Source organism: Podarcis bocagei, assembly GCF_964188305.1.
Source record: "Podarcis bocagei genome assembly, chromosome: 4".
NCBI lineage: Eukaryota > Metazoa > Chordata > Lepidosauria > Squamata > Lacertidae > Podarcis > Podarcis bocagei.
Window position 1 is genome coordinate 71,250,348 of NC_138128.1, and position 247,175 is coordinate 71,497,522.

The 247,175-nt window shown below is 42.3% G+C and overlaps 9 protein-coding genes across 22 annotated transcripts; 5 read left to right on the forward strand and 4 right to left on the reverse strand.

The window, feature by feature from the left end:
• Positions 1–68,147: 68,147 nt before the first annotated feature.
• IPMK (inositol polyphosphate multikinase) lies at positions 68,148–96,403 on the reverse strand. The gene is made up of 6 exons (XM_081192350.1): positions 95,957–96,403; positions 84,020–84,105; positions 80,782–80,878; positions 79,814–79,986; positions 76,305–76,386; positions 68,148–74,919 (listed from the first exon to the last, which is right to left on the reverse strand). The coding sequence occupies exons 1-6, from the start codon at positions 96,153–96,155 to the stop codon at positions 74,300–74,302; spliced, it is 1,257 nt and encodes a 418-aa protein (XP_081048476.1). The 5' UTR covers positions 96,156–96,403; the 3' UTR covers positions 68,148–74,299.
• A 5,086-nt stretch (positions 96,404–101,489) lies between these two features.
• CISD1 (CDGSH iron sulfur domain 1) lies at positions 101,490–108,510 on the reverse strand. Its single transcript, XM_081189859.1, has 3 exons — positions 108,362–108,510; positions 103,656–103,861; positions 101,490–101,900 (listed from the first exon to the last, which is right to left on the reverse strand). Exons 1-3 carry the CDS (start codon positions 108,390–108,392, stop codon positions 101,811–101,813), a joined length of 327 nt encoding a protein of 108 aa, XP_081045985.1. The 5' UTR covers positions 108,393–108,510; the 3' UTR covers positions 101,490–101,810.
• A 2,126-nt stretch (positions 108,511–110,636) lies between these two features.
• UBE2D1 (ubiquitin conjugating enzyme E2 D1) lies at positions 110,637–135,416 on the forward strand. Of its 3 annotated transcripts, none has more exons than XM_081192462.1 (7): positions 110,637–110,921; positions 126,836–126,899; positions 126,991–127,022; positions 129,123–129,200; positions 130,214–130,319; positions 130,647–130,740; positions 132,594–135,416. In XM_081192462.1, exons 1-7 carry the CDS (start codon positions 110,844–110,846, stop codon positions 132,637–132,639), a joined length of 498 nt encoding a protein of 165 aa, XP_081048588.1. In that variant the 5' UTR covers positions 110,637–110,843; the 3' UTR covers positions 132,640–135,416. The 3 variants fall into 3 exon arrangements, with proteins under 3 accessions (XP_081048588.1, XP_081048590.1, XP_081048589.1); XM_081192463.1 differs by having other exon boundaries at positions 110,649–110,867; XM_081192464.1 differs by lacking the exon at positions 126,836–126,899 and having other exon boundaries at positions 110,645–110,867.
• Positions 135,417–138,152: 2,736 nt separating this feature from the next.
• TFAM (transcription factor A, mitochondrial) lies at positions 138,153–147,026 on the forward strand. Its single transcript, XM_081189816.1, has 7 exons — positions 138,153–138,318; positions 140,699–140,832; positions 142,932–143,002; positions 143,173–143,322; positions 144,802–144,897; positions 145,501–145,557; positions 146,377–147,026. Exons 1-7 carry the CDS (start codon positions 138,254–138,256, stop codon positions 146,629–146,631), a joined length of 828 nt encoding a protein of 275 aa, XP_081045942.1. The 5' UTR covers positions 138,153–138,253; the 3' UTR covers positions 146,632–147,026.
• Positions 147,027–149,640: 2,614 nt separating this feature from the next.
• DNAJC9 (DnaJ heat shock protein family (Hsp40) member C9) lies at positions 149,641–156,271 on the forward strand. The gene is made up of 5 exons (XM_081189818.1): positions 149,641–149,895; positions 152,823–152,963; positions 154,033–154,287; positions 154,950–155,036; positions 155,762–156,271. Exons 1-5 carry the CDS (start codon positions 149,716–149,718, stop codon positions 155,879–155,881), a joined length of 783 nt encoding a protein of 260 aa, XP_081045944.1. The 5' UTR covers positions 149,641–149,715; the 3' UTR covers positions 155,882–156,271.
• FAM149B1 (family with sequence similarity 149 member B1) lies at positions 156,145–176,569 on the reverse strand. Of its 5 annotated transcripts, none has more exons than XM_081189618.1 (16): positions 176,429–176,569; positions 174,248–174,343; positions 173,158–173,290; positions 171,784–171,926; positions 171,202–171,321; positions 169,704–169,874; positions 168,152–168,339; positions 167,605–167,738; positions 167,057–167,110; positions 165,587–165,699; positions 164,654–164,878; positions 161,529–161,646; positions 160,914–161,039; positions 159,346–159,427; positions 159,108–159,242; positions 156,145–157,826 (listed from the first exon to the last, which is right to left on the reverse strand). In XM_081189618.1, exons 1-16 carry the CDS (start codon positions 176,476–176,478, stop codon positions 157,759–157,761), a joined length of 1,956 nt encoding a protein of 651 aa, XP_081045744.1. In that variant the 5' UTR covers positions 176,479–176,569; the 3' UTR covers positions 156,145–157,758. The 5 variants fall into 5 exon arrangements, with proteins under 5 accessions (XP_081045744.1, XP_081045743.1, XP_081045745.1 ...); XM_081189617.1 differs by having other exon boundaries at positions 156,145–157,829; XM_081189619.1 differs by lacking the exon at positions 167,057–167,110 and having other exon boundaries at positions 156,145–157,829.
• A 57-nt stretch (positions 176,570–176,626) lies between these two features.
• Positions 176,627–186,947, forward strand: ECD (ecdysoneless cell cycle regulator). Its single transcript, XM_081189691.1, has 14 exons — positions 176,627–176,699; positions 177,691–177,899; positions 178,728–178,845; positions 179,135–179,222; positions 179,535–179,713; positions 180,461–180,653; positions 181,691–181,819; positions 182,121–182,246; positions 182,925–183,010; positions 183,843–183,949; positions 184,096–184,279; positions 185,636–185,703; positions 186,013–186,230; positions 186,443–186,947. The coding sequence occupies exons 2-14, from the start codon at positions 177,701–177,703 to the stop codon at positions 186,665–186,667; spliced, it is 1,920 nt and encodes a 639-aa protein (XP_081045817.1). The 5' UTR covers positions 176,627–176,699; positions 177,691–177,700; the 3' UTR covers positions 186,668–186,947.
• Positions 186,948–187,275: 328 nt separating this feature from the next.
• NUDT13 (nudix hydrolase 13) lies at positions 187,276–201,854 on the reverse strand. 5 transcript variants are annotated; one of them, XR_014006994.1, is made up of 11 exons: positions 201,766–201,853; positions 200,188–200,290; positions 199,195–199,334; positions 197,721–197,828; positions 196,459–196,565; positions 194,657–194,782; positions 193,450–193,561; positions 191,651–191,805; positions 190,607–190,831; positions 188,792–188,841; positions 187,276–187,447 (listed from the first exon to the last, which is right to left on the reverse strand). XR_014006994.1 is itself a non-coding variant. In XM_081189785.1 (10 exons), the coding sequence occupies exons 1-9, from the start codon at positions 201,806–201,808 to the stop codon at positions 190,637–190,639; spliced, it is 1,089 nt and encodes a 362-aa protein (XP_081045911.1). In that variant the 5' UTR covers positions 201,809–201,853; the 3' UTR covers positions 187,276–187,447; positions 190,607–190,636. The 5 variants fall into 5 exon arrangements, 3 of the variants coding, with proteins under 3 accessions (XP_081045911.1, XP_081045910.1, XP_081045912.1); XR_014006995.1 differs by having other exon boundaries at positions 188,770–188,841; XM_081189785.1 differs by lacking the exon at positions 188,792–188,841.
• Positions 201,855–206,564: 4,710 nt separating this feature from the next.
• Positions 206,565–236,969, forward strand: P4HA1 (prolyl 4-hydroxylase subunit alpha 1). Of its 4 annotated transcripts, none has more exons than XM_081189622.1 (15): positions 206,565–206,833; positions 211,273–211,394; positions 212,882–212,978; positions 213,508–213,659; positions 214,904–215,041; positions 216,619–216,861; positions 219,679–219,887; positions 220,032–220,208; positions 222,301–222,371; positions 229,384–229,483; positions 230,840–230,893; positions 233,498–233,563; positions 234,378–234,446; positions 235,340–235,436; positions 235,890–236,969. In XM_081189622.1, exons 1-15 carry the CDS (start codon positions 206,580–206,582, stop codon positions 235,958–235,960), a joined length of 1,920 nt encoding a protein of 639 aa, XP_081045748.1. In that variant the 5' UTR covers positions 206,565–206,579; the 3' UTR covers positions 235,961–236,969. The 4 variants fall into 4 exon arrangements, with proteins under 4 accessions (XP_081045748.1, XP_081045750.1, XP_081045749.1 ...); XM_081189624.1 differs by lacking the exon at positions 230,840–230,893 and adding an exon at positions 230,952–231,009 and having other exon boundaries at positions 233,502–233,563; XM_081189623.1 differs by lacking the exon at positions 222,301–222,371 and adding an exon at positions 223,742–223,812.
• Positions 236,970–247,175: the final 10,206 nt, after the last annotated feature.

Consider the following 247,175-nt stretch of genomic DNA (forward strand, 5'->3'; position numbering starts at 1 on the left):
AGAGACGGAAGGAAAGGCGCAGGAGGTGGAGCAAGGCTAGGGTATTAAGCTGGTGTGCTAGAGGCGGAGATTCAGACGGGTCTTCACCGGTCTGACCTAGAAGAAGTAGGGCTGCACATTGCAGTTTGGAAATGGAACCTGTAATCCAATAAAGACTCTTTTAACCTGAACGCTGGCTAACGTGGTCCTATGTGAGCTGGGACTGAGTGGCAGCCCTGACAATTACCTTTAGAAAAGCTAGCTTTCCCCTGGTATTCTCTAGCAAGGCTGGGACCAAGACATTTTTGCCGCCTGAGGGGAAGCAGCAAATGATGCTCCTTCTCCCTACACTGAAAGTGCTTAAGGCCCAAGGATGATACAATTACAGTGCTGTGGGGAGACAATGCCACAAGCACCTCCCCCCCCATTGCATTGCAAAGAACGATTTAACCATTTGCTGCCCTTTCATAGCACTCAAAACCAGCCACCTGAGATAGCCTCTTCAATCTGCCTTAACAGTAGGACCGGCCCAAAGTCTTGGCACATTTCCCCATGTGAGCTTTGCCATTATGATTCTTTGTAAATGCACCTGCTACTCATCCAGTTCGGTGCATTATTGGAGCATTTGGGATCTCTCTCTGACTGCTCTGTACAATGAGGTAAGTGAATATCAGTTCAAAGGTGACCTTCTTTTACATGAGGGGGGATGACCATCAAGTATCATCACTCGATGATTCTTACCAGTTCTTGCAATTCTTACCACCCACATCTTCCCAAGCAGAAATTCTGACCAACCATGAGAAAGGGCCATAGCTCAGCAGTAGAGTTTGCATGCAGAAGGTCCCGGGTTCATTTCCTGGTATCTACAGGTAGGGCTGGGAGATACTCCTGTCTTAAACCCTATGAAGCTACTGTCAGTCAATGTAAAAGGTAAAGGGACCCCTGACCATTAGGTCCAGTCGTGACCAACACTGGAGCTGCAGGTCTCATCTCACTTTATTGGCCGAGGGAGCCGGCGTACAGCTTCCAGGTCATGTGGCCAGTATGACTAAGCCTCTTCTGGTGAACCAGAGCAGCGCACGGAAACGCCATTTACCTTCCTGCCGGAGCGGTACCTATTTATCTACTTGTACTTTGACATGCTTTCGAACTGCTAGGTGGGCAGGAGCTGGGACCGAGCAACGGGAGCTCACCCCGTCGCGGGAATTCGAACCGCCAACCTTCTGATCGGCAAGCCCTAGGCTCTGTGGTTTAAAACCCACAGCACCACCCGCGTCCCCGTCAGTCAATGTAAATTGTAGACAATACTGAGCAATATAGACCAATGGTTTGACTCAGTATAAGGTAGCTTCCAATGTTCCTGTGTTCCCTCATCCACTCAAGTGCTACTTTCCCTCCCTGCTCACCCCGCACTCCAACCCACAAAAGAAAGAAGATGTGTCAAAAGCACGGGCTTGGCACGTTACCACATTGTCAGTATGCCTCTCGTGAAGTGTTATTGTTTCTTAATTGGGAGGCTTTGGACTGCATCCAATGAACTACCATTAAATTGTTTCCTGAGAACTTTCGTCATTTGCATGCTTCCTGAGAACATTATTCATAACGCGCAGAAAAGTGCCAACCTGATTCTCCATTTTCTTCCCAGATGGCAGCTGCTCTTCTGATGGAGCTGGTGCTGCACATCACTGTGTTTATTTCTGTTGAACTGAAAAGCAGATCTCCTAAGCTCTTGTGATGCTTCAAAATATCATATCCGAATGATTGTCTAGTTATGCAGATTGTGTCCTAAGACTTTTCATTGTCAGATTCTTGGCATTAGCATGTAATAGAAAGGAATCATCTGTCCTGGGGGGCGGGGGAGCAGATGACAGACTAACTGTAACGTCAATGCATATGGCCTGCTTTCTTCAGAAAAAGAACTACTCATAGCAGTTTCTTAGTCCTGGTAAGAAAATAATCCCATCTTGCATTGAATGATCACACACAAAAATGACCTACAGATTAAAGAGGGGTCAACTAAAGCAGAGGTAGCCCTTCAAAGATTATGGACTACAAATCCCATCATCCCCAGCCAGCAAGGACAGTCAGGAATTATGGGAGTTGTAGTTCAAGGCATCTGAAGATCACCACACTGGTTTATTCTTTTAGCTCAGGGATAGCCAAACACATCTCTCTAGAAGCTATTCAAAAAAGAACATAAGAGAGGTCTTCCAGTCACCAGTAATAGTCATACAGCGCTGTCTTTAGCATATGCGCCACCGGGGTGCAAAGATCTGCCCAGCACCTCCAAATTTAGTTTAGCCCTCAAATTAACACCACCACACTTAAACTTATAAGTATTGTTTAGGCACCTACTTAGGAGAAACATCTGTCATGTCAAAGGTGCCACTGACCCCGCTGCTGCAGAGCAGCTCAGTACAACAAGTAACATAATATTTTGATGTAAGAGTTAATTTTGCATGCACGGCACTGTTGAGAATGACAAGCGCCACCGCTGACACGGCGTGTCTTTGGTAAATGAATGCACAAACTTGAAAGTCGTTTAGTGAAACAGTAGGTATACATTTCGGTAATACCTAGGTATATATGTATTCTGTTTTTCTAGCTTGATCAAAATTATTTATTATTTCATAACAGGTAGATAGTTAAGAGCTTAGGCATCTTCAGCGGCAGGCACCAGGCACCCCCAGAATTCACCGCCCGGGTGCCCTGCACCCCTTGCAGCCCTGGGTAAAGATGGCCCTGTAGTCATACTTAGTCCAGAGGTCTATTTCATTGTTTCTAACAACAGATATTCAATGAGTAGAAGTTCTGCTGAGTAGAACCAATGCTGAGCAGGTGCTTCTGAGGCAGAATCGTGTTTACAATAGAAAATGAACGTAATTGTGCACCTTCCTCAAATAGATGACATTTCCCAAACCCTACCCAGTTTCCAGCCTTTGCCTTGTGCCTTCTTTCCCAGTAACAAAAGGTGTTCATTCCATATCTCATTCCTTTTCTATGTTAAGGGAAATCCTTTTGATTTCCAAACAGGCCTTTACATAAAATGGCCGCCTACCATGCAGACTCAGGTATCCCTGACACAAATGTATTCCAACATTAATTTTTGCAACAACACAAAAACTATGCTCTATTTGATTCTTGTTTGAAATTGCAGCATAATCAGCCTAGATTTTTTTTATCAGTTGACAGCCACAGATTTGCATAATAATAGTCTCCCCACATTAATAATTCTGGATCATAATAGAATCATTACCTGAGCCCTCAGATGGGCAGTTCTGAAATGCTCTGTCGCTGTAATCTCACACTGTTAAAGCATTGTAACCACGGTGTAATAGGATTCCCAAGCATTTGCATCCAAATTAGCCTCATAAAAAACCCACCATTCATCAGGGCATTAACATCTCTGTAGACTTCCATGAAATACCGCTGCCCCTGGTAGCCAACACCAAAGCAATTTTCTAATTTTGTTGCTTCACAATGGAGTTCATTTTCTATCAAAAGTGTCTGCCATCATCTTACCCATAGCTCTGCATAAGGTGATGGGAAAGTAATGATGTCTCTGACTCAAGGGGACTAGCAACTTCAGATGAAGGAAATGTACAAGCTCACTTTGGCACAAACCCTGCTTGTTGTAATTTCAACTTCAAAATCCAGCATGGCTTCTTTCTGTCATCTGTTTTGCCACACGCCCTACAATAACCAACCAATTTGTTTTAAAAGAACACATCTGTGTGATGTTTGGGTCAAAAGAGTGGATAAAAATAATTTTCAATTTTTAAAGAAGTTTATGAGTGGAATATAACCATATTTCCTAATGCCATGGTTCCAAGTGGATAAAAACACAAGATCCTGAATACTTTATGATGGCATCTGGAACAGCACCCAAAATGGCATATGGGGAATGTCTTAAGGGCTGCACTTTGATGGAGATCACCCAATTAGAGAATTTCACAAGTTGAAAGCACATGTCTGAAAAACTAGGCTGCTTTCCTTTCACAAAATTAAATTTGCTGCAAAATAGAGGCTTAATCAGAGGCTAACAGACTCTGGACAAAATCCTCAAACTTCTGTGACTATCCATTCATATTCCAAGTGATGGAGGAAAAAGTTAGTACAGCATCAGCTCCAGATTCTGGAACACCCTCAGGCAAGATACCTTCCATCGACCCTCCTCCACCACCAAGACAAGTCCAGGGAGCTTCTGGCAGTGAGCTCCCTGGTGGAATATGGGCACTCAGCTGGTGCCTGGCCATGTTAAGCCTTTATGCCATCCCTGCAGGGATCCACAAGGAAGAGTCCGAGCCCAGCCAGGTGGCTAAGATAACTACAAGGCATTGGTACCCACTCTTGCTTTCAAGGGCAGATCAAAGTGGAAAGGGTGGAAACAGGCCTGTAAGGTTCTTCAGTTACATGCTGAAGCATGTTTACTCAGAGCCAAGTCCCACTGAATTCAAGCAAGCAAGTGTGTAGAGGATTTCAGCCTAAGTGTCCCGGCTCCCACTCAGCCCAGGGATTCTTGAAGGCTTCACTCCACAAGCCAGTACATGGTTTAAACACAGATCAAGATACGGGTTCTGCAGTTCAGAAGCAGAGCTCTACGGAACAAAAGTGCAAGCTAAGATGTTGTCTCAACACCTGACATGCCCCCTTCACTCTCCTTCTAAAGAGTAGGGTGGGCACAGTTATTTGTACAGTTTTCATCCCAAGTGATGGGAGTGGGCTAGCACGTGGGCATTCCTGAAAGTGGGCTGGGTCTGCCTGCACCAGCACATCCAACAGAGCTTCCTTGGAGATGGGCCCTCAGTCTGCTAGGTCAGCTCTCTGTCCAATTCAGGTTCACACACTTTCCCAGTTGCCAGGGCTACCTCACTCTGAGGAGGCAGGGCGATGGCCAGTTCACTTGGCTATCCCTCCTCTTTAGGATGTCCACAAGTGGGGCTTTAAGTCTTCCTGCTCCTTACCATCTGCTGAAAGATCCTTCCAGCACTGCCCTTGCCCCCTTGATGCCACAAGACCCATGACACTAAGCCAAAGGATGCTGCATAAATTACACAAGGAAAGGGACTTGGGGAATAAAAAAAGGTTGCCAAAACAGACAATTGTTTGGTCAGTCATTTGTCACCCTCCAAAATCATCAAAAGGCAGAAAGGCATTGCACTGATGTTCTGTCACAATGTGAGCCGTTCATTGATTGAGATCAGGGCCTCCCAAGCTGAGTAAGGCTGAGGAGAAGTGCATGTTGTGGGTTAGAAAGAAGGCAGAGAGAACACAAACTCCAACTGCAGAGAGTCACTGCAGTAAGGAGGAGGCTAATATATCCGCAGTAGGATAGATTTATACATCGATTTGAACCAACCAGCCGAAGTTACAGCTACATTTACCTAATATAAAATCACAACCAACACTACAATCAATGCACATCTTTCTTCTGTCTGTATACTCGCGTGCTTTACTTGGGTGGGAAACTGACAAATGTAAAGAATGAGATCTATTTACTACATGTGATTTACTACAACAAAGACAGGCCAGCCAGGTTTGCAATATTTTCTTCTTTTTTAAAAAATAAATATATTCTAGAATCCCTGTGATCCACCAATGTGTCTTGAATTTACAAAGGAAGATGTAACTGAACGACTGCAAGGAATCATAAAACCCACTGACGAATACCCCTTCCTCTTGGTTCATGTGGGAACCAATGACACTGCAAGCAATAGCCTCCAGAAGATCAAAAGAGACTACGAGGCTCTCGGCAGGAAATTGAAGCAACTAAATGCACAAATTGTCATCTCATCTGTCCTCCCAGTTGAACGACGTGGCCCAGGGAGAGAGGGAAAAATCGTGGAAGTGAACAGCTGGCTACGCAAATGGTGTAAACAGGAACGGTTTGGATTCTTAGATCACGGACTGCAGTTTCTTGAAGATGGACTTCTGGCAAGTGATGGGCTGCACCTCACAACGGTTGGGAGAAATGTTTTTGCCAAAAATCTCAGAAACCTCATCAGGAGGGCTTTAAACTGACTAATGTGGGGGAGGGAGACAGTGCTCCTGAAGGTAGGAGTCTATCAATCAATGAAGATGATCATCCAAATGTCATAGACCAAATGGAGCAAACAGCACACAGACCTAGTGGTGGGAGGAAAAAATCCTTAAATAAGAGACACGGGGGAATGATTAATGGACTTCAATGTCTGTACACTAATGCGCAAAGCATGGGAAATAAACAAGATGAGCTTGAGCTCTTGGTACAGCAAACTACATATGACATAATAGGCATCACTGAAACCTGGTGGGATAAGTCCCACGATTGGAATGTAATAATGGGGGGATACAATCTATTTCAGAGAAACAGACCAGACAAGAAAGGAGGAGGAGTGGCGTTATATGTCAGGGATGTGTATACCTGTGAAGAGATCCAAGATTTAGAACCTCAAAGCCAATGTGAGAGCATTTGGGTCAAAATTAAGGGAGAGAAGAATAACAGAGATCTCATTGTGGGAGTTTACTATAGATCCCCAAGCCAAACGGAGGACATAGATGATGCCTTCCTGGAACAGATGGCCAAGCATGCAAAAGGAAGGGAGATAGTAGTAATGGGGGACTTCAATTACCCGGATATTTGTTGGATGTCAAACTCAGCCAAGAGCATAAGGTCAAACAGATTCCTCACTGGCCTTGCAGACAACTTCATTGTCCAGAAAGTGGGAGAAGCAACAAGAGGAACAGCCATTTTAGATCTGGTCCTAACCAATGTTGATGACCTGGTTAGTGGGGTAGAAGTGGAAGGATCATTAGGCGCGAGTGATCATGCTCTTCTGAAGTTTACTATACAGCGGAAAGGAGCAGCCAAGCATACTAGGACTCAATTTCTTGACTTTAAGAAAGCCGACTTCATAAAACTTAGGGAAGTGCTGGGTGGGATCCCATAGACAGTAATACTAAAAGGAAAGGGAGTTCATGATGGCTGGGAGTTTGTTAAGAGGGAGATAGTAAAAGCACAACGTCAGGCAATACCAATGAGACGGAAACATGGAAGGTGCTTAAAGAAGCCAGGGTGGCTATCTAAAGAACTTTTAACTGAGTTAAGATTAAAAAAGGATGTGTACAAAAAATGGAAAAGGGGGGAAACCACCAAAGAGGAATTCAAACAAATAGCCAGCACATGTAGACACCAAGTCAGAAAAGCAAAAGCACAGAATGAACTCAGGCTGGCTAGAGAGGTTAAAAGCAACAAAAAAGGCTTTTATGGGTATGTTCGTAGCAAAAGGAAGAACAAAGAAACAGTGGGGTCACTCAGAGGAGAAGATGGTGAAATGCAAACAGGGGACACAGAAAGGGCTGAACTCCTCAATGCCTTCTTCTCCGATAAAGAAAACAATGCCCGACCTGAAGAATTTGGAGCAAATGATTCAGCAGAGGAAACACAGCCCAGAATAACTAAGGAGATAGTACAAGAATACTTGGCTAGTTTAGATGTATTCAAGTCTCCAGGGCCAGATGAACTGCATCCAAGAGTATTAAAAGAACTGGCAGATGTGATCTCAGAACCACTGGAAGTCATCTTTGAGAATTCCTGGAGAACAGGCGAAGTCCCGGCAGACTGGAGGAGGGCAAATGTTGTCCCTATTTTCAAAAAGGGGAAAAGAGAGGACCCAAATAATTATCGCTCAGTCAGTCTGACATCAATACAGTGGTGCCTCGCAAGACGAAATTAATTCGTTCCGCAAGTCTCTTCGTCTTGTGAGTTTTTCGTCTTGCGATGCACGGTTTCCCATAGGAATGCATTGAAAATCAATTAATGCGTTCCTAGGGAAACCGCCTTCAGACCAGGTCCGGGGACAGTCTGTCCCCGGACCTCTTCTGAAGGCTGGGGGGGGACAAGGGCTTTTCTTCCCACCCCCAGCATTTTAAAAAACCCCGGGACAGCGGAGGACTTCTCCGCTGTCCGGGCCATCTTAAAATGCTGGCGGGCGGCATTTTAAAATCACCCCGGACAGCGGAGGACTTCTCCGCTGTCCGGGGCGATTTAAAAGCCCCTGGGAAGGCAGGCAGGGGGGACAAAGACTTTCGCCCCCCTGCCCGCCTTCAGAAGGTGTTCCCGCCCCCCCGCCCCGCTTCGGAACAGCGTTCCGAAGTGGGGCGGCTGGGGCAGGTGTCACCGCCCCCCCTCCCCGCTTCGGAACAGCGTTCCGAAGTGGGGCGGCTGGGGCAGGTGTCCCCGCCCCCCCTCCCCGCTTCGGAACAGCGTTCCGAAGTGGGGCGGCTGGGGCAGGTGTCCCCGCCCCCCCTCCCCGCTTCGGAACAGCGTTCCGAAGTGGGGCGGCTGGGGCAGGTGTCCCCGCCCCCCCTCCCCGCTTCGGAACAGCGTTCCGAAGTGGGGCGGCTGGGGCAGGTGTCCCCGCCCCCCCTCCCCGCTTCGGAACAGCGTTCCGAAGTGGGGCGGCTGGGGCAGGTGTCCCCGCCCCCCCTCCCCGCTTCGGAACAGCGTTCCGAAGTGGGGCGGCTGGGGCAGGTGTCCCCGCCCCCCCTCCCCGCTTCGGAACAGCATTCCGAAGTGGGGCGGCTGGGGCAGGTTTTCCCGCCCCCCCCCCCTTCGGAACAGCGTTTTAAAATGCTGGGGGTCGGCAGCGAACGCTTCGCTCCCGACCCCCAGCATTTTAAAATCTCCCCGGGACAGGGGGAGATTTTAAAATGCTGGGGGTCGGCAGCGAACGCTCCCGACCCCCAGCATTTTAAAATCTCCCCGGGACACGGGGAGATTTTAAAATGCTCCCGACCCCCAGCATTTTAAAATCTCCCCGGGACAGAGAAGTCTCTGCTGTCCCGGGGAGATTTTAAAATGCTGGGGGTCGGCAGCCCCCCAGCATTTTAAAATCTCCCCAGGACACGGGGAGATTTTAAAATGCTGGGGGTCGGCAGCGAACGCTTCGCTCCCGCCCGCCAGCATTTTAAGATCGCCCGGGGCAGGCGGGGGGAAGGCAGGCGGGGGGGAGCAAAGACTTTTGCCCCCCGGCGGCCTTCAGAAGAGGTCCTCTTCTGAAGGCCGGCTGTGGGCGAAAGTCTTTGCTCCCGACCGCCAGCATTTCCCTATGGGCTTTCGTCTTGCGATGCAAGCCCATAGGGAAATTCGTCTTGCGAAGCGCCTCCAAAACAGAAAACCCTTTCGTCTTGCGGGTTTTCCGTCTTGCGAGGCATTCGTCTTGCGGGGTACCACTGTACCAGGGAAGATTCTGGAGCAGATCATTAAGCAAACAGTCTATGAGCACCTAGAAAGGAATGCTGTGATCACCAATAGTCAGCATGGATTTCTGAAAAATAAGTCATGTCAGACTAACCTGATCTGGTTTTTTGACAGAATTACAAGCCTGGTAGATGAAGGGAATGCAGTGGATGTAGCCTACCTTGATTTCAGCAAGGCATTCGACAAGGTGCCCCATGATATTCTTGTAAAGAAGCTGGTAAAATGCGGTCTTGACTATGCTACCACTCAGTGGATTTGTAACTGGCTGACTGACCGAACCCAAAGGGTTCTCATCAATGGTTCCTCTTCATCCTGGAGAAGACTGACTAGTGGGGTGCCACCATAGGCGCCGACTCCATGGGGCTTGAGGGGGCCCGAGCCCCCTCAAAAATTCGTTTGGGGGGGCTCCGCCCCCCCTATAATCTCCAGCACCCCTCCAGCAGAGCGCCATCGCCACCCCTCCCCCAGCCCAAAATGCACAGGGTCGGGCTGCATGCCTCCTGCCCTCCCTCCCGAGCAAAAGCTCCACCCAATTTCCTTCGGAGCTGATTAATAGGCGCAGCACGCTCTCCCCTATTCGCTCACGAGGAGGCGGCGCCACTTTATTTGCATATTCATGAGCTTATTTATTATTCATGAGCTTTCCCGGGGCCCCCCAATATTTTTTATAAGTCCGCGTCCCTGGGTGCCACAGCGTTCTGTCTTGGGCCCGGTCTTATTCAACATCTTTATCAATGACTTGGATGATGGACTCAAGGGCATCCTGATCAAATTTGCAGATGACAACAAACTGGGAGGGGTGGCTAACACCCCAGAGGACAGGATCACACTTCAAAACGACCTTGACAGATTAGAGAACTGGGCAAAAACAAACAAGATGAATTTTAACAGGGAGAAATGTAAAGTATTGCACTTGGGCAAAAAAAATGAGAGGCACAAATACAAGATGGGGGACACCTGGCTTGAGAGCAGTACATGTGAAAAGGATCTAGGAGTCTTGGTTGACCATAAACTTGACATGAGCCAACAGTGTGACGCGGCAGCTAAAAAAGCCAATGCAATTCTGGGCTGCATCAATAGGAGTATAGCATCTAGATCAAGGAAAGTAATAGTGCCACTGTATTCTGCTCTGGTCAGACCTCACCTGGAGTACTGTGTCCAGTTCTGGGCACCACAATTCAAGAAGGACACTGACAAACTGGAACGTGTCCAGAGGAGGGCAACCAAAATGGTCAAAGGCCTGGAGACGATGCCTTATGAGGAACGGCTAAGGGAGCTGGGCATGTTTAGCCTGGAGAAGAGGAGGTTAAGGGGTGATATGATAGCCATGTTCAAATATATAAAAGGATGTCACATAGAGGAAGGAGAAAGGTTGTTTTCTGCTGCTCCAGAGAAGCGGACACGGAGCAATGGATCCAAACTACAAGAAAGAAGATTCCACCTAAACATTAGGAAGAACTTCCTGACAGTAAGAGCTGTTTGACAGTGGAATTTGCTGCCAAGGAGTGTGGTGGAGTCTCCTTCTTTGGAGGTCTTTAAGCAGAGGCTTGACAACCATATGTCAGGAGTGCTCTGCTGGTGTTTCCTGCTTGGCAGGGGGTTGGACTCGATGGCCCTTGTGGTCTCTTCCAACTCTATGATTCTATGATTCTATATATTCAGGACCTTTAAACAACTGCACGGTTAATTTGTTTTAAGTATTGCAGATCAAGACCCAATTGTTCCGACATTTGTCTCTCATAGAGGTCAGCTAGATGCATCTGGGAAGCCTATCAGCCATCAGCAGGCACCAGTATGCTCACACCTGTTCTATGATCCCAGAACATGGTCTGAAATGCATATAATGTGGTAAACAATGCTGAAGTTAATGTATGGCCGGTGCTGAGAATGGAAACACACCTGGGATTCCTATGTATGCGGCATGAGTTCCTTGACAGATGGGATATAAAGACAGCAAAATAAATGTTATGTGGGGAGGAATTTCATCCGCAAGCAGTGGTGCTGTTTTTTGTTTAGAGTGCCATTTAAATTTCATCTCCAGGCTTCCCGGCTTGTACAAAAACTAGTCTAGTTAAGGGCTAAGGAACCTGTGGACCTCCAGACATCATGGGACTCTAATTCCCATCTGTCTCAGCCAACATGGCCAATGGTCACAGATGATGGGAGTTGTAGAGGACATCAGCTTTCCAGTCCTTGAACTAATGAACAGTGAGGGAGCGTTGCTTCTGTTCTCTACCTTACAAGGGATACATGGCGTCCCCATAAGCCCTGGCTTTGTCGTAGTCTCATTGCTGAGCAACAAGGTGCAGAGCACAGTGGAGAGGGAGGCCAGCCAACCTGAAGAGTCTCTGAGGTGTACTTGCCTGGAGGCAGAGTCATCATCCAAAGTCAGGTCCAGTCTTCTGGTTGGGTGAACAGTAATCCATGTGGTCAGATGGTCTAGGGGTCAGGGAATCCAATGATCATGGGGTCAAGGGTTAAGACGAGCAGGAAGCAGCAAGTTAGGGTCAGGAACTACAAGCGTTGTTACCAGCACTTGACTGCTGCTGGAAGCTCTGCTTAAGAAGACTGAAGCCAGGTGATTGTCATCAGCGCCTTCTCCTCTGTGCCTTGTAGGCTGATCAGATGCACGTGGAGTCACTCCACCTGCTCCTCCTTCAGGCTGCTGTTCAGCAGGGAAAGCTGTCTCCTGACTCATGACAGGTTTTAAGATTTCAGAAGAGCACCTATTATTTATTTGCTCCAGTATGCCTAGGAACAACTTGAATTCTTCAGTTTTCCACAGAATTTTTTCCATTTCATGAGTTCATTTCTACACTAAATGGACATCAACAGCAAAATCAATATTAGGCAAATTTGACAGTCTCAAGGTTTTTAGCTTTGTTTACCAAATACAAGTAAAGTGAACATGCCAAATTATATCGCTCTCTAGAACATCAGAAAAAAATCCTATGCAAACTGAACATTTTCTGAAGCAAATTTTCCAATTCAAATAAAACAACCACCCCATATCACTGCTTCCTCCATGACCTTTACTAGCAACATATTTTTCTCTTCTCCTGACCTATTCTTATTTTTTGTTTAAAACAAGCCACTTGTTTAAAACAAGTGGAGAAGTTCTGCAACATTTGAATGTTAAATCTGCTATGTGATTTTTAGCTGGTCTAGTATTCTGTAACAATCCCTGGTTGGAATCTTTTTACGCCTCTAACAAATCAGCACAACTGCTTGCATTTTTTAAATATAGCATTGTTCCAAAGTTTTTTTGACTGGAACATCTGCATTTATTTCAGAAGAGGCAGGTGAAAATGAGTGGGGATCTTGTTCTTGTTTTTTCCTAAGGTAGGGCAGGGGAAAGTTTTTAAAAATTCAGAGGCAGGGATTTACTATTAAAAGTGGGTAGCAGCACCTCTTTTTTAAAAAAAACTTCTCTCTTTTTCAGACATTCTCCTTGGCAGCCAGCCGAGACACCACATTTCCCCTCGATTACCGCACTTGGAATGATGCCATGCTATGATAGTTCTTTCAAGTGCATTGTGGGATAAGGGAGATAATGGAGCTTTGTTCCAAAAACACCGGCTGCTGACTCACCTTTTACACTTAAGCCCCACACATGCACATGCCTGCAAGAGAATTAAATTTTCATCTGCCCCTCCCAAAGCATCTCATTGAAGAACACCAATTTTAGCAACCTGTGGATGAGGCTGCAAAAGTAGGAAGCCACAAAAAAGTGCACAAAATGTTTTTAAATCTTTGAATACAGGAATGCAGGCAGAAGCAACATGCCAGAGAATGGTTCCACTGCAGTCTATGACCTTTCATATCACTCATCTCTTACTAGTCAACAACCTTCCTAATCTGTTTTGGGCTTTTTAACTGAGTATGGGACTGTGTTGCTATTGGTTTTTAAGACATCCCAGGCTTTTGATAAGTTTGCAACCAACTGTTTTCAGACACATATGAGATCAGAGAGAATTATTCAGCCTTTATTTATTTTTTATATAGTTGAGCTGTAGCGAAAGGAAGTACATCAAATGTGTCATCTTCAAACTTATTGCTCTTTTCACTTTCTGGAAATAAAAGAAGACATAGATGATTCTTTCCTCAATGGTGGGTGGGTGGATGTGTGTGTGTGAGAGAGAGAGAGAGAGAGACAGACAGAGAGAGAGAGAGAGAGAGAGAGAGACCCCTTAAACTAAAAATCATGTAAGCAGCAACAAAAACAAAAGAAATCACAGTGAAAAAACAAGGGAATTCTGTTTGAGCAGACCAAGAGGCCATTTTAGTAGAACATCCAGCTTCCAACAGTAGACAAATATCAAAAGCAGGGCAGCAGGAAACAATGGAGCATGCCCTTTTTCATTGCCAGTATTATATAGACATTCGAACTAGGTTTATCCAACCCATCTTATATAAGTTTCCTGGGCGTTCAGAACAACATAACATCTCCCTATTATTACAGGACAAAGCCCAGAAATCACATATTCAGTCACCAGATTTTGCACTGCCATGATAGATATTCAACGAAAAATGGTCTTTGCTACAATTCCATCCTAAACTGAAGGCCCATATTGTTAGATCCGCACTTCTGAAGCCCACCCCATATAGCTGTGTTAACCGATCTTTTAATTTTTCTTATAAATTTTTACTCACCCATTATCTATGCTTAATTAAGTATTTTATGTGTATGTTTAAACCTACATTTGGTTCTTGCTCCCATTTATTTAATAATTATTCGCTTAGATTCATACTGTTATGCTATTTATTTAGATGTTTTGCTTATGCTGGTCTATGACTGTAATAAAGACCTTGAACTTGATCACAAGCAGGTCACTGGGAACTACACACAGGAAAGAAATTCACTTCAGTTCACATTTAAAGGTAAACTTGCCATACTGACACTTCCCCAACCAATGCGAGAACCAACACACAGATATCCTTTGAAATTCGCACTTCTCTGAAGTTTGCAATGCAGTTCTCCAGCCAAGCAATGGGGAGGGAAACCATATACTAGGTTGGATTTAAATGCACATATTAATGAAGATAAGATAGAAAAATGAATGGGATTAGGGGGAATGGCTTCTCAAAGATTTGCATGTTAGAAAAAAGAAATTACACCAAAATGCTCGTGAATTTTCATGAAAACTAAAACACAAGGCTGACCTGGGAATGTGGAGAACTGAACTGAAGAACTGAGAAGTGAGAAAGTAAAATCAACCGATTCGCCCAACCCTACCAGCTACTGGGTTTTACAAAAATATTAATCAGAAGTTAAAATGCATTTGTGCTAAACTTATAAGGTAAAGCTATTTCCTTGGAATAGTGGGGACATAAGCACATAAATAAATGCAGCATGGTGTCTGAACCACACATCCAAAGCTCCCAGGCACTTGACATAGTTCAGCTCTCTGGATCTAGGCCAAAGCAAGGACTCAAATCTGATCTTCCCTTATCCATCCCCAATGTCACTCCAGCATCCATCTTTTTGAACACATGCTGCAATAAGGCCTAAGACCCAGCCTGTTTGTCATGGCATTGACGGAGAACGAAGGGGAGGAGGAGAGAAGAGCAGATGAAAGGGGGCAGGAAGAGCCAGTGCAGGAAAGGGGGGAAAGCCAGGAGGAGGAAAGGCTCTTAGATGCTGGAGCAGAGCCTCAACCCCGCACAGGAAGTTCTGGCACGGATAGCGATGCAGTGCCAGTTCCATCTGCTCAGGAACGGAGAGGGTTAAAGCGGAGAGGGCAGAGACATCAATTGAGAATGCCGCGCCTCTTCTGCTGGAAAAGGGGCGGACGTAAATCACTCCGGGAATCTGACTCACAGGATTCGGACGTGTAGCTATGTGTGCTGCTTGTACATATGTAAAATAAAAGCTGTATCTATGTATCTCTGAGTGAGCAGAAGCATTTCTTGCGAAGAGTATTCTCAAGCCATCACACTGCTGTACATCAGAAGCACAAAAAACACCTCCCAGTTGGGCTGTGGTGTTTACATGTTGTAAAGACACCTGCCAGCACAGCGTCCCTACGTCAGAAAGTTACCCACGTTCCTGTTTTTGTTTATCATTTCGCTTCCAATTGGGCATACTCAAACCCAACCCAAATGGCAGCTCTGATGTCAGATGTTAAGATGCTTTACTGCCTTTGCATCACCTGCATATTGCATGGCAATGATTCCTGAGCATGAAAGGCCATTGGTTCTTTCTTTATCTCCCCTGCTCCATCCACCTCCTAACGGTGGTGCTGAAGACTGAGCTGCAAAAGAAGCTGAACCATGGATTCCCCAAAGTAAGTCAGTGGAACCACCAGGCGTCCCACTAGAGGAACCACCTTTGTCGGGGAATTGCTGGTAACTATTTGTCCCAGCGCCTGGCGATCGATCTGAAAGAAATATATTTATATATCAAAAGCCTCAGCAAGGTCTACTATGTTCATATGCTGAGAATGAGAAAGAGTCTGCAATATTTTACTTCCCAAGCAGGGTCAAGGTCAGCTTCATTAAGTGGGCATTATCATTCGCAGCACACTTTCAGATTCTCCATTAATATCATGAGCTCATAAAGCGCAAGGTGTTTAGTCTTTCGCACAATATCATGCAAAATAACACAAATAGTGTATTACCTGGGTGATGAGCATAAACCTGAAATGGACCCCCGGCCTTTGCATGTTAAAACCAGAATGACAAGCCACCCTGGCAATCGGTGACGAATCGGCTCCTTGCAGTCTGAGAGTGCCACCTAGCGTTCACAAAGGAGTCCCATGGCTTTGACGTGACTTTCAGTTTTAGATCCCTCCGTAGGTTCGTCACTCTTCTTTCCAAAGGGGAAATCGCAATGATACCTTACTGTGCATAGACCTCTGCTTGCTAGGGTGGGGTTTCCCAACCTTCTAATGGGACGCAGCTTTTGCTGGAGTAAAATCAGGGACACACATCTCTTTGCTTGAACACACACACAAAAGGATTTCGTTTGTTTGCTTCCACACTTGTTTCAAGAGAGAAAGAAATAATCGTTCAGATTTGCGGGAATGAGAAGGCCTCCCTCTTGCATTTAGGCAAGCCACCTCACTCTCCTCCCAGTGAATCAGAGCTCGGGGGTGGAGCCATGCTTTCAGGGCAAGCGCCATATTTCTGTGAACAATCCCTGAACCTTTCAACAACTGCATCAGAGAATCCCAGCACATCCTTCTTCCTGCCCCTCTGGAAGTCATTACATAGTGGCAGAGTGCGCTGGGTGGTTCTATGGAGCAGATCAACTCCAAGGTTTGCATAAGGGTAGATAGCACCCAACTTTAGAGGCTTATTTTTTTCCTTTCTTTCAAGGCACATTTCAGCTCCTCTCAAGGCACTCTAGCATAGGGATAGGGAAGCGGTGACACTCCAGAGGTCACTGGACTACAACTCCCATCATCCCTGACCACTGGCCATGCTGCTAGGGTGCTGATGGGAGTTGAAGTCCAACAGCATCTGGAGAGCCTTGAGCTCTTTCATCCCTCCCCTAAGAGTCATTCGGGTGCAGACCCTGGGAATCACTGCACTGTGGTTTAAGTGGCTCCCTTCTTAGCTTCCTTAGGTGAAAAAAGATGCAGAAGAGACAAGTGTCACAAATAAAATAAAAAATCCATGCTCCTACATCTTGGAGAAATTCACTGAGTTAATTATTTGGCATCTGAATACGTGCTTCCTCTAGTTTATCCATTAACCCTGCTGCCTATCCATTTCATTGCATTGCTTCTCAAATTGCTTCACCCCCCCCCTCCATTCCCATCTTTCAAGACCACTGTCAGGAACATCTGCAAAGGTCTCTAATTTTAACACTGCTAGCAAGCAGAGATGAAGTCTCCGACTGCAGAAAGCCGCCTTCGCTGCTTAAAACAGGCCCCGCAGCCCATTCTCAGAGGCAGATTGCTAGCGCAGAACACTGCCGTCTGTTTGATGGCAGCCGTCCCTCTTTGGAAACCAGCACTTTTAAATTTTGCAGATCTGAAATGCCAGCAGTCACTGGCCCCGCTATCACGAGCCCTTTGTACAGTACTTATAATTTCTTGCTCTCAGCGGTCAGTCTAATCAGCAAAGCTGGCTGCTCTGCGGCGATCATGGCTCCCAGATTTCTGCAAAGACACAATGTGCTGAAGAGATTGCCGTTGATCTGGTGCTAGCAATGCAATTAGCAAGAGTTCCATTAGTATGCTTTTTATGGCAGGAAAACAGCATAAAAGTGAGGAAGCACCCCTGGCTTTAAGCACACCACTGTTTTTATTGTGACACCAGTAACACTGTGCCATCTGAACTGAGTTATAGGTGCTCCTTAAAAGGGCTTTCCATTAAACGCCTTCATCTCTGGGTGGAGAGGGAGAGGAGGTGGCAGACAAAAGTGGTTCTTCGAGCAAAATGCCCAGGATCAAAACAGGCCTATCAGACTGCTAAGCAAACACACTCATTTGGATCACCAATGTTAATACAGTAGCCTGAATACACATACACGTACACAGAAGAGAAAAGGGCACAACTGAGTCACTCTGATTCGCCCCAGTGAAAGTATCAACCCGATTGCATTCCTTAAATAAGCCTGGAAGTTTGTAGTTTTGTCAAGATGCTGAGAATGATTTGTTGCTAGAGGTCCAGACCCTTTCGTAGCATTGCATGCTCCACAGTCTCTTAAGAGCCATGACCGTAAAGCAGGATAGAAATGGGAAGAAATCTGTACGGCAGGCCTGTAGTTTCCTCCTTAGTCTCATTTCACATGGGGAGTGTGCGTACAAAGCTTGCCCTGGTCATTTCGAGCCAATAGTTTGCAGGTCAGCCGCTGCCAAGCGAGTGCAACATCTTGCTGCAGCATGAGAAATCCTCTGCTCTCCTTCCCCCACCTCCACCCCCCACAGCAGTAGACAAAACCCTCCACTCCCAAAAGCAAGAACTTGCACGGATCTCATACCACTCAAAAGGAAAGAGCAGCCAAACAACAAAGCTCTTCCCAAAAAGAAGTCAGAGGGAGCAAAAGCAGAACCTTCCATGCTAACACAAGCTGAGCTTTTTACTGTGAGCCACACATAGGCAGTCATTGAGTCGGGCCAATTGGAGAATGCAAAAAGATAGCAAACCTATGATTTACTCAACTTTTAAACCACTCACTTGCTTGTCTCCAAAGTCGTCTGCTCATATCATAAGATCTTCGACAGAGGCCCTTCTTCAGATGCCCCTGCCATCAGAACAGGTAGCTAGCAACAGGGGGGACAGCCTTCTCGGTGGTGGCACCCTAAAGGTAGAAATCTCTCCCGGGAGATGCTCACTTAGCACCCACTGTGATGTCACTTTGGCATCTAGAGAAGCTTCTCTTTTCTTCCCAGACTTTGACCTATTTTATCTTTGCTGATCGCTTTTATGCTCACTACCTCTCTGCTGCTCTTTTAACTTGGGTTTCCATGTCTTTGTTTCGTTGAATGCCACACTGAGAAATACTGAAGGACAAGGCACAAAGCCTTCAAAGACATAATAACAACCCTACTGATACAGTGGTACCTCGGGTTACAGACGCTTCAGGTTACAGATGCTTCAGGTTACAGACTCCGCTAACCCAGAAATAGTACCTCGGGTTAAGAACTTTGCTTCAGGATGAGAACAGAAATCGTGCAGCGGCAGCAGGAGGCCCCATTAGCTAAAGTGGTACCTCAGGTTAAGAACAGTTTCAGGTTAAGAACGGACCTCCAGAACGAATTAAGTTCTCAACCTGAGGTACCACTGTACTGGCTGCAATCCATCCTCTTGCAGGTATTTCTTAGATTCATTTTCTCACAGGCCTGTGGCTTCCCTCCACATACATGGACACCAAGTTTTGCCTACTTTAGTAATTTGCTCACATTTCATACCTGCTATTTGCTAAAGGAAAAACAAAGTGATTCCTACATCTCTGGACCACTCAGCACTTTGTGTATCAGCTGCTGCACCAAAAGCATACTGCTAGTGAACTCAAAAAATGGTGCATGGACTTCTATGTGCATATACCCTGAAAAAGGAGCTGAGGACCTTCTGGCTGGCTGAATTTACCACGCAAATTGCACTTTTTGCGTGTGCACACACCAGCCTTACAAACCGTGAATCCTAACACAGTCAGCAGAGTATGCTGACTTTCTACGTTAAAGAAGAGAAAGTGCTGGAGTACCCAGAGGAGCAAAAATTGCCTGGGGTCCTAAAAATGTTATTTCAAAGGCATCGCTGCTGGTGCACCCATACAAATACCAATTGATTGCCCTTTAAAGAACATTTTATTATCATAAATCTGAGCATTTTGGGGAGGGGAGATTTTTTAGCAAGAATTTCCATCACTTGTAAGCACTATAGAATGTGACCTCGGGCTCTAAAAAACAGATGGCAAACAAAAATAGCAGCAACTGTTCTATTTGTTATTTAATCTTCTAGTTTTCTTTAGGAGGCTGTTGCAAAGTGGGAGCGTCTGGCGCTGGTAGCAACAGACAGGTAGCAAGAGCACATGGAAACGCCGTTTACCTTCCTGCCGCAGCGAGATGAGTGCCGCACCCCATAGTTGCCTTTGACTGGACTTAACCGCCCAGGGGTCCTTTCCTTTACCTTACCTAGACAGGTAGCAGAGCATGGCAGGCCTCAAGGAGATATTACCCTGCAACTGAACACATGCAGAGCCGGTTCGAGTGAAGAGTTGTTGTGGCAGAACATCTGCATATTAAACCAGCGCTATCATTTCACTGCTGTGTGCTGAGACTCCAACTGCCCAATCTATCCTATTTCCTCATCTCACTTACAGTACAGTAAAATTGCCAGCTGGCTGATTTAAAATTTTTATTCTTTTTTGTGTTTCAGCTGTCTCTTCTTTTTCGTAAGGGGGAAAAAATCAGCCTTGATGTTAGTCACTTTTACATTCACTTACTTCTAAACGGAAGAACAAAAGGGTTGTGCTTAGTTTTATAGCCTCAGAAAGGTAAGAACCCAGAGTTAAGAGAATGGTAGCAATTGGCTGCAGTGAGCACCTGCTGCCTTTTCCACACTCAACCCAAAACACCAAAGGCGCCTTCTCCTATTACATTTGTGGTGTGCAAATTGACTTTTTTTCCCTGTGCCACTTTGGGGAGTATGAGAAGCTCAGATCTCTTGAGAGAAGTCTATTGCACACAGCTTGTCCCCATCCCAGTTTTTGATGCATGGCTTCCTTTTTATGTAGCCCATCCCACACCGAGACAGCTCATTTTATGCAAAGAGTGTGAAAAGGAGTCACACTGCAGCACTCCATCTGCCATACACCAGGAATGGGGAACCCGTGGCCCTCCAGATGTTGTCAGGGTCCAACCCCCAGCATCCCCTATGACCAGAAATGATTGGAGTTAAGAAATGACCAGAAATGTAGTTCAGCAACAACTGGAAGCATAGCACAGGGAGGGACCACAGCTGGTACATGTCATGCTTTGCATGCAGAAGGTCCCAAGTTAAGGCCCTGATATCGCCAGGTAAAAGGATCTCAATGACATGACGAGAAAGAAGCTTGTTCCCAAGACCCTTAAGAGCCTCTGCCCAGGGTTTCCCAAAATTGGGTCTCCAGCTGTTTTTCACTACACTTCTGATCATCCCTGACCACTGGTCCTGCTAGCTAGAAATGATGGGAGTTGTAGTCCAAAAACAGCTGGAGACCCAAGACTAGGAAACCCTGAAGTCTAATTCAGTACTTGGCTAGGACAAAAGAGACAAGACTAATTTCCCAGACATCTATCCATATACATTAGCCTATGCAAATGTTATGCAAATGTGTGCCACAGCCCTGTGCCCAGCAATGTCCCTGAATCACAGCATTTATTAATGTGATGGCACATTACTGGTGTGGCATAGGGAAGTCTAGTGCAGGGATAGCCAATATGGTGCTCCCCCAAGATGCTGTTGAACTACAGCTCCAATCAGCCCAAGCCAGCATGGTCAATGGTCAAGGAAGATTGGAGATGTGGTCCCTCAGCATCTGGCTATTCCTGCTCTTGGGGAGCTTTAGAACAGAAAGTCCTTACATAGAAGAGCAAACTTCTTGCTCCTTACTGAAAATAGCTCACCTATGAAAGAAACTAATATTGCTACTGTTTGCTCCTTTCATGGACAAATTAAGTATCAGCAAGCAGTAGTTCTCAATGCACGTTATCCGTTCCAGCCTGTGCAAGATGCAACTTTCTCCTCTGTTCTTCACCAAGCCGCTGAATTATTAAATTCATGAGGGCTAAAGCTAAGCCAGAGCTACTGATCGGTGAAATTGGGTGCAACTGGGTGTAAGCATGCAATGTAAAGAGCTACAGCAAATGGCAACATTGCTCAAAACTGGTAGGATTCTGCTGTGAAAACATTACCCATTGACACACGCTCAGATGCATCAAGCTCAAGGGTAGAGCCTATTTTGGGAACATTGTAAAATGTGTGCAAGACATTGAGCAAAGCGATGTATGAGAGGGTTAAAAAAAAAACCCATTCAGAGAATCTCTGACACTCATCTTTCTTTCTTTTTTTAATCACATTCTCAAAATTTCATAGAATCATAGAACTGTAAAGTTAGAAGGGACCCCAAGGGTCTTCTAGTCCCATGTAATTTATTGGGATTATTTTTTGTTGGTTCTCAGACAACATTGTTAAATCTTGTCTTTTTAAGCCCACCAACATTATGCACTGAAAAATGTGGGCTAAAGAAATGATTAAATATTACATTGTAACACCCTGTAAGCAAATCAACAGGAACAGTCAATAAAGACCAGTCAATTCTAATTTCTGTGTCAGATTTGTGGAAGCAAATCAAGATGAATGCTCAGTAAACAGGTCATCTGGAGGAACCCTTCATGACATCAGAGCAAGCAAGCCACTGGTGGACCATGGCAAATTGCCATGACCAGGATATATATTGTAACATCCAGTGCTTTTTTCCTTAAAAAAAAGTTTAGGGGTACTCTCATTTTGACTCAAGAAAACCACCATTTTATAGTTCAAATCGGGGGAAATAAAAAGTACAAAGGACATGCATTACCTCACGGTGATGAAAAATAGTAATTTTCCTACTCATGTTGAAATACTGCCCCTCAATGAGGCCAAACTTAAAACACCACACATCCACATTCCACACTGCTTCACACATTAAATGCTCGCTTCCGTCTGAGACTCAGGAAACACCGTGACAGGAAATGAGGCCGTCATCAGGGATAGCAAGAGAACTGATCATTCACCGTGCTATTCAATGGAACTGATGATTCACCATGCTAAAGAAGAAACTATTTTTTTTAAAAAACAAGTTTCTTCTCCCGTTAAATTCACAAAATGTTTAGGGGTATGTATACCCCTGCGTACCCCCAGAAAGAAGCACTGGTAACAACAAACATTACCCACCAAGAAACAGACGGGGGGGGTATCATCTACAAGAGAGCAAAGACTTTTTAATAATGGTGATAACAACGACAAGAACAACATGAACAACCTGAAATATCAACCTTAGCCAAAATTCGATGTGGCTTTTTTCAGGGTGAGGGGGTAATAAAAAACAGAAAAGGGATTTTGTTGTTCTGACAAAAGAGATAACGACACGCAAGTTAGATCTTCTGTTCTATAAAATAATAGTTTGTTCTGACTTCTCTCTGTGGGATTCTGTAAGCCTTTTAAATAATGAAAAACTAACAGTAAAAAGGACCTCAAAAATAACATACTTCACAAAGAACTGTCTTAACAATTCCAACTGTCTAGAAATACACCAGCATTCATTTTCAGAGCTGCACCATTATTTCTGTTGTTGTTGTTGTTGTTGTTGTATCACACTTAGTATTATTTACTGAGTAATCTTTTGTGTCCTGAGAACCTTTTTTTACAAACTGAAGAACATTCCCTTAAGTTGTTTCATCACAAGACTGGTCAGATTGAACAATATTTTCAGCTTTGTAGGAGAGAGAGGGAGGGAGGGAGAGAGAGAGAGAGAGAGAGAGAGAGAGAGAGAGAGAGAGAGAGAGAGAGAGAGAGAGTTCTTTTTGTGTGTCTTGGGAGTGGCTGATCTTTTTTGACCAGACAGCTGCATTCAACCTTAGTTGCCCCTCCGGGGGCCATGTGACAGTAGCGGGTGGACAAAAGTAAGTTTGGTCATCTACACACTCATCAACACATACTCAGAGGTCACACATAGACCCCCTTCTCAGCTGATCTGAGGAGGGGGCTTATTATCCCTTCTTTGTCCCTCAGATAGCTGAGAAAGGCCCATTTGCATTCCGTTCAGGGTGCTGCGGTAGCTGGAGAACTTGAAACCTCTCTGCCTGCTCTGGTGCCATGACCACCTCGATTATCTATTTCTTTTTGCCTCTGCTACCAAAATAGGTGAAGCCAGAAAAATATTCTTGGAGGCCATCTCAGGTCCCCAGGTGGGAGGTTTCCCTGCCCTAGTCTAGGTGAAGGGCTCACTCCTGGATAGAATAACTGATCCTTACTATAAAAGGGTACTTACTCCAAGAAGATGCCTTGCAGATGGAAGAAGCTTCAGCTCACACCTTTTGCCATATAAAATACCTTTTGGCTGGCAAAGGCAATATAGCCTAAAAGAGACCACAGCCACTATTGTACATGCATTTCAAATCAGGTGTAGAGTATTTATTCCACCTACACTCTCAGTCATTTTATCTGTATTGCCATTCCAGAAATGTCAAGTCCTAGAGGAAAAGCACCACAACCTCTTTGTCATTTAATAGTTCTGTAGAACAGTCGTCCCTCTACGAGACAGCAGCCAACATAATAATAACAACGAGTGAATGGCAAGGAGTTTTCTGCTTATTTTATGACATTTCTGGAGCAAACAATGAAGCAAGACCAAGACAAAATATTCATGGGGGAAATCTTATTAAAGTTGTGATGTGATTATTCCCTGCAACTCCTTTCACCATAAAAGCCAATTTAGCTTGAACAGCTAAATCAATGTTAGCCCATTAGCTGCCAAAATGGCAACACATTGGGTCAAGTTACACAGCGCATGGGCTGGGAAGTTGGGAGTCCAGGTGCATCTGGGGACCACAAATCCCATCAGCCCCAGCCAGCATGCCTGATTGTCACAGCTGCTGGGAGTTGTAGTCCAACAATATCTGGGGGTCTGCAGCTTTCCCACTCTTGTATTAGAGTTTCCAGACTCAGAGATTGACCTGGATCATGTGAACTTTGGAGAGCAAGCCTTGGTGGCTCTTGCATGCCTCTATACCATGGCATACCCTCCAAGTGTCCCGATTTTCCAAGGACAATCCAGGAATTACAGAAGCCATCCTGGTTTCTGATTTGATCCCGTAATGTCCCAGTTTTCCTTTTTATCCCTCTCTCTCCACGTATTGGAGAGCAATTAAAAGCGGTGGGTGCAAAAATGGAGTCCTGTTTATAATGAAAATAGCAGGGAGAAGAGAATGCTACACGCTATCTGTTTATATACAGTGGTGCCCCGCAAGACGAATGCCTCGCAAGACGAAAAACTCGCTAGACGAAAGAGTTTTCCGTTTTTTGAGTCGTTCCGCAAGACGAATTTCCCTATGGGCTTGCTTCGCAAGATGAAACGTCTTGCGAGTTCTTGCGACTTTGTTTCCTTTTTCTTAAAGCCGCTAAGCCGTTAATAGCCGCTAAGCCGCTAAGTCGTTAATAGCCACTAAGCCATTAATAGCCGCTAAGCCGCTAATAGGGTTGCTTCGCATGACGAAAAAACCGCAAGACGAAGAGACTCACGGAACAGATTAATTTCGTCTTGCGATGCACTACTGTAAATGTAAGAGAGAAAGGAATCTCTGTTCTCTGACACTGTAGTCCTTAATATGTAGTCAAAGTGGCAACCCTGGTGCAAAAAAAGGGAGATGTCAACATGCTTGTGGGAATCCCAAGGTTCATAGCAGAAGAACAAAAAAAACTATTTAGGGGAGGAATGTAAGGGAGCATGCCCTGCCCTGCCCCCCAAATAGGGTCAATGAGAACTTTACATGCTCAAATGGGTGCCGCATGTTGTCTGAGGGCAAGTCCACCCTCATCCAATAGACTTTTAAAGCAAATAATTTCCCCCAAGGGGATGCGGGTGGCACTGTGGGTTAAACCACAGAGCCTAGGACTTGCCGATCAGAAGGTCAGCAGTTCGAATCCCTGCAACGGGGTGAGCTCCCATTGCTCGGTCCCTGCTCCTGCCAACCTAGCAGTTCCAAAGCACGTCAAAGTGCAAGTAGGTAAATAGGTACCGCTCCGGCGGGAAGGTAAACGGCGTTTCCGTGTGCTGCTCTGGTTTGCCAGAAGCGGCTTAGTCATGCTGGCCACATGACCTGGAAGCTGTATGCCGGCTCCCTCGGCCAATAAAGCGAGATGAGCACCACAACCCCAGTCGTTTGTGACTGGACCTAACAGCCAGGGGTCCCTTTACCTTTACTAACTTCCCCCAAAGAATCCTGGAACCTATAGTCTGTAAGGAGTACTGTGAATTGTAGCTCTGTGAAGGGGGAACTATTATTCCCAGGATTCTTTCGGGGAACCAAGTGCTTTAAAGGTGCATTGGGTGTGCTTTAAATGTATGGTGTGGTTCTGTCCTTGACTGCCAGGGTAAATAAATAAATAGGAAGCTGAGGTTGGGAGAGGCAATGAAACAGAGCAGACTCCTGAAGAGCAACACTCCATGCTGCAACTTTCTGACTCAGGCTCTACTATTACCATAAAGGGGGACGCGGGTGGCGCTGTGGGTAAAAGCCTCAGCGCCTAGGGCTTGCCGATTGAAAGGTCGGCAGTTCGAATCCTCGCGGCGGGGTGCGCTCCCATTGCTCGGTCCCAGCGCCTGCCAACCTAGCAGTTCGAAAGCACCCCCGGGTGCAAGTAGATAAATAGGGACCGCTTACTGGCGGGAAGGTAAACGGTGTTTCCGTGTGCTGCGCTGGCTCGCCAGATGCGGCTTTGTCACGCTGGCCACGTGACCCGAAAGTGTCTCCGGACACCGCTGGCCCCCGGCCTCTTAAGTGAGATGGGCGCACAACCCTAGAGTTGGACACGACTGGCCCGTACGGGCAGGGGTACCTTTTACCTTTATTACCATGAAAGAAGAGGGATTGTAAAGGGTTGGCACTAGGTGCATACTCCTATCTATATCCAGCACTTGGCTTGTGGATTAGAGTTGATGTTTTCAGGTGGATTTAACACAGTACCAAATTATCCTAACAACCGCAGATGTCCTAGTAGCAGGCGCGAGGAAGCCAAGAGCAGCTTCCACCAAGGCCGTGTCAAAGGGGCACAGCGGCAGATGCAAGGGTCCTCAGCACCAGCAGCGTCTCCTCCACCTTCTGTGAACCAGAGTCACTGGGGACAGCAATTAATCTTTCTGACCTGCAAAAGCAAGTGCTCTTCGCTGCGGTAATCCAGCATCTGACAAGGCACCTCTGTCTCAGCGCTGCCGGCTTGCGAAATACAAATAATCATCTGTGTTTGAAGGAAACAAACAAAAGCACAAAGATTATGGAAATCAGATTCAAGTCGCTTGGAATCCAGCCATTCGGTGAAACTGGTCATGCTCCGTTGCACTCTTGCCACCATTACAGGGACTTCATAAAACACACATTAGAGTAGGTGCAGAGGATGACAGCTCTCTCTGTGTGTTTGTGTGTGCTGGTTAAGAACAATTTGTGATACTTTAACAATGCATATATCATTGCTATGGAAACGGAACAAATACCTTGGCAATATATTTAGCACCATGGTTCATCTGGACGGGAGTTAGCAAACCAGATACATTCAGAGGTTAAGATGACACTGCTGTGTCCAAAAAACAATGCCAGCAATCCTTTTTGAACTTGCATTCATTACTTGAAGAGGGGGAGAGAATGATGTCGAAGTTAAAACAAGAGTGATTTTAAACAATGGAAAGAAAAGGCCTTGAATCTTCAGACAAGCTTTTCCTCCCCTTGCTTTGAGATACATGGCTTCCCTCCCCAACTATGTTATGCAGATTCCTGAAGCAGATGCTTCATGAGAAATTTAAGAAGCAAAGTACAAGGCAGCCAAGTCTTCCCTTGGGGAATGCAGCACGTCGCTCTTCTGGGACAAGCTGTGTGAAGCTGACTCCTTTGGCATTTAAAGGTGCCATGAGCAGAGGGAAATGGTGCCTCCATCTGATTCACAGACTCCTTTTTTGTGCCTTTAAGTATAAATCCACAACTGTCTACTCCACTCAGGTTAACCTGGGTGTTAAATTAATACATCCAAAGGTATCTATACTCGCCATATATCACAAGAACAGGGGTTGAATTTTCTGCCTTAAAAAAGAAAAAAACTGAATGCATCTATGCAGGAGGGTCTGTCCATTTCCTCACAGCAGCAGTGCTGGGGGGGAAGTGGGTGTTTGGGAAAGGGTTATAATTCAGCAGCAGAGCACATACTCTGCATGTAAAATATCCCAGATTCAGCTCCTGGCACTTCCAGATAGGGGCCAGTAGTATCCAATTTTCTATGCAGGGGAAATGTTTTATACAGAGAGAGTTCACACTTAAATCAAAGCGATGGAACCAAAAATACCTCAGTAAGAACTAAGCCTTGAGAGGTAAAGTTTCTAGCTATTCTTTTTTTTAGCATTCTTCATATTTATTTATTTATATATATATAACAACCTCAACAAAACAAATTACCAATCCAAATAATCAGTTACATTATTTTTTCCCCTTTTTATCCCCATTCCTCCCTTTCCCTCCTTCCCTCCCAAGATTTCCCTCAGCTCCCTTCTCTGATTTGTTTGCACTTGTTATTCTCTGCATGTTAAAAATTGTACATATCATTACCTTCTTGGTCATATACTCTATTAATAAATTTGTGTATGTTTATTCAAAACCTGCCAAGGAGTCCAAGCCATTTTGTTGGGTTTTTTTAGATAATTTGTAAAAAGTTCCCAATCTTCTTTGAAGTCACGATTGTCCTTCTCACGTAATTTGTATGTCAGTTTGGCCAGTTCCACATAACTCATCAGTTTTTCTTGCCACTGTTCTTTCGTTGGGATTTCCTCATTCTTCCATCCTTGTGCTAAGAAGACTCTTGCCGCTGTTGTAGCATATGTAAATAAGTTCTTTCTTTTTCAAGCACAGACCCCCCCAAGTTCACCGCTTAGCCCCTTGACTGCAGTGCTTCTCGCATCAACGCAGTCTTTTGCCAGCACTGGCTCTTCTTAAGATATGCCACCAAGAATCTGGACTCCTGTACCCAAGACTAGTGGCAGATTCAAAGCATGCTCCACAATGCACGAGGTTTCCACAATCCTCTCTGGGGAAGGAAGGTGATCTCTTAGAACTAGAGAGCTAGTATCCATTTCCCATATCCCTACAGCTAGCACTTATCAGGTCAATGTTCAAGATGGAAAAATAGCTTCCCTGAACTCTTCCTTCTGTTGTCCCTCATCTGTTCACTAGATAGTTGCCTTCTGGAACATACCACTGTCACCTATAAACTGGGTCTATATCCCTATACCCACCCTGAATCTAAAAATACACATATTGCTTCTATCAAGAAGTTATTACAACGGAACAATATTGGTTGATAGTTGGCCAATATAATGTTTAGCAAAAGTGGTCCAGCCTCAAGGTGTTTAAGACAATATTTCTGCACAGAATTCTGTATATATAGCGGGAGGTTGGGGGCTGATCACACTTGGATGCCTTCACTTGTAATATTCTGGCTCTGTTCTCTCTTGTTACATTCCAAGATAAGAATTCCTTTCAAATTAAAACTTCCGGCTTCAAAGACCTCAGTGGGGCTTTTAAAAAAAACCCTCTATCTTTCATACTAGCACATAAACTCAGTTCTTTTACTGCAGGTAATTATAGCTTCTGTGTCTTACTCTAAAGCCTGTTTGAAAACCTTCTCTTTCTTGGCATATTAGCCTTGTGGAGTCCCTGCCCATTCTTCAGCCTTTGTGTGTATCCCTGTGTGACCACGGGCAATGGCTTTCAACAACTGCTTCATGCTTTCAATATATAGCCCAACAAAAAGAGAGGGGAAGAACCTCTCATTGTGGCCTCTTACATTCTAAATCTACAAGTGTAGCAATGCTAAAAAGGAGTCAACTATCTTTCCTACTGCCCCCATGGAAATGAGGAGGGGGATTTGGAAATTTTCATGGGGGGGAAGACAATGAAACAACACAACCAATGTTGTGTTGGCTTTTACTGTGCCAGCATTAACACAAACAATTGCTATTAGGCACACCACCCATTGTGAGATTCACTGATTTCAACATCACCCTGAGTTTTTCCTAGTTTGTATCCTCTTCTTTGCAGAAGCACTGCTTCCTGGCTATATTACGTACTTTTCACCGATACACATGAGTTCGGTCTCTCCTTGTTTTGTCAAGCACTTTTGTATTTTTTTGCCTAGCAGGAATGTTAATCTACTGCTGCTACCTGAAAGTGCAACATTCATCTAAAGCTGAAAATCACAGAAGATAGAAGCAGGACTCAGATCTTGGAGACTCATCTTGTAAACCCACCTCTGTCCCAGTGGGGAACCTGGGGCAAGAAACCCGCACTCCAGTCCCCCATCCATAGAATAGGAGGGGGGGGACACTACAGCTCACCTCGACATTCTCCTCAGTGCTCAAGATGTCTCACTTTGCCTGAAGGTAAGATGTGTGAGGTAAATCACTAAAAGTCGTAAATTACAAAACATAGTAGTAGTCATCGTAGTAAAATAATAACAATAAAATACCACAAGAATGACTTGCCTAAATTCACACACACATCAGTTTCAGAGTTAGGGATAAAATAAGATGTGCCATTCCTCAGTCCTCTGCCTACTACGTGGCCTGGCTTCCATTTTGAAAACCCAATGTTTCGTGGAATTCAGTTTCCTTCACCCAATTAGTACTTATTTCCTTTTACAACGCTTCCTTTCACAACCATGCATCTTGCTGCTATTACCTCTCCCTCTCTCTGGTGTCAGCTATCCCGGGCTATGGGCTTCTGGTTTTTAAAATATAATGGCTTCTTTGCACAGTTTCAGTTTCCACCTTCTTCTCCTACCTGCTTTATCTTTGTGGCTATTATTCAAGGCCACAAAACATTAGGGAGACGCTGGCAGTGAATCGGAGTGCCTGAGTGTTCAGCGAAGAAGGAAAATTTGTGAGGAGAGACCACTTAGGTATTGACCTTAGGTGACCTTGAGAGGCAGGATTTAGCAGCTTTATATGTATCTGGGACAGCATTATATCAGAAAATCCCTGCAGGTGTCACTCACTCACTCCAGGGTCCTTACTGGTATATTACCTGCAGCTGTCAGAAAGAGGGTCTTGCATTTATGCTTAGCTTTGCACCATGAGTCCTTTGGCTTTATGGAGTTTGATTTATTCAGGGCAGACTGGCTCTACTGCTCCATCTTTATGAAAGCTTCAGGCTGAGGCCACAAAGGCTTCCAACTGTGATGTTGTCAATTTTGTTCCTCCAACAACAATAATAAGAGCTGGGAGGAGGTGAGATGGTATTTCTAAAATCTTGGATTTCCCCCAGATTTGGTTCAGAAGTTGTTTGGAGAAAAGAAGACAGATGAAGGAAAGTTTGGGGGCTGTTTTGCTGGGTTGCTTTGTGTGTGTTTTTTAACATCCATCACCTTAACCAAGAATATCACATCCCTAAAGGCACAGAGCCTGCAAAGTTTCTCCTTCTTCAGTACTGACAAAAACTACAGAGAAAGGTCCATTTTGTTTCAGGGTCAGATTCTGTATGAAAGTGTCTTTTTTGAAAGGTTGTGGGATATCAGAAGAGTTCAACACAAAATTCTGCTCTGTGCACAAAGGAGAGTTGCTCCGTATATATTTACAGGCACACATATGCCTAAAATGATTGGAGGATAAGACTATCACAGCTAAAACTACTCACAATGGCTATCTTACCTCCAGTGCCAAGGGTAGATTGGGGAGGTGCAGGTTTCAAATGGGGAAGCACACTTGTGCAATGCTGTAAAGGTAAAGGTAAAGGGACCCCTGATCATTAGGTCCAGTCGTGACCGACTCTGGGGTTGCGGCACTCATCTCGCTTTACTGGCCGAGGGAGCCGGCGCATAGCTTGCGGGTCATGTGGCCAGCATGACTAAGCCGCTTCTGGCGAACCAGAGCAGTGCACAGAAACACCGTTTACCTTCCCGCCAGAGATTACCACCCCGTCACGGGGATTCAAACTGCCGACCTTCTGATCGGCAAGTCCTAGGCTCTGTGGTTTAACTCACAGCGCCACCTGTGCCCCGTGCAATGCTGTTGTAGCACCCTGCTTGTGGTTAACGCTTAGCTGGAATGAAATATTCAACGCAGCAATAGAGAAATTAAAATAATTATTTATTTGTCAGACAAATAAATGAGAGGCACAGTGGTATATGGTTACCAAGCTCTGGCCTGGCTCCTGCCATTATGGCCAGCCCTTATATTCCCTTAATCCAGCCCCCTTTGCTCCTCCTGTGGCTGCCTCTGTCCAATCAGCCTAGTTGGATTTCCTATTGGCTGATTGCTATATCCAATCCTAAAAGATACACCCACATCCTCCTGTCCTTATATGGAACACAAACAGCTATATATTGTTACATCTATAAATGACAAATAAGTAGTAATATATCTTACATGTGTCTCAACAAGGAATCTTAATTACCAGCTCACCTCTTGCCCTCCCTGCCCTATTGCCTTCTAAAACAAATGGTTAATCTTAATTTTTTATCTTAAACATATGTCAAGGATCTTGAGTTTCACATCAACATTGAAAGATATCCTTCATTTGAAGGTTTCTCTGACAGCTAATATATCTGGACAGCATTTGATGGCGTCTTCTTGTCTGGCAAGAGGCTGAGCTCAATGGCCCCTGTAGTCTATTCCAACTCTAGGACTCTATGATTCTATGAAATAAGAATCTAACATCTAAATTTGTTACTTTCTAAATCCTTTGCATAGTTACATTTAAGCCAATATATTTAAGCTAATATATTTCATACATTATCATAGGTAACCTTTTAAAAGAATAAAGCTTCTCAAGGAAGGAACTCAGTAAAAAAACAGTTTTTAAAGAAACCTCTTCAGTTACATTCCCCCCCCTTCAGCCTCCTTTCCAGCCTCAAAATAAAATAGGAAGAAGCTTCTTTTTCCCCAGCCAAGCCAGTTGCCTTTTCTCTCAGTTTAAGAAAGAAACAGTTTTAAAAAGACTTCCCAGCTAGATGCTTTAAAAAGCCTCTGGCCTTAGAAAATACAGCTCAAGGTTTTAAGAGAGGCCCATGGTATCATTTTACTATTTGCCCATTCCTAATTATATTTATCTCTGCCTTTGTTATCTTCTGTAACATGTAGGGTCAATGTCCTGCTCTTAGTCTGTATTTTCAGCTTTTACGACTTTGAGAATTGCTTTCTGCTATCAATCAAAAGAGGCCCCTTGTCTTAGGAGAATGGCCAAGGTTTTCTCTGCCTGGCATGAAACGTTTGAAAATTAAGCCCTCTTTAATATACAAGTCCTGATCAAACATTAATAAAATGCAGGCTTATGCCTGATGCCTCATTCCCCCCTTTCAAGCTCAAGGACCTTCATCCCAAGTGTCCTTGATAGCTTGACCTTCATCATGTTCCTGAGGTAAAGCTCTGTATAGGGCCATGATATGAGGTAGAGTTTCATTTGAAACCATCTTGCTAATTGTACTTCTAAAACATGAAATGATACATGGCATCATACATAAGACCATTACCACTACTGTCAAGAAAAACAAGCAAGACAATAGTATCCCTTTGAGTCCTGTGACATTAGGTAACCAATTGGTGAGCCATCCCATATCCCATCCTTCCCATGTTTGTACTGGGACATGTGCTATATTCTCCATCTTTGTGGCCAACACACGGATTGCCTCACCATTATCTGAAATGTTAAAGCAACAGGCATTCCCTGTCAAGTTCAAGACTCCACATAGGCCTCCCTGCTTGGCAAGTACATAATCCATTCCCATTTTCAGCTGCAAAATGGCGGCTCTACTTTCATCCAACTGTTGTGCAATAAGTCTCAAACTCTTGGCCGTTGCATTGGTTACAAGTTCCACTACTGCTTGCAATCGAATTATTCTGTTTAGATTATAAATAGGATCCCGTGCCCCTTGTATGAGCTCACCAGGATTCCAGGAGGCAGGATCATAATAGGCTATAATGCGCTCTGGTGGCCAATCATCAGTACCGCTCCAACTTTGGGTACTTCCTCCTGCTATATGAGAAATATCAGCGTTTCTTCGTGTACGCTTGGGCAAATTAGTGGGCATAATCCACATTGGTGGTAATACCCATCCCAGGAAACAAGTCCCACTCCATTTGGAGGGGAGTTTCTTGTATGCCCATTCTCCACATATCCACCACAACCATCGTGTCTGAGGTCTTTGGTACGTGGAGTACAGAAGGCGAAATAGCAAAAGAGGTAGAGAGTTCACAGTGCAGTATGTTAGATTGCCTTTTTCTGTCACAGTTATGTTCCATACCACTTTCCATGCATGAATAAAAGGAGGTGCACAGGGCAAGGCATCCCGAGTTCGATAGGTAGTATCGTGTGCCCAGGTATTCTTAATATTATCCCAAGTATAGTGACAATGAGAAGAGCCTATCATGGTAGAATCAGCTGCATCTGATGATCTATGTACACAGAATTCCCCTTGTACAGGTATAACTCGTAATGGTTTAGTTGAGTTCCATCCGGGGAAATTCTGTACTTCTGTTTGGTGTGGTATTTCGCTTACCATACCAATGGCATCTAATGGTATCGGTAATAAGGGCATACCTCCCTCTGAATCATCTGGCCCGAGAGAGCAAACAAGGCAATTGGTCCTATTTGCAACATTGGCTACCATTTCAGCTAAACCTACCCACATATTGTGGTCATGGTGGAATCCATATTTAGTCAATTTGGCCAGATTCAAGGACCCTTCCCCTTCCCAAGGGATCAGGATTAATAGAATCATGTTGATGTCTAGCATATGCATTCCTTCCACAAAAGATTACCTTATAGTGATAGCAAATAAATATTAGTCCCAATATAATTCCCCCAGTGACAGAAATGGGGAACCACCAAGACCAAAACATATATCCCGAGGATCCCCAATGAGTAATATCTCTGATAATTGTTCCACAAGGGGGGCAGTCAATCAATTGTGGGGCAGTCAATCAATTGTATAAGAGAATCTTTCCTTTCACAATCGCCGGTTCAGATGCTCCTCAAGCTTCAGGCGTGCGCAGGTCAGCCAGCTTCCAGGTTGTGGCTGCAGCAGGCCGGTCGTCAAATGTTGCCCGTGACCTAGCCCGTTCCCGGTAGGGCTAGATACAGGGGTTTTTGGAGAGAGTCAGTTTAAGAGGATTAGAGGGGTCACCTTTGCACGTCCAACTGCCTTCGGACTTCTTCAAACGGGAGTGATGAATCCAGGGGGTCACCTCAGCTACCTTCACCGCTGTTGGAGTAGAGAGCAAGACGGTGTAAGGTCCACGCCACTTAGGTGCAAGTGGATCACGTTTCCACTCTTTCACCCATACGCTATCGCCAGCCTGGAACTGATGAATCGGCTCGGCAATGCTGCACGGCGTGCGCTCGAGGGCCCACCTGTTAAGAGAAACAAAAACACGGGAGAGAGATTGCACTTGTCCCTGTGTCACATGGTCTCCTATTTGTTTAAGATCAGCTGAAATATCCTGAACAAAGGAGGGTGGTCTCCCATACAGGAGCTCAAAAGGTGACAACTTAAGTCTTTTTGTGGGTGCACACCGAACACGAAACAGTGTTATGGGTAACACATCTACCCATCCCAATCCCGTTTCCTGGGTTAATTTTGCCAATTGGGTTTTCAGAGTCCGATTCATTCTTTCAGTTTTCCCTGAACTCTGAGGCCTATAGGCTGCATGCAGTCTCCATTTCACTTGTAGGACTCGACATACTTCTTGTACTACTTGATCAATGAACGCTGGCCCATTGTCACTTCCAATGCATCTAGGTAATCCAAACCTCGGGATCAATTCAGTGAGGAGTCTCTTAGTTACCTCTCGTGCCTTTTCAGTTCGGGTGGGAAAAGCTTCAACCCATCCGGTAAGAGTATCTACAAACACAAGGAGATACTTGAATCCCTTAGAAGGGACCAGCTCTGTGAAGTCCACAATTAGGCTTTCCATGGGGACATATCCCACATGTTGGATTCCAGGAGGTTGTACCGGTCCCTGCCTGGGATTGTTTTTAGCACAAAGAACACATTTCTGTGAAATGCAAGTTGCTAATTGTGATAGATTAATAATATACAACTTCCGACTGAGACTCTCTCTGGTTGCAGTACCGCCAAGGTGAGTAGATTCATGATAATTTCTTACAATTGTGCCTGCTAGATGATGAGGTACATAAATCCTATTGTCTGGCAGGATCATCCAACCGTCCTTCACAACTGCTCCTTCCTGTTCAGCCCACTTCCTCTCTTCTGGGGTATAGTGAGGTTTAACTTCTTCTGGAACTACCTCTGGTATGAGGGCTGCTATAAATCCTCCCACAGGCTTTTGGGCTGCCTCTCGAGCTGCTTTGTCAGCAGCATGATTTCCTCTGGTTATTGGATCCCTTCCTCGTCCATGACCTTTGCAGTGCATTACAGCAATCTGTTCTGGAGCCCATACTGCTTCTAACAGGATTTCTACTTCAGGTCCATATTTCAAGGCCTTCCCGTGGGCTCCTATTAGACCTCTTTCTTTCCATAGAGCACCATGTGCATGCAGGGTTAAGAAGGCATATTTAGAATCAGTATAGATGTTTGCCTTACATCCGGCTGCCAATTGCAGAGCTCTAGTTAAACCTATAAGTTCAGCTTTTTGTGCTGAGGTGCCAGCAGGCAAAGCTTCAGCTTCCACAACTTCCTCATTGGTGACCACAGCATATCCTGCTCGTCTGGCACCTTCATGCAGGTAACTGCTACCATCAGTATAATATACAACATCTGGATTTTTCAATGGTTCATCTTTCAGATCGGGTCTACTGGAATAAACTTCATCCATTATTTGGAGACAATCATGTGATTCTTCATCATCTACCTCTGGTAGGGGCAGCAAAGTCGCTGGATTGAGCATATTCACTACTCGTAGATGAATCCTGGGATTTTCACACAATAGGCCTTGGTACCTAGCCATCCTTGGGTTCGTTAGCCAATAACTACCCTTATATTCCATGAGTGTCAGAACAGCATGAGGTACATTCACATACATCGTCTGGCCGAAGGTAAATTTATCAGCTTCTTTGACAAGGCTGGCAGTGGCCGCTACTGCCCTTAGGCATGGAGGCCATCCTTTTGCTACTGAGTCCAATTGTTTTGACAAATAAGCTACTGGACGGTTCCAACTTCCTAATCTCTGGGTCAGGACTGCCGCTGCAATCCCATTCTGTTCATGTACATACAGCTGAAAGGGTTTTTCCGAATTAGGCAGTCCAAGGGCTGGGGCCTCCATAAGTCGTTGTTTGATAACTAAAAAGGCTTGTTGCTGCTCAGGTCCCCATACGAATGGGTCCTTTTCTGCACCTCGAGTGCTTTCATGTAAGGGTTTGGCCAGACTGCTGAAATCAGGTATCCATAGTCTACAAAACCCTGCTGTTCCCAGGAATCCTCTGAGTTGTTTCCTTGTGGTAGGTTCCTTGATAAGGCAAATAGCTTCTTTCCTCTCTGGCCTCAATGCTCGTTGTTGGTGTGAGATGTCAAAGCCCAAATATTTGACCTTTTCTAAACATATCTGTGCCTTTTTCTGGGAAACTCGGTAGCCAGCTTCCCAGAGCAAGTGGAGCAGTTCCTCTGTACCTTCTTTACAGGTATCAAAATCCTTTGCTGCTAGTATAAGGTCATCTACATATTGCAGAACCACCTTTTCTCCAGGTATTGAGGGGTAACTTGTTAGATCCTTCGCCAAGGCAGTGCCAAATAAAGTTGGGGAATTTTTGAATCCCTGGGGCAATCTCGTCCAGGTTAGCTGGCCTTTTGTTCCTGTTAAAGGGTCTTCCCACTGGAAGGCAAATATAGGTTGGCTCTGTGGTGCCAGCCGGCAACAGAAGAATGCATCTTTCAAGTCCAATACAGTAAAAAATGTTGCTTCTGGTGGGATCAAACTCAGCAGGGTGTATGGGTTTGGTACATTTGGGTGCAAGGTCTCGATAGCCTGGTTTACGAGCCTCAAGTCCTGCACTGGCCTGTATTCATCTGTTCCAGGTTTTCGAACAGGCAAAAGGGGTGTGTTCCATTCTGATTGGCAGGGCTTAAGCAGACCATATTTTAATAGGCGGTCCAAATGTTTCTGGATGCCCTCTGCTGCTCGCCGGGGTAAAGGATATTGCTTTACAGATACAGGGGTAGCCATAGGTTTTAAGGTTACTACAATTGGAGCTATATTCTTGGCCATTCCTGGTGGGCTATTTTCGGCCCATACTCCTGGTGGCACCTGTAGAGTTCGGAGGAGCTTGTTTAACTCTGTATCCAATGTGGGTTGGACTTGCAGGGCTGACATTAGGCGCCATGATTGTTCCTTAGGTACTGAGAGGGAAATTATTCCTGCTGCCTTTGATGGCAGTTTCATTTCTGGACCTCGAGGAGTGAAGGTGATTTGGGCCTGCAATTTGGACAGCATATCTCTACCTAAGAGAGGTATTGGACACTCAGGTATATACAAAAACTGATGGGTTAAACGATGTCCCCCAATCTGGCATTCCAAAGGTTGGAGGAAAGACCTCTTAGCTGACTGACCAGTGGCACTTTTAATGACTACACTTTTGGATGCCTTTTTCTGCAATAGTTCTGGGAGTACTGAGTATTCAGCCCCAGTATCAATCATAAAGTCTATTAAATGGCTTCCTAATTGGATCGTGACCGTGGGCTCCTGGAAGCCTAACTTTATGGAGTCCGGTCTTTCCTAGTCTTGGGTAAAATCCTCCTCTGCCAGTCCAATGACATTGTCCCTACTCCGTCCTTGTCCAGGTCTCTGATATCTTCCATCTCGGATCATTCCCCGTCCCCGTCCCTGGTTTCTTGGGCCGGAGCCTGGGCCTGGGCCTGGGCGTACTTCTTCCAACCTCAGGGGTTCAGGACACTCCCGCTTCCAATGACCCTCCTTCTTGCAATTTGCACATTGATTCCTTCCCAGTGGTGGATTCCTTCCCCGCCCTCTTCCTCCATTTAAGGGGCGGTAGTCTTGCTTCACTGCTGTGGCTAGCATTACCATCTTTTCCTTCTGCCACTTCTTCTTCTCTTGTTTCTCAGCCTCATCCCTATTCCGATAAACTCGGCGTGCAATGGCCATAATTTGGCTCATCAGCATCCCTTCCCATCCTTCTGATTTCTGAATTTTCTTACGAATGTCAGAAGCGCACTGGGCCACAAATGTAGCAGTAATCATTCTGCTGTTTTCAGGGGCTTCAGGGTCAAAAGGAGTCCATATACGATAGGCTTCTTGCAGCCTCTCTAAAAAGTCTCCTGGACTCTCATTTGGTTTCTGTTCTACTTCTGAGACTTTAGACATATTAGTGGGCTTCTGGCATGCCCTGCGGATACCTTGCACAAGCGTCTGGCGGTAGGTGGTAAGTCTGGCCAGGTGAATTACATTGTTTGGATCCCAATTAGGATCTTCCAAGGGAAAGTTGTCTTGGAGATGACGGTCAATATTATAAATATTTCCCACTCTGGCCTGCTCACGCAAATATATCTGTGCCTTTTCAATTATGTCTCTCCTTTCCTCAGTGGTAAACAGAGTATTCAGGAGCTGGCGGCAATCTGTCCAAGTAGGACTATGAGTATTTATTATTGAAGTCACCAAGTCCATCATAGCCTGAGGTTTTTCTGCAAAAGATGGGGTGTGTGTTTTCCAATTCATCAGATCCGTAGTTGTGAATGGAATGTACTGGAGGGTCGAAGTTCGAGGTGGCCGTGGTCCGGGTTGCCCGTTAACCAGCACAGGCTCCTCAAGTGCATCAAATACTCTTCTGAGAGGGGCTACTACGTGATCTTTCTCTTCACTTTGCTCTAGGGGCCTCAAATCATAGGGGATGGTATTTGTCCCAAGGCGTTCTTTTAGCAGCTTTATACGCCTGGCTGTATTGCTTGCTGACCGATTAAGGTCTCCCTGTAACTTCTGTAATAATTCTCTAGGACTTGGATGTACAGGGGTTTGGGGTAGGCAATCAGTTGTTTCACTAAAAGAGACTGTAGATGGAGTTCTACTGGGACTCACAGATGGAATAACCACTTCTGCTTGGGCTTTATTATAGGCCTCCAATGCCTCCTGAAGATATTTATCATAATCTATCAAGGAATCAAGTTCTGTGACTCCAGCCCCATTATTCATTCCACTTTCTTGCCTTGGGGTTACAACTGGTGGAGTGTTTGGATTAGGCTCCCTTCGATGTGGAGCATAAGGTGGAGGTGGAAGCAGCTCTTCCTCTGGTCCCTCAAAAATGGGTTTGAGTTTATTTGGCAAGATTCCTTTCCTAGCTTCGGCTTTTACAGCCAATAATTTGCATCGTTGGACTTTGCATTCCCTTATCCATGGAGGATTTTTATTTAATGTGCTCAGCCAGGAATCTATATATGAAAATTGTTCTGGGCACCCTCCAATTTCTTTGGCGATGTTAGACCAAAGTTTGCTTACTAAATTTATATCAAAGGTTCCTTGAGATGGCCATTCAGTATTTTGCTTCGGCCACTCTAATTCACATAACGTTCTCAGGCGCTCTGGCGTCATTTTGACTCCATATGCCCCTGAGAAGGCTTTCTTAAAATTATTTAACATACATTCAAGAGGTGTATTTTCCCCTTTTGAACCCCCAACTCCCATTGTATGGCCCTGTGAAGTATCCACTCAGTCACTCACACACACGCTTCGTGGGTTTCCTTGCCCAGATGGAGTCGCCTCACTGGGAACCGAAGTACTACCCACTCCACACTCAGGTCAGCTACAGATTGCTCTGTACTTTCTCACACATACAATGCGTTAGATACTTCACCACACACTACCTCCCATTCTTCCCTTTTCCCCCACCAGATCACCATCTGATGTATCCAACCACCTAGCGTACTCAGTTCCCACTTACTGAGACGCAGAAGTTTGATCAAGACTTCTCTTCCTCCCAGTTAATTGGAGGGCCAAAAATCCCTTCGTGCACTTACCCCTGGTTGGTTCCGTTTCCCCCCGGTCCGTCGCCGCCAGTGAGCAGGGTATCAGACAGACGAGACTTCTGCGTTCCCCCTGGAAAAATTTACCAGTGCGCGCTTGGGTAAGCAGTTTAAAGATCCTCTCTCTTGTACCCTGCTCAGTAGAGCGAAGGGGCTGCGTTCCAGCAGACCACTTATCCGAGTCACAGGGCACCATAAAATGTAGCACCCTGCTTGTGGTTAACGCTTAGCTGGAATGAAATATTCAACGCAGCAATAGAGAAATTAAAATAATTATTTATTTGTCAGACAAATAAATGAGAGGCACAGTGGTATATGGTTACCAAGCTCTGGCCTGGCTCCTGCCATTATGGCCAGCCCTTATATTCCCTTAATCCAGCCCCCTTTGCTCCTCCTGTGGCTGCCTCTGTCCAATCAGCCTAGTTGGATTTCCTATTGGCTGATTGCTATATCCAATCCTAAAAGATACACCCACATCCTCCTGTCCTTATATGGAACACAAACAGCTATATATTGTTACATCTATAAATGACAAATAAGTAGTAATATATCTTACATGTGTCTCAACAAGGAATCTTAATTACCAGCTCACCTCTTGCCCTCCCTGCCCTATTGCCTTCTAAAACAAATGGTTAATCTTAAATTTTTATCTTAAACATATGTCAAGGATCTTGAGTTTCACATCAACATTGAAAGATATCCTTCATTTGAAGGTTTCTCTGACAGCTAATATATCTGGACAGCATTTGATGGCGTCTTCTTGTCTGGCAAGAGGCTGAGCTCAATGGCCCCTGTAGTCTATTCCAACTCTAGGACTCTATGATTCTATGAAATAAGAATCTAACATCTAAATTTGTTACTTTCTAAATCCTTTGCATAGTTACATTTAAGCCAATATATTTAAGCTAATATATTTCATACATTATCATAGGTAACCTTTTAAAAGAATAAAGCTTCTCAAGGAAGGAACTCAGTAAAAAAACAGTTTTTAAAGAAACCTCTTCAGTTACATTCCCCCCCCTTCAGCCTCCTTTCCAGCCTCAAAATAAAATAGGAAGAAGCTTCTTTTTCCCCAGCCAAGCCAGTTGCCTTTTCTCTCAGTTTAAGAAAGAAACAGTTTTAAAAAGACTTCCCAGCTAGATGCTTTAAAAAGCCTCTGGCCTTAGAAAATACAGCTCAAGGTTTTAAGAGAGGCCCATGGTATCATTTTACTATTTGCCCATTCCTAATTATATTTATCTCTGCCTTTGTTATCTTCTGTAACATGTAGGGTCAATGTCCTGCTCTTAGTCTGTATTTTCAGCTTTTACGACTTTGAGAATTGCTTTCTGCTATCAATCAAAAGAGGCCCCTTGTCTTAGGAGAATGGCCAAGGTTTTCTCTGCCTGGCATGAAACGTTTGAAAATTAAGCCCTCTTTAATATACAAGTCCTGATCAAACATTAATAAAATGCAGGCTTATGCCTGATGCCTCACTGTACCACCATATATTTAAAGAATCCTGCAGTTTACCTCTCACAGAACTACAGTTACCAGACCCTTTACATCCTGCAGTTCCTTGGATTCAGGGAGATGCTTTAAATGTGTTGTGTTGTGTAGCTGAGAGAGCTCATCCTGTCCCATGCACCCTGCACAAAAGTAATATTGTGCAAATTGAAAATGGTTCCCTTAAATCCCCCTGAATCCAAGACTTAGGGAAAGGCTGACTGCATGGTACTCGGTGTTGAAAGAAATGATTTTCAACAGATGCTCAAACACACAGTCTCCCTTTGATGACCTCAGAACCAGTTCAGATTAACAGCCTGTCTACGGCACCACAATCTTCTACCCTAAGAGGCAGCATCACACAAGGGTGTTTCCTAGCAGCAAGAGCCTTGGAAATGCTATGGTCTCTCCCTGTATGTTTGCCAGTTCCGTAGGTCAAGCTATGTTCACTTGCAGGGGATAGTGAGGGTGGGGGATCACAAAAGTAAAGAGTTGTAAAACCCGTTCTTCTCACTGGTTTTTCTTTGCTGCCTTCTGTGGCTGCATATTGTCAGATGAGAACATGTTGTCAGGGGAAACTATGCACGGCTAAGCACGAAGTGCAGTGGCGTAGCGTGGGGGGTGCAGGGGGGGCCGGCCGCACCGGGCGCAACATCTGGGGGTTAGGGGGCACAAATCCATGGGTTAGGGGCGCAAATCCACGGATTAGGGGGCGCAAATTACTTGCCTTGCCCCGGGTGCTGACAACCCACGCTACGCCACTGACAAAGTGTCCTAGGGCCTGAACTCTATCGCTGGGGGATAGCCTTATATCAGTTTCTGGAAACCACAGAAGAGGAGAGAGAGCTCTTGGCTTGAACCCTGTTTGCAGGTTTTCCATGAGCATCTGGTTGGCCACTGTGAGAACAGGATAGTGAACTAAATTGGCCGCTGGCTTGATCCAGCAAGCTCTTTTTATGTTCTTATTTTCTTAAGGTCAGAAGCCTTCCCTGGCCAAATTTCCCCCATGAAATTTCCCCATTAATTCCCCCCCCCAAAAAAAATATTTGAATACGCCCTTTTCATTTTCATGGGGGCAATAGGAAAGATAGTTGACCCACGTTTAACATTGTTTAAAAGGTAAAGGGACCCCTGGCCGTTAGGTCCAGTCATGGACGACTCTGGGGTTGCGGCGCTCATCTTGCTTTATTAGCCGAGGCTAAGCCACTTCTGGCAAACCAGAGCAGCGCACAGAAACGCCGTTTACCTTCCTGCCGGAGTGATACCTATTTATCTACTTGCACTTTTGTTTACACATTGTTTACACATGTAGATTTAGGTGGTAGGAGGCTACAATTAGAGGTTCTTCCCCTCTCTTTTTGTTAGGCTATGTATTGAAAGCACAGGACAATGACAAATAGATTGAAGGACTTAGTCTTGTTGAACCCGAGCTCAAACTATACCTTGCTGTTTGTGGTTTTATTAAACTTGTGTCACAACATCCTGCTGCATATATTAACAAGCCGGCTGATTTCCTTACTGAAATTTATCATAGCAGTGGAAATGTTGGACAGATAAGTAAATTTTATATTTATTGTATCTTGTAACAGGATTGAATTATGTTGCTTAGCAGTTCAAATAAGGTTGTTTTTTTTTACTCTTTTTGGCCAGGAATTTAAGATAAGGGAACAAAAACAATAAAATAATAATTGCCCATTGTCATTCATTAGGGGCACTGAAATAAATGTAGCCATCTTAATCCAATTTTTAAGAAAGCAAGATTAAAAAGATTTCCAAGGGATTAGTAGAGAGGGGAAATTATAGGATTGTTTCATTTTCTTTGTTGCGTTTCTTTGTGTTTTGTTTAAAGCACATTGAAGAGGGGAGAAAAAGAGGGAATAAGGCAGACTTTTCTAAATACATTGCAGCTTGTACAACCAGATTCTGTGAAATCTGGTTCTATGAGTAAGAATCAATGAACAAATGAATGGCAGGATATTAACACTTGCTGGGTTGCTGTTTCAAGGACCACGCTACATGGCTTTGAGATGGGGCTGCTACCACTATGAAGCTATCTGCATGGATTTATTCCTGACTGGAGGAGGCTTTCAATTTGGAGCATCTGCTCTGTACCAGAAACTCTTGTGGGGCTTCAATAAGTCTTTAGCACCGTTGTCATCCACTTTCATGTCAGGTAACACTTTCCACTGGTGTTATTAACTGAAAGTGCTCAACCTCATTCTTTTGGGATAGAGACCCACAGTGCTCTGAGCTGTCATCTTCAGTGATATATTTTGGTAGCCAAAGTCTTAGGAGTACAGCTGATCTTAAGAGTACAGCTGATCCAGTACTCTTAAGGCATTAGAAGCAAACCTCAAAGACAAATGATGCGTTATTGAGAGTGGCCTTGGCAAAATGGCGGCAGAAGGGGAAACTGGAAGGGGATCGATAACTTCCTGTAACCAAATATATACAATGGTACCTCAGGTTACAGATGCTTCAGGTTACAGATGCTTCAGTTTACAGACTCTGCTAACACAGAAATAGTACCTGGGGTTAAGAACTTTGCTTCAGGATGAGAACAGAAATCGCGCGGCGGTGGCAGCAGGAGGCCCCATTAGCTAAAGTGGTGCCTCAGGTTAAGAACAGTTCCAGGTTAAGAACGGACCTCTGGAATAAATTAAGTTCTTAACCCAAGGTACCACTGTATCTCAAGACAATGCACAAAATATGATAAAAAGTTTTTAAAATATGGATTTATATAGCTATATATAAATGGACACCCATGGCAGAGTTTCTTTTATTCTTAAATAACAACAACCCCATCTACTCCTGCTTGATACATTGCTGGAGAAGATTTTGTCAGTGCCACAGGTAGCTTGAGCCTTAATAATCAATTATTTCCTCCCATAGGAGCCAACTCCAGGGGGCTGTGGGTACTTGGGCACCCACAATAATATAATTGTGGGGGCTGGGCCCCCACAAAGTCAATGAGCAAAGCTAGCGGGCAGCATTGCCTCTGAGAGAGAGGCAGCCGCCAGCCAGCCTCTGTGATGCTGCCTTTGAGAGAGGAGCAGTTCCAGAGGGGGATTGGAAGCAGAGGCAGAAACGTGGGCCTTGCTGGCTGCAGAGATGAGGAAGAGGAGCCACCAGCATTGCCATGTGTATGTGGAACATCACCCGCACACGTCTGCACATAATGCGTGTGACATCACATGCACTTCATGCAGACGTGTGGCGTCGCACGTTCATGTTATTGTGGTGGTCACCCACAATCCTGAGGGCAAGATGGCACCCCTGTTTCCTTCCTTTCATGGTATGCTGAAATCTGCTGTCCAAAGTGGCCATTTCACCTTGCTTAAACAGTAGGGCCGGCCCTATACTTCACTCACATGATCTTGCTCAAGGAGAAGACATGCTGGCTCTAAGGGCAATTTCATTTCGTACCATTAGGACTCCGATTCTCCATATGCTTTGTTAAGCCACAGTTAGCTTGTAACTTCAGATGGGGTTGTGACCTCAGACCTAGATGGATGGATGCTACTTTTCTAGAGGTTAGGTTAAAAGTTCACCATTGTTCCACAGTGTTGCAGAAAGTCCCTATGAATAGCTCACAGGAAGCTGACAATGAAACAATTAAATAACATTGATTCATAGCCTCTATTAAAATTAAATTACCTGATGGCAAAAAAAAATAAAAAATCTGCGTGGGCTCAAAGGCAGTTATCTTGTTTTAATAAGTAGGTCAAGGAAAGAAAGTTAAGGTGGAAAAGTTGCAACAGGGAACAAGAGAAATGGTTTTAAAAATACATTAAAAGGCTTTAGGACTTCACAGCCGCTGCGATATCTTTCTGATTAAAACATGTTTTTTCATCTTACTCTTCCAGATTTTAGTTTAGTCAATATAATATGTCAAGAGCAATTATGCATCGTGCTAGCACACCACTTCAATGCAAATCTTGATGCAATGGATCACATTCAGCTAAAAGGCACATAAATAGGATAGATCAATTTCCAATTAGAGGAACTTACAAATGGTACAAGGCGGTAAAGGGATGGGGGGCCTGTGTCTTCTCAGAGATATCTCGTATCATGAGTCAATCGCTCACTTCAGACCCAGGTCTCGCATTATTATCTCTTGGGACCGACTCCAGTCCTGACTCTCATTCATACAGAGCTGAACAGAGTAGAAGACAGTTTGATTGCTGCTCAAGATGGGTCACCAATTTTCAGTTTAGATGAACAGGTTTAGCAGTCTTTCACAATGTTTGGAAGGGTTAAACAGACAGGGCAGTAGAAGAACCACTCCACACCACAGGAAGCAAAACCTCTCGCACAAGATTTTCAACACTCTTAAAAACAAAAAACAGCAGCAATTGCCTCTTTCTAACATGAGGCTGTGATCCTAAAGCCCAGCTCCCACTGACGGCTGTGGTGGATAATCTGATCTGCTTTAAAAAAGGCTCAAAACCAAGGTTAGGAGTAGATTAAAATTCCTCCCTGACTGCTCAACAGACGAATTTGCCGGTTTTATTTTGCCTGCATGAGAATGGCTAAGTTCTGTCAACCACGAGCCATCAATCCTACTAGAAGAACATGTTCATGTATTAAAATGGGTAAGTGAAGCAGTTGCTAAGGGGGTTGTGCTTGGCTTCATCTTAACATGAATCATTCCGGCACTTGAAGGAAATGTGAGATGTTTTTCTTTGGGAGAAAGCCTTCGATTGCTTGCCGGAGTGAAGAACACTCGCTTTTGAATTAATGAATCTTTTTTTTCCCAGTCACAGAGAGCGTTCAATGGACTCATTATTTTCTTTTAAAACGGCTCTAATTTTGGGGCGAGTCATAATATGTGCCGTCCTTAGCAAGTGGGGTGGGGGTGAACAACGCTTAGCAAGCCGACTCTTAAGGACTGCTCCAGATGATTATGCAGAGCGAGATATTTCATGCTTTACCCAAGGCTTGCTTATATGAGCAGCTCTCCCGAAATAGCCACTTCTTAAATCACCACAGCCTCTGATTTGTGTATAACGCTCAAGGAATAATGTGAAAGACATGCAAGGTGAAAGGGAGTGGGGGGGGAGCCCTCAGTCAGGTCTGCATAATGCAACCTGCATAGCAGCCAAGGAGGAATTCCGAAAGCCCCCCTGACCACTTACATCTGCAAAAACAGGCCAGTTGTCAAGCACGCGGTGGACTCTATTCCATGGCTGACAAGCTGCATTCAGTAAGGTGTGTAGACCTGCCCAGGAAAACACAGAAGGCCTTGACTCTTGTTTCATTTCAGGCTACACCAGGGATGGGGGAAACCTTCTCAACTCAAGGGCGATCTTCCTTTGTGAGGAATCTATCAGAGGCCACGTGCAAGCAGTGGATGGGGCCCAGGGCCGGCCCACTCAGGAGGCATTGTGATGCCATTGCCTCAGGCGTCAGGCTCTGGACAGCTGGGAGGAGCTGCTGATCTTGACTCTGAGGAGTGAACTGCACTTGTTGACTGCCTTCTCTGCTGCTTCCTCAGGCCGAGGAGGAGAGGTGGCAGTGGCAGGAGGAGCTAGAGACGAGGAACAGGAGGCAGAAGGCAGGGCTATGGAGAAGGAGAAGACAGGGCAGCATTTTCATTTTTGCCTCAAGCAGCAAAACATCCTGGTCCAGCCCTGACAGGGCCAGAGGCCAAAGTGAGCAGAGCAAGGCCTGTCGCTCTGACCTTTGTAGACTCTGCTACTTGTTACCAGATGAAGAAAAGATCGTATGTTTTCAGACAACACCCCACACAGACAATGCTGCCATTCACTATCCAGGCAAGCAAGAGCCATCATTGCAGATCCAGGAGATGTTCAGCATAGGAGGAGAATGTGGGTCAGGGCCCATGAAGGGGATGGCCTGAGGAGGAGGCCTGGGAGGAAAGTCCCAAGGGCCAGATGTGGAGAGGCATGGGCTACATCATGCACCATTTTGTGGCTCTCACTGACATGATGCAACTGATGTAACATGACAATACCATTACATAAACTTGCAGTGACACTGACAACACAGCAACCTAAGTGTGCCACAAGTTATGGAAGAATGGTGAAGTTGCAGAATTATCTTATCAGGGAAGGGGGGGTTCTCCATAATGAATAGCGATTGAACTTAAGAACCAACATGTGGTCATAAAGGAAACAGTTTTAGGCCATTGAGGATAAATAAATATTATTATTATTATTATTATTATTATTATTATTATTATTATTATTATTATTATTTATACCCCGCCCATCTGCCTGGGTTTCCCCAACCACTCTGGGTGGCTTCCAACAAAATATTAAAATACAATAGTCTGTTAAACATTAAAAGCTTCCCTAAACAGGGCTGCCTTCAGATGTCTTCTAAAAGTCTGGTAGTTGTTGTTCTCTTTGACATCTGGTGGGAGGGCGTTCCACAGGGCAGGTGCCACTACTGAGAAGGCCCTCTGCCTGGTTCCCTGTAACTTGGCTTCTCGCAGCAAGGGAACTGCCAGAAGGCCCTTGGTGCTGAACCGAGTGGCGCTGCACTTGAAAGACCTGCCCTAGCCATTGGCTCCCCATGGTTCCTGCCTCTTCGTCATCAACCTAGGGCTCTGAATTATGTCAGGAGCCTGGAGATACCCAGAAGGCTGCCTCTTTCAGACTTTCCTGGTCAAAACATGTGTGCTGGGGGTGGGCAGCAAGGGGGCAGGGGCAGCAAACATGGCTCCACAGTGCCTCTGTAATTTCATGAAGGGGTGAGCGTCCGAATAGGCCACACCATACATTAAAAGTTCTCTTATATCACTTTAACAGGCACAGTTTCCCCCTGAGAATTCTAGAAATTAACTTGCAACTCTGACAGATCTCCTAGGAAATCTCAGAACCTGTAACAAACTAGTACAGCTCCCAGGATCCTCTGGGGGAAACCAATATTGTGGGATAAGTGGTAAAGTGGTGCTTTAAATGCACAGTGTGGATGTGACCCAAATAAGGACTAAAAACTTAGATCAGCAGTCACTGCACAGTGAACTTATAAAGGCCAGTCTTCATGCTATATGGAGTTGGGGAGGGGGGGGGCTAGGATGGTTTTTCTTCCATCCCAAAAGAAGCGGGTTGCATATCTCAAGACTATAATGTGTGATGAGGGGAAATTAACATTTGTCTCAGGGGCAATTCCCCAACTTACCCTACCTTCCTTGAAGCTGTCATTTTGCTACACTAAGAAACAATAGGCTCAGGAACTCCTGGCCAATAGCCTCAACTTGAGCATTTGGAAGGAGGCAGAGATCCAGGAAACCCTCAAATTATGAGCTTGCATTTTTTTTTTCCAGAAGAAGGCTAGCCTCATGCAGAATAAGCTGATTGCCATTTGCCTGATCAAGAGACCACCAGTCATAAGCAAGTCCATGCTATCTGGATTTGAGTTCCATTTACCGTATTCACCCTAATCCAGCACATTGGTAACCCCCACAAGCAATTATTCAGCAATGGAGACTGCAACCGTATTCACAGGAATACAGGAAAAATAGATTTGGCTGTTCATACACAAAGCTTCCTCCTAGTTTAATAGAACCTTACCAGCTTAAAATGCAGCCTTTCGAGCCAATGAAATTTGGAAGAAACATGGGAAATGGTGGCAGAATACTGCTGTCTGGCAAGAGAAGGATGTCATGATCAATGGTACTGGCTACCCCTGAGTGGTTGAGGAGAATCAGCAGGGTCACACGTGTTCTTGTCCCTCTGCCAGAGAAGGTTTTCAATCAGGACAGCTAAGTCTCTCTCCCTCCTGAGTCTAGCCAGAACTCTGATTGAAAGAGATCAAGATATATTCAGTTTCATCCAGGAGCTAGATGTTGGTCCACTTGATCATCCTGGCTAGGAAGGAAAAGTTAGGCGAGTCCTATAATTACTCAAGTCATGAGGATCTAGAAAGGGCTACTTCAATAAGGGCCTGATTTTAGCATTTTCAAGCCTGCTAGAGTACAACTCTTTCTTAAATGGAGCATTCATTATTCTCAACGGTTTCTGCATTCCGTCCTCCCCAGGATGCATCACTTAGCTTAAACTGCCAGCCATTTAAGAACAGCAGTACTACCACTATGAACCACTGTGTCCCATTGAAAGGGAAACTGTAAACATGTCAAATGTGCTTATGAGATTGAAACAGCTTCATCTCCAAGCCAAAACTAAAGCAGAACAAATATTTGCCCAAATGCAAAGTGAATATTTATGACAAGCTTCCCCACTGAGAAGTAATTAGAATCTTGATTCTATCACAAAGTTCGCATCAGCTTGCCTCAGCACTTCCCGCTTTGTGATGGGAAAGTTGCCTCGCCAAGCCAAGGAACGAACAGGGAAACATTCTCAAGACCACTTAACAGCAAGACATGACTACTGCAATGCACTTTTTATGCGGGGCTGCCCTTGTATCTGGTCTGGAAGATGCAGCTAGTGCACAACACAGCAGCCAGACTGTTCACAGGAGCAAGTTACTGGCAACACCAGTAACCACTCTGTGGAGAACTGCACTGGTTTCCAGTTTGCATACCAAGTCTTCCCTGAAGAGTGATCTGCTTCTCCCCCTAGTGGTCCTTCTTAGCTTATTCTGTAGGGAGTTCTGTGATTTCAGCAAAAGCTAAGAAGAAACTCTACTCCTCTGTAAAGCTTCCAACCTGACTCACCCCCCTTTGCTCCCCAGGTTTGGCATCATTATAGTGAGAATGTAGTTTTTAGGCTGATCCCTCACTACAAAGCTTCATTCTAAATACCCAGAATATGATATTACCACTCCCTAAGCAAATCCCCATGGTTCTGTATTCTCTCTCCCTGTGCTACTAGAGCCCCACTGGGGCTGGATCTCATGCAGAGCTTCAACTCAGCAGCTGCCACCTAAGACTGCTTTCTTCTTGAAAATGGAGCGTAGTTAAATTCCAGAATTTGTTCCCACAGGAGGCAGGGACAACCACCAACATGGAAGGCTTTAAAAGAGGATTAAGCAAATTCATAGAGGAAAAGGACATCAATGACTGCTAGCCACAATGGCTATTTTCTCCACCATCAGAGGTCCTATGCCTCTGAATACCAGTTGCTAGAGATCACAGAAAATGAAAGACAGAGAGGAGAGCAAAATGGCCTTGTAAAACCTTTAATAGCTTATAGCAAATTACATTTGCACAGCAAATTACATTGGGGTAGAGAGAGGATGTGTGCTGCAGGGTTGAAAACAACAAATCCCTGCATTATGCAGAGATGCCTTTTCACTTTCCCACTCTCTAGAACAGGCATGGCCAAACTTGGCCCTTCAGCTGTTTGGGGACTATAATTCCCATCATCCCTGACCATTGGAACTGTTAGCTAGGGTTGGTGGTTATTGTAGTCCCAAAACAGCTGGAGGGCCGAGTTTGGCCATGCCTGCTCTAGAGAGTGGGAAAGTGAAAAGGCATCTCTGCATAATGCAGGGATTTGTTGAGCTGAACTATAGAGCAAGAAAACAGTTGACACACTTTGAAACACTATGTGAACCAAAATACAGCTGTCCTTCAAAATTCATACTTCTCCAATGCAGTTCTCCAGTCAAGAAATGTGTATGAGAAAGTCTATACTAGGGTAGGTTTTGAAATTAAATGCATATATAACTGAAAGTAACATACAGAAAAAGCAAAAAATGGGGGAATTGCTTTGCAAAAATTATGCATATTAGGAGACATTCCGTAGTTGTTTTAATTCACAAACCAATATAGAAATCTGGAGAATTAAACATAAGAGTGGGAAAATGTGAAACTTAAACCAAAATTGGCAGATTTGCCCATCCCCACTTGCAAAACATCTCCTTCATTACTCAGAATCCAAACAAAAAATATTTTCGGTCCATTCCATGGTGTTTCAATAGCGTACTAAGCTGAGATCACCTGGGAAATATGGGAATCCTAAATGTCAGCAACAATTTATTTACCACTTCCTTCCCCCACATATGAATTCCTATGGTGTAATAAAGGGCATTTTATTGATTCATTTGATTGACAGCTGTTCCAGTTTAAACTCAATAAAGTGGGAAAGAAATGTGGGTCAAACATGATTTAGATATATTACTCCCCCCCCCCCTTAGAATACCTCCAGCTATTTTTAGTTTTGCTGTACACAGCTGCCAAACTACATGTTTCTGCGGATGATCACTGATAACGTCTTGTTTCATTGCATCAGGAAGACCAGATTAATTTATCTCTCAGGTAATTATTGCTCACATGTTTGGTGTGGCAGAAAGGAGCTAGATTTGAGGGTTTTTAGTATCACCTAGACAGTGGGTATGCTAACTATTAAGAATAGATTTCATGCAGTTCATGCATAAAAAGTTCCTCCAATCAGCAACGAGAGCTCATGAACACCCAAAGGGTTGAGAAGAGAGCTGGAATATTGCATAGGTTTGAGAAAATGGCAATCAATATTGAATGCTTTACAGTTTTGCTCCCTGGACCTCAGGTGGCATTTTTTCCATGGGAAAGTTTTTTGGGAAGTATATTGTCACCTCTGTCCCAAGCATCTTAGGTCTACAGATGTGTGTTGGTGATGTGGCGAGACAGGAGCAGCACTGAAACATATGATCAAACTTTCCCCCGTAGTGGCACTGTTTTGGGTAGAAGTCCATATGCATATTAACTTGGTCCTAGGATATCTCTAAAATACTCAGATGTTCATGTTGTTTTCATTATATCTTGATGCCCTGGAATTTGATGGGGGGGGACACTGCATGCTTTATTGGTGGCCAAGAGATTGGTCTCACATTGCTGGAAAGATCTAACAGTTCACTGTATTGTTCACCAGTCAGAGAACCTTTATTCCCTTGCGGTATATGAAAGAGCAGCTTTTGCTCAGCTGTGTAAAGAGACTTAATACTCCAATATCTGGAAATCCTGCTCACAGCTGTTTGTGCCATGTGGACTTTTGCTGAATCCTATCTCTGACTCTCCCCTTCCCTTTCTGGCCCCTTCTCTCCCAGTACCACTTTTACTTACAGATATATTTATAGGCTTTGATCGCAGGTGTCTGACTTTCCTAATGGTGCTGTGAATTGGCATTCTTTATCCAATACTGTATGTTTTCCCTCCTTTTTATTGTTTTATCTTTGTGCTGTTAGTGTGGGGGGGGGACCCTAATAAACAATGAATAAAAAGTAAATGACAACCACACAAAATCCACTACCCATACAAAAAAAGTAAAGGAAAAACATTTGTGAAGGATAATATGCTTCTTAAATATGAGCAGTAAGCATTACCAAAGATACATGGAACAGAAGAAATAACTGAGGCACTACTGACATCTGGTGTTGAAAAAGTCTGCACATATATAATTAATCAAGATCTTTTTAAAAAATCAAAGAAAAAACCACTGCATTTGCCAAAGGAGGAAGCTACAATAGTATATTTAAATAGTATAAATATACTGCTGTATTTATGGTAGTATATTAAATATAATATAAAGTGGATGGCTTATTCCTACATTCTTCCCATTCTTTGGTTTTATACCACTGTCATGTCTTAAAATGTTTACTAACAGTCCAATAAAAATGAATGCCCAAGTAAAGCTTTGAATTTGCTCAAACTTAACATTTAAACTGTAAAAAATATGTTTTATTGATTTCCACACAGACTAAAATACTTCAGATCTAATACTTTGGGGCTATTAGAAAAGCTCTCGAGATTCAGATCCAAATCCATTTACAGCAACCAAAAAAAGATTCTCAGGAATGTACTGCCCAGAACAGGACAGAGAACTTCAGCTGAAGTTCAGAATAGAGCAGAACAGACTGGTACTTCTCATGACTTGGAAGCAAGAGTTGAATATAAGTTATATTCAGCAAGCAGTTCTTTCCATTCCATAGCTGCATTGTTCTCTGAACTCCACTGCAAATGCCCAACTTAGGCCACCTTCACACCAGCAACAGATTTAGGGTGGTGTGGACGGTTCCGCCACACAAGGTGCTGAGCTGAGGGTGTGCAAAACTGAGAAGATCCATAATTGAGAAGATCCATTCAGGGGTGCCCAATTTTGACCTCGCACAGGGCACAATATTACAAAAGATTATCAAAGTCTGCTTCTGTTCACATCACACCAGAAGTACCCTCATGCCACTTGAAACTCTGGGAATTGTAGCTCTGTGAGGAGAATAATACCCTGCAGCACAGTTCCCAGAATTCTTGGTGGAAAGTCATGGCTGTTTAAAATGGTATCATAGTGCTTTAAATGTAGAGTGTGAATGTAGCCTATGTCTTTATGCCACCGAAAATGGGGGTTGGGTGAGGTACCATGTGAAAGCCTTTGAGGCACACTTCAATCAATTGAGCAGAAGAACCCACAGAATAAATTAGAATCGAAAGGGCATGAGCAGCAAGATACAACAGGAACTGCCGTTCATATTAAGGGGAGAAATCATACCCTACTGATAAGCTAGCACCTTCAAGTTATCTTTCAATGTTTCCCAGCAGAATGTAAACATCTATCTAATGTAGAGATGATAATATGCACAGATATCTGTTAACAAACCATGCCACCCACCAAAATCCTTGAAGCCATAGGCCATGCTGCTTGTTAGATTAGATAGCTGTGAATGTGTGAAGCTGATTGGTTATTGTTGGATATGTTGTCAAAATGCTAGCAGGGTAGCGTTCCTTTTCCCGTGTCACCAGATTGTCTGTGTAGATATACAACATAAGATCATCTACCGTCTCACACCCACCCACACAAATATACTTCCCTCTTTCTCAACATGCTAGCATCTTTTCAGAGTGCTTTCAAACACAGTTGGAGTCTGCTGTTCCACAATGAAATTAAACAGCTACAGACAAGGAGTCAAGCTCCGTAGTCTTCATTTCATAGCAAGGTATGTGATCAGTGCTATTTTTCTAGGAAAAAAGGTGCAGGAACTCACCATGAACTCACCCTCATTCATTCAAATTGGCAATGGTGCCCACCTGAGAGGTGCCAGAACTGAGTCCCAGAGAGTTCTAGATGGGAAAAAAGCCCTGTATGTGATTTTTTTAAAAAAAAAACAGAAATATGAGTGCCCAAATATGAGTAACAAAAAGACAAAAACTTCATTGTTGCGAATACAGTTGCCACAGCTTGGACAAAGTGCATTTTGTATTCTATACAGTGGTACCTCAGGATGCGAACGGGATCCGTTCCGGAGCCCCGTTCACATCCCGAATGGAACGCAAGACGTGGCGATGCGTCTGCACATGCGCAGGTCACGTTTCGCCGCTACCACACATGCACGTGACATCATTTTGAGCGCATGCACGAGCGGCGAAACCTGGAAGTAATGCTCTCCGTTACTTCCGGGTTGCCACGGAGCACAACTCAAATGCACTCAACCCGAAGCTCATTCCACTCAAGGTATGACTGTATTTCATATTTTTGCATGCTTATGTTTCAATAATCACTTCCATTTTATTCTTACTTGGGTTCCTGTGACAGAGTCTGTGAGCAAGCCAACTCATTCATTCTTCTAGTCAGAATCTGTGTCCAAAAGATCCAGATCTTCCCATGCTGAAATTTTACTTTTAAGCTTCATATACGCAACCATATTTTTCATGAAATGAGTTCCCCAGCAGCTGAACATGATTCCGGTGCCCCCCCCCTGCTGCCGCCACCACTATTTTGTGCATGTGCTTTTCCAAACATTTATCCAATAGCTCAATCCAATATACATTGCATAAAAGCATTTCTGCCCCTTCTCTAGCATATACAGGAGTGTGCAAATGTCACTTGAAATGTTGTAGGGTTGGGGAGCTTGGTTTGTATATGAGCTTTTTTAAAAAACAAAAAAGGATTCAGAGAGCATTGAGAGAAGAGTTCAATGTTTCTTTTCGCAACTAAGGAGGTATGGTTTAATTGTGTGTGCACTCCTAAGAGCAAGAATAGGACTTACGCTCTGCTAGGTACTGTGTATTAATAAAATTGCAATGTTTAAGGGACCACTGATTCTTTCCAAAGGGAGGAGGCTAGGGAAAGAACCAAAAGAACTGGAGGGCACACAACTTTTCTCCCATCAGAGAAGCAACTGTGACAGCAGAGACTCCTTTTGGAACAAAATAAGACCCTTTGCAATTTTTTTCGGTGCTATGTGCAAAAAAGTGTCACCGCATGCTTGCAAGGACTGCAATAATAATATTATTATAATAATTTATTATTTATACCCCGCCCATCTGGCTGAGTTTCCCCAGCCACTCTGGGCAGCTCCCAATTGAGTGTTATCAAGGATTGCAGGGGTTGGTGGGACCAAAACATGGCCATTCCCCCATGCAATTTTAGCAGCTTCATCAGGTCTAGTGGGCACAAGTGGTGACACTAGACCAGGCATAGGCAAACTCGGCCCTCCAGATGTTTTGGGACCACAAATCCCATGATCCCTAGCTAGCAGGACCAGTGGTCAGGGTTGACGGGAATTGTAGTCTCAAAACATCTGGAGGGCCGAGTTTGCCTATGCCTGCACTAGACAGTTGCTCCTGTTTGCAAACATGCTCATGATGACTCCTGGTTTGAAGGAACCGGGGGCGGGGGGACATACATTGCTCTCCGTCTCTCTCTCACACTGTTGCATACAGGCGTCACACAACATCATACTACATAAAGTCTTAGTCTAAGAATCTTGGCAGGCCAAAGAAAATATCACACACACATCAACGTATCTGATTTGACTGGGACATCCTGGAATTACAGAAGCTATCCCGACTTCTGATTGGATGTCCCGTTTTCAGTGCCAAGCTCTCACGCAAGTCAGTTCGCTCACATGAGAGCTTGGCCCCAAAAGACGTGTGTGCTGACATTTGAAAGAAGGCACCCGAGCCAAAGCCTGGGGAGCGGGGGAGGGGGAGCTGTGGGTGGTATAAGCCAAACCTAGAGGCCATTCCTCCTCCACCCAACGCCTCCCCTGCCAGAGGAGGAGGAGAAGCTGGCAAGGGTGACAACGGTGAAGAGGAGGAGGAGCTGGAGGTGCCAGTGCAATGCTCACTGAGGGAACTGCTGCCAGTAACAGAGACAGGGGGCTGGGGCGAGGAAGCCCCAGCTGGCTTGCATGGGTGCATGACACTGAAAGACACGCACCCCAATTTTAATCAGTGGGTTATTAGAGGGTATGATATCACACACACAAGTCCGGCAGCGTGAACAACCAAGGAGGTAGCTAGGCAGCTGTCTGCCAATGCTGTTACAGATAGAGATCTAAGAACTGTAAAATCCCTTCAGCAATGCAGCTAACCTGCTATCCTTCAGCACCACAAATATGGATGGGCCTGTGTGGAACAGGACAGGCAGAGGACAAGGAGATAAAAGAGACCTGGAATTCCTTTATGGATTGCATGGGCAGAGTGGTGGATGGCCATTTCTTTAAATAATCTATCTGCTACTTAGCAACTGAGCGAAGTGTTACTTGGCCACTGGGTTTATTTATTTGTTAAGTTACTGGGTCTCATTCAAGCAGATGCAAAGCCACTGGGAAATGGGGAAAGCAAAATGTAACATTTCCCCCCAAGGCTTCTTATTAAATTGAACAACTACAACCACAAGAAGGAAAAGGAAAGGAAAAGGAAACCCCTCATGCAATGCAGATTCACAATGTGTTTTTGTATATCACATCTATTACAGAAAGCTTCCAGGAAATTCAAGTAGCCTCTCTCGTGTATGACCCAAGATTCATTCGGTTTGTAAGCAAGGCAAATGCAGCTTGGAGGGCTGGTTTTATTAGCAGGTTGGGGGGGGGGGATGACAGGAAATGAAAGAGTTAAGAAGCCAGCCTCCTCATAGAAGTCTTCCACTACAGATGCAATGAAAAGAGACCCAAGCAGTTCACAATTCCTGATATAGATGGCCTTTATCTGTAATTTTACACCTGTAATAATGCAATTTGGGCATGGATTGTAGACAGGTGGGTGGGGAATGTCAGTATTACTTTACATTATAAATTAATAGCAATAAAAACAGTCTTGTTTTTAAATCAATTCTGTTTTAGAACGACCTCACCTGAAACAGTCCCAAAGCATGCACTAAAAAAAAGTCCACATTTTAGCATTTTCACCCAGGTTTTGCATCAGCAAGAACAGCAATGTATGCGGAGGCATAGCTCGGGAGTTGAACTGCATTTTGTAGAGAAGAGCTTCTCCTCTGAAAGCAGGGTGGGGTGGAAGAGGGAAGGGAATCTAATAACCTATTTCATATTATTCTTTGTTCAAGGCATTACCTCCTTAAAAGCTTATTTCAGCTGCAGGCAAAAGAAAGCAGAGCTGCATTAGGGTGCCGCGTCTTACTTAAAGACCTTAATAGGCTTCACTTTCAGCTGAATCTCTATTCCTGGGGCTAAGTAGAAAACCTTAATACAAAACAATAAGCCAAGCAGTAAATACCTCTGTCAAGATTTTCCCCACGCTGATGAATAGCTCACAGGGAGCCATGATGACCAGCATTTTTATCATGGCCTTCCCTGAGGAGAAATCCTTTCGTGGCTCTTGTTGTCCTGAATATTTGTGTCTGAAAGTTGTGCGGCTACATCTGAGCATGAGGGCCTGACCAAGACAAAGGACAAGATGGTGGCCGTTTGATGTATGGGGGGGAGGGGGGCTTTTCTGGGACATTTTGCCAATTCAAAGAAAGTCTGCCCAGACGCCATTTGAAAGCCCGTTTCCTGGGTGTGTATATGGCAGCCCTTACATACGGGAGTGGAAGCTACATCTTACTTCAAGACTTGTGAGAGGAAAACATCCTCTGCCACACCTCAGGGTGGCAAGGCCCAACAGACATTGTAAACTATAGCAGGAGAAAGGTCCCACCCTCCTTTGCCATTGTCCTGATCCAGCTTAGCCCCCATAAAGGATTAAAAATCAAAGATATATATTATGTATGTACTTATAAACATTTCTAAGCTGCTTAATATTTTGGTTTAAAAATCCCTCAGCAGCCTATTCAAAACATAAGACAACGGCATTATAAAAACAAGAACAGATTCAGAAATAGCAAAGTCCAATCTTATGGGTCAGGAAAAGCCCGGGCAAAAAGCTAATGCCCTCACAAGATGTCTGAAGAAACTAATAAATGACACTTCTTTTATGGCAGGGGAAAGGGGGAAATAGCAGAAAATGTAATATTCTGTAGGGTGAAGTGTAGTTGGGGGGGGGCAAGATTCCTCATACATAGATTAAAGGCCTAAATCAAAACCAACAATCTTATCATCAACAGTCCAAAGTCCGGGAGGGGGGGTTATATCAAGGAAATGAAAAACAAATAACTCAAAAACAGGGGGTGAATTTTCAACTCATCTGATACTTGAATTCTTGCACAGAAAAGCTAACTGCAACTGTGCCACAATCTTGTCTTCTGTTTTCAAGATATAGGAAGCTTCCCAAAATAGACCACCGTTCTCATGGAGATTCATGTCTTCGCAACTGCACCAGCCTCCTCAACAAAAACTGGGTTTACTCTGTGGAAAAGCTGCTTCTGACGCAAGCCCCTCTCCTTCTGTGTTGCGACTTCTCTTTCATGCCTTAAGCCCCATTGTTACCAAACACGTGTGAGAAGCCCATGCACACCAACTCAGCCACTTCATTTTCCACACAGAGAGTGGTCAGTTGCATGTCAAAGAATATCAGTAGCTGTTCAGTCTGTTACCAGGCCAAATTTAAAGTGTTGCTATTGGTATATAAAGCCTTTAAAAGCTTGGGACCAGTTTACTTGAGGAATCATCTTAGCCCATATATGCCCATTCGACCGCTTCTTTCTCGCAAGGAAATCATCCTTCGGTGTGGCAGCACTCAAACTTTGGAACTCCCTGCCCATTGAAATTCAGCAGACGCCTTCCCTCAGGGCCAGCAGCTGCCTCAGGCAGCAGAATCCAAGGGTCACCAGCACCAGAGAAGTGAGGAGGAGAAGCAACAGGTTCCAGGTTCCAGCGAGAGCCCAGCAAAATCTTGCCAGAAACCCAGAAGCTGCAACTGTGCAACCCCAGTAAGCAAGGCTTCAGAGGGGGTGACAAGCGGTGGATGAGAGCATCTTCCCATTTTGCCTCAGGCATTGAGGCCACTCCTACCTTCATTGCATTGATATCAATAGCCACTAAAAAGCTTGACACTTATTTTAATATGCAATTTTATTTTAATGTCTGATTTTATCACAAATTTTAATGCACCATATTTTTCGCTCTATAAGACGCACCAGACCACAAGACGCACCTAGTTTTTGGAGGAGGAAAACAAGAAAAACAATTCTGAATCTCAGAAAGCAGCGATCCCTCTTGCTGTTCTGGCTTCTGGGATAGCTGCGCAGCCTGGATTCGCTCCATAAGACGCACACACATTTCCCCTTACTTTTTAGGAGGGAAAAAGTGAGTCTTATAGAGCAAAAAATATGGTATATTATATTTTAGGTAAACAACTTAGAGGTTTTGTTGATGAAATGATACACAGCATAATTTTTGTCAAATAAATAAATGTGATGTAGGAATGGGGGGGCCTTTGGGCAGCTGGTTGGAGTGTTTAAGATGTGCTTTCACCTGTGCTTCACATGTATATTTGCAGATAAAATACAGCTGTACCTTGGTTTTCTAACAGCTTAGTTCTCGAACGTTTTGGCTCCCGAACGCCGCAAACCCGGAAGTGCGTGTTCCAGTTTGCGAACTATTTTTGGAAGCCAAACATCCAGCGGGGCGTCTGCGGCTTCCAATTGGCTGCAGGAGCTTCCTGCAGCCAATTGGAAGCTGCGCTTTGGTTTCCGAACATTTTGGAAATTCAAATGGACTTCCGGAAAGGATTCTGTTCGAATTCCAAGGTACGACTGCACTACAAAACGCCAAGCAGCCTCCTTCCAAATTAAACAAAGGCCAGATTAGCACGCTGACAACACCACTGAAACAACTTGCCACTTTAAGACGTGGCGTGAGCAACATTAGCACAATCCATTGCATCCACTTAAAAACAGTTTGAGAACAGGAATACTTTTATAATGGAAGAAAATGTGCAGTCACATTGGCTTGCCACCCCTTTAAAACACGGGATTTTTCAATCCTGGCGATTTCAGACCTTCTAAGGATTGGAAACCCTTCGTGTAAAGCGGGGAAAGGTCCAGGACAACACTGGAATAGGGATGACATCATGTGGACACTCTTGGATTAATGGGGAGAAAGGCTAGTGCAAATCTAGATTTGCTCCAGCTGTGGACAAGCACTTAAAAGGTACAAGATTCAGCACAAGCATGTTGCTTTGGGACTCCTTTTTAAATGTTGCATTGCCCAGGGCATATTCAATTGCTTGTGTTTCGCTATGTGTTGGAATTAATTAACTTCCTCTTCTTTGTTCATTCGACATGTTATTTTGTTATGTTTAAATTCCACATATAATCTGTTAAAATAATAATCTCCTTTCCTGCCTCTGTCTTTACCCTCCCTTTCAACCTCTGGCCGACCACCTGCCTGCTTCCTAGAACCAGTAGGAAGATGGCGTCAATAAAAGATTACAAAGCTCTTTCAGAATTAAAAGGGCCATTTATAAGAGGTCATTGATGAGCCCAGGAGAGTAGCAATATGGTAATAAGAATATGAAACTATCAGGGAAGAAATGTCAACTTCAGGAGAGCAATCCCACAGCATTAAAAAATCAATGAAGGTTTTGGCCATTAACTTCAACAGAAAGCAAATTACATGTAAGAACATAAGGAGTCCATTCTTTTGCTGTTGAAAAAGCAATAGAACAAAGGAAGAAGATTTTGACCACCTGGTTAAGAACAGACAGTTCTTTCACTGCCTTCCTCTGCCACTCTGGTCAAGCTGACCTGGACTTCATTGTGCCTCTTAACTGAGCTCTGGGAAGCTGTTTGTACAGAACTCCCCTGAGTGAGTCATGGGTGATAGATTCAGTAGTCCTGTCTTCTGTTCCTTACCTAACAAGGAACCTTTGTGTTTCATTTAAGGCTAGAGGCAGCTGCTGCTGGGTTTTCTATTTTCAACAATGTGGAACCAGCCACTATGCGTTTCTTTGTCCCACAGCAAACCTAGGCAGGTTTCAGGTTGCACCTTGAAACTAGATAAGCCTAAGCTTGACATACCTTACAATTAAAAGCACATCAAAAATGTAGGGGTTTTTTGGGGGGGAGCTATGGTTTTAAGGGTGCTAGGAGCTATAGCTCTGTGAGGGGTTGGCTACAGTTCCCATGATTCTTTGAAGGAGCCCACACTGTACTTTTACCAAAATTAGAAAGCTGCTTAGCAGCATGATATTTTGGCACCTACAGAAGAAATTCTGGTTTAATAAGGCTTTCTGGAGTATCAATCATATAGCTGCTGAAACTGAGGCTGCTAAAGAGGCCAGATACCATCTTGGCTGTGTGTCCTGGAAGAGCTGCTCCCTGCCTTGCAGGCCTTTTTGACCTGGGTAGGGGGCTGGACTACAGCTACAAAACCTTAAAGTGCTGAACAGACTTTTGGCTTGAAGTATTGTTTTTCTGGGGAGGTGGGTGTTGCCGTTGATGTCTTGTATCTTTATTTTAGATTTTGTTGTGACTTGCTTGGAAATTGTTGAGTTTGGTTTTGTGTTTTTTTAATGTTTTATTTAATGTTTGACTGTTTTGGTTTTTTTGTTATGTTGTAGTTATGGAAGACAGGAGTGCCTGGCATGCCTCTGGTCCATGGGGTCACGAAGAGTCGGACACGACTAAACAACAACAACAAAAAGCCGCCTTGAGTATGGTTTAAGCTATGGAAAGGCGGCCTACAAATAAAATTACGTATGTAAGTTTTTTAAGATTGCAGGAATGTAGAATTTAGTTTGTAGAAATTGTTTTATGTGTTTTATAATGTATTCATTTATTTTATATCATAAAGCAGTTTCTACATTTGTTAAATACATCTGTCTAGAAGGGGCTCTGTGGAATTCCATTGCGCCAGCTGTCTAACAGACAACACTTATTTCCACAAGTAATGTCTGTTTGTCTACGGTTGTTTTTATGGAAGTATTTCACATCAAGTCTTACCTCTGTTTAGTCCAGTGCACAATCAACCGCTAAACAGATGAGTATACAATGGTCAGCCATTGTTTACCAGGCTATTACTGTAAATGTAACTTTGAGACTCTGTAAGGGACATGTGCCACTATTTTTGTCCTCACAGGGGCACAATTTCTCTAAACACCAATTAATAATTCACTTGTATGCCAATTATCCCAACTCCTCATTATGCAGGAGCTCAATTATTCTTTGCTTTTGCAGCAACCCTATTAAAACTATATTATTGTAGGTGAGGTCTGAGTCATATTTATAAGGTCAGAGAATGCACAGCAGTAAACTTAACGCAAGACAGTTTTAATGTGCTGTCTTATATTTAGAGGGATGCAGAATAACTCTTGTTCTTAGGAAGCAGCTCAGCCGTTACTCCGGATCATCATACTGGAAGAAACTGAAACTCAAGTAGGCAACACATTTATGTAGCACAAAAAAACTTTCCAGAATTAACTGCATCATTAATAAAGATACGTATAGCATTTCCACTAGCTGTAATAGTCTCTAGGTAGCAAATTTTGAACACAGCACCATCTGGTGGTTGTTTGCCAATCTTACACTGCACACTCCCTTATTTGATAGAAACTTTTAACAGCAACTACAAGGGCATTTTTATGATTGACAAAGAGCACATGCTGATCTCTCTACTAGGATGTACAGGAGCAGAAAGCTTGATCTCAAACAGAAAGTACCGCATGGGACAGTTACTTCTCCTAGTAGAAATATTGTATCTGTGTCCATGTAATAGCATTGGCACAGGGAGGAATTGTCTAGTCAGGGTAGGCCATGCCCCTTGACCTTTTTGAATAGCTTGTGGGCAAGTATGTATTAACAAGGAACTGGAAGACATGTGCTTGCTCCCAGAACTGGGACATGTGCTTGCTCCCGGACTGTGGCAAAGGTGTGGGTGTCGGTGGGAATGCCATCTCCGTGGAACCTAGGTAAAGGTAAAGGGACCCCTGACCATTAGGTCCAGTCTTGGCCTACTCTGGGGTTGCAGCGCTCATCTCGCTTTACTGGCCGAGGGAGCCGGCATACAGCTTCCGGGTCATGTGGCCAGCATGACTAAGCCGCTTCTGGCGAACCAGAGCAGTGCACAGAAACGCCATTTACCTTCTCGCTGGAGCGGTACCTATTTACACTTTGGCGTGCTCTTGAACTGCTAGGTTGGCAGGAGCAGGGACTGAGCAACAGGAGCTCCCCCCGTGGCGGGGATTCGAACTGCTGACCTTCTGTTCGGCAAGTCCTAGGCTCTGTGGTTTAACCCACAGTGCCACCCGTGTCCCATTTTCTTAATCACCACACAACAGCAGTGTTAGCAAGAACATGGCAACCTGCCTGTTCCATGGCATCATTTACCACACATTGAAAAGATATGTGGTTAATGTGCAGTTCTGCTCACTCTGCTTAATGCAAACAAGTCAGACCCCAAAATGGACACAAGAATGAGAGAGACTGCAAGTAGATCCCACTTGGTAGGCAGGTTGCATGTACTAGCCCTAAATCAGATGAAAACGCTGTGGGTTTTAGCACCCTCGTGGCAGCTGGTGGAATTTACTGCACTGTGACCGTGACTGCAATTTCACAATGGACTACAAATACCATCAAAACAGAACAGGCTGAAGGAGATCACCAATGTCATCTTGATTCTCCGAAAGGGAGGGAAAACCCAAACAACTTTATTGTAGAAGTAAATAATAAATCAGTTCTGAAAACCATGCATGCATGCGGCAATAAGGGTAATAGGGGACTCAAAAGAAAACCTTGCATCTGCTGTATTTCCCACAGTGAGATTATCTGTAAATTCCTTTCTAGCAGAAAGATAGAAAAGATTTAAACAAGTATGTAAAGCAGTTTTAGCAGTGTTTTCTCCCAGGTGGCTAGATTATGCCAAACTTCCACCAGAGTATAACAATAAAACAATGAACAGGGTAGTGATACAAATGTCTACTGCAGTTGACACAACGTAATATTATCTTGTGTCGAAAACAACCACCAGAGCAGAAATCTTTTCTGTGTTAACATTTTCCCTTCACCTTTGTAATCTATTTTTTAGAGAAGCACCACCATTCCCACTTCTGAGAAGTCATCCTTGAACTTCATTCTTTCCCCTTTCTTCAAGATTATTTTTTGGGGGGTGGGGTGGGGGTGTTGTAAGTACTTTGTAAACTGTTTTTTTCTATTGAGATCCAAAGTTATGGCAATTAAGATACATTAGTGGCACTCCACAGCTCCTGTGTTTCCCACTGGCAAAAAAATTAGAGGTTTAAACATTCATTCCCTCTGAAATAGTACATGCTGTGCTGTCCTGCGGGCTACTGCATCTGAAATGTATAGAAATCAAACTTCCACTAAGAATCAGAAGAGCTGTAGCAAGGGAAACAGCAGGGGACTTTCCAACAATTCTTACATTTCTAACTTATCTGAACAGGTTGCATTTGAGCTGGTGTGTGTGTGTGTGTGTGTGTGTGTGTGTGTGTGTGTGTGTGTGTGTGTTATTTCCCTTTTGTGTAAATCACCCTGGGATAGATAGATAGATAGATGATAGATAGATAGATAGATAGATAGATAGATAGATAGATAGATAGATAGATGATAGATAGATATTGTTACTGAAGGTCAATGGGAAAATATCTTAAACTTTCATCAAAATATCATTCAGATTTTAAGAGGGTAAAATAGGAACAGGTTTCTTACAATAAATGTGTAGATCTGTTCTGCCTCCATGCTGCCCTGGTGAGAAAAAACACGAGGAAAGCAGCAAAACGTGCTGTTAGAAGCTCACACACATTGCACAGGAATATGCAATTTTCCATTTGCCACACCTTTCAGCTGCCACTCCTAACTTAGTAAAAACGTAATCTTAAACTGCTTCTCCCTGTACAATATTCCAGAAATCCAGTCCTCCTTCAGCTCCTTGGCAAGCGCTACTACTTTTGCTCTTGTCATCTTCTACCTCGACTACTATGGCCCCCTCTTCCCTGCCTTTCTGTTGTAGCAACTTAACTCTTCCATTCACAACTAGGGTAGGATTACGATCTGAAGGCAAATGACACAGCCACCTTACTAAAGTTAAGTGGGTCTGGTCAGTGCTTGGGAGAAGAAGAGTTTGGATTTGATATCCTGCTTTATCACTACCCAAAGAAGTCTCAAAGCGGCTAACATTCTCCTTTCCCTTCCTCCCCCACAACAAACACTCTGTGAGGTGAGTGGGTTGAGAGACTTCAGAGAAGTGTGACTAGCCCAAGGTCACCCAGCAGCTGCATGTGGAGGAGCGGAGACACGAAGCCGGTTCCCCAGATTACGAGTCCACCGCTCTTAACCACTACACCACACTGGCTTCCTGGGAAACCTTTGCCCACTTTCATATAACCTTCAAGTTATATAAAAGAAAGGGATGTATATGTAATAAATGAAAACCAAAACTGCCTCAAAAAATCACCTCTCACATGCAACAATAGCAGCAAGAGTACTTATTGCAAAGCACTGGAAGACTCAAGATTTACCCACACTGGAAGAATGGCAGACACAGCTGATGGACTACATGGAACTTGCGGAAATGACTGGCAGAATTCGGGACCTGGGAGAAGAGACGGCGGAAGAGGACTGGAAAAAATTTAAAGACTATCTACAAAAACATTATAAACTGTATGAATGTTAGGAGAATGCACGATTGAAAGTAACATAGCAGCAGCAAATTTTGTTGTAAGACATATGAGAATAAGCCAGACTATAAGGAAGTGATGAAATTTGAAGTAATATTATGGTTAAATTAAGCAGTTTAATTTATGATAAAGGTATCTGAAATTGGGGACATAATATTCGAAATTTATATAATAAGAATTGAAATAAGCTAATAAATTGCTGTCTATAATTAGGTAACTGAGAACGCAGGCAAGGGTGATGTGAGGAAGTCCAAAGATTATGAAAATATGATATATGAACAACTGTATTTTATATGTATCTTTCTTTTATTCTTTGTTTATTTCTTAACTTTGTTTTAACTTTCTGTGTGTATGGTGATGGTATTTTATATGTTTGGTGGATTATTTGTCCTTTAAAAAATTGCAATAAATATTTTATATATATAAAAAAATCACCTCTCACAATTCTTTCCAGGCATACGGCTTACTTCCTTAAGGGTGACCATTCACTGACAGAAGGAATCTGTCAATAAAACTGAGAAGCAGGTGTTTTTCGGCAATTCCCCCTCCACAGTGCAGTACCCTTCACCCCCGTATATCTGTTCCAAAGAGTTGGGAGTCCTTCCAGAGAAGATTTTAGGGGGTGCTGGGCACTTCAGGGAGGAGGATGAATTCCCTCCTTCCCAGTCTTGCAGACACATTCCTTCCATAATAGGAAATTGCTGCTGGATACCACCTTTGGCTCTCTCTTCCTACAAAGGTGAAACCCAAGCACGTCTAGTTGCCTTTGCACATATTCTTCCTGTTACTCTTATTTATGCATTTATTTACAGGCTGCTTTTCAGAACTAATTAAAACAGCTCAAAGGAAACATTAGAAGAAAAGACAGTGTTAAAAATCAAACAAAGCACTATGAATACAAATACACACCAGGATTAAAAGCCAGCGAAACACAGCAAGCACGCAGTAGAAACACAATAATGTCAATCGTAAATTCCCTTACATAATGATAATAAAAATTCAAGTGCCCTCAGAGGGGCTCGCCAGACTTCCCTGGAGAAAGAATTCCACAACTATAGTATCACTACAGAAAATCTCCTCCTGTTCCTAGTGCCCATCAGTCAGATCTTTGCTAATGCTGGAACAGAGAACCAATCTACTTCTACATACCTCTGTCTCTAACACAGTTTTAGACAGTAAGCTCCTCAGGCCAAAAGCTTTTTTTGTTTAACAATACTGCCTAAGTGTGATGTACATTAATAAGTGTGAAGTGCATTAATATTTGTAACTTAGTAACAAAATTATGAGGGGCTTGGTAGTACACACCTTCATCAGTATTATTATTATTATTATTATTATTATTATTATTATTATTATTATTATTATTATTAATTTATACCCCACCCATCTGGCTGGGCTTCCCCAGCCACTCTGGGCGGCTTCCAAAAAAATATTAAAATACTGTAATACATCAAACATTAAAAGCTTCCCTAAACAGGGCTGCCTTCAGGTGTCTTCTAAAAGTCTGGTATCTTGGAGGAACTAAACAGCTAAGAGAGGAAGAACTCACCTGGCAACAGAAACTACAAAAGTGGGAGAATGTTTTCTCACAATTGAAGCAATACATTGCTTAAGAAGTCAAGGACAATGCATTCAAGGTTAACTTAAAAGACAATTTAATAGTCAGCCTAATATACAGCTATTAGAATCACCTAAATATCACATAAATTACAAAAGAATTGGTATATAGCATAATAGATTTTTTTTTACTATAAAACACATACCTCTGCAGTCCAACAACAATCCTCCCAAAATATCAGTTACAGTCAAACACCAAAAAAGGACATTGCACAACACAATTTCAACTTTTTGAGCCAGAGAAAATGAGGCCAGATTACATTCATTCATTCATGTACATTTAAACTGTAAAATCCCCCCTCCCACCCCTACCAGTTAATCCAGCTCCAGGTGCAATTTCACATGCTTCCATATATTTTCCAGTACAGTTCTCAGAATATTAAAGTGCTTATGTGCACTCTGGTATCATTCATATGCAGGTGTGCAATATTAATCATATTTGGACATTTTAGTTCAAAATCAGTTCAGCCAGTTCAGATATTTTTTTCCAGTGCCAACATTTATACGTTTCAAAAGCATATTTAGACAATGATTTATCCAATGTGTGTAAATGTTCGTTTGTTCCCAAAACCACTGTTGCTTTGTCTTTCCTGTTGCCGGATTTCATGTAAAGATTAATCTCCAACAAACTCTAAATGTACAGGCGTCACTTCTCTAAATGGCAAACAAAAATTAATTTTCTATACCTACATACAAAACTACTCAGAGTTGCTATCTAGGGAAGATTAGTAGAAATATTCATAGTATGAAAGTTGTTTTTTTTAAGTGTGCATTAACTTCAGCTAACAAAACCACAATGAACAATTACAAATGTGCAGTATTTAGCTCCTGGATATATAATGTAATAATATTTCACAGCTGAATGAGTTCATCACTCTAGGCTCCAATTCAATGGTTTACCAGCATGAACAGTACATAGAAAACAGGCAAAACAAAACTGAATGTAAGGCTTTTGGATGGATACGATCTGCAAAAAGCTACACGTTGAGTGAATAAATTATTTACTGCTGCCTTCTTCAGCATCTCCAACCTAAACTCTTATTCAAATTCCTTTCCACACAATATGCTACAGAAGGCTCTCTTCAAAAAGATTCACATATGGCCAGATTCAAGCACCCTAAGGACTGGTTCACAACCACACAAATGAGGTCGCCTCTTTTCAGGAATTGAAATCCAATGCTTCTTTTGAGTACCGGGCAAGGCACATGGATGCATATGATTGTGTATTAAGCCCCCGGGGTTTTGTCGTTGTTGAGTAAAGGCAGTATGTCCACAGAAAGCAAAGTTTTGAGGTAGGGCCACTTGAGAAGGGATATGGGGTGGGTGAGCCAAAGCCACAGTTCCCACCCCTTCAGAATGCCCCGTTCCCAAGTCCTGTTGCTATAGATGCCTCCTCAACCTTTCTGGCTTATTTGGTAACATGCGAGCCAGACAACATAACGGGGGGGGGGGGGGCTTAAGTAATTCATTATGTGATTCACTCATAGGTTTTTAAGCATGGCTCACAATTTACTATTATTGTGGAACTGAGCATAAAGCGTGGCAGTTTTCCGAATGAATTTGTTTTGGATCAAAAGAAGCTAACTATTGAAACCATACTCTCCAACATTAGTGGGACATAATCAATACAGTCATTCAACTCTCCCTTAAAGCATTCCATTACATCATAATAGATGCTACATGAGGTCATTTAAAAGGTACCAAACCTGAAGCAGAAGGCACTCAGCAGGGACGGTTATTGCAAATAGTGTAAACTATATTAAAAAAAATTAAAATAGCTAATATGAACAGGTCGAAAGGAGTGTTTTGTATCAGTTGCAGTCCTTTAAAAGGGCCATAATATAAAGGAATTTAGAAGGGTTTCGGCTCATGGGCTATAGTGGTTGTGCCCTTTTCTCTCTCTCTAGATTAGTATTTAATACTGAAATATGTTTCCCTCAAAATCCGTGCAGTATTTTGCACCCTTAGTCACATTCCTAAGTGACCCTTATTCAGTTCTGCTATGACAGACTATGGCCATGGTGCAATGCACGCTTATTAAGAAATGCCACAAAACACAGAGGGACTTATTTCCAGGTAAGCATGCATAGGACCTACTTGTAACCTGCCAAATTGTTCATTCAATCCACAATTTAAGTGAAAATAGTCTCTTCCTAAAATTTAAGCATCTCATATGGAATGGTATGGAATGTATGGGATACGCAAAAATAGTTCTCCTGTACAATAGAACAAAAATAATTTCAGTTTGAAAATACAGCCTCCATGTGAAAACACAATTATACACAATTTCATAGTTCTGTAAAACTAGTTAGTTAAAATATTTTAACATTTCATAATACCATTATTTTAAATTTCATTTGAATATATGCACCAGGAACCACTAATATCCAAAAATACCAAGAATGAAAATGTTTTGCTATTAAAAAATTATATAATTTAAATTCTTATCAGGTAAGATTGTACATAATTTCCCACAAAATACATTTAAAAGGAGTATTTTCACAAACACATCAGAAGCGATACTAAGAAGTGTCCTTGTGACAAGAGCCAATTTTTCAAAATCAATGTCATTTACAGAGGCTGTAGCTGTGGAGTCATCTTCATTAGTGTTTACATCAGTCATTCTTCCTTCCAAAGAGACACATTTAAATACTCCTTTCGCTACACAAGGGCTCCAGTTTCAAGCCCTGTAGGTGCTCTGATATATACACAAAGTTCTCATAATACACAGGTTTTCATATCCACTTGAATTAGAGGTGGGCGTATCTATTTTTTTGCACATAAAATCAACTTGCCTCCTTCATTAGGTGAATAGGGAAGGCCATGCGTGTACCAGGCATTCCTGTGTACATCCAAGTTCCAACATACACAATAAGCTACAGAATCAGGAAATCTATGAAATAAGAACTTTCACAATTACGTACCCAAGCTTATGCTATTAAAGCATCACTCTACAAGGCTTCCTATGAATAAGAAATGGAAATAATGAAATTAGTCCATAAACAATGGTGAGAGTATACTAACATAAAGGAAAGCATACTATCCTATTCTGAGTTTTTATTCTCTTTTCTCTTTCCTCCTGTGAAAGTCACATAAGTTCTGAATTTACCATTTCTGCAGTCTACATTTGAATGGGCTAGTTTTAGCTGTACCCAGTTTTTAATTTAAAGTACTCTTAACTTCCAACTGAATAAAAATGAGTATAATTCTGTTACAATTGCAACTATAAAAACTGAAAATTAGATAGGAGTGCTTTCTGTAAGGTGATCCTACAATGTTCTAGTTACATTAAATAGTGTAAGCAGCACAGCAATCAACAATTATAATACTAATATTACAGAGCATACAGATTACTGCCCTACAGATGTGAAATGGTACAGGACAAGAAAGAATAAATACCTGCCCTACATTAGACATACCCATGTGTGTATGAGAGTGTATTCTGTGTTGAACAGAAAACAGACACAGATAACATAAGATACTATAGAATAAGCTAATTGTGACAAAGGTAGCTCAATAGGACAGAATAGTGTAACTTTTTCCAGAATATGCTTTAAATTACTTCACAGAACACTGAATTCTTCTAATCACTCTTAAAGATGGTAGTATCACCTTTGACATTGGTTTTTATTAATTAAGGCTCACTTTATAACCTATGTGAAAACTGTTTATCAATGTAGAATTTTTTTGATAGGAAATAAAAAGTCCATGTATATTTACCACATGTTGCTTCCAATTAAAATCAGTATTCTAGTGAACCTTAGAAAGTGAAAACACAAAACTCTGATAAATTCTTATGTCCAATTAGCCAACAAAACACCATACAGTGAAGAAGTATTAGCAGAACACTGAAATTAATCCTAAAATTGTAGCTTTCCTTCTAAAAAGTTCGGGGGGAGGGTGATCAAATGCAGGAGAGACTGTCTGTTTGCATAATTCCCTTACAGCAAGTGGGGCCTGCTCAGTGACAGGAGCCTCTGGTTCTTGGTAGTTTTGAAGTCAAGCAAAGTATTCTCCTTAACGGCACAACTAGAAAATGGACATTTGGTTAAAAAGCATTTTCCAGCAATGTGAATTTTAGGAGGTGGTAGAGGATATTTTTTCCTATGCAAATTAAGTAAACTTAATTTACACAGCATAATTTGTGCTAGATTTTTTTTTCTGATGGCTTATAAAAAGTGATCTAATTTACCTGTGTTTCATAAACAAAGCTAAAAATGTCAAAACTGCCAAGCTTGCCTTATACTGTATTTGCAGCTGGCATCTAGTTATTAATAAACTTACAAAAAGGAAAAAAATTCCATGGAAAAATATAAAGCACTGAAAGATTTTCCAGAAAATTTTCTGATTTGTACAATTTTACATCTTGTATTACTGGATTTGACTGCAACCATTTCCATGCTAGACAGATTCTGAAACATGCCCATGAGAATTGCTGTGGGGTGTCGTGCAATGTCACCTAGGGAGAAATTCATTGTAGAGCTATGCTAATCATTGATTAGCACAAGTACTTAAGCTTGCCAGACAAAACATTCACACTCTACCTCCTACTGCTTTGGGGGGTCTCCTAACAAGAGCCATTGGAGCTAACGAAAGTCCTTGCACAGGCTTCCACTACCAGGACACATTAGTTGAACAAGGTCCATACTCTCCTTTCTGCCTTTTTTATGTTCATGGGGATGCACATGCTGCCAGAAGGAAGCTCTCTTGTATCAGCCCAACGTTTGCACGATAAGGCCCACTTCAAATGCAACGCTAAGAGAGCAAGCAGACACAAGCCTCAGACTCACAAATTCTCCCCCTCCTGTTCTAGCACAAGAAAGCATTTATAGCTACTGTTTATGGTTTGTTCCAAAATGCAGTTTCCCATTATATTGTAATACAAGTAAACTGTGGCTTATTGAAACTACAACATTAAGCCGCAGTGCAATTCTGGTTCAACTGAACTAACTCAACTTTAAAAAAAAAATTTAAAAATCCTGTATTTGGAATTAACAGAAACTGTGATTTGTTCCAAAATGTGGGTGTAAGCTTTAAACATCCTCTACTTGAGTCTCTGGCTTCCATCTGCTTGTATTTACCAATGTGTAGTATTATGTCTGATAAAGCAGTCCTTATTCTCACCATAGGCAATTTAATAATTTTGAAGACCCTGGCTTATAATGGCCATTTTTCAACATGGACTTATTTCTAGTGCTCATACATTCCTTGGATGAGAGGATTTCAAGAGAATGCAACTTAAGAGACTGGAGAGCTCTTTAAATACTCTCTCCAACTGCAACCTCTTAAAACTATCTTAACCACTGGTTGTGCAATTTTAGAAAATTGCCCACACAATGAATGGCCATAGTACTACCTTATTTTTATAACTGACTTTAGACATTGTAGACTCACTAGTATATATTATTTTGCTGTTTTTCTGCAATGTCCAAAGCAACTCCTAGTTGAATATCTAAATATAAAGCTTATAAACAAAATAGGGCACAAAATCTGACACAAATGTTTCAAAACAGCATTTAACATCTTTACATGGCAGACAACTCCTATTTCATTAGTTCTGAAAAACTTTTCAATAGCACTCATAATAAATTACACTGTTCGAGTATACTTTTAAGTTTAGCCATGAAAAGATGAGCATACCTACCCAGTTTTAAGAACGAAGCAGTATGATCACCTCACACTAAAATGCTGGTTCAATTAGAATATAGATTTTTAAGTATTTATCCCTCAGAAATGCTCCAGTTCTAAAGATGTAGTAAACACCTAAGGATAATATTCTAATATTCTCCTAATAACCCGTTATTTAGAGATATGGCTCAGTGTTCTGGCTGCATGGACGGACTCTGATTAAGCTAAAAATATTTAAGGGCATGAGAAAGCTCTACCATTTTATCTGACACAAATCATCCCCCAATTTTAGCTAAGCTTCACAAGTTAAATGAAAGTTCCTACGATTACCAGTTAAATCTCATTAGCTTCTCTCTTACTAAACTGTAAGAAACTACAGAATAATTTTCCTGAGTAAGATTATAAAATACTTGATCATCCTACCAAAAGTACAAAGACAAGTAAAATGTAGAACAATACAAACCAACATATAACAGAATCACAAGTGCAGAAATGTTGTTGCTTTTCATTATAATTGGCCCCCAGTAGAAATCATAGCAAAAAGTTTAAGTATCTAAAATATTTTGAAGGACGGTAATTAAATTCTTCAGACCATGAATATAGCCCTCATCGTGTGTGTTGCTGGGGAACACATGCGCAAAATCTATCATCCTGACTTCAACCTCCATGCTTTCTGGCAGCGTAGTAGGCATGTGGCAGAAAACTTTTTCCAGCTGAGGTATAACATTTCCATTCAGATGTTCTTGTGAAAGGCAAGCACTGCTCTTCCATATGTTGTCTTGTTCCACAGTTTCAACTTGAAGGGAAATTTGACTCTGGTGCCTTTTGTGAAGTGCATACATTTTAGAGAAGCCTTTGCCTACAGAGGTCTCTACCTTGCCATTCTCTGTAGAACTGATGACCCGAATGTTGTTATTATATTCCAATGTACCACCACTTGGCACTTGACCCTTGGACACTCTTCCCTTCTCGACCAGACTGCCATCATTTAACCATGTAGTTGTCATCGGATACAAGCCATCATAGACAAATAGTAAAGAACTTGCATAAAAGTTAAGCTGCTTCTGCTTCTCAAACCACTGCAGTATTTCTTTGATCTTTTGAATACTGGCAGCTACAGCATCTTTTCTCAGGCAGAATCCATTATGGAAAAACTGAGCCACACCTGCAAGAAAGAAACCAGTAAAATTAATAGCCACTGACTGGAAAGTTCAAACTGCAGTATAGCAATGGTGCCTAGCTTCCAAAAAGCAAAATTGACAACAAATTCTCAGCTATTCATATAACAGAATTCAGGTTTAAGTTGCTATTCAGAGTCAGCTGATAATATGCCCCCAAAAATTCAGACAAGTGTCCCAATTCAGATTTCCCATCATCAAAATATTAATTGCAATGTTAAAGGTTTCAGAGCAAGTGTGTCCGATTTATTCTGGTGTTCTCTGGTTCAAGACTCACTTCTTACATGCACTTAAGCAAGCCCTCATCTTTCAGTTTTATCCACCCAATGCATTATGGGAATACTATAGCATGATCACATCTTCCACACATTTTACTTGTGCAAATTCAATTGTACACACTCAGCTCAGGCAGCAGTTGCCTTCTGGATAACAGTTACAGCAGACAAGGAGGGAAGACTAAGACAGAAGGGAGGTGAGAGGCAGACAGAGGAAGAAGAAACCCGCCTCTCTCAGCTGCATGGTGAGCAGGGAAGTGAGGATGAAAAAAATCCCAGCTGCAGAAGGGAAGAGAGAGGCCAACCTAGAGACATACAGGCAGAAGCAAAAGGCTGGAACAGTGTTGCAGCTTCTGCCTGCCTCTTTCCCTGTCTGCCTTTCTCCTCCCTTCTGCAGCTGAAGGAACCAGGTTTCTTCCTCCTCCATCTGTTTCTACTGCTTCCCCACTCGTCTTGCTGCCAAGGCAAGATTTCTTCTTCCCCTGGCAGTGGGGATGCAGGGAGCTCCTCTGTGAGATCCCCGCCCCCCTTCCAGCAGGCAGCTTTTGACTATGCACAATTCTGCATGCGTGTGCTGCTTCTGGAACAGAACCCTTAAGTGAGTTGTGATTGCACTGTACAACTGACCTAGTTTCCAGGATTATTGTGAGAGTTTATGGGAATCGCTTTAAACCCTCAAAACATACTATCAATGCTCAGAATTTATAACTAAAGAGCTGGGACTGCACTATAAAATATTCATGGGGAGCAATCCTATAGCAGGATCTCAAGTTAGGATGAGCAGGTTAGGATCCAGTGCATCTCCATGTGAGTTAGGAGGTTCCTGGCATAAGCAGGCTGTGCTGTCTTAACTCCCTCATCCGAAACTAAGTCAGAGATACACGTATTTCCCCCATCTGAACTCTCCTACCTTTAACCCCAAGTCAGAATGATCCCACTTTCTTCCCTTCCCTGGCAATCCTGCATGCTAGAGGGTTTTATAATATTGTCCTCAATTTTCTTAACTATGAGACAAGCTACATGTAGTTTATAAGCACACAGTCTCGTAATAAAGGCCTAATAGTAGTACTACAACCTGGTCTAAATCCAAACATTACCATCTTTTACTGTCTCTTTCGTTAAGCCTCTTCCATAGTGCTGGTTTTGCGTCTCATAGCTGTCAGAATGGGCGCGATAAACCTTAAAACACACAAAATAATAATGTAATTTTGCCATCTGATTTCTGAAAAAATGTCTTTGTCCTAGGACTAGTTCCAATGTACTCTTCAGCATACAAAAGAAGGGGTTTTTTTTCAAAATGCATTATCCACACATCTCTGAAACTATTTCATGAGCTGGATCTATCTAGCAATCCAAACTCAGCAAGTTCACGTTGAAAACATGATAAACTTTGTATATTCAGATATAGCTTTTTCAATGGAATAATACATCAGTGAGATGTTATGCTATATACCTCTCTATACTTTACAGTCCAATAACAAGAAACCAGTGCAAATAAAGTTATGGGTGTTCAGAATGTCTACTCCGATGCCCCAGAATCAACTGGCCTATGTAGTCTTCGGATATAGGCCAGTGACAGAGGATAGCTTAGTATTCTACAGGGGATCTAAACTCAGACATATAAGTTTATGACCAAGCATCATTGCAAAACAAGTCTGTCTGGAAAACAATAAACATGCTGCATAAAAATAGAAATCAAATGAATATAAAAATATGTGTGCATATAACCACTAACAGCAGCAAGTTTAGGGGAAAAAAAATATTATCTAGAATAAGATCACTAAACCAACATTTAAATTATATGTGTTACATGGGACAGCAAATGAACTGATACTTATTTTTCATTCTCAGTAACTACACAAACAGAAGCAGTTGACAGTGCATCCAGCAAGGTCCACCAGAAACCCAGCCAAATGGGCAGGGTATAAATAATAAAATTATTATTATTATTATACAGGCTTCAGACCATGGTGTTCCAATTAAAATCTCAGAGAGATGCATATAGACATAGGAAATACAGAATATATATATATTTGCAATCTATGTCTCTATCCAAATCTGCCCATTTTCATTATATTAAAGGAACAGATTTTTTTGCTGACATATTTTACTCCAATCCAGAATGTACATAGGACATTTATTCTGCTACACCAGATCTGAAAGTTAAGCACAAATATAGGGCTGTGTCAGGGAACTGCCATCGGAGCTAGAGGCGGAGGAAAGGCTCCAGAGGGATGCCGGAGAGGGTCCCAGTAGGGAGAGGGGCAGCCCATTTGCTGGGGAAGGAAATCAGCGTAACACCAGTGGAGAAGGGGGGCAGATGAGGGAATCGGAGAGGAGGCTCCAAGACTCCTCGCCGGAGACCAGCAGAGAGAGTATGGGTCCTCCGCTGCCCACACCCTCCCTGCGCAGAAGGCTTCCGCGCAGGGAGACTAGGCGGAGACTAGGCGTCAAAGAATTTTTGTGCTGGAAGAAGTTCAAGAAACGCCCACTGACGGATTCTGCCAGCGACTGAGACAGTCACAATGCTAGCGGCTGTTCAGTCAGAAAGGGTTCAACCAGGTAACCTAGCCAGGAGTGGCGGCAACTTACGCACGAGCAACCCCTAAACCCATTACAGGCTGCTTTAACAGGGAGTCTGGGAATGGTTGGAACCCAATTGACTGAGGTCAGCAAGATTATGATAAAGGAATAATACACTTCTCCCACCAAATGTTAATGAACATGTGTTTGGCACTATAAGAAAGCAACTGGACAGCAAAATAATACTAAAGAACTTGAACATCACATACAGTACAGAACATTAATAGCTCCCTAAACATCTATGAACACAGACCAAAAATGCCTGTCAAATTCAAGTGCCAAACAACATCATCCACCTTCAGTAATACACTGATAAAATATGAGGTCTCTATGGGGACCAAACAGAAAACATGTTGTTTCTTTTCTTCTACTTGGCTAGGGAAATTACAATTATTATCTATTGCCTGAAGGCTAATTTTTAAGGTTTTGAAAGCCAAATCTTTCACATTAAAAGTCAATTAATGCTTCACTAACACAATAACACAATGCTATGCAAGACTGTTGCAGTTTATCACCATGCTGCACCAAAGGCCTGAAGGGATAGCCAAGCTATCAACACAACATGTTAGCTCTCTGGAGGACTGCTGTGAACAGCTTAAATTTCTGAATGCAACCCATATGAAGTTATGAATATGAAGTTAATAAATCTAGCTATTTGCTGGTGTTATTGAGTAGAACAATGAAATGGTACTTAAGTATGGGGTGCAAGAGGCGGAACTACTGAGAATATAATATGATAAAGGAGGAAGGGTAGAGCTGTATGAGAAAACCAGGGAGATAAAAAGAAATATATTATCAAAGTCCACATCTTGACAAAGTACAATCTTCTTTATAAAAAGAAAAAAGAAAATCTTGAAGATGCTGTTCAGATTATTGTACTCAAAAAAGAAATCAGTAATAGGTCTTCCTTTCGATCGCCAACCCTACCCACTTCTTTTCTCATTATTATTATTAATGAGAAGTTAATGCAGATTGTCTCAATTCAGTCACCTACATCTCCCTGCAATAAGGGAAGCAGGGAATACGGCATGATAGAAAAATTCAAACCCAAAGCATGCTGACTCCTAACATCTTTCCGTGGGGAAAATATCATCTATATACACAAAGTATCAAATGTGGTGACAGTGATAATAATACAACAAAACAACACCATCACAAACTGGCTTATAAGTATAAAACCAAATTTACTAAAATAGCTAGAATAGAGATAGACTTATAACCATTCAAACAACAAACATACTAAGGTGCCATGTGCATGACAAAGCCTGGAGATACTGTAAACATGGAGTGGATAAATGTACAACTCTATCTTAACAAGTTACATGTAGAGTAAACGTTATACAGACTGGATAAATGAACCGTTCAAAAAGTAGCGTAAGCCCAATCACAGAACGGCAACCCCGTGCCAACACAACGGCAAGGGTAGCACACTGGAGAATATGAAAAAGTTTTTCAAAGCTGTTTTTCAAAGATTGAACTGGATGAGATGTTCTTCAATGGGTCTTGAGTTGGAAACACAAAGCTGTGTACATGGATCAATCATGGGAAGGAAAATCAAAGTCACCACCCTGGTGAGAATAACGCAAGTAGCCAAAAGGAGCTCGGGGTCGCATAACTAGTTAGCCTGCCAGAGTCTCGTTCGTTATCTGGATGTTACTCTTGCCGTTGTGGTGGCACGGGGGTTGCCATTCCATGATTGGACTTACGTTACTCGTTGAACGGTTCATTTATCCAGTCTGTATAACATTTACTGTACATGTAACTTGTTAAGATAAGAGTTGTACATTTATCCACTCCATGTTTACAGTATCTCCAGGCTTTGTCTTGCACATGGCACTTTAGTATGTTTGTTGTTTGAATGGTTATAAGTCTATCTCTATTCTAGCAAATTTGGTTTTATACTTATAAGCCAGTTTGTGGTGGTGTTGTTTTGTTGAAAATATCATCTAAACATAATTTTAGTTGCCCCCATGTTGTCAAGAGCATAAAAAGATTTAAAATCCAATGAAGAACTGCATCTTACCCTCATGCCTAGCACCAAGAACCCAATCTCTTCCATTAATGGGTACTTGCTGACTTGTTGCTTAATCTTCTCAGCGGAAGCATATGGATCATAGCTTTTCTGGCCTATTTTTACATCCATTATACATGGCTTTTTAAATCTGTGTGTCACATCTTCCAGTTTCAGGTACAAATCTGTTAACAATTCAGAATAAACCAGATCAATGTCATAATCTAACCAACCCAATCATTAGAGGTCAGTGGAAAGGACACAAGTACAGGAGTGGCTCAAAGATGACGTCCTCCTGGTTGTGGTATATTACAACAAGCATTATATTAACCATCTAATTCCCAACAATGATTCTTTTTAGTCTGTGATTTTATTTCATTGTGTATACTTTTATATCCCTTCTCACTATCAGACAGTGTTGTATAAGTTAATATAATAGTATAAATTTTTATAAATTATTTTTATTATGAAATCTGCTGTCCAGGTCAGCTTCAGCCTCCTGTGTAAGAATGTAAGTAATTACAGTAGCCATCCTTTCAATGAAGCAAATTGTAACTAACATTCTGAGAAAGTATAAAATGTTAAAAGATAATAATAAGCCCTTTAGCATGCTTTAAATTGCCAACATTTATTCTTGGCAGTGGTCATTTTATTATCTTCTTGCAAGACTACTGTACCCTACTAGTGGTACCCCTGTTGCTGTTAGAAGTAGAAGGTGTATTTTGACATACAAATTCTGCAATAGACCTAAATATGCTAAACTGGATCTTACTGAAGAATCAATTGAGTTTGCAGAAAACAGCCCTTATTTACATGACATTTTTCCATCTACAAAGCATAGCAATATATTGTTTCATGATGTTCCACATGATAGTGATTTATCACGCTGTGCTCGGGTACTTAGTTTCTGGCATTTTCAGAACCATCTCCCAAGCAGTTGCCAAAAACTTAGTGCTTATTGCACTTTCTAACAGCATTACCATTGGGTGCAGTAGGTGATGACCAGGTTCCATAATATTTTGGCAAATATTTTTGGAGTTCTAGAAACACAGAGTCTTCACAGTCAGCAGCATACACCTGAAATAAAAGAAATATGATTGAACTGCAACAAACCACTCAATTCCCTCTTGTGGCAGACTACATTTGGATATTTAGAACTTATGGGGGGAATCCAACATCATGCTAAGGTAATCTTCAGCACAAGCATTTAGGCTTGCCAGATGGAACAATTCATTCTCATACCCCTGCACGCTGTCCCAGCGCTTCTTCCAACCACCAGCACCCAACCAGTTTCAGGGGTACACAACCTAAAGACCTTGCCCAGGGCTTCCACTAACAGGACTTGTTAGTTGAATCTTACCCTCTGTACAGTGGTGCCCCGCAAGACGAATGCCTCGCAAGACGGAAAACTTGCTAGACGAAAGAGTTTTCCGTTTTGGAGGTGCTTCGCAAAACGAATTTCCTATGGGCTTGCTTCGCAATATGACAATGTCTTGCGAGTTCCTGCTGGTTTTTTTTCCTTTTCCCCCTTTTCTAAGCTGCTAAAAGCCGCTAATAGCGCTAATCCACTAATCCGTCAATGGGTTTGCTTCGCAAGATGAAAAAACCGCTAGACGAAGAGAATCACAGAACGGATTCTTTTGTCTTGCGAGGCACCACTGTATGTTTAAAACCTCACACTCAATGAGAAATATCCATTTAGAAAGGAAACAAAGTGTCTCTCAGAATAAATGCTGTAAATTGTGCCAGAACGTTTGACTACTGTTAAGTCTTTTATAAAAAAAATAAGTATTTTGCTATCAAAAAACCCCCACCCCAAATTGAAATTCAGAGTTTGACAGCACTAAAGCACACCAATGTGTGCTTAGGGATCCTGTGCAGCATGAGTCAATCTAATCAAAACATTCTTAGGTGTACTAGTGACAGGATGGGGCACAGGGAGACAATCTGGTCTCCCTTTCACCTTCAGTTATGGCAAAATCAAGTATGAGGAGGATAATCTTTCAGTGATGAATTAATCAATTGCATTCTCCCACCCCACCCCAAATTCCTAAACTAAATGGCCTTTAAAAGATTATATTGGATTGGTATAACCCTAGAAAGCATCCAGTAAATACAGGAACTCTTAACATAGCCTACCAACTGTGGGTTTACGCTTCCAAGTAGGGGTGGAGGAGGAGGGGAAGGTGAAGTAGAGTGGACTGCAAAACTTGTGTACTGTAACATTAGCAGCTTTATCATTGACTGAATGATTAAAGTGCAATTAAAACAATTAAAGTGCATTGTTTCTACTGCCATAAGATACCTGATTTTTGTTAGAGGGATGCAATTATTTATTTTGTTCATGACTTGTCATTCAATTGCAGCAAAGCCACATCATCAATGAAGAACAGAAAGAATATTAAAACATGCAACTCAACAACTAATTCCTAATGTGACACCAATGCAATTTTAATTTTTTTTATTCAATATTAAATTTTGACCCTTAGTTGGCAATAACAACTGCAGAGGCAAAATGCTGAGCAAGTACTTTTCAGAGACAGACAGAAAGACAGTCAGTCCTGTTATTCTAGTTACACTTAAAAAGGAAATGAACAAGACCATTTACAAATTACTGTTGTCCATTATATATACTTATAAAGGAAAAAATGCCTTCAAACTCTTGCCTGCCTGAACTATTGGATTTTCTGTCACCAAGAGAAACCAGGTGACAGATCACAGGCTGCCTTGCCTGTCTCCTATGTAGGTCAGGAAAAAGCTGAAGCTTGCTAACAGGTTAATTCTAGGACTCTAAATTATTATTGTTAACACACTACAAACTCTGGTGAATTTATTCCTTTTCTAAATCCCCCACCCCCTAAAAACCAAGTCAATATAGACATCCAGCTATAGGAATAGTAAAATAATCAAATTACTTATACTGAAGAAGTTATAAGGTCTGATTAGCAGGAAAAAAATACTTTGTTATAGGAGACATTTCCTAAATGAGGATCACACTGTTTTTGGCTTTAATAGCGAATGGAGTCATTTGCAACCAAATGTTTCAGCACAAACTGTTCCAAGAGCTCATATATTAATGAACTATTTACATTTTCTCTCCACGTGCACACTAATGTTACTTTAGGCAACTCTGGTAGAAAGTACATAATCCACTCTGACTCAACCAAACATATGTTGTAATTTCATTCCCCAAGAATGATTTCAACATTTATTTGCAATATTAGTTTGTTCTACTGACAACCAAAAGTTAACTTCAAAGATGTGCCACCTATGCCATGAGATCCAGTAACTAGCTACATAACCCCGGGTTCCTGTACAAAGTGATTTCAAGGAAACAGGGTAGCAGGAGCATTCTAGTACCCCCTTAACCAAACTGGCTTTTACTCCAATATCACACCTTATTTGGTGCAATGTACCACTCCCTCTTCAATGCATAAACCAGTCTTCGTTCCTCCAGAGGCTCCATGCCTATATAGGCCCCTAGATAATCAAATAAGCAGTTGCCAATGGGGCCACATCACAGCTAGCATGAAGCTCACTTATAGAATACAGTCATACCTTGAGTTGTGAACACTGCAGGTTGCATGTTTTCGGGTTACGGACCGCGCCGAACCTGGAAGTACCGGAACGGGTTACTTCCAGGTTTTGGCACTCGCGAATGCGCAGAAGCACTAAATCACACTTTGCGTATAAGCACCGAATCGCATCACGCGCGTGTGAAGACACAGCGCTGCGGGTTGCAAACGTGCCTCCCGCATGGGTTACGTTGCGAACGTGACCCACGTGGGAGGCACATTCGCAACCCGAGGTATGACTGTATAGAAAAACAAGGGGAAAGTTATGGATAGATGCCCAACAACTAGACAGGCACATGATGAAACTACCAGTGTGTCTGCTGTGTACACAAGATGACCTCTGAGACTGTCAATAAAGGGATGCACACCAACATTACTGACAATGGAAGACATCAAACACTAGTCATACTCAAGACCCACTGATGTCATAAGCTCCACAGTATGTCATCTTCCTCCCATATCTATAACCAGTCTCTGGCACTGATCAAGACTACCATATTGAGTTTGCCATTTAGAGTATGTGCTAAGTTGGGACAGTAAGGTTATGCACACAGGTTCCCAGTGATAATTAAACAGAGGGGTGCTTCAATTCAACCAAAAAAAAGCATAACTTCAGTTAGAGGATGAATCAGAAAACAATTACCTTGTTATAGAATTCTAGTTCTCTGGGCCCTCGAGGTGGTGGCTGCAATTGTTTGAGGACTGTGCCATCAGGATGCTGCAGGATGCCTGGGAAACAACAAATACATTTATTCACATCTTAACTTCAGCATGCTTTTGAGTCCAACTATGGTAACATAATCTAGTATATATACTAAATGTTCAAAAAAACCCAAAAGTTCTTGTTAGGGGGAAAAGTAAGAGTTCGTGTTAGGAAGCAGCTTTCTTTAAATAAAATCAATAAAACAGAGAAAATACACCTTACCTTTAGAGTCTGGTACTTATCCTGAAGACCAGGCAAATCTTTCACACATTGGCCTGGTTTGCATGTAATGCTAAGCCATGATTTGTTTAACAAATCAGTAGTTAACCATAAATTATCCTACATATTTGTCAAACTATGGTTTGTTTCTCCAAAGTTTGGTCTGTTTCCCATCTGCTATAGCCTCATGCATTTGTACCCTGGTGAGCATCTGGAGTGGAGTAGCCAAGCAAACTATGGCTAAGGAAAGTGCTGAGCTCACATGTAATGCCAAGCCATAGCTAAAACGAAGACAGGCAATAAGCAACAAGCCATGGCTTCAAATCATGGATGACTGGCAATAAGGAAACAATAGATAAGCTGCTGGGAAGGGTTCACACGTAATGCTGAGCCATGGCCTAGCTACACAAGAACCAGGACAAATGCAAAGCAAGAGTTTTGTTATTTTGCAGCTAACTTCTCTGCTATTTTTCAATCACCAAAACACTGTTAGTTCTGAACAGTTTCATCTCACTGAAGTTTCTTCACAGCAGTGGTAACTTAAAATTTAATCCTTAAACATTCATTTGCAACTACTGGAATAAGCCCTTTGGAGCCAAATGAAACTTCAGTATCATGTCGTTTTTTTTCTTTCTAATGATGTTATTAAAGACATTCAAGACAGGCAATATTAATACAACCACAACGTCACAAATTAAAATTGAGACTCATTCTAGGCTGCAGTACAGTGGTGCCTCGCAAGACGAAATTAATTCGTTCCGCAAATCTCTTCGTCTTGCGGTTTTTTCGTCTTGCGATGCACGGTTTCCCATAGGAATGCATTGAAAATCAATTAATGCGTTCCTAGGGAAACCGCCTTCAGACCAGGTCCGGGGACAGTCTGTCCCCGGACCTCTTCTGAAGGCTGGGGGGGGGGACAAGGGCTTTTCTTCCCACCCCCAGCATTTTAAAAAACCCTGGGACAGCGGAGGACTTCTCCGCTGTCCGGGGCGATCTTAAAATGCTGGCGGGCGGCATTTTAAAATCGCCCCGGACAGCGGAGGACTTCTCCGCTGTCCGGGGCGATTTAAAAGCCCCTGGGAAGGCAGGCAGGGGGGACAAAGACTTTTGCCCCCCACCAGCCTTCAGAAGAGGTCCTGGACCTCTTCTGAAGGCGGGCGGGGGGCGAAAGTCTTTGCTCCCCCCCGCCTGCCTTCAAAAGGTGTCCCCGCGGCGGCGGGAGGTGTCCCCTGCCCCCCGCCCGGCTTCGGAGCACCGGGAGAAGCGATCTCCCCGCAGCCCCTTGCTGCAAAAGACGTCCGGGGGAAGCGGGGAAGAAGCGCTTCGCTTCCCGCTGCCCCCGGACGTCTTTTGCAGCAAGGGACTGCAGGGAGATCGCTATCTCCCCCCAACCCCTTGCTTCAGAAGAGGTTCGGGGGCAGCGGGAAGCGAAGCGCTTCGCTTCCCGCTTCCCCCGGACGTCTTTTGCAGCAAGGGGCTGCAGGGAGATCGCTATCTCCCCCCAGCCCCTTGCTTCAGAAGAGAAGACCCGCTGTCCCCGGGGCAAGCTTCGTTTTGCGAAGCAAGCCCATAGGGAAATTCGTCTTGCGAGGCAACTCGAAAACGAAAAAACCTTTCGTTTTGCGAGTTTTTCGTCTCGCGAGGCGTTCATCTTGCGGGGTACCACTGTATTACCATTAGGACAACAGACTACAATAAATGTTATCTCCACTAGTTGAAAAATAACCAAGGTTTCTATTTAGTAATGGTTATAGTTATAAAAATCAGCCTTTGGACTTTATTATTAGTAAAAGTAAAAGTAAAACTTTAGCGTCTAGGTAAAATTGAATATGTTATTTTCAGCAATAAATCTTTGTTGTTATCACGGTCACATTATGCAACCCTGAGTGAAGCCACAATCAAAACCACTTTGTCAGACAAGCAAAATGTGAGTGTTTACCCCTTCCCAACCTCTATGATAAATTCCCTTTATTAAGAATTTTAAGTAGAGCACATGTCAGAACAGCTTTTTTCTAGTATAGTGAAAAGAGCAACTCTCATAGGAGTCTCTCCACTTTTTGAAATTCTGTGTGTGCTAGCAACTAGGGAAAGGAAATTTAAGGTAAGAACCTGGGACAGTGATAAGAGAAGATCTTCTCAGTGATGACCCCAATACTTCATAATTATTTGCTCATGAAAGACTACTTCAGCCCAAGTTTGTTTATTTTTCGAAAGCAAAGTTTTACTACAACAAATTTTTAACTGGGAAACTTAAAAGGGTATTTTAATGTGCTCCACTGTTTCAACAGTTTAATAGTGGAATATATAGGCTGTCATGTTTACTTTTTTGTATTTGTGATTCTATGATTTTATGTATGGAAACCATACATAAAGCCCTGCTGGATCTGACCAGTTCAGCATTATGCTTCCCACATTGGCTACCAGATGCCTATGGGAAGCCCATGAGCAGGACATAACTGCAGTAGCACTATCTTCCAACTCTACAATTTTATGATTCTATGATTCAATCCTAGCTGGCATTCAGAAGCATACATACTAGCTCTGATACTGGAGGAAATATAGCCAGCACAACAAAAAGCCATTGGTATTCTTATATCCCAAGAAAACCTATGGAATAAATAAAGTATAAATATAATATAGACTGATATAGTAGATCTCACCTTATGAATATGTGAAGTGTTTAAAAAGTATCTTTCATTCACAGAACTCTAATATACATGACACTCCACAGTAACAATACAAAATCAAGGAGCTTATAATCTAAATTTAGCAGTGAGGAGTTGGGAGAACAGAAAAATACATGGGATGGAATAAAATGCAGTTACGCTAACATAAGGAGGGCTGTAAGCACTCAAAAAATAAACCCTGAAAATCTGCACCAAGGTAACCCCAGATCTGCATCACACACGCAAAAATATCTTGTGATCTGTGTGAGTTATGCAAATGTAGGAAAGTTGCTTATTTTCTTGTTTTAAATATCATTCAGTCACCACTTTAGGTTCTGAGATTCCAGAAGGCATTAACCATGCATTTTCATACCTATATTTGTAGTCCACAAGGGCTAGAAACACTTTTTTAAAAAGATCTGGAAGCTAAATTCTGCAACCACTACCAGGTACATGCCAGAGCCCTGAACTTCAACTTCTTATAATCCATGCAAATTTGTTATTCCTGAAGTTGACTGCAACAGGGATAGCAGCTCTCAATCATGGTTTCCACACACCCCTCCCTAAAGAAGAGATACACATTATGACCTTAGAAGGATGTTGGCTTAAGCAGAAGTCAGTGAGGAAGGTTAATCATGAAAACTGCAGCTAAACAATCTATGTTCTCACTTTAAAATCCTCTCCTTTCAGGAACAAACCAGTTTTCTTGTGAAATCCTTGCTTTCAGTTGTTCCATTTGAACCTTTGCTTTTGTAACTATCTGTTCAGTTTCGGTTTCAGTTTCTGTTAATTGGTTCTCGTGGGAAACTTGCAGATTCTAGCTTCACCAATTAACTCCAGCTGGTGTCAATTTACTCTTGGCAGAAAGCCCAGGTCTGCTTGACCTAGAAACTACTCACTCTGATTGGTTAACGAGCAGCACTCAACTCTGTTATCTAGGGATTGCTAGCACAGTTTGATGTGAGGTGTGTTAGGAGTTAGAAGTGCTGTGTATGGTTATGAGAGAGAGAGAAAGAAAGATAGGATTTATTTGCTTTTATTTGTATGCAGAAACTCTGCTGGTTTTATTTTTCCTTTTAATAAATCCTGTAAATAGTTATTCTGAGTCTAGCTGACTAGTCATTACTGCCGCAACTAGCTTCTTCGCTGTGCAGGAAAACTCTGCTACGTTTGGGCTAAAGCCAGTAGGGCTATGCCTGACACTCCAAAGTTCCATGAGGTTATGGGCATTGTGCTGCCAGCCTGAGTTGCGGTGGTGCCAGCATCAACGGCGTTGGTTCCAGTAGTTCCAGAAGTTGTTGTTCTCTGGCTGGTTCCTGACCGTGGTGAGCTGGTGACGCAGCGGACACAAGGACAACAGCTGCAGCGTGTGAGTGCTGGGTGCTGTGGTTCCTGTTTTCTCTCTCGGTGGTCGTGAGTAGCTGGTTCCGGGTTCCAGGGACATCGCTCTCAAGATGGCCTCACAACCAGTTCAGATGGCTTTTGAGCGTCTGAATGACTCCAATTACTTGCTGTGGTCGGAACGCATGCAGGCAGTGCTGCAGAGGGATCGTCTCTGGCAAGTGGTGAGTAAGTTTCCTGCGAAGCCTGATGATGAAGACCTCGATAGAGACCAAAGAGCAAGGGCCACAATTGTCTTGGGGCTGGAAGATTCCCAGTTGCCGTATGTGAGGGGAATCAAGACAGCTAGAGGTGTGTGGCAAGCACTTAAAGAACTCCATGTGCGTGAGACAGCGGTTTCCAAGCTGTTCATTCGCAAGGCATTGTACAAGGCAATGTTACAGCCTGGGGTTACAATGCAGGAACACCTACACAGTTTACAGTTAAAGTTTGCTGCGCTACAGGAAAGAGACTGTGCATTAGACCAGCAGGAGAAGGTGGCTATTATTTTGAGTTCTCTCCCGGAAAGCTGGGATAATTTAGTTTTGTCTCTAGAAGGCATACAGGAGCGTGATTTATCAGTCAGTTACGTTACTGGGCGTTTGATTGAAGAATGGCAGAAGAGGCAAGAAAGGTCGTTGGCTGCAGAGGCTTCTACAGGTGGACGGTTTGGAAGGAGTTCTCATGCCGTGCCAGAGGTGAAGCAAAAGCAGCGTACTGGTGAGGAGTCAGCGTTTGCTGTTAGGCATTGTTTCCGATGTGGGTCTTCAGCGCATCTAAAACGACAATGTCCGGAGTTGGTCAAGTCTCAGTTGCCGGTGCAGGAGCAGAGACGAGATCAGCAGCAGCAGCAGCAGCAGCAGCGTAAAAGGAAATTCTTCAAACGAAAACAGTCGGCTCAGCTGGTGACCGGCGAGGTCAAGAGTGCTGATGAGAAACAAGCGGTCTGGGTGGTCGATTCGGGAGCGTCTCGCCACATCGTGAATTCAGATGAATTGTTTGTTTCCAAGAACTCAGCACAGCGCAGCCAGGTGGCTCTAGCAGACGGAAGTACTTCTGAAGTGATTTCGGGGGGTGCAGTTTTTGTTCCTTGTCTTCGTGAATGCCTGCAAAATGTACTTTGTGTGCCGTCATTAAGGAGCAATCTGATGTCTGTAGATTGTTTGCTGAAAGCTGGGTTTAAAGTGTATTTTGAAGGAGACAGTTGCATTATTAAGAAGGCTGGTGAGATTTTAGGCACTGCTAAGTCAGAGGGAGGCTTGTTTTGGCTTAAAGCAGGATCTCAAGTTGCAGCAGTAGTCAGTAAATCTCAGCCTACAGTGAATAACAAAGCTATACATGACAACTGTGTGCACTTATTGCATAGGAAAATGGGGCATGCTTGCTGGAAAAGTGTACTAAAAATGTCTGAATTGGCTGATGGGGGTAATTTAAAGAGTTGTAACAAGTACCTTGATTGTAATGTTTGTAAAAAGGTTAAAACCCACAGAGTCTCTTACCCCAGAAGTGACAGAGTTAGTGAGTCACCGCTACAGCTGGTTCACATGGACGTAATTGGTCCATTTGCTGTAAGCAGGGGTGGATCGCGTTTTTCACTAACAATTGTGGATGACGCCACGCGTTACTCCTGGGTTTTCCCCATGAAAAATAAGGGTGACGTGTTCACTAAGTTTAAAGGCTGGGTGGCATCTGTGGAAAGATTTCTGTCCATTAAACTCAGAAGGATTCAGACGGACAGAGGTGGCGAATTTATGTCAAATGCCTTTAGAGATTGGTTACAAAAGCGTGGCATTGGGCATAGAAAAACGAACGTTTTTTCCCCAGAGGAGAATGGCGTTGCAGAGCGAAAAAACAGATCTTTACAAGATATGATGTTTGCCATGCTTGATGATGCTGATTTGCCCATGTCTTATTGGGGGGAGAGCATGCTCACCGCGTGTTATCTCCAAAATAGGCTCTTTCATCAAACAATAGGTACAACCCCGTACTTTAAATTGTTTCAGAAAAAACCTAAAATTGACCATTTGCATGTGTTTGGATCAAAAGCCTGGGTATTAATTCCGAAACAAATGAGAAAGAAGGGAGATCCTAAGACCAAACAGTTAGTGTTTGTGGGTTACCAGGAGCTGGGAAAAGGTTTCCGCTTTGCTGAAGGGACAAATGGCATTGTGATCTCCAGGAATGCCAGTTTTTGTGAACATAGTGGCTGGGAGAGACTACATGCCAATACTGAGGTTTGGTTTGAACCTTCCCAGGAGCTTCATGACTCTGAAGGTAGACACAGAGAATCAGAGTCTGAGGGGGAGGAAAGTTCAGATAAGAGCTCTCAAGAAAGTGGAGTTAGCCAAAGACCAGTTGCTAAGCAACAAAAGAGAAGTCGTAGTTCTGAGGAGGAAAGTGGGTCAGAAGAAAAATTTTCTCCCAGAAGATCTAAAAGACAAAACAAAGGAGTGCCTCCGGTGCGTTTTTCCCCAGATACTGCAAATGTGTTTAGTGTAATTGCAGAACCCAAGAGTTTTCAGGAGGTGTTAAAGTTACCAAAAGAGGAGGCAGAGCGCTGGAAACAGGCAATGGAGGAAGAGATGTCCTCTCTGAATGAGCACAAGGTTTTTACACCAGTAGCAGCGCCTGAGGGGGCAAAGATTGTAGGCTGCAGGTGGGTGTACAAACTTAAACCTCTGGTGACAGGAGAGTACAAATACAAAGCTCGTTTAGTGGCTCAAGGATATTCTCAGAGGCCTGGAAAAGATTATGACGAAACTTTTTCCCCAACTGCTAAGGGGGACAGTGTAAGGCTGATTTTAACGCTTGGAGCAAAGAGAAAACTCCTGTTAAACCATTTTGACATTCAGACTGCATATTTACATGCATCAATATCAGAAGACCTGTATCTAGCCGAACCGCCTGGTTATGAGACAGGTTCCAATAGAGTGTTGAAATTAAACAAAGCTCTATATGGTCTCAAACAGGCTGCAAGATCTTGGAACAAATGTTTCCATGAGGCCTTAGTGTCATTTGGTTTCAAGCAGAGTACAGCTGACAATTGTGTTTATGTACGTGGTACAGGCAGTGATCAAGAGTTTTGTCTGATTTATGTAGATGATGTATTGTATGCCTGTAAAACAGATAAACAAACTAAAAGGTTTGCCAAGCAATTGTCCAGTAAGTTCAAAGTGAAAGACTTAGGCCCGGTTAGGACATATCTAGGGTTGGAAGTGTGCTGGGCCCAAGATGGCAGCTGTCTAATTAGTCAGCAGAACAAAGTTAAACAACTACTGACTACGTACAGGATGCAGGATTGCAAAGGGGCAGCGGTGCCTATGGATCCAGGTTTCATAAAAACACTTCACATAGATGAGAGTCCTGAATTTGAACACCCTGATGTATATCACTCTGTAATTGGAAGTTTATTGTATCTAGCACAGTGGTCCAGACCTGATATTAGCTATGCAGTAGGCATATTAAGTAGATTGGTCTCAAAACCCACACTAAATGCCTGGAAAGGGGTAAAACAAGTTCTGAGATATCTCAAACAGACAATTGGCTATATGTTACAATTAAATTCTTCCGAGGATGAAATGTTGAGTTGCTACTGTGATAGTGACTGGGGAAATTTGCCAGATAGAAAATCTGTCACAGGACTAGTCATAAGGGTCGGTGGAGCTTTAATCAGCTGGCGGTCGCGCAAGCAAGACGTTGTAAGTGTGTCATCAACGGAATCAGAGTACGCCGCATTGAGTGAATTGTGCAACGAGGTGATTTATTTCAAGCATTTGTTGGCAGATTTAAATGTAAATTGTGGAGAACCAGTACAAGTTTACATTGATAATCAAGCTTGTATAACCTTAAGTAAAACAGAGGGTTTCAAATCGCGTTCCAAACATATCTCTGTAAAATACCAAAATGTACGTTGCTGTGTACGAGACAATGTAATCACCTGTACTTATGTATCAAGTGAAGAAAATGTAGCAGATGTGTTAACTAAACCATTGGCAAAGGTAAAGAACAAGCGAATGTGCAAGGGTTTAGGTTTGCTGGAAAAATAATCTCCTACATAGGTGTATTTGGTGTTAATTGTTCAGCAGAATCTGTGAGGGGGTGTTCAGTTTCGGTTTCAGTTTCTGTTAATTGGTTCTCGTGGGAAACTTGCAGATTCTAGCTTCACCAATTAACTCCAGCTGGTGTCAATTTACTCTTGGCAGAAAGCCCAGGTCTGCTTGACCTAGAAACTACTCACTCTGATTGGTTAACGAGCAGCACTCAACTCTGTTATCTAGGGATTGCTAGCACAGTTTGATGTGAGGTGTGTTAGGAGTTAGAAGTGCTGTGTATGGTTATGAGAGAGAGAGAGAGAAAGAAAGATAGGATTTATTTGCTTTTATTTGTATGCAGAAACTCTGCTGGTTTTATTTTTCCTTTTAATAAATCCTGTAAATAGTTATTCTGAGTCTAGCTGACTAGTCATTACTGCCGCAACTAGCTTCTTCGCTGTGCAGGAAAACTCTGCTACGTTTGGGCTAAAGCCAGTAGGGCTATGCCTGACACTCCAAAGTTCCATGAATTTCATGGGTAAACAATGTTATAAAAATGAATAATTACATCTTATAAAAATATAAAGATGCATATGCAAGAATATGATGGGGATGAATATTTACATGTTGAGCTTGAACATGTGTAAGACCCAGTTTCAAATACCTGCTCAACTTCGAAATTTATTGCACAGCCTTGGGCAAATCACCCTCTATCAGTTTAACCTGAATCATGACATTGTTTTGGTGCTAACACACATTGCTATGAGCTTCCTGGAAGAAAGGATAGGGTGCAAATACAAGAAATGTCGATTTTCACCACTTTTTGAACTCTGTATGAGTACTCTACAAGTGTGAATGAGTTAAGAGAAACCATCTAGTGCGGTTACTGAAGAAAAGGGGGCATACATCAGTCAGGTGATCTACAACTTGCTAGAGGGCCTTCTCAGCAACAGCACCCAGGTTAGTTATTCAATCATTTCTATATCACATTATATTTTTGAAAAGTTCTCTAAGTGGATTACAACCCATCTTAAAACATCAAATTCCAAAATCTCGATAAATATTGCAACTGAGAATTTAACTACAAAAATACGATAAAGACATTAAAGCAGCATAATTAAGAGGAAAACAAAATATGTTCCTAATTTTAAAAAATGCAAGTAAAAATCAAATACAATAACAATTCCACACAGAAAGTATTTTAGCCAAATTAAAATGAGATAGAAACTGTATCCACACTTCCACCTCCACAGTAACATGTCCCAGACACAACCTTAGCACTCCACTACATAGGAACCTCACTCTCAAATACAGTGGTACTTCGGGTTAAGTACTTAATTCGTTCCAGAGGTCCGTTCTTAACCTGAAACTGTTCTTAACCTGAAGCACCACTTCAGCTAATGGGGCCTCCTGCTGCCGCTGCGCCGCCACTGCGCGATTTCTGTTCTTATCCTGAAGCAAAGTTCTAAACCTGAAGCACTATTTCTGGGTTAGTGGAGTCTGTAACCTGAAGCGTATGTAACCTGAAGCGTATGTAACCCGAGGTACCACTGTATTCCCACTAACTATACTCATAACACAGCTAATCCCCACCCAACTATTTTTTGCCAACCAGAACTCTGGTTTGCAAAACATACCCAGAAGCATTAAGCACAGGTTACAGCCAGCTCATTCACTCACCTCCATCTCGGTCAATATATATTATCATATAAACAAAAACATAATCCGTTCTCCTTCCTCTCTCCCACCTGGGCAGGATCTTTGGGTGGTATCAAGAAACTTTACAAATACCTGCCAAAGAAGGGGAAGAAGAGGCATGGGAGGAGAAGCAACCAGTATGCTGAAAAACCTAACCATGGTTAAGTGAAGGCACTTTTCCACTTCATCTTAGTGCAGATGTATTTGTCTAATACTGGCTGATCATGTCTGATTTGTTTAATACAAAGACTAGAAGAAGCTAGCTAGGAAAGAAAAATAGACCAACCAGAATCTGTCTCTTGTAACGGCATCTTATATATACACATGTAAAGCCCCTCTAGTTGCCATATAAATCACTTTAAATGGCACAATCTCTTTAAGTTCCTCATTGTATTCATGTCCATTTGCCACAAAACACAATGTGAATACAAGGATAAACACATTTTCTGCAGTGATGAAATTTCTCCCTAATGAATGCCAAACCTTCTGTTTACTCAAAACAGGAGTACATCAGTGTGTTTATTCTTCATGCAGTTTGTTTCCTGCAGAAATCCGAAACAAGATTTCACAATTAAAGTAACTGTTTTGGGGATTTCTGGAGCAGAATCACAGGCATTATTTTTCAAACCTACCAATTCAATTTCCTTTTTTCTTTGGGGTGGGGTGGTGAAGAGAGAATCAGGTCATTTCCCCAGCTTCAAAACTTCCTATTCATAAACATTAAACCTACAAAACACCTCAGATTAAGACTACATGCTTAGGTATCAACAAGAAAAGCAGGGACCTTGTAGGTAGATACCCCTGAAGATTTAGAAAGAGCAGGGAGGTCATATTATTAGAAAACCAAATTAACACAGAAAAATGTGCAGCAGCAAATACAACAAAGACACCATAAAAGAAAGCGCTTTAAACAGCTTATTAGGCAGGAGAATGTGTCATTTCATTATTGCTCCATTAGTACATTCCCAATAAAGATTTTTTTTTTAACTGTAAACCACCAAGGTGTATACAGAGACAGTAGAATACCACTGTGTTATTTTGTAAGGAAAAAAGCAAACTGAAGTTCTGCGTGGATTTCAAAAACCTTCAAATTCTACTTTTGAAAATCCATTTCAGAGCATCATTTTCAGCTGTCATATACAGTAACACACCCTGTCCTTCCTACACATATTGCTCAAGATGGCTTACAATTAACATGCCTATTTTTAATTAATACTATTGTTGCATAGAACCACAGCCAGCAGTCTTTCTCAGCTGGGTTCAGGGGCTGGATTGAGGGAGCCTGGGAAGACCACTCAGCCATAAAATAAAAAGTCCCTAGAAGACCTCAAAGCGGTCTCTCGCCGGATGGGGGGGGGGGGACGACGACGACAAAATTAAGCAACCCCACGCATGCAAGGGACGTCTTGCATATTACTCACACGGCTCAGAGAGAGGGCTGTCAGAAAGAGAGATATAAGCAACCCCAGCCTATCACCCACAACATTAAGGACACACCGATGTCGTAAGTAAAAACAAAACTCGCCCTGGTATTATTATTTAACACTAGAGCACTGGATCCCACACACCAAAAACACGCACGCGCGTGCATAAACGTGCATACACACACACACACACACACACACTTGGAAACGTTGAGGGGAATAACACCCAAGGCAGAAAAAACCGGACTTTGGTTGCTTTGTATCCAGATCCAAACCCGCTCTAATTCCTGAGCGCGGACCCAAGGGACTTGGCTTGGGTTGGGGGGGGTACCTGAGGAGCCCCACTTCCCACTCCCTGCCGAAGGGGTGCCGGGGGGGGGGGTCCCGGCTTTCTGCCTCCCCTTAGGACCCGCCCCACACACGCACCCAGCCCCCCCCCACCCCAGGCCTGCCACTTACCGCCCTTATCCTTGCCGTACATGTGCCCAGCCACCTGGTGAGACAGCGGCACGCAGCCGTTGAGAAGCCGGGCGCTCCTCCCTCCTCCTCCTCCTTCCTCTTCGCCCTCCGCCGACGACGACGCCGCGGAGCCCTTGGCGCCCCGAAGAAGCCGCTCGGGCTCCCTGCTCGCCGCACAGCGCGGGGGCTCAGTGGCCATTTCTTCGGAGGCTCCCGCCGCCGCCGCCGCCACGTCCTCCTCCCCGCCTTCAAGGGCCTCCTCCGCCGTTGCCTCCGCTGCCGCCGCCCGCCGTTCGCAGCCCAGGCCAGGCCCGCGGCTCCATGGCGTGCGCCCCCGCCCGCAGTGCTTCCACTCCCTCAGGCAAGCGGAGCGGAGGCTTCCCTCTGCCGCCTCAACCGCTCGGGTCGACTGACTAAGCGGCACTGAGGAGAGAGAGCGAGAGAGAGAGAGAGAGAGAGAGAGAGGCAGCACCTCGGCGTTACTGGGCCTGCGCAGCGAGCCTGCGCAGTAGCGGCGACTGAAGCCGCTCGTCCCAGGCTTGGGTGGGGGGCGGCTTCTGAATGGTTTCCCCTTCGCGGCTATTCGGAACGCGAGGAAGAGGCAGCGCTGCTGTTATCAAGGGCACAGCGCTACCTGACAGCCGCGCCCTTCTGTGCGGTGGTAAACCTTCCCTCTAAGCTCAGGGGTCCGGGGCCGACCCAAGGTGCCCCCTTCTCCGCCAGGGAAGATCTACTACATCAGGAGCAATCAGGGGTACCAACTTGGATAAAATATTGGTATTGAATAATTGGATATTGAATTGAATTGGTATTCGATTAAATATTGAATAAAATATTGGCCCAGGTAAGCTCTGCCCCACATCTGATGCAGTGCACACACCGCATCTGAATGGCAATGCCCATCAACTTTGGGGGTGCCCGGCCCTCTACAATATTTTATTGGGGGCAAAGGGACTTTGACTCTTGGAAGTTGGTTCCTATGGGAACAATGCAGAGATAAAGATCTCAACCGGGATCTACTGATTAGAAGACCTTCCAAGCGTCCCTGTTTTCCAGGGACAGTCCTGGATTTACAAAAGCCACCTCAGTTTCTGATTTGATCCCGGAATGTCCCGCTTTTCATTAAGACGTCCATGTTTTCATCGGAGAAATGTTGGAGGGCATGCATCCCATGAGTGGGCCAGCCCTACTGTTGTCTAGGGAGTGGTGAGAGGGAGAAAGCACTCTGCATGTGCTCTGCGGAAGAGAGGTCCCAGTACATATTATTTTTACGGGACCTAGCTCTACTAATAAACCACAAGTTCTGCTACAAACTAAACTCTGCCTCCAGTGGACTCCAATTCCGCTCTCATCAGCCCAAGCCTAGCATTGTCAATTGTTAGATATAATGGAAATTTAAGTTCAGCAACATCGAGGATCAAAGGTTCCACACCCCTGGTCTGACAAAGCTCAGTTTGAGGCAGGACTGGCCCCCTACTCCAAATTTTAAATAAGGCTCAAAGTGAAGGCCATGAGTGAAGCCTCACTTTGAGCAAAGTTGCTCTCCTCACACCTTTTTTTAGCCTTTAGACTTCTGCTAGACAGCTAGAGGATACATTTCTGGTAAGCACGCTTACTAAGCTGTAAATTCCCCATTGGACTTAATTTGAGTAAATATGTTTAGTAACACAGAGCATCCAAGTCACAGTCCTGAATTCACCATTTCCTACTTGACCCATTAAGCACCTTGATATTGCAAGAGAGCAGGGATTCTGCAGGTGGGATGGCAAGATGGAGGAAAGGTTCACACAACAGACCAAAGGACACTCTGGGAGAATAGTTAAGAGTGTTGAACTAGGAGTGATTAAAATCCCCACTCAGCTTTGAAACTCACTAGATAACCTTGGGCCAATCACTTCATCTCCATCTAATCTCCTTCACAGAGTTGTTGATCTGATAAAGGGGAGGGGGAACTGTGTGTTTCACTTAGGTCCTTGGAGGAACAGGGACAGAAATATGGCAAGTAAAATCAGTTTGAATGACATGTGAAACTATGCCACAAGTATGCATTTAAGATATGGCAATTGAAGTATGGGTAGTTGCTTCTACCAGCTTTTGCTCCATAAGTGTAATATATCTCCATTTCCTAATAAAGAGTTCAGTTCTCAAGTCTGACACTATAAAATTCAGAGACTTTGTAGCTAGGAAACTGAACAGGACACCCCGAGCAGAAGACAGGAAGAGAAAAGGGCATTATCTCCTCTCAGTTTAAGAAGGAACCACTCCCCCAAAAAAACCTTGTCTGTCAACTGGAACAGATTAAAATCTTCATATTTTCCTAATCAACAATTTCCTGTTTTGTGGGAGGCTTGGCCCAGCAGGATCTTTATAGGGTTAATGTCAATAACTTTGTTGCTCCAGTTGCAATGGCTACCGATTAGTTTATTTGCGTAAGTAAACATGCTACATATTGTTTAAAACCATAAATGGCTTGGGACCAAAATACATAAAGAATCTGTCCTATCAAGGAGGTGTATTTGACAGGAATACTGCCCTTCCCTTTAACAGCACCCAAGCTGTGGAACTCCCTGCCTGGACTCCACCTTACCATCTTTTCACCGCTGAGAGCAATCTTAAAACACAAGAAGCTGGTATAAATTGAACCAACATAAACTAATTCAGCCATTCAGGACCAGGCTGAACTGCTCTAACCTGGAAGAGGGAAAACGAGCCTTTAAATTAAGTTACACTACTCTTTTCGTTGCCTTAATTTACTCCAGGTTCCTAGGTCACATAACCAACATGCATGTGATAAGGATTCAGCCTAGGTTTCACTCCCCCGCCACACTCGTTTTTCAGATTTTACATGGGCTTAAGATCCAATAGAAGGGACGCGGGTGGTGCTGTGGGTTAAACCACAGAGCCTAGAGCTTGCCGATCAGAAGGTTGGCGGTTTGAATCCCCGCGATGGGGTGAGCACCCTACTCCTGCCAACTTGCAGTTTGAAAGCACGTCAAAGTGCAAGTAGATAAACAGCGGGAAGGTAAACAGCGTTTCCGTGTGCTGCTCTGGTTCGCCAGAAGCGGCTTAGTCATGCTGGCCACATGACCCGTAAGCTGTACGCCGGCTTCCTTGGCCAATAAAGCGAGATGAGCGCCGCAACCCCAGAGTCGGTCATGACTGGACCTAATGGTCAGGGGTCCCTTTACCTTTATCTTTTAAGATCCAATAGGGTCTGCTGAGCCAGGATGGAGGAGATATGCTAGCCTATGTCTGGCTGAGCCAGGTTAAGGGAGTTAAGATGATCAGCAGGATCCTAACTCCACTCATCCTGGTAGATCTAGCCTTAGAATTGTGCCCCAAGCCTTGTTTAGGCAATTGTTTTGTTAGGTAAACCAATTTTTACTTTTTGCTCTTTTCTTGATTCTCTCTCAACTTTTTTATTTGATTGAATTTGTATAATAACAGTTTCAATATCTTTTTAAAATTTTCTGTAAGCGCCCCAGGATGCTACATAACAAAAAGACAGGAGACAAATGCTTCTGCATGTAAAATATCTGAAATACAGTAGAAGCTGCAGCGTTCCTAACAGACAAGGACTATCACAAACATAAGTTGCTACAATGCTGAAACCCTGGCTGCTGCCAAATAGTAATGACTGCCTGCAGCCATTTATTCACAAGGTTTGCAGTACTAGAAGTGATTTAATTATTCAGCTTCATAAATTTAACTCAAGGTTGTTAAAGGAGACACACATTGGCAAGAAAAGGCTACATGTAATATCTGCCCAATAGCAGTGAATAAATTGTGCTGTAGACTCAGCAGTCTCATACTGACGCACACTATCTGTGGTACTCAGAGTTCTCAGTGTTTAATGCCTTCCTCTTATGCACTCTAATTTTTTTTTTTAATGCCTTTACTATTTCCTCCAGAGCATAGAGGGGCCCACAACTAAATAAAGGGTTAGAGTCAGGGCAAAACAAGAGCTCAATCCCAGAAAAAAATTTTTTTTACTAAACAGAATACTTTTTGTTAATGGTCTGCTTTATGTTGGGAGTGAAGCTTTCTTGCTGTTGAAACCTAATAGTCACAGGTAGGACTGAGAGCAATAGTTCAGAGTCCAAGGAATCTGGCTGGAGCCCTAGAGCAACTGTTAGGGAAATGTGAAGTGGGTGTTTCCCATTAGGCTGGCTAGCCACCTTCTCAATGCGGATAACTTTAAAAACTGCATACCAAATAATGCCACCTTGTGCAAATAGAATTCTCTCGCCTGGAATGGTCTGCAACTTTTCTAGACTTAAATGTAAAAATCCTGCAAGCGACCTTGTTTTACTCAACCTGCTTTTTGTAATACAGCAGTACATCATCGTCATTCTTGTCAAGTACATTTAATTGACCTCTGCCTAGGGGTACAGTTATCAGTTAATTCGTTTTTATTAAATTTCTATATTGCCCTTTATCAGAGGATCACAGGGCGGTTTGCAATATAAGAACACAAAAATGCATACCATAGCAACAACCAAAAACAATTCCCCTGCCCCCCCCACACATTTCAAAGGCCATAGATTGTTTAATTAGCCCATCATCTGAGACCCTTCTTCATGTTTCACCTACATAAGATGTGGCAACAAGAGAATGGGTTTTATCTGTAGTGGCTCCCCACTTGTGGAATGCTCTCCCCAGGGAGGCTAATGTGGCATATTCATTATATATGAAAAACATTCCTCTTTAGCCAGGTCTTTTTGTGGGGTCAGTTCATATAGGGAGAGGCTGTTCTTGGGGTACTACGTTCCTGGGCCATTTAAGGCTTTATAGGTCAAAACCAGCATTTTGAATTGGGCCCAGAAATTGGCAGTCAGTGCAGTCGGGCCAGGATTGGCGTTATATGCTCTCTAAGTGGAGGCTTCTGCAGTGTGGCAGAGGAAATATAATTTGTTGGCAAAGAGGCCAAAAATCAAGTGTGCCGGGGCAGAATGAAAAGCCACTTCATTTCCCCAACACACCCCTGAAAGGGGGCAAAATCTATGCCAGCCCTGGAGCCAGTGTAATTTCCCTTCCTGTTGAAAAACAACAACCTCCTTCACCTTCTGCTGTAAAAGCAAGCAGAAGGGCTTTGAAATGGTAGTTCTTCTGCCATGCAATTTCCCACCACTACCACTGTAGGATTACTCTGCATTATGGATCTAATGTTATACCCACCCTACTGGGAAGTAAGATGCAATTAATCAATCAACTTCTGAGTATATGTGTATAGGATTATGCTTTAAGATGATATAATTTTTCATGCTAAAAAATGCTCTCATATTATTTATGTCTTAGGCAGAAGCATTCATAAGTAATTATACCAACTATCAGCAGGTCAAAAATACTTCCTTAAAATAAATTCAGTCTTTTTTTTAAAATGCTTTCATTACATTTTGAAGCCTTATTCCTAGCGCACCATGTTTGAAGTAGGTGAAGAAATATACCACTTGGTAAAAAAACAACAACTAAAAAGAGTCGTTTCATTGTTATATTGCTTGTGGATATGAACAATAAAGACAGCTTACAACAATTTATTTGAAAATAATTTAATGTATTATCTTCCCATACATAGTTCGGAGTACATTCTAAAGGTCTTTTTTTTAATACACTTAATGAGAATGTACATTTTACAAGACAAAACAAAAGCAAGGTCACAAGTATTCATTCCTAACATACATTGTAGTGTTTAAGCAAGGCAAACACCATGAATTACATCAGTTGCAGCATACTGTATACCACACATCTAAAAATCTTCAGTGAAATGACTTAAGACCTCATTTTTACACCAATTACAAGTGAGCAGAAAACACTGCAATGTGGTTGTTTGTGCGGTGTCCAGATCATTCATCATTTATGCATCTTTTCTCTTGATGATCAGAGGTCCCACATTGTCTCCCGTTTCATCATTATGGTTTGTATGAGACCCATCGCATAATGGAAACTAGGGAGGAAAAAATACCTTAAATTTACTTTTTTATATATATATAGCAAATAGCAATTCACAAACAACAAGGAAACCTAAGAGTGGCCTGATTTATACCAACTCATGGTTTGTTTAGCCTAAGTGTTGTTGACTTGAAATCTGAATGCAGCCCAGTGGATAGCCATAATTTATTTTCTGGCAAGAAAATCAGAATGTAATGCTATGATTTGTAGTTGGCTTACGAATCACTGTTTTTGAAGACTATGGCTGGCATTATGTTTCAACCCAATGGCCTTGCTTAACCATGGTTTGTTTGACTATTCCTTCCCAGGTACCTGCCAAACTACAGGGCCACAAGATCAGCACAGGTGGAAAACAAGTTGCACTTTGGAGAACCAAGTCACAGTGTATTTTCCTAACTGTGAAACCAACACATGGTTGGCTAAGCAAACTATGATTAATCAAACCATGGTCGAGAGTTAAATGCTGTTTACAGCCAATGCTGAAGAAATTTGGGTACGCTACCATCTAGTAATTTAGTAGGCCATCAGAAGATATCACAGTTCCTGTGCTGATATGACAGAAGACTTGTCCATACGAAACTTAGACCTAGATTCAACTAATCCACTGCACTAGCAGAAGCCAGCAATGGGGCTTCTACCCTCTCCTCTCCTCCTCCAAAATCTATTCTGGAGAGTCAGGAGAATCCCAAAAACAGCACAGTGGGGGGGCGGGGGCGGGGGGGAGAGCAGGGTCATTCTGCCTGCCTTGCAAAAATACTTGCATTCACAAGCCCGTCAAAAAAGTGCAATTTTCAATTCCTGCCATTATAAATAAAATACATTTGTCTGAGGACTAGTATCAGCATTTGGCCTTGAAAACAAGGACAGGATCAAAGAATTTCAACATATTTGATCAACTGCTTTATTATCCAACCACTGTTACAATTTACACTAGAATAATTCCTTTTTTGCTTCGAACATTGAACAACCTATTCTCCTGTTGCAATATTTCTTTTCCCACTATAACCTACCCCTCTCAGTTGTCTTTTAAAATATGAGTGCTTAAACATCAATATTCAATGGTGTTTACTTTTATGTTACATGCTCTCAGGAGGAAACCTTCCTCGTATGGAAAATTGCTTTGATTCTAGAAATAGCCGATTACTGGACTTTCAGTTATTCCTTCTGATTCTTCGTGATGAACTAAAAGTACCGTATTTTTCGCTCTATAAGATGCACCAGACCATAAGACACACCTGGTTTTTGGAAGAGGAAAACAAGAAAAAAAATATATTCTGAATCCCAGAAGCCAGGACAGCAAGCGGGATTGTTGCGCAGCGATCCCGCTTGCCGTCCTGGCTTATGGGATAGCCGTGCGCAGCCTCTTCCGGGCAGGGGTAGCCTTCATCCCCCTGCCCAGGAGAGGCTGCACGCGGCTAAAGGCTTCGCCAAGAGCCGTGCTCCCTTTAAAGAGCGTGCGGAGTGTGCCCTGCTTGGGGGCTTTTCCCTGAGGAGGGCAGCCCTTCTCTCTCCTCGTGGAAAAACCCTGAAGAGCCTCAAGACACGCTCCACGCGGCTCTTTAAAGGGAGCGCTGAGCAGAGCCTCCCGCCTGCATTCGCTCCATAAGACGCACACATATTTCCCCTTACTTTCTGGGAAGGGAAAAGTGCCTCTTATAGAGCGAAAAATATGGTAAGTACTTTGGCTGTGGAGGGTTCAGCTAATTTGTAATTTAAAAGTTACAAGATATTTGCCGTTTTCTTCTCTTACCTTCTTTGACCTCCAACATCGGCAGTACACAGCTTTCTCCCCCAAATCTTCCATATCAAATGCATGAACTACCTTTGGGTTATCTTTCTGGATATGGAGATTTACCATCCCATTACAGCATCTGTCCTTGCTGATAAATTTTTTGTAAGCAAGATAGCCAATGGCTGCCGCTCCAGCAGCAAACGTAACGGCTGCAATCCATTCAACTGAAACAGAAATATGGAGAAATGGTTAAAGAGCACTCACTAAGGCCTTTTGTGCGAACTGGTGCTGACAGAATTTTCATTTTCTCCTCATACACACTTCATAGCATTTAGTAGGGCTTAATCTGCGTTCCCAAACTGTCAGAATATAAACTGAAAGCACTCTTTCCCATGCATGTCTACTCACTAAACACGGAAAGATTTTGCTTCCAAAGTGTGCACAGGATTAGCGCCTTAGGGTTACATCTAATGTTAGACCTATTCTGAATACAGACATTGAAATTAATGGACATAATTAACATAGGTCCATTGATTTCAGTGGGTCTACCTCCAAGTATATCCTAGTTGGATTCAACCCCTAAAATGCTATTCTATTCCAAGTGGTGAGTTTGATCAAGTTCAAAAATACGATTGTAGTTTTAGTTTTTGTTCTGACACTCATGGAAAGGAACCACTTCATTTCTTTTGTGTAGACCCAGTAGAAGGGGTAAATAAACTTTAGAATACTAGAAATCGTGTTTCCCTTCTCAAGGAAATGATTAACCCTCAAGACTTCTTCCCCCTCCCTATGCAACTTAGAGCACAACCATTTCCAAGTAAGTACTATTTTCAAAAGGTCAAAAATGTAGCTAACACATGACTTTAAGGAATGCCAAAATGAGAAACAAGTAAATTAGATTGAAAGAGTTACATAGAACTACATACTGAGACAAGAGATAACCTGGAAAGGGTTCTCATAGGAAGAGAAGGAATTCGAATATTATCTGGCAGGTAAAAATAAGGTCATCAGGACATGTATTTATTATTAATCTAGTACTCTGTTGAGGAAATGGAAGTCAACCTATTCATCAATCACAATCATTGACACAACAGAGGTTACTAGCTTCCAGGTTAACCAGAGGTGATTAACTTTGCAAACAAACAAGTATTTCCCAATTAAAAATTCTAAAACTCCCACTGACCGCATTGGGATTTATGTGTTTGGATTAGCAACCCTGAAGATGAAATCTTGTGCAATAATACTTTATACCTTGTCCACACTATTATTTCAACAGAAGGCATTATGTTGAATCAGGAGTTCCACTAAAGTAGGAGTAGGAAAAATTTTTAGCCCAGCAGGCCAGATTGTTATCTTCCCCTATCTGTCAATCAGTTGATGTCACAATGAGGTCCATTGACCTTTTTTGCTCAGAGGTGGTCTTCAGAACCCTTTCTCGAAACACTATTTTGTGCAGGGCTTTGAAAGGGGCTTCTGACAATCAGCCAATTATTGGATCTTCAGAAGTTCCTTTCAAAGTGCTGGTCAGCAGTGCAAATAAACACACTTTCAGCTAAACCAGGTTTTTACCTGCCCTGACCTCATGCACAGCATCAGGTACAGAGAAAGCTGCTACAGCTTGGCCAAAACAGTCTCATAGGCCAAATGAGGGTGCCTGGTAGTCCTAATCAGGCCTGCCAGCTGGAAGTTCTCCACCCGGCACTAAAGCAAGGGTTGCAGTCAACACAACCAAAATATTTACCCTAGAAGCTTTAGCAGAGCTTCCAGGCAGACCAAAAAATATACCAGAGGGTAGGAAGCTTGAGCTCCACCAACTTCTCCCTATCACCTATATGCAAGTCCATAACACTTTTATCAGGACCAGCTTAAGAACAAAAAACAGCAGTGGGCTGCTTTTGTAGAATCACAGAATTTTTCTCAAGCTCAGTATTAAATGAGGGGAGATGGGAAGAGATACCAAGTTGTTAGCGAAGACATGGTAGAAAGTTGTGTTTACAATGTGTGATCGCAGTATGAAGGCAGTGTTTTAAGAAGACTGATTACAGTTAGAACCAAAATGTTTTGAGAACATCCAGTTATTTTTCTGCAGAAAATGTTCCATTCCAGAAGCTCATTAATAATAAAGAATAGATGCCACTAGCCAAACTTGGAAGTTTTGGAGTTTTTAGCTTTGTCTGCTAAAGTAAAATAAGCATGTTGAATTAGGTTATTCTCTAGATCTTGGATATCAGAAAATTTACTAAAACAAATGGAAGATTTTCTCATTTGCAAATTACCCTAATTTACAGAAGAATTTTCAATATAAAAATTGTCTGGAAAAATCGTATCACACAACCAGAGATATTTTATGCTGAGCAGAGAATAAGACAAAGCTCTGCAAAAGGCTTCCTGGACAACCATCTTGGAAACTGCAACATATTGGAGGGCATGGCAGAAACTCCATCTGCACCAAAAGTATTTTATTTACTCCCTCTTCTTTATCTCTGCCTGCCTAGAGTTCTGTGAAACTGTAAAGTTCTTACGGTCAATATCTAACAAGCCTCATAAAACTGTTGTACTATACTCTCAATTTAACCAACTATAGTGGAGCAACACAGCTGCCGCTGAATCTTTTTGTAGATAGGCGAAAGTCCTTGGTGCCGAGTTTTATTTCCAAGTTCAGTAAGACGAACAGCTCACAAACTCCATACCCACACATGTCAATACAACAAAAGCTATACAGTATATAACTACACACTCATGAAATCCAACCAGCTCATGTCAGACAGAACACAGGAAAGCATGGACCAACACATCACAAAAAGAAGCTTGCAACTTTCAGATGCCCTGCACTTGTTGAAAGTTAGGGGGTCTAACTACATACCTGCAAGGCTGCACCTGTGTCATAGGCACATATAAACCATAGTAGGGAACAGATCACACAGACCAAGATAAATATGGCAAAAGTATTCTGATTCCAACTATTTAACTTAACTAACATAAGTGGAGGATGGAGTGTTGCCACCAAGAGCACTGTAGGGCGCAAGGAAAATGGGTGATCAGGAACTATGGCGAATGTACAGAATATCATATACAAAAGGATTGAGCTATATAACATATGTGATGTCAGGATCCCGACAGGCACCTGCCTAAAATGCTGGACAGAGACACCTACAAAAAATTACAACTCTGGGCGTGCATCAGGTGTCCTTAGAGATGTGAATGCCCAGAAACTAAGGCCTGAAATTGAGAGACTTGACATGGAGTAGGGAATAACACAAATACTGAAAACAGCTCTTACAGCAATAGTGCTTTATTTAGTGTGGTTGTACAGCACCTGACTGCTTTATCCTGTTTTTCATCACAAGATGACAGTTCTGCTCTACAGATCCTGGAACTTGAAAGATTGTTACTTATCCAGGATCAAAGAACAGTTAGGTCCCTTTAGATTCTGAACAAGCTTCCTCAAACTCAGCCCTCCATATGTTTTTGAGACTACAATTCCCATCATCCCTGACCACTGGCCCTGCTAACTAGGGCTCATGGGAGTTGTAGGCCAAAAACATCTGGAGGGCAGAGTTTGAGGAATCCTGCTTTAGAATCTTTTCAAAGCTGGGCAATAGTTCTTCAAAATATGAATTAGCAATCCGCACCCTTAGTTGATGTTGGTTTGCTAAATCTTACAAGTAAAAACAGGGGAGAATCCCAGCCAGTCTCTGATTATGTGCCAAGTGCCCTCTGCTCACTATTGACCAAAAAGCCAGCCCTCAAATCAAAGTGCGACTTTTAGGCAAACGAAGCCCTGAAGCCTCTCCCCTTAGGAGCAGGAGCCTGAATGCAACCTTTCTCAAACCCACACCTAGTTACATTTCCCCCAGCAGGAGCACTAAACTACCCCACTAATCCCCAAAGGTATTAGTTAAAGACGCTGGTTTCCGCGCAAGAGCTTCAAGGGCGTCCACCACGAGCAGTTCAGAGGCCGAGCTTCACCACGCCCCCTTCCCAAAAGAGCCAAATTCCGGCTAGGAACGCGGTGCCTCAGCTTAAAGACCCGAGACAACAATTCCAGCAGCAGAAATGCTTGGCATTTGTAGAGCAGTCACGAGTTCCTTTGTTCTCGGCGCAGAAGCGAGCGGGAGAGGCAGAGGTCAGGCAGGGAAGCCCGACTGTCGGAAGTGCGCGGCGCCCGAGGGCTCCCGCGGAGCAAACAGGTGCGGGGAGAAAGGCGAGCGCTTGGCCAACGCCCGCTAAGATGACTCAAGGAGGGAAGGAGGATGAAGCAGCCTCGGGGCATCGCTGCTGCTCTTGCTGCGCAGCGCAACGCTCCAAGCGGCGACCGGAGCCCTGGAGGGGAAAGAACTGCTGAAGGTCACTGCAAAAAAAAAAAAAAAAAAGCCCAGGGGAGCTGCAGAGGTCGCAGGTGCAAAACTGCTCGCCCCCTATTACAGTCAGGCTGGGTCCACTTTATTAAAAAAAAGACTATGCCCCGCCCGCCTCGTTGCAGGCGCCGCATTCCCGGAGCCTTTCTCTTTCCCCGGCCGTGAAGATGCGCCTGTTTTGAGGGGGAAAGAGAACTGCATGGCACACAGGGCCCCGCGCTAAGGTAACAGGTCTTTCTCTCTCTCGGTTGGCAACGCGGGTCAAAAGGAGGAAAGAACTGCTCGGGAACCACGGAGAAACCCCACATAACCCGCCCGCCCCTTGCAAGGGCGCCGCTGCAATCCCGCGACCTTGCAGGCTCTTACCCCGCACGGAAGAATTCGGCCCGAGCCCCATGACTGCAGCCCCGGACGCACGCCGCGCGGCCACCCTCTGAGGCTCCGGCGAAGGGCGCGCGAGGCGGGGCGAGGGAAGTGACACCCGGCGGCGACGCGCCTGCGCGCCAGGGCTTTTAACATGGCGCCGGCCGGGGGCGGCCTCTCTGCTTCAAGGGGCGGGGCAAGCGCTGCAAAACCACCCAGCGCGGCTCTAGCGGGAAGGGCGGCCGCGGTGGGTGGAGGGAGGTCAGGGGTGAGATCGCCGGCGGCTGGAGACTTAGAGACCCCGGGGGTCGTCGGGAGGATTAAAGGAAAAGGGGGGGGGAGGAGGAAGAACAGTCAATGCCACCCTGAGCATAAATGCTGCAAATGCGAGAAGCAGCTGAATAAACGAGCCGGGAAAGATTTGGGGGACAGGTGCCAAAGGGGACAGGGTCCCTCAGCGGAGGGCTAAGAGGGCGCTGCCCCACCAACCGAAGCGCCTGCCTTCCTGCTTGCAAACAGTCCATGGGATGGCGGTGCCTGCCAGCTCCTCCTCCTCCTGCTTAGCCTCGGTGTTGCTCTTGCAGAGTTGGTCCCAGGTCCACCTACACCCTACCAGTCTTGAGGGGCACCTGCTGCCACTGATCCTCGAAACCTTTAAGAAGTTGAGAGGAGCGATGATCCCAACAGGCGTAGGTTGTTCTCCTGAAAGGCAAACATGTTGGAATTTCCTTTCAGGTGGGGCTCTCCTGGAGATGTCTGAGAACTTCCGCAATCAAAACAGATGGGCTACCACTTTGAGCTACAGCCCCTTCCCTTAATTTTTCCTCTTTTTCACCTTTTTCATCAAGAAGGTCCTCTGCTGCTGACAGGTTTCCATGCTTTACTTACAACAGGGATGGGGGCCTTTGATGCACATGTTTTATTTTATTGATTTAGATTTCTTACCCACAATTTACCATAAGGTATATAAAAGTGTAAAAAAAAGAAGAAAATCAATTCCAGATCCCTGACCTGCCTGTGCCTTTAAGATGCAACATCAGAAACACTTGCCTGGGAGTAAGCCTTATTGAATTCAGTGCTGCTTCCACATACACATGTATAGAATATTGGGCTGCAATCCTAAAAAATACTTAGTTGTTAGTATACCCAGCTTATATGGAAAAGTAGATCTACTATTATGTAACTGGTGAGGATGGGCTGAACAACCCCAACTTTCACACACATGCAGCAAAAAGAAAAATAAAGAAAATCAGTAGAATAGCCTATGCAGTCTTCCAATACCAGTTGTGTAGCGTGCCGGATAGTGGTATCTATGGTTTCACTGTTGTGGTGAACTAATGGCAATTTGCATATATTCAGAATGAAATCTCATATTTATTATTTTGTCTTCACAACATGTTCCAAGTAGCCCTGCTACGTCTTTCTTGTAAAAGATTCTGCTTTACAGATACATGGCACACAGAAATTCCATAGCAGACTTCCTCAGCCTTGTGTCTTCCAGATTTTTGGATTACTACTCCCATCATCCCTCACCAACAAGCTATGCTGGCTGGTGCTGATGAGTTATCAAGTCCAAAACGTTTGGATAGTACCAGGATGGGAAAGGCTGCTTAATGGAGATGTTGATTGTCTGTCTGCCATGCAGCTATTTAAAGGTACAGAAAGTCTAGCAGGAAAAATAAGTAAATATTGCTTTCAGAGATTCAAGGGTGCAATTTCAGAACCCATAGGTGCATTTCCACTCACTGTACTGCTTGCTTCAAGACAGCTGAGTTACTTACACAGCGTCAAACAAACTATATTCTAAGCCAACATCAACTTTTAAATAAAAGTATCACACAGCTCTCTTTGTCTCTGAGGCCTCTGTCTTTTTAGACCAAAAGAATTGTGCCTTGCTCTTTTCCAGTTGCTGGTTTCTCTCATGAAGCACAACAAAATTCAGGCCCCATCTAATGGCTTCCACCGTGTTTCCCTGCTGACCTACCTCTTCTCGGAATACTGTATATGCAATAATTACTTATGGAGCTTCAAATCATATTTTGCGGAGGAGGGATGCCTATGGTGCCATGTAGCAGCAAGTCATGCTCTTAACCTTTAATGTCATCCTCCCCCCTATCCCCAACCCAGTATTTTGCCGCGTGGGGGGCTGCTCCCGACCAATTCCGGGTCCTGCCGTCATCACCCACCTCCCCGGAGCAGACCCGCGGGGGTCGCAGCAGCCGCCGGGGCGCCACTGGAACTACACGCCCCAGAATGCAGCGCGGGGGCGTCAGGAGGCGGTGGGCGGGGCGTGGAAGTCTATTAGTAGAAGCGGAAACAAAAGACCCTTCGATTGGGAGCGGAGAGGCACCTCGGCCTCGGCCTTAACACGCCCCGTGAGAGCCCGGCCCCCTCCTGGAGCAGCCAACGCCGTCGCCGCCTCCTCCTCTCTCTTCCCCCCTCTCGCAGCTTCCCCAGACCGGCCCGCCCGCATCCCCGGCTCCCCATGGCGCTGAAACGGATACAGAAGGTGAGAGCACCCGAGTGGGCCGGGCTGGGCTGCTCGCCGTCCGTTGGGAACTGGGTGAGCTTCGAGCCGCCCGGGCCTCGGGGGGTTAGTAATAGACAGGCGAGGAGCGCGCTTTGGGGCTGAGGGGATGCGCAGGTCTCGCGAGGGGCCGGAGGAGTGATGGCTGAGGGGGGGATGTGGGCCTATATGGAGGGGCTTAAGGGCGGGGGGGGGGGCTCGGTTGAGACCACCCTCCGCCCCCCTTTTTATATATAGAAGATGGCATGTACATTTTCACGGACACCTTCAGGGAAGCCGTAAGGGCCCCGTCTTGTTTCTGCAATGGTTTAGCAAGCGCTTGGGGGCCACTGAAAAATCCTTCGTTAAGCTGACAGGCCGCCCCCCCCCCAAATAGGCAAGCCTTATATATTCGCGTTTGTACCAATACAATGGTATAGCAGCTTTTTTTCCTGGACTGTACCACTTTGGATGGGAGGGGTACAGCGTGTGCTTATTTTATTACCCACCCTCCGCACACAACACGCACGCATCACATCAGAACAGGAAGACAAGGGTTATCGTATCTAGTTAGGCCATCGAAATGGTTTAGCATCCAGGATTGCTCTTTGCATTTGCGTTTATGCTATAGTCATAATCAGCCGCCTTGTGCCACCAGTTAGTGGAAAGGTGAGATATAAATTCAACAAATAATAATAAATCCCCAGGAGAGCATTTGCACATACAGAGGCTCCTGACCCAGCAGCAATCTGAAGTAATGTAGCCCAGGAACAAGAAGTAAGGTCTTAGTGAATTGTCTTATTCCAGTCTGCCAAGTGTGGAAACGGGTGCAAAAGAATGCTTGGGGAAATGCATACTGAGATGTCATTACGTTGCTCCACAGGCATGGGATAGATTTTTGTGTGTGTGGCTGGGATAGTGTGAGAAGTTCATTCTGCAGCTTCTCCCCACACCATGGTCAGCATTTGGGAAATTGGGCCAATGCTGGCAAGGGGAGTTCAGTGTGAGCTCTTCCAGCCATGTTCTGGACTTCTTCCATTACAAAGCAGGAATAAGTATTAATGCAGTAGTTAGTATGCAGCTAGAACAGTATGATATTTAAACCTAACTAGTTCACATTCAAGCCAATTGTCCTGGAAGGTTTGGAGGACTCACACCAGTGAGGAAACTAGATAAGAACTCATTTGTCTCCAAAACAAGAAGCTCCAGATTTTCCCCAAACATAGCTAAGTTCAGTGCCACCTAGTGAGTAGACCATATAATGACACAATCCACACATTAATTAAAAATGTGTTAAGCGGGTGGGCTCCTGCTCTACCATTTAGCTTGTAGGTTTGTTGAAACGCTAATTCTTAGTAGCAGTTGGGCGTGTACATGGATACCGTGCTGGCAATGCTTTCTGGTTGATGTAATGAGGGCAGAGAGAGACTTGTGGCTTGGGATAACAGGATGTAACTTTGTGTATTCCCCTAAAATGGATGGGGACAGATGACAGTTCCCATCATCCTGACCATTGGCCATACTGGCTGGGACTGATGAGAGTTGGGAGTCTAACATAATCCGGAGGGCCACAGGTTGCTCCATCTCTGCCCCCAAATATTAGGGGTCTAGAACCTGCCTCACTGAAAGAGCATTCTGTGGTCCATTTGCTTTGAAATGTCCCTGTGTTCTACCTGTGGGCTGATTTCCCATTGCTGCTATTGCCATTTATGGAGAGAGGATTTCTTGTTTCTAACTTGTTTTCCACATGAATTATATGCTTCAGTACTTGCTAATAGTCTAAAAAAAGAAAGGGATATTCAAATGTTGTCCTCGTCAAGTGAATGTTAACAGTGAAAAGCTAGGGAAGGTGAAGGACTGAGAAATTGAAGGTTTGCCAAAAAGGAGGCAAGCTCTATAGATGTTACAGCTATCAGCAATTGGTGTCACTTAACACAGTTTCTTTGTGAATGTAGATAAGGGGGAGCTACTTAACACCATTTCTGAAATTATGTTCAACCTCCAAGAAGAATTGACATCTCTGACTCATTGTCTACCCAAGGTGATGTCTCATTGCAACAGACGCAGTCAGTTGACTTTTGGGAGATTCTCTTTGACAGGAGATCTAGGACAGGAAAAAGTACTTTGTCATACATTGCATAGCTAATTTATGGAATTCACTGCCATAAGATGTGCTGATGACCACCAACTTAGATAGCTGTCAAAAGAGATTAGAGACAAACGTATGGCTATCAATGGCACCTAGTTATGAAGGCTATATGCTGTTTCTAGGATCAGATGTAATAGGCCTCTGGATAAGAGTTGCTGGGGAACAACAGTGCAAGAGGCCTTTTGCCCTGTTTGTGGGCATCCTACAGGCTTCTAGCTGGCCACTGTGGGAAACAGGATAGGGCTTGGCTTGATCCAGCAGGGCTGTTCTTACAACTCTTCAGCTTTACTTTGTTGTTCTGGGAGCAGCTTACTGCTTAGGGCATTTTACAAATGTGCCAAGGCTGCAATCCTAACTACATTTACTTGGAAGTAAGCCCCACTGAAATCAGGACTCGCTTCAAAGGCACTTTGGGTATAGGAAATATTCCCTTGCAGATGTTCTTAATGCATAGAGCAGGAGTTCCCAAACTGTGGTCTGCAGACGAGCTTCATTCAGGTGGTCTGCAGCATGTCTGTAAAAATACAATTTAAACTTGCACAACAATATCTAACACAATGCACTACAATTGCTATGATAGGCAGGAAAAAAATTAAGTGGTCCACCAAGACCTTTAACAATTTTCAAGTAGTCCATGGGAGAAAAGTTTTGAACCACTGGCATAGAGAGTGAAATAGGTATTTTTAATTCAGTTGCACATTTTAACAAGGGATGAGCAGAACTACCTGGTTCTGCTCAACCACAACTTAAGAGTAAATTTTGGATGCTGGTATGATTTCTGCAGTTCACCTATATTGAGGGGTGCTGTGTCTACTAGTCTCATTGCCTTTCAGACTCTCCCTTAAGAGATTAGCCAAGGTAAATACCAACCAACACTGGATTGAGGGGCATCCATTATGTGTGTCAAGCACAGATGGAGCAGCTCTTATTCCAAGGCATCTGATCAACAAAGGAATAGTATTTTCACCCTGTGCTGGATTTGAAATGTTCATGACGAGGGAGGCAAACACTACCCTTTGCTTCCCTGTATTCTGGAATGAGCCTGGATAGTTTTAGTCAGTATCATAAGATTATTCATGATTGGTCTGTAGTATTCTCTTCTGTTGTATTCTCAGCACTTTTCCTATCTTGGTCAGCTGAACTTTAGGACCTGAGACAGAAGTCTTTGTCATTGTAAAATACTTTCTCTTGTTACACTTCTGATAGATTTGTATTTGACCAATAACTGATGACACTTGATCAGTCAGACTTCAACCCTACTACCCGGTCAGTGACAAGAAGCAAACTATATGTGGCTGGAACTCTCCATTATAATTTCAGTGATAGGCTATGGCTGTCATTTTTTACACAACCTCAGGGTAAGTCTAATTGCGACTTACTTCTGAGTACTATGCATAGGAATGTGCTGCAAGACTATCTTAGCTACCCAAGCCTTTAATTAAAAGCAATATTTTTTTACTATAATATAAAGGGTTTTGTAAAATAGTATGCTGCATTTTGATATTTGACATGTTTTTATTGTAATGCTGGTTGTAAATAGCCCTGAGGCCTTTTCATAGTGGAAAAGTAGAGTAGGAATCTTACAAGCATGTATTTAAATGGATTTGTATTAAAAGTTGCATCTTTTAAGCTGCTTCGCTGTTGGCCCTATGCCTTTTACACTATTAAGCTAGATTACAGGGTTTGGTTAATGTATTGGTTCTTAAACTGTGGTCTGGGAAGTGTGAGTAGTTCCTTGTGCTTCTTTAGTTGTCCTTGAAAATACCAGAATAGAGTAAGATTTTGGAAGCTTTCTTTGAAATGGCCTCTCTGCTGAAGAGGCAACTCTTTTAAATTAATATATATTTAAAGTTCAATTTCCGTTTTGAATATGCATCACCCACATTCTTTGGTAAGCATCTATTCCTGCTCATCCTCTTGTCCCTCTGTTTTTCTATTTGTATTCTTCTTTGGGGTGGGTGCCTATCAGTTTTTGCCTACGTTGCTCTCTAAGGCACCGTGTGTGCTAATAGCATAGTCAAAATAATAATGAATACAGTTGTAGCTTAAGAGAAGGTTGCTTTTTGAGTAGTGCAGGTACCTGAAGAGGAAGCTTCAGCAAAACTACCATTGTGTGCCTTGCTTGCCCCCCAATTGCATGCAGAACTTCACTGCATTGTGTGACCAGAAATATAGTAGTTAAGTTTCACTTTGAAAGCTTTTCAGTTATCTCCCCATGACATAGCTAGAAGGTAAGAAAATGTGATGGTCTGTGAAGAACAAGCATATTCTGAATGGTGTTCTTCAGTACAGTACAGCAAAGGAACCACCCGCTAGCTTCTTTAGTGCTGAAATAAACAAGATGGATAATATAAAAATCTTGCACAGTCTGCAGCTTGAATGACAAATGGCGGGGCAAATCATTTCTGTTCACTCTGTTGCTTGTAAGACCATGGCAGCTACTGCTGTGTCAGCAATGTTAAATAAATAAGTGTCCTGCTAAAGCAGGGAGGGAGATGACTGGAATAGATAGTGGATGACATCATCAGGACCAAAAATGGGCCCCTTTCTGCCTCTCATCAGCCAGCATCCCCAGTGGTGAGGGAGCTGCTGCAGCACTTCTCCTTTATTCACCATGGTGTAAGGTGAGAAGTCCCATGTTGCAGATCTTCTTTTTTGAGGTCTGGCCCACTTTCAGAAGGACTGACTATGGCATGGGCAGGTTGTTGCAGGGTAAGCTTCTCACCTGTGGACCAGGACCAGACATTTACCTAAGCAGTAGAGGGGAAGGTTCAGTGATTCACTGGCTCCAGGTAACAGAAGAACCTACTCTGAAAACCCTGTTGCTAAGCGTCATCTTGACTTCCATTCTTTTCTCACCCCCCAAAGCCCTCCTAAACAGGCAGGGCAAGTGACTGCAAGCCAGACTCCCAAGTGATAAAATACTAATGAGGAATGCAGTAAATCTGGCTGTAAAAGAGCAGTGATTTAGACAAAGGTTGTAAAATGGGGGGGGGGGGGAGAGAGACATTTGGAGAGCTATTGTCGATGCAGCTGCCCTTCAGGGTTACGGAATTTTACACTTTCCGGGACAGAATCTTACAAGGCAACACAAGGATCCCTACTAATTGTAGATGACGTTATGCAGTAAGGCTGACATGCTGCTATCATAAATGGCAAATGCGGCTTGTGTTCAGCCTCCAATGGTTAACTATGGTTATGTTCTAGAGCTGGAAGTAATATAATAATTAGCGCACTTCACCCTCCACCCAGCTGTCAGCTGGTGCTTGAGAAGCTTTGCAAAACAAAATACACTCGGTACCCTCTGCGCCCACATAAACTAATAACAAATTAAAACACACTTTTACAAGGGATGGGAAGGGGAGCTATACCAAAGAGTAATTTGACAGTGAATCCCTAAAAGCATGTGGGGAATGATTTATATCTGAAGGTACGTTCCACGTTAAGGTGCCTGTCAACTTAAAATGAAGTGGTAGGATTTCTGAAAGTGGGATGTGTCTCAGCACAGCCATAAGGATAAGGGTTCAGGAGGGGTTGGAATATCTGCTTGATAACCAAAAAAGCAGGCTTATGTTCTCTATCTGCTGCCTTAAAGGCAGCCATCATAAGGAATTTGTGGTAAGTTTAATAGAAATACATTTGTCATTACCAGTGCTTTCTATCTTCCATGAAGCCTTTCCCTATCTGATGAGGAATGCCAATGTGAAAGGTATAGAACCTCTTCTGCACTGCAGAGGATACCAGAACCATGTTTTAGGGTGCACTGTCAGAAAGGCATTGGCCAAGCCAGTTGGCCTCACCATCAAATTGTACATGCAGAAAGTTCCTTTTTAACAAGAGGTTTAAGAGAAACTGAGCACTGTGGTTATCAAAGTATGGGCCACATTTGCAAGGGCAGCGTACGATAAGCAAACATGTAAGTTGTGTGAAGTATATAGCCAAACAAAATTACTTTGAATGATTGCATCAAGTCAGAATAATACTTGGGTTTCTAAATAAAGCACATGGCTTTTAAAAACAAGGTGGTTGGAAAAAATGTATAGATTCATGTTAAGTCTGGATTGAAGTGTTTAACAAGCACATAATCTAATAGTTCCAAATTCTATCTTGTGAAATTACGGGAACCAAGTTAAATAATGACTTACACTAGTGTTGGTTGTAAATATTTTTAAGAAGGGAAGAGATGTAGCAGGGAGATGTAGCCAGTTGAGATGTCACGGACAGTGTATTGGATTTGGACTGAGGAGAGCCAGGTTCAAATCTTTGTTCAGCTGTTCACTAAGCAGCCTTAGGCAAGCCACTGTGTCTTGGTCTAACAAGGTGGTGGTGAGGGTAAAATTAGATAACTATTTATATACTCTCCTGGGTTCCTTGGAGGAACAGTGACATACAATTTTAAAGTATAACTGTGGCTCCTCGAAGGTCTCACTGTTAAAGAGATGTCCATTCACAATTTGTTTTTACGTTCTATGGGGAAACATTTGTAGAATTCTGGTGTAACAAAACTGCCAAATAAACAGCTCCTAGTCATGGAGACTAAACTGAAAAACATAATGCTAAAATATTAAAGGATCTCATAATCAGAGGGTAAGAAAGGACAACTCAAAAAGTTCAAATATCGAGAAGTTTTTCAAGCCATGGTAAAAAAATATATGCTGGAAGTGAACAATTTTGAGTAATATGTAAAACAGCTGAACATGACTAACAAGTGCGGTTTGGCATCTGCTTCATTTTAAAAAAACTCAATGCATATTATGGTTATTCACCAAACCTCTGCAGATTAGCAGCTACCCTCTGGCACTTGTTACTGAAAATGTCTATGCAACTCTGCTCAACATGTTCCATCTCAGAGTTATAAAAACAATTAATCTAGGAGGAGTTCTGTATTTTAAAAATAGCTGGGGGCATTATAGAGTACATGGAGCTCAAGTCCTTGCTGAGATTAATATTTCTACTAATGTACACGTCTTAACGTGAAGTGCCTGCTGAGAGGTAAAGCTGCAAAGTTATGCTGAACGTTAATCTTTCATATTGTGTTTTGTGTGAGATTGCATTATAGTAAGTTTTTATGTTTAATGAGTATTGTCAGAATACTTTCAAAAATTGTATTATAGGTTTCTATCTCAGATAGCCCTGTATGAGGTCCTTTTCCAGAAATAGGTTTTCTGTCATAAAAGCACAGCTTTAATACTAATTTGATCCACCTAGTGATATATGGTGTATTCAGGAAAGTCATTATTTAGAAGAGTGAGCTAATATGTGAGAGAAGGTGTGCTGATAATTTGAAAGGACCCTGTGCAACTGGCAGCTGGTGACTGACTTGATGAGGAAATGAAGTAGACTTGTCAGCAAATGAATGCACTAGATAGAGCAGGGTATTATAATCAGCATGATGGCCTACCGAGGTTGGACTCCCAACTCCCATCAGCCTCTGCAAGCATGGCCACGAGTCAGGAATGATAGGACTTGTTGTGACTATAAATTGGAAGCTCCTGTGTGGAACCAATGCAGACCGAAAGCAGCACAGCTTGCATTTGGCACCAAATTTAAACAATGCCCAATGGAAGTCAAGCTTACAAAGGAACAATCAAGAGTGCAGTTTTAAACTCTCAGTTGGTGCTTTCCAGTTGTGGCTTTTACTTTGCCCATGCCAGATGCCATACGACATCCAGATTGGGAGGCCTAGCAAGGCTAATGCCCTCTAACTTAATGTGCTTCTGGCAGTTGTATTCTAGACTGGTTTCTCCTTCCTGTGTAACATAGGTAAAGAGTGCGTGAAACCAGGATCTTGGATTTAGACCAGCTAGCTTAATTGATTTTAGAGTGCAGGTCTTCATGGAAGCCTACTGCTTGCCCAGTTAAATAAACTATTACTGATGTTGCTATTGCAGAGTCTTGAGGGCCAAAGATGATTTGATGTTAAATACATGAATACATTGAACAAGTATGTGTTTTCCTATGACAACATCCCTAGGGGCCCCAATCACAATCAGAACTGCAGGGATTACTGGTTTAACTACACACATACTGTGATTTGATTGAAAAATCTCTTGCCTGCCCAAGATCCTGTTAGCCATGGAAGTAATGCTTTCCACTGCCACCAATGGTAGCTTTCCTCCTGAAGTTAATAGCAGCTTAAGGGGCATGTCAGAGGGGAGCATTGAACCCTGTCTCTGCATGCCCCAGTCCTGCTTCCCCCCTGCTTGTGGTTGTTGTTAAAATATAAACTACACATTAAATACACCAAAATACACTGGAAAAGTGTGTGAAAAGGGTACATCCCATGGATTCCATGCATCATTCTTACACATGGATGAATTGTTCATGCCGATTAATAACAACATTAAGCTTTTCTATAACATCCCTCAAGTAGTCAAAGCACTTTGCTTTGACTAATATTTTCCATAGTTCTGTATCTGGTCAGAGAGGAAGGTGTAGTTTGTTCACGAGTGTCCAGCGGCTGGGAATTTGATGTGTTGAATCTACATTGGAGGTTTGGGGGAGTGGCAAGGAAAATGGTTTAAAAGGAAGGAACTATAACATTATTGAAGCAGAATCTGTCTTAACAATTTGCAGCCCGGCAGTACCATGTATGTTCTCAGTCCCATCTCCCTACCTCGGGTACACTGGAAGTATTTTTGTGGTGTAAATTGAAAAAGCACTGTTGTGTTTTCTCAACTGTACTGAAGTGCCAAGTTGTTCAGTAAACCTCTGGGAACTTCGGAGAGGTTATTAGGGTGCTAATTTTAAACTGCAGGCTCTATTTGTGGTTGGCAACTCAGTGAATCATTCACACAGCTCATCTGCAGAACCACTGTCTAGGACTCGGTGGGCAGTACACATCCACATTTCTATTACAAATTCTCTTGTTGAAAATGCTACAGCAGAGAAGATGCTTTGGCCATAAGGAGCTATTTCCTTTCTGCTGGAATTAATTTGCTCATAGCTCAAATTTTACTCAGAAATACTTCTTTAAAAATTTCATTCTAGCTACTCTTATCAGGATTATGGGGGAATATTTTAATCCATGAAATATTTCTGGAAAGTATATTTGCAAATAATTATTCATGCTGGAAGTCACTTATTGTAGAGAAATGCATTTGATTCTTAGGTGTGAAATAGTCCTGATTTTCTTTCTTAGGACCCACCACTGGGTATGTCATTTGTAACACAAAATCCCATCCTTATGACACAAAACCAGCACAAAACTTTGGCATAGGTTTTGAGGTTTGCAGATAACACAGATGATGACATAAGAAGAACCCAGCTTGATACGGCCAAAGGCCCATCTAGACAATTATCCCTTTCTCATGGTTGCCAGTCAGATGCCTATGGGAAGCCCTTAAGCAGCACCTAAGTGCAGGATCACTCTCCCTGCTTGTGATTCCCAACAACTGGCATTCAGAGGCATTCTGTACAACATGGAGATTGATAGCCTCATCCTCCATGAATTTGTCTAATTCTCTTTTAAAGCCATCCAAGGTGATGTCCATTACTTCAGCTTGTAGGAGCAAAATAGCCATTACTTGTTTTGAGGGCACTGCAGAGAGGGCTCCTTGCTTGTGTCAGACAGACCGACTCCAGTGTCAGATAAGAGGATTCTGAGCAGGAATTATAGCTAACCCAGGCACAAGTAGCAGCACTAACATGGTGACAAAACAAACACCACTGCTGTCATTTTTATCAAAAGTGTGTGCATGGGGAGATAGAAACTGAAGCCCTTGGTGATGAGAATTCAGCTAAAAGTGTTACACCATTTCCTCCAAAGAAAGCATCCAGTTTGGATTCAAATGTGGGTCAAGAAGACAGCTGTAGTATGGACAAGGGAGCAAAGAAGTGATAGGTATAGACCTAGACCAATTTTTAAATACTGTTTTTCATATTGTGAGTGGTTAGAAGCAGGCAAGGACCAGAACACACTCATATTTTTGCAAGAATGATCCTACTCATGATAAGTCATCTAAATCAGCTGCTGTGTCATCCTTTTAAAAAAACAGACTCTCAAGCATTATGAAAATAGACAAACTCATCCTCCGTCTGTTAAAGCATAAGAAGATCCCACCAGTGCTCTTCTATGAAAGTATATAACAAAATTACCTGGTGATTCGTTAAGCAGAGAACATCTTTTCAATGTGGCTTATTTCTTCATTGTGAACCACTCAATGGCTTTGAAAGCATAACTGAAACAGGAGTCATGATAAAGAAAAATAAACAAATATCACTTTGCAGCTTTAGGCCACAATTTCCCAGTGAATCCCCAGGTGATCTTGTTAAGTTCCAGGATACTGTATTAGTGCTGATCTCAGTTCATTGGTTTGATTATAAGGTTGAATCCAAAGTTAGTTGTGCTTAGATGCCAAGGCAGGTTTCAACAATTTAAACATCTTACAGTCGCAAAAATAGGGTGGGTTCCAACAATATACATCTGAGGAGTCAAAGGACAGGGGAAAGAGGTGTGTCTTCAGCATTTGCAGAAAGCTTTATACTGGAGTTGTCAGATGCACCTCAGTGGAGAGGGAGGCATATGATCTAGTCCTAGACAATGCTTCTGAGGGGGCTTGAACTACGAAGAGGCCTTCTTCTGCTGATCTTAACACCAGAGAGCATCTGTAGGGAAGGAGGTGGTCTTTCCTCCATTTAGGACCTAAGCGATTTAGGGCTTTAAACAATAATGTGACCACCTTAAATTTGGCCCAGAAACAAACTGGCAGCCAACACAGCTGTTTTAAAACAGGGGTTATGTGATACCTAAATCTGGTTGCTGCATTTTGGGCCAATTGAAGTTTCTGAATGTTCTTCAAGGACGGCCACATAGAGAGTGCATTACAGTAGTTCAGTCCGGAAGATACCTGAGCATGGAGTACAGTAAGCAAGTCATTCCTCTCTGAAAGGAGCCGTGGCTGGCGATCTGGTTGGAGTTCAAAAAAAGCACTCCTAGCCATCAAGACTACCTGAGCATCCATTGGCAGTGTTGAATTCAGGAGTATTTGCGATGCTGCACTCCAGGGGAGGAGTGCAGGCCTGGCCAGAATAGGCTGTCTCGCCACCTCCCGGACGTGAGAACTTGGGACACACAACACTTCGGTCTTCTCAGGATTCCACTTCAGTTTATTGTCCCATATACAGCTTATCAACCACCTCTCCCGCTTCAGATGGAACACAGAGACAGAGCTGAGCGTCACCTGCATATTGTTGGCACTTCATTCAAAATCTGATGACAACTCCCAGCAACTTTGCCTAGATGTAGCATGGGTGACACAAGACAGCTCTCATCATACAAAACCGTCTTCCGTGGCTACAATCTGGAAAGGTTCCTGGGGCAACTTTGCAGGGTGCTTAATAATAATAATAATAATAATAATAATAATAATAATAATAATAAATTTTATTTATACCCCGCCCTCCCCAGCCGAAGCCGGGCTCAGGGCGGCTAACAACAATCAAGGGACAAGGTGGCTCAGATTTTTGGATAGTTTTGAGTGCCATAGTTAGAGCACGTCTAATCAAGGCATCCAGAGCCTTGTCTCTTCCATTTGTACTGGATCAGCTTGGATTATTGCAGCCTGAGGATCTGAGCAAGCTGCTTGAAGAAGTGCAGCTAACCGCCTGCCCCCTTGAGCCTTGCCTGCCTTGGCTAACCATAGAGAGCTGATTGGGTGGGTCTTAGGGAGTGATGAATGATTCCCTGGAAAAGGGGAAGTACCATCTGGCCTTAAGGAGGGAACATGACAACCCCCCCCCCCAGAGGAAAAGACAAATACAGAACATAAAACCTATAAAACGATTAAAAGAGGGTGAACCTTTGCCCTCAACATATCCTAAAGATGCAATCCAAAGAGGGGGGAAAGTGCTTTGGTATCACCCCTTCAGGGCAGCCTGCACCAGCACCAGTGCAAGGTGTGATGGTTTGGTGGTGCCCTGAGCAGCTGCAGGCACTCAGGCAGGTGGTAGAAAGCCTCAACAAGGCCTTATCCTCCCAGAACAATAGCCTCTTGCCTCTTGGAACCAGCTGCTTCTGTAGGGAGCCTGCTGGCAGACTCTGTGCCTCTTCCTAACTCTGCTAGCTGCCTCCTTTCCGCTCGCATCTCTAAGCTCATGAAACATCACAGGAGCTATTTCCTTGAATAGGCATTTTGATTCTCAAAATCCATTACTTTCCCTCATGACAAATTGTTCATGCCCATCGGCTACTCAAAAATAAATGGTTAATTTCGATGTACAAATCAGTCCTCGGCTGAAAGGCGCTTCTGAGTGTATATTAACTGTTAAGCTCAATGCAGAAAAAAATTATGAGCTTATTCAGGTTTCAATTAGAATTGGCCAGTTGCCTTTGTATATAGTCTTGTTTTCAAGTTCGTGTACCATTATGAATGAGCACTACTTTTCTATAATTCTAAAAAGGAGCAATTTCTCCTAGCAGTGTATCAGTCAAAATTTACATCTTCGCTGTTTAGCATTACATTTTCCCACAATCTGTGTGGTATCCTACTCAGAGGAGGACCATTGAAATCAATGGTTTATGCACAACTAAAGTCTACGAGCCTACTTTAAGTAGAACTTAGTAGGATACCACCTTTTGTCTGTTAGGCTAAAAAATAGTTTTGTTGTTACTTGGTGCAAGCTTTATGTACCTGCGCTTCTGAAAAGGGTCACAACAAAAATGTTTAACAAGCCCTTTTTCCAAATTTACTGTTTGTAATGTTAAATGGAAAATGATACGATCCATCAGTTTTTATTTATCGTCTCTGAACTCACCTTGATGCAAACTAGTTTCCTCTTTGCTATGTCCCAATATGGCAGCAGCTGGGAATTATTTTTTTAATTAACAGAACCCATTTAAAGAGCTGTACTGCCAGTAGTTAAAGCCTTTCTTGCCTGAAAGGCAGTGCTAAATTTGGAACCAAAAGTCATGACTAGAGTTTAGAAGATGAGCATAATTTGTAACAAACAGCATCAAGACTGAGTTTCAGGCAGTTCTATATTTACAAAAGATAACAGCGCTGTCATCGCCAGCAACATTAGTGAATAGTTATTTAAACTATTTTAAAGGTTTCCCAACCCCCTAATTCTCCCTTCCTCCCCTTCTAGTCAGCTTCAGTTCAAAAGGCAGTACATATGCTATCACAAGGCACATTCAGCAATTACAGTGAACGAAAGTTAAGTATTTCTGTTGATTTAAACTAGAGACTATCATTGGAATAAAAGAAAATAAAGTACTCAAGCTTTGGCTATATCATACCCAGTTTGTAAAAGCTTCCCTATTTGGTCACCTGGGAATGATGCTTAATTACCATAGGTGAGCAAGACATGTATAAGCCTGACAAAATTTGCCCTTCTCTCAAACTTATTTAAATTATTTTGAAGAATCCTCTTTTTCCAAATGGCAGCCAGAAAAACATCAGTTTGCCCTTCTCCAAACAATCTTGGGAAAACTATTGGCTCTGTTATCTGAATATAGTAGCTGGCGTGCTACTCTCACATAATAATTTCCTTGACCTTCAGAAAAGAGCTCTCACCTATCTACTTGCAACTAATTTTATTCAGAGAAACGAGTTGCATGCCAGTCCAGTGAGGTCATTCAAGTATACACTTGTCCGAATAAACCAATGGCAAAATCTTTTGGAAGTGCAGTTCCCTTTTTAATCTAAGTGGCTCAGGTTTCACTGAGAGGGGAGAACAAGTTATATGTGCAAAGCCAGATATTACCAGTTCGAGAGAGGATCCACAAGTGTCAGATTTCCAAGCACCATGAGTCATGAACATTGAAGCCAGCAAGCTCTTAAACAAAGCAGCAGTACTCGAGGCAGAGGAAGACATCTTTACAGTTTCCAGCTTCAGATGAAACCAAACATCCCTAAAATTGTTCACTTCTCTAAAAACTTACTGTACTTGGTTGAAGCCCAGAAACATCTCAATTATTCAGGGGTGGCAAGATTCTTTTTACCTGCTGGTGCTCAATACCTGTGCAAGCAATGCTACAAAAAGCTCCCACTCCTATGAGGTTCTCTGCTGCAAATCCTGCATGTTCCACATTATACCATTAGTTATTCAGCAGAGTCCCATGTGAGTCCTACATATGCCAGTGAGGCCAATGCAAACAGTACCAGGATACTGAGTTACCACTCCCATCCATGCCTTCTATATGCTCTGCTCAAATGAATATTCCCAGAAAAAATGTTCATGTGAATAATCCTGAACTGTGATTTTTCCCTCAAGCATAGCTGGAAATCTATTTTGTACCAATAAGGATGAACCCCTGGATGGCATGGTGTTATGTTTGCTCACCTTCCTGCTGCTCATCAACCGCTGGTTGGTGAACCACATATCCAAACCAACTATATTTTGCATGCCACCAGTAACTCATTAAACTTACGTTTGCAGTGGGTGAGCAAAATGTCCAGAACAGTATTCTGGAGAATTGAAGTCAGCTGCAACATCCCTATGAATGGCACCTTCAAAAATGATGTGCAGAGAATTCAGCTAATTGAAAATTGCCCATCTAAGTGATCAGCAAGTAACACTGAGAACTTAAAAACCTAAAGTGATGAGGCTAAATGTACTCAAGAAACTGCCTCTTCCCTATATTCCACTGAGAACACAAAAACCTGATTGGTGCTCTTTTGAATATCTATGAGGGCAGACATTTGCCAATGGCCCTAACTAGGTTAGGGTGAGGAATCTTTCAATCCAAACACTGAATTCCTTGTGGAAGCAAAAGTCAGCAGAGCAGTTAATTTGACTCTTGTAGCAAAAACTGGAGGTTTCTGCAGATGCGCACACATGCAAGCAAGCAAGCAAGCAAACACACACACACACACACACACACACCAAACTTCTTTATCTAGGCTAGCAAGATGCAGTTAAAGGACATACTCCAACCAGGGAAAAGTACCTGTGGGTGCAATGGAGGGCCAGAGAGAGATGTGGCCTGAGGAGTGGGTGTGTGCTCAGATATAAGTGCCTGGAGTTTGCATTTGGCCTCTGGGCCTGAGGTTCCCCATGTTTGTGCTAGACCAGGGCTCATCAGTGTGGTGGCCTCCAGATGTTGCTAGACAGCAACTGCCATCATCATTGATCATGGTGCCTGGTGCTGATGGTAGTTAGAAGGGCACCCACATTAGACCTCAACAGACATGGTTAGTGAGGAGAGAGCTGCACCACAGTGTTTCAAGCTTCATTTCGTAAATCGTAATCAAGCGGAAGTTTGAAAGGGGGAATTCATATTGTGGAAAAGAAATGGAGGTTATTGTTTGGGCTTTGGAATGGAATGATACATTACACACAGAGAAGGAACCCCCAGAACAGCACATGGAGGAAGGAGAGAAGTGATCATTCTGTCTCGCATTCGGCACCATTTATTGCAAGCCATTCTGGGAATCTTTTGGCTGAATAGCAGAATAAAAATGCTTTAATAACGATGCATTGTGCGTTCCTGTTTGCAAGTCACAGACTAGATCAAGCTACAATATTGTGGTCAACTTGAGTTTCAAGTCCACTTACCAATGTCCTACATCAGATTTTTCCCGTTTGAGAACTAAAATATTGTGGAATGCATACTTTCTTGTTGAATAACATGTTAATGGAAATGAAGTGTAAATTATATGCAGTAAAGTATGGTGATCAGCTGCCTAATTTAATTGTAGTGCTTAATGCTGAATTGGTTGTTATTGTATTTGGAAAACTCTGTCTTCATTGAAATTTTTCTTTCCTTTTTGTTGTAAATTGTGGGAGCACTTGATCAAACCTAAAGAGGATCCACATTTGGATAATTAATCTTGGGTTTGTTTAAGTAACATTGCAAATGTTTTCATGTTTCCTGTAGGAGCTAAGTGATCTGCAACGTGACCCACCTGCACACTGTTCAGCAGGACCTGTTGGAGATGACTGTAAGATCTTTATAGTTGATGGCAAGATACTTTTGCCTATTTTGTTATGCTTAAGCACTTAATAAGGTGAATAATATTTTGTGTTTTTCAGTGTTCCATTGGCAAGCAACAATTATGGGACCTGTAAGTATGCAATTTATACATAACTTATCTTCTGATTCCTCTTCTGTAATAAGCTTTAATGGATTTTTGTATTCTAGACAATAGATGTCAATGTTTTCTAGATCGTAGAATCATATGTGAGGAGGAAATAGACTCTGATTATTTGTGGACCAGAGATGTACTTTATACACAACGAGAGAGACACTATCACACTTTATACACGTTGGCCAAAATAGGGAATTAAAAAATAAACTCCAGAGCTGGGCTGGAGATTAAGCCATTCAAGAACTCTGAGCCAAGGTACTGTTTGCTTTTAAAGCCTGAGTCATGTTTTTATATAAGAGATAAGTCCAAAGACTGTAATAAATAGGACCAACAGATGGGATTGCAGAGACCAGTGGTAGTGGAGAGCTATGTGAAATAACAAGTGAGCTAACAAAGATGGGTTCAAGGACCACTCGTGTTTTTATTTGTGATCAATCTACTACTAGGTTTATATCCAGCTGTGGCAGAGTCATCCCTATTTCAGAATTCCCTAATTCACATTCCTGTACTATGAAGTCATACATTGTTTTATGTAAATGTACTACTTTCCCAGTCCAGCAGCTGCCTTCAGACAAGTGTTATTTTAGTAAATCATAAGGCATGCAGAAATTATGCATAAAAATGAATTTATAAAATCAGACTGATGAAAGGTTATTTTAGTTATGGAATACATATAACCACATATTATAGATTTTATTTCTATTGCTGAGCAAGAAACAGCTCTGTTATTTCTCAACACTGAAAAGCTTTTGATAAAATTGAAAGGTCTTTCCTATTTCAAACTTTTGAACACCTTCTGTTTGGGAGAAATATCTATGACATGAGTGCAAGTTATATACAGAAATCTGAAAGCAAAAGTCTATATAAATGAGACTGCTTCAAAAATACTCAGTTTTTCACACAGAGCTAGAAATGATTATCCTCTAGCCCCACTCGTATTTGTATTGACAACAGAGCCATTTGCAATCAAAATGCATATAAGACAATTAGGGGGGTAAAAATTAATGAGCAGGATACAGAATAGAGTTGGTACATAATCACATAGTATCATAACATTGGTTATATTTTAATAGCAAGGCTTATAATTATGGCTTATAGAAATAATTAATTTGCCCTTTCTATATTCCTTTGTAGCAAGAAGTACAGTATATTTCTAATCATTATAACCTTTCTCTTTCAAGTTTCAGCTTTGTTACAGTTCATTTTGATTAAGCTTGCATTTTATTGTATTATCTTCAACAAAAATAGTGTTGATATCATGATAGGTCAAATATGAACAAATAGAGCCATATCTGGATAGGAATTACATAGGCATGTTTTCAAAACCTAATTTGCTAATTAATATATACTTTCTGGTATATGCCTTCATAATAAAATGGGCTGTTATTCCTATTTGCTTTTAAAAACCTCAAGTTAAAAAGATGCATATAGTCAGAAATTTGTGTGTGGTCTAAGGTGTGCAGAGAAGGAAGTGGCCTAAAAAGAATATACTGAGGAGTTGTTTTTTTAAGTGATACACTTGTTTCTCTATGGTTAAAAGTGATATGGCCATTGAGTTCATCACACACACACACACACACACACACACACACACACACACACTTCAGTAATTTGAGCTGCATCCCCCTGATCAAAAGGAAGTGGGGAAAGATACTTTAAATCTGCCCCTCAAAGGTGCATCACATTGTGGTATTCTCCAGTTTCTATGTGTTCAATGCTCTGCCTTTTGAACTTCTTTAACTTGTTTTTCTCAGACAGGGGGGGATTTCTGCAGAATATACTTTGAAACCTCTTCTGGGTTATGCTTCTATACACACTAGATCTGAGCCTGCAAACACTTTCTTAAAAAAAAAAAAATTAGCAGAATTTGCAAAAATTCCATGATGACCTAATACTACATTTTAGGTTTTGCATCATGCCCTGCATGGTGTGGGTTCCTGTAACATAGAGTGTGGCGGCCACAGATTATGTCTGTTGATGAAGAGGAGGACTAAGGCTTTGAACTTGGGCAAAGTGTACTAGGGAGACACTGGTGAAGAATGAAAGCATTACCCTGTTAATTTGCTTGCTTTCCAGCCTGATAGTGCATATCAAGGGGGAGTCTTTTTTCTCACAGTACATTTTCCAACAGACTACCCATTCAAACCACCAAAGGTAATCTTTTAAATGTGATATGTGCTTTTCAGAATTAAGTGTAATGTGCAAATATAAATGAAAATTAAATGTAGCATGCGCTTTTTAGAATAGGGCTTGACATCTGTTTTGATGTATTCGTTGTTTTGAGGCTAAATACATTGGAAGGATCAGTATAGAATAGCATAGATAACTTATTGAAGCAAGAGAGAATTAAAGAGGGCCTAGCCGAGAGCCTTGTGAAACTCTTAAAGTTAGTTATTTATTCCAGGAACTCTTTCCACACACAGCTTATTGCCAATGGAAGGTAAAATAACCATGATGTAGGAAATTCTGTGAAGTGTACAAAGCACACACTTGGTTTTTGAGGAATACCGATCTAGCCTATTGTTCTGTTAAAACACATTTCTAACTATGCTCGTGATTTTACTATTTTATTTTACTTTGGATGTAAATCACTTCGGGGCTTTTTTAGTTGGAAGTGATGTATAAATTTAATAAACCTATTGGTCTCTGCGCAGAGCTTCTCTGACATTATTGACCTTGGTACGTTTCCAACAAACCCCATTTTCCTCAAACGCATTTTTTAAAACTATTGGTCTGTAACTCCTTTAATAAGCAAATTGCTTTAATGCATCTTTGCGCTATCCCATTGCTAATCTTAATTTTTGATAGTCTTAACTTTGCTAGAATTGCATATATAAAGTTAAAATAGGAATTACTGCTTAAATCTGCTTAAGTGGTCGTATGTTTTCTGTGGAGCTTACATTTAGGTGCTGCTAGATGAATTGGATCGTCATGTTCTACATAGCCCATAAGGCACTTTTTATATCATCTTACCCAGGGAACAGCTATAACTAATACTCCTTGTGCATTCGTAACAGATTGTGTAACAGAACGTATCACTACTTGTTATCAAGCCAAGGTATTCGGCTTTTAGAGATGTCAGATGGAGAAGTAAAATAAAGAGTAAGAAAAGGACAGTGTGTGTGATTAGAACTCTGTAAAAATATGTAACCATTCTTCTGTTGCAGATTGCATTCACAACAAAAATATACCATCCAAACATAAATAGTAATGGGAGTATTTGTCTTGATATCCTGAGGTCACAGTGGTCACCTGCTCTGACTGTATCTAAAGGTAACTATTCGGAGAAATACTATGCCCAATTTAACGCCACCATCCTGGTTTCTGATTATGATTTATAGCTGAAAAATGCATCTAGTTTAAAGGAAGGCATTATCTAGAGAGAGGTGTTTGATCTTCAAAGTTTTCCACAGGATCTTATACCCAGATGCGTTGGCTGTGTGACTGTGTACATCATCTACTAATTTGGAAGACATATCAATAAAGTTTGAAAATCTGCATTACTATAAAGGATAAAAACTTTGCATTTACCTCTTGTCCTTTACTATCACATTCATGTCATAAACACTCTTTAACTGATCTTTTTTCTTTTTAATATAGTTCTTTTGTCCATATGCTCTTTACTTTGTGATCCTAATCCAGATGACCCTTTAGTACCAGATATTGCACAAATCTACAAGTCAGACAAGGAAAAGTAAGTATGGATATATTTTTTTAAAAATCTGAATCAGTTGGTTTTTATATTCTTAGCCCCTCACCTCACTTACGATTTGACTACTGTGATAGGGTGATACGCAACAGAGGAGCTGCATTGATTTCAGCGGGTGTACTCTTGAATAGGACTCACGTTGGATATCACCCATAAGGTTTTTTTAACATAAAAATGGATTTTTTAAAAAGCTTACAAACAATTGTACTACTTCAGAATGTTTACAGCGTTCCATTTTGACATCTTGCATACTTGGGCCACTAAGGACAGAAGTAGAAAATTTTAAATTTGCATTCCTCAGTTTGAAGTAGCAGTTATCGTTTGTAGAATTATTTAACTTGTATACCATGTCAGCCTTGTTCCTTCCTTTTTTCTGATGTATTACTTATCCTAAAGTTCACTGATCTGCCAGATTGGCTTTAATGTGTGAGCCAATTTCTAGATAACAAACTGCTTTGCAAAGTTCTGGACACCCACCTTTGTGTCCCTACAAATGTTTGGAAGAGAACCTCGTTGAACTTTTCGGGGTGTCATCAAACTGACCTTGTGTTCAGTCATATCATCTTTAGTCTGTGGTTCAGCATACTTCCCTTGCTTTGAGCTAGACTTTAAGCTAATTTAGACTAGCTAAGAGGTTCACTGTCTTTACCTGTGTGGCATCCTAGTTTGTGAGCAGATTGAGATGGTTGTTATTGTAGGTGCTTGTTTGACTGGCTGTAAGAATCATACTCAGCCTAATGAAGGTAACTAGGCTAATTCGTTTACACGTTTGATTCAGGATGATGGCAACAATCCTGCCACGTGTTAGATAATATTTGTTGTAATTCAGTTTGTAAACTTCTGTCTCTTAAATTGTAAGATTGAGAAAGGGGGAAAGATGTTGAGGTGTAGCAATATGAAGGCATTGTAAAGGTTACAGATTGCTACTCCAAAGTCTGTACTTCGGAATTATCCCTTGTTGTAATCTCTGTGCACCCCTGTCTGTATCTTGCATAGGGATGCTGCCCATTATCAGGTTACTGTCCATCAGTTACAATTCATGTCTTGTAGTCAACTAAATCCAACTCAGAGTAGACCCAATGAAATTAATAAATCTAAATTAGTCATGCCTATTAAATTCCACTATCAATGGATAACATCCCACATCACCATGTTCAGCCCGTGACTTTATCTGTGCACAGCTTTTCAGCTGAGCTAGCAAACTCTCTATTCGGCTTGTATCCTAAGCTCTGACGAACCAGGAAGGATGCAAATGTACACACTGATTGTGTGCAGACAGCCATGATATTATACAATGGAAGCAATAGGTGTGCATCATGGGGTTCTCTTGCCTTGGAAAATCATTAATTATTAGCTGCATTTCCAAATCACCCTTCCTTCCAAAGGCTTCAGAATGATATAATAATAATATTATTATTATATTATATTAAGACTTCAGAATGAAATAATAATAATATTAAAACACAAAATAGAAAATAATAAATAAGACATAACAGTAACCAACACACTTTGAAATACTGTATCTATAAAATGCAGAATCATTAAAATGCACCAAAACCATCTGCTACTCTTAGGTGTTAACATTAAGACTTTGCATCCTCCATGGACTGTTTTGCTTTCTGCTCAGCACCTGCTCTTTTCCCCAAGTGTGAGCATGGGTGCTTGCTACTTATCACTGCTCAAGTTGTCCAAGTGTGTTTTGAATCTATACTTTGTTTTCTAAGCAAACATAAGTAACATATAACCAAATAAGATTGTTAAATAACCCCTTGAATAAATTTGTTGGCAACACTGTGAATCCTAAGCTTGTGTGTTTTCACTTTTATTTTCTTTTACAGATACAACAGACATGCAAGAGAATGGACACAGAAATATGCAATGTAAACTTTGAAGACTTTTTCATATATACCAGAGTACTGTAAATTCTAGGGTTTTTTCAAAATTAGAAGTAAATGGAGCACAGTTTACTGTTTCAGTGTACCATGAAGCCCTTTTTGATTTTCACCCATTATAAGTGTGTTTCTGGAACAAGGAAATAACTACGAAAATTAACCTGAAGACTGTGATGAGAGTATTTATCCTTTTTGTATGCTTTGCAAAAGACATTTATTATGTTTTTTAAAGATACGTGGACATCTCTGTCTCCAGCCTACAAGATCCATAATGCAGTTGTAGAGCAACCAAATTATTTTTGCTGAAAAACTAGGTGTTACATAAAAGATATTCTGTGTGTCTTTGAGATGTCAGTCCTGTAAGTCTGTGTTTGAATTTCATTCTTTGTTAGTTCATTGTATAATTTGTATTTTTTTACTGTATAGACTATATTTTATTTACCATGCAAGTCAACTCACTTTAGACTTTCTGCACAGTATTGAAAAAAAAATACAACTGCGATTAAATGAGTGAACTATTCCTCCCCAGAGGAATGCTCTATAAACTGATAAACTTCTTAAAACAAACTTTGCACTCTAATTCTCAGTATACTGATTATGGAGAAACACTTGGTTTTGATTCTGTTGCATACTTAATTTTATTGCAATGTGAACTAATTGCACTACTCTGTAGAAAGAAATGTAACTAATTTTGTTCTATTCACAGCTGACTTTTTTATCCCATAAGGGCAGTATAATCTCTGACCTTTTAACAAAATTGACTTGAAGCTTTTCCATATAAATAAAATGTGTTTTTTACTACTTGTCTTGGCTGTTCTTTAACTCTTGCACATCCTTTACATGTGCTTGCTCTGAAAAGATCAAGTTATTGTTAAATGTGTGAATTGCTATTGGGAGGAATTGGCCTGTGTGTTTGAAATTGCTGTGAACTGATATTATGGTAGCTGTTGCATAACTTTACATGCAAATTCATTGTGTTGTGTATATGATCTAAGTTCTTGGATCTTGTACCCACTACAAAAACTTCTCTCTGATCTCCAAATCTTGCTTAAATTGATAATAACTAATGTTGAAATGTCACTGATGCTTCTTCTCTCCCTCACGTGTATAACGATATATTGATGTTATACTTCCACACACTAAGCTGATGCCTCTAAACCATTATATGTATACTTCACCTTGCATGTAAGGAGAAAAACAGCCTTAGGGACTTTACAAATAAGAGTGCTTTAATTTTTTAAAAAGTATGTTGCTTCTGAGGTAGTAAATGCTTATTGAATGCATTTATTTTGTGGCTGTAGCAATTCTAACTAAACACAACTTACTTGACTAGGAGGTTTTGCCACCATTTGACCCCTTTCAGAGAAGGGAATAGAGTCCTAGTGTTTGGCTACACCAAGGAACAATTAAACAAAAAGCTCACAACTGGAATAGGTAGAAATGTGACAAGCATCCCAGTGACTATTTTTTGTATTACTGGACTTAAATAAAAAAAAAAAAACCTGTGCAGCATTTAAATCTTGAAACTCTTGGATAGTTCTGACAGCCTAGGAAATAAGTCTCTACTTATCGTAATGGTCCTCTAGGCTTCAGTTGTTTACCTCAATCTGTACAATCGTAAGATGGAAGCTTTCTGAAATAAGCACTGAAAAAAATTCATTGCATTATGTAAGTGACTTTGCTTGCTGTGAAAAAAAAAAATTCTACAAATAGCCAATAAGTGTTTCAATTTAGTATATGATTGCTTCAATGTACTTGAAAAAGGGGATGCCATAGCTTGAAAAGCAAAACTATTCACCACATTTTGACATGAATACTAAAAAATTACCCCTTGGTAAAATATTCTGATGGAGTGATTTCCCAAACTTTTTTGCCCCTATCTGTCTTAGATGTTTATGATAGGCTTGTCCCGGATTAAATAATTTATAGTCCTTTAATCCCTTACAATAAACTCTTGTGTAATTTGGTAGTTTGATTTGCATGCCTGTTAAGTGAAAGAACATTTAATCTTCTGCTTTGCTAAAATTATATGGAGGCTGGTTTGAAACTGTTTAGATGTTACTATGCTTTGAAGTATGCATCATACAAAAAGGAATTTACTTACCATAATGCAAAGTCTTCAGGCTGAGCAAAAGGTGCAGATCAGCAAGCCTCTTATTCTTGCTTCATAAGAGTTATTTGTGAACAAATGTGTTGAGCCCACACTTGTCTCTCTTTTCAGTGACATTTAAAACTGAAGTTCAGAGACTTATTTTACATACTGTCAGGCCAATCGTAGCGCCTTTAAGAAGACAAGAACTCCATTCTCTTGGCTTTCTTTAAACCACAGCTTCTGAGGGTGTTAAGCATTCCCTCTTAAGTATTTTTGTATTTCCTGGTAAATGTTCTTTTGCTGTTTAAATGATCCATTGTGAAGGTTCCTTCCCCATCCCGCTCCTTGTATCAAACATTTGCTCAGTCCTGGTGCTTCCATTATGGTGGCATAAATGTTGTCTGTGCTTCAGTCCCCTCCACCAAATACCAGTTTATACTGTACAATGCCTTAGCGAGGGCACTAACTGAGCCATCTCATTCTCTGTATATTCCTCACTTGGCACTATTGGCATGACTAAAGCAAAGGATCTCTGTATCACTGAAATTCTTGAAGTGTAATCTTTAGTCATTCTAGTTGTTAAATAAGGCGTACTTTCTAGCTACTTCTGATGTGGTATTTTTTCTGCCTAAAGATGTCAGCTGAGGCTTGAATGAAAATAAAGATTTGATTTGAAATCTGAGTGTGTCGAGTTTTATTCTTATCTTCACCCTTTTGAGTGAGAAAAGGAGTGGTAGCACTTTAAACTTGCAAGTGACAGTTGTCTGGTGGAGGGTAGGCGTGGTTTTGCTATCCAAGCTGTTAGAGGAGGCTCCGAGTTCTTTTGGAGCCATGTACTAGAGTGCTGGCAAAACAAAACATTACTGAAAGTGCCAGGTTCTAAATATGTAAGATGTGACTCAATAGCTGTGTTGAACTCTCTTGTATTCCCATGGTTCTTTCCTTAAGTGTATAGCTTGTTCTCACAGACGCAAACCAGGACATAGCTGTCAACATTGCCCTTTTAAAAAGGGAAATTCCCTTATTCTGAATAGGATTCTTCGCAAGAAAAGGGAAAAGTTGACAGCTATGAACCAGGAGCGTGTCACCTAAGGCGGTAACAGCTTAATATATTGGATGCAGTTATCTTAAAGTAATGAAGACTTCCTGTTACATGCTTGTGGAATTGGGATTAAAGCCTTTCCTACTATATAAGAACACTACTAGTTTAATGTGAAAGTGCACGTGTAGGCAGCATTAATAATGCTGTTATGCAAATCTATGGTGCAGCCATATTTGGAGTACTGTGCCCAGTTCTGGTCGCCTCAGCTCAAAAAGGATATTGTAGAGTTGGAAAAAATTAGAAAAGGGCAACCAAAGTGATCAAGGGGTAGAGCGATTCCACTGCAAAGAAAGGTTGCAACATTTGGGACATTTTAGTGTAAAGGAGAGCAAGTGGCGACATGATAGAAGCTTTTAAAATTATGCACGGCATGGAGAATTTTTTCTCTCCCTCAGAACACTTGAACTCATGGACATCCAACGAAGGGAAATGCTGGAAGATTTAGGACAGATTTTTTAAAAAGTAGTTATTCACACACCGCATAGTCAAACAATGGTACTTGCTCCCTCAGAAGGAGGCAGTGATGGCCACCAACTTGCAGGGCTTTAGAAGCTAGTTAGGCCAATTCAATCAATACCAGTCACGGGAAACCACTGGAGGGGAGAGTTCTGCTTGCCAGTTTCCCAGAGACATCTGGCTGGTCACTGTGAGAACAGCTTGCTGGACTAAATTGTCCACTGGCCTGATCCAGCAGGCTCTTCTTACATTCTTATGCAAATAGCTTTGAACCACCATGATCTTTTCTAAAAACCACCTGAGACCTCTGGGTACAGGGTGGAATATAAATTCAATTAATAATGTTATTGTTTAGTCGTGTCCGACTCTTCGTGACCCCATGGACCAGAGCACGCCAGGCACTCCTGTCTTCCACTGCCTCCCGCAGTTTGGTCAAACTCATGCTGGTAGCTTCGAGAACACTGTCCAACCATCTCGTCCTCTGTCGTCCCCTTCTCCTTGTGCCCTCCATCTTTCCCAACATCAGGGTCTTCCCCAGGGAGTCTTCTCTTCTCATGAGGTGGCCAAAGTATTGGAACCTCAGCTTCAGGATCTGTCCTTCCAGTGAGCACTCAGGGCTGATTTCCTTCAGAATGGAGAGGTTTGATCTTCTTGCAGTCCATGGGACTCTCAAGAGTCTCCTCCAGCACCGTAATTCAAAAGCATCAATTCTTCGGCAATCAGCCTTCTTTATGGCCCAGCTCTCACTTCCATACATCACTACTGGGAAAACCATAGCTTTAACTATACGGACCTTTTGTTGGCAAGGTGATGTTTCTGCTTTTTAAGATGCTGTCTAGGTTTTTCGTTGCTTTTCTCCCAAGAAGCAGGCATCTTTTAATTTCGTGGCTGGTGTCACCATCTGCAGTGATCATGAAGCCCAAGAAAGTAAAATCTCTCAAAGCCTCCATTTCTTCTCCTTCTATTTGCCAGGAGGTGATGGGTCAATTAATAATAATAATTAATAATTTGCAAAAGCAAACTTCCTGGGACATCATCCATTTGTCCGGCTTTGCTTTGTACTGGCTGCTCAGTGTCTCCTACCTTAAGAGAATAGCCAGGCTATTATATTACTGCAGATAAGCAGGATTTCCCTCCTTTTTTGCTCTCCCTGCCGCGAATCCATATTGATCCAATATTGCCTTTATTTCTCCCTTCCTCCTATTAGCAGCGAGGGATAAGAAGCGCTTCGAACCTCTCATCCGACTCCACCAACCAAACCCTCCTCACTTCGCAACTAGGGAAAGGCGCGCAACTAAACCCGCCTTTTCCTCACAGCCGGAGAAGGGCGCGCTGGCTCCGCCCACCGACCGCGCTCCAATCAAAAACTACCTTCCCACCCGGATTTCCCGCCCTCCCCTCCGCTCCTCAAAACATTCCTCCCCGCCGACGGGAAGGACGCGCACGCGCAGAAAAGCATCCGAGCCCGCGTCTGCCGCTTCCCCAAGAGAAGCGGCGTAATGAGAGAATTAAAACACCCGCGGTTCCCCAATTGAGCGGAACAAAGGTTCCAAGACCTGACTAACCAGTTGCGTCGCAGATATCTCTGCTCCCTCACCCCAACATAATGCCTGCCCCCCACTAAATCGTGGCTATGCCCAAGCACACCATCCCTATGTGTATATATTTATACCCCTCTCGTCCCCGCATATGGCGGCGCGCCGATAGAGAACCGGAAGTGAGACCTTGTATACGGTAGTTGTGTCACACCCCCTCCTGCTCGACGTTCGCGAGCGCACGCACTCGCAGGTGCCTGTCATTCTCCCCCCAGTCCCCGCCCCTCCCGCCTCCCGGCTGCGACTGCGCGGATTGCAGATAAGCAGAGCGTCGGGTCGTTTCCTCGGCTGCCCACAATGCCCCGCGCCAGTGGCGCGCGATGATTCTGAGGCTCGAGGGCTGAGCGGAGTCGGCGCTACTATGGCGGCGGCGCTGCTGTCCCGCGTGTGGTCGTCGTCTGTCTCTGGACCGCGTTATTTCCTCAGGTAACACTGCCCGCGGCGGGGCGGCCTCCTCTCCTGGCATCTCCCCACTCGCTTTTCTCGATGAAAGGAAAAGCCATTTTCGGTCCTACCCGGTGCCCGCTGACCGGTGAGGTAAAGGGAGCACAGAATTGCTCTGTGTCCTTCGCTGCTGCTACTGCTCCTCCTCATGCCGTTGCCAGATCTCGAGGTTCGAGCTCGGGGTGTCTGGAGACTGAAGTCTCCCTGTGGATGTTTCCAGGGGAAGGAGTTGAAATAGGGAAGCGAAGCTGTTTTCCAGTTTTCTTCAAGGTGGAGTTAGGATACTTAAAAATAAAATATGATATTCAATGAATCATAGAACTGTAGAGATGGAAGGGGTCCAACGGGTCATCTAGTCCAGCCCCCTGCAATGCTGCTGCCCCGTATGGGGGGAGGGCACCGAATCTGCATCCTTGGCGTTATCATCACCATGGGCACCCTGGTTTGCTGTTGTGGTTTTATTCGGCAACTCTGTATTACTTTGTATCTGCTACCTGGTTATCTTTTGGGGTGCCGACATGCTCTTGTGCAATAAAAGAATTATTTTTTAAAAGTTTGAACCACCCTTTGTTTCTCTCTGTTGTGTTCTTACCAGGCTTGGTACCTTTCTTGGAAACACTGGTGAAAGTTGGCAGGCAGGGAGATAGTAACTTTGCACTTGACGTGCATATGAATGAGGTCTTCAAAAATCATTCCATGTTCTCTGACCTGATGCACACAATCGTGGGCATTTCCAGTGGGGGGCAGCTGCTCTCTCCCCCCCAATCAAGTAAATAAAAATAACCAATTGTGTCACAGATAACTCAGTTCTGCTCCCCCCCCCAACATTATGCATGCCCCCCAACATAAATCTTGGCTAATGCCTAGGCACACCATCCATATATTTATCTATTTATATAATCTATATCCCGTGCCTTCAGTATAATTGCATCCTCCTTGGGAAAAACCCACACAACCAGCACATAAATTTGTTTTCAGCCTTTAGTGTCAGAGTCTCAAGAGGCTTGATGACTCTTACCTATTAGAAAATTGACTTGAATTTCTGAGTGCTATGGAGCAGAAATGTATTTCATTTTCCCTGCTCAGAATATGAGCCAGAATTGGCTACTTGCCCACCTTGTGGTTATATCTTTTGATTAGAAAGGATTTTTGTTTGAGACTTGGTTCTTGACTGGAGGGGAATCAAAGTGAAACCCATATTTTCCTCAGCATTTCAGCTGGAATTTGTCACCTATTTTTTTCTAGCTTAATTCTCCACCAATATGCTTCAGCTGAGTAAGTTGGTTCTAACTTTTATTAAGAAAAAGAAGCCTTCAACAACACAAAGTAATGCTGTGGTTTTTATTAAGGGAGCATGGTAATAGGGTTTTATATTTAGTTAATACAGTGGTACCTCAAGTTAAGAACTTAATTCGTTCCGTTCTTAACCTGAAACTGTTCTTAACCTGAAGCACCACTTTAGCTAATGGGGCCTCCCGCTGCTGCCGCGCCGCTGGAGCACGATTTCTGTTCTCATCCTGAAGCAAAGTTCTTAACCCGAGGTACTATTTCTGGGTTAGCGGAGTCTGTAACCTGAAGCATCTGTAACCCGAGGTACCACTGTACCTTTTTATCTGGTCCAGACTGTACATTTCTCTTGTTCACCTTCAAAGCTGTTGGTCTGCTGAAATTAATGGCACCCAAACAAAAATAAAAAATTTTATTTCATAAGATTTATACACTGCTTTAAAAACTCATACCTCAAAGCGGTTTACATCATCATTAGCTAACTCTGTAGTTGCATAGGACTTATAGGGGGGTAATTAAGTGTGTGTGATTGCATCTGATCTCTAAACTGAGCTTGATCCTATGACAATTTGTTATAGCGGATAGAGGTGAAAGCAGAGCTAGCATTAGCTGGTCTGCTGTACAAACCAAAATCATAGAGGTAACTTTGTGGCAGGTTTTTCTGTTTGTGTCCACTTGACCCATTTGGGCTTGGTCATACAATTCTTAGGTGAGTCTAGGAAAAGTTCAAGTTCAAAATGTGCCCTTGGAAGTCTGCTAAATGTGGGATTGGGTAGAAGATAGATAGATTGATTGCATTTATATCCCATCTTTTTCTCCCAATGAATTCAAAGTGACATAGTTCTCCTCAACCTTATTTAATCACAACAACCGAGGTGGACATTTGAACCCTGCTCTCCCATGTCCAACACTCTAACCACTATACAACATCAGGCTGTTATTTTTTATATTTGTGAATGTAGCTGCATTATTCATTTCCACTAGATTTCAGGCTATTCTTTTTTCCTTGGAGTAATGTCTGATTTTATCTGAAGCTTCTGTTCTATTAATAGGTATCAATTTTGCTTTTTTAAAGGTGCAGTGCTACTTGTTCAGTAGAGAAATGGTTTTCAAAACAAAGTAGTTCAGATAACCGTCCAAAGCAGCCACTGACAGCATACATTCGCTTTTATAAAGAACAGCAACCCTTTTATAAGAAACAAAATCCAGGTAAGGAACTCACTAAGAATGAGATTTCACTGTAATAAAAGTTTTTGTTGTTTTGTAAAATATGTTAAAAGACTGACTGGCCTTTTATTTTTTTTGCCAGGATTCTCCTAACTTGCTTGAATCGTTGGTTTTCTGTGTGCAGCAAATTACCGTATTTTTTGCCCTATAGGACGCACTTTTCCCCCTCCAAAAATGAAGGGGAAATGTGTGTGCGTCCTATGGGGCGAATGCAGGCTTTCGCTGAAGCCTGGAGAGCGAGAGGGGTCGGTGCACACCGACCCCTCTCGCTCTCCAGGCTTCAGGAAGCTATCTGCAAGCCTTGCAAGCCCGGCGGGAGGTCCCGCGGGCTCGCAAGGCTTGCGGGCAGCAGCCTGCAGCCCACAAGCTCGGGGGATAGCGGGGAGGCGCAGTGCCGCCACCCTGCTATTCCCTGACCCCATCTGAAGGCTGGCGGGGGGGGGGAGAAGCAAGCTTATTTCTCCCCACCCCGCCAGCCCCACAAGCTCGGGGGATAGTGGGGAGGCGGAGCGCCGCCACCCTGCTATTCCCGGACCTGATCTGGAGGCTGGCGGGGGGAGAAGCAAGCTTGCTTCTCCCCATCGCCAGCCCCATAAGCTCGGGGGACAGCGGGGCAAGCCGCTGCCCCACGGAGAGGCTGTACCTGAAGGCAGAAGAGGGAGACGGAGCGCTCCGCCTCCCTCTTCTAGCTTGGGGATGGCTGCGCAAAGCCTCTGCAGGGCAGCGGAGTGCGCTGTCCCACAGAGGCTAGGGAGGCTGTCCCTGAAGGCAGAAGAGGGAGACGGAGCGCTCCGTCTCCCTCTTCTAGCTTGGGGATGGCTGCTCAAACCTGGGGGGGGGGGGGAATAAAAATTTTTTTCCTTGATTTCCCCCCCAAAAAAAAACTATGTGCGTCCTATGGGCTGGTGCGTCCTATAGGGCGAAAAATACGGTAATCCCCAGAGCCTCTTTTTTCATTACATTTATAGCCATTGTGTACACTTGTATTTAGATAATCTGTGAGCCCACATTCTGCAAAAACCGATAGGTTGTACCATATTTAGAATGCTGGAAGGAAAGAGCCAAGTGGATGTGGTATGTTCCTAAATTTGGCTAGGTAATCATAAGTATACCACAAAATCACTATGTATATCACTTTGCTGAGTAATATACTCAAAAACAATTCTGAAATTTTACTTTACCCTGTGAATCAGCAGAGAAGAGGAGAGAATGAATGCAAGCAAATAAATAACACACCTCACTTATTTAGGCTTCATTTCAGTTTCGAGTAAAACAGCCCAGAAATGGCAGGTTTTGAGGAATTGTTTGAAGGAATAGAGTGGTGTCACTGTGCAGCAGTTCGGGGAATAAGCAATATAATGGACATATATATTTAGGGAACCAGACTTGCATCCAGAAGTATGGAGAACTTGCACGAGTTGATTAGCTGCTGATATTATGAGACTTCGTGTTGCATGTAGACACATTGAGAGTGGAAGTATGGCCTGTTCTAGGTGTGATTCCACTCCTTCTAAAGGACCAGGTTAGTAGTTTAGGGGTGCTGCTGGATATCCAGGTAGCCTTGCTGTGGCTAAGAGTTCTTTTGCCCAGCTTCAGCTGAAGTGAGACTTTTTTGGTCACAGCCCAGTTATTAAGGTATCTACTGGGGGGATTTCATCAGCCCCTGGCTTTGGTAGGTGGCCAAGATGATGTTATTTTGCCAAGATTTTGATAGTATTTGATTGATTAATCCTTTTTGAGACTGTCTTCTAAAGTATTGTTTTCACTATTTTTATTGCTCTGTTTCTGTTGTATTAAAATGTATGTTCATAATTGTAAACCACTCTTTTGAGAACTCTAAGGCATTATATAAATATTTTTATAAATTCTGTGTTTTGACTTCTGAGTAACAATGGTGTTTAGTACAATGCACACCAAATTTTAGCTTTGTTTCAAATAGTTTGGCTATATGTCTGTCAAACCCAACTTGTATATCAGTGATGAAGTTAATTTGAGTTTGTTTATTTCTTAAATTTGTTTTTGAAATTTGACACTAAATTTGACAGGATCTTCATCTTTGTAGCTTTTTTTTTACTCTGCAGACGTAAGTGTTGTGGACATCACAAAAAAGATCGCACACGCTTGGAGGGAGCTGCCAGCATCTGACAAACAAGTAAGCATGGATTTTGGTGTTCATGTGAACAGAATGTTATTCTATTTTACTAATAAAATTGCTTCCTTGGTTTGAAGAGACCTCCTTAATGCCTAGGGTTCTGTGTTATTTGAAACAGATATATATGCTTTTCACAAGTTTTAGTAAAATTGTGATTGCTCATATTCTAGCCATATGAAGCAGCCGCCAAGACTGACAGACAGATCTACAAAGAACAAATGATCAAATACAAAGCACAACTAACTCCTGCCCAGGAGGCAGCTTTGAAAGAGGAAAAGAGAAGGAGAGTGGAAAAAAGAAGAGCAGCAAGAAAAAAGAGGGTTAGTACCTTATTTAATTTTATTATCCACCCTCCACCAGTAGGTCCCAGGGCAGGTTACATTTTAAAATTCAGAAATAAAAACAGTTAAAACCAATTAGTCACAGGAACAGGATAGGTCATGAAATATGATGATCCCATTGTCCAAGTACCTGAAGAACGCTTGCCACCTTATATTAAGGTTTCAGTACAAAACACATGATGCTCTCACACCAGTTACACTTGAAGGTGGTTTGTCTTTTGATGTTACAAAACTTTTTTCCTTTTGTATACTTACAACTGGTGCCTAATATTTTATGATTGCTGCTTACGAATAGTATAAAGGGAAAAGCTTTAAATTAGTCTATTTTTTTATTCCAGAATATATAAACCACTCTACATTCAGGAAGTAAACAAGTGGTGTACAAATACAAATAATAAAATGGTATTAAAGCATAAAAACTAACATTGGGATAAAAGCTAAGTGTTTGAACTTGCTTCACTTCTAAGGGAACATATTTTCCCCCCCTCTGTACATCTACCAATTTAAACTTTGATTTGATTGTGGCTTTAGGGGGATCTGTGTAAAATCATGCAGATTCTATAACATCTATTTTAGTTCTGCTGGGTCTGAATTTTACCCAAAGCCGCTGTAAAAGCAAAATAAAAACAAAAAGCACCTTTGCATGTGCACACCTGTCTGGAGCGGGGAAGTGGGTAGAAAAGCAACCAGAGCAGGTGGTACCTACAGCATCCAAATGTGCTCAAGAGACTCAAAAAGGTTTGGGGGCCCCTGATTTAGGGCTTTAAAGATTAAAACTACCTGTTTGAATTGGGCATGGAAACACACAGCCACCAGTGCTGTTGGCACAGAATTGGTGCTGTGTGCTTCAATCATAGAATGATAAGAGTTGGAAGGGACCCAAGGGTCATCTAGTCCAACCCCATGCAATTCAGGAATCTCAGCTAAAACATCCCTGACAGATCTGTGTCATCGTCTTCATGTCAGCAGCATGGCTGGCCTTTCCCTTTCCCTACTGTGGTTTTACAGGACTCAACATAAAGCACTGCAACACTATACACAGAAATGGTAATGGTTTTTTAACTTAAACCAGTTTTATTAGGAATCTTTGGATTTTAACAAGATACTCTTTTTAATGTGACTTGGAGAACTCTTGATTTCAATTCTGTCTTGGAAATTGGTACGTCTAGTATGGCTAGGATTCAGATGTGTCTGGTGTTCTCGCATGCATGGGGCTTTTCGGCGTCCCCTTCTGTCTGGTGGCCTCTTACACCCCTCCTTCAAAAAGCTTCCACCTGAAAGGTCAGAGGGTCCTTCAGAGCAGCACGCCATAGGGTACAAGTCTAAGTCTTGGTCTATTGAATGTCCAAGTCTGCCATTCCCTGAATCCTAGACATAAATGGGTGTGTGGGTGTTTTCTATGGCTGAACTTAATAACACCTGAGAGAACTGCTCACTGATATCCTTTTGTCATTTTAGCAACTAACAATGCTTGGAAAACCTAAAAGACCTCGGAGTGCCTTCAACATTTTTATGTCTGAACACTTTCAAGAAGCTAAAGGAATCTCAATTCAGGTAAACCAAGGGAGGTTGTTCATTTTAACAGCTACAAGGATGAAGATTCTGTCTTACGTATTGAGAATGAAAATTAGAACTGATTTAATGGCTATTTCCCATTATTGCCATAATCTGTTGAAGATCCAGTAGGAGTTTTGCAGTATTTTGAGTGCCTCGCAGGTTTTCATAGCAGTGTCCCTGACCAAGAGTTTCCATACAATAGCTGTTGAACAGCTTGTCAAAGATCTGGCATTATCAGGCTACATATACTGAAATTCCAAGCTAGCTTGATAGTTGCAGCTAATGGATATGAAAACTTTAAATGTTGCCTATGAGTAAGGGCCCAATTCGGGGGACAATGGGAGATCCATGGCCAGCTCTCCTGCAGGTATTTAAAAAATAAAACAAGTGCAGCTGTAAGGGGGGGTTAAGTCTTTCTCAACTGACTTAAATTGTTTAATAATAGATTTTGATTGGTTTATTCTGAGTAAGACTGACTTTATGTAGCACCCATATTTTGCATATCTTGCATTATAAATATATGGCAGGTGGGTGGGTGTAGGGAGATTTCTGCTACAGAACTTCAGCAAATATCATTGTATGTTTTTGTTTCTCTTGTAGGCAAAGATGAAAAATTTATTTGATGAATGGCAAAAAATGAGCAGTTCCCAAAAGAAGGTATTGTCATAAAAGTGACTTTGAATTCCAATAAATTGACATTTAAATTTAGGAATTTGAATCTGTCATGCTTAAATGTGCAGCCAAGTGTTCTAGTAGTGACAGTCAAGGTGCAGTACAGGTGTGAAATAATTCAATACATGCCATTCACCTATAGTAAGAACTGGCCGTGGAGACCAACCACTTGCATCCAGATAACAGTTCATTTTAAAATTAAAAGCAAAGTTTTCAAACTCCTGGCTCAATAATGTAAGCCAGTACATTGAAGGACGACACCATTGTTTCCTGTTAAGTCTGAATCAAGTCAGTGTGTGTGTGTGTGTGTGTAGCTGTAGATATGTTTAGAAATCTTAATACTTACGTATGGCTGAATCACTGTTTCAAATTCTGATTCAAATTGTAAAATTTGAAATACAAATCAGAATGTCAGTTACCTGTTTGGCACTTTGTGCCACCAAAAGTTTAAATGCCTCAGGTTGTGTTCCTGAAGGAACTGTATGAGTAATCATGCTTTCAGGGATTGATCCTGGCATCACTTTAAGCCATACGTGAAACTGTGTCTTAAAATGCATGCGCTTGTCATAAGGAAGATTATGCATCATAGCAAAAACAAGGGGTCATAATAACCAGCTTGTGGTGTTTTGCTGCATGAAACAAACATGTGTAAATACTTTTCACATGAAATATTAATCCTTAGATGTTTCAGAGATGTCTCTAGTAGTGGAAAGTAAATATCCTGACATTTCTGTAGTATATCACTTTTTAACACAAACAACTTTTCAGTATGTGAGTTCCATTTCTTTGTGCATTATTTTCCAGACATATCAGCAACTTGCTGAGGATGATAAGATCCGTTATGAAAATGAAATGAAATCATGGGAGGAGCAAATGGCAGAAATTGGACGCGAAGATCTTATACGTTTTAAAAACAGAAGGAAACTATCAAAAAGAAAGAAAACTGAAAAAAAAGTTGCTTCAAAAAAGAGGGCTACAGTATTAAAGAAGACTTCGGGAAGCAAAGTTGCCTCAGCTGCAGCGAAAAAGAAAGTAAAGGCAAGGCAGTCTGAGGAGTAAGTTGGAAAATACTTGGATTTCGTCATTTGTGATTGCAAGTGGAAAGAGACTGAAGTGAAGTCTATTCATTAAAGGAAAGACTCCCAAATCAGAGGTTAGACTTATTTTGGAAATTGTCAAGTAAGTAGAGTAAATCAAGATTGAGAGAATTTAAGCAGTGATTAATCACGAGAGAAGAGGTGCTTTTTCCATAAATGTGTAAATAAGCATTCTCTTATAAATTTTCTTTTTGCAGATCCCGTGATCTGTATAAATTCATAATGTTTAGTTGCTAATTAGAAATAGAAATTTAATGTAGGCTGCAAGTTTATTTTGTGTCTAAATGCATGTAATCACTGGAGAAAGCATGTATATTTGCTGATTTCAGCCTTGTAATTAAAGAACTACTGAACTTACAGATTTTCAATAGTGTTTTTCAATTTTTATACGTACAGACAATGCATACTTTTATTTATATTGCTTAGAAAAAAATAAAACTAGCAAGTTTCATATAAAACACTTTTCCCTCTCATTTTATTCAAATCTGAACAAGGTCATTTCTGTCTAAGATTGTTTTCAAAATGCATTTTATTGTATCAAATAAACCCTTATTTTAAACATAAACAAGTTTAAAAACCCAACTGGCATATTGATCCAAACACTTGCACCGGCATTCTTGCTGCAGTCTTGCAGGCATATCCAACTCCCAAGAGACACCGATCTACTCCCAGTATAAAAAACCTAGCAGCGATCTACCCATTGTCATTGGAGGGAGGAGCATACTTGGGGTGGGGTGGATTGCCCAGAGTTGTTGAGCTTTTTTGGGGAGGATTTATTAGCTTTCCCCCCCCCCATAGCTTTTTGTACACAATAAGGATCCTGTCATCTACCAGGATCAGCTGGCAGCTGGGGATCTACCGGTAGATCACAATCTACTGGTTGGACATCCCTGTGCTATAGTATCAGGGGGAAAAGGAAGCTGCATTTATCCTGTTATTATCTACTCTGATGGCAGTGATTCTCCTGCAGTTCAGACAGGAGTTTTTTTACAGCACTAGCTGGAGACACCAGGAACCATTGGATCAATGGAGATTCATTAATAGAATCAGATAATTGTAGAGTTTGGGAAAGGACCCAAAGGGGCACCTTGTCCAACCCCCTGCAATGCAAGAATCTAAGCAAAAGAATGTTTAACAGATGGTCATCCATCCTTTGTTTAAGTGCCTACAATTAAGGAGAGCCCACCACCTTCTGAAGTAGTCTGTATTCCATTGTCAAAAGTTCTTCCTAATGTTTAGTTGGAATCTTTATTATGTTTATTGTTATTTGAATCCGTTCATTAGAGGTTCTCTGCCAAAAACATCATAAAAATCAGGTAACAAGAAAATTAGAAGAATGTCAGCAACATATTTAAAAGCAAAAAAATTGGAAAAAATATATGGGGGAACTAAACACCTCCGCAAACAAGATACATTTTCAGTACTTACACATTTTCAGTACTTACACTCTTCAACCTAACCTCAAGTGGAGGAGCATTTCAGAACTGGCAAGTCAGATTTAAATATTAAATCATGAAGGAAAAAAGCCTGCTTTAAATCATGAAAAATAAATATTTATGGGTGACATCCAGTGAGTCCATAGCCTGTACAGACCCACTGAAATACAGACTTAAATAAATCCAGCCCGTTTGAGTAAAGTGTATCTACTCAGAATATGACTTAGACGGGTATCACCCTCCATTATTGAAATAAAGTATACCAGCAATTTATGCACATTTAACTTGTGTGCGTTCAGCTTTACGCACTTGACAAAAAAAAATTAAAAGGGGGCTGCCGTCTGGGGGGAAAGACTTTGACTGTCCCACCTGCCATTGAACCCAGTGTGTTTGGACTACACCCGATTTTAGCTTTAGACGTGGTCTCCGGAACGTAATCCCGCAGAAGTTGCGGGCTTAGTGTACTTCTCTAGAAAAAACATGACAACTCATTGATTTAACCACAATCGCACCGAGTGAGATCTATTGTAATGCCATCTGCCAATAGGTTTACCCGCTGGATTTGGCCGCCGCGCAATGGATCGCCTGGGCAACCCACGACGTCCGCGCGCCACAGCTGCCTTTGAAGCGGCAGACTCTACAAGTAGAGATAGGAAAAATGAAGAGTCACACATCTATGAGATAGGTAGCCATACATCTATGAGAGTAATGCGAACACGCAATGTCTCAAATGGAGTTTTCCACTGTAAGCTTCCTAGCTTTAGAGTATATAAAATAACGTGTGTGGGTTATATAGGCTCCATCTTCATTATGGGATATAATAATAATATAATTTATTATTTTTACCCCGCCACTCTGGCTGGCTTTCTCCATCCACTCTGGGCAGCTCCCAACCGAATATTAAAAACACAATACAGCATTAAACATTAAAAACTTCCCAGGGCCGTCTTCAAATGTCTTCTAAAAGTAAGATAGTTGCTTATTTCCTTGACATCTGATTGGAGGGCGTTCCACAGGGCAGGCACCACTACCGAGAAGGCCCTCTGCCTGGTTCCTTGTAACCTCATTTCTCGCATAGGAACATGGGCGTAGGCAGGTTGTTTTTTTTAGGGGAGGCAAAACCTCAAATTTGCAATGATTTGTATTGACTTTTACTGATGAGGGGCATCTGCCTCCGCTTGGCTACGTCCCTGTATGGGAGAATCCCGGCCAAGCATCTCTCTTCATTTCGTTTCCTGCTTGGCAGGGGGTTGGACTCGATGGCCCTTGTGGTCTATTCCAACTCTATGATTCATTTTCTTACAGGGACTGCCGCCTATGTGTCACTCTTCACCTTTTTGTATATCTAGGGTTAGTCCCTCCACTTTCCTCCTCCTCTCTGCCCCCACCTTCTCTTTAATTCTTGGCCTTTCAAGTTCGCGACATCTCGCGGGACGGCCGTAAAGCAGCGCGGGGAGGCAAGAGTGGGCGTGGCGGGCGGGAAAACGGACGGGCGGACGCGGCTGAGAAACAGCAGCCCGCGCAGCAGCAGCAGCAGGTTGTGTCGGCCGAGAGCGGGAGAGAGCGTGCGCAGGCGCGGTGGTGGTCTCTCCGCGCGCTTGGGCTCGGAGATGGGGCTGCTGGAGCTTTGCCGCGGGGCCTTCGGCGCCGCCGACCTGTACCAGGTGCTGGGCGTGAGGCGCGAGGCTTCGGCCGACGAGATCCGCCGAGGCTACCACAAGGTCTCGCTGCGGGTGCACCCGGACCGCGCCGACCCGGACAGCAAGGAGGCGGCCACCCGGCATTTCCAGGTGAGGGGAGGCGCCGGGAAACCTGCCTCGGACTCGCCGGCTGGAGGTTCTGCGAGTTGGTTAGCCGCGGGACCCGGGTTCAAATCCTGCTCTGACTTGCTTGGCACCAAACTCGACTTAAATCATAATACAATACAGTAATAATTTATTATTTATACCCCGCACATCTGGCTGGGTTTCCCCAGCCACTCTGGGCGGCTCCCAACAGAATATTAAAAACACCATCAAACATTAGAAACTTCCCTAAACTTCAGGTGCCTTCTCAAAGTCAGGTAGTGACTTAGGCCACTTGCACCCTCCCTCTCATTTTGCAAAATTGTGTGCCGCCCTGGGTTCCTAGGGTGGAAATGCGACCAAAGTGGGATCCGCCAAATAATAAGAATATATATATATATATATATATATATATATAATAATAATGATGGTGATGATGATTTTATTATTTGTACTGCACAGATCTGATTGGGTTGCTCCAGCCACTCTAGCATCTTCCAGTACAGTGGTACCTCGGGTTACATATGCTTCAGGTTACAGACTCTGCTAACCCAGAAATAGTACCTCAGGTTAAGAACTTTGCTTCAGGATGAGAACAGAAATTGCACAGCAGTGGGAGGCCCCATTAGCTGAAGTGGTACCTCAGGTTAAGAACAGTTTCAGGTTAAGAACAGACCTCCAGAACGAATTAAATACGTAACCAGAGATACCACTGTATATAATTTCATCCATAAATCTCAGGCCAGTTCACAGCTTAAGATAAAAAACAAAAAATGTGTTAAAAAAAAACCGAGAACAAAGCACATCTCTGTGAGGGTCCTCTTATTCTAGGCAGGCCTGCAATAGGAGCCCTGCCCTTCCTTAGCCCCAATAGTCCACCTGCCTGTCTCCTTGTTTACAACCAGTCCAGGGGCTGGGGCTGCCTGTCAACTTCCTCCTCAGCAGGGAGGAGAATGGGGCAAAACTAGAAAGAGTTGCCTCTGCCTGCCCCCACCTACTGTTGATGTCCCTGCCTTCCACCCTATCAGCCTCAAAGGGCATCTATTAACAGGTCATTTAATTTACAAGCGTATATATACATACTTAATAAGTCCCCCTCCCCAACTTGTGTGTCGTTATTGGGGGTGGGTCCCTGTTCTGCTTCCAGTCTTAGGGACCACTCCACCTTGGCGTTTATAGGGGGAGAGTAGAACCTGCCACATCGCGTTGCAGTGCTCCAGTTCAGGCCTGGTGGGAAATGCATGAGCCAAGAGAACCATTTCTCCCATGCCCTGCTCTGTGGCCTAGCACAAGATGGGTAAGAATTGGGCACACTGCTAATTCTGAACCTGAGTATTTTATAGCTATATAACAGGGGTGGGGTGGTTAATGGTTATGCATGGTAGAAAAGGAAAAGGTTTACCCAGTGGTATTATTCTAGAAAAAGAGGAGCTGGAACTCACCACAAATGCCTCCATTTTTCTAGCAATTGTGCAAATCCTGAGAGGTGCTGGAACATCCTCTGTTTGCCTTTTCTTTGAAAATCTGGATGTATGGCAACTCATGTCGGAAGGTTAGATTTTGGCAAATTCCCTTAAAAACACCTCAAAAACTTACTTATTTTCTTGAGATTTTGCAGAAGAAGCTCAACAACTTTTGTGTCCAGATTTTAACTTTTTGAAATATGGCAGGCTTACTTCAACCTAAATCCCACTTACTACAGTGGTACCTCTAGTTAAGTACTTAATTCGTTCCGGAGGTCCGTTCTTAACCTGAAACTGTTCTTAACCTGAAGCACCACTTTAGCTAATGGGGCCTCCTGCTCTCGCTGCGCCACCATCGCACGATTTCTATTCTCATCCTGAAGCAAAGTTCTTAACCTGAGGTACTATTTCTGGGTTAGTGGAGTCTGTAACCTGAAGCGTATGTAACATGAAGCATATGTAACCTGAGGTACCACTGTATAAGCTGTTAGGACTTGAGAAGTCCAGTTTCCTCTTGTGTCCTACCCGTTTTGGTTCTCTCCAATATTTGGTGTTATTTTGGGGTTTCATAATTATACACTTCTGTTTGCCTACAAAGTTCCTCGAGTATGTTGAAACCACTGCAATTTTGGGGTAGTTCCATTTTGTTTGTAAACTTATTGGCACACAACTACTTGGAAATTCCACTGTTAGAGGGAATGCTTGTAGGAGTGCAAATATCCAGAGATGTAGTGATCAGGTGGGATTGCTATGAGGAATTATAACAGATATAGACTAAGCCATCTGTGTCAGCAATGAAAGCATTGTGTTGACTGGGTTTAAACTATTGTGATATGATTTTTGATCAATCTACACCTCTGCATCTCTGGCCCTTTTGACCCTACTGCCCATTTCTCTCTTCTCACATCACGTGCACAGCGTACACAGCAGTTGCTTCGCCAGGCAGGCATCCTGGGCCATAAAGATTGTGGGCAAGTTTATTTGAAGTAGCTCTCTAATGTATATTAATCTTAGGGCCAGGAAACAAATCTCACATGAAGGTGATACTGATTGCTATCCTCCTGGCCATCCTCCTTATCATACGCATTGCTTGTTTATTACCTCCGGGGTTGCCAGATGCTCTTCTTTGTAGTTCTCAACTTATTTACCCCAGAAATATTTGTGTTTAATTAGTTTTAGTGGTGTAACTTTTTCCCCACGTGGGGTTTGATGAAATGCTCAGAGGAAATATGACTGGTTCTTACGAGCACTGTGTAAAAGATGCTTTTGCTAATAAAATGGCCTGGCGAGGGGTGTGGTGGACGCACTTTCTCCGAGAGCCTTGCTGGTCCTTCCTTTACTTTGCAAACGCAACAAATGCTAGCATAGTAACATAACCTGAATAAGAAAGAAGCCAATTGTGAGGCAAGTGGGATGGCCTGGGTTGTGTCTTACTAGAGTAGTGAGGTGGTTGGTCTTGTCTCCTCTTAGATCCTAGGCAAGGTGTATGCAGTACTGAGTGACCAGGAGCTGCGGGCTCTGTATGACCAGCAGGGGATTGTGGATGAGGAGTCAACTGTGCTGACTCAGGACCGCAACTGGGAAGAATACTGGAGGCTGCTGTTCAAAAAAGTAGGTAGTCTTCTTCAATGTGATGGTGGTCCTTATCTCACAACTGGAATGATAAAATCTGTAAAGAAAGTGCTATTTCTTTTGTCTGTAGGGCAAATGTAACTTGTGTGGGACCTTTGCCCTCATCCCCTTTATTTTATTTTCATCTGCAGGATGGGTTGTGATTTGTGATACCAGATTTTTCTCTGGCTGCAAAAATCAATTTTTGCAAACCTGAACCTTATGTGATTTTTTTTGTGTGATATCAAAATACGATGTTCTGTTTTCACAGCTCAAGAAGTTCAGTGCCCTTTCATTATTTCTTTGATCCCTGGAGAAATTTGCTTAATGCTGTTGTAGTAAATGGAGTGCAGCTAAAAAAAATAAATGGAGATGGCATCGCAAGGAATGATAGCTCTGAAATGCTTTAGTGCTGAAATACCATCCTTTCAAGTTTGTACACCGTGGGTTGTATCCAACAGTGAAATACTGAAGGGTGGACCTATTCAAATCAATACACTTGAGTTAGTCAAGCCCACTGATTTCCCTGGGTCTAAGTATGACTTATGGATCCTTAATCCCCCACCCCGTTTGCAGGCCAACTTTGACAGGTGGGCAGGACCCTTTGGGTGTCAATGACAAGTGGCTGACATCTGCCAAAGTTCAGAGGAGCTCATTGTAACCAGATGGATGGTTTGAAGATGTTCTTTCAGCGCCAGTCTGATGATTGGTGCTGGAAGCCTGCCTTCAAAGGGGCTTCCAGTACCCACTGGTCAGCAATTACAGGGAGCCCCCTTGAAGACCAATTGGAGAAAACAGATTGGATTCAAGCTATTTTCTCCAAATGAAGCATGTTTCCTCTGCAGATGAATACAACCTGTGTGTGTCCCAATCAGCTTCATCTTGCTTTGCCTGGCTTTGGATACACTTCCTTCCATTAAAAAGGCCCTGTACAGATGAACTCAAATTACAGAAAAGTAAAATTTTAAAGGAACAATGAATTTGGGATGGGAAAATGTGCGTGTGTAACTTGAGTGTGGGAAAAAGGATTGTTGGAATTCAACTCTCTTTGTTGTTGTTTTAAAATTAGATAACTGTAAAAGATATTGAAGACTTTGAGAAGAAGTACAAAGATTCTGCAGAAGAGCTGGTGGACATTAAAGCAGCATATGAGGATTTTAAAGGCGATATGGACAAAATTATGGAGTCTGTACTGTGTGTTGATTATACAGATGAACCGAGAATAAGAGAGATTATCCAACATGCCATTGATTCTGGAGAAATTCCATCTTACAAAGCCTTTACAAAAGAGTCTAAGCAAAAGATGAATTCAAGAAAAAGGAAGGTAGGTTTGCAAGAGGCAAAAGACTCTGTGACAAAATGTGTAAATCTTACCATCAACTACAGTTACGAATGTTTCACCATCCGTAAACATATTTCCTATTTCACGTAATGTACATTTTCAAATGTAACATCCTTTCAGGGGTTGAACCAGTGCTTGAGTTGCAGAGAGAACACAACCTGTTTTCTTCATCTACTGGTTTCTGGAAGGGGAACCCCCCCCCCATTCAACCCAGTTCTTTGAGAGGAGAGAAAGCCTGTATTTCTTTATCTTGATACACTGAGTGAACACACCAAATTCAGAACATCCTTATGGAACAGAATCCAATTGGTTTTTTATCTTTCCTTTATAGTTGCTAGGTATTAAATGAGTATCATCTAGGATTTTATGATATACTCCCATTTATTTACTATTTATGATGTGGCAATCCTTGAATGTAAAACACTAGAATCTACCTACAATGCAGCAAAACATTTGCTGTCCTTTCTTCTCTCTGGGACTCATAAGCAAGTTTTCCTAACATTGTTCAAGCCATTCTGCAAATTTGTTGAAAATGGCCAGGTAGAAATGCTTACAATATAATATTAACAAATAAATTGCTTGCTGCTGCAATAGGTTAAGAAAGAAATTTAGCATTCGCTTCAACAACTGTGTCAATGTTTCAGGCTCAACAAGAAGCTAAAGAGGCAGAAAAATCCAGAGAAGAACTGGGTCTTGGTGAAGGGGAAGATGACTTAAAAGCACTAATTCAAGTAAGAGTGGAGAAAGCTACAAATCATTCTAACAAGTTAGATAGCATTACCTTTTGTTAGGGTAGAGGCAGCCTTTAACTTTCAATGATTTAATCCTCCAGCATTGCAGAGCTAATTTTAATGTTCAGGATAGCGAAAAGCAGTGAGGTCCCCTTGGGATTCTTTTTTACAGAGACTAGTGTTAAATTTAATTTATTCCAAAATGATCAGGAGTTGCAGGTGAGCAATGAGACAGCCAGATTTACAGATGACACTAAATTGTTCATGATAGTGGTATCCAAAGGCGACAAAATTGCAAGTGAGATTTAGTGTGTATAATAAGTTGTAAAGTGATGCATGTTGGGACAAAATAATAACAACTGTAATTTCACATACATTCTGATGAGGTTTGAATAGGGCTGTGACTAAGGGCTTGAATATTTAAGGGAATTTGCACATGAAGGAGAGGCAATGTATGATCTTATTTCTTCATCATAGTTAACTGCCAGCCAACAGTTGTTCTTAGAGTTGCATTTTTAAATAGTTCATCTTGAACAATATTATTCATACTTCACAACAATCTGATCTCTTTCAAATATTCTGCAGATACACTATTTTAAAATAGTTATATACATTTTCTTATGTATACTACCTTATTAGTAACTTGATTAAATGCCAAATCTCTAGTCAAAACATGAGAAATACTTGTAAGCTCATTTAACCATCTTGTTTTTGTCATTTAACAGAGCAAAAATGAGAATCGAAAAAAGGAAATGGATGATTTTCTGGCTCAGATGGAAGCAAAGTATGGCACCAAATCCAAAAAAGGAGGAAAGAAAACAGCACCCAAGAAAGGAATGAAATGACTTTATTAATTTTCTGCTTTCATTTCATTTCTTCCGTTAATCTTGCTTTTAGACAGCCAAGGAAAGCAAGATGCTTTCATCAATTCATTGAAACTCACATTGGGTAGAAGACAGTCTGAAGAGGCAAGCTGCAGAACTAAAGCTGCTATTAAATGCTTCAAGATGCCACAGAGGAGTCAAGGTGGCGTTTCGGACTGCAGCAGTACAGCAAGATTGCTGTGAACAAAAAAGAAACTGGTAAAGTGAAAAAACGTCAATCTTAAAAAAAAAACTTCCCATCTGAATTAATGTAGAATGGTATTGTATGTTGCAGGAATATGTTTGGGCAAGTACTGTCAGTTTGATTTTATAAAGGCATTTATTAAACTTAATAAAGTATGTTTTTGAAAAGTGTGTGAAAAGTCAGAACTTGCCCATGATGGGCTCTAGCTAAAATGCATCAGTTGAAGAAGGAAGGTAGGAGGCAGACAGGGGGAAATGGTAAACTTAGGTGTTTGTTGGGCTCTGTAGTATGCTATCTAAAACCTTGCTTCACTGTTGCTGGTGTGTGTGGTCTGGGAGTCCATCCAACAGTAGAAGCAAATTAGCAAGCTGGTCCTGCCTTCTAGCTGTGCAGGAGGGGCAGCCTGAATGATGGAGAATATCTCCCAGACTTTAAAAAAACAAGAGGACAATATTGATGCAGTGAGTGAAAAAACAGTGTGTGCTCCGGGTATGAAATGTCTTGCCAACAGTGTGCCACTTATGCCTATAACTATGAACATACATACAAACTTTTCAGGGCCAGAAGCTATAGTGATAGAATTGGACTAATGCTGGGAAGATCCAAGTTAAAATCCCTCCTGTGCCATGAAACCTGCTTGGGTCAGTTACTCTTGACTGCACCATTCTCAAAGCCAAGATCTACCCATTGGGATTTAATAACAATTCAAATGCATTTTAGAAAATATTTTTTTATTTGTATATAAAAGTTATTCCATATTACAATTTAATAAGAATCTGTTCCCACCAGTTTTTTACAACTTTTACATGGTATCTAGAATATAATGCAAAGCTATCTTTAATTTACATAACTTCATACAATTGTCGTCTGGCACTTACTTTGTCTAGTAAGACCTAGAACTATTTTTTATTTTACATTAAAATTACAGCAGACATTAAATGCAACATTCAATGTAGGCAATGCTTTTTCTAAATATTTCCATCTTAACAAAGTGTTCTCTCCCCAGTGAGAGAACATTAAAACTGAACCTTCCTGCTGTACATTATGTGTGTTCCAAACATCTTGCTTCATTTTAAACAAGGGAAAGTAAGTACTGAAAGTATAGATGGTAGTACACAAAACCGTTGCACCCCCAAGTTTTAATCTTGGCCACCTTTCGGACATCATCACCTGCAGCTTTTTCTAAGTATGCAAACAACTGGCACTCAGAACATTTTATACATTTAAGACAAAATACTGGAAGTGTGCCCAAGCACACTTATTTAATTTTACTAAATATATTGCCATCAAGTGCCAATAACTGGCAAGTCAATTGGTGTTACAACATTATCACTCCTAGAGGAATCCAATTCTTTAGGCAGACATTCTTTGTAATAGATTGTATTAACAATAATACTAGAGGTTAGCAGATTTCCTGAACACATGCTTTCAGCACCCAACAGAATACCATAGCTGATTTACAGGAACAAAAATAAGAGAGAACCTTAAGTCTTTGGCATTTGTTTTAAGTCAATACAAAAATAAGACGTTTTGTAAAGAAAGTTTTAAGTCGTCTTCTGTAAACAGGTTTGATATTGCTACAGTTGAATACTGATTGTAAAAGCTTCTACAGTCATTCCCTCATCTTGGAAATAGATGGTTTATTGCCACAACATTATAGTCCCTGTCTGCTTCTCGATCCACCTCGGCTGTGAGTTCTCACAGAGCCATGTAACTGAAGACCTACTGAGCAAAAACCAGATAAAAGCTGTGAAAGCAATGGTACTAAAAGCAAACTTCATGCATGCAGTAAATGGGCTGTATCCAGCACTGCAGCTTTGCTAGTGCAGGGGACTTCATGTGCAGAACAGAACTTCCTCTTCTGTCACCTCCAGCTCCCCATGCACGCTCAAAATCAGTTCCAGAGGGTTGGGAGACCCTCCAGAGGAGATTTTGGGGGGCATGCTGGGGAAGGAGAGGAAACCTAAGTCCCACTGTACAAGTGGCACCCCGCTGGCACATCACTGGATACAACCCAAAATTATGCCCACAAGTGATCATGCCACAATAAACCTGTTGATGATTCGGAACACCACATGCTCTTGTGCTGTGATCCTCTCGTGCCAGTGCACATCATAATGCATATGGGGCCCTCAATGACACGTACGTTTCCTAACAAATTTTGACTGGGATGCATTCTAAGAGGTCCCAGGCATGTGAAAGGACTGTACCATTTGAGTTTGCTCTCAGGCCCACTTTATACAAAGGTATAGTTGCTTTTCAGGAGTTCTCATGTGACTTCCTTTACAACACTGATGAGAGGGACCAGTGACAGTAATTACATCCTTCAGCAGTACAAGAGAGCCTGGCACAGGAAATAGCCACATCATCAGTCCATCCCACGTAATCACAACATTGCCCAAAAGGCATCAAAGTCACCAGGAGAACAGCAACCCCCCTGCTCCTGCAATGGAAGTACTAGACCTCAATTGGAAAAGGAAATTAACAATGCTCTGCCCTAAATTTGGTTCACACTGCTGGATTAAAAGACAGAGCAAGACTTCTGTGTCTTTAAAACAGCAAGCACAGCTCTTTCACACGAGGTGTGATGGAAGAAGCTTCATCTTCCCATACAAGTATTTGAAAAGACATGGCAGCCCTATATCAATTTCAGTCTCAATTCAAAGCTACCGCTATCAAACTAAAAGGCACTGTCTATTAATATACATTTGGAATGTGGAATTCACATTTGTAGGGCTGAAGAAGTGTGAACTTGGAAGACTTCCGTGGCTGTCATGTATGAGGGCGTGTGCCATGGGTACTCGGTTAGACTGAAAGAATAAACATAGCTGGAACCCTGGTTTGTATACTCGACAGCAGAAACGACAGGAATATAAACCTAAATGCACTATTCCAGGTTCAAAATTACACGTTTGACAAAATGGCCAACAACTTCAAAGAGAATGCTAAGTATTTTATGATTTGCAACCAAATCAAGGGCATCGGTTGCCTCTTACTTCTTACCCAGCGGAGGTTGGTCTTCTTTGTCCTCCTCGTCCTCATTCAGAAAATTACCAAGAGCCTGGTGGTGGAAGGAATTAATATAGGAAGAGCTGGATATCCCTAGACTGACTCCCATCACTCCAACATTTATAGCATCTGTAACGTAATACGAGATTTCAATCTTAAACTGTGGCATATTATTAATACAGTTAGCGTACCAAAGCCATTTTAAGCAATACACGCTCCACTTTGCACATACCTGTGCCAGCAGATCCTTTACTATTTCGTGGTTGATTAGCATAATCAATAACAGTGCAAGAGCGACGATACTGTGAGTCTGGCTAATAGTGCAAAAAAAAAAAAAAACAGTTAAAGAATCAGAGTTGGAAGGGAGCCTGAGGATCAATTAGCCCAACCCCCTACAATGCAGGAATCCTGCCCCCAGCCGGTCCAGGGTGGACTTCAACCACCACCAACCAGACGCACTGACCCATTGCGCCACTAGAGGTACCATGTTTTGGATCAGGCTATTGCAAAATCAAAGTCCTCAAAGCACACAATCCTTCCCCATGTCTGGTTCTCCTGTAGCTCTGCTTCTTCCCTACCCCAAAGCCGAGCAGCACTCCAGGGCATTATGGGGAACAGGCTGTACTCTTTCCACATCCCCATCTACTCTTCCTTCTCTGCACTATAAAGTTTCTCGAGATCTCAAGTAACTTAAGCGTGGAGAGAGAGGGTGTAATGTCCTGGTATGTTGCTGCTTCCACATACTGAGAGGCAGAGAGTAATCATTGTGTAAAGCTACTATTATGAATCTGAAAGCCACTCTGAAGGCTCTCATATCTATTCTCGGGGAAGTCAGACACAGACACACACACACACACATACATTTGTTTCTCTTTTCCTTCTGCCCCATAGTTCTGAAACTAAGCCAAGGTACAGGGAACTGAAGCAATCCCATTTTCTACCTCTGTCGACCTACCCATGTTTCCATTCCTTGCTTCCTCTTGTTTCCCTCTGCCTATTTTACATGGGAAGCCCTTGTTGTAGGTCTTTGTCACGTTACATGTACGCCGATGGTGTTATATAAATTAATTAATATTTGTGTGGGAGCCACACAACCTGGGACAATTAGAAGGGACCTGTGCAGATCCTCATTCATTTGCTTTAAATATACCATTGAGTGCTGAAGGATTTTGTACCCACGCTTAAAATAACAGGGAAACCTGCAAGCATAGGCTCATGGATTTTGATACTGGCCACAGATAATGGCAAAATGAATATATACCGTATTTTTCGCCCCATAAGACGCACCGGCCCATAGGACGCACCTAGGTTTTTTTTGGGGGGGGGGAAATAAAGGGGGGAAAAATTATTCCCCCCCCCCAGGTGCGCTGCGCTAATCCCGAAGCTTGGGGCGTGCGGAGCTCAGCACGCCCCAAGCTTCTGGGTGCCGGCAAGGTCTCCGCTAGCCGTGGGAGAGCCGCGCGGCTCTCCCAGGGCTAGCGGAGCGCTGCACTAATCCCGAAGCTTGGGGCGTGCGGAGCTCAGCGCGCCCCAAGCTTCTGGGTGCAGGCAAGCTCTCCGCTAGCCCTGGGAGAGCTGGGTCTCCCACAGCTAGCGGATAGCTTCCTGAAGCCTGGAGAGCGAGAGGGGTCGGTGCGTACCGACCCCCCTCGCTCTCCAGGCTTCAGCGAAAGCCTGCATTCGCCCCATAAGACGCACACACATTTCCCCTTCATTTTTGGAGGGGAAAAAGTGCGTCTTATAGGGCGAAAAATACGGTATGCTCTTTCCATGTTTGAATGTAATTTGAACACACCTTACCCAAAATGCATGTGATGTGTTGGGCCTGGAGAAACTATCAGGTAATAAAAATCTTTCATGCACTGGTTGATGGTTAATTTCATCTGCTATTGCACTGCGAGCCCGGCTAGCATTCCCCCGAGATTTCTGCATGGTGAAGAGAAAAAAGCCATGGGTTTTAGATACAAATTTACACTAAAAGAATGCAAAAGCTGGCAAATACTGGTATCACACCCTCTGCATTAAGGAAGTAACAGACAGTGGTGCAGTTGATTAATCTGATGAATAACAGAGAGAGATTAACCTTTTCACTCTCCTGGTAAACACACTGCATGAAGCATTCTGCTTCAAGGTTGATAGTCTCAAGAAGTAAAAACAGATCACTCACAACCCAGAAATTAGATATAGTAACTACTTAAGAATTAATATTTGCTTTGAGGGTGGGTGTGGGTTTTAGTTTTAAAATGCACAACAATTATTTTTATAATATTCTCTTGTAAATCATAAACATTCATTCAAACAAAACAAAACAAAAACCGATTCTTACTATCTTACAGCAAGGACCACAAGGCGAGGCTTGAAGAATCCCCTATCATTATAAGACCAGAATTGTTTCAACAGAAGAGGTGGGCTTACCATTTGCTTTTGAGATCCCAAATGATCTGCTATATCTACAGTACTAATTGGAGGAAGGAGGTTATTTCTGCTCAGTGGCATTGGGGAAGGTGATGACAGTTGCTCATTTGCAGTGGACCTGGAAAAGACCAATGACAATTACTAAAAACGACATTTGCACTGGAAATTACGAGACTGATGTGAATTCAAGGTAAATAACAAAAAGAAGTGTCCATGCAAGTTGATGAAAAATACTGGGTTTCAGTGTGAGGAGTCGATGAGATTGTGGCTTAAATGGTGAGCTCCATGTGGGAGAAACTCCAGCAGAGATGAGAAATGGAGGAATCGGCATGCATTTTGTAGACATTTCTCTCCAATACTGAACCAACACCAGTGAGGAATACAAAATGATTGCAGCTATTTCAAGCTTCAACACTTTTCCTAGTTTAAGGCTAAAGGAGGAAAATAACTGTCTTCCACAGGTAACCTGGCACCCTTCAAAGCTGATTTATTTAAATTATTTCACTGCAATTAACAGCAACACAACTTGAGGACTGCTTTCAGTCTATGAAATGCCTTCCTTATTGAGTCCTTTCAAAACACTGCTTCTCTTTTACCTTTAAAAATCAATGGCCAACGTGACCTAACTGACGGATTTGCCTCAAGCTTAACATGTATCTGCAATGATAGCTTAATAAGTCTTATCAAAGGCCTAGACTTCAGGAATGGATTGAGGCAAAATACTCGCTTGCCATCCATTATTCGATCACGAGAGAAGAGAGTGATATGTGTGAGCTGAAATACAAGAAACATACCAATGGAACAAGGCAAGCTGTTACTAGCATCTGAAGCAGATATCACCACACAGTGAAGCTAAGTGTCTGACATAATATGCATCTTGATATATGACTGAAATGGATGAGACAAGTTGTGTTAAACTCAACTCAAGTAAGACAGATGCTTGAGGGCAAAGGGAAGCTTTTTGCAGATTCTGCATCAACCTCTTTAGTTGTCAGCACCTGTCCATTGATTGTGTAGGTGGTGCACACTTTGGGACCAATCCATCTTGTGTCCAAGTTTCAACTGTGGTCACATTTATTTCTTCTAGGTCTATACCTTGGTTACCTTGAGGGATGAATACTGCAGGGCTCTCTACCTGGGGCTGTAGAATGGAAAATACAGAGTAGCTGCAACTGGTCCAAGCTCAAGTAGCCAATCTCTTTCAGCACCACTATACTGCCTCTCAATTTTATACTGGACTCAAAGGAAATCCTTGTTCTGCCTATACCTTGGCCCTCTCACTGCTCAGCAAGCACCCCTCCGTGGCAGAGCTTCTGTAATATTTGATCATTATATTTATGAGCCACTCTGTAACAATGTTCTTTGAGCAATGAACAAATAAAACAGCTTCACAAAATCAGAGAACACGATGAAACAAAGACTAAAAGCCAACAGCCAAGGGAGCATGATGCAACTCTAAACTTATCTGCTACCATAAAAGGGGGCGAGGGGAAATATCCCGAAGAGACAAAACTCTAAACTTCCAAGGAAACAACAAGAACAGAAGGACTGCGGAGAGAGAATCAAATATGTGTTTACAAAGAACTGAAACTACTGCACAGATTCTGTTCTTAATGGTATAATCGTGCTAGTCCTCATTCAGCATTAATGGCATAGTGTGGCCATCCACATGCAATGCATGCAGGATAAACTCGCTCTGGAGGTGGAAGTGCTGTTCCTGGGCTCCTTTGGGAGGAAGGGTAGGATATATAAATTTAATAAATAAAGGTCCCTCTGCGGCTTTTGAAAAAATGTAACATGCCCCAGAGGAACAGAGCCTCCACAAACCTTTGTGTTTTTAAAGAAGAATACATTTTAAAGGCTTATGTAAAGTAGAGGATCTGCTCAATAGAGTTACCCTTCTTGTCCTTATTTTAAAGGGTTTCATAAACAGTCCTGCTCTTGAGCAGTACAATGGTGAAATGCTTTACCTTGAAAATAGCAGATCATAAAATAGCACAGATGTGAAGAACTGGATGGGAAGGGGAATTGTGTTGCCCAGCACTAAAGATATAATGGGCACTATCTTTCAGATGGCTATAATAAGCAGCCACATTTTATGTAGTACAGTGGTACCTTGGTTCCCGAACGGCTTAGTTGTCGAATAAATCGGCTCCTGAACTCCGCAAACCCAGAAGTAAATGTTCTTGTTTTTGAATTTTTGCAGAAGCTGAATATCCAACAGGAGGCTTCCAACTGAGTGCAGGAAGCTCCGGCAGACAATCGGAAGCCGCGCCTTGGTTTTTGAATGATGTCAGGAGTCGAACGGACTCCAGGAACGGATTAAGTTCAAGAACCAAGGTACCACTGTACTCTATTGCTGGAGAAAGTCTGCATTTTCCTTGCAACAGTCTATCGTGACTTGGGTGATAGGGAAATGGTGATTCCCTGCAAAAGAGGTATAAGCTGGAGAAGCAGATGTTTTGATTCTCTACATCATCAAATAATAAAAAGGTAAAGGTAAAGGACCCCTGACAGTTAAGACCAGTCGCGAATGACTCTGGGGTTGCGGCGCTCATCTCGCTTTACTGGCCGAGGGAGCCAACGTTTTTCTGCATTTAGTTTTTCCAGGTCATGTGGCCAGCATGACTAAGCTGCTTCTGGTGAAACCAAAGCAGCGCACGGAAACGCCCTTTACATTCCCGCCGGAGCGGTACCTATTTATCTACTTGCACTTTCAAACTGCTAGGTTGGCAGGAGCTGGGACCGAACAACGGGAGCTCACCCCGTTGTGGGGATTCGAACCGCCGACCTTCCGACTGGCAAGCCCAAGGCTCAGTGGTTTTTTACACCACAGCGCCATCCGCATCCCAACATCAAATAATAACTGCATAAATAAAGTGATAACCAGGAAAGGCTTCAGCTCATACATGAAATCTTACAAAAGAACAGCTTAGAACATGGCCACAATTTTCACAGGCAGTGTCTAGTGCCTCCTTTTGCAAAACAGAACAGATTAGATAACAAATATTACTTATCCGACTGCCTGTCTCACCCACCCCACCCTCGACTTCCATAAGATCTGATCCTGTCATGCTGAACATTTCAAAAGGCAGAGATTAAGCCAGAAGTAAGTATCAACCTACAGCCGTGTTCCCCTGATGACATCCTCCATGGGTCTCGGTGTCCCTGAGCGAGAATGGCTCGTGTTGATGGGGTGCAGAGTACGTGGCGGAGGGTTGCGCCTTCTAGCAGACTGTGCAGAATAGGACAGAGAAGATGTACTGAGCTCAAGTGGGCGATTTGGCCGAGCTCTGGTTGACAGGATAGAAGTGGAGCCTGGCCTCATAAGCAATCTGTCATCCAAGTCTCTGGCACCAAGTGGGGGAAAGCACAGGAGCAAAATGAAATATTCATAAACTGATTTCGCACCATCCGCATCCATTAACGAGGCACAATACCACTACAAAGGCAGCTACCGCACAGCTATTCTGCTCTATAAAGCCCATGTGTATCCCGGTAAGATGGTCTGAAGGCACCTGAGGTCAAAGCTAAGCAGGTTCAGTTCATGCCTGGGTGTGTGAAGCACAAGTCCACCACCTTTGGCTCCATGACAGAAGAAAGGCACAGTATAAAATGAGTTTTTAAAAATGTGGAAGGACAACAGATTCCATCCTAGCATTACAACCCTTTGCATTTGCATTTCAGTGAAAAGGGGATGCTAGTCAACACCTATTGTGGAGCAGGAGCCACTAGACTGAGCAAATCCACTAGCATATTAAGTATGAATTTCACATCTTCTGCAGGTTGAGAGGTGTAATTGATTTCTATGTGGGGGTTTTGATAGTAACCTGAGCTCGCTTGATCTTTAGCCTAGCTCAGTTTTAGACAAGCCAAAATGGACTAGAGTAGAAGCATTCAATGGTTCCTCCACAGCTGTGGATGCATAGAGCAGGAGGAAGGTGTTTAAAAGTCAATATAAACTTAGCAAAACTTGAATCCCAACACAACTGCTTCCTTATATCTCTAACTCGCAGTGCAGCTTTCATACAGAACAAACAAAAGATGGCTACTCTTACAATATTTTATCCATCAGAGGCAAGTTCCTTTGCTGTAAGGGGATCCCATGAATAACCATCAAACCATTCAAATTACGTTGTGGACCACCGCTCGTTCCTTGTGAGTGATTTGCCTGCAGGTTACAAGAAATTAAATTTGCCCTCAGCATTAAATGAAAGATACGCATTTGTTAATTTCCAATCTCGGCTCTTACTGAAAAAAGGATTGGAAAAGAGTAAATGTCAATGGACTCAAGAAAAACAGTGCATACCCTCAATTTGTTCATAACTAACACGTAACAAGGCATGAATGGTCTTATAAGCAGTTCTTATATCTTTTTAAATTACGCACTGTTTATTATATAACATGGCTTCGTAACCAAGGTAATTAAATTATTTAAGCTTAGCATAAATTAATCTGGACAAAAAACTTTCAGCAGAGAAAAAATGTTTAGGTCACACGCATAAACAAACATATGACAACATGGTTAGATTTCTACTTTGTGTATATGCTACCTACTCAGTCCTCGTACATCTGCATGACTGCATGATAGATTGGTTTCAGTGGCCCTTGTTACCAGCTACATGTGTACGACTGCTGAAATTCTCATTGTTGACAAAGCATGCATTATCTTGAGGTAAATCTTAGGAAACAGGGAGAGGGGGCACTTGCTGTTCTCAACTGCTGAACTGGTCCCTGCTGCAATTATTGGTAGCCACATCCTGACCCAGTGGCAGAGAAATCAGACTTGAGCATCAGTAAGTCAGCCGGGCTTACAACTGTGTTTCACAACCACCTCTCTTATCATGTTAGGAGAAAGGGCATGGTCCCTCATTCTGCCCCCCTGCTTCTTTGTGGCAGGCCTCCCCCAACCTTGTAAGCATTTTCTCACCTAAAGTATATCTGGTTCCAGCAGCTTCTGTACTGAAAAGACACGGTGTCTGTCATAGCCCGCTGCAGCCTTCCCTCACTTATAACTTCCAGTGCAATATAATATCACTCTAGAGTTAGCTGACCTTTAGGAGTAGGTTTTTGAAAGGTCAAAAGAGGGACTAGGAAAAATCCTACTTAGTACTGGGGTGCCAAATCTATAATCCTAAAAAAATGTAAGCACAAATCTCGTTGACGTTTGTTACTGAATTTATTCAGGATCAGCCTAAACTTGCTTTGATGGAATATTATTAATGTATGACTAAACTAAATTGCTTAATACACTAGCGAATGAGGTTCTCCCTTCCCCAGACACTTCATCATATGTCCCATTGCCTCCTTAATAACAAAGGAATCCAAGAAACGGTGTGACCCAAAGCTGTCTAATTTGGAAGGAAGTTCTGCTGAAATTAATGTACAATACTTCTGTGGTAATGAATTTTGACTCAAAATAGTTCTGCATCATCTGGGAAAACGCAAAATCATCATCATCATCATCCACCCGCCATATGACACTGACAGGAGAAAGAAAAGAGCTATACCCCCTGCATCATACATACTTCCGGTGTTTTTCTCTTCTTTTTGCTTTTGCGGCCACATCGGTGTTTTGAGTACTATGCATACAATAAGGTATACATGAGGAAGACAGAGGATTATACAGGGAAGTGAAAGGGGGAAAATAAAAAAGGAAAGAAACCGAGTTAAAATGGATCAAACACTAGTTAAACCTTGGGTTCTTATCTTTATTATGGAGAGTATGCAGAGCAAGAACTAGTACACATTTTAAAAAACGAAGGTAATTAACAGAGATGCTTTATACATCCAAGCAGCAAAATAAGAGTGCTCTCTATTGCCCACTAAGCTGGGAAATGATTGAGTCGGTATCTCCCATACCAGTCCTCTAACTCTGTATACCTCTTATTTCATCAAAGCGCAAAGAAGGAAAATATTTTCAAAATAAGGTAGATAGAATTTTAAGAGTTGTGACAGTATGTGATAAAGTGAAAGTTTTGCAAGGACAGATATAGTCAAGCCATTGCAATGTCTAATTTTCTGGCAAGTTAACATGATAAATTTCCTTGCCTAGACACCATCTCAACCAACTTACCAGATTTGAAGGGATGGAGGGCATCTTAGTTTGAGGCATTCGAGGTAATAACAGTGGCAAAGGCTCAAACTGCATAAACGGGCTTCCTGAATCTGTCCGGTTTGTTTCAACAGTTATGACATTCTTCTCATCGTCTACCAGAAATAGGACAAACATAAATCACTATGCACTGTTCACTTTGGATTCTTATACAGCAAAATTTTAAGAAAGGTGGCTTTTATCTCCTTGAAAAGTACATAAATGGGCTTCATACTCTTGATTTTAATCAGAGACATTTAAAAGAGCTAGAATACATGGAGTTCCATGCATGTCAGTGGACCAAAATATCTGGTCATTAAAATCCACACAGGATAAGACTTCCCAATGCAATTTATAGCAAACTGCAAGAGTCTTAAACTATGACTCACTGGACTGAAACTGTTTCTAGGCATAAGGCATATTTCGGGGGGCGGGAATATAGCTTGCTAAGTATTTAACACTACATTTTGAAGTGGGCAGGGAAAACTTTGGAGAATTATATCCACTGCATTTTAGCCTTGAAACTTACCTGAGACTGATCCTTCCCAGTGTCTACAGATTAATTGCTCCATATGGCCCAAGACTTCACTCCAGACATCATCAAATACATAGGAAAGGACAGCATCTCTCATGCAGTAGGATGGCGAGATAGGAGGGAAACCTAATTTCCGTCTGTCAGGTGAAAGACCCATTTTCCAATCATGCAACTCTTCTTCCCTTTGAATGAAACAAGATAATGTTACAGTTCTGTTTTAATTTTATATAATCAAAGCCAGAAGCGACTTTGTGCCTACCTGACAAATTTAGAGCTGATGGGTGGAATTCAATGTTGAACTCTTCTAATTGTTCTGTCTGAGCAATCCCTGCAGCTTACCAGATGGAATGAGCCCCCTCCCTGGCCACTGCTCTGGGGGGGCTTTCCCAATGCCCCTAAGAGGTGGGGAGAGAAAACCCTTTTGTGAAAGTTCTTGCACAGGGCTTCTGCTGACAGAGATGGTTAGGTGACTCCTGCCCTTAAGAGTGGTAGTCAACAAAGTTTTACTCAGAGCAGACCCACTGAAATTAATGGTCTTAACTCAGTCATACTCATTCATTTCAATGGTTTAATTATAAACCAATAATTATTTTTGTACATATCCAAATGTATTAAGCTGCTTTAAATTAAATTATGCACAAGTTGCTTTAAGTTGCCTCATTTTGAAATATTCCACCTTATGTGTTTTCTGTAACTTCTGTAAGCTTTTGTATTACCATGTCATAATGCCATTAAGCTTTGTCCACTAATAAACCAAGTGATTTGTTTCCCTTATAATCCTGAGTCTGTGGCTTTCCCTGGTTAAGATATACTCCCCGCCGCAATGGGTTCCTGCTGAGCAATTCAAAACTTTAATAGAGGGATTCAATGACTAGCCAGGATTTGGCACAGTACTCAGTGGCTATGACTGGATCACAGAATTAACACTCCCTACCTCCATCCCAAGGACAAATGATCAAGACAGCTAGAAGGAAATACTACAGTAAAGATGAATAACTGTTCTAGAAGGCAGCATTCACTAAATGCTGATCATGTTCCCGGTCAGTCCAGTGGCTGAAAAACTCTCTGAACTTCTTTTTTTTTGGAACTTTGTGAATGATAAATAGCAAGGCAGTACATTTCCACTAGTTATGCTAGTAAAACGGCATTGGATCTACCATGTTAACAGACATTTTACTCAAATGAGACATAAATAAAATGTGCAGCTTGGGTTCAGGTCCTTTGGCTCACAAGTTTCCAGTGTGTCCTCTGCCATTCAGCAACTTGTCCACCTAGTACTATACGCATTGCATGATAATCAGAATTAAGAATTTTAAACTCAACAGCTATTTAGTGAGAAAATCACCAAATCTATAGCGTGGCACCGCCGACAAGGATTTACAGAACTATTATGAGCACTTCAGTGGAAGAACAACCAAAACAACAAAATCACTGTGTGATTTATTATTTTCTACTGTTAGGAACAAATTACATTTTAGCAATTAATTCCAAGTCACTAGCAGCAAATATCAGTGCAGACTAGGTTAAACAAATATTCAATACCTACACATCTCTGCGATCAAATGCTAAATATTCCTCCATTACACCTTCAGAGACAATCACTCCACCGTCTCCTTCTTCACTCTCCAATAAACACAATTCAGGTGGTTTTGAAATGTTGTCTTCTTTACACATAGGAGTAAGAGAAAGAGGAACCTTTTTGCCCAAAATACTAAATCTGAAAAAAATGGCAGTAAACAAGGAGGATTACTTTTATATCTCAATGGTACAGTTATGGTATTGGTGACATGGGCAGATTTTCCCGCTCACCCATGGAGGCTCTTAAGCTCTCCCAACAGCAATGGACAGATATCAAATCCCAACCATAAAATGAAATCTGGAAAAAATTATTCAGTTTTAATAATGATGATGATGGTGTTAGCCTTTTGAGTTGACTTATTTCATTTTAGACAACAAACCCAAAAAACAGACCTAATTATCCTAAATGCAATTATACCCTCTCTCTTCTTTTCAAGCACTAAGAGTAAAGAAATAATCTCAGAAACAGTTTTCTTAAATATTCCAAAAAGTAGTTGTGGAGAAATTAGCTTATGAGCCCTCTGACATTGTAGAAGCTAGTACAACCAGCAGTAGAATGCTAAGATTGTTTAGAGATTCATTTAATTCCTTTATTATACTTGGTATGTGATCACCTTCTGACATGGGAACAACTACCATCCTCTGGGCCATGGGGTCATGAAGAGTCGGACACGACTAAACGACTAAACAACAACAACCATCCTACCAATGCCGTACAAGCTATCCTTACTATAAAGTCCCCCCCCCCCCTTGAAATGACGACTCCTATATGATATCATAAATGGCTACTGAAGCTCACCTAAGTTTCAGAAACGGTTTGCCATATGGCATGGAGGGCAGATGTCTAAGGAAACAATAGTAAAGTCTCCATTTGCTCAATTCTTTGAATCCTAGCCAATAACACCAGTGTTTGCTAGGCATGTGGACAATATCTGAAATGCATTAATGTTGCTTGCAATATATTACTGATGCGATAGCTACTTTCAAAAATCATGGTTTGTTCTGAACGGCAAATATATTTCATAAACAAAATAGTTACAAAGAATGGCATGCTATTTTTTAAAAGTCATTTTATGCTTCATCTGAGAGCAGCTCACAGTGCAATCCCATGTATGTATATAAGTGAAAGGTATATAAGGTTAAGTGTATATAAGACTGCAGTCCTAAAGTGCAATCCCATGGTCCTGCAGGGGCGGGGCGAGGGGAAAGCATTCAAAGGGTGATAGGATTTAGCAGGTTTTTGTGTGGGGCATGAGTTCCACCTCCCCGAGGCCTCCTTGATGCAAAATGTGGGGTGGGAAGCTTTTAAAAAAAAAAAGCTCAAAAGGGGAAAGCTCAGCAGAGCTTTGTATTTGGCAGTTAATCCACCACAAACATTCCCCTCACCTTGCCCCAGTAGGTTTGCTCTGCCAATCATTCATTGATAATGGAACGCTTCTGCAGAATTCGAGATCATTGATACTTACTCACTCGGATCTTTCTCTAGTGATGGGGTCATATCTGATGAACCTAAGGTGCTGCAAGTTGAACTCGAGTACCAGCCGTAACCTTCGTCTGTGGGAATCACTACTTGTTTCCCTACAATCCTGATATTAAAGAGAGAATTATTTTTAAAATTACAAATGGCTTTGGAGAAACTGGCAAAGTAGGCTTAATCCACAAAATAAGACCCGAAGCATTCAGCAGGTATACAAAACCTACAACTCAAGGAAGGAATTTACTTGTGAGGGAAGGACAGTGTGAGCAACAACTACTCTGGAAGAGCAACATCAAGATAAAATTATCATCTCCTGAAACATTATGTTAGTAAGTTCCAACAAAAGCACTTCTTACAGTTGAGTCATTCAGCATCAAAGAAGAGATTTGGAAAGAAACAGCGGAATCAACCACTGTGTTGGTCCATAATGGACTCAGGAACAAGAGCAGAGAGGGCGGCACATTTAGAACAAAAACTGAGCCTCTACAGCAGTCGTGAAGAAGCTGAAAAGTACAGCTTTGTGCTGTTTTCTAGTACTGTGAAATATATCACTAACACATCATGAAAATACCTGAGATGGGGAAAGCTTGACATCCATTGTTGGCACTCCTCCTCTAGGCCTTCAACATACATGCTTGTTTTCTGTTCATACAAGAGCTCATCAATATATCTAAATATTTGTTGTACTTGCCGCGTGGCAGCTTTATCAAATTCCTGAACAGAAATTAGGGAAGAAATAAAAATGGGAAACAAAATTACATCTTTGGGGCATTATGTGGACTAGCTAACTTGTTTCACAATTTAGCAGGATACTCAGGACTTTCTTCATAAAGCAAATATAAAATTAACCTTGTAGCACACACTTCCATGAGAAGAGATGGGGGAATTTATAATTCATTTTTCACTATGCCTCCTCCAGGCACCACACCTGAAGGGTTAAGGGGTCCTCGGGGGATACTCAAGGCTTTAAATCCAGGTTAATGAGGAAAGCATATGCTCAGTGGCCAGAGAATACTGACTGTGTGCTAAGAGTGTTTTTTTGTTTTTGTTTTTAAAGGAAACCTAGGAGGGAGAAACAATGGAATATCTATCTATTTTTTTAAAATAAATACACAAACAAATATATTGGGAGGATATGACTGACAGGCTGACACAATACGTAGGAGCACAATTTGTTGCAGGGCCCTCTAGGAAAGAATAAATGAGTAACCTGAATGCAGAATTGCTAGTACAACTCAAAATGTAGCTCAAGGCCAAAAAGCAATGGAGCTGCACCAAGTACATTGTTATAGGATGGGAACCAAGTCTTCTAGAATCTTATCAGGAGGCCTTAAAATTGAATGTTCTTGTTCCAAGGACTATTTAAAGCAGTAATATATAAGACTTGAGTATGTCCTAAGCCATGAAGGTTTTAATGACTGATTTGCAGGCAACGTTATACATTTTAATCAGCAATACAATAACAAAACTAACAAAGATGAAGAGCAGAAAAGGGAGGGATTGGGAAGGATCAGATAAGAGAAGAAGTTCTTGAGCCCCAGGTACAATCCAGGTAATAAGATGATTTAAGTATTTGAAACAATGCATCAGACTGCAGTTCTAATTTTTAAAGGATCTTGTTTGTTAAATTATCCAAAACAGATAAAGAGGAACTACACTAATAATTTTTATCAGAAACTCTTCTAAAGTTATTGGACTCTGAAACCTGCAAATATTTTTAAGATAAAGACTGTTCTGTACCAACTTCCAACATTCACTGCAAAAAAATCATGTGCATGAGTGTAACTGAAATATGTCAAAGCTTGTACCGGCCTGCCCACTGACTCATAAGTGTATTTGTTAGGACCAGTGTGTGAAATTATGTGAAGGACAGAGATCTAAACTTATCAATAATATTTTTCAAAGGATTATTCTCATTTTAACTGAAGGATTATAATCTACTCACATCATAGCCCCAAGAAAAGACTGAGCTGTCTTCTGTAGAGGTGCCTGTGAAGCTCTGACTAGCTGACCATGAGTTTCCATCGTCTACTGAAGTGACAGATTGGTAGTTTGAATCTTTTGTACTTTCAGACTCACTAAAATGTTCAGGGGGAGTGGAGAGAGAAGAGAGAAAGGGAATCTTAATATAAGAAAAGTCATATGAGTTAAGCTTTCCAAAGTGAATAGGAAGTATATGAGGAACAGTTTAGATTCTAGTGGGGAAGGTATCTTTCAAGTAATGTAATTCTGCGGATACACGTTAAAGGTACCATAAAATAGACACATATATGAAGTTCTGCTAACGATAAAATATGTTTTAGTCCAATTTATTACTATTGGACTGAAGAAGGAAGCTAAAGTTACATCACCAAATGAAGTTTAGTAACAATGAAATCAAATTATACTGTAACTAACAATATTATATAAACATCATGAAATAAAGATTGGTAACAATGAAATCACATTATATTATTTCTAACAATATTATTTAAACATCAATGTATGTGAACAATACTTAAGAACAGTTGTTGTTGTTTTTTGTTATCCTGGAGCCCCAAGTTGCAATTATACAACTAAAAATGAAACATGCATATCAACTAGAAAAGAAAGACTTGTTTTTAAAAGCAGCTATGATCTAGTGCAAGAAAATAGGTGCCTCTTCTTAAATGGGGTTTCCATGTATTACCATGTCGCCATTCTAGAGCACTGGAAAAAAGAATGACTTTATTTATTTTCAATAAAGTTTGTAATTAAAAAAAGGAGAGAGAAAGACTATTGCCTTTGGTATCTGATGATACCATGATGCAAATTAAAGCAATAGGTTACGCCTTTCCAAAAGGGCATTGCTGGCTTCATAGGATTAACATTTGACCATGGCCAAACAACAGACAGTCACTATTTAACTGGATGTTTAACAAGTGTCCCAGACCTACTAAAAGTGGAGGGGGAAAGAGAATGAAAAATGAATGAAAAATGAAAGCAGTCAACAGAAATGTATTTTCCAACCTCTTCTCACAAACCTCCCCCCACAAATATTTACACTATCTGAATACCTTGAAATGTCTTCCTGACTTTCAGTAGATGGATAACTGTCATCCAGTGAGTCTGGCAGGGGATGATGTTCTAAGGAACTTTTTGTAAGTCCTCGGCTAAAAAAAGGGTGAGGGAAGAAAAGTAAAAATGTGATTCAAGTAAAGGTAAAGGGACCCCTGACCATTAGGTCCAGACATGACTGACTCTGACGCTGCGGAGCTCATCTCACTTTATTGGCCGAGAGAGCCGGCGTACAGCTTCCGGGTCATGTGGCCAGCATGACTAAGCCGCTTCTACCTTCAGTGGAAATAAATTACTGCCTCTAACAGTGACTTTAATGTCTTCTTAACAACAAGGCATTAAAAATTGTTGGGAACTGTTTCTTATTAACATAAATATGTTAAGTTTTTAAAATATACATTCAAGTCTGTCACACCAGAAGAACGCAAAAGGTTTTCGTATGACATTGATTGGTTCTCTAGCACAAGTTACACTTCTGATTTGAGTGCCACACTTCCATTTTGAGCATTACGCTGACAATTTGAGTGTTACACTGAGGTCTAACTGTTTTTGCTATTTATTTTGCATTTTTGTTTTTGTGGCTTTGTTTTTGTGACTGTGTGGAACCCAGTTCAGCTACTGATTGATTAATTTTGTGACTGCAGTACATTGTTTATTGCTTCCATTTTATGGATCAGTGGTCTCGTTAGATAGTAAAATTCATGTTAAATTGCTGTTTTAGAGGTTGTTTTTAAAAGTCTGGAACAGATTAATCCATTTTGCATTACTTTCTATGGGAAAGCACGACTTGGTTTTGGAACGGACTTCCGGAAGAGATTTAGTTTGAGAACCAAGGTACCACTTTAAAGCTGAATTACTGTGTCGTGAAATGATGCCTGTCTCCAAAGCGGAAAGTTTGGGCAGCTCTGCCCTAGGTGGTAGCAGTGGCAAGATTTTATTGATGTCGCTGTTATCTCAGCCTTGGTTTTCAGGGAGGTGGTAAATCAGCTCCTGTGGGTTAGTATGGCAGATTGTTCCTCCAGCAATAAAAAACAACAACACTCTAAGCCAGGCATAGGCAAACTTGGCCCTCCAGATGTTTTGGGACTACAATTCCCATCATCCCTGACCACTCACTGGTCCTGTTAGCTAGGGATAATGGGAGTTGTAGTCCCGAAACATCTGGAGGGCCGAGTTTGCCTATGTGATAGGAATTTTATGGTCTTAGATATATGGCAATGTTCATAACCGCACATACATAGATCAACACAGGAAGACCAACCTGGAACCATTTTGATTCCTAAACTGACCAAATCCTTTCCCTGCAAGGTTAAACTGGAAAAGCCTCCCCATTGTCTCTTTCCTCACAAATCCTGTCTCAAGGATATGTCTGTTTGAATAAGGTGTGAGCCTGTGACCTGGCCCAGGAAATAAGTATTTTATCACTACAAAAGCATGGCCAGGCTACCAAGGAAATCCAATCAAGTAACCTGCCAGACAGGAGATAAACAAGGACAAGAGAAAAACAACATTTAAATTTCTGTGATGTAGGTGGGATGTATCTGAGGGGTGGTCTTAGGTTACACACCTTCTGTGATGAATGCATAATGTTTCTGAGGGTGGTCTTGATCTAGAGGATGGGAATTTCAAAAGTCTTTATAAGCCCTTGCACAGCATTTTTGTGGGTCCTCCTCTTTTCTTGCATGTAAGGGGAGCACCCTGTTGCAACAGATCAATAAAGATCAAGCTTACTAGCTGCTTTGCTTCTCAATATTCTCTGGCTGGCCTCTGTTATTCTCTCCTACCAATAGGGAACCTATGTAAGGACTCCATATGGGCTCTTGGATACCCCATAAGGGAAAAGGGCATATTTTTATTTACAACACCTATGCCTGCTCTAAGCCTAGAAAACAGGCTTCAGTGTGAAAGTTAGGCTGGGACCTTTCTCTCCAGCAAGGCGGCTTTCCACGTGGAGGGGCCTGTTTTGGTGGGCGGAAGGGCATCCCGTCAGGGTAGCCTGCTTTCCCCCGAGGCGCTCCGGAAAGATACAGCCCGGACCCGCCCCCTCCCGAGGCCTCCGTCTCCTCCGGGACGCCCCACCAGGCCGCGGCGGCAGGGTCGCCGTCGGGGAGTCGGAAGGGTCCCCCACCCTGACGGAGGGCGCCTCAGGGTCGCGACGCCAGCGAGGAAAGGCCACTCACATCCCCTGGGCGTCGGGGGCCACCGGCTTCCGTGTGTATCGCGAGATCATCCTCCCGCCTCAGCGCTGCATCTCGGTCCCTGTCGGCGCTGCCGGCTGGCCGGCTCGGCCCTCGGCCGCCATGGCGACGCCCCGCCCCGCCTGCCCTTCCGGTCCGCTCTAGGCCAGCGGAAGCCTCCACTCTGTGGTGGGGGGGCGCGAGCGCGGCCGGCGGCGCGCGGTGATGACGTGACAGGGCGCGTGCGGCGGCGTTGTTGTCAGTGGCAGCTCAGGTGAGCGGTGGGTCGCCCGGTGAGGAAGAAAGAAGAGTGTGGGGGGTGTATTTTCGTGTATACAAACACAAAGGTAGATAGTCTGTTGATTATACATGAGCCGCTATGTGTATGTGTATTGACATAGAAAGGGGCGGTGCTTTTTTCTTTTCATATGCTTTGTTGGGGCACTTTGCAAACAGGCAGTAGTAGAGGAAATTCAAAGCGACTTCACTCAGTCACTCAACGGCTAATCGGGCTGGTAAGCTGAATGGAGAGCGGGCTAATGGTTTTTTTGTATGTGTCCAAATGATAACATAGATGAAAAAAATATCCTCTCCGGCTTTTAAAATTTAGAGGTTTCCTTATGGCAGATTCTTGTCTCTGGGACTCTTCTTGCTGTTTTGGAAGTCAGGGGAAAATTGATTAAAAAGTGCTCCTTATGAAATGTCTGGATATACCTGTCCTTGACCTAGTCAGAAAATTAGGAGCATGCACGTTCTCTCAATAAAAGCTTGACTTGTTAGAAACTGAGATATGAAAGCTAGGAGCTAAATGGCACCTTAAACCTAGGTTATGGGCGGAACAACTGAATGCTTAGGCACACTTTTATAATAAGAATACAAAGCTGAAAATGAATGAACTGCTGCTAAAATATTATGTTCTTTTTTCACATGTTCTATTTCTTCCCTGCCTACTCCCTAATATTCTTAAGCAAGTCTCTTATCCAGTCTTAAGAGAGTAGCTGGAAGTGAGAAAGCAGAAAAAGGTCCTCTTTTCCTTCCATTTTGCAGTTTTTACCTTAAATCCTAGGTGCATTACTACTCCCAGAGCTCAGAAACAGTTCACCCTAATGAAATTCCTTGTTGCAAAATGCGCCTAGAACAATGGGAGTTTTGAACACTGCTTGAAGGTGCTGCCAGCATTTTCAGTGTGGTGTGTGTTGCAGGAGTTCTTATTGTGCTTGTGTAAATGGTCTTGAAAGATTTATTTCTAAATGGTGCTTTTTCAGGAAGTACAGAATGGAGAAACTGAACCTTGCAGCAACGGAAGATGCAGTGCAGTACCAGTTGTTCTTAACACATGAACCAGAAGACCCTGCGCACTGTCAAAAAATTCTTCAACAATACATTGAAAGAATATTAGCACACCTTGCACCCATGCTGGTTTCCTATATTTGGCAAAGCCAACCATTTAATCTGAAGTACAAACCTGCCAAAGGTAAAGCTATTACATTTGCTATATTCTGTTTTGATGTTTGTGAATCTAGAGCAGGGTCTCCCAATTCTGTAAGAAACAATAGAACATGCAGGTAGTGATTCTGTAGCATTATACAGGCTGTCTTGAGCTTTTATACTGAATTATCATGATTTATGCTGACCCAATTGGACACTAAACAGTTATTCTGTGCAACATTCTGAGCAGCAGAGTAAATTTTTGTTCTGATCATAATTTTATAATGAATATTGGATTACCTGAAAATTGTCGAATTTTTGCCATACTGGATATTTCTGTATGGTTTTTGAGGCCCTTATTTAAATGTTTCCTATGCTCTTAAAACTATGTTTATTTTTCTATTATTATTCAGAAATGGCAAAGTCTAGTTTCAATTATTCAGAAAAACGCAAATGAACATAAATCTCTTAGCCGAATGATCAGCCTTGTTGTAAGAGAAAACTGAGCTCCCCAAGCCTTCTCTTATGACTTCAGGTGTAAACTGTTTTGTTTTGATTACATTTCTATCTACTTCTAAAATAGAATACAAATTGGTTTTGTTAGAGTAACCATCTATTATTTACATTGTGTTTTGCAAAGAGCAGTTTTGACAGAGCCCTGTCCCAAGGAGTTTACAATTTTAAAATAGACACTTGGGGGAGGGAGAAGATGGAGGCAATGGCAGCATAGGATAAGATCATACTCTGAACTTCAGTGAGTATACTTTGGCTGGATTGCTATAAGGTATTGGGAATAGAGGGTAATTTCAAAGGCTGTCTGGAAAATAGTCTGGTGGTAATATACTGTAGTCTCATTTCCCCTTCTCTTTTTTAGAACATATACCTGCTCATATTGGTGGTCTCACAAAGTTTGGGGATAATATTGAAGATGAATGGTTTATTGTATACCTTATCAAGGAAATTACAAAAGAGTTTCCAGAATTAGCAGCCAGGTACCTTTTCATTACCAATTTTTACATTCAGTAGCTTAAGCTAAAATTGTGCATGTTTTCTATATGTTAAACCATTAGATTTATATTATACTAGTTTCCAATGGAGGAGGGTATTCAGTAAAGAGTGGGCCATAGTTTGATTACATCCAAGTAATTTATAGATTTTCTTTCATTCTTGCTAAATCAGGACGAGAATGTTTTATGTTTACATAGGAGTAAAGCTGCAGTCCTATACACATGTGCCTGCGTAAGCCCCATTGAGTTCTGTCATTATTTTCCATTTCAATAGGGTGGACGATAACGATGGTGAATTCCTTCTGATAGAAGCAGCTGACTTCCTTCCCAAGTGGTTGAATCCTGAAAACAGCTGCAATCGGGTAAGAGAGATTTAAGTGTGCCAGCTACCATACCAGTGCTAAACCTATGCCTGTGTTTATATGGGCTATGCTTATTTAACCTGTTCAAAATGGTTTTATTTTTTCCCTGTGCTGCCTCGGAAGTGTCCCCCACCCTCCAAAAAAAGTGGCTCAAAATGCTTTCAATGTTCATCTTACAGAAATACAATGTTGAAGACTTTTAACGTTGTGGGATTTCTGATACTTTTTCCCCTGTAAACTATTATAAATTGTGAATCTGTAACTTGGATGAAGTACTTTCAGACTTAGCAAAGAAATGTATGTTTTTGTCAGGTGTTCTTTCATTGTGGGGAATTATGCATAATTCCATTGCCAAAAACTCCTGAAGAAGAGACCTTATTACCTGCCATCAGTCCTACAATTCCTCAGGCGCTGAAGTTGCTATCTGCCCATTCTGGTGGCTTTGTAGCTGCAAAATCTATTAGAACAGCAGTATACAAACGCATCAATGGGTAAGTGACCTGATCTGAAAAAAATGTTTCTATTAGAGTGTCTGGAATGCTTCACATACTGCTTAGGTGTCCATGCTATGGTATGTTTTCTATGATAAAGGCATGGGAGTTTTCTCTAGGCTTCCTCTCAGTGTTGCTGTTTGTTGCATGTTCTGGACAGATGTCTAAACAATATTATAATGGAAGGTCTGTGTAACCATTGACATCCAGGGCTATGCTCACACCTAGCTTGTGCAAAACAAAAAACAAAAAAAGGAGAGGTGGAGAAATACATTGCTAAAATCTGGCAACTCCAGTCTTTTAGTCATTTGTCTATGAGAAAATAGCATTAGCAGATTTTAACACAGAGTAGTGGCTCCCCCCCCCCTTCAAGAGCAGACAAATTATAAATGATACTGAAGCAAGAGTCTCTTTGAATAGAAAAAAAATTTCAAGTCACATGGGCTGCAGCCCAATACTAACTTGGGAGTAAGCCCCATTAGACCCACCTGGGTAATTGTAGGGTTTGTGGAAGTCTGGGAGAAAACAGATTTTTCTTTGACTCTGTCCAGACTTTGAATATATCCGACCCTGTGGATAGGCTTGGAATTTTCCAGTTGGATTTTATAAATATATTTTGCTACCTTAAATCTGACATACAGATGTATGTTTCTAGACCAAAGGAGAGAAATTACCTTCATATAAACAAGGTTTATACGCTCAAACTATGTGTCTTAATCAGCATCTTGTTACAATTTTGTTCCACAGGTATCCTGAGCGAATCCAGACTTTCCTTCACCGAGCTCACTGTTACCTTCCAGCTGGTATTGCAGCAGTACTGAAGCAATGTCCTGCATTAGTATCTGCAGCAGTCCAAGCTTTTTATCTGCGAGACCCCATTGACTTAAAAGCATGCCGCATTTTCAAAATATTCCCTCCAGATACACGCATAATGACTTCAGTAAGTGATGATTCTATAAGTCCCATCATGTGTGCTTTACATAAGGTTTTAAATGGGCTTTCATACCATCTTTTTGCTTTGTATAAGACGAGCAGAAATGCAAAAATGATTGAAACTGCACCGATTGAAATCTACTTTTGTGAGAAGCATTAATTTTCTGCCATGGTTTAATAGAACAAAGAAAATGTATGAAAATAGAACATGAAAACATGAAATTGGCATGGCCCAGGATCAAAAGAGTCCTGTGGTTTTTTCATATCTGAAGCTTTAGTGATTTTTCTTCTCTGTGTCTACTCAGGCTAAGGCTATGCTTAATGATACTCAGGGCAATGAGTCATTTTGTTAATGTGTGGGAGGGGCTGGAATAGAAAGAGAGGCCCTGAGCAGAAATCTGCATGCGGCTCTTTTGATGCTGGCCATAACATTTTATAGTGATGATGCTAATTAATAATATTATTTATTAATGAATTTATATAACATTTTGTAACAAAATGGGCTTTTGAGCAGTTTTTGAAGTATAAAAACCAGTTACACAAATATAAAATTATCTGTAATTCAGGTTAAAACCATTCCATTAAAACACAGCAATTAAAATGGGAAACTCAGGTTGCATGATCAAGGGAATCACTGTGTAAGCAGTTGTGTCTTCAAAAGTCAGCAGAATGCCATTACAGATCGGGTCTCATATTTTAGCAGGGAGTACATTCCGTAACAGCAGTACCACCAATGAAAAAGCCTGTCTCTGTGTTACCATCAGCTGATCATAATCAGACCTCAGCATCTAACTGATATACAGTACTGTGGCTTAAGCTTTACAGGCTCATGTTACTCAAATTCATCTTAGTGCATCTGATGAATCAAGCTGTGGGTTATCAAACATCATGAGTCATTAGACAGGAAGTCCCCAATGTATCAAACAGTATATATTTGGAAAACCTTGTGTGTGTTTTTCCAGTTTCCATAATGCTTGAAATACTAGTCAAGGTACATTCAAATGAAGCAGCTGCAAATTTAATAAAATGTTGTGATCATTTCAGGTTACTTTTACGAAGTGTCTGTATGCACAGTTGGTTAAACAGACGTTCGTACCAGACAGACGAAGTGGATATTCATTGCCTCCTCGTTCACATCCTCAGTACAAAGCATATGAACTAGGCATGAAATTGGTAAGCCTGTACTTGATATTTCCTCACACAAAACTTTTGTTTGGCTTCATTAAGAACTCTCTGGAGACAGTTTTGTGAAGATTTGGTATTGTTTAGTTTGAGAGATTTTCTATCTGTGTTACCAAGAGGGTTGCAAACGTGTTCCTGATTTCAGTGAATGCTTGCCAGTTTCTTATATGAAAAAATAATCTTTTTTCATTTGTTTTTAATTGTTTTTTAGCTCGTATGTTTTATTAATGTATCTAACTTTATAAGTCTGTGACTGTAATAAATCACTCCTTTTACTTTGTATCTCTTACAGGCTCATGGTTTTGAAATTCTGTGTTCCAAGTGCAGATCACCTTCTGATGATTCCAAGGAACACACGTTAAATGTTCCACTGTGGGATACCTTTCTCAACAGTCTCAAGAAAAACAATTATTTTAAGGTGAGAATTTGCAAAAATCACTTTATCATTTAACTTTGTGAATTGCAGGTCACGTGTTGCAGCTATAATGTCACCATACTTGCTTTGGGCCAGGCACGTGCAACTCCCAAGAGACAGAGATCTACTCACAGTAGAAAAAGATCAGCTGTGATCTACCCATTGTCTTTGCCAGGAGTTGTTGAGGTTTTTTTTAGAGGAGGGTTGACCAAAGGCGATCACTAAACTTCATACCGCAATCTACCTGGGACACCCCCGCGATCTACTAGTAGATCGCTATCTACCTATTGGACATGCCTGCTGGGCCATTGACCAAATTTGCATTAAGCGTTTGAAGATGAAACAAGATTAGTTCCCGCCCAGAGTCACAGACCGAAAGGAATTGTACCTTTTTCTTCACTTATACAAAGTCAACCGAAACAGGATTCTTCAGCGTCTTGGAGGGTGAATATAAGAGCTCAACTAGAAGGTTCAGTTTCTCGTAATTAATCTGTTTCTGGACTTCAGGCTATAGATTAGGAATTTGGCGAGGTGTTTAGAAATCATTTCCCAATCCGGAGAGTTATTGTGCATTATAGAGTTCATGAACCTCCGCACACATACGTTGCATTGTGGACATTTCCTTGTATACCTGTATCAGAGCAGAATGTATTGACCTGCTATTATGTTTGAATTTTGTAGGGAGAGCTGGAAGGTTCTGTGCAGTATCTCAATCTGTTGCACAGAGCAGAAAATTATTTCCAACATACTGTAATCAGCTCACAAAGGTAAGAACGCCAAGGTGGCTTATATAAATTTAGCTTAGCTTTTCTAGTTTCCTTAATTTCTGTGTATTTTCCTTACACTGGCACTTAATGTGTATGTATACTGCAAATGTAGATTATTCAGTGCTGTGAAATATTTATTTCTAACTTACAGTTCCCACTAGATTATACAATCATGGAATGAGAGAATGGTAGACTTGGAAGGGTCCCTAAGGGTCATCTAGATCAGCCCCCTGCAATGCAGGAATCTCAACAAGATTATACATGACAGAGGGCCATCCATCCTTTGCTTAAAAACCTCCAAGGAAGGAGAGTCCACCACCTTTAAGGAAGTCTGTTTCACTGTCAAATGGCTTTTATTGTGTTTCCCCTTATTTTGACTTGGTGAACATACATCCACAAAAAGAAATTGTGCCATCTGGAATTGTTGACAAATATTTTTTCTAAGAATGTACCAACACTGTGTCAAAAGTTTTCTGTTAGTCGGATTAAGACTGCCTAAACTTAGTTTATAAACACTGAACCTTAAAAATACGTACTACAAATGTGCTGAAAAAATAAGTATAGTAAACTAGTACAGTGGATAATGTCCTGCAGAGAGACTTCAACCCTTTCTAGATTTTTCACTACAGCTGGCTTCCAAACACATGTATACATACCAAAATACTCAAAATTTTCACACCCGTACACGGTTTTTCCTACACCTGTGTATGTGAAACATAGCATGTAATAATTGTGAATGTAGTGAGCTATACAACTAGAAAAGTGGTTATAAATTGTGTGTGCTCAGCAAATTTTATTTGCATTTTTAGAATTGTGTTGTCTTCTTTGGTAGTTCAGTTGCCGATAGCCCAGGTGAAGAAATTTTGAACATATTGAAAGCAACTTCCTTTAATCTGGAGGATTTTGGAAAAGAAACCACCAGCCTTCCTCCAGAAGATGGTAAGAAGAGTGAATGAAAGAGCAAAGTCACAACCCGAAAATCTTGAAGACTTTGTGCCTATTTACCATGTCTTTCTTTGCTGTGATTGTCAGATGCAACAAGTGGCCACATTTTAAGCAGCATGTATTGTGTCCTTCTCTTTCAGATGACAGTTGGTTGGAGATCTCTCCAGACACACTGGATCAAATTCTTAAGGAGGCAGCAGGCACGAACAAATCCACTTACACCTCAGAAGAGGAGGAACAGAACTATGACTTGACGCAGATCACTGAAAACATGAAGGCTTTTATATCTAAAGTCTCAACTCATGAAGGAGCAGAAATCCCATGGTATGCTTTTAAGTATCTAATCAAGTTTCTGTGTAGGTGGAGTCATTTCATTTGTTTAGTAGTTCAACTTTCCAAGCAGACATAGTGAATTCAGAGAGGCTTAATCTTCCCTAAATTTTGCATCATGGAAAAACTTTTAAGCATTTACAAAATTGCCAACCATGTCCTTTAGTTACTTTGTTAAATTGGCTCATCCGGAACTGGTTAACTGTGGCAAAAATAGGAAATGGAAAAACTCCAGAAATGCAAAACCTATTCAGAATTAGAGATGGTATAGAATCTATGGATAATACGGGGCCTGTTGAATTTGGTTGCTCTGTACAGGTTGTTTGGTCTCCTACACACACACACACACACACACACACACACACACACACACACCATTTCTCCATGAGTTTGGCAGCGGCAGCAGCAGCAAACAAAGTTTTCACACACTCAGCAGTTGATCCACCAGGTAAGGCAGATGGATTGTGTGGTGTGGCTGGCTTGTTGGCTGCAATAAGCTGGAGAAATTGGCACCAGCTCCCCTAAGCCCCCAGAGAGAGGGAAAGTACTATGGATGTGATGAGCGCAGACATTTTTCACTCATATATTTGATGGATTGGGTGGGCTTGAACACTCCCAAAAGATGTGGCAGAAAGATACAAACAGCAGGTATTTGGAATTCCTCCAAAAGGCCAGAAATATACAGGGAGAAGACCGCACAATTAGTCTGTCTGGTCAATGTGCATGACTTTAAAATACGCAGGCCCGATAAGTTAATGTTTAGATGAAGGCTGTCTTCAGTCAAAAGTCTTATTTTGAAAGACTTTGAACCATCCTGGTTGGCAAATTCTGCCAACCTTCATAGGCAGACTACGCATGGATACATGTTTTTTTCTTGAATAGTAATGTTACTGTGCTGCAACAAAAACAGGAGTTAGTATAAGCTTTGGACCGTATAACTGACTCTACCACTGTATTTGTAATTATTTCTGTGCTTTTCTGTTAATATACAATGGGCTGGGTCCAACGGTCCCTGAGTAAATCTCTGCTCCCAGAAAAGGGGAGCTGAGGTGATTTTTCCAGATTCCTTCTGAAGTCCCACCACCAGTACCCCCCCATAAAAAAAATGGGTGGGTTGGATGACTTCTTAACAGAGTGGGAGGTGGCACAAGGGACTTGAGTGGGGGAAATCTGCACAATTTGCTTTGCTGTTCCTGTTTGCAGAAGCATCCACTGGATTAAAGCTCCTTCTGCAAATAGGACTCCTTCCATTCATGGCAGGGCTCTGCTGAATCCAGCCCAATATATTCTTTCTCAAATACCAAACACCAGATATACAAAAAAGTGCAGTTACGAACTTTTTACTTTCAGGTCTTCTGCTGAGGCCTCTGTCACTTTTGATGTGGACTCATTCACAAATGCATTAGATAAAATACTGGGTGAGTTTACTGCTGGTGGTGGAAATTGAGATATAGAAGTATCTTGAAATATAAATCATGTTATCCTTTTGCCTGAATCTCTTTGTTTATTGCCTGCCTTTTACCCTAGATCCCCAGGTCAGGATATATAAACTACAATCCAATCACAAAATAAAGTATAATCAGCAAAAAGTAAAACAGCAATAATAAACGCATAAAGCAGATATAACATTCTTCCCAAAGTATTAGCAAGCAGTTTTATTGGTTATTCAAATAGATTCTCATTCTCTCTCTTTCTCCCTGGGGGCATTTATTCTATTATATTTCTAGGAGCAAATTCAGAAGAGTTGGACTCTGATGATTTAGAAGAGGAAGAAGAGTTTGAATTCCTAGACAGTGATGAAGAATCTGAGCTAAAAGCTGAAAGTCATGGGGAAACAGTATCACAGATTGAAACACCTGGAAGTCTCAGATCATACATGGATGAAATGGACTCTGAACTGGCATCCACCAATATTGGGAAAAGCTTTACTAGTCGGCCCAAAGTGGTATGTTTAACTTAGATTTCCTATCTAGGGACCATTAGGGAGAAGAAAGAAGTATGCAATCATTATGTTGTTCCAAAAAACCCTACAATTTAACCTTGCATAGTGCTTTTAACATTTGGCTGTCTCTGCCAACAGCTATGTGATTTCATTAAAGATCTCTGCATGCAAGTTAAATAAAGAATTGAAATTTCACTGTTTACCTTTTTCTACAGGTTGGGTCTGGTAAAGGATCTTCGTCCCAAGACCCTGACAGTGATTTTGAAGACAACATTGGTGCAGAGGACACTGACTTGGCACCTGTGGATATAGACTTGAACCTTGTGACTAACCTGCTGGAATCATATAATGCTCAAGCTGGACTAGCAGGACCTGCCTCTAATCTCCTACAAAGCATGGGAGTACATTTGCCTGAAAATACGGACAAAAAATCTCAATAGCGGTTCAAATGGAGAAATCTGGTTACGTGTCATAACAGAAACCCAAGAGCAGTTCTTGGATTTTTATTTTTTTACTGAGGGATGAAAGCTTTTCAGAACCCAGGAGACCTAGTATGTAACCTACTTTAAATACATGTGAGCAGCAGTTTCACTTGCTACCCTTGCAGAACCAACTTTTTTTTAAAAAAGTCATGGGTGTATACAGTATAAGAAATTAAGAAGGAGGATTGAAATTATTTTTCTATAAGACTTTTTATATTCAATAAAAGGCACATAAATGAACTTTTTTATGCTGTAATTTTGGTACTAAAAATATTAGAAGGGCGCAGAGTGCTTCTGCAAAGACAGTGCAAAAGATCAAAACACCACCTCTACCCTTTTTTCGCTTACTAGTTGTAATAACTGGAAATTTGATTATCTTTCAGTGCCGCTTTTATATTTATCTCCAATATTAGATAATTCGCCATTCAGTGGTTATTCAGGAAAAAGCTTTCTGCATATATCGGTGTGGTTAAGCAGTTCAGAGAAGGCAACATTAATCTGTTGAGCTGATCGCGGCTGTTAAGGGTTTCTTTGTGTTCTTTGTACAGATATATTTTCTGTGTGCCTGAACAGCACTTGCACTAGGATTGACCTTGCTTGCCAACATTTAGGCTGCCAGTAGCCTATTTTACATAAGGAGTCAATTGTAGGTTGAAGTCCTGATGCAGCTGAGTCAGATCTGACTTCTGTCTCAAGTCCTAAGTGTATCCCTTTTGAACTGGCTTTCATCTTCCCCATCTGCAATATGAACAAGTTGATTTAATAAGTTGCCCAATGGTGTCATAATCTCTCCAGCTCGTGAAAGTAAACTAATTTCAAATGAAATAACTCACCGTCTGTTAAAAGTGATGATAAAACCAAGCCAGATTACTGCCTTTTCTTCAAGCTCTTTTTTCTCCATACAAAATTAAATAATTGTAGTGGGGGAAATGTTTTTCTTTTCTCCATTATAGTTTGCATTAAGTTTGTTTTTATTGTCTTTCCAACCCCCCTCACTGTTAAAACTCAACTTTGACGTAGGTAAACATTCAAAAACAGCTGTAGGCAAAAAAAAAATGATGGTTCTAGAACAGCGTTTCTCAACCTGTGGGTCCCCAGATGTTGTTGGACTACAGCTCCCATCATCCCTGAGCTCTGGCCTTGCTAGCTTGGGGTGATGGGAGTTGTAGTCCAACAACATCTGGGGACCCACAGGTTGAGAAAGGCTGTTCTAGAATGCTCTTGTCGTCTTTCTGTCCTCAAGTAGTTACTGGAAGTATATTTTAATTTTGATACTGCTTTTCCATATCCGTAAGTTATACATTATGAAAGTTTACAGCTGAAGGGACAAACTGCATCCTGAAGTGGGGCGGGGGGTGTCTCAAGTGCAATGTTGCTTCCTGCCTTCACGTGGTTCCATGTCACAACTCATTTGCGTTTGTGGGAACAGTGGAGAACTTAAATCTTCAACTGTTTTGTCCAGGAGTGGACTCTTGATTCTCAGCAGCCCCAGTCACTATGGACAATGGTCAGGTATGATGGGTATTGCAAGCCATGAACAATGAATGGACTACAAGTTACTCATTCCAATTTATCAGCTTTCTGAAGCGTAAGGTTGCCACCAACTATCAGTAGCTTCAGTAGTTGCTACTGAAAATGGGTGGGTGAAAGGAGAAATTACTTTTCCCACTAAAGAATGACTAGCTTTCAGTTGTACCATGGAAGCTAAAAGCCTTGGCTCCCAAACAAATAGCTCCCGAATGATTGAAACCCATAAATGAGTGTTCCGGTTTTCGAACGATTTTTGGAAGCCAGACGTCCTGCAGCCAATCGGAAGCCATGCTTTGGTTTTCGGGTGGTTCCAGGAGTTGAACGGACTCCCAGAACGCATTCTGTTTGAAAACCAAACCACTGCATTTCCTTTTGTAAAATGGAATGTAGGGGTCTGTTTACATGGTTCAAGTTTTACTGTAAATATGATCACCCTGCCTGAAGTATTTTCTTCTGACTTTTCTATTAAGTACCAATAAGTATCTGCTTCTGGCCTTTCTCAAAAGAAGGAATATATCAAAACATTTTACCACAATAGGAGGAAGTACTGACATTCATTGCTAAGCTTCAAATCCACCCTTCTCTTGGAACGGAATACATCCCTAGAGGGGGGAGGTTATGCAAAAACAAAAACAAAAAAATAGGAGTATTACAGCTGCTCATAACAACTCTCAAGATAGCTAAAATACTTGCAGTCATTTGCTAGTCTTTCAACGTGCATGGAAAATTAGGGCATGCGCTACCTTAAACATGAATATCAATTAAAATTTATCAAACATCTATGGTAAAGAATGGACAATTGCTCCCAAACTTAAGTATAGGAGGTCGTGGATGAAAAGTGTAACATTTGTTGAGGCCAAAAGAAGCCATCCACTCGACTTTGGTTCCAAGAGTCTCATAAGGTCTTTTTCAGAGAGTGGCAGGCCCCAATACAGAGTTCTGTTGGGCTGAAACATCTATTGAACTTTCCTGAGGAAAGGGCAGTTGCTGTGCCTTCCACATTTTGACTGATAAGCAGGCTCTTGAACTGAATGTGACCTCTATATAACTGTCTGAGTTTCCATCTGGAACATTTAATTAAATAAGCTGTTGAACCAAATGGGTGCTTCAACCGCATTTATCACTGCAACCTTATTCCAGCTATATTTTTGCAGCATTTTTGAACAAGAAAACAGTCGAGCACTCTGACTTGGAAGCAGTATATGGGCAATATTCCCAGAAAGAAGAAATCTGGGCTGATGGAATCCTTTTTATTTGCAGGATGAGAGTGTTCTACACAGACAACGCCCAGGACAGGAAAAATTGTGAACTACCATAGGGAAACAATGAAGCAAATAATAATAATAATAATAATAATAATAATAATAATAATAATAATAATAATAAAATAGTAATAATAATATAATAATAATAATAATAATAATAATAATGATGATGATGATGATGATGATGATGGTTTGGTATATCAGTTCCTTAAAAGAAGTAGGAAACAGTTCAAACCTCAGAGAGCTTATAGTAATAGCAGTAAATACTAAGAGCCGCATTCTGAAGGCAAGTCTAACTACTTTCTGCCAGGAAGATGGAGTTCAGTTGCAGGCTGTCACAGAGGAAGTGAAATAGAAGATGAGAGCTGAATGCCTTTACTAAAGTGAACTTTACAAATAACTGTAGAGTATTCGTTTTTCAGCTGCCGGCTGACTTCAAACTGTTTAGAAGTTTGTACAATTAAGCAGCATATAAATGTCACTAAATAAAATAAATAAATCACATTTCTGGTGGCGTAAGCTTTTGAGAGGCTTTTGTTTTTAATTGGAACTTTGGCATTGTATCTAGCAAATAACTTTAGAAAACATCGGGAGAGTCTTTAGACCAGAGCTTGCCAACATGTCACTGGCCATGGGATCCATGCCCCTCACTCCTTTTCCCACTGAATTTGGGCCTGAAATACTCATTGTTGCCAACAGCAGAGGCTGTGGGGTGGGTGGGTGGGTGGGTGCGGTGCCCACAACAATTGCAAATCATAGAATCAAATGTGCTCATGAGCCCGACAAGACCAGCAACCATTGCTTAGGGTCAACTCTGACTTACCAGTTATACTCCAGAAAAGCACTTGGGAATGATTCCCATCAAGAACTGTGAAACAATGAAAGCTGCAGGGAGGAGCCACTGACCCTTAGCAACATCCCCCCCCCCTTACAAACCCATCCAGGTGATATATATACACCTTCAGGATCTGACGGACAAATTCTTTAGCCTCAGGCAAAAGTGTGAAATGGAACCACCCTCTCCACCTATAAATGTCCTGCAGAAAATCTTAACATATGGAGTCACTGAAATTAAAAGGCCAACTGGCACTCGGATATTTACCTGGAGCAGTAAATGATTGAATAAGTGTCTCTAAGTAGGCACAGGACCTTGCTTTTTGACCCATTCCTGAATCAGCTGATGGGCTATGGCTTGCTTAGGTGGCACCCAAAATGAGAGGTTGTCATCTTTGTCTTTGGAAGGTTTTGGGTTCCGCCCAAGAGCCTTCACCACTTCCCCATGGCTGAACCACTCGGCAGCTTCTAGCTCCTGTCTGTTGATATTAATCTGCAAATGAAAAGTTTTAAAAATAAAAACAGCAGCATCATAACGAAAGCTTAGAGTAGTGTTGTAGTTAACAGACAGGAAGCCTCAAGTACCAATCTCGCCCCTGTCACACAATCACCTGGTGGCTAGACAATGGACTCCTGCCTCTCTCCCCAATCAATGTGAAGTTAATAACAATAACCTATCTTAACAGCAACTCCTGCAGCCTGGCTGGTGCCAAACATATTTCTCTGCTTTCCTTTGGACCACATCAGCGAGACCGAGAGGGGGTCTTGTCATATGAGCAGCCCAGGACCTCCATACACACTGTCCAGGCTTGCACCCCAGAAAGGTCACTTCAGTGCTGCTAACACAGCAAGTTGATCTCACCCCCAGAGGCACACTCCATTGTCTCTCGAGCCAGACAGATGCCAACAATGACAAATATGCATGTGTGTGTGTGTGTGTGTGTGTGTGTGTTTACACACATATCTATTACAGTCAACTATTTACGACAGTGAAAATAACTTTTGCTTGTCAGGCTGCTTGGACAGACAAACAGGGCTGGGAATACGAATGCACCTTCCTGCTCTCCAGAACTGTTTTCAGTAGTCAAAACCACAGAAGAACCAAGACGGCGAAGGATTTTACGTCACTGATCATATACATTTAGATAAGCCAAATCAATAAAGCTTGGTTTGCTAACCTTGGGTCCCCAGATGTTGTTGGACTACAACTCCCATCATCTCCAGCCAGTTTAGCCATTGGTCAGCGGTGATAGGAATTGTAGTCCAACAAGGCAAGTGGATCAAATGAAAGATTCCACCACCACCTCCTTACCTTGCTCTGTTGCGGGTTCACCAGGGCATGGCAGCCAATCATTAGTGTGCTGCTTGGGAATGGCCAATGCTGAGATGCAGAATAGCTGACAGACTCCACCTCTAACCCCACCTCTTCAGCCACTTCTCGCCGGAGTGTCTCTTCCAGAGTTTCACCTTGGGAGTAGAAAGAGTCTCTAAGGGCAGCATTGTATCCTGAGAGAAGGCTTACAAGTTTTCTTTTGAGTAGGCATGAGGATATACCTCACAATAAGCATTTCTTGTTTATGCTTAATGGATTTCCAGCCCACCTTTTAGGTTAAATGCCCTATTTTAACACAGTTCAAGCAGGGTTGGTCAAGCATAGTCAACCAACTTTTTTTTAATCATGAAGGCTTGACGCTGGTGGTGTCTGAAGAGGTGGCTTGCTACCTGGTGGTAAAACTGCCTTTGAAAAACCAGAATTTAATAGTTGCTTACTGTTACGTTTTCTTCCTAAATGAAATGCAAACTCGTCCCTGTTGAGTTAGGATAAAAACCAATGACAAGAACTGTTCCCTGAATTGTTCACATCTTTGAAAAGCCTACCTAACATTGTTAAGTCATAATAATTTATTGCAAGTCTTTAAAAAGTTAATTCACTATTTCATAATAGCAGTTAACTTACTTGTTTTTGACAAATAAACACAATGATCAAACTTGGTGATAATAAAGATAAATAAAAATGCTTGATGGGACAGCTGACCAATTTATTTATTTTTTACTGGTCAAGTGCCCAACTAAGTTGGAAGAGTTGAGACTTGATCTTAACTATGTATTCTGGCAAGTGGAGAATTTACTTGGCTGGTGGATTGCTGGAGAGCCACTGTAAAAAGTGACTCTGGTGTTTTGGATCAAGCGAACCAACAGAACAGGGGACTACCAATGGAGATACACATGTTTCCTTTACAGGCTGGTTTCCCTCAGTACTTTAACAGAGCTCCTTTCTTCAGCTAATCTTTATCACCACCAGCACTAACTGCTAAATGCTGAACACGGGAATCTAAAATGGCAGAATATGGCTTCCTTCTCATATCTACTTGCACCTTTTTCAGACTTCATCTTCAGCAGGAAAAATGCTAGAGTAATGAAGTTCCTTCAAGAAATCCATTTTGCTTTTATGGTATTAATCCACTTTTACCTTTGAGCTGCAGCTCTTACAGTACTGTGCTATTTGGACCAATGGTGTGACACAGTAAAAGACAGCTGTTTTCATGAGTCCTAAAGCAGGACTCAGTCCAAACACCAAGTTAGGCCAAGCAAGGAACCCAATTTGGCCTGCAAAGCTGTTTTCCCCAAACCAAGGCTATGTACCCCACACCTGACATCATACGTGACATTAATTGAGGGGCAGGTAGAGACACGGTTGGATTGCCTGTGCAACCAAGTTTCTCAAGGAGAACTCAATCACATAACCACTCCCTGAAGAAAGCAGGCTTTAAATCACTGCCCATCCAGCACTGATGCTGAAAATATAATTGCAAAAAGCCTAACACAAGTGTTTTTCAATTTGCAAAATGTCTAAGTCCATCAAGGTACTTCAAGAGCTGACTCAATTATTGTTAGTTTCAGCGTAAGTGCAATATAGCCATTAGTTGTTGCTTCCCCAGGTTAGTAAGTTACGTGTCAGACAATGAGCAAATTCTTGTTAGGTTTCCCACAACTCATCACATATCATCTCTGAAGTAAGCAAGTTTTCTACCACATGCTATGAGGTAGCAGGCCTCTAATTAGAATATTGTGCATGCAAACTTAACAGTATGGTGTCACATGTTTCCTTACCTATATCACAGAAGCCAGACAGAGCACTGTACATCCCTTTAGGAAAAGATGCTTGCCGTACGAGAAGGCATCGACTCCCATCAGACACCAAAGTAATAACGACTGGAGACATCTTTTTATGTTAAAACAAAAAGCCAATGAACAAGAAATTAAGAGAGGGATCAGACCTGCTGATTCCAATATGGAGTACAAACTGCAACCACAGGAGTGGGATGTGTGAAAAATGCAAGCGACCACTACAAAGGCCCCCACACTTACACTTTCCTGGCTGTTATGGGCAGACCCTGGAGCAAAATAATTGGCAGTTCAGAAGACAGGATCCTGCTGCGGACTTTGGCACCATCCCGACTATCAGGGTCCACCTTAGTGCTCTTGCGGAAACAAGAGATGTGGAATGCATCTCTGTCTCTTTAAAACTTTTTCAAATAGCAGCTATGCAGGTGGGGTGGGGGGCTGGGTGTGTTTGAAGATGCTAGGATTGGGATCCAATCCATGGTACTGGGGAATTCTGAAGGAGGGGGCCTTGATGGTTCCCCTAGAGAAGCTTGTCTGACACCTTCACTAACATATTTCAGGCACCAGGCAAAGACTTCTCTGTTCCCTCAGGCCTTTGAACACCATCTTAATCCTTTACAAATATTGAGAGTGACATTTTTATGGCTCAAAATAAAAAAATTCCTTCCAGTAGCACCTTAAAGACCAACTAAGTTAGTTCTTGGTATGAGCTTTCGTGTGCATGCACACTTCTTTTTATGGCTTTTATGATGGTCAGAAGGTGCTTTGTCCTTTTAGATTATTTTAGCTGTTTGTGATCAACTTTCTCTGTACAGTTTTGGCTTCCATATTATTTGACAACAAGCAACAACAACAATGCATACTATGATTACAATTAATTGATTATTTTGTTTTCGTTTTAATCACGGTAAATGGTTCAATTGTACATCGCCCAGAGAGCCCAGGTAAATGGGTGTCCAGTGAATATAATAAATTCCTGCTCCTCTCTTGGCAACCTTTCAAGGACCATGTACCACCTGTGAGGGGAACCAAAAGTAGGTGGAGCACTGGATGCAAATTTTACATTTGTACAGTTGGCTAGTTTCTAGATACACCCACACACCCTTCTCTGTCCCCCATCCAGACAAGCAAGAGGCATGATCAGAGTTCAAAGACACATGCCAACTGGACAAAAATATTTGAGGGTGCCCACCTGTGGGTAATAGATTATTTCACTGCTCTGACAAACCCGTTTGCTTCCAGCCAGGTTCTTCACTGTGAGCTGTCCTGTTTTCCCACAATACTGGTTGTTATCATGCCAACGAAGGAGAGCCTTAGCCTATAAACATCAATCAGGTTATGAAGAACACTGAGAGGATACGAACGGCAACCCATTTGTTAACACACCCATCAAAACTTGGTTTATAAAATAAGAACAAATTGCTCCAGGAAATGCATATTTTCTTTCCATATGGCACAGGTGTGAGGAATCTTTGGCCTGCCAGATGTTGCTGAACCACAACTTCCATTATCCCTAGTCATTGGCCATCTTGGGGGGCTGAGAGAAGTTGTAGTTCAACAACATCTGAAGGTTCCAAGGTTCCCCACACATTCTCTAACAGTAGCACAACTTCTAACAGAAAACCCTCAGGTCAAGTAGGCTAGGCAGAGGCTTGCCCAAGAATAACCACTGAGCTTCATGGATGAGAAACAGATTTGAGATTCCCACAACCAAACACAGCACTCTAGACAATACACCATGCTAGCCCTGTAACAAAAGGAGCCACGCACCATCTTCTTTGGCCTCCGTGTCCACTTGCTCTCAGGAGCGGGCTTCTCAAGCCGGGGGTTTATAAAATCAGAATAAATTACTCCCCAATGGATTGCTTTCCTTAATCACCACTGCAGCCCTTTGAGGGCTTTATTGTCTTCAAGAGCCCACTTTGATGCCCCTCAAGTAAGAGCATCACAACTGTGGAGTGTATGGACATCTTTGGTCCTGGACAACCCAATTGCTCCATTAAGAGTTGGTTCTCCCGCAGTGTGGTGAATAAACAACAGCCGACACTGCCGTGGGCTGGGCACACTTCAACCAAAAAGATAAAACCATTTCTTGAGGACTTTGATGTGGTAAAGTGAAATATGGGAACCAGCCCCAAACTGCAATAAGTATAAGAAGCGGTTCAGTTTCACCCTCCCTCTTACATCAATGTGTTCTACATAGGAAGCTGCATAATAGTGAATCAGGTCCGTCTAGCTCAGTATCTTGTATACATTGACTGGCAGGAGGTCTCCAGAATTTCAGGTAGGGTTCTCTTCAGCCCTGCCTGGAGATGTCAGGAAGTGCTCCTAGGATGCTAAGCCAATGTTCAACCACCTAAGGCAGGGGTGAGCAACCTTTTTCAGCCGTGGGCTGATCCACTGTCCCTCAGACCATGTGGTGGGCCGGACTATATTTTGAAAAGAAAAAAAAAAGAACGAATTCCTATGCCCCACAAATAACCCAGGGATGCATTTTAAATAAAACACATTCTACTCATGTAAAAACACGCTGATTCCCGAACCATCCGCAGGCCGGATAGAGAAGGCGATTGGGCCGCATCCGGCCCAAGGGCCTTAGGGTGCCTACCCCTAACCTAAGGGATTGTGTGGTGGAGTCTCTAGCAGCAAGTGGCAGCCTGTCTCACTATCACAGAGGGGCAAGGCATGACAGGCCCCAGGTTCTTTGGCTAAAAATATTCGGCCCACTCTGATCAGGGTCTCTGAATGTCATTGGGTCAGCTGGGCTGTCCTGATAGCAGGCAAATGGGCCTACGGTGATGGAAGGAGGGTTGGAGGAATGAGGCAGAGATGATAAGGCTGGAAGGACATTTGTGAGGAGAATAAAAAGTGGGAGAGAAAAATGAGTTCACAGGGCCAGAATCTGCAGAGGTAAGAAAATCTGGATTTTCAGCTTTCTAACAGTAATATAATATCCAACACAAGCAGTCTCTGTGTTTACACGTAAAATCCTACCGTGGAAATCAAACTGGCATCTTCTTCTTCTAACTGGAAGAAAGCTTTCCTCATTTCCCCAAATGATCCATTGAGTTCAGCTTCAAGGGCAGATCTTTCCAAGGATCCTGAAATTCAATAAATCTGTGGGAATTGGATATCTCAGTTACTACCCCTACCCCCACGTACCCCCATGCCCTTTGATCTATATCAATAGCACATAATTATGGCACTGTAGCTGATAATAATAATAATAAATTTAGTATTTACACCCCGCCCATCTGGCTGGGTTTCCCCAGCCACTCTGGGCGGCTCCCAGATGAGACTGCTGCTGTCACACAGGCATCAACGTCATCTCAAAAGCAGTATATTCTTACAAAATGAAGACGCATTAGGACAAATCGACTTCAGTGAAAAGCGGGTGTGAAAAATATAGGCCTGTATACAAGTTTGAAGGTGACACCATATTATTCAGGATGGTGAAAGGGCAACTTTTCTGCGAAGTGTTCCAGAAGGATGGCTCCAAATTGAGTGAGTGAATGGGCACCAAAATAAGAAATCAAATTCAATACAATTAAGCATAAAGGGATGCACATTGGGGCACATTATTGGGGGCTGAAGAACTGGCTATCTCCCACCTTGGGATTAGAGCTGGATATATATGTATTGTTATGGGTTGGGGAGGTCAGTCTGGATGATATCCTTGGATCCCTTCCAGGCCTGTGATCCTGTATCCGGTGAGGCTTAGAATCTAGTAGTAGAACAGGCTGCTGAACTTCTCAGACAAGTTTCCTTGCCTTCAGTGTTTCTCATACTTGGGTCACCAGCTGTTGCTGGACTACAACTCCCACCATCCCTAGCTAGAAGGACCAATGATGAGGGATGATGGGAGGTGTGCTCTCATCAGCATCTCAACTAAGCAATGGCACTCTCCAAGGAGGGACGTGGATAGGCTTCCTTGCTCCCTGCACTTGGCTAGATGCCACCTCATCCTAGGTTAGAAGAACAATAGCCAGAGTTGTGTCTGGGAGTTTGCTGGCTGGCACTGGAAGCTGGAAACCTAATCAAGAAGCAAGATCTGTTGGGTTGTTAATGCTGTGAGCCCCTCCATCCTATGTTCTTTCTGTGTGTGTAAACAAAGCCACTTATCCTAAAAATACCACAGTCGCCACTGAACTTCATTCCAAGGAAACTGAACCCTGGGTAAGTGCAGGAACCCCTGCAGTCTTTCGCTGCTCAGAGATTCGGGTTGCATGCAACAGTATACAAAAGGTCATTCTAACCTAGGTCCAAAGCAAAATACGGCCTGCACTCATTTGAACATCCAACCAGCATGGAATCCTCTATCTTTTCTTCGCTCTGTCTGAACTTCTCTAGAATCCTCTTAATTTCTGAAAACCAGACAAACAGAGGAAGAGGAAGTTTAGAAAGGCACATCAGCACAACATTGGTTAACATTTCTGTAATCTGGGACAGCTGTAGGGCTGGGCGATGTCAGCTTTTCAACATTGCGATGTATCACCAGCCAAACATCACGATATGACGATATATCGCTATGTTGAAATGGAGGAGATGGAATGCACACACACACACCAAGCTAGGAGAGGGGAAGGACGAGCACCGTCTCCTTGCTCACTAGCTTCCCCAGCACCATAGTCCCTTCCCCTCAGGGCAGCCTATTCTCCAAGGAGCTGATTTGTCCTCTGGGCTCCGGTGCATTCCTGCCCAATCTGAAGTCTCCTTCACCACCCGCCCGATTCTCCACACTCCTTCACCACACGCCCAATCTCACAGCTCTTTCCTTCACACACTCACACCCTGATTTCAAGCATCCTTCACCACATGCCTGATTCTCCCTGTGCCTTCCTTCACACACTCACACCCTGATTTCAAGCATCCTTCACCACATGCCTGATTCTCCCTGTGCCTTCCTTCTCTCTCACACACCCTGATTTCAAGCATCCTTCATCACTGATGTATCAGTACATCGCCCAGGCCTAGACCGCTGTCCTAAAACAAAAGCCACAGGTATATTTTATAAATCTCTACCACAAAACCTGAAGTCGTTTTGAAATTTGTTTCACAGTTGAAAATTTCATAGGAACATAAGCACAGCCTTGCTAGATCAGGCCTGTGGCACCTCTAGTACAGAGGTTTTCAACCTTTTTGAGTCCATGGCTCCCCTGACCTACTACATTCTTTCTGTGGCACGCCTGTGGGGCTCGGAAACCCAGTTATGTCACCCCTTGCCATCAAGCTTAAAAGTTTCATCAAGGAACGCCAGGAATTTAAGTTTTATTAGAGTGCTGATACCTTCCTGCTGAAAATTTCTAACTCCTGACTTCTCTCTCTCTGCCCCCTCCCATTTAAACTCAGTGATACAGAAGCCAACCGCAGGAGAAGGAAAACCCAACGACAGACAGAGACAACAAATTTTAGGTTTATCCCTGTCCTCTCTCATCCTTCTCACTGCTGAGTTCTCCAAGGACAACACTGAGGCTGAGGTGGAAGGAAGCGGACAGGCAGTGCTTCCCGCTGGACTGCTTGTAAGTAATAAGGCTGGCAGGTGGGGGCTGGCTGGGGGCAGACTGAGGTTAGTGAGGCAATGCCTTCTTTGCCCTAACGGACCACCTTCCACTGCTTAATCTACTGTTCTCCCAGGTTCTCTGGGAGCAGGCACTAAAAGCATCTTTAACACCTTAACAGATAGGACATTTCTCGTGAAAAGGAAGGATTGTTGCAGAATAAACTTGTTACCTGCTGCATTTAACTTTGGCGCCAGGAGCATGTTTCCTTTCTCTTGCAGTAAGGGAGAGTAGTTGTGAAACAGGAAGAAAGTTCCCAAGTTAGAGGCTTTCCTGCAAGCATCATCATTGTCTTTTAGCTCGGACATATACCTGCAGGTTGAAAAGGATCAGAAAGTGCAGCACATGAAGAAGACTAACTGTGCAAGCCTATGCATCTGTTCCTACGGTATTTTCTCCGGGCGAGTTTTCCACTGCAGCCCAACATGTAATTTCCTTACTTACTTCTACGCAGAAGTAAGTCCATCTCAGATCAATGGGGGTTATTCCCAGTACAGTGGTACCTCGGGTTAAGTATTTAATTTGTCCTGGAGGTCTGTTCTTAACCTGAAACTGTTCTTAACCTGAAGACCACTTTGGCTAATGGGGCCTCCTGCTGCTGCCGTGCCGCTGGAGCACAATTTCTGTTCTCATCCTGAAGAAAAGTTCTTAACCCGTGGTACTATTTCTGGGTTAGCGGAGTCTGTAACCTGAAGCGTATGTAACCCGAGGTACCACTGTACAGGGAATATGGGTACAGGGCTGTATCCAAAGTATTCTGTGGCAGAACCTGTTGTTGCATTCTCCATCTTTGTGCTCCAGATACTTGTAAAAATACTGTACTGATAATACAAGGTCTATTATTGACTGATTGATTGAATTTATATCTTACCTTTCCGCCCAAACAAGCCCATGCCAGCAAACGTATCCATAATTTAGTAACAACAGCAACAAAACCCAACATTCTAAAACCTTCTAAAAACAATTACAGTGAAAACGAAAAATAGTTACAATTAAAAACATGATTCTATCCAGAGATTGCTATGAACCTTAGTCTTCAGCCACCAAATGTCTGGGTAATTAAAACAGTAAGCCGTAAAAACATACTGGAGTAATTCTAGCTTTATCCCATTAACAACAAATTCTAGCATATTGGGCTCAAATTCCCCACAGGTTAAGCATTTACCTCATTTTCTTGACATAGGTTGAATGCAGCCTGGAATACAGAGAAGAAGCTCTTCTATATCCCACTCGATAGACCAAAGTGATTACCATCTTGTGTGCCATAGCTTAAAAACAAGAAAAATACCATATTATTATAAATAAGTCATACCTATGCACAGATATACATCTTCAAGGATATATATGCACGCACGCACACACACACACACACGACTTATAATAACCCTGATGGATCCTCATTTATGAATGAGGAAAATCAACACTGTGAACCCATATTGCATTTTTGGGAAAATCAAGTTCTTTCAATATTCAATAAAAATGAATAAAACCCCAATTTACCACAAGCATGCCTTACTGCCTTTTTTCTCTCTTGTTCTTGTAAAAACTGTAAGTTAAACCATTAATGCAAACACCCACATTTTCTGTCTGCTCACCTACAGAAGGTATCATTTACAGTCTCCATTTTTTTTGCCAGTAAAACTCTTGCTACTGTAACTATGCGTGAAATGAATTTCTTATGTTCCACCTTAACTGCACCATCCAAACAGAACAGGAAAAAACAAACAGGGTGTCATAGAATCCTGTAGTACCCTCAGATCTTTACTGTCTGACAACAGACATTTGAGAAGAAACTGTACTTTGCCCTAAAAGTCACAGACAGAAGAGAGTTCAGGAACAGCTGCAGAAGCTCCAGCTCTTCCTACTTACCAGAAAAAGTCCTTATTTTCTGGTAGCTCTCCCTCCCCGTGGAATGTATTTTAAAAAGCACAAAGGTACATTAACTTTCCTTCCATTCTATCCGCCAATAATAGCTGCTGCCTGCATTACAGTTGCAGCTATTCTACCAAGCAGGAGACTAAAATGCAATCCTATGCATGTTTACTCAGTAGAAAGCCCTTGACTCCCACTAAATTTGATGGGATTTATTTATTATTTCTGTTTCTATACCATTTGCCATTCAAAATTGCAAAGCGTATCAGAGATAAAAGTATATAAAAATATTAAAAAATAAAAAATATGCAATAACAATGGAAATACTGTAACTTCAGTTGCAAGATGATTTACTGACATGCTGCAGAGTTAAGAGTATCTGATTTGGGAGAAACCCAGTATGAAATCTCTACTCAGTCATGCGACTCACTGGATCAGTCACAGCCTCTGAGCTTGCTCAGTACAGTACTTCTACAGTAGTACTACAGTAAGCGAACCAAAGTCTTCAGGCATATGCAAAAGTGGAAAGGGAGAAGCACTCAGAAAGTAATTTTTAGTTTTGAAAACAAGATGTGTTCCTTATTACAAATGTCCTATTTCTATCTGTGCAATGTCAAAGAGCATGAAGCTCTGCTCCCCAGAAAGAGTTGTACGTAAGCGGGATTTCTGTCATCAGGGAAGGAATTCAAAGTCCCAGGAAGGCTCTGTGGCGGGTTCTTCCATACCGTAAATGCTAAATCAATCACAGAGAAGTTGAACTTCAGATCTCAAAAGTACAGATTTGCTTTTTTCCTCCAAGCTGCTTTTCAGTCTTAAATCCCTGCAGGGTCAGACAGTAGTCAAGAATGACAAATGAAAGCTTTTCACTTACTGTTATATAAAAGCACACGGCAGTTTCCGTCAGCAGGAAGCATTTAGCAAACACTCCACACTGATTGGCGCTCGGTTCAGGTTGTCTATTAATCCAAACTACACTACCCATAATCCTTTGGCTCAAAATGGGCCTCTGGGAAGTGTAGTTCAACAGGTACAATTCCTTTAACAACATAACCAATAGTGGAGGTACCTATGCTGAAAGTGCTCTAAAGTGCTTACCAATGTTAGTAGGATTTGGACAGCCCCTTCCTCATTTTCCTCCAAGGTTGGTTTAAATCAGGGGTCAGCAAACATTTTCAGCAGGGGGCCGGTCCACTGTTCCTCAGACCTTGTCGGGGGGCCAGACTATATGTTGCCATGATTATGACCCACATTTTTTTTGCAAAAACCCTTATTGGGACCAACCCCAATGTTGCACAAATGTGATTTTTTTTTTCTGGGGGGGTGTTTCCTCATACACACACGCTGCTTCCTTTGCAGTTTACGAGCTGACAGTTATTATTTCTCTCGTAAGGCAGGAGGGGGGCTGAGGTAAGTGCACCATTCCTGTCAGCCCTGGAGAGCGTGTGCACATGAGTGGGTGAAAGGAAAAGCCGTTGGCCACGCTGAGTCAGGCCGGCGCCACTCAAGCAAAAATGTTCTTTTCCTCGCGTGAGGGAAGACGAGGTGGCAGCAGCTATTTACCTTTCCATGGCTCGCACCGTGTAGCTAACAAGCAGCCTCCCCAGCAGAGCGCAGAACTGCTTTGGAGTGCAGCCACCATAAACACTGGCGGGCATCACTCCCGAGGCGCCTCTGAGCCCCTGCCACTGGTCAGTCGCCGGCAGCTCCATGGTGGAAATCCGAACTGTGGCTCCCTTTCCCTCTTCCCCAGCCCAGAAGAAAATATTGCTGCATGTGCGCGACAGACGGAGAAGGGGCTTGTCTCGAGCAGCCGCCTGCCTCACTTTTGACCCCCAAGCCTGGCTGAGTCACAGAAAAACCAGCCTGCGCATGCACTATGCTGGCTGCTTGGATTCCTGGACCATCTGCAGGGCGGATCTAGAAGGCAATTGGGCCTGATCCGGCCCGCGGACCTTAGTTTGCCAACCCATGGTTTGAATTTATGCAATGCTTCACATAGCCAAAAGGAGTCCTTAAAGGCAATTGTACACACAAAAATAAAGCTAACAATAGAAAATGTATTAAAGCAATGCAAATGTACTAAAAGTGTTTCTCCCAAAAGATTATCTACCATATAAAAAAACACCTTCATCAAACACAATAATGAACACCAAAAATTATTATAGCAGGAAATTATTGTTAGTAATTACAACACAAAAATAAATGAGCAAGCCGCTTTTTAAAAGCAACAACAACAAAATATTTGTCAACCTGTGGCTTTCCCGGAGGCATCTAGTTGGGAAAAAGAATGCTGAACTAGATCTTATCTTCCTCTGCCCTTACGTTAGTAGTGTTTACGCAGAACTGCTATACTATTGTTTTCTATTTTCCCAAATAAGACTGCCAACTCAAATTTCTGGTTTCTGTATTGGGACTGCAGGTGACCTTTCTAGTTGTGATAGTGGAACTCAGAGCGAGGCCCTGGGCAGAACCAGCTATTTATTTAGGGATCCAGCTTTTGGTGCGGTTTGGAGCAGAACCCAGAATAAATGCGTAAGATGCCACACAAATCTTTTTGTATTCATCTGATGTGAACCATTAAAGGGGGGGGGGGACCAGCCTTAACTGCCTCTTGCTTCTCTGGCAACTGGCCCAGCAGCAAAATCACATTCACAGGAACAAATGTACCTGCTTTGCACCAAGCCAGGTAATTGGTCTTTCTACCTCAGTGTTGGAGAGCAGCTATGGCCGGCAGCAGCTCTCCAGAATTTCAGACAGAGAATTTCCTCAGTTCTACCCAGGGCTTTTTTCCAGCCAGAACTCCTCAGAGCCCGGAGTTGTTTGAGTACTGCAGCCAACACTGATCTTACTGAATGAGTCAGTAACAATATTCAATCTATAGAGGGGGAAAGTTAAACAAAGTCTCTGAAGCTGTGTAGATTAAAACAACCACTTTGAGGATGCCATTTGTATGCTTAAGGCACTCTGGCTGATGAATTCTTAAACTGAAAATAAAAATAAATAAATAGTGCCATCCTTTTTGTTTTGTTCTCAAAGACAGTAATAAAGGTTGCCAGGCATTTAACTGGAAGATATATATCCATACACAATTTTAAAAATGAGCCGTTACGGGGATACGGCACACTTGTTCTTCAAATGATATACAGCACTGCCGAGTTATGCTTGAGTGTTTCTCACGAGCTTCTTGAACATAGCAAACACTATCCAGTTAATCCACAAGGCTAATAGGATTAACTGAGAAAACAGCTCACATAAATCTCTTTACAACAAGCAAGACTAGAGTAGTGCCTATGATAAAGGAAATGTCTAGCTTGCTTGGCAGAAAGATAGATGGAACTTTCGTCTATTAACATATAATGCTTCTAACAGAGTTTACTTGAAAAATTACTTACTGTGCTATGCTGTGGGTAAGGAGTCTGATTTTATAAGCCATTATGGTCACATTGGCACTATGCATTTAACTCAGTATGATGCCCCATTAACAGTCATGGCTTTCACCAAAGAATTCTGGAACTATAATTTTTTAAGCGTGTTGGTGGTTGTTGGTGTTAGTCTGGTAAAAGAAAAAAATAAAATATATTAAGATAAAAAGGAGAATTCCCTGGCTGCCTAAGATCCAGTTTTTTGGGTAAGTACTCTTTGGTGAAGAAGCCCCAACAGAGATTTAAAATCACAAAAATGCACCAAAGTAAAGTTTGGAAATATAGGTTGTTAGACCTTTAACCCTTACAAGTTGCTTCCAGAGTCCCCCACTTCCCTTAGCATAGAAAGAGACTACACATTTGGGAAGTTAAAAAATGCTTTACTTACAAACTCTCCAAAGGTCATATTCATGTGCTTTCCCATACAGCACTACAAAACACAGGCAGTTTAACTGAGGTTCCAAAAAGAGGTAAATTATTTGTATAGAAACACAAAGATGGTTTGCTTAAACCAAGCGGTCTAAGCTTGGAGCATTCAGCTTTGACCTCATCACTTGGTGCAAGTGGGAGAACAAAGGACAGGCTACTCTATGGCTTTAACTCCTTAGTGCATTAATTAGAGTTAAGCATACTGGTTATATGAGGCTGATTTATCAGTTACATGACCTCTATTCCCCTCAGACCATTGTAGCTCTGTGAGGAGAACAGCAGTCTCCTAGCACTGCTTATAAACCTTAAACTTCAGTTCTCACGATTCTTTGGGGGAAACCAAGTGGTATCATAGTGCCTTAAAATATAGTGCAGATGTGGACTATATGTGTGAAGTTGTTCCCCCCGCAGATGGTCCTGACCCCAACAACATGTGATTTCCCACCTGCTGCACCATAACATCCACCTGTTGAGTGTGGCTTTCTGAGCAGGGGAAGCCTATGCACGTAGGGTTCTATGGGAACTGTGACCCCAGTCATTGCTGAGATGTCCCATGCTCAGTGTGAGAACACTGAGGACAGGGCCAGCTGTGCAGCTCCACTGCCACTTCCATAGTGTGGACCATGTGTGCACATATAATATCTGAAGTAGCTACTGTTGGGCTAAAGGTGGGTCTGGTCTAAGAATGTTAATGAATACCGTTCTAGGTCATACTATGGGGAACATCCCCATGGAGCATCCTCCTAAAGGAAAAACAAATACGCCTTTTCATTATTTAAAAAACCCCAAAGTAAGAGTTGCTTCTGTGTAGTTAAGTCCCACACCACACTGGTGACACCAGAAGGAAGGATTTATATGGACTGAGCAAATTACATGGTTCTTACTGTTGTTGTTACAGTGGTATCTCGGGTTACATACACTTCAGGTTACAGACTCCGCTAACCCAGAAATAGTACCTCGGGTTAAGAACTTTGCTTCAGGAAATCGTGCAGCGGTGGCACAGCAGCAGCAGGAGGCCCCATTAGCTAAGTGGTGCTTCAGGTTAAGAACAGTTTCAGGTTAAGAACGGACCTCCAAAACGAATTAAGTTCTTAACTAGAGGTACTACTGTACTACTACTAACACAACCATGGAAGCAAATCTCACAAGGCAGCAGTTACTGCTGGAGTCGGTCCCAATGTAATGTCCTGAATATACAAAACAGGCATTAAGATACCAGCACACCATTATTATTATTATTATTATTATTATTATTATTATTATTATTATTATTATTATTATTATTGATGGGCGCTGATTGTGGGGTGGGTACTCCTCATGCCTGCAAGCTTCAGCATCAGAATGCCAGCCCCTTATTCCAGATTAATTCTAGTTCATCCAGACTGAACTTTTCGGGGGGTGGAATCCAAAACAAAACCCTGTTGCTAATAACCCATGATTGGCAGTATCTGAACAACCCACTTACGCTTACGGTATTAATCTTGAGCAACCCTTCACCCCTAGAGCAATCCATGAAACCATGAAATGATCAGTCCGTTTTGAGCTACCCATTATGCCCTACAAAACACTTTCTTGTCTGCAGAAGCCTGGCGACGTAGGAGCGTTTTCAGCGCTATTGATGAATTAAAAAAAATTAAAAATTAAAGCTCTTTCCCCCACTCTTTTCGCCCCGTTACGTAGCGGCACACCCCCTGGGCATGTTTCCGCCTGCATAAGGAGCCCCGCTGTGTTCGATGGGCAATTCCGCCGCGCGCGCCCCCCTCGGAAAAAAAAAACATTTCCCAATTAATTCAAGGCGCTAATTGTCCCCCACGAGAAGAGGAGAGAGGAGGGGATGGAGCCAGGTCTCGCGCCTGCGCATTCGCCGGGGGCGCTGCTGCTGTGCCCGGCCTCACGTACAGCTCGGGCGGCCGCTTCCCTGGCCGCGCTCCGAAGGGGCCGCCTCCCAGGGCCGGCGGTGGGCGGGATCCCGGCCCGCATAAGCATTCCGAAAGGGGCCTTGCTGCGTGCAGTCCCGGACCGGGCGGAGAGGCGTACAGGGCTCAGCAGCGGCAGCAGGAGCAGCAGCTTGGGCGGCTTTTCTCCGAGGTGCGTGCAGGGGCTTTTCTTCCCATTTCCCACCCACTTCCCCCAACTCCTGGTCGCGTGCATGGAAGGATCTTTTCCCATTCCTTTTCCCACGGGAAGGGAAATAGCTGGCATGCCTGGCTTTGCAGCAGCAGCAGCAGCAACCGCAGCAGCTAACTTCCCCATAAAGTATGTCGTACTTTTTATTTTATTTTAGACACTGATTTTTTTTTTAATTTTTAAAACAAAGCACACAATCCACACAAGTGTGCTTTTTAACAAACAGTCCTCCTTTGTGGCTGCTTTGCTGGGCTCCCCTCTTTGCTTCCCCCACCACACCACCAAAGGCATGTTGCCTGGATAAATCCCCTTTTGCCCTCTTGCTGGGGAATCCGCCCGGCTCTCTTTCCACCAGGCACTTTCTCTTCCCTTTCTTTTACGCTGCTGATGTGCGATGGACTGAGTGCGATGGACTTGGCGCACAGCGCTCTCTGCCCCTCTCCCCTCCCCCCAAAATAAAATTTAAAAAGTTCCTGGAAATATTTGCCTAGTAGCAACTCGCCCAGGGCAGCCCAGTCTTGTCAAAATTCTTGCACAGATCCGCCCATGTCTGTGCCCCAAGGGAAAAATGGGTTTGGGGCTGACGTGGATGCGGGTCTTCCCCCCCCCCCCTCTCCCTCTTCACCCTCAAGATTGTTCCTAAGCCTCTTCAGCAATTGAGCTTCAGAGGCTGTTCATTTTGCCCTATAATAAGTGGCGTGAGTTGCTTTAATCAGTAGCATATCCTGAGAGTAGTATATGAGAGAAACTTGATTCCTTCCTTCCTTCTAGAATCTCCATCTCTGGCTGTTACTCATTGAGCGGATGATATTCATCCAAGTTTGCCTGCGGTGCTGCTTCTCCTGATATCGGTATTCATGCAAGGCCTAACAGTTGAAACTTTTAAAAAAACAAAATACACGACTTAACCAGAGAATAAGTTTTACTTAGCCAAACATGCCTTAGTTTCCAGTTATTTCTTAAGCGTGTTATACAACTTGTGGAGCAGGATTGGTTTGTGCGGAAATTCCTAAGCAAGCAATGGTTACCTCTCTCCCTTCCCCTTTGTAAATTGATCTCTTTGCAAATAAGAGGGTACAAAACTGCAAGAAGGGACTGAAGAGCCAATAAGAAAGAGGGCTGTTTACACAGAAAGTTGACTGTTTCGATAAGGCTCTGGTACTTTCTGTTAGACTTCACTTGGGAAGATTTTTGAGTGTCCATTACGTGAGTGGGGGAGGGTGAAATACGTGGCAGTAGCATTTTTTTCATCAACCTTTTGCTCGCTTCACAAACTTTTGGAGAGAAGCTATTTATGCTGACTGGTTGCTCATGCTTGCTAAGTATGAATAGAATGCATTTCTAAGCAGCTCACACAGACATGAAAAAATATGAGCTTCGATGTAGGGGATATGCAGAGTCGGTTTTTTTGGCTAATTTTATCAGGGACTGTGCTATTTGATCAGCATTCAAATGTTTTTGAGTGTCTGAGGAATATTGCATCACACTTGGGTCATTCAAAAGTTTGTCGAACTTACTCGAAGTCTAAATATGAGACTTCAGCAGTGAAGTAAACGTGGGTTTCCTGAAACTCGTGTGGCGTAAGAGGCTTTATGGACAAGAGATCCAGCATCGACGTACACAATATTCTCTTAGTAGCCAAGCTGATTTAAATTGCTAGAGGCAAGCTGTATAACTTTTTTTCCTTGCATAAAATAATCTAAAAAGACCACCTAGCAAAGGCTGTGCTATGCTCATGCCACCAAATCACTTCCATACTGGAACGGGGTGCAACTCTTGAAACAGTTTTAGAATACAAAGGTAGGTAGGTGAAAAAGACACTCCGTGTCTTCTCTAGTTGAACTGTCCTGAGAGAAGTTTCACGAGAATGAAGGAAGCATGTGAAGAAAACATCAGTGACTGCTTCATCTGAACTCTCTCCTATTCTCCCACAGGCCCTATGTTGGAAGGGTCCTAATCGCTTGCTGCATTTTGGTATTTACTTATTGCAGGTGTGGAGAACCTTGAGCCCTCCAGATGTCCCTGAGCTACAGCTCCCATTAGCCCCAGCAAACATGGCCAATGGCCAAAGGGCTTACAGGAGTTTTAGTTGTTCCCCCATACCTGATTTATTGTGATTACATTAATGTATTTTGATTTCCCTTGTAAGAGCTTTGAAAGGATTTGTACCCTTAAAGTAAACAAGCAATGTTGCAATTTCTGTTTACAACAGGGGCTTAATCTATTTGGGAGGCCCAGAAAATAAAAATAAAAACCCTACGTAACCCTCATGTGTTGTTTTACAACTACTATGTGTTTTATCCAGCTAAGTTCGATTCAGAGTAGATCACTGAAATTAAAGGACCAAGGTTCATCATGTCTAGTAACTTCAGTGGGTCTACTACTCTGAGTAGGACTAGCATTGGCCACAAACCCTGTATGTTATATTCTCTGCTAATGCATGGGAGGTGTGTCCAGCTACTAATTGTCCAGTAGCGATAATGGAAATGATTGGGAACATTCCATGTGCTTCATTGCCCAGCTGTTTAATACTGTATGCCTGTGCTATTCTTAAAAACGTGAGTTTCTGTTGTATAAGTGTGATGCAGATTCAGATGGGATTTACGGTATATCTGAGACCAAACAATATAATAGACATTTTGACTGATAGCCCATTACTATGAATGCACAAATGTTTCTCCCTGTTATTTTAAAGGGAAGCTTCCAGTGCCCTGACATTCCTGAAATTATTTCATCTCTAAGAGCTGGATAGTTAACGGCAACGGCAGCTTCCAACTTCAACATAACTGAGGCCTTCTTCTAAATATAAAATACTACTGGGAAGTTGTATTACCCTGAAACTCTGCTGCCTGACAAATTATCAGCCTACTTAATGCCTCTCACAAATACACTAATGTATTTGTGAGTTTTATTCTTACTTGTGAGGTGAATTTTCGCAATGGGTTATGTGGTTGAGATTCGCATGAATCCCAGTTTTGTGAAATTACTCTCCAAAAGCCTTGGTAATACATTAGAAAGCCATTTTCTGTTTGTTTACTGGCATGGCAGTAATGCCACCTTACCTTGAAAGGCCACATTATGTGTCCATGTGATTTTCAAACCACTTGGGGATTATAAACTCACAGACTTGAGTAAAACATGTACTCTGGGGTTGAGGCTGGCTTGCCAGCTGGTTGTCAGCTACCCTTCTGTGCCTCTGTGGATGGAAGAAAATTGATCTCTTAGCTTTGTCTTGATGCACAAGCTCAGAAGGGGTATATTAAGGCGGGGATAGTAGGCAGTAGAGAGCTAATTGCCTGAACCAAGCAAGGGCTCACTAATATTAACCAGGCAAGGATGTGAATGAGCAACACTCACTCATAAAGAGGTCCAGGTAGAGAGGATAAAGGTAAACCAGGAGACATTGACAAAAGCAGTTGGATGGGAATATGGATGTGGTTGACAGGAAGCTATCTGGCCCTAAAGTTCCAGACAGATATGTATTCTAATTAAGAGACTTTCTCATTCTATCTTTCATATTAGTTGGTAGAACTCAACATCTCCTTTCCTCCAGACACTGACATGTTGTTTTTATTCTGTCGGCACCTAAAAGAAAATTTTCAGGAATGGCTTTCCATGGGTGGGAAAGTATAGCAGCACCCTTCTGGTCTTGAATTGTACATTTAACACAATTCATTTGTACCATTTAATGCAATGCTATTGTTGCACTGGAGGTCATCTTGTCCCAACGCCCTGACAAATAGACATTCAGTTGCGGCAACAGAGTGACCTCTCCTCTCTGCCTGCTGTGCACTGTTCTGGGGGTTCTGCTTATGCCACAGAGCCGATTTCAAGGAGGGGGGGCATGGGAGAGGGAATAAGCTGGCTCCTGCTAGTGGAACTACTTAGTTGAACCCAGCCACCAGGGTCCTTGTCTGGTTATTTCACAACATTTATTTACCACCTGTTTGTAATAAATAATCAACACTACAGTGCTGAGATTGAACTTGACTTTAAAAAGGACAGAGGCAGTAAGTTGCTTTTACCTTTAGCACTCCTGAGATTAAACTCCAGGATGCTTTGGAAACAACCTCCTTTGCTCTCCTCTTGATTTACAGAAGTAGTGCAAGCACAGCCGGTACAATCAGTAGCTCTGGGAAACAGTTGGTACTCATGTGCGTTAAGTCCTGCAGGGGAGATGACGCTCATTTATGCTTGACGTGTTACAAGCCCAGTTTGCTTGGCGACAATCCAGAGGTGCTGTTTGCACATCTGCCAAGAGACTTGGCTGCCCAGGTGGTTTCTTGTGTGCATGGTTCTGTTAGAAGCATGTAAATGGCTCCTTTGGTTTGTTCTCAAGAGCCTCGTAATTGTTAAAACTATGCCGTATTTTTTAAAGTGCTGTTTTATTTCTCTTTCAGGCGTTTGTTAAGGCAAGAGCAGAGCAGTAGAAAAATGATGCCCACAAAATCATGTTGCCTTCTAGTCCTCTGTGTTGTGCTTCCCTCTTCATATGCCCATACAGATTTCTTCACTTCCATTGGTGAGAATACTTTTGAGCAGAACTGTCAAGCATTTTTTAAACGATTCAGCAATCGTGATGCAGAAGTGGTTCATTGAGTTGCATTGTTCGTTTATATCATGTATGAGTTGCCCTTCCAAGATCTAGTGAAGACAATGGAGCTAAAATATGGCCAACAATAAAGTCTGAAAACTTAATAAAAATCAGAAAAATGCCCACAGATAACTTTGAAACATGGCAGCAAAAAGTATCAGTAAATAGGTATTGGAAAGCACTGAAACAGTGCTGTGCTTGGCAAAAGAAGTTAGTAGTACTGAACATTTAGGAGCATAATATTTGTATTTTATTTATGAAACTCTTAATAATACATACTCAGGTATTCAGATCTGCTGGTCATGCACTCAAATTGGTTAAACATGTAATATGGTTGTATATCTCACCTAACTTAACATTGCCAATAAATTGGGGAGGGGGAACCCTTTTTGCATGTGGCAATTGTTACAAGTTTACTTGGGTCATGATTCTAGCCTGAAGAGAGGAATAATTCCTAATAATAATAATAATAATTTAATTATACCCCGCCCATCCGGCTGGGTTTCCCCAGCCACTGTGGGCAAATGGCCAACTCTACGGTTGCTCTTAGAAATTAGTAGTCCTGTTGACTTCGAATAGCAGTTCTACTGACTTTTCAAAAGGTAAAGTTGCCCTAGGGAAAGGTAACTTGCACTGTTTGTATAATATAATTGAAAGGAAGATTTTTGGCATAATAGCTAATAAATGGAATGTGACAAATATTTGACGCTTGAAAACATAATTCCAAACCCAACCCTTCTCAGTTTCCTAAGCCTATGTGAAACTAGTAAATGGCAAGGATATTTTAGTTGGATGTTTGGTTTATGGTGTTATATTCATGATTTGATGTTTTATCAGTTGGGGGGACAACTTGGGTTTCAAAGTGCGGAGGTGACTTGCTTTTCCAGAAGAGTGGGAAAGGGTATGAGTCTTCTTACCATCTCAGTATCCACTTCTGAATTCCCTTTTCCTTGGCTATTCATATCAATATTGTGTGCTACAGAAAGCAATTTGGGGAGGAAGGGAATCCTTGATAGCATAAACTTACCAGTAATTCTTAATGTGTTGTAAAACTGCCACTGAGAAACTCTCTAATGTGGAAAAATCACAATCCACAGGGAGAGTATGGAGTGGTTTTGCAATATTTGCAAGACATTAGTTCAGAGAAACAGACTGCTGCCTCGCAGCTTACATTCTACTTGAGACATATTGGTTAACTTACTGACAATATATTCTGATTACATGGCAAAACTAATTAAGAATAGCAGGGAGAAATATTTCCGTTGCACCTTTTTTGTAAGAATTAGAAAGTGTAAAGTAATTGCAAACTCCTTGTGCATTTGGGTTTGTTGGTTTTGTTGTTGTTGTTTAAAGCATATTGTTAAGATTTTGTAATTGATCATAGACATAATGAGTGAATTAAACTATCTTTTTAGGTCACATGACAGACTTAATTAATACGGAGAAAGACCTGGTGACTTCGCTAAAAGACTATATCAAGGCAGAAGAGAGCAAGCTGGAACAGATTAAGAAGTATGTACAGGCTTTAATATTAATATTTAGTGGGTGACAAAAAATTTGCCCCAGGCCAAATAATATATGGCTTTTTGTGGGCGGAGGAATATTTGCTAATTCTGCAAAATGTTGGCTGTAAGCCATCCAAAGTTTAAATATGGGCTGTGGATAATAAAAAGAACTTTACTTCCTTTACTTCAAACCTTTGGGAAAAGTACAGAAATGTATGTATACATGTATGTATGTATGTATAAATAAATAAATAAATAAATAAATGTACATTATTCTGTTTATTAGTCGCTTGATACACAGGGAATCTCCAAGTGACTTGCAGCATTTAGAATGTAGAGAAGAAACTATTAAAAACTAGTTGCATTATGAGCTAGCTTTGAAAATCTGTGCTTTTTATTTATCTTTAGACCGTGCAATTTATTTATCTTTTAGATCATGAAACAATACAAGGTATCCGATGTCAATTCACAACATTAACGTTGGCACACGGAAAGTGACTTAGTAAACATATTTAGGTTGCCTTTTGTCTCTCTAGGTGGGCAGAGAAACTGGATAAGCTGACAGACACTGCAACGAAAGACCCAGAGGGATTCTTGGGGCATCCTGTGAATGCATTCAAATTGATGAAGCGACTTAACACAGAGTGGAGTGAGCTGGAGAACCTAGTCCTGAAGGATATGTCTGATGGTAGGCTTTTAAAAAGTCGTTATAAAGGCTAGCTTGTATGCTGAGAGCTGTGTGGGTAGTGGATAATTCAGTGAGCGGTGGGCCAGAAAATCCCTGGTTTCCGTTCTCTTTAGCCACTTTAGTCTCCTAAAAGGTCAATAATTTCATACTGAGGAGACCTGAAATCTCAGTGAGATTTGGGATTTTGTGTCAGCAGTAACTCATCTTAGTGTTGTGGTACCTGCTAGAAGCCAGAAGTCTTTGTGGTGGATAGGAATAGAGTTTCAACACTGTGCTGTGTGGTTTTATGACATGAATGAGAGGAGGGGGAAACCAAAAATTCAGGTGTAATTCACTTCTGCACCACCTTGTTAGTTACCCAAGTGAGGGGGTCACCTTTTAAATAAACCACGGAACCGAGGAAACTAATTCAAGACCAGTATCCAGGAGAGACCCAGCATTTATTAAAACTATTGCCTTGCAAGTCAGCTGATAGTTGGAAGGACTGCCCTATGGTATATCAGAGCAAAGCTTATATAGGCTACTAACACACAGCACACAGAGTCATCAAAGCATCTTTAAACATCCTCCTACATACATCAAGAAAGGTTACAGGTCATGGTATGTAAAATACACATGGCTTCATATTGGTGTCTTTGACCCTGCAATCACCTTGGAGTGACCAAATACGCCCAGGCCATTTGGTCTCAAATGTCACGCATACACACACACACACACACACACACACGAAGGTTTACTTGATTTTTTTGCTGTATTCAGAGATGTAAAGGGGCAGCTGATGGGTAATATGTTCGGTTATTGAGGCATGTTATCTAGAGATTAATTGAGAACATAAGCAGCAATGGGTTCATCTTGAGCATATCTTATAAGGGGAGTGGGAAGCTGGTTTTGGAAAATCGTATTAAATTGAATTAATTCGGCAAGATTTGTAATAATTTGGAAAATTGATGAAAATAATTGGCGCAACAAAAATAATCAAGGAGATGCCAGATTTCACCCTGGTGCTTCACCTCATGCCTTATTCTCCCTGCTCCTTCCTTCACACATACACACACCCTAATTTCAAGCATCCTTCACCACACGCCCAATTCTCCCTGCTCCTTCACACACACCCTGATTTCAAGCATCCTTCACCACATGCTCTATTTCCCTGCTCCTTCCTTCAGACACACACACCCTGATTTCAAGCATCCCTCGCCATACTTAAGAATTCTATTATTCTAAGAGCTTCTTTCTTTCTTTAGGGTTCATTTCTAACATGACTATTCAACGCCAGTATTTCCCAAATGATGAAGATCAGACTGGTGCTGCCAAAGCTCTCTTACGGCTCCAGGATACGTATAATTTGGATACAGACACTATATCAAGGGGAAATCTCCCAGGTAAAATTTTGGTAATTTTTGTAAGTATATGGGGAAAGACTTTTAAGAAAATGACTTTGCAGAAACCAAATGAGGGTGTGGGTGATTAGGGAGGGAGAGTTTTTTTCACATACCGTATTAAACCATGGTTTGTTGCTAATAGACTGAACCTTACGTCCACCTGTACCACTATTTTCCTTCCTCTTCCCCTCCCTTTGCTTGCATGTGTGTGTTTTTTGTGTTTTTTAATTACTGGCTTACTCTTTCGCTCAAACCATAGCTATGATTTGTGTTCAACTTCCAAATCACTGCAGAGGGCAGGCAGTTAAAGTCTATATTACTCCCATGCTAGGATCCCAATCTAGATAAGGCCCCCTGCAATTTGTGTTGTCAAAAAAGGGTCCATTAAAATTGTTTAGGCAATGCATATTGCAGGTTCTGGATTGTGAAACAGTAGGAGACAAAAACGTTACAGCCCTTCTTTAACCCCCTTCTAGGGTCCGGACCCAGATTTGGCCCTTAGTGCCTGTTTTTTGCATTGGACCGTGGCAAACACTCCTATTGGAGCAATTGGGATTAGTTTCCCACAGTACAAATAGCAATAGTGTGTTTGTTGTTGACTGAAAGTGTGAGTTGCCCCACCTGTGTTTGGCTCTTTTCCCCTGCACATTACCCCTGAGGGAATGTGCCCCTCTCGGCGCAAGGGGAGGCAGATTCCACATCCTAGGACTTAGGAAACACAACAGTTTAGTAGGGCACACTCTTTGGACTGATTGTCTTGGTGGTCTTTAGGATCCCTATCTAAAAACCGCTATCATTATAACATTAAGTGGTGGTTGTTGTTGTCATTTAGTTGTGTCCAACTCTTCGTGACCCCATGGACCAGAGCATGCAAGGCACTCCTGTCTTCCACTGTCTCCTGCAGTTTGGTCAAACTCATGCTGGTAGCTTCAAGAACACTATCCAACCATCTCGTCCTCTGTCGTCCCCTTCTCCTTGTGCCCTCCATCTTTCCCAACATCAGGGTCTTTTCCAGGGAGTCTTCTCTTCTCATGATGTGGCCAAAGTACTGGCACCTCAGCTTCACGATCTGTCCTTCCAGTGAGCACTCAGGGCTGATTTCCTTCAGAATGGATAGGTTTGATCTTCTTGCAGTCCATGGGACTCTCAAGAGTCTCCTCCAGCATCATAATTCAAAAGCATCAATTCTTCGGCGATCAGCCTTCTTTATGGTCCAGCTCTCACTTCCATACATCACTACTGGGGAAACCATAGCTTTAACTATACGGACCTTTGCTGGCAAGGGGATGTCTCTGCTTTTTAAGATGCTGTCTAGGTTTGTCATTGCTTTTCTACATTAAGTGGTAAGTGCACTAATTTACAGTAAATTGCAGCCTATACAAAAATGTAAAAATTAAGTAGCTATAGTTAGCATGAATTTTGCGCAACTTTTGTTTTTTCCGTTATAGGCTTTGTAAGGTGTCATTAATCACATAATAAAAATAGAAAAATGCAGCTTCAGAAGAAGAAGAAAACCAGTGCAAATGATTCAGAAATGCAACCTTGATTCAACATTATTGGCTTCTTGTTTCCTACAGGAGTGAAACATAAGACATTTCTAACAGCTGAGGATTGCTTTGAGCTGGGCAAGATTGCATACACAGAAGCAGACTACTACCACACTGAACTGTGGATGGAGCAAGCTCTAAAACAGCTGGATGATGGAGAGGTTTCTCCTTCCATTGGCAAGGTTTCTGTCCTAGACTACTTGAGTTATGCTGTGTACCAGCAGGGAGATCTGGAGAAAGCCGTGATGCTTACCAAGCGTCTTCTTGAGTTGGGTATGTTAAAGAACTTGTATTTTTCCTGTGGGTTGCAGTAACTAATGTTGTGCACTAATTTTACTGTGCACCGAAGATCTGTTTGCTGATTAGTGCTATTTTTGCTTCCTGTCTCCTCCCCCGCCCTTTCTCTTGGATGGTTTGGAGATCTTCCTGAGCAGTGTGGGATGGGAGGGGGCCTCTGAAGGAGAGAGGAATTGCTACCAAAACAAGCTTTGTCCCTGTAATTCGTTAACTTAAGGAAGTCCATGGAAGGATTTCCCATTCCCTCTCGCCTCTCCAGTGAAGTTTTGAAGAGGTACAAATGGCTGCAGGTGGGGAGTGGGAAACTTGCCTTCCTTTTTTTAAAGTTAATTTATCTCGGGGTTAAAGGCATTGTTGTGAACTTCTTAAATAGTAAGGTAAAGGTAAAGGGGCCCCTGACCATTAGGTCCAGTCGTGGCCGACTCTGGGGTTGCAGCGCTCATCTCGCCTTATTGGCCGAGGGAGCCAGCGTACAGCTTCCGGGTCATGTGGCCAGCATGACTAAGCCACTTCTGGCGAACCAGAGCAGTGCACGGAAATGCCGTTTACCTTCCCGCCACAGCGGTACCTATTTATCTACTTGCACTTTGATGTGCTTTCGAACTGCTGGGTTGGCAGGAGCAGGGACCGAACAACAGGAGTTCACCCCGTCGCAGGGATTCGAACCGCCGACCTTCTGATCAGCAAGTCCTAGGCTCTGTGGTTTAACCCACAGCCCCACCCGCGTCCCCTCTTAAATAGTAGTTGTCTTCAAAACAATAGCTTTTCCTAGTGCCAACAGCAGTGGCATTCTGTATTGGGCAGCCGGGAGCAAGATAATCTGGCTCTGCTTCCATTAGCTGATAGCTTTTGTGCATTCAAAACAAGTCTGAACATAAATCAGATCAGTTCTGAATAGGTGAGGATTGTATGCGTCTGTATGCTCCTGATGGCATAAACGGGAATGCAGCAGGGCTTAGAAGCCTCCCTGCAGCCTGCTGCTCCTGTTTGCTCTCCCCATTTAGGCTGCAGGCCCCAAAAGACCCATTTCAGATTGTCATTGCGATTCTGGAAGGGACTAATGTATTCTCATTGGAATCTGATTCAGATGTGGGGAGTGATTCCAAAAGCCAATCACCCCGTGTCACTTCCTGCTCAAGCACAAAGTTTTAGATTCCACATCTTCTATTTTAATTTATATTGCTACTATTGGTTTATATGCGCAAAGACTTATTTACCCAGGCGTTTAGCCATTAATTACTCTATGGCTTGCTAAAGCTGGGGTGGGGTGGGGCTCTGTTGTTACGATTACTTTATTATGTTGTCTGATACTATGATTTCTATTACGTTTTTATTATTAATGCTCTGTAATGTGTTCTTAATGTTGTACACTGTCCTGAGATCTTTTGATAAAAGGTGGTATATAAACTGAATAAACAATAATAATACTTTATTCTTTGCTTGGGATTGTTAAAAAAAACAAAAAACCAAAGTGACACATCTCTTAACGTTCATTCTGATAGTAGCAACTTCTGTTTTTCTAGCATCTTTTCCTAAAACACCCAGATTGTCACATTGGCCTGCAATACATTCTTGTTATGCTATCATAAAATACTTGTTGGAAATAGTGCGTTAATTCATGCAAGGCTTTATAAATGTATATCTGCTATTGCATCGTGCTTTATGAGTAGGATCAGGTCTTTACTGCTGCTTGGTGCATAATGACCTTCTGTTCAACGTGTTAGTGGTGTTTTGTTTGTTTTTTGTTTTTGTCAATTGTAATAATGTGTAAGTGTCTAAAGTTTCACTTTTTTATTACAGAGTTAAACTACCAGAGGGGTCTTAAACAATATGATAGTGCACCAAGTGTTTTCTATTGAGATTTTCACCTCAATCTTCATGTCTGCTTTGGTCCTTTTTGTTGTTGTTGTAAACTTTCAGAGGTAGCATATGTGGTGACGTCCAATCGCTGTTGGACTCCCATTACCCCTGGCCATTGGCAATTCTTGTATCCAACAACAAATAGAGGGTAGCACATCAACTACATTTGTAGCCTTGTCTGTGCTAGTGTAGTGTTACAGTTTCACAAAAAGCGTATCTGCTGGAAGAGTGTTTCTTGCAAACATCTAGAGCTCAACAAACATTTTTCCTAGTACAGTGGTGCCTCGCAAGACGAAAAGAATCCGTTCTGTGATTCTCTTCGTCTAGCGGTTTTTTTGTCTTGCGAAGCAAGCCCATTGACAGATTAGAGGATTAGCGCTTTTAGCGGCTTATCAGCTTATTGGATCAGCTGATAAGCGGCTTAGCGACTTAGAAAAGGGGGGGGGGGAGGAAAAAAACCCCGCAAGAACTCGCAAGACATTTTCGTCTTGTGAAGCAAGCCCATAGGAAATTCGTTTTGTGAAGCACCTCCAAAACGGAAAACTCTTTCATCTAGCGAGTTTTCCGTCTTGCGAGGCATTCGTCTTGCAGGGCACCACTGTAGTTTAAAATTTCTGTGAGCATAGCTGTAATACAGCCCTAGTTTACAAGGATTGGAGCGATTTAAAGAAGCGTTCATTCGTTCTGAGTTGTTTCATGGAAAGATTCACAACTGCTGTGAAAATACCACTCTGTCAATCATTTGTTTGTTTGACTTAGGAACTTATCTCTTTAATGAGAGTATGCAACTAAAACAGCTGGCAGAATATGAGTGAGTTAGATGTTGGCAATATTCAGATTTAAGCGTATGCTTAAAAAGAAAATGTTAACCATGAAAAGCAAGTTTGTTGAATGGTTAGTCTTTCACAAAGGGGCTCATTTCTTTTCTAATAGATTCAGAACACCAGAGAGCTAATGGCAATATGAAATACTTCGAGTACATCATGGAAAAAGAAAAAGAAAAAGAAGCAAACAAGTCTATTGCCCAAACTGATGGACAGACTGAAAAGGAAAACAAAACTCAGAAAAGGGGACCTGCCAAAGATTATCTTCCAGAGAGACAGAAGTATGAAATGCTGTGCCGTGGGGAGGGTCTCAAAATGGTAATTAATATCTTTTATGTACAGTTTATAAACATGGTTTTAAAATAGATGGTGAAAATCTGCTGGTTCAGCTAGATAGCTATATCGTTTCAGATATTTATGCATTTGTTTACAAACTTTTTGGGAACATTTTGCTTCTTGCAGACCCCAAGAAGACAAAAGAAGCTTTTTTGCCGCTATTACGATGGGAATGGGAATCCCAGGTACATACTGGGCCCTGTTAAACAAGAGGATGAATGGGACCGCCCTCGGATTGTTCGCTTTGTTGAAATAATCTCTGACGAAGAAATAGAAACTGTCAAAGAGCTTGCAAAACCGAGGGTAAATAAAGAATCTCAATCTGTCCATGATAACTTAAACGATACTACAAATGCATGAGCTCTCCTGGCCAGCCTTGTTTTCATGATGGCACGCTTTGCTTTGGATAAGTCTGTAATAAAATATTCCCTCTGTAATTGCATTAAGAACTGACACTTTAGAATAATTCCATGTTAGAGCACATGCTGCAACATACAGAATTCCTTGTTAAATCCCTGGCATTTTAAGGCTTTTAAAAAGGATTGTTTTTAAAAGTTCATTTAAAATAAAGAAAAGGTGAGCCACCGGCTATCTAAAGTTGGCAGTACCGGGTTAGGTTGACAAACAGTCTGACCTAACTTCCTCTGCAGGTCTTAGCAATTAAGCTGGGGAGGACTTTTTGTCCTGAAAAACTATAGTGCGGGACTTGACAATCTTTGCAGCATGCATGAACTGCCTCTGGATAGAAATAACTCCTTTGGATTAATATATTACTACCACTACTCTTTTAATTGTTTTAATTCTGTTTGTAAAGCACTTTAGAAGCATTGATTCAGCTGCAGTTGTAAGTGACAATGCCTACGATGGTAGATCACGGGTTTTCATGTTACTCTGCAATTATGAAGTTACAATATAGTGTGTAAGCCGAATGGAGTTTCACTTGGCCCAAGTTTGCACATGGCCATTTTGCACATAGTCTGGACTCCCAAGTAAACTTAAGGGAAGATAAGAGTTTTAAGTGTAGGATTGAGTGCAGGGCATAGTTTCTCAACCGGCCACCCAGTGCAGATTTTCATTCTTTTAAAAATGGCCCCAACGATAGCCTTTCCTTGGAAAAATAGAAAACTTATGACTGATCCATTTTAGACCTATTTGTAAAATCTTGTTTATACTTTGTATGTGGACACATTAATTATTTGGTTTGGTTTTTAGGAAAAGATGACTTATTCCCCCAGGTCAAATAGTTTGGCAAAAGATTTTCTCAGCCATGGCACAAACTCCCCCCCCCCCAAGCCTAGTCACCAGGGTGTGTCTGTCCCTTTGGTCAAAAGATTGATTTCAGGCACCCCATCTGAGAAATGAGAAGTTGCACTAAAGAGCTAGCTATTAGATGCAAGTGCCTTCAGGGGTGACCTCTCATCTTCTAAAGAAGGAGACGCCTGCTGTGTTGAAAGAGCATGTGCGTCTCTCATGCGCTGTTTTTGCCTCGTCAGCACCAGTCCATCAACAATTTGTGAATAGGTGCTGCCGGTAGAAGCATGTGAGTTGCAAGCTTTTTTTTAACCTAACTCGCACCGTCTCTTTGGGAAAGGAGAGGTTGTTCCTTGTTGCCTTGATCAGAGGGGTGCTTAAGAGGTAAGTGGCACACGCCAGCGCTCTGTAACTCTTCCCCACTTCAGATTAGGAGTACCGGTACCCATCACTGCTTCTTCCCATGCAGGTGGGTATTCCTTCTTTTAACAAAATGATTATTCAAGAGGTGCCTGCCTGGTAAGAAGCGTGGTCACATCTTGCATTTCAAAGCTGTATCAGCCCCTGGGAAACAGTCTAGAGTGAAGCCAGATGTGAGTTGTTCGTAGACCAGCTCGGTTCAGTATACCTGATCCAACAAAAAACTTCATAGAGATGCATAACCTATGGCGCACATAGGTTGCTTGACTACAACTCCCATCATCCATGATCACTGGCCATGCTGGCTGCGGCTGATGAGACTTGGGAGTCCGGCAACATCTGGAGGACCACTGGTTCCCCATCCCTGTAGGTATCTCAAATACCTACAGTAAGCTATCCTGTTTGGTCGTAATTGTACAAGCCAAGCTGATAAATTACTGAAACCAAAGTAAAAAGCTGGGTATAAGGCTATTGAGAGTGCCCTGTTGCTCCAAGCTAGTTGAAGGTGAGTTGCGTTCTTACACGTTACAAAAAGAGAAGTACCTGCTTGGTAATGGGTCTCCTCCATACAGTATTGTGCATGATATTATACTGGTTGCTATACATAGCTATGAGAACCAACCTACTTTAGCCTGTGCTCCATAATTGGGTTCTGAATGGTCGGATTGATGTGATGCGATAATATACATTGTAATGCAACTGTTCTGATTGGTTCGCTTCACAGCTGAGGCGAGCCACCATTTCAAACCCCATAACAGGCGTTTTGGAGACTGCACATTACAGAATTAGCAAAAGGTAAGATTTCACTTGCCGTATATTCTTTCCCTTTAATGAGTGCCTCTGCGGTGCTCATTGGGGGAGAAAATGACCAGAAAACACAAGAGTTTGATTATTATTTTTCTGGTCCATTTCTTTGCTCTCTGCAGATACTGTAACAAACTGTTACTGCTGAGTTTCACAGATTCTTCCTCTAACCAGAAGTTCTGTCCTTGTATGCCTATTTAGGATGTATTCCTAGTTTGTTCCAATCTGCCTCAGTGTTTTCTTGGGTAGAGATTTCAGTTTTTCCTTCTGCAATACAGAGCGTCATTTTCTCCATCAAAGTCTTCCATGTCTTGGTTTTCAAGGGATAGCCTCCTACAGAACTGTCAAAGAGGCATGCAGAGTTATTAAGTTCACTAGTAAAATGAGCTCTCTGCTTCCTGTCTGTGAAATCTGCAGAGAAGTGATCTTGGCAAGACGGCTCTTCAGCTATTTGTATTTAGGGATATAGAAGCACTTCTGCACATCCATCGTAACAGAGGCTATCATTTTAGCTTGCATGATGGCTAATTCCAGTTTTGTTTTGCTAGAGCCAGGTGACACATTCCCAGAGAGACTTCTACTAGTTGCGGGAAGTGATTAACAGACTTAATTAACCTAAACTACTGGCTTGATAAATTTTAAACGAGTTTTCTCTTGGCAATTGCTCACACTTACTAAAAAAGCTGTGGGGTTTCCCCATGTATCGTGACACAATATTAATAGTAATTAATCCCAGCTTAATATTTATTTACACCTAGCTCTTATGTAAAGCTCTTGTGCATGGCAGTGATCAGTTCCTCTTCTGTTTAGCTTCAGCTGCTCCCAGATCATTCACTAACCACTACAAAAAATTATGAATTACAATATTTATACCCTGGGCAGTTCATGCAACAGTTAACTGAAATAACCCTATTGTAATACCTTGTGAGGTAGGTTAGATGGTGAATGGCCTAGGGTTGCTACAGTGAGTTTAATGACATCTTTAAATATCTATGTATATCTCCTGAGTCTCATGCAAAAGCTTTGTCTTTTCTCAAAAAGCAAAACTGAGGCAGCAATTCAAAACAATAAACTTCTGGGTACTGAGAAGTTCTCTGTGAAACTCTGCAAACAATTGGCTTGCATAAACTTTCCATTTGGAGGGAAAAAGTGAAAGGACAATCTAACCAAATTTACTGAACCAATTGAGATTAATTGGGGAGTAACGGTAGCAGCAGCTACTGTAATCCTTTTAAATGTTCTTGCTGATCTGAGCATTACATTCCATCCAGACCAATCGGAACCCTTCTAATTGCCTGTGGCTTGGCCCAGAAGAAGCTTGCTATACTAGAGTAAGCCCCTTGTCCTTTCTCTTTTTGTAGCTGAGCCGAGCTACTGTGCATGACCCCCAGACTGGGAAACTGACCACAGCACATTACAGAGTCTCTAAGAGGTAAGGGGACGCTGGTATGTCGATAAGTTGCTACAGGAATTCTGTTCGCAGTGGCTTGTGTCAAACTTGGTGTGGGATTCTTTACCTCCCCCCCCCCCACTTCAACTAATTGCTAACTAGATGAAAAGGATGGAGCCTTAAAATAGAACACTAACCTCTGTGGCTCTGGAAGTTTGGAAGGCTTAAAGGGGAAAATCCTCAAATTTAAACTCTGTGGGTAAAGAACCAGTCAAAGTTAAACACTTCAGGAATGTCCTTGTTTCTCCCACACTCAAATCAGTGAGTCTTAGGTTGCAATCCCATACATGCTTACCTGGAATAAATCCTGTTTTAAGTCAGTGAGCTTACTTCTGGGTAGACATGTATAGGATTGCTTTGTTAAACACTTCTGTATATGTGTCAATGCATGAACCTTACTTTCTTACCTGCATGATCCCACCAGAATTAACACAACATTGTTTTATTTTAGAAAGAATCCTTGTAAACGACATGCTATATAGCATCTGCTTGCTTTTACTTCTATGTCAGGATGCCTGTGTTAATCTTAAGCACTTCCTAGGAGGCACATGGTAAACAGGAAACACATGCTATGTTAATGGTAGCTTGAGATTCCTAGTTCGGATTCTATTTTTAAATAGTTAGTGTACTAAATATAGTAGTTGTCTTTTCCCATCCTTTTAAATGTGTATGATTAAAAGTTACTGTTTATGGCAAAAAAAAAAAATCCTTACTGGCTTAAGGGGGTATTTCAGTGAGGCACTTATAAATACTGTTAATAGTTTGTAAATCATTCAATTTCATGGGTTTTTCTTCTTATAAAAAAAGTATGGCATAAGCAGCCTCAAAAATTATTTGCTATTATAATATGCCTGTCCACAAAAAATGCCCAGGGGAAAAAAATCTAGCTTTTACATCAAATGTGTGTAAATCAGGATTTGTGCAATATGTCCAGTACTTCCTGAAAACATAACATGAGATTTTCAAGATGGGAACTAGCATGCAAGAGCACGCTTGTGTCGCAAATTTAGTGGAGAAAGTGGTCTTGAGCTGTTTAATGGATCAGTAGTTGACCCTCATATACACCTGTTGCAAAACATGGGGAATAGTTGTTCAGAGGAAATGAATGTCTCCTGTTAAGGTGCTATCCAACACTTTTGTACAAGAGCCAAGCTGATTTCTAAAGCAAAGGCCACTCGTTAATATTAAACACCTTCTTGAAGCTTGCATCGTGTGTGTTGATTCGAGGAAAGAGAAGCTGCCTTGACCTTCAGGGATTTGTTACATTAAAAGCCACAATTCTGGAGCAGACAAAAATGCAGACTGCTTTCCTTTAGTAATTAATTGTTTCGTCTGCTGTTTCATGTGTGTGGTTTTAGTAGTGATAAAGTGTAGGAACTAATGTGTGAGTTGTTAGGTATAATTTGTGCCTCTGTAACCTCCTTTTAGAGCTGTTCTTCTCCTGGTGGTTTAAATCACAGTAGAACCTATTGTGGACATTCAAAATATTTACGTCAGCTGCAGTTAATATCCGCCAGTGGGCTGTGCATTCTGACAATCCAGTTTGAATCTGTTTTTGCCTTGTGCAGTTCTGTGAAAAGTTTCACACACCAGGCAATATTAAGAAGACAGATTTTTTTCAAAACCGAAATCTGTATTGCCGAAGGAGTAGGTTTTCGTTCCTGTCAAGGATATTAGTGTTTTTTAATAAAAAAAACAACAAACTAGTAAAGCCACATTTACAGGGAACCCAAAAACTCTCTCGTGTATTTTTAATAGAAGTTTGCTTCCTCCTCCCAAACATTCCAAGCACTCTTTCCTAGCTAACACATTTCTATATTAACGGCATGCCTCTGCTTATGACAGGACTACTGTTTGTGCTGAAGTACGTGGCAGGCTGCATGACGGTGGCATTTTGCCAGCAGTGGAAAGCAGCATTTAGAGCCAAGCCATGTGTATGTAGTCCCATAATATTTTGGCCAGTCTGACTTTCAGGAAACTGCTGGTCGTGATGTATGCCTGTGAAATAGCCAATTACTCTACGATATAGTTTCCTCTCTAGAAAGAAAGTGTGTGTGGGGGGGGACTTCTTTAAAGGAATTTATTTAGCCCATGATAGTGGAGTCTCCACCAGACAAATGCATGCATTTCAACATTACTTTTTTTAGGAACAGTCCTTCCTAGTAGTGCCGTTTTTAAAAGCTTCAGTGGAAAGATGCTGAATCTTTTAAGGAATGAAAGTAAATGTTGATGGAAGTGAAGGTACCTTTCTTGAGTATTAGTTTATTTCAAAAGGAGAGAACCTCAGAAATATTGTTATGCCCACTAAATTTAACTTTTAACAACATTCAACATGGAAAAGCTTTTTTGATGCTGTCGAGAGCAATAAGAGCACATTGCAGTGTTCAGAGAGCACAATTTCCCTCACAAATGATATAGAGGCATTGCAGGATTATTTTAGCTTCCACATGACTGTGAGCTGAAATGAAAAGTGCTGACAAGTGATCTTCCTGGGAAAGGAAATGGGAGGATATGCTTGTTCCTCTTGCAAGATAACGTCTCTCTCTCTCTGCCCCCCACTCCATTTCTGATGGATATGCAATTGATGGGTATATGTTGACTGAGTTGAAGTAGAAAAAAGGCATTGAAACAATTTAAAGTTGACATTTTTACGAATTAGGCTACAGGAGGAGAAGGCTGAAACATTACAGCAGGCACAGTAATAGAGAAGCAGCAGTGGAACCCCTTCTGCAAGTCCGTTTGACTCCCAGAATGGTTCCAAAACCAAAGCGCGGCTTCCGATTGGCTGCAGGAGCTTCCTGTACTTAATCGGAAGCTGCGTTGGATGTTCAGCTTCCAAAAAAAGTTCGCAAACTGGAACACTTCCAGGTTTGCGGCGTTCGGGAGCTAAAATGTACTGTGTTTATTTAGCTTCATCCTTACTGAAAGAAAACTCAGGGTGGTCTACATTACAGCAGAATATAAGAATTAGAACACAATATAAAATTGCTGTTAAAAAGAAGGAGCTGAACAACCTTATTCTGCCAAGCTTTCATTCAGAATCTAAAACGCGATTTAGAGCTTGCCTCATACCTAACAGCTCTCCATTCTGGCTGGGCCTGACAGAAGCTGAGGCAACTGTCCCCAATTGAAAACCACGGAATAATGTATGCCCATCAACCCTGCCTACCCGAAAGAGTTCCAGAGCAGCTTTGTATAGTCACTGGAAGAAGTAACAGGAGATGAGGTGTTCCATAAGAAATGCTGGGCTAGGCCACAGACGGCTTTGCAAGTAAAAACCAGCACCTTCAATTGAGTCCTGGAATAACTGACTGCCACTACAATGGTGGCTTCATAATCGGGCAGAAGGGGAGAAGCAAGCTTAGTGGCTGCAATGTGTGGAAGGAGGAAGATGCAAGAAGTTACTGTGGTGGTGGTTTGTGTGCAACCAGGAGACATGGTCATAAGGGTGAAGGTGAAAACAGGTACAAAGCTGGGCTGCAGAGCAGAAAAGAGAAATCGCTTCAGAAAGTAGCTGCATGGGATGAGATGGGGAAGCCAGCGGGTTAATGTAGGGGTAATGAAAGAGGGGTTATTAAGTGGTGCAAATACTAGTTTTTCATTGTAACTAACTTTGCTTGCTGTAATACGAATTTTCTTCTTTAGGAAATAATCGCTATGGGTAATGCTTTATGTGACATGACATTGTTTTTCGTTATAAGAAATATATTCTCTCTATATATTTCTTATCCTTGCAATTGCTCTGTATGCTAACAGTCGTTCTTATAGTTTCCCCCCTAAATTTCCTTGCCTACTAACTTCAGACAAACATTCAGCTCTCCCTTCTCCGTACCCTTTGAGATTCTGTAACCTGTGTGGTGTCATATTTTACCGCTCTTGATTAGAGATTTGCTGTGATCCTTTTGAAAAGGAGGGTACTAAACAAACTCGAGTGCTAGTGAAAATACAGTTTAATCCTTTCAAACTGGTATATGTACACGATGTGTTTCTGCAAGGGATCTTTGACCATCGATGGTGCATAAAAATCACGTTTGCTAATCGAACAACTAGCTTTTGATTACTGTTTGGTTTTTAAGGTGTACAAGCCGTGAAACTATGGTCTTTAATGTTGTCCAAGCTTCTAGAATATGTGGGGAGTAGACACCTTAACAGAAAATTCAGGTTTGAATAGAAAGAGGCAGAAGCTGAGTGGGCACTTAAAAAAAACCTGTGTGTGTCTGGTAGGGCAAAGAATTTTGGCAGGAAGAGAGCCAAACACTTAACAGCTTCTCCAGTTTCAGATAAGATTGTGCTATTCCTCTGCCCCCAGCCCTCAGCCCACATTTAAATGAACGCTTCTTCTGGACACTACTTTTTACTTGGGAGTAGTCCATGTACTTTACTGCTTCAAACAGTCCACCCCATCATTACAGTCCCTGGTAGGAATGGAAATAAGTTCTTGTGACTAATCTAGTCTTGAATCCAACTCTAGTCTTTATTCCACAATAAAATGTGTTTGCCTGTAAAGGTGCCACAAGACTCATTGTTGGTTTTTTGTTGCAAAAACATGGCTAGCCCTCTGGAAACTAGTCTCGTACAGTGAATTGTAACCTTGTACAGTGGTCACAATCCTAAACACCACTTATCGGCGATCCTTCTGCTAGCTCAGTAAAATGGTTTTCAGGATAATTAGTAATATTTATAGGAGAGCCCGCACCCCATGTGGTGCAGGGGGCGGGGCAGGTGGAATTTTTGCTACATTTGGGGCAAGAGTGGAAAGTAATCTTGTTAAGCCACCATTTGCTTATTAAAATACAGATGGATAATACAGGGTTTAGTCCATTCATCCTTAGCTGTTTTTTGGACAGCTTCTAGGGCAACTGTTTCTGCCAGCTCTTTAGTGGAGAGGTGGGAATTTTGAGTGCAGTTCTGGCATGGAGAGGCTTCCTGTTTTTCACATATATCAGCATCAACAGCTGAATTGGTGTAGGTAGGGTTCAGGTATACACCATGATGTATATGCATATATAAGAAAGCAAGATAGAGCTTTTTTCACAGTCAGGCTCTCTGGTTTGACAGGAGAGAGTGGGTGGTATTTAAGTTTAACTAAGAGGAAACCCATTGATATCATTGGACCTAACTTATTAACCAATGGACCTGTATTATTTTCAGTGGGTTTATTATGCGAGTTAATTTCCACGAGTTTATTATGTGAACTGCAGTGCACCACTGCAGCATTTCCTTCGCAGTCGTGGTGAATCAAAGAGGGTCTGTCATACATTGCAATACTGTGTATATCATGCTCTCCCAAGTGTTCTTTTGGGTCACAACTTACTTCACTTGATTGTGGCCAACCAAAGGGGATTGCTTTGAAGAAATACAGCAGAGCTTCAATATATGCAAATAGGGCTAAAGTTGTTCATTAAGTGGAGTTACTGAGTTGTCGGCTATAACATTTAGTGTCGGCATTTGCCTGTAGGCATTTTTGCGCAGTTAAAAAGTTGTTTCTTACTAGTCTTGAAAAGTGATGCTCTGATCGTACTGGTCAGGAATAATATCTGTTTCCATGTTTAGTGCCTGGCTGTCTGGATATGAAAACCCTGTAGTAGCACGTATTAATGCAAGAATACAAGATCTTACAGGACTGGATGTTTCCACAGCAGAGGAGCTCCAGGTGAGCTGAGGAGATATTGAAAAACCCAAATGCCACCCCCAAACCCCACGCTACTTCAGTATTAAGAATCTTGCTGGCATCAACTCATCTCGTACTGGTTTAAATAAAATATTCGAATATGTTATTCGTGTTACCCTCCCCATTTCTTAAAAAAAGGAGAAGACTTCAAGAGCGTTGGTTCAAATTTTCTTCTTCACATTTGATTTTTGCTTGTTTTACTATTGTCTGCTGTGTTAGCAGATTATAAAGTGGCAAACATGTAACTGAACCCCAAAAGTCCACTTTCAGAGAAGCAAATTTAGAAGAGAAAAGCAATTCTGTCTGCATGTTTGCTTAGCCCTGGCTCCGTTTAGGAAGGGTGGGAGGGGGCAGTGTGGCTCATGCAACTCTGTTTCACTCTAAAGTCATGGCTTTTCATTGAAATAAAAAAAATAATGAGCTCTGTTACCTGTGTTTTTGTGCAGAATGCAGGTAGCCACAATATTTAAGTGTATGGTGGAAAATTTAAAAATGCAAACTCCAGTTCAGAATTTTCTTGGGTGAGTTCAGTTGAGCAAAACAGGGAAAAGATTTTTTAAAGGAGAAGAAAAATGTTATATTAGGGTGGGAGCTACATTGTTGACATACATTGTTTTAATAATTTGAAAATCATTTTTTAATGGAAAATGAAGTTGGTGAATCTTCAGTAAAGGCAAATGAAAGGGAAACCTCAGGCCGTTGCTTAATTTAGTTCCTTATTTGGGAGAGTAGACTCAAGTTGGTGGCACTACTAAAGAGGGCATAGTTCAGCCTTTATTGGTTTGTTAATTATTTGTACAGTGGAACCTCGGCTCCCGAATGCCTTGGGAGCCAGAACGTTCAGGCTCCCAAACGATCAAAAACTGGAAGTGATTGTTCCGGTTTTTGAACGTTGTTTGGAAGCCAAACGTTTGACATGGCTTCTCATTGACTGCAGGAAGCTCCTGCAGCCAATCAGAAGCTGTGCCTTGGTTCCTGAACCATCAAACGGACTCCTGGAACAAATTAAGTTCGGGAACCAAGGTTCCACTGTACTTACTTACAACCTGTCCATCACCAGATGGCAGGGTGGCAGTGAGGTTGGGACCATGTGATTGCAGTGGGTGGGACCTGCCAGTCACCTATTCCTGATGGTGCACCTTCATAGCGCCAGCCTTGCCACTGCCTTGCAGAATCGGTGCCAGTGCTGGGAGGGAAGCTGTGCCCCACCACACACATTGCTCCTGGGCCTGATTTTATGACACTCCTTGTTAGCAAAACATCAATGTACGTATGAAGCAGATACTTCATCTCTCACCCTGGGTAGTTCATTGGTTGTTTGTTCTTCTTCTGCTCTAGGTCGCCAACTACGGCGTAGGAGGCCAGTACGAGCCTCATTTTGATTTTGGAAGGGTAAGTCTTTCTCTGTCCTGCCTTTGTGCTTTACACGCACTGTGTTTCTTTCTTCCAGGTAGCAAATTATGGAGTGGGAGGACAATATGAGCCCCACTATGACTTTGCTCGGGCAAGTAAAGAGATGGGTGAAAAATGAAATAGTCTGAAGCCTAGGCCTTTCGGCCTGTGGCACAAATGTTTAATTGAGTGTTTGTGTTACATTCAAGTCTTCTAATCCGTGTGAAATGATTAAAGTCCTCTAAACCACCATTTGAACAACAGAGAATAACAAATATTACCAAAATGTTAAAGTGAATGTTGTTGTTACGTGAATGAAAGGATTAAAGGGGGAAACTGCAGGAAATGGTGGCTGGTACATTTAAGGTGATGGTATTAAAAAAAAAAAAACAGAGCTCTTATGTCATAGTGATATATCTGCAACCAACCATACCATGAAGGGCTTTTAAAAAAATATCCAAATGGGTTTAGGCAGGCTTGGATATTTATGGGTTTCAGATCACTGAAACTGTTAACAGGTTTATACACCTGTTTTAAGTTGTTGCACAAATTTGAGGAACCAAGTGATCTTGATGGGATAACATCTCTGTTTCTCTTAATGTTAGCTTATATTTACTTCTGGGTGGGCTGCCAGATTTTTATTTTTTTTAATACTATCTTTTATTTTATATTGGGACAAGGCTGCAAGAAATAGGACAAATGATCTCAAATGATGGTTTATAGGGCATTTATGTGTTAAATAACACCGTCAATTAACATTTTTGTTTGAGCCCACCATACATTTATTAAAATTATTGCCTTAACATAAATCTTGATTTCCCTCCCCCCTTAAAAAATTATATACAGTAAGTCTATATTGGCTTATATGATGCATGTTGTTAATCGTTTTTTCCTCCCATGCATGCGTTTAGAAAAAAAACCTGCTTTTGAAAGAATATATTTGCTGTGCAATCCTGTTCAGTAAATCTCACTTTACTAAATGGAGCTTCCTCCCAGATACATATGTCTAATAATGCACCCTTCCAGCATATTTGCAGAAGTAAAACCCATTGACTTAAAGTAAGTGTGTATAAGAGTGCCGCCTTAATATACTAAAATAGCATCCAATAATATAATGTGTGGGAAACACTGGATTCTTCCCAAGCATGTACATGTGAAAGCAATTAGGGTTGAGCAGTGGGGGGAAAAATCCCTTCTAATTCTAGGGGTGAAAAGCACATTGTTTGCTTTGACATAAATCATTTAAATTGCCAAGTGTATTTTAAACTTCTGGTTGCCTTGAGCTGCAGTTGGTGGTCAGCATACAATTTCTTGTTGCCTGGTTGTTCTATGTGATTTTTAGACCAATTCCTCTAATCTGCAGATGTAGGAGAGAGCAATGGAAACTTGTTCAGCCTAAAAAGATTAAGTACCTTCAAAAGTCATGTTACTTTTCTAGATTGTGATGGCTATCTTCATGGGATTTCTGAGAGGTCCCCAAAGACCATGTTCCCCAGAACTTCATGTATTTATTTTTAAAAAGCATACTTACTCTGTATATGCGTGCAACTGCAGGTGGAAGACATCTTACACCAGGCATAGGCAACCTTCAGCCCTCCAGATGTTTTGGACTACAATTCCCATCATCCCTGATCACTGGTCCTGTTAGCCAGGGATCATGGGAATTGTAGGCCAAAACATCTGGAGGGCCAAAGGTTGCCCATGCCTGTCTTACACTATTTACTATATTGCCCACTATACATTGGACCCAGGAGGCAATTTCTCACCTTACAGGAAAGATGTCTCTTCCCAGCAGAGAAGGTTCTTAGCAATGTAAACACTTCAGTGACTCATAAAGTCACCCTTTTTCCTTTAGCAGCCAAAAAGATCAGAAAGAAGACCCTGGACAGGCAGTGAACTGTAAGGGAGACGCAGAGATCTAAATAGAGACCATTATTTGTGGCACGATATGCCTTTTGCTTGTATTTATTTTTGATTCAGATTTGTCATGGCCAATGGCTACCACATTAAAGTTATTTGGATTGTATTGGAATTACACTGCTTTTCATCCAAAAAGGCTCACAGAGCAGCTTACAGATCAATTTTTAAAAAAAGATAGCCATTGCCCTCAGGCTTACAACCAAAAAGTCATGACACACAACGAAAAACGAATGGGGAGGGAGGAGGAAACATGTAAGCTTAGGCATCCGTCCTTAAAGTTACAGTTCTTATATTGATCAGCTGAGATCAGAACTGTTATCCATCACTGGAAGGAGTTAAGAGTTCTCAGTCGCAGCATCAGAGAGATGCCATGTTAGGATAACCTAGTAAGTAAAGTCTAACAAGGTCCCAGGACACCAGAAGCATACCTTATGCTTTAAGAACTTTGTCTGCTGATAGTGTAAAACTCAAATGCTGAAATGACAGCTTATTTGAATGGAAACCTTTAACTTCTAGGTGAAATGCTTGATAATTTTTCAGGTAACTACTACTAATTTTCCCTTACTTACATCATGCATTCTAAAAATTAATATTTGTAAATGTCTACCCTAGCGCTAACACTGTGTGCCATTGTTGGGTTTCGCTTGTACAGTAAGACCTTGTACTGCATGTTTTTCTACACAGAAAGATGAGCCGGATGCCTTTAAAGAACTGGGTACAGGCAACCGAATCGCAACATGGTTATTCTATGTAAGTAAGATACTTTGGAGGCAAGATTCAACCATGTCACCAAAAGAGCTTCTCTCACACAGTGAAAATTATGAGGAAATGTGTGGTTCTTTTCACAATTCTTCTGTTTGTGTTATGGCAGCATAGCCAGTAGCTGTGCATCAACGCTCACCTGATTGCATGTTTCCCATGTTGATGCTGCTTCCTAGCAGGTGGGGAAGGAGGGAGGAGAGTGACAGTGAGGTCACCATGGTCCATTTTCCGTGCACCAACCTCACCTTTATCTCCTGGTACGCAGCAGTAATGTGGGCCACGGGAGGTCAGGCGAGCATCACTGGATTGCCTGCTGCCAGGGACCATAGTTCTTCAATTGTTTTGTTTTTAAAATAGAAAACTACAGTGTCCTACATCTTGAGAATTGAAAGAAAGGGTCACAAACCTAAATGAATGAAATGTCTGTGTCTAGCTAGGTACCTTTGTCACAAATATCCTCTGTCTCTTAAGGCTTTTAATGCAATCTGTACCTGCCCAGATATCATTCCAGCATCCGCAGCGTATTCCCCGTAGATGATGGGGTTTCCTTTCATGTACAGGTTGGTGATTCCTGTACTAGAATGTAGTACTGTGTGCTTCTAGTGGAGTGCTTTAGATATCCGTGTGGTACAGGCATACCCCTTTTTTTAAAAAATCAATCTGCCTTATTGTTCAAAACGTCAATGGCAAAAAAACCCCCTACAAAGTGCTGCAGTACCCTTGAGATCAGATCAGTAGTGAAATCTATGGGATTACTTGTTGGAGTAGCTAGCTTAATGGTTCACACAATTTCTTTTGTCAGATGAGTGATGTGGCAGCAGGAGGAGCGACGGTATTTCCTGAAGTAGGAGCTAGCGTTTGGCCTAGAAAGGTAGGTGAAATACCTGTTTATCATAGCTGACAGTCTCCATACTCTTCCTTCCACTTAAAAGCCATCTATACTGCATCATATAATGAAGCTGTGTGAAATGTTCTGAATGAGAAGATTGGTACTTATACATATCCTGGCTTAGAGGTAAAGTGTGCATTAGGCTCCCAGTACATTTCCGAGCACAATTCAAAGTGTTGGTGCTGACCTTTAAAGCCCTAAATGGCCTTGGTCCAGTATACCTGAAGGAGCGTGTCCACCCCCATCATTCTGATTGGACACTGAGGTCCAGCGCCGAGGGCCTTCTGGTGTTTCCCTCACTGCGAGAAGCCAAGTTACAGGGAACCAGGCGGAGGGCCTTCTCGGTAGTGGCACCCACCCAGTGGAACTCCCTCCCACCAGATGTCAAAGAGAAGAACAACTACCAGACATCTTAAGCCAGCCCTGTTCAGGGAAGCTTTTAATGTTTGATGCATTACTGTATTTTAATATTTTGTTGGAAGCCGCCCAGAGTGGCTGGGGAAGCCCAGTCAGATGGGCGGGGTATAAATAATAAAATTATTATTATTATTATTATTATTATTATTATTATTATTATTACTAATAGAAAAATTTTCTGGTGCAAACTGAAACATTTTTGATGCGAAACACCCTGTGCAGATTAATTCAAAATTTTACGGAAAACTCACATCGCTGCCAGGGGCTCAATAGGTGATGTGTGAGCATAGCGCTGAGGCGCACTTAGAAATCGCAGGGGGGAGTAATGATCAGTACATTTCCCACACTTTTGCTGTTGCCTGTGGTTCCGCCTGTTTTTAGCCTGCCTTAGCTTTTCACTTTCCAGAAGTTAAACTGAAGACAGTTTAATGAGTCAACTCGGCTTTATATCTTCCCAGGGGACAGCTGTATTTTGGTACAATCTTTTTCCAAGTGGTGAAGGGGACTACAGCACAAGGCATGCTGCCTGTCCAGTATTAGTCGGAAACAAATGGGGTAAGTATGAAACCAGAGAATTTGCACAGACATCATAGCTGCCGCATTTTGAACCATTTGCACATAGCCAAAAGATAAGAACAACAAAAATATCATTCTTAAATGAAATGTGAGAGCGATGGGTAGGAGATAAAACCTAAGCAAGTCCAGTTTGCCGGCTACTATATAATTCATTGTAGGTAGGTGGGGTTTTCCACAGCAAGTTCAGTATTGATCTTTTCAGATCAATATTACCAGGTGTTCAATCACCTCAAAGGGTTGTTAGTAAATAATAATCTCATTGTTCAACAATAAATAGGAAGTGATTTGTCCTGCCATGTTTTTAGTTAGACTTTGGGAAGTTGCCATTCTGTAACCAGAGCAGTCTTTTACAGACTAATATGTATTCACAGAGTTTAGCCAGGTGTGAGTAACCGTAGTAAATGTGCCTCTTCTCTCTTCCTTTTCCTGTAGTATCCAATAAGTGGATCCATGAACGTGGGCAAGAATTTCGAAGACCGTGTAGTTTATCAGAGTCGGACTGATCCAAACCTCTCCCTTTTCTCTTCCTTTTTGTGCAAATTGCAACTTCCTCCCACGTTTTCCTTGATTAACACTGATAGTTTTACACTAACACTCCCCTACAACTTTTGTCTCCAGTGCCAACCAGTTCTTCATCTCTGGACCTTCTTTTACATAAGGACAAATGTCTTTGCTAATATACTGTTTTAAATTTTTTATAGAGAGAGTGTAATTGATTTTGAATGTTTTGAGTTTCCATGGCCAAAATAACTTCTGCCAGAGACACTATAAACTACATTCTGCTGAGGGTAGAATGAATATGGACAGTCTGCCCTCAGATAATGACTTTTTGCTTGGAGGGTAAGATGCTATACATGTCTTCCACTTCTGTTCCTTGTTTTTAAGAATGCCTGACCATGGCTATAGAACTGTAGACAAGGGCTGTGAGCTGCATCCCATTGACATCCGTAGCAAAACTCCCCCACCGATGCAAAAGATCAAGGGCTGTGTCCCTGAGCCTTAACTTTCTGGGTGACTTTTCCAGCGTTGTGAAAGTTCAAACACAGAAAGTCTTCCTTTTTATATTTTAAAAAAATGCCTCTTGGATGAACCTGGCCAGTGATCCTAAAACAAATGAGCCAGCAGTTATGCACATAACTATATAGCTGCTCAAGCAGTTCTGTACTTTTTGCAACTTTCCAAGAACAGTTTTGTGGGAGGGACAGGACTTGCTTTCCAAGTATGAATCTACTTCTGAACCATATCACGATTCAGCTTCTTCCTTTAAAAAATCGATTGCTGCTTTTATCGTTTTGTAACTAGCGAAAAAACACTATGGATCCATAGAGACAAGAACATTGTGGGCTTAAAACACAGCATTGTGCCTTAGTCTCGGAGTTTGATTTGTATAAAAACAATTTGTATGATGAGAAGACGCACACTTCCATTCCCAAAATGCCAAACTTTCCCCCCAGCCGAGGTGTTTTGTGACAAAGATGATATATTTATAATACTAAATCTTTTTGAAAGCTTTTTGTTTTGTGTACTTTGGTATGTTGTGGACCCTGAATGCGTTCTGTTTCAGTTTACTCGCCTTTTACCTAACTAGGGCTGCGTTTACACAGGATGTTAATTTGAACTCTGCATCATACGCAGTTCTGAAGAGGTTAGTCATAGCCGTCTTCCTTATTCTTCTGAGTAAGGGTTTTCATTATTATAGACAAGTCTCTGATCAGAGCCTTTTAGCATGCCTGGTGTACCTTTGATGCTTGCTGTCAAATACAGCCAAAGTTGTGCCTGAACAAAGATGGATGATTTGGAATCCACTGTGTACACATTTACTCCTGGCAATAGTTGGATCAGTATTTTGGGACAGAAATGGCTGGTTCCTGTACAAAATCTCTTCTGACAAGGTAGGTAAGTGTTTCTGATGCAGCTGAACCTACTAATCGAAAGACCTTGCATCAGCCTAAAATTCCTGTGGTAGCAGTAAATGACATCTTGATTCTGTGGTGTCATAAACAGGCACTGGCTTTCCAAAATTGCTGCAAGCTGTCGAGAGACAGAGAGTATTTAAATGGTATGCTAAATCTGAAGCAAAGAGAACCATTTAGTCCCGTACTTTCACACTTTAATACTGGCCAGGTTTTGTGGTGAAGACAGACATACAGTGGTACCTCGGTTTTTGAACCTCTCTGTTGTTTCGGAACTCGAACGCCGTAAACCCAGAAGTAAATGCTTTTGTTTCCGAACATGCCTCGGAGCTCGAACATGCCACACAGCTTCTGTACTGAGTTTTCCGTATTCAGTTTTCGAACATTTTGGAACTCAAATGGTCTTCCAGAACGGATTACGTTTGAAAACCGAGATACCACTGTAATACAAAGAGAGAGCTCAAAGCTTGTACCTCAGTGATGGAGCAAGTCCTACGAGCTTTACAGTAAAAATAACTGATGTGCATAATAGTGTATTGAATGTTAGCTAGGAAAACCGTTTCCCTTACAATAAAAAAGCAAAAGCAAAGCTTGCTCTAGGAATTAGAGGAGGGGATGCTTTAGTGACAGGGTGCAAGGGCAAAGGAAAGACAACTAGCAAGATGTACAGCTCACTTCTGCGACAAATATGCAAAACTAGTTTTATTAAGAACTCAGCCCTGGAGAGCAGTAGGTATGTTACTCTGACTGCAGTGCAGCCATTTCTAAAATAGCCCCATTGCCGTAAAATGTTAATGTCTGTCTTCACATTTTTTGGTGGAAGATTTTGAGTGCACACGGGGTTTTGGGTTTGTTTGTTTTTAAACAAAAGTTTATTTTGCACCATAGCTCCTTGGTGCATTTTGTTTCATTGGGAAAGTATGCCTCTTCCATTGAAGTTCCTCATCGTGCCTTATTTGTGCCTTTCTGTGGTGCATAAGCACAAAGATCATTACAGGAATAATAAGGAACTTGAGTTAAAATGGGAGTCTACTTGAAACATAGTACAGTGGTACCTCGGGTTACAGACGCTTCAGGTTACAGATGCTTCAGGTTACAGACTCTGCTAACCCAGAAATAGTACCTCGGGTTAAGAACTTTGCCTCAGGATGAGAACAGAAATCGTGTGGTGGCAGCGGAAGGCCCCATTAGCTAAAGTGGTACCTCAGGTTAAGAACAGTTTCAGGTTAAGAACGGACCTCCAGAACGAATTAAGTTCTTAACCTGAGGTACCACTGTACCATGCCACCTATTCAGAAATAGGTTTGCCTGTGGATAGGCTCTGCAGCTTGCAGTTAAAAACAACAAGCCTTTGGAGTGAAGCTGTAACTGCAGACACAATCCAGAATGAAGAGAGCTCCAGTGTTGAAAACATGAAGCTGCTATGTACCAAGTCAGAAAATATTGCTATTTGGAAACCTTGAATTGGAGATTACACACATTGCCTGGGTGAACTGTAATAATCTAAAGACGGAATCCACATATATGAGAATAACTTTAATTAGTTCGTTTAAACTGTCATAGCAAAGGCCAGTCCTTTGATTATGTAAAGGCCGTAGTTCCATGCCCATTTACTTTATGGTAACTCCTGTTGAACTCTTGCCACTCGATTTGGATGTAACTCTAACTATAGTACAGTGTTAATGTGCACGAACCTCAGTTTCGAAAACTTCCTCCCCACCTCCAAGACCACAGCACAGCCATAAGGAGGAGATGGCACACTTTCATGTTTGTTTTTATTTCTGTTTACAACCAACTGCAGTTTACCATTTACACCCAAACCCAGACAATCTGTAGTTAGTCTCATCTACGGTTTAGTGAGCGTGCCAATCTTGTAAACCATGGTTTGAAGTTGGCTTTTTCCTTTAACCACAGTTAAGAGTAACCACAGTTTGTCCGAGTCTATATGTTACGGTAAACTGCAGCTAATTGGAATGATTAGCAAAACACCCCAAATTCCTTGTTGTAGCTGTCTCAGGGTGCCTCAGGTTACTTTAAAAGAATCAATTGATTTAATTTAAGCACATCTGTAAGCAGCGTGCGACAGTGACAATTTTAAGGTAAAGCAGTAAACATTGCAATGTACTTCAAACTGAAGCACTTATTTTGCTCTCATTGCTTTTAGTGCCTATTACTTCCAAGTGTAAAATACATCAGCTTAATTATATTGTGGAGTGCACTGCCAAAAGGGCATGCATAAATTGAGAAGTATTGCAGAAGGGATGATTGTGACAATGAGCCTCTTGGAAGATGCTATAGACATGAATTCACATTCGATCAGGATACTTTTATCCTTGAGGAAAATGTTGATGGGCTGATGGTGCCAACTTCATTAATCCTTTTAGGTATTTAAAATGTTCTATATCAGAGCTGCTCTGATACAGAAGTTCAACCATTTCTTCCTCTTGGCAAGTTAAAGTTCAACAGCAGTTCTTATCCTTGGCTTTTCTCTCCATGGTAGAGAAACAGTAGCACTGCCAATCAGTTGGCACTCCATTCCTAAATGCTCTGCCAAATGAGTCAGTTTACGCTTGGACTTCCATTGAAAAGGGGTCTTCAGTGATTTACCTTCATTTGGCACATTTTCCAACAGTGAAGTTGGAAAACCACTAGTTTTGGGGAGTTTTGGATTTCAAAACTTACTGGGGTGGGGGAAATGTGGAACACCCGATTTCACCAAAGGGTGTTCTGTCTCTCATTACTTTTATATGACTGTTTAAAGACCGCCAATCAAAGCTGAACCCTCTTAACCTGGGGGAGAAATTAACATTGGTCCGATATGTTTGTTCAAAACAGGATAGGTGTTTGTTTGAACGCTATATTAAAACACTCTCCACTTTCTTGGCACTGTGAACATAGCCATTAGAATACAGAACACTCTTCTTTGTGTGCAAAAGTAATGCACTTTCTTTCCATAATAAAACCAACCCATGAATTGTAAACGGTCATGGGGAACACAAAGGAACACACTGGGTTTAGGAGCACTGCTCCTGTCAAGTTTAAACTACCGTATTTTCCGCCCTATAGGACGCACTTTTTCCCCTCCAAAAATGAAGGGGAAATCTGGGTGCGTCCTATGGGGCGAATGCAGGCTTTTGCTGAAGCTTGGAGAGCGAGAGGGGTCGGTGCGCACTGACCCCTCTCGCTTTCCAGGCTTCAGGAAGCTATCAGCAAGCCTGGGGAGCCCGCGGGAGTTCCCGCAGGGCTCCCCACGCTGCGGATAGCAGCCTGCTGCCCAGCGCGAGGGGCGCCCTGAAGCAGAGCGCCCCCCGCACCAGGCAGACATCCGCAGTGTGGGGAGCCTTGCCGGAGTTCCCCGCAGGGCTCCCCACGCTGCGGATAGCAGCCTGCCGCCCCGCAGGGGGGGCGCCCTGATGCAGAGCGCCCCTTGCGCGGGGCAGACATCGGCCAGCCCCACAAGCTCGGGGGACAGCAGGGAGGCGCAGCGCCGCCATCCCGCTGTTCCTCGACCTGGTTCTGTTTCCCCGACCTGCTTTTGGGGGGAAAATAAAGGGAATTTTTTCCCCCTTCATTTCCCCCCCAAAAAACTAGGTGCGTCCTATGGGACGGAGCGTCCTATGGGGCGAAAAATACGGTACATAGTAGTACTCCGTTCCCCAAACAAGTAAGAATCCATTTCTTTATTTTCATTTAAAAGAAGCAAGAGTTAGTGCACAGTGTGATTGACTATGAACTGCAGAGAAATCTCGAGAGCTAAGCAGTGGGGCATCTTGATAGTGGATGGAAGCTTAAAATCTTGGTTTGGATTTTGCTAAAGCAAAACGAGCCATATAAGATGGAGAACATGCCAAAACAATAGAGATCTCTTGTTGATTAACTAGAGGTGTGATACATAAGGAAATCCATTTGTGTTAAAAGTGTTTATTCTGGAGTTTGTACTTAAAGTAACGTTAGTTTTTTAAAAATTATATAAGGCTGTATTTCTATGCCACACACTTAACATGCATCACGGAAACATCTAAAGATTTTTGGGTGTTTGGATAAGAAATGTTGCTTCATCCATGCGGGTCGTTTTTGCAATCTACCCTAATATTTTGGATTTCTAGGCGGTCGCGTAAGATTTTAGGAGGCTAGACACTTAGGAGGTTTGCGTTTTGGTTCTTACTGGTTTATCAGCTCACTTCTTACAAAGTGAATCACCACGATGTTTGAATAAGTGAAATGTAAGAGAGTACTTCTTTTTCTGGAAAAAGTTTACTTTTATGCCTCCCCTTTCCTAAGAGGGGGGAAACACTTCACTTTTGCAAATGGATAGGATCATTCCTCATGGTGGAAGAAGAACAAGTACTAAACCTACTTTTCACTTCCATGACTAGACTGAGCTTAACTCTTATGTGAATGCACTTCTGTGTGGAGTATGAATGACAACTGTTTTGGCTTACAACGATGATATTTTGAGAAATTGCCTTACTGTATTAGAGTGTGTGTGTGTGTGTGTGTGTGTGTGTGTGTGTGTGTGTGTGTGTGTATGGAAAATACCAGGCTCTAAATAAAAAGCTCTGCCATTAATAGGGACAATCAATCCTTCACATTGAAGTGTGGTGTGACTTTGCTTTCCACTGCATTTCATCCACAGAATCCAGTTCTTTAGTGTCTCATGACTTAAATTATGGACAATGCCAGATAGTTAAATAGTTTTGGCTACTTCCCACAGGTTCAGAGCAATGAACTTGATACGGCCTGCAGGAAAGAGGGGCTCTGTTTAATTCACAGGATTTTTCAGTGAAATGGACCAGAGATGGGATCTTTGAGTAAGAGAGTTTTAACATGTTACACAAGCCTGTTGCCCTGTGATTTTGGAGTGGCTCGAAAGCAAATGGAGAGCTGCTCTTGCCATTGAGACAAATGAAGCGTTCTGGTTGGTTAGATAAGAGCTACGTCTGAGCAAAAATGGCTTGTTGCCATTGAATGGGAAGTTGCTTCACTACTTCATTTCAAACTGAACTGGGAAGGAAGCTGAAAATTTAAAAATGGGCTGCCATTAACTTTTCTGTGGCCTGAAGGAAGACTTAAGCAGAAGATGAAGCATCAGACCTGTTTCTAAGCTGGCCAGCTCAGTAGTTAGCATGCCCAGAGATTTAAACTCCTGAGCACCCACCTGCAGGTTGCAATGGGTACAAGCAAATTTAGTTCAATGTTAGAAACTAGATCTGTGACATCAACTCCTGCAAAAAAAAAAAAAAAAGGTGCCAAGAGCGCTCTAAATATACAGCTAACCTTGGTCTGGCTTAGTTCGTTTTGATCTTTTACAACTGACCCTATCCTGTTTTTCATGGCACATAGGGATGCTGCTGCAAGCCTGTGGTTAAAATTGCTTCTATAAATACGTCCCTATAACCTAGATTCTGAACACATATACAATGAATATAGGCGTCAATCCTTCCATGCTGCAATGTTGTTGTGAGAGTAGAGGCAGCTGCATTAAGGAAAAGCATAAGATGGGAGGCAGCCGAATCCCCTGGAAGTTTCTACTTCTCACTCGAAAACCTATTTTAAGTGTTGGCTGGTACTTAAAAAGTTCTTCAGTCAAGTGGCATGAAGCTGTGGTGAAGTGGTTTGTCTGGATTCTCAATAAAAGTGAAGACTTTCCTGTATGTTCTGTTACCCAGTTTTTGGAACTGCCACGCTCAAAGAGAGATGTTTATGTAAGTGTGGCTTCTGGGCAGAGGTAGTTAGGTCCTGATCTTATGAACTCAAGTTACAAGTTGCATCTTATATAGGCCTTTTATCAATCAATCAGATTTCAATATCAAAAACTTCCTAAAATTCAGTTTAATTAAAGCAACGTCATGGAAGAAAAGTTACCATTCCTTCCACCTTCAGCTACTTGCATTCTCCAGAAAGCTCTGGAAAGTTGGGGAAGCCCTCTGGGTTGTGGTTGTGAGACAATGCTGGGGTAAGAGGTGGTAAACTTTCCTTCTGTTAGCTTCTGTAATTTATATTTGGATCCAAACCTTATTTGGGATGATTCCTCCCACCCCTTCACCCATCTTACATTGTTCAGAAAAGGCTCCCACATAATCCACATAAGCTTTTTATTGGGGGGGAGTAGATGTCTAGTGATCTGCTGGGGGCAGAAGGGCCACACAACTCTTATTCTGTGAATTTAATTTTTTTTGCAAGTTATCTTCAGAGCCAAGCTTGAGCTCCAGTGGCCAGCTGCTCAAAAGTCAACTAGAGATCTCGAACAGTTCGTTTGCAAATGTTATCGCTGTGAAGCCCAAATTTCTGTAGCAACCATTTCTTTAGGCTATATGGTATCAATAACAGTTATCTGGTTTTGCAAATCTATAAGGCCTCAGGCACTTTCCTCCCCCTCTGCTTTCATATGATGTATTCAGCAGTGAGATCGTTCCTTGTGCTGCTGCACACCTAAAGAGCTTTTGTATCAACATGTTTAGAAATGACAGAGCCTGACTAATTCAAGGACGCATGAAAGAGATTCTCCGTGCAATTGTGGGTGCATGGCCAGCTGAGGGAGCTGGTGGACTGAGATTTTCATGTCTGCTAGTCTCTTCGCTCACTCTCTCTATATTTATCAGCAATGGAGCTGCAAATTACAAGCCTTTGAATTCCTCCAAATGAACTATATCAGTCATATTGGTTCTAGAGCAAGCTGAATATCTGTGCCTTTTGCCTATCCTAGAGCGTATCAGCAAAACTTACCTTCTAGCAGAAGCTGGTGCCTTAGGCCAAATGGGGCACGTGCCCCACCCTAACCCTCCCCAAGCTATACTGCAGTCATTTCTCGGTTCCTTACGTTCATATTCAATACATTACTTAATATTTAGAGACACACTGACTTGTTTCTGTCCATCTCTTCTATTGGCCAATCATCTCTGGGCAGCACAGCCAATCACAATCATCCCTATGCTGTCGCCCCTGTCCCCAGGGGATTTTAAATAATAACAGGGGACCCCTTTGGGCCTCCATTTTGATTATGTCCCCCACTTTCCCCAGGGGATTGATCAGGAGTCCCTCGGAAATGCCGCTGAAAGTTCCAGATAATTATGGCAGCGCTTAGGAAGAGCTTCTGCAACCGATCAGATGCAAGCATTTCAGTCTGAGCCAATCTGAAGTATGCATTTGCAATCTGTTCTTGCTTCCCCCCAACCCCACAGTTTACGTTTCCACTTACGAGAACACTTTTGTGAGCAGCAGGCTAAAGCACCTTGAAGCACTATCCTCTCTGAAGCCAGCCTGCCAGCCATTGAAAACCATAGCAATACAGTGGTACCTCGGGTTAAGAACTTAATTCGTTCTGGAGGTCCGTTCTTAACCTGAAACTGTTCTTAACCTGAGGCACCACTTTAGCTAATGGGGCCTCCCGCTGCCGCCGTGTGATTTCTGTTCTCATCCTGAAGCAAAGTTCTTAACCCGAGGTATTAGCGGAGTCTGTAACCTGAAGCGTCTGTAACCCGAGGTACCACTGTATGTCTTTGTGAGTTCAGTTTGTTGTTCAAATGGGCAGTGAGGGGCAGGTATGTTGCTGGCCTGGAGGGGATGAGAGAGAAGGAAAAAGCTGTGGTGGGGTATTTTGTGTCTTTGCTGACATTGAAGGGGGGGGGGGAGAGGAGAAAAGCAGAGCTGTCCAGGAAGGGTGACCCATAAGCCCTTGGCATTGGGTCAGGGAGTTACGCAAAAGGGAGCACTTTGCCAATCTGATACCAGATTTGATAAAATGTCAAGGGTGTGTGTGTGATAAAACAGCCTGATCCTATGCATATGCTATATTCCCATACATATTTAGCTAAGAGAAAATCTCATTGAAATCTCTGGGTAAAGATTATTTTGATCAGGCTGCGCTGCTGAAACTCCAAAACACACACAAACCTGGAAAGAAATTCCTTTGAAATCAGTTGATTTGCCCCCACTTAAACATAGATTTGAACTGAAAGTATCCGGATTAGGCTGCGACAATCTAAAGCAAGTAGTAAACACACCATGGTGTATTTAGTTAGTGGCCATAGGGGCAGGTGGTAATGAGCTGCCTGTCTTTGGTCTACGACAACCATCTTGCATCATTTAAGCTTTATCACAACAGCCACGAGCTCACACAACAGCCAGTCTGTTTTTTAAAAGCGCAGGCTGCACTGTGGCATTCCCTGTGAGACCACAATAGCCACAGGTGACATCTGCAGAGAAAAGCAGAGGAGCTTGCAGAGCTGGCAGAGAGAATGAAGTGCGCCTCATGTTGAACTTCTGGAGAATCACAGCACCTGCTATGGCTGCAGAGACCAGGAACAACACAGAACTTCTGCCTCCTGTATCATTTCTGCTGCATTAACAACACCAAAGTGACTTCTTCAGGGCAGTTTATGTGGAACTCGTGGGCTGCCCAGGTGACACAACGCTCCTCTGAGCCTTGCTGATGTAATCCAAAGGAAAGCAGAATATGTTTGGCACTTACTTGGCTGAAGGAGTTGTTGGAAGTAGTCAAAGGCACCATCCTACCTTCTTAGGGAGTCCACTCTGGATTTGTGTAGGGTTGACTCCTTAGCCTTTTCTTCTCCCAAAGATGTCCCACAAGACAGCAGATCCAGATTTTCCCCTCAGGGTTTACTCCCCAAACCTTTCTCACAAATGAGTACTGTTAAGTTGTGGGTGAACATATCAGATGACACAGCGATTCTTCAAACAGCTCTTGTTTATTCAGAGGCCAGAACAGAACTGAACTGAAGGGCTCAGTCAGCCTGCTTATATAGAGTTCCTGTACAACGTTACTGTAGCAACTTTCTAAAACTATCCAATCACTGAACGTCACTTTCGATCCTTTATTTGCATAACTATCTACAGTATCCCCCTGCTGGCCCAGGGTGAGAACTTCAGTACATAACAAGTACAGCCACAAGAAGGCAGAAGTTTAGGATCGGGTCCATGCAGAGGTGTTAATTCAGGGACAAGGCTATCCAGCCACTGATAACACACTCAACAGGTCTGCATTTGGCACTGCAATGCACAAAATTGAGATGTGAAGCTTTCATGAGCCAGACTTGTTCCAGTTTTGACAAATCTGTATTCTGGATATGGAAAGCTGACAGGTTGTTGCCGTTGTTTCAGCCTGCACCCCCTTCTCAGAGGATGCCTCACAGCATTGAATGTTTATCTCTCCGGCACTCACGGTTCATCCCAATGTAAGGAGGAAAGCTTTTAATCGGAAGCAATCATTATGGTACAGCACACTCTTTATTAAAAGCCATACTGGATTAACTTGTTAAACACGACTGCACAAATCATTTTATTAGTTGCGTTCGTAGCTGGAACTGAACTGCTAGATGTGATATCTGAATATTTCTTTAATTGAATTTGGGCCCACAAGTGTTAACTATATAAACATTACAGACGTGGAAATACAGCTGGAACTTTTTGAACCAGTTTATCATCATTTCGCTTCCCGCTGTTATTTTTTAAAAGATGGTTTAAAGGAGCAAAAATTGTGAACAAAATAATATTGCTCAGGTCATCATTTGATAATGAGGATTGGCCAATTGACCCACCCGTTCCTCTGAACCTGCGTTTTTTTCCTGCTGCCAAATGAAACCAGTTGCCTGTGAAACTACAAAGCTGAAGCTTATCCGCATGTCTTATTCCTTTTTTTTAATAAATTTTTATTGGTTTTACAAAATTTTTTAAAACAATACAAACATATAAAAAGACATACAAACACATATAGTTTCATGACCTTTTTTTCATAAACCTTGTTTCTCGGACTCCCCCATACCTCCCCTTTCTGCATCCCAATGTC

Excerpts from the sequence above, each read along its gene's own strand:
- FAM149B1 (XM_081189617.1), bottom strand. The coding sequence starts at position 176,478 with ATGATCTCGCGATACACACGGAAGCCGGTGGCCCCCGACGCCCAGGGG. Across the intron at positions 164,879-165,586 it reads CCTCTGATGGATAAAATATT|AGACTTGGATGACAGATTGC; the intron begins GTAAGAGTAGCC and ends ACTTGGTGCCAG. Across the intron at positions 159,243-159,345 it reads TAAAGGATCTGCTGGCACAG|ATGCTATAAATGTTGGAGTG; the intron begins GTATGTGCAAAG and ends ATTACGTTACAG.
- P4HA1 (XM_081189622.1), top strand. The coding sequence starts at position 206,580 with ATGGAGCCAGGTCTCGCGCCTGCGCATTCGCCGGGGGCGCTGCTGCTG. Across the intron at positions 229,484-230,839 it reads CCACAGCAGAGGAGCTCCAG|GTCGCCAACTACGGCGTAGG; the intron begins GTGAGCTGAGGA and ends CTTCTGCTCTAG. Across the intron at positions 234,447-235,339 it reads CTAGCGTTTGGCCTAGAAAG|GGGACAGCTGTATTTTGGTA; the intron begins GTAGGTGAAATA and ends ATATCTTCCCAG.
- UBE2D1 (XM_081192462.1), top strand. The coding sequence starts at position 110,844 with ATGGCGCTGAAACGGATACAGAAGGTGAGAGCACCCGAGTGGGCCGGG. Across the intron at positions 127,023-129,122 it reads AAGCAACAATTATGGGACCT|CCTGATAGTGCATATCAAGG; the intron begins GTAAGTATGCAA and ends CTTGCTTTCCAG. Across the intron at positions 129,201-130,213 it reads ACCCATTCAAACCACCAAAG|ATTGCATTCACAACAAAAAT; the intron begins GTAATCTTTTAA and ends CTTCTGTTGCAG.
- NUDT13 (XM_081189785.1), bottom strand. The coding sequence starts at position 201,808 with ATGCTTCCTGCTGACGGAAACTGCCGTGTGCTTTTATATAACA. Across the intron at positions 199,335-200,187 it reads ACCTATGTCAAGAAAATGAG|GTATATGTCCGAGCTAAAAG; the intron begins GTAAATGCTTAA and ends TTCAACCTGCAG. Across the intron at positions 197,829-199,194 it reads GCCAAAGTTAAATGCAGCAG|AAATTAAGAGGATTCTAGAG; the intron begins GTAACAAGTTTA and ends TCTGGTTTTCAG.
- TFAM (XM_081189816.1), top strand. The coding sequence starts at position 138,254 with ATGGCGGCGGCGCTGCTGTCCCGCGTGTGGTCGTCGTCTGTCTCTGGA. Across the intron at positions 140,833-142,931 it reads TTATAAGAAACAAAATCCAG|ACGTAAGTGTTGTGGACATC; the intron begins GTAAGGAACTCA and ends TTTACTCTGCAG. Across the intron at positions 144,898-145,500 it reads CTAAAGGAATCTCAATTCAG|GCAAAGATGAAAAATTTATT; the intron begins GTAAACCAAGGG and ends TTTCTCTTGTAG.
- DNAJC9 (XM_081189818.1), top strand. The coding sequence starts at position 149,716 with ATGGGGCTGCTGGAGCTTTGCCGCGGGGCCTTCGGCGCCGCCGACCTG. Across the intron at positions 152,964-154,032 it reads GGAGGCTGCTGTTCAAAAAA|ATAACTGTAAAAGATATTGA; the intron begins GTAGGTAGTCTT and ends TTTTAAAATTAG. Across the intron at positions 155,037-155,761 it reads ACTTAAAAGCACTAATTCAA|AGCAAAAATGAGAATCGAAA; the intron begins GTAAGAGTGGAG and ends GTCATTTAACAG.
- ECD (XM_081189691.1), top strand. The coding sequence starts at position 177,701 with ATGGAGAAACTGAACCTTGCAGCAACGGAAGATGCAGTGCAGTACCAG. Across the intron at positions 178,846-179,134 it reads TTTCCAGAATTAGCAGCCAG|GGTGGACGATAACGATGGTG; the intron begins GTACCTTTTCAT and ends CCATTTCAATAG. Across the intron at positions 180,654-181,690 it reads ATACACGCATAATGACTTCA|GTTACTTTTACGAAGTGTCT; the intron begins GTAAGTGATGAT and ends TGATCATTTCAG.
- CISD1 (XM_081189859.1), bottom strand. The coding sequence starts at position 108,392 with ATGGGGCTCGGGCCGAATTCTTCCGTGCGGG. Across the intron at positions 103,862-108,361 it reads GCCGAATTCTTCCGTGCGGG|TTGAATGGATTGCAGCCGTT; the intron begins GTAAGAGCCTGC and ends TTTCTGTTTCAG. Across the intron at positions 101,901-103,655 it reads GATGTTGGAGGTCAAAGAAG|TTTCCATTATGCGATGGGTC; the intron begins GTAAGAGAAGAA and ends TTTCCTCCCTAG.
- IPMK (XM_081192350.1), bottom strand. The coding sequence starts at position 96,155 with ATGGCCACTGAGCCCCCGCGCTGTGCGGCGAGCAGGGAGCCCGAGCGG. Across the intron at positions 80,879-84,019 it reads AACTAGAATTCTATAACAAG|GTGTATGCTGCTGACTGTGA; the intron begins GTAATTGTTTTC and ends CTTTTATTTCAG. Across the intron at positions 79,987-80,781 it reads ATCACCTACTGCACCCAATG|ATTTGTACCTGAAACTGGAA; the intron begins GTAATGCTGTTA and ends AATTGTTAACAG.